At 41.0% G+C, this 288,358-nt stretch overlaps 13 protein-coding genes and 2 long non-coding RNA genes across 41 annotated transcripts in view; 9 read left to right on the top strand and 6 right to left on the bottom strand.

The window, feature by feature from the left end:
* clasp2 (cytoplasmic linker associated protein 2) overlaps positions 1–31,989 on the bottom strand; it is a 64,077-nt gene extending 32,088 nt beyond the window's left edge. For 5 of the 11 annotated variants that reach the window (XM_078268513.1, XM_078268515.1, XM_078268514.1 and 2 more), the window contains exons 1-7: positions 31,016–31,988; positions 23,129–23,207; positions 18,971–19,074; positions 18,209–18,300; positions 16,713–16,788; positions 15,887–15,984; positions 10,649–10,719 (exon numbers count right to left, since the gene is read on the bottom strand). In XM_078268513.1, the coding sequence (XP_078124639.1) occupies positions 10,649–10,719; positions 15,887–15,984; positions 16,713–16,788; positions 18,209–18,300; positions 18,971–19,074; positions 23,129–23,207; positions 31,016–31,213 (718 nt within the window). In that variant the 5' untranslated portion in view covers positions 31,214–31,988. Of the gene's footprint in view, positions 1–10,648; positions 10,720–11,268; positions 11,568–15,886; positions 15,985–16,712; positions 16,789–18,208; positions 18,301–18,970; positions 19,075–23,128; positions 23,208–31,015 lie in introns of those variants that run through there. The other 6 variants (XM_078268510.1, XM_078268512.1, XM_078268511.1 and 3 more) reach the window with 4 other exon arrangements.
* A 2,010-nt stretch (positions 31,990–33,999) lies between these two features.
* Positions 34,000–48,646, bottom strand: fbxl2 (F-box and leucine-rich repeat protein 2). 2 transcript variants are annotated; one of them, XM_078267702.1, is made up of 14 exons: positions 48,081–48,646; positions 41,899–41,960; positions 39,690–39,744; positions 38,814–38,888; positions 38,450–38,544; positions 37,780–37,944; positions 37,459–37,585; positions 36,518–36,592; positions 36,278–36,408; positions 35,742–35,802; positions 35,582–35,626; positions 35,165–35,221; positions 34,825–35,037; positions 34,000–34,459 (listed from the first exon to the last, which is right to left on the bottom strand). In XM_078267702.1, exons 1-14 carry the CDS (start codon positions 48,108–48,110, stop codon positions 34,352–34,354), a joined length of 1,299 nt encoding a protein of 432 aa, XP_078123828.1. In that variant the 5' UTR covers positions 48,111–48,646; the 3' UTR covers positions 34,000–34,351. The 2 variants fall into 2 exon arrangements, with proteins under 2 accessions (XP_078123828.1, XP_078123829.1); XM_078267703.1 differs by having other exon boundaries at positions 36,278–36,405; positions 48,081–48,645.
* A 7,132-nt stretch (positions 48,647–55,778) lies between these two features.
* Positions 55,779–70,417, top strand: susd5 (sushi domain containing 5). The gene is made up of 5 exons (XM_078268073.1): positions 55,779–56,125; positions 57,421–57,598; positions 61,367–61,476; positions 62,122–62,310; positions 64,121–70,417. Exons 1-5 carry the CDS (start codon positions 56,038–56,040, stop codon positions 66,040–66,042), a joined length of 2,487 nt encoding a protein of 828 aa, XP_078124199.1. The 5' UTR covers positions 55,779–56,037; the 3' UTR covers positions 66,043–70,417.
* Positions 70,418–71,978: 1,561 nt separating this feature from the next.
* crtap (cartilage associated protein) lies at positions 71,979–79,285 on the bottom strand. Its single transcript, XM_078268036.1, has 7 exons — positions 78,742–79,285; positions 77,440–77,589; positions 76,699–76,870; positions 75,714–75,842; positions 75,481–75,626; positions 74,613–74,696; positions 71,979–72,354 (listed from the first exon to the last, which is right to left on the bottom strand). Exons 1-7 carry the CDS (start codon positions 79,201–79,203, stop codon positions 72,277–72,279), a joined length of 1,221 nt encoding a protein of 406 aa, XP_078124162.1. The 5' UTR covers positions 79,204–79,285; the 3' UTR covers positions 71,979–72,276.
* Positions 79,286–80,195: 910 nt separating this feature from the next.
* On the top strand, positions 80,196–92,353 carry fkbp9 (FKBP prolyl isomerase 9). The gene is made up of 10 exons (XM_078267795.1): positions 80,196–80,528; positions 81,398–81,543; positions 83,182–83,371; positions 83,465–83,610; positions 86,876–87,065; positions 88,092–88,237; positions 89,093–89,282; positions 89,802–89,947; positions 90,903–91,066; positions 91,183–92,353. The coding sequence occupies exons 1-10, from the start codon at positions 80,326–80,328 to the stop codon at positions 91,357–91,359; spliced, it is 1,698 nt and encodes a 565-aa protein (XP_078123921.1). The 5' UTR covers positions 80,196–80,325; the 3' UTR covers positions 91,360–92,353.
* A 2,545-nt stretch (positions 92,354–94,898) lies between these two features.
* Positions 94,899–138,465, top strand: LOC144528422 (uncharacterized). 4 transcript variants are annotated; one of them, XM_078266974.1, is made up of 50 exons: positions 94,899–95,212; positions 107,457–107,525; positions 108,045–108,069; positions 108,168–108,185; positions 108,971–108,988; positions 109,633–109,698; positions 110,647–110,783; positions 110,861–110,977; positions 111,350–111,407; positions 111,500–111,547; positions 111,805–111,873; positions 112,224–112,363; positions 112,638–112,766; positions 112,857–112,914; positions 113,027–113,107; positions 113,372–113,427; positions 113,587–113,655; positions 113,761–113,785; positions 113,876–113,896; positions 114,147–114,218; positions 114,305–114,444; positions 114,897–115,016; positions 115,868–115,925; positions 116,091–116,135; positions 116,235–116,291; positions 116,379–116,527; positions 118,252–118,353; positions 118,451–118,499; positions 118,587–118,664; positions 119,020–119,631; positions 119,699–119,773; positions 120,096–120,229; positions 122,069–122,170; positions 122,314–122,371; positions 122,522–122,622; positions 126,898–127,750; positions 127,850–127,971; positions 128,060–128,182; positions 128,314–128,371; positions 129,416–129,550; positions 129,756–129,848; positions 129,942–130,118; positions 130,350–130,610; positions 132,151–132,225; positions 132,327–132,460; positions 132,565–132,711; positions 133,439–133,496; positions 133,590–133,649; positions 134,472–134,564; positions 134,965–138,465. In XM_078266974.1, the coding sequence occupies exons 1-50, from the start codon at positions 95,186–95,188 to the stop codon at positions 136,173–136,175; spliced, it is 6,783 nt and encodes a 2,260-aa protein (XP_078123100.1). In that variant the 5' UTR covers positions 94,899–95,185; the 3' UTR covers positions 136,176–138,465. The 4 variants fall into 4 exon arrangements, with proteins under 4 accessions (XP_078123100.1, XP_078123099.1, XP_078123101.1 ...); XM_078266973.1 differs by having other exon boundaries at positions 94,900–95,212; positions 130,347–130,610; XM_078266975.1 differs by lacking the exon at positions 108,971–108,988 and having other exon boundaries at positions 94,900–95,212; positions 130,347–130,610.
* On the bottom strand, positions 115,173–116,384 carry LOC144528423 (uncharacterized). Its single transcript, XR_013502899.1, has 2 exons — positions 116,189–116,384; positions 115,173–115,420 (listed from the first exon to the last, which is right to left on the bottom strand). It is a non-coding gene; the product is annotated as an uncharacterized LOC144528423 (long non-coding RNA).
* Positions 138,466–141,290: 2,825 nt separating the features above from the next.
* LOC144528775 (uncharacterized) lies at positions 141,291–151,987 on the top strand. Of its 3 annotated transcripts, none has more exons than XM_078267597.1 (12): positions 141,291–141,347; positions 146,194–146,240; positions 146,330–146,407; positions 146,494–146,636; positions 146,722–146,844; positions 146,937–146,994; positions 147,134–147,421; positions 148,091–148,227; positions 148,342–148,458; positions 148,589–148,646; positions 149,206–149,271; positions 149,372–151,987. In XM_078267597.1, the coding sequence occupies exons 2-12, from the start codon at positions 146,216–146,218 to the stop codon at positions 150,697–150,699; spliced, it is 2,421 nt and encodes an 806-aa protein (XP_078123723.1). In that variant the 5' UTR covers positions 141,291–141,347; positions 146,194–146,215; the 3' UTR covers positions 150,700–151,987. The 3 variants fall into 3 exon arrangements, with proteins under 3 accessions (XP_078123723.1, XP_078123724.1, XP_078123721.1); XM_078267598.1 differs by having other exon boundaries at positions 141,323–141,343; XM_078267595.1 differs by lacking the exon at positions 141,291–141,347 and adding an exon at positions 141,354–141,438.
* A 1,534-nt stretch (positions 151,988–153,521) lies between these two features.
* On the top strand, positions 153,522–162,833 carry LOC144528607 (regulation of nuclear pre-mRNA domain-containing protein 1A-like). Its single transcript, XM_078267295.1, has 7 exons — positions 153,522–153,927; positions 156,466–156,595; positions 157,457–157,563; positions 157,779–157,873; positions 159,844–159,970; positions 160,654–160,829; positions 162,652–162,833. The coding sequence occupies exons 1-7, from the start codon at positions 153,777–153,779 to the stop codon at positions 162,748–162,750; spliced, it is 885 nt and encodes a 294-aa protein (XP_078123421.1). The 5' UTR covers positions 153,522–153,776; the 3' UTR covers positions 162,751–162,833.
* A 1-nt stretch (position 162,834) lies between these two features.
* Positions 162,835–164,440, bottom strand: LOC144528608 (uncharacterized). The gene is made up of 2 exons (XR_013502916.1): positions 164,226–164,440; positions 162,835–163,875 (listed from the first exon to the last, which is right to left on the bottom strand). It is a non-coding gene; the product is annotated as an uncharacterized LOC144528608 (long non-coding RNA).
* On the top strand, positions 163,876–174,944 carry LOC144528606 (uncharacterized). Of its 3 annotated transcripts, XM_078267292.1 has the most exons (13): positions 163,876–164,215; positions 164,639–164,707; positions 167,078–167,102; positions 170,745–170,831; positions 171,103–171,242; positions 171,337–171,456; positions 171,558–171,603; positions 172,137–173,097; positions 173,218–173,338; positions 173,488–173,553; positions 173,657–173,758; positions 173,886–174,144; positions 174,351–174,944. In XM_078267292.1, the coding sequence occupies exons 1-13, from the start codon at positions 164,159–164,161 to the stop codon at positions 174,599–174,601; spliced, it is 2,304 nt and encodes a 767-aa protein (XP_078123418.1). In that variant the 5' UTR covers positions 163,876–164,158; the 3' UTR covers positions 174,602–174,944. The 3 variants fall into 3 exon arrangements, with proteins under 3 accessions (XP_078123418.1, XP_078123419.1, XP_078123420.1); XM_078267293.1 differs by lacking the exon at positions 167,078–167,102 and having other exon boundaries at positions 164,195–164,215; XM_078267294.1 differs by lacking the exons at positions 163,876–164,215; positions 167,078–167,102; positions 170,745–170,831.
* A 324-nt stretch (positions 174,945–175,268) lies between these two features.
* Positions 175,269–198,487, top strand: nfyc (nuclear transcription factor Y, gamma). 6 transcript variants are annotated; one of them, XM_078266907.1, is made up of 11 exons: positions 175,269–175,357; positions 186,340–186,449; positions 188,970–189,038; positions 189,790–189,903; positions 191,492–191,587; positions 193,382–193,552; positions 195,581–195,649; positions 196,110–196,262; positions 196,622–196,726; positions 196,832–196,891; positions 197,144–198,487. In XM_078266907.1, the coding sequence occupies exons 2-11, from the start codon at positions 186,351–186,353 to the stop codon at positions 197,261–197,263; spliced, it is 1,056 nt and encodes a 351-aa protein (XP_078123033.1). In that variant the 5' UTR covers positions 175,269–175,357; positions 186,340–186,350; the 3' UTR covers positions 197,264–198,487. The 6 variants fall into 6 exon arrangements, with proteins under 6 accessions (XP_078123033.1, XP_078123034.1, XP_078123032.1 ...); XM_078266908.1 differs by having other exon boundaries at positions 188,967–189,038; positions 197,147–198,487; XM_078266906.1 differs by having other exon boundaries at positions 188,967–189,038.
* A 9,379-nt stretch (positions 198,488–207,866) lies between these two features.
* kcnq4 (potassium voltage-gated channel subfamily Q member 4) lies at positions 207,867–260,665 on the top strand. Of its 3 annotated transcripts, none has more exons than XM_078268183.1 (14): positions 207,867–208,915; positions 240,713–240,803; positions 241,908–242,034; positions 242,176–242,351; positions 242,998–243,123; positions 243,944–244,054; positions 244,168–244,263; positions 244,389–244,477; positions 246,306–246,431; positions 250,422–250,648; positions 250,734–250,833; positions 255,423–255,554; positions 255,650–255,788; positions 256,224–260,665. In XM_078268183.1, the coding sequence occupies exons 1-14, from the start codon at positions 208,614–208,616 to the stop codon at positions 256,425–256,427; spliced, it is 2,046 nt and encodes a 681-aa protein (XP_078124309.1). In that variant the 5' UTR covers positions 207,867–208,613; the 3' UTR covers positions 256,428–260,665. The 3 variants fall into 3 exon arrangements, with proteins under 3 accessions (XP_078124309.1, XP_078124310.1, XP_078124308.1); XM_078268184.1 differs by having other exon boundaries at positions 250,419–250,648; positions 250,737–250,833; XM_078268182.1 differs by having other exon boundaries at positions 250,419–250,648.
* A 376-nt stretch (positions 260,666–261,041) lies between these two features.
* On the bottom strand, positions 261,042–263,487 carry cfap300 (cilia and flagella associated protein 300). Of its 2 annotated transcripts, none has more exons than XM_078267708.1 (7): positions 263,323–263,487; positions 263,109–263,190; positions 262,803–262,872; positions 262,511–262,668; positions 262,251–262,423; positions 262,086–262,152; positions 261,042–261,396 (listed from the first exon to the last, which is right to left on the bottom strand). In XM_078267708.1, the coding sequence occupies exons 1-7, from the start codon at positions 263,430–263,432 to the stop codon at positions 261,265–261,267; spliced, it is 792 nt and encodes a 263-aa protein (XP_078123834.1). In that variant the 5' UTR covers positions 263,433–263,487; the 3' UTR covers positions 261,042–261,264. The 2 variants fall into 2 exon arrangements, with proteins under 2 accessions (XP_078123834.1, XP_078123835.1); XM_078267709.1 differs by having other exon boundaries at positions 261,252–261,396; positions 262,318–262,423.
* Positions 263,488–278,679: 15,192 nt separating this feature from the next.
* tinagl1 (tubulointerstitial nephritis antigen-like 1) overlaps positions 278,680–288,358 on the top strand; it is a 24,486-nt gene continuing 14,807 nt past the window's right edge. Inside the window, exons 1-3 of the mRNA XM_078267341.1 lie at positions 278,680–278,864; positions 281,642–281,955; positions 283,778–283,844. Coding sequence (XP_078123467.1) covers positions 281,649–281,955; positions 283,778–283,844 — 374 coding nt within the window. The 5' untranslated portion in view covers positions 278,680–278,864; positions 281,642–281,648. The remainder of the gene's footprint in view (positions 278,865–281,641; positions 281,956–283,777; positions 283,845–288,358) is intronic.

The raw sequence follows: 288,358 nt of genomic DNA, 5'->3' as shown, positions 1-288,358 counted from the left end.
GCAGGATTTGCATCGCCTGCTTTTGTCTAGTCAGACCTCATGGGAGTAAATGTCTCTAGGTGAAGGGCAGAGCAAAGACACCAGAGAGAAAGAGAGAGAGGGGAGCGACCAAGAGAGAATCCCTTGTAGAGAGCAGACTGCACACATGCTGTTGCCATGGCGACCTGTGCAGACCAGCTTCTTAAATAAGTATAGCAGCAAACAGGGAACAAAAGATGTTTAGTAAGCCCACTTGCACATATCTAATTTAGTGTAATCAACAGTTGCTGTTTATTCACTGACTTCATGCTGGTTTATTAAATTAGGATTCTGGTTTGACGGAAGGAAAGGCTCCTCCAGCAGCATTAGTCTCCAAAAATACACCACATTGCAAAATAACAGGGCACAAAATGCAAACAAGTATATATACACGCACACACACAGAAACAGACACAGCCATACACAAACACAATGAGAGATATTGGCTACACCATGTACCAGCCAGTGTTGCCATGGAAACCCCAGGCTGAGGTTCCCGTCCTCTCTCCATTTCAGAAGAAGAGACAAAAAAGAGGAGTGAAACGAGTCTTGAATATACAGATCTGATAGTATTCCAGAAATGATCAATGGTCAAATTAAAGACATTGTTAAAACATCTGCACCAATGCCCCAGTGTGTCCCCCATAATCCCAAAGTTCTTCCCTGCCAAAACAAACAAATCTACATGCAGGGAGAGATCGGGGGAAATGAAGTAAAACGCATGCATTGTTGTTCCGTTTCTCTGTCCCTGACTAAAGAGAAAGGGAAAGAAAAGAAAAAGACATATAGATCTGATCAGTCTTGCGAAAGTCATGTAGTGATTAAATCACAGATCTGTGAACATAAGCACATTTTCAGTTGTGACCACATGGTGGCAGCAACGGCTCCGTCCTAAACAAATTATTTCTATGGTTCAAACATGACAAAATCCTCAAAACACAGAGCGACACAGCATCCCACTGCATTATAGACAGAAAAAAAGAATGAGAGGTAGAGGGTTAGTGTGTCCCAAGAATTACACAGAATACACCTCAAATCTCCCCTAACTCAACAGTAACAACTCAAACATGAGATTAAGATTGTATTTAAGGCTGAATGTTTATGACCCTTTGGAGATGTATTGGGATAACTATATTTACTTAAGTACTCATGAGTCACTGGCTACATTGAAATCAAGGTAAAGTACCACCACTTCAAATAAAAACAGCCATACCAAAAGCTCACACAGCAGTGCTGTTGGTATAAACTGTATCATCATTCTATGCTAAATTTCCTTAACCTCAGTAACAGAAAGTGAAGAAATGTCCAGTCAGTTTAGCCGGTTTGAGTATTGAGACATCTGAGAGTATAGTGATTATTAGTAGAGAAATGTTGACTGCCTCAAGGGCTACAATTTGAAAAATCAAAACAATGAGAAGCATGAAGTTGTTCACATTTTGCTCTACTGTTATCTTAGTCTTTTATATATTTGCACTCTTTCTAACTGCACTTTCAGCCACCCAGTTGTTTCTGGGACGGAGAAATGACAGAGAAAAAGGGGAGAGAAGAGAGTGAGCGACACACTTGAATTTCAGGCCCAGATTTTCTAAGAGGAGACAAACTGCTCCTATTTCCAACCGAGCTCAGAGAAAATGAGCCTCTTTGAGTCCCAATTTCAAGTCAGGAAGAAGGATAAACCATAATATTCAGAGGAAAGTTTTGCCATGGCAACCAGCCTAGCCTGGAAACGGGGTCATGGTTTCCTTTGCAGAGCCGGAGATGCACTGAAGCAGAATGAGCTGCTGAAGCAGTCAGAGAGAGAGAGAGAGAAAGAGTAAGTGTGATTGTCTGTCAGTCCCTGTCAACACTGAGCTATGCAAGCAATGAAAGCGGCTACTGATGGTAAGTTTGCAAGGCACCAAATATCTCTGGGCTTGTATATGTGAAGGTAGGTGTAGGGGTGTGTGTGTGTGTGTGTGCGTTTTTGTATTTGCACAAGAACATTTTCAGACAGGAACAAATAACATTAAGTAATGCGCCAGCGGCACTGACATGCATGACTTTCTTACACAAACAACAAGCTTCATTCCTCCATACACACACCCTTACACACAGTAGAGGATATACACAAATAATAATGATTCAATTAGTTATCAATTCTAATAGGGTAACTAATCAATATTACATATTTTGTTTTGGTTCAGTTTTATTATGTTCAGTCAGTGGTTATGTTTCCATCCACACGTTTTTATCCAAATGAAGTGATATCAAATGAAAAATGCCTTATGGAAACAGTAAAATTTGATTGAATTTCATGAATATTGACTCAAAGGAAATACGTTCGGTCTCATCGGATTTTATGTTGATCGATATACGGCTTATGTGCTAAACGCTGATGGAAATGTTATTTGCCGAATAAATAATGAATTGCGAATAAGTTTTAGGTCATTTTATGGTTGCAACCCGCCACAAAACGAAGAAGAAGTTTTAGTTCATAGTTTGCACACATGGCGGGTGTCAGCAAAGACAGATGGAAGTGGATGAACGAGGAGACGAGAGACTTTTTGAATTTAATTTACGAGCAAAATATAACGCTGTCGTTCCCACACCACAGGCCGCCTCCGTTGTCGTCAGGCATTTACGTGCATCTGCATCATCATAGCAATGTGTTGATAGCGTTGTTGTTTTCTTATTATAGCTTGATATGTCGCTATCAGCTGGCACATAAGCACTATTACAACTTGTGCAATATATTGATCATTTGTTGGTAGATGGCACGATCCAGTTTGTCTAGGGACCGTTCGGTATTTATGGAATGGACCACCGGAGGAAAATAGGGGAGGGTCCTGTCTTTTTTGTTGAGGGGAGGGTCACCCAACTTTTTTATTCATGAAAAGAGCAACATTTCAAAGTGGCTTGTTTGGTGCATATTTATCCATGTATCTCTCAGTCTCGGCCCCCTAGCAGATGGGTCTGTCCGCATACGCGGAGTTTGCTGGTGGGGGGGGCCAGGAGGGCCCCCTGGTGGCTCAAACGGGTAATTGCATTGTTTAAAAAATGAGTGGAATAATTACGACCAGATATTTTATAAATATCTTAAATAACACAAAACAACTAAATGGTGGTAGATAATACATCTGATTTCATATACTGCTTTAGTAAAAAAAAAAAAAATATTACCTGGCTGACGATGGGAGCAGCAGGACGCAAAAAATGAAAGTTACTGTTGCACTATGTCTGGACATCTTGCCGTGCCAACGTTGCAATAATGGTTTCCTAAATGCCATGTATATAATGTCAGTTTACTAATTGATTGCGGGTTTTGTGTAGATTCGGACTTGTATACGTTTATTCCACCTTGTTTAAACGGCAAGTGGAGAGGCCTCGTTCACCTGTTTGGAGCTGGCTGGTGAATGTGACTTGCTCGTATAGGCCTTGCTGGATACACCGTGACTCTGTTTGTGGATCTACTGATCGCTGTGGATTACTTTTTTTCCGTGTCATTGGATTACGGCAAAATACGGATCTTTTTTCTTAACGTTTTATGGTGAGTTTGGAGAGGCATCTCAACAGACTGTAGGAAACACTGATTGTTCACCGTTACATTTTAGTTGAATTTAAGCGTCTGTCTATTGCGTTCCAAAACAGCCGTGCCACGATTGGATTTCATAAGGGCGAATTGTTAAATTGTTACAATGTAATTTAAAAACTGCTTTGGTTAACTCCTGTACGTCATGGCTGTAAAAATCAAATGGCATCTGTGCTTCTTTGCTAAGTGCAAACTTGCACGCAAGGGGAGGGTCATGCCTCTTTTTCAAATCATTTTGGAGGGTCATAGGAATATTATTACTGACGAGGGGAGGGTCAAATCTTTTTAGGTCAGAGGCCACAAAACTCCTCCGGTGGCCCTTAATTAAATAACGAACAGTCCCCTAGCAAAACTTTGTTCGCAAATGTTTGCTTGAATGTTGTGCGATTCAGTGCGAAAATGAATGGAAACACCTTAAAATGTCTCAAATCAATTCGATATACCAATTTGACCGCAAAACAGCATGTAACGTCATTACGCACAGGTTTTTATTCGCTTTAAAGCCGTTGGATGGAAACACACTTTCACCAGCTTTATTCGCATGCGTTTGTTTTTTACCGAATTTCAGATAATTCGATTGACAAGTGGATGGAAACTTAGCTTGTGTCGCAGGTAGGGCTGCCCTCTCTTAGTCGCTTTGTCGACTTATCGGTCGTTTTGATCTTAATCGACTGGGATTTCTTTAGTCGATTAGTTTTTGTGGAGAAACTCAGTTTTAAAGATATGTCGATTAAATCATCTAATCGATTAGTAAACAAAATCATGACCGTTAGTCGACTAGGAATGTCTTTAGTTGAGGACAGTGCTAGTCGGAGGTCAGTTATCTTGTCTTGTCTGGGGACTTTCAGTTACTAGTATCCAGCTGAATTTTGGTTTTGCAATGTTGAAACTGGACAGCATGTCAGCCTGAAAGAAAGGATTTGTTCAATGTAAAAAAAGAAAAGAAAAAAAGAACTCTAGCAGCTTGTTATGCTATTTGGTGCATATTATTTTAGGTTTAGTATATATACACACACACAACGTTATGATTTTTCTATTTGTTTTGTGTATGTGCTACCTGATGATGTGTTCTTTTTGTTATTTTTTGATGTTTAATATATAGAAGTGTCTTGTAATTCCATTTGGGATGGGCTACATTTTCTGCGAGACATGGAAATAAAACGTAACTATTATTAGACAGCAAGTACAAAACTTTTGAACAATTGATTTGTTTATGACTGTACTGCCATACTAGATGACATTAAGCGGCCTTATGTGAAATTCTTGGAAAGCCAGAAAGAAGAGACACACAATTTTCTCAACTAATATTAATTATGTTTCATCTAAATTTAACCTCCATCTAAACAAATGTCTTTTTCTACTGTCACACACGGGTAGAATGGTTGGTCCAATGTGGAAGGAAACACTTTTCAAGGCTGGAGTCAAGACAAGCAGAGTGAGCCATAATGGACGTTATCTTAACGATGATTATTTGTTCATAATTAACAATCATCAATCATCTGTCCACTGGCTTGTTGCGAAAAAATCTTGCATAGTGAGAGGAGTAGGAAACAGAAAGGCTGCCAACACAATAGTTAAAGTGGAAGAGAAAAAGGCCGAAAATAAGAGGCTACTTCCCAGTTAAGTCCCTGTATTATTCTTTTTTTCAGTTCACTTGAAATATGACACTGAAAAGCAAGAATCAGAAGAACATATTTTTAGAGATGCACCGATTGACCAGCCGGTGACCGGAATTGGCCGATCAGTTTGCCAGTCAGTCTGACATATGCCGATTTTATGCCGGTCAAATGCACTCGGGCGCCGCATGATTTACATCGCGCAACAGCAACACCACACGTGCACATGCAGGGTTTCCGCTGTATGCATGTAGCAGCGGGGCACTGCCGCTCCATCAGCTGTTTATGAAATGTCATACAGTCGTAATTATACACGGCTCGAACAGTCAACCGCTCTCTCTCTCCCCTCTGAGGCTGAAAAACTGGAACATGAAAATCGCACTCACGCGGGTCCCGTGAAATATGACAGCTACAGTTTATCAGAAAATAGCATTGGGCACACTGACCTGAGACGCTGTAAACCAAAAGAGAGACGCTGTAGTCCTCCGACACGCTGTATTAACGTTACCGTTTACGCTTTCCAGGTTAGTGGAGATGCATACCACTCAAAACCAACATTAAAAACGTAGTAATATTTAAAGAGTTTAGTTTTGTTGTTAAACTGTAAAATGAGCGGTGACGTTAAATCATCTGTTTCAGGTAACGGCACTCTAGGGTACCATCTATTTGCTGGATTGTTCCGAGGTACCCGCCGGTAGCCAACGTTAGCAGATACGCCTGTTGACAGCAACGGCATTGTTCATATTTATGCACAATGACACATAAAGCAAACTTGCTAAAAAAGGAACTAGGCCTGCACGCTGTTTTCAGGTAACGTTACGGTTGACGTTCAAACAGGCCTGTGTGTGTGTTTTGAGAAATATCTTTATACTGCATTAAGGCTATATTTATTTTAATTTGTTATTTATAAATTATTTTATTGCCATTACCTGTTTTCCCCGTTTTCATACATACAGAAGTTTAGTTTGCTAAATTTATAAAATTATTTTAGTTGGATATTGGATGTGAAAAGAAGGAAATGGTTCTTCCATAACATTGCACTTTAGATGTGTGTGAATTTCCCACACAATCGATCGATCGATTATCCATTTAAAAAATGTTCTATGTAAAATGTAACATTTTCTATTAAAGAAAAAGATATTTGTGTGTGCTGTAAAGTGGTTAGAAAAAAAATGAAATCTGAATTGGCTAAAATCGGTATCGGCTGGCCTAACTCAAAGAAAATCGGAATCGGCCTAGAAAGTTGTAATTGGTGCATCTCTACATATTTTCTTTAATTTCTAAACCAAACAGAGAAATTGTACATGATTCCCAACAGAATATTCAGTCTAAGCATTCGGTTTGCTTGGGTAGCTAAAGTGCGTACCTTTTTCATGTAACTGGAACTGTTATCCTGGGTTTAAGTCAGACCTCAGGCTGCAAGTGATAACAGCAACCATCTCTCCCAAATATGTCCCATCTCTCTTTCATATTATTTTGAAAAATGAAACAAAAAAAAAACAATGAATCGCAAGGATACACATATGCTCTTGCACATTGTACTGTATATCCAGAGAGACGCACAAATGCAGTATGCCACGATGGGAGACATTTTAGGACACCACAGTTTTCCCTCTCACACACGCACACATGGAAATGTAGCCTTATCTCAGCCAGGGCACTTGGGGTGAAAGTGCTTTGAAATTTAAGCTGATTTTAATCTAAAACCATATGTTGACAAGCCTTTGTCTGAGTGCCAGCATCCACAGCCAGATGAGATTAAACACACACTCACTTACCATCATCTCCAACTGCCATGGTTACAGTGTGTTATGGATAGTAGATCTGTATTCACTCATCTCTCTCGGGCCTCTCCTTTGTTTTCTTCTCTATCTCCTTTCCTCTCTTGTTTGTTCAATCTCTCTCTGTCTCTGTCATGATGAATCAGGGAGAGGCAGTGATAGGCACAGTGCAGTGACTCGCCTACTGCGAGAGATCTCTGTCAGCTTCCTCCCATTTTCCCTCTTTGCCTCCCTCCCTCCCCCACTCTCTCCTGTTCTCTGAGCAACAGCTGCCTTGAACTCCTAGCGCAAATGCCAAGAACTGGCCTAAAAGAGATGTGGAGCAAAGGCAAGAAAGAACAAATAGTAACAAAAGTTTGGGTCCTGTGCTCGTCTCAGAGGTTGAATTCTTGATCGCTTCTTGGGAGTGTTTAGAGACAAACACTAGCTCATGCTCATCACGTTCAGTTTCTCATCTTCCGCTAACCTTTTTGGTAGATTTTCTCGCCTAAAATAGAGCAGGCTGTGAGCCTCGGGCTGGTCATTGTTACTTGTTGAGTGCCAAACATGAGCTCAGAAGGCAGGAACAAGTTGGGGAAACTAACAGACTAACATTATTTGTTTATTCAACAGAAATATTCAAATTTGCTTTGCATATGAAAGAGAGTCAATACAGTCATTTAGTATTTTTATGGAGCATGCACAAACTCAAAGCTGATACCGTTTGTCGATTGAAAGAAAATGAATCTGCAAAATGACAAAGGATTAATTCAGTAGTAGTTGCAGATTACTTTTCTGATCAATTTACGGACCAATCATATCAGATTTAACATTGAATATGTTTAGTTTTGGACTGTTGGACAGTCTGAACAAGTAATGTGAAGAGGAAACTTTGGGCTTTAAAAAACTGTGACGGGAATTTTTCACCAAATGTTTATTCAAGTAAATAATGTGCAAGTTGATCAATAATTGAGGATTAATTGCAGCCCACCTAGGCAGGTATGATAATGCACCAACAATTTACAGTTGTGTGACTCAACCATCTGTGGCATGACAAGCTGTAGTAGCTGAGAACTACAAAAAAAAAGAAACTTAAAAGGAGAATTCCGGTCAATTTCAACATGTAGCTCTGTTTGGAAATTTGGAGTGCTGGCAGTAGCAAAAAAACGAAAACAACAGGCTTAACACCCAACAGGCTTAAACAGGACAAGTTTTAAACGTGTTTTAAGCCTCTAAACATGCTCGAAATGTCATTACAAGTGCCTACCCATGTGCAATGATTCCTTCTGAGTGAACACAGTGAATCTGACTGCAGTAGATGTGACAGAAAGGCATAAAAGTTATGTTAATCCAGCCAGTGCACATACCTGTTTATTTCCTGTTTTCCGGTCAAGTCCACACTAGTCGATTGTCAAACTCATATAATCCAATATTCCAGTCAAATTCGCTGTGTTCCCTCAGAAGGAATCATTGCACATGGGTAGGCACTTGTAATGACATTTCGAGCATGTTTAGAGGCTAAAAACACGTTTAAAACTTGCCCTGTTTAAGCCTGTTGGGTGCTAACGCTAGCAGGAGGATAACACGGTGTAGGCAGCACCGATTGTTTTAGTTTTTCTTGCTACTGACAGCACTCCAAATTTCCAAAAAACAGAGCTACGTGTTGAAATCGACTGGAATTCTCCTTTAAGTACATTTGAGGTGGCAGCCAAAGCCAAACAGGAATGCAGCCAAAGTTCACCCTGGAGAGCATCTGCCCCATTAGTATCTGATTGTTAGGTGGTTTTTGAACTGCTTTCTATGCTGTTTCAGGCCAGCAGGAGGGGTTGTCCTACGCTGCAGGTAAAGGCCGTTACAGACCAACCAGACGGCCGACCGTTGGCAGAAAAGGCAGTTGGACTGATCGGTTTCCTCGAGTTAGTCAAAACCTTGGAACACACCAAAGCAACGAGACGAAATACGTCTCCATAACAGCAGGCGGCGCTAATCTGTATTGTCGCCCAAAAAATGAAAACCGGCAGCTGATTGAACGCATCACGTGGGTGTGGCTGCTGCTTCTGGATTTTGGATTTTTCAACCGGCCATTAATGGCGACTCATTCAGAATACGATCTCATATTGTACTAAAATAGTTCACCGAAACGCGTTTCTGAAAACATTTTAAGCGAGAAATAGGCCATGCAGTTCCTGAATCTGGCTTCATTTCAGATTGACAAAGGTCAGTTTAAAAGATTTTCGTCACATTTTGAGAGGCTTAGTCACGCTCAACCCGCTTGCCATTTCCGGGTGATTCCCGACTGCCCTGTCTCCGACTGAGCATGTCAGGTCGGCCAAAATAAAGGCCGACAGCTCCTCCAACGGATGACGGCAGGGAACACACCGAACAGACTCGAGTCACTGACTTCGCCAGACTGTCCAATGGCCGATTATCGGCCCGGTGTGTAGCTGCCTTAAGGTGTAGAGTTTTTAGTGTCTCAGGAATGAAGGATGGGTGTGTATCAAGCATCACTACATATTTTTTTGACCATCAACACCAGTTCCTTCTCAAACTTCTTACTGAACTGTTGCAATGTTTACTCCAAATGTCTTTCTCTGCCTCTTTTTTCTGTCTTTTTATAAATGAAAAGTGATAGTCCAAAAAAATATTCCATCTAGATAACAAACTGTGCTTTCATGCCCAGCAAAGCACATGACAGAAGACAGCAACCCTGATTTAAAAAGAAAAGAAAAAAGAAATCACATTATTTGATCATAACAACTACATAATCATGGATACAAGAACAAAAGCTTGGTCCAAACCCTAGGGAGGTGGGAGTTATAAGTAACACTCCCTCCATCCCTTTGCTGCCACCAGAGATGGCATCATGGCAACTACACACCCTGAGCTCTTCTCCACATCTCTCCCTGTGACTCTCTCTCCAAGTAAACAGACTGCAACAGCTGACCTGACACCAATCGCTGCTGTCGTTGTTAGACAGATAGAGACTATGACAGGGCAGCCTAAAAGGTACTAACAGGCAATGACAGGCTCTGCTTGACACCAACAACAGACCAAACTGACCACACAGAGAACACATACTCAACCTTTTCTCTTCGGATACCAATCTGATACCAGTGCTCTCTTTCTTCCCAAATTTAAAATCTGTTTACCTACTGCAATTGAAATTATTTTTGTACAAGGTTAACATTAGGCCAGGGATTGCTGTGGCACTGAAAACTGATTCTGCATATCGGATTGTTACATCCCTATCAAATAATGCATTTGTTGGTAGAAACAGCACAATAGAAGCCAACAGCTTCTCTTGCCAACTACCAAAAGAGACCACTATGTTGATCATTATTCAGTTAACAATGTTCACACAAACAATCAAACATATGCAAGAAGGTACTGAAGGGTTTCATGGGTGTGTCAGTAAATCCCTAAACGGCAATTGTACCAACTTTTATATTCTGAAAGGTGACAACAATAAAGTGAAACAATGCTGTGGGGTGTCCTCAATACCACTATAACTTCCCATGGTCAAACAACACTGGTTGAGCCTGAGGCTCCCAGAGATCCACAGCCCCACACAATCTCACACACAATCACACACCGTACGCGCACACACATCTTGACAACATGACTAAACTTAGTGGCTCTCAGTGGACAATGCAACTGTGGCAAAATAAATGAGAGAAGGCACTGACCGTGACTAGGGCTGAGAGCCATGTTGCCTGAATTCAAGGCTTCATCAAAACGAGCGAATAACGTCTGTAACCTGAAAAGAGAGAGAGAAGAAATGTTACAGCAGAACAACACGCAATCATCTTCATTGACAGGATCATGACAAAGAAAATGAGAGAGAACACGCATACACACAACCTAGAGACAAGCAAGGTGCTATGAATCCCAGGTGAAAGTAAAGTATCAGCAGCAGCAACATGTGGACAGCCTGCCCGCCTGTCTGCGGGTGGGTGTGTCTACTGTGCCAATCACACTCATGAAGGTGCAGGAACACCACAACTTCTGACATCCTGCCCAGCACCAAACACACAATCCCAAGCCAGATCTGCTCAGCATGTTAACGCAAAAAATGTAACCCAATCACAGAAAAGTCCAATGAAAATAACATCTTTGCACAAATAATAGCTTTAAACATATCCTGCACACTAAGCAGTGTCGATACACTTCATTTTTTTTACACACGACTGGTATGACAATAACACAACGCAGACACAATGACCCACATCCAGTAACATGCCCTAATGTCTCCTTGCCAATAGGTTAGCAATTGATGTGAGCACACAAGAATAAGAGTCATACACACCGTCCTCTGTCTGTCTTTTAATGTCTGGGTGCTGGTCCACAACTACAAGACAGCTTAGCAGGTCCTTATAAGTGATGATTAGCATTGCTATGGGCTCCACCACCGTTCAGCATTTTCACATGGTTCTCTTTCTTTCATTAGCATTCCAATTTGCCTATTCGTTTCAGAAATAGCCCAGCCTTTAGTCTTCTCTACTCATTTGCCTCAGTATTTCCCAGTGGACTGATTGATAGGTTGCTGCGCAACGTTGCATTAGCTCCCATGCTAGTGACACACTCCGGTCCTCGGCTTCCCTCAGCTCTTTGTATCCAACATGGTGCAGTGGCTCCGAGAAGGAGGGAGGAAGACAGGAGGATGGAGGGAGGGAGGGAGTGAGAGTGAGAGTGAGAGAGAGAGAGAGAGAGAGAGAGAGAGAGGAGCCAAACAGGAAAAAAAAAAAGCATGCTGATGGCATACGACAAAGCACCACCTACTGTCACACATACATACTATACTGTATGCTGATGAGCCCACACACCCACTGAGAAATCTCCCCAGTGGTACAAAGAGTTAAATCTCAGACAGGGTCTTTGCATGTATGTGTGTGCGCATTTGTGTGTGTTGAGCGAGAGACAAATAGGCCAGTGTGTGACCGGGTGCGAAGAGATTCAGTTCCCCTTTACATAACCTCCCTCCCAGACACTAACACATACACACTCGTCAGAGGGGGGGGGGGGGCTGTACAGCTTGCAAGGCTGCTCCTCCCCCTCTACATCTCTCTTTTCACCCCACTTTCCACTTGGCTCCCTTGTATTCCCGTTTTTTTACACCCACCTCCCTCTTTACATCCAGGATCCCCTCTTCACATTGCTGCACCTTTTACACTGAGCTCTCAATCTGTGCTGGACACAGATTGACTGTCATTGAAGAAAGGTCACCTCAACTCCAGATGATTTACACCTTTTAGGTAGCTCATTTCCTTTTCCAACAAGAAATTCAAGCAGCATTTGACCAACTAATAGGAGACTGTTGTCACAGGTTAATCCCATGTTGTTACTCTTAACAGGGACTCAGTACAGGGACAGTACTTCCATACAAATCACTGCTAGACCTTAGAAATACCGGTACACACATTTACAGTATGTTAGATAAATACTTCTATAGAGTAGCTAAAGTAGTTAGTTTAGAGTAACGTTAGGCCTGTAACAATAACAACTGTCTAACCGCAATTATTTTACATAACCGTGGTTATTTTGTATAACCGCAATTGAAGCATTAGAGCATTTTTAATGAGATCGGTCACAATATGGTTTGGATTCATCAAACGCGTTTGCAATACCAGTCGTACTAGTCGTTACCTAACAGCAACGTTAGCTAACGTAAACTAGCCTATGATACTATGGATTCCTACCAGAGGACGCCCCGCCCGCAGCAAGTCCAGTCGGCTTTCAAACGTTAAAAATCCATCGATTACATGTGTTGTAAGTAATGTATGTTAGTGCGTCTGTGGTGTTTAATCTACTAGGGTGCTTTGTTTAATTAGTCACGTTACCGTAAATGACGACGCTGTAGCGGAAAATGGCTGTCATTCATTAGCATTATGCTAATGTCGGTTCACGAGGATTTGCGATTTCATTTTTCTAATCTGTACATAACTTGTACTACACTTGTTTACTAACTTTAGCTAAGGTCCTAATGGGTATGAATGTTGACGGTAATTGTTGGTTTTGTTTAGATGTGCCACATTGTAATTATATAGCCAAGTGATTATTGGTCGAACTGTGCTAGTGGCAACTGTCACTTGTTGTCATAGCAACTCCAAACATCCAGGGCTGTAGCCGTCTAAAGCCAGAGAAATGAATCACTCTTTTTTTAATGCTTCGTTTTTTTTTATTGACGGGAATAAATGTTCTTTTAATTTTTTTTGTTCATTTAAGCAAAAAAAATGTATGATATATAAATGATAATAAGGAGGTGTGGTTAACTTCGTAGGCTGTGAACCTGCGTATCTGCGTCACATAGCTAACCGTTTATATATATATATATATATATAAATAAAAATATATGTATCCTGGGATTCATTTAAGCCTTAATTTGTTTGAGAAAGTAGTAAATAAATTCAAAAAATATTTTACTAAAAGAGACAATTATATTGTTAATCGCAATTATTTCTGAGACAATTGTCCAGCAAAATTTGGAATTGTTACAGGCCTAGTTTAGAGTAATTTCTTAAATTATGTTTAAACTTAAATAACAATTCTGATCAATAAAACTGCCATCTGTGACAGAAATGCACACAAGGTAGTGTGTCTGTGCCGCATTCAATGCAGAACAGGAGGAGCTGGGTCAAACAGCCAGGTCAGAGGAATCTCGCTGACCCATTTGGACCGACTGCCAAAAGCAGGTTTAACCGGTGTCACTGTCCATCTGAGAGGGGTTATTAGGTTCACTGTAGAATGAGTGATCTCATCTGACACTGACTAACATACAGTAAAGTGCACATATACAGTGTGTAGTGCTGAACGCTGACCAGATTAACTGACCTGAATGATGAAATTAAACAATATTCAAATCCTGTTAAAAGTCTGGGACCCCTTTAGGGATGAAACTAATTTGGTGTAACACAATTCCTAACATTCAACTGACAGTTTGTAAACTATATATTTTAACCTTTATTACCAGGCTATACAATTCAGGAGCCTACAGACAGAACAACCTGCATTTCATTTCTGCAATGGTTTGCTTGTACAGCGTTTCCTCTATAATTATACAATGGGAACCCCCGCAAGGCCAGAAAAATCCTTTTTTAATGCCAAAAATACACCAAATACTAATTGGAAGGTGGTGGTGGGGGGGGAGAGAATCCGGCGACTCAAAACGGGGGTTGGAGGTAACGGAACAAAAAAAAGAAATTACATGGCCTACGTAGCTTCTCTGACTAAATAAAAACCTAAACAACGCTGTGTGTATATCAGGGCAATGTTTATTTTAATTTCAGAACATGCACTGCATGGGTACAATGGACAGCCCAGTCCAGTTTTGTCCATTGTAAGCCAGGGATAACTTTTTTTCTCTCTCTGTAAACTTAGCGTCCGTTCAGATTTGCCCAGTTTGAGTGTCCCTGACAAATGTACCTGCTTCTTCGCCATCACAATCTCTCGCAGATCCAAAGTGCCCATCAGCCGTCTCGTTGTCATCTTCATCCCCGTGTGGGTCATTATCATCCCCGCTAACGACGGGTGCATTAGCAGCATTAATGGTAGGCGTACTACTGCTGTGTCCACTGTGATCTCCACATTCTTGATCGGCAGAAACGATTTTTGCTTGTTTAGGATCCGACTGGCCAGCATATTTAAAAAAAGTTAAGCAAACTTTGTTGTCTTTTTGACATTTTTCCCCTGAGTGAAACGAGGCTAACCACAATCTCAACCAGCACAAGCGCATGTGTCACTTGAAGTGCCTCCCCTCTGTCTTACCCTGAAAATTCACCTCATCAAAAATGCAAATACAAGATTTTTGTGGAACTTCAATGGGGAATAAAGACTAACAAGACAGATAACAACATTGAACACCACACAAACAGTAATTTATTTTTTTCATTTAGGCAATTCATTTTTCATAGTGACACAGGAGGTGCCGGATCCAATGTCGGAGGTGCTGGAACATGTTCCGCCGTGTTCCGGCTCAAATGAAGCCCTGGTGCCGGGGTGACATGCGCATCTCTGTGTGGATTGCGATATTTTATAAAAACGGAAGGAGCCTTTCTAATTTCATTAACGCTCTTTTTACATCTTATTCTCGGCCTTCTACACTCCCCTTCGCTCCATTATCTGATGCAAGCCCTACAGAGTTGATATGTGATCTGGTCAGCAAGACTCTGGCTACAGCCCTGCATTCCACTCTGCAACCATATACTAACACAAACACACTCAGGCACACACAACCTCCACTTTACCTTCATATCAGTGCTCCAATATTTATAGTGAATACTGTAACAAAACACTACATCTACAGAAGAACTTAAATCTTTGCATCTGTCAGACCTCCACACATAACAGACACACCAGTCTGTATAAATCCCACATATACAGACAGCGTGTTTACACTGGAGACAGGCTCAATATGCGCAACACATGACACATGGCCACGGCCAGCATTCACAGACGCAAGACTCATACTGAGCAGTCAGCACACAACACTGGCTGCTGCTCAGATCACAAGGGAGAAAGAGGGAGAGGGGGTCACTGTGTGCTTAGAATAAACCTCAACCCAGCACATGTAACCAGGACGACCAAAGGACGAAATGGACCTCTACAGATGACATGAACACACACACACACACACACTTTCTCCAATTTTTCTTTGTTACTCCACCCAATTCCTTTGTATCCCATCTGCCTCCTCCACCAGTCAGTCAGCATTGTGCTCTGGATGAAAGTGCCTCTGTATGTGTGAAGGGCAGAGTGGTGCATGGCGTGGCCTGGGACAGACTGAGTGCCAAGGCCACGGGACCCACAGGCCCTCCACACAAACTTTAATCCCCTACTGTGCAGAGGAGGCACACACCCCAACATACAAATAAAGATATAACCAGTGCTCACAGAGCTTATCAATAACTGACACACAGAAAATAACTCACCGTGCAGCAGGCAGTCCTCTCTTTGCCAGGTCTGCTCGGACCCTCTCTCCAATGTGACGATAAACATCAACCAATGCTGCTATGGAGGCCTCACGTACCTATAGACAGCAGACATTAACCAATTTAACACAGACAACACACAAACACAACACACAATGTAAAACGGTGTGTTTGTTACGATTATGGTCAACTTTCTTAATAATTCCATACAGATTACACCCCACTGTCTGGGGTTACACACACTAAGGATTGCAAACGTAAACACATTAAAAAACAAATTACTTATCCCCCTAATGGGAAATATCTGATTTGTTAGTTATGTTGTGATTTGGTAGTGGGGTGCTGTTAAAGAGATTTTCTGCAACTGAGGGGTGGGCGGGCCTGTTGAGGATTTTGATTGGTTGGGACAGTATGTGGGTAGATAATCATTGGGTGGACGATAGGAGCAGATTTCAGCTTTGGGGTGCAACTCCACAGGAGATTAAAACCAACCTCTCTCTATCCCGCTCTCTCTCACACACATTCAGCTAGTGTTGTTGTGTGGGTTAATGGTTGCTTATGATTCAGCAGTGAAGCTGGGTGGGGGGACTCTACAGACCACATCTCCTCACTAATAACAGTAATAATCACAGAGATGCCTTACGATGCCTGCCAACACACTCTGGATGTTGAGAGCTAAACCACAAGCTTAGAATAGCTACAGACTAATACAGGGGAAAAACATAGGACCTCTACCTACTCACTCAAACACACAGAAATTACAGTATAAACAGATACGTAGAAATGTTGATGATGTATCATATTGCTAAAGCGGAGTGTCACTTACCTGTGGGTTCTGGTCTCCAGTCAGAGAGCAGAGATGAGGAACTAGTTTACTGAGGCTCAATGTCTGGGCTCCATACCTGAGAGAGAGAGAGCCATGAAAAGACAAGGAAAAGGGGTTACCAAAACTGATGAAGATGCTAGTGATTAGTAAATGGCTGGCAGTTTTTTCAGTTACTGTAATATCTGGAGCTATATGACCTACACACAGCAATAACAATATAAAACATGGAGAAAAAAAACAAACAGAAACAGACCATTTCTGTGCAATGTTCTCAGTCTACTCAGGCTTAATGGATACCTTACTTGTGTAGGCCCAGTAAATACTTTAGCTTTACTATCAGTAGCAGCTTAGCATTAAGCACAACAGTGTCAAAATCTATTAGCAAAAAGATGCTAAAATTAGCACTGCCATTCTAACGGCCCAGATTAGCTGTGTGGTAACCCGAAGGAGGACAAATACAGTAAGTTACAACCTGCACAGATCTGAACTGCCTTCAAGCTGCTGTCAAAGAAGGTGAGGCTAAAAAGCATCCGTTTAGTCTTAAGTCTATTTGTTTAATGATCTTGCAAAATGCAGAGTAACTATGACAGCTGTGTCGCTACAATCCCTGACTGTGTGGCATTCTACAAGAGCAGAAATCCTCTAATAGCTAATTGGAGGAGATGAGAACAAACCAATTAATTTAGGAATAAGCAGAAGACATAAAAATGTGTATAGAATACAATGAAAATGAAGTCAAAAGGCCGTACACAGCCCAAAAAACATACGAGAAAAAAAAGCAGCTAACCATGTGACATTAATATTGACCATTTGCAAGTCATGATGTATTGAAAGAACTGAATACGTTGTGAGAAAATGTTGTCTAGTTTAACAAACAAGCCAATTTCAATTGGTCCATTTTCATTTAAACGGGCCAGCATATTTTCCTCGGAACATAGTAGTAAGATACAGTCAGTCCCATTCAAATCCATCAGGCCGGACAGCTGACCATGAGACCATGCAAGAGTTGAGGCCGGAGTGATTAGAGAACAGATTTTTAAATCTCTTTAAAAGCAACAGCTGGCCGACATGTATCCTTTAAGGTTGTTAACGCCACATGACAAAAGTGGTGGTGCCATTCGCAGCACGTGTGTCAGCTCCACAGAGTCACACAAACAGTTAAGAAGATTAACCCTGGATACAGAGACTGTGTGGGTTTCTTGAACAAACTAAACGGGGCATGCTAACAGAGATAGTAATAAAAACACATAGGAATAAATTGACCCCTCTGTGTGTGAACATCAATAACTGAAAATAGATATACATGTATATAGATAGGAAATCAATGAGTTTGTCTAAAGTAAGTACAATTAGATATACTGTATGGACTAACGTATGACCTTCTGCCCACAAGATGAGATAAAATATGCGTACATTTAATAGCTTTACAATTTACAATGTATTCTTTCACATTTCACCCTGAAAGTGATACAGATGAAGAGGGGGAAGCTACTTACGTGCTGAGCGTGGCACTGAGACAGAGGCAAATTCCTTCTCGACTGCGGAAGTTCTTGTGTTTAAAACCAGGAAGTAGCTTTTCCCAAACATACTGGACGAAGGAGAGACAGAAAATGGGAGTGCGAGAGAAAGACAGTGTCAGTAGGAACGAGAAAAAGAAGGTTCTGCCAAACAGCTCATCAGGGGTTTGAGCAGATTACAGAGTGCAGAGGAGGTTACAATCTGTGGCGATGCGCATGTGTGCTGTGTGTAGATAACCCAAAGCAGAGTGGAGATGCAGCCTGTGTAATTCCTTTAATTCCCAGGTGAGGGAGCCCAAATGACAAAGTGCACCTCTCAGCTGGAGTGAATCTCTATTAATGTGGAGGTGGCTGTAATTTGTCTGCTGTCTCTGTCTTGATCGTGCATTCTTTGGAATAACTACAATTGATCTAAAGGTTCCTGCCTACTGACTCTTTTAACATAATACCAGACACACAATACAACACCGTTTTTCACATTGCAACCTTTCATATCATCTACACTCAGTGCCTGAACTTGAAACACAACAGTCCTGAAACCATTTTAGGGATCAAGATCTTTGTGTGACGAAAACCTATTATTCTGATATCTGTCATGTTACATGTGATGCTAGAAATCAATCACTCAAAAAATTAATTTGTCTGATATCCTGGTTTCAATCACTATTTATACGACGTTTATAACAAGAGGCTTTGTCTGGTCCTGAGGCTGACATTTTTGTGTGTGTGTGTGTTTCTCACCATGGGCGAGGCAGTCTGCTCCATACAGCGAAGGATGACAGCTTGGCTGTTCTCCCTGACCTGGTCCTTCCCATCACCCAGCCTGTCCACCAAAGCTGGCAAAACTACAGACAGAAAAAGAGATGGACAAATGGAGAGAGAGAGAGAGAGAGAGAGAGAGAGAGAGAGAGAGATAACGATGAGAGTCGATGTATGAAAACTGCAGTTGAGGCCACACATGACAGAGCCTCTACTGGATTAGGAAACCATAAAAAACCATGACAATGAAGACTGCCCCCAAGTGGTATGCTTTTAAAATACATAAATATACAAAGATGTGTGTGTCATTAGTTATAGTCTGTGGTATGGAGGGAACAGTTTAAGTAAAAAATCTGAACCATTAGGTCAGGTAGTCACGGTTCATGGCATGTGTGTATTTGTTCAGTTCATTTTAGCCTCACAGATTTCAATCAAAAAGGCCAGTGCAGAAAAAAAACTTTAATTAAAGTTATTGGGGGGGGCCTTGCGCCTTAGTGAAACCGCAGTTAGCACGGATGAGGGGCTGAGTGCAGCTGTCAGTCAGTCTCTGTCTGCTGTATGAGAGCATTACGGTTTTAGTGTTACCTGTAAATGACGGGGGGGAAAAGTGGTGGATATAGCAGCGACTGTGTGCAAGCACTGTGCAACGCGTGTTGCTTATGCTAGCAGCAATAATTCCAATATGAGGGCACATTTACCGAGACATCACGCCAGTGTGCCGTTGACAGTGCAAGGAGGAGAGTCGGGTATGAAGAAGCAACTCCTTCTCCCTGCAGCATTTAAACAGCCTCTGCATGCAGATTTAGACAGGACAAACCAATCCGTAACTAAAGCACTGGGCGGGTTTATAGTGTAAGATATGCAGTTGTGGAGGATGCAGGGTTTTACCATATGATTAAAGTAACGTTACTTGAGCCGCTTAACTATGCGCCGACATTTCAGCGGCACAGTAAATCCTGAACTGTATTGGTCTTGCAGAGGAACATGAAAATAGAATGAACAGAGCAGTGCTGTTTTGAAAACAGTTTACATTGTGTGTTCGGGTTATGCTGTACTTGATGCATTTTATTTTATTTTTAATAACAGTGGCACTTCTCCTTTTGATAAGAATCCAGTCATATTCCTTTCATTGTATTTAAAATACTCCACTTTAATTTCAAGTGAAAAACCATTTGTTCCGTTAAGAACTGACATGTTATAGGATAATGTTATATTTAAAAAAAAAAAAAAAAAAAGTCTAGTGCTGACTGAGCTTATGCTTCACGTTGTTGATGTCTATAATGTGGACATTTATTTTTATAAAAAAATAAATAAAGTTGCATTTTTGTTAGCACTAATTAGAAAACCTATTATGTTAATAAAGATTTGAAAATTAAGAAGTGTTTAGAGAATTATGTAAAGGCAAACTTTTTTTGCCAAATAAATAAATGAAGGCATTTTGAAATTGGAAATGCACCTGTTAAAAAAACAAAAAAAACAACGTACTGAACCAAAAACCGTGATATGAATTGAGAATTTTGTGAACCGTTCCACCCTTAGTCTGTGGGTGACAGCGAAAGACATTGTAATGTTAAAGCTTAAGCAATACCACCATTGACACCAAGGCTCCGATAAGACGAGGGGAAGAAACGACAGGAAATGAGAAATGGACCGTGACTAAAAATAATGTCAAGATCATCAAATGCTCTTGTGTCAGTTCCACTTTCTCGAACACAACTGCACCAGTAGCACGGCCTATGTAATACAGTGAGCCACAATGTACAGAATTAGGAGTAAGAGCATTTAAATGCTGGCATTCACTCAACTACACAAATGTTTCAGATGGTTACTCTAATCCTCTATGAAATGTGGAACAGAGTGAACAGGAGGGCCCTCAGCTTGTGGTGTATTTCAGCTTTAATATCAGATGAACAGCTACTTGACAGATTTGTATCTTTAGACCATTTGTGGTTGACAATATGAATAAATAATCTTCAGTGAAGAGATCATTTAAAAAAGGAGATCCTGGGAATGTCAAATATTTTTCTTGTTATCAACACATCCCATGAAAAGACCTAAAATCAACAATGATTTGTTCCTATAAAAGATTTTTCTAAATAGGCAAAGCCTGATATATCTTATTCCTCTGTGCGATAGACTTCCCTTGTTGTCCGAAAAATATTAAAAACGCATCAATGAGCCAAAACGTTGCACTGGCTGACATGTTTCTTTATTATAATTTTTGAGTCAATCCCATATACACAGTCCTGCTTTCATAAATGCTCACTAACGCGCCAAAACTTTGCAGCTGAAAATCCTGTTCAAACAGACAAAATGCCAAATCTGGTGAATCTTTCTCTGTCTGACCATCAAATGGAAAACTTTAAAATTTCTGAGTTACAAAAAACTCACAATCTCCCGTTAACATTCACTCAATGAGAAACTAATACCCACAGGGTGACATGAGCCTACATTCATAAAACACACACACTCCTACCTACATTCCTAGTCTGAAACTTCAGCATGGGGAGTGATGTCATCTGTCCATTTCCCGTGCTCTGTGTGTGTGTGTGTGTGTGTGTGTGTGTGTGTGTGTGTGTGTGTGTGTGTGTGTGTGTGTGTGCGCGCGCATTATGTTACCAAAACAGCTGGTTGCCTTGGCAACAAGGACAATACTCTCAAACAGAAGAAATGACAGGGGGACATTGTTGCACACAACGTCATCTGCTGTAGTAAGCATGAACACACACACACACAGGCAAATTGACTCATTTTGTTTTCAACAAGACGAACAAACTGGCACACAGCTGCTGGGCCAATCATGTCATTTTATCTGTCACATTGCAACAAGAAGGTCCAAATACAGCCTTGTGTGACCTGTAAGTTCCACTTCCATTCTCACTTCACATCTGGGAGTTACTTTGCAAGATGGCCAAAAGTGCAGTAACAAAGCGCACACACAAACATACATACAGTATAGCAGCCCTGAGTCCGTCCTGTAGATCAATACTATCACTCAGTCTCAATGATCTCATCTTCCTCCGCTCTGAGTGTGTGTGTGTGTGTGTGGAGGGTGGCTGGGTGCAGGGGGAAGGAGAGAGAGAATACAGGGAAGAAGAGATGGAAGTCAGATGGAGAAAAGGGAGATTCCAGAGCCAGCAGTGGCTCAGAGAGAGGTTTTTACCATCAATCTGCAACACACACACTTCCATTACACACACGTATACATAGAGCCAGACTAAGGCACCATCCTAGACAGTAAGCGAGATTTCTCTGTGCGTGTGATGGCAGACATTGCACTGTGTGACAGGTCCAGTCATCCCAGAGCTGCACTGCAGGACTGATTCTGTTTGTTGGTGACAAGAGCCAGCCTGGTTAACAAAGACAGCTGGTGACACCTTCAGCAGGCACACACAAGGGCTGGCGCTGACATCACACACAGAGCATGACATCTGATACAAGATTCAGTGCATGAGGTCATATGAATGTGAGGTGTAGTTTTGGGGTGTAATAGGCCGAGCTACAGCATGGCAGACAAATACGAGCCTAAATGATATATAGTAGAAAGAGGGTGGTGCCAGGCTTTAAAGTAGTGCTCTCAGTCTGTCTCTGAGGAACCACAAAGTGGAAGTGAGTGACTAAATGGAAGGTCAAAATGCTGAAGAGTCTATACAACAATACAGAAACCATTACACTTCATTCACAGAACAGTGTTGTTGAGTACAATTTGGGAAATAGTAGCGATTACTGCCATTTATTAGGACTTACTGCTTAAGACAATGGAAGGATGAATGTAGCAGCATTTACCTTTGAGCCTGATGAACTGAACAAAGAAAGACATTCTTATAATCTCTTTTGTAAGGAATGACAAACTAAATTATAACAGTAAGCATGTGTTGGCTATATAATGTCTGATAACGGGTTTATACAGGTGCAGGTTTGTTAAGGAATTTTCCACAAAACATAAAAAGTATGTGTGCACCGTAAAGTTGTTTTTACTTCAGCATTTCAGAAGCAAGAAAAAATTGACAAATCCCTTTAAAAGTTATTTGTGAGCAAGCTTGGTTTAAGAACAAATACAAACATTTCATGAACAAGTTTAACTGTAAAGAGAGCATAACCTAAAGGAAATTTAGGGTGGGTATAGGTTAGATATCTCACCTGTGGCCAGGTATGTTTTGAACCGCTCTCCCAGGCGGTCCACAAATGCACCACAAATGTCTATCCCCAACAATGCCACCTACAAAACACAGAGCAAGACAGAGGCAAAGGTTATAGTGGGCCATACACATACTGTCATACACCTGGCTTCAGGTATATGATATTCCACAGCAGTTTCCCGTACTTTTCATGTCACAAATTGAGTACATTTCGACCAGTGTCACTGTCAATCACAGCGGCAACAGTGATAGGAAGACAGGATTAAATCAGGTTCTCATTGGAGAAGTTTAGACAAAATCTGATCTTGGCATCCTAAATGGATAAAAAAGTGCCGAATCAAATTTCTTCTGAGGTTTGCTGACTCAGCAAACAGAGGAGACTGAAGGATAATTTATTTATGTTCAAGGAATCAAAGTCAGTCAGCCAACAGCTTTTTAAACTGTAATCGGTGCTACGGAGGACAGATTGACGTTAAATCAAGCGCGAGCATCTCTGTCCTCTCTGCATGTTTCACAGTGAGCGGGGCTTAGCTCTGGCACACACACGCAGAGGTGCGGCGCAGACGGCGCGAGACTAGGTCGCCTCTAAGTCACAATGAGTCACAGCAGTGCAAGTAAAGCGGTCGCAACAGTTTCCTAAATTTCACGCAGACAGCGTTTGCAATATAATATAATGGCGAGATCGCGGTGCAGTTAACTTTACACTTCCGAGACAGACAGGCACAACGGTGTTCATCATGCCCTGGTGGCTGACTGACTGGCTGGCTGAGGCTGAAGGGCAAGGCAACTTGATATTTTATAGCACATTTCAGCGACAAGGCAATTCAAAGTGGTTTACATAAACATTATAGAGCAATTAAAAACGGTAATGAAAATAAAACAGGCTAAAATAGAATAAGATACAAATGCAAGGTTATTTTTATATATATATATATATATATATATATATATATATATATATATAGGTTGTAGGGATGGGTTTGGAGGGGAAAGGGAGAGGTTATATTTTGTGTGGTGTGTAAAATGTTCTAAATAAATAACAGAATGTTTTAAGTAAATAGGATAAATAGGCTTGGAACTGAAATACATATTTACAAAAATACAAACAAATACTAATGAACAGTACACATTGTACAATATTTACACTAAGCTACTGTGATTTTCAACGCCAGAAATTCAATAAAACGTTTTAGGACCATCCTTGAACCCCTACTACGCCCCAACCACTTGTTATCACGTCATCAATAAGCGAGGATACCTAAACCAGCTCCATTCACTGGTGAAGACCCTGAAATGCAGTGGAAAGCTCCAAAAAACTGAGTAGGTGGACTTTTCAGTTGAGATTATTTTGTCATACAAACGTTCTGAAGTATGGTGCTTGGCTGAGGTCGAAATTGTTTATGGATAACGAGATGAAACAAACACATGCCACATTTAATGGGTAACATCATCCTGTATCAAAGGTTACTGTGACAGCTGTGGCACTCTTGATTATGTAACCTTTTTGTGCCCTCTTTATACTTTCTGCAAAACAGCAGCTAATGGAAGCACATTCATTTGTCCATTGAATTTTTTTGTAGAAATTTGGTAAAAAAAATCAAATGACTTGGATATCACCATGATGACTTAAAAAGGTATAATATGTAACATTTCCACATTAAAATATCTATAAAAAACTAGACTAGACCTATGTTGTAAATTGTATCGAGTTGTGTACTTACATTATCCCAAATGTTTCCAACCATGTTAAAACCAAGAGAAATCTATAATTTTATTCCATTACATTTGGTCGCCTGTCAATGGCGTCAAATCCCCTTTGCACATGCGTCAGCATGGTGGTTGTCTGCCAGAAGTGGCCATAAATTGACCTTTTATCCAGTTCTAAGCCACATTTTAAATACACTTTTTAGATCTTTTCTTCTATTTATTTTAACCGGATAAAGGATTGTAATCATCGGACGTCTTGATCTTAAGTTATCAAAGAAACAAGCTGAGCAAATGTAAGCGGCAGCTCAGCTCACAGCCCCTCTGCCAATGAGCTGAACAGCATCGGAAAAACACAGATTTTGAAGTTGAGACCGCTTTATTTTTTTACCAATTTTAATCAACTGGCCCATTTGTTTTGGAGACGAGGATACCTCTGCGGATAATTCTGGTAAAAACCTCCGGAACAATGAACACTGAAGGAATCCTAACTGGGAGAAGCTGACTGCAATGACAGCAATGTTGTTAAACACAACAACTCCCCTGATCCCACGCTACTTCACAACATCACAAAACTGCCTCTTTTGCTATTGCTTTAGCAATAGAGAAAATTACATATTTTACGTTTAAGTCAACTGTAGAATAAACTGTTGAGGGGACAACATGTTAAGATGTAGGCAATGTATTCACAATGTCATGATGTTTGTTAAAGTGAGCCTTAACAGTGCCCTAACTCGTCTCTCTTGTCTATCGCCACTGTGATTGGGCTCAGTCATAAAAGAAAAACTGGCATGTTATATGACTCGTAGGGGGAAGGTAGACTGGAGTGGTAAAGTTGAGTTTTCCACTGTGTTTCTGATTAGGATCACATCCCACACTGCGCTGTGCTCCTGGAATGCTTGTTTTGGCAGTGATGCGGTAAAACTGAGCAGTCCAAAAAGAAAATCATTAAAACATTATTCTCCAGACTCCTCTGCCTTGAGTAGGGAGTCAGCCTGCAGTTTTTCCCCCCCTATCTTAGTCAAAAGGAAGAGCAGAGCCAGGTAACAACAACACAAAAGGGGGAGGATGGGGGCAATGAGGAAAAATACAGGGATGATGGCCAAGCTATACAACAGAAAGAAGAAAAAAAAAAAATCACCTGGAGAGGAAATATGAGCTCTAGGTCACTGTGATTACTCCCTCATACTGACCTAATTTAGGAGGGAAGGAGGGAGGGATGAAAAACAGCAGGAGAAAGAAGAAACAGTACAGGAAGGAAGCAGCCCTTAGGCCTCCACTCCTCCTCCACCCAGCACCCCAAACAAGCTCAGCGCCCACAACCATATGGCATCTTCACTTGAAAAGAGAGAGAGAGAGAGAGAGAGAGAGAGAGAGAGAGAGAGCTGGAAAAGGCTGGGCTTGTTATCTACCTTGGACAGGAGAAAATGGAGGGGGAGATTTTCTCCTGCAGTGAAGCAACTGACTAAGAGTGAGGACGGAATGAGGGAGGAAAGAAGGGGAAAAAAGAAAGACCAAATTGGCACTTAGGTATCACCCCAAAATTCTAAAAACATTGGGCATGTGGACAAAGCGGCGTCTAAAGGTGTGGACACACAGAGCCGACGGACAAACGTCGGCAGAAAATGTAGTTGGGCTGATCAGTCTCCCCAAATTGGTCAAAAAAGTGCCTCGGAACACACCGAGCCGTAATACGTCTCCGTAACTTTGTACTGCCGCCCAAAAATGAAAACCGGCAGCTGATTGGACGAACGCGTCACATGGGTCTTGTTTCTCCGGAAATTCAAAGACAGACGGCGGCTCGTTCAGAATACAATCTCATATTGTACTAAAATAGTTCACCGAAACGTGTTTCTGAAAACATTTTAAGCGAGAAATAGACCATGCAGGTGCTGAATCTGTCTTCATTTCAGATCAACAAAGGTCAGTTTAAAAGATTGTCGTCAGATTTTGAGAGACTCTAGTCACGCTCATTCCGCTCCCCGTTTCCGGGTTAGCACTCTACCAATCAGATGGGTCATTTGAGTCTGACTGGTGGCAGTGCCCGCCCCGCCGATTATACATGTCAAAAATCGGCCAAAATGAAGGCCGACGGACGACGGCGCGGAACACACCGAACAGACTCAAGTCACGGACCTTGCCAGACTGTCCAACGGCTGATTATCGGCTCTGTGTGCCTGGGCCTTGAGGCTACATCCACACTACTACCTTTGCATTTTTAAACAGCTTTTTAAAACAAAAAATTATCTCCATCCACACAAGCGTTTAGGCTCCATATCATAAATGTTCTACGTCCATATTAACACACTGATATTGCCTATCACATGACTATTCATTCACATACACTGGGCACGCGAGTGCCGATGTAAACAGGAAGCAGATTGTCTAACGTTACTCTGTGGTTGATAATCATGGATGTAGAAGTTGAATATACAGTATATAAAAGTAAGACCAGGGATTTTTTTGCTTGGACCAACGACGAGGTGGAACCGTTACTGAAAGGTATGCTAGATGACCTAACTGATAAGACTGACTGATGTGCGTTGACGTTTCAAAGGTCACCATTTCTGCACTTCCAGACTACAACGCAACCCCGGAGTTTTCAAGCTTAAAAGGTTTCAGCAGTGTTTCAAAATGTCTTCGTTTTAGGGGCTCGGAAACGCAGGAGTACTGGCATAAATGCAGCAAAGATATGCGTTTTTAAATGAAAACACAGTATTGTGAATGTAGCTTAAAAGGACACCAAGTTTCAAAACATCAGTGCAACTGAGGTATGCTGGAGAAGAAAACTGTAAATATGTAGCCATGTATGAATGGTTCTTTGTGAAGACTCAATTGGTCTAGCCTGCTTCTTCACATACCATGTAGAGGGTTTACTCTGGATTCTACAGGGGCTTTAAGTGATTTAAGGGTCCAAGGCTCACACAGCAACATTTGGGAGTAGACAAAATGTGAAAAGATGCTGAAACAATTAGACCATTAATCACCAAGAAATCTGTTGACACCGCTTTAAGTAATTTATCAAGCACAAACGCCCAACATTTGATGGCTCCAGCTTCTCAAATGTGTGGATTTGTTGCCATGGCTTACTGAGAGTGAATGGAGGCCTATGTAAGTTCAAATCCCCACTAAAGCCGTGCTACTAAATATACACTCACTTTCATCTGTGTGGTCACTGTGCAATCCGTAGGCATGAGGCACATTGCTGTTAAACACATCTCTGTGGTACAAAGCAATGGCAAAAATGTACCTTTGTTTGTTTTTTTGTGTAGTAACAGAATCATAACAGGATTTTCACCTAGCCCCAGCTCCACTAAGGGTGGTGCGTGACTACTGAGGATAAAGGAAACAGAATGGGAAAGACAACATATACCTTAATTTTCTGTATTTGAGCTCTGAGATTTTACCAAACTGCAATAAGCAGCTGCAGTTCTTCTCATAACCACTGATAACACTTATCTACTGATAATAAAGCACCCAAAAAAAATATAAAAGCTGCAATCAATTATTTTCACTTGAAGGTTTCTACTATAAAGCACCTGCAGGAAGGGTTTAGGAACATCAGACTAACACAAAAATGGTTTACAATAACATAACGCAGCAGTGGATACATTTAACCGGTAAATGCTGACTGTACGGAGCGTTTGCGTATTGTATCCTAAAGCCTGCATTGTGATACATATTTTATCAAGGGTTGAGCGTAAAAATAATTAAGCATATTTTGACACTTCATCTTAATTCAAACAAAAGGAACAGGGAAGCCTGTTAGCAGTATCAACCCTCGATCAGTACAGTCAGGGTCTGGCTCTGCTGCCCATAAATACAGCATACAATATTAATGCCCTCTGTTTACATTTCTCACGTAAGCGCAGGGGCTTCTATAATGTTGTGAGAGCAAAGTATACGAGGGAACAAGGAAAGAAATCAGAACGTAAAATTGACTCATTGTCAAAATAAAAAAAGACCCAAACAAGGACACAAGTGAAATAGAGTGATGAAGAGGGCCAAGGGGACAGACAGGCAAAATGCAATACGTTATCCATTTCAAAAAAGGGGAACTTTGGTGTAACAGTCGCCTTCTCCGAACATGTAATGTATTTATGAGTCCTGACTTGTGTTTTCCACTCACCTACCATAGGGCTGGGCGATCCCGTAACGCAGTTCTGCCGCTGGTTTATTCAAATAAAGAAACATATATATATATATATATATATATATATATATATATATATATATATATATATATGATAAACATTTTTATATTGTTGTGACAATATATATCTTCATATCGCCCAGCTCTAACCTACCCTTACCCCATTTATCACTCCAGTTCTGGATTCCCCCTCTAACTCCTTCATTATCCACTGCTTTTCAACTTTGCATCATCTCTCCATTCATCCTTCTCTCTGTGCTGACTCAGCATCTTGCTTACAGCTTACCCCTCTGCCCTTTTGCCGACAGGGAGCAAATCCGCATCACTAAAAGCCTGCTGTCAAGGCCTCTGGGGGTCACAACTCACTCACTCGCTCGCTCATCACGGTCAGATACTGAGCTCAAGTTACCTAATGTGTCATCAACATAAAGGAACAAATCTGAACAAAGGGACACGTTAGCTTGTTACAGCTTGAGATGTAATTGTTATGGGGTTGATTTAAGAGGTGGCAATAGTTCACGTATTTACATCAAACAAGTTGGGTCTGGTCACTAATTTGAGAGGATGCATCATGTAACCACATTTATTTTTCAATTGATCTTTAAGTAAACTACAAACATTACATGTCATTTAGCGGACGCTTTTATCCAAAGCGATTTACAATCGCTATATATCAGAGGTTGCACGCCTCTGGAGCAACTAGGGGTTAAGTGTTTTGCTCAGGGACACATTGGCTGATGTATTGCAGTGGGAATCGAACCCAGATCTCCCACACCAAAGGCATGTGTGTTATATCCACTGCGCCATCACCAAACATTTTTTTACTATTTCTATGAATGTCTACAGTTTTCTCAAATTAGTTTTGAGGTAGTTAGATGCAAAACCAGATCATGGGACTGTGTAAAATGAACATTTTCTACCACTAGAAGGAGATCCCAAGAGAGGATGCTTTCATTAAGCTGAACACACTCTTACAGTCTAGCTGAGTCCTGCATATCAGTATAGACAGTTTTAATCAGTCCAAAAAGAGATTTGGGAGTCAATTTTTACAGCGCCTTGGAAAGAGATTTCAGACTGTTTTGACTTGCTGTCTGGATCGGTGTGATAACTTGGCAAAAATGTCACATTCCAGCGTTTCTGAGGCAAAGACAAGGCCAAAAAGGCCTCCTCCACACACACACACACACACACACACACACACACATTGTGTGTGTCTGAGATAGAGGGGGGGGGGGAGAAAAAGAGAGAGCGAGAGATATATGAACGAGGGATATTATATTGTATATTTTACATAGTTTTTATTGTATTTCTTTATACCTCATGTTTTCTTGTAAATGGCATTCACAGATGAAGGCAAATGAAGAATTTTATTGTACAGGAAAATTTGTTTTTAACTGTGCATATGACAATAAACGCCATGACTTGGAGAGAAAGCATAGGGTACACAATGAGTCTGCTAACCCCTCCCCCATCCCATCCAGTGCTACAGTAGTCGGCAGTCCTGACAATGGGGTCCCCCTCAACACAGACACAGAGTCTCAGCCAATACCACAATATAAACTCTGCCCTGCAAATGTCCTACTCTGTCACTGGCATGACATTTAAATATGTCTGCCTCTTGTGATCTAGAAATAGACTACTAGGTTGGCAAAAACAAACATGTCCTTTAGCTTTTTCTAGGTTTCGTAAGTAGATGGAGATAGAGCGCTGTATGCAATATGTGTATCCTCTGACTTGGCTGAGGTCAGATATGAAAATGGGCTACCAGTTTGATTAGCTCTGTTTTAAATAAGATACGATTTCTCTCTACATACCACTCAGGTGATGACAGCTCGTTTAAAATGCCTAATCTCTGCTAAGGTTCGTCGCGTGGAAACCAACCTCTTGGCAAATGACATAAAATTCCCATTAACGTTACCCCACTCTCTCTCTTCCAGCTCACTTAGTAAATAAGTCATGAACAGGCCGAGAAGGGGACTGCTGCAATCATATTGCGATAACCTCATACGATGACTGGCCAAGATCTCTCACCTTGAAATTGCTGGAGTTCACCCATCCCGTTAGCTCGTCTATGGTCTTATCCAGCCGGGGTTTGTCCTGCTCCACGTCCGGGGACCGGTGCGGGTCATTCAGGTAGTCAATGAGGTCCTGTCCGACCTGCAACCTACGGGTAACATCTTTCTGCACTACCTGCTGGTAAAAATAGTCCATGTTGTCATGTTCCTCCATTGGGCACTCGGTGCCGTGTGGCCAGCCACTGAAGTCGGCCAAAGACAGGAGACAGCGGTCGGTGGGACTGGGACTAAAGGACCGAAAACTATTTCAATTGTAACTTGGAGGGACAGATAGACTTTGCGGTCTGGACTGTGTCGAACTGATGTTTGAGCATCAACATGCAATTCCTTTTTACAAAATAAATATAACGTTACAGATTATTTTAACACACAATGCATCCCACTGCTCAAAACAACGACAAAGACGAAGCTCGCTAACTGTTAGCTTCCTTATTATACAATGTTAGCTCAGAAGGTTAACTTAAAACTTCGAGAAAGTTCAGGAAACAAGTGCAGTGGACCCCAGCAGGTTCCTTCAATATATCAACATCAAAACAAGCCAGCAACCCTGGTTGGCTAATTGTTATGCTAGCAAAAATAGCACCAAGCTAGTTAGCACAGCGACCCAAACAAGGATAGACTGCTTCCCATCAGCTAGCTCAGCTAGCTAACGTTAGTTATCCGCAGGCCTAACGCCTGGCTCCACTCCGCTTTTCTATTCCATGCCCACGGGCTGGGAAGTCTGCCGAGCGTTCAGCTGTCGATTCCTTTAGCGGTAAAGTTGCACCAAACTTCAACAATAGGGGCTCAGATCCAGTCCCGCGGCAACTGGTTTCTCTTTCTCCAGGAATAATCGCCGCTCCCGCTAAACCCGTTAAGAGGCGCTGGCTCAATAAGCTTGCGCGCTGCCGGTGACTGCAATTCACAGAATTCACCAGGCGAAGCAACCGATGAACGATCAGGGTCTTCGAGAACCGCACAGCTAGCCAGCATAATGCCTGTTGTAAATGGCGAAATATTAAGTGTAACGTTACAGTGGACCGCACTTGTGCTTAAATAGAGCGAGAGATACACTAACTAAGTCGAATTATCTTTTGGCATTACTAATGGCTAGATAATTCCTGTTTTCTGTAATAGTCATGAATCGAACAAACAGCACTGTTTGTGTGGGTGTGTCTGCCGTCTACACCGCTCTTGGGTGACATCTAGCGGTTGAGCTGCGGTGTAGCCGGTATGCAGTTTGCCGCATTTTATTATAAACAGAGACAGTTTGCTTATAGAGAATGAGAGACAAAATCTCACACTAGAGAGACAAAGCACATTTACTATTAGTCACTTTTATTTATTCTTTAGTTCACTTATTTTTTCATTTATTTATTTATTTTCTTAAACATAAAACTGTTAAAACAGATGTCGAAGAGAGGGCATTAGTATCACAGCCAGTCAAGTCAGCTATGTATCCATCTGAATCTTTCTTCGTCTTTGTCTGCTCTCCCTGTTTCAGTCCTATCCACTGTCCTGCCAATCTCCCCGGTCTTTGAGCACTTAGCACTACACAGCACTTGCCAGTCTCTTCTTTAGCGCAAAATTGCGACCTGCTTCTGTTTTGTTGTATTTTCAGTGCTTTAAGAAGTGGTATTTCATGCCCCATATATGTGTTTCTCTGCATGACAAGCCATATAATGTTGAGAGCCTGTTGATTGGAAGGAGTGTCTGTATAGAGTGAAAAAAACCTTTTGGTTTTGGGGCTTTCCAGTCACTGCATATCACATCTCTGTTGTCACACAGGTTTTGTAGAACTGGATGAGTGGAAATTTGGTGCTGATCAATTTAATACATTCGATTGTCAAATGCTATTTCTTAATCCTCTCTAATGTGCTGCTTGGGGCATTAGGGGAGTATATTGAATACAGACAATTAATTATATCCTACATCATCAGTACATTGCCAACTACAGTAAGTTAACTTTCAAATACATAACTCATGTGATTGTCAAAAAGTTGAGGTGCCCTTGCTGACCTTATAATAACTATTATCTCAGCTTTAAGCAAATTTTAATATAATTTTGAAGCAAAGTTGCACCAACGTTAGCCCTGATTAATATCCAAATACACACAGCAATACATCTGAATAATGGCCTTCGCAGTCCAGTTAAAAACAGTGGGTATACCACAGTTGTATCAGTGTTTCTAAATTCACTCTGAATAGTAGGGAGACTGGAAACCTACTGATGTAAACAAGTTTGTCTGTGGTGCTGACCTAATCCAGGATGTAAACAAATGCTTAAGTGGTCAAGTATAGGAGCTATTGCACAGGGCTACTGACAGGATTGGATCAGGGCCTAAAAGCCAACATAACCACACAGTACACAGGAGAGGCCACTCATCAGAGCAACATACAGAGTCAACATTATGCTTTTTTAGACGCTGAGGGTATGAATCATAGGTCCTTTTTTTGTTAAACAGCAACAGTTGCTTCTTTTCTATTTCAAAAAGAATGGCAAACACATATCCCTCTCTGCATAGACAGGCATGGACAATTACAATAAGCACTGAAAAAAAATGTTTTTTTTTTGTTGGCCTACCCCAATTTTGAGTGAGTTGCCATAAGTGTGATTTCTTTTTTTCCATTGCAAAACATTCTCTGTACATACAGAATCTAAATCTCAACATAAGTTTCTCAGATGCACAAATATGTCATATGTCACATGTCCCATTCTGTACTTCCTGTTTCTTCTCAGCTCTTCCACACTAGAGATTTGAGCTGGCCGTGCCAAAGCTTCACTGTTTATATCCAGAAGATCTGCATTATCTACAACCCAGCTCTCCTCTCGCTCCATGCTGCATGTTTATTGGTCAAAGCAGAATGAATCACAGATGGTCACATAGAGGTGTCGTGTGATTGGTTACGATACTCCACAGGGAGCAAACTGTTGTCCAAGATGACAATATCATCTCTTGTCAGGGATGTGAAGTGCAGGATGGAGTGGAGAACCTGTTTTTTGCCTTTACAGTGAGAAGGAGAGAATGAGATAGAGAGAGAAAAATTGCGAGTCCATCCATCCATGTTCTTTCCACCCAACCCTCACGCCCAAACCCAGGACTGTTGCAATCCTGACTGCTGAGCAAAAGGAGAGAGGAGGGTCGGGTTCAACTGATCAGGGGCGATCAGTCTATGTTTTGATCTGTGATCAGGAGCAGTGAGTGGGTCCAGCCCCTCCTCTCCCCTACCCCCGCCCCCCCCCATCCCATTTCAGCCCATATCAGATCAGTAGGACCTGCAGACAGAGGTGGCCTCCTCTGGCCCTCCACTGTCAGAGGATGATGCAGCAGCGGCACAGACGCTGGCCACCTCCATGTACAGATGGAGGAGGTGTCACTGGGGCAAAGTAGGCGTGGACCTTGATCTCTGGAAGGTGGGCCTGTGTAAGGAAGAGGTGTGTTAATACAAAAGTATAAAAAGACACAAAAGACATGCATATGTATGCATGTGAGCAGGATTCTCTCCTGTAGCCAGTTGACCGTTCAATTTCTCCTAAAAGGAATAGATTAACGCTTTGGGAAATACACTTATTCACTAACTTGTGGAGAGTTAGATGAGAAGATTAATACTGTTATACTGTATGCGAGTGGTATTGATCTTCTCCTCTTATTCTATGCAAATTAAACTATTTCTTTAATTTGGGTATAAATTACAGTGTATGCTTTTTTTTAGAGAAATAAGGTAGAGAATAACAGCAGAGAAGCGATTTTAGGAAGTCAGTGATCCAAGCCACACTTCACTGACCCGGATGCGTTTGATGCCAGCCCTGGTGACTTGCTGACAGTCATAGAGCTCAATGCGCTCCAGTCGATGGCAGCTCTTCAGGTGCTCCAGGGTCACATCAGTAATGAGGGGGCAGTTGTCCAGCTCCACCACGGTGAGGCGCTCTTGGCCACAGGTACTGCTGCTCAGAGCTCTAATGCCATCATCTGTGATCAGCTCGCAGTGGGACAGGGACTGGCCGGGACACAGCAAATAGGGTTGGCATAAGGCACACAGATAGATGGATTAAAGCTCAATAACCATGCACACAGGGGATGGCAGATCCTGGCACAAAATCTGAACTTCAAATGTAAATGTTTACCAGTGCTTGCAGGCGAGGGCAGTGGATAGACAGCTGAACCAGAGTGTTATCTGTCACCTGAGGAGAGGAAATGCTTGTTGATCAAACTGTTTTTACATGTCTAGAGACAGTTGAGCCTTAAATCACAGTTTGTGGAAGCATGTGTTGCATGTTCGTGTCAAGTTTTGTAACCCGCTAAAACCTTTTCTCCTGCGTCACTCCTTTTCTGTCTCCCTCTCTGCTTTCTGTCAAAATAAATTTAAATACTGAAGTCATTGGACTGCTCACTCTCCCTCTTGGCTGGAAACATACCCTTCCTACAATCCATCTCTAACCAGACAAATCAATCAAAGCCAAGAATGATTCCAGATTCAACATATATAAATACCATGAGCATGATGTTGGGAATGAATAAGGAAAACTTGTTTTTTGTCCTACCAAAATACATTCTTCTAAGTCCATTTTTTCAAGCTCATGACAATTCTGTGAAGAAAAACAGAAATCATTATATCAAACGCACAGATAGAGGGGAAATGGATTACCCAAGAAAAGGTTCACAGAAGAGAAAACAGGACAAAGAGAGCAAAATGAAACTCACTCTGGCCAGTACAGTGAACCCAGCATCCGTAACATGGGAGCATCGTGCAGCTTCAAGGATCCTGAGAACACACACACACACACACACACACACACACACACACAACTTGTAAAAGCTAATTGGAGGGTATGGTTTTAATCAAAACCATTAGCCAGAAATTGGGTATGGGTTTGAATCAGACCTGAGATCCTTGTCAGATCTTAACTTTGTCTGTCCAATGAAATATTGTATTTCCAAGCTTTAGACAGTATGGGACCTTCTTCGTTTTGTTTGTCGTATAGTGACAGCCCTGATGTATCTGTCTCTCAAAACTTTAACATGTTTACAAGCCCTTGGAAGGACAACACTGAATAAAAAAAAAAGAGACTTTCTGTGTAGTCTGGCATTTCAAGCAGCTAACATTTTAAATATTTATGTTGATTCTAGTCCATTTTTAGAAATGACACTAATCACATGCCCTGAGAAGGATATTTTGTGGATACTGAAGCAAGCTGTTGTCCTTGTGAAAGATGGGGGGACAGGTGTGTTTTTCTTACTTGAGTCGGGGACAGTTGAGTCCCATTGCAGTGAGGGAGGCGTCAGTGATGTTACTGCAGCCAGACACACAAAGGATCTGTAGCTTGTGGCAGCCTCGGCACAGACTGACCAGGCCTTCATCTGTTATCTGCTGGAGGCAACAGAAGACAAAATTACAAAAACACAGAGGCATACAGACACATCCCTCATGTATTATTATTGGTCTCTATCTCCCCCCACCCCACAACCAAATGCCTTACTGTACAAGACTGCATATTGATGGTGGTGAGTTCTGGGCAGTGTTTCTGAAGGTGTTTCAATGCTCCATCTTCCAGCTGGGTTAAATAAAGAAAATGCACAATATTGTTAATCAAACACCAAGCTCAATTTGTACTGTATGTGTCCGTGATTGTGTGTGTTGATGGGAAAAAACCTTTCCTCGATTACACCATCTTTTTCCAATGAGTTAAATCAATTCTCATGTGACTACTGTACTGTGAGCCCCAAAAGATGATTCATGGGGGTTTCATGGTATTTTTCCAGGCAAAATAGACTAGACTTTGGTTTAAAAGAAAAAAAGACAACAACTGAACACACAGCCTGAAGAATATATTGGCTCTACAGAGGCAGCAGAAAAAGAAAATGCCAGCCTGACACAAACCACTACATCAACAAAAAAAACAACCATTAAGTAAAAAAAATTGAATGGAAAATGTACTGTGTTGGGAACAGTAGGTAGGGAAAAGGGCACATATTTCTTGAGTAAGGCCTGCTTCAATTTTTCAGCAATGGGGAAGAAGTGTGGCGTTTTGTGTATATTGTGGTCTTGGTTTTTGTATTAAATAATCAGGGAATATATGGGTATTTGTTTAGAGTTTTACCATTTGTTTTACATTTTTTCCTCAGCTGAAGCATAGTGTGAGCTGTCTTCACCACCAGAGGACCCTGTTTACAGTAAACTGTAGTGAACACTGTCCTATGGCAGCAAGTAACAACATCTTGATGCAAGGGAAGATAAAAAAACAGGTAAAATGTCTTAACCAATCTACTCCTTTTAAGAAATCTTGGTATTTCATAGTGAACATTTGTTTTAAAAAAAAAGAAGCGCCATAATTATGTCCTTATGGAACTGTAACTCAAAAATGTTATTTCAACATGGCATAAAAGCACTCTGGAAATGGTCAAAATAAAATAACTGTACCTGTGTGCAGCCTCTGAGGAACAGTGCTCGTAAACCATTGCAGCCTCTAGCCAGAGCCTCAATGCCATCACGTGTGATCTGGTCACACCATGACAGGTTCAACATCTCCAGCATTCTGCAGCCATCGCTGAGCATCCACACACAAGATAAAAACAAAACAAAACAAAACACACAGGACATGTGAGCCCAATGGAGATATGTCTTATATTATATTATTACATATTGTGTGTGAGGGCTTGAGGAGGAATTGTATTGTTGATAATAGGGGTTATGTTATATGGGTTTGGGTTACCAGGGTAATGACAAGTGTGCGGGTGCTACCTGAGGGCCTTGAGAGAGTGGTTGCTGATGGACACACAGGAGGTGAGATCTAGCTGTTTGAGTTTGTAGCAAAACTTGCTGAGGCTGAGACAGGTGCTGTCTGTGATCTTGGTGCAGCCGTTTAGGTTCAACACTTCGATGTTTCTGCAGTTCTGAGCAAATGTCCTGGGAAACAGTTGAACAATAGAAAGGGACAAGGGGAATTACTCAGAAGTCACTTCTTTGAATACATAAGAAGTCAGATGCTGGGAGTTGTTCAGGAGCCAATTAACAGTCATTTACAGGCCCTTGGGAGGTTGTTGTACAGCTACTGTACATTTCCTTTCCTTTTTTTTTAAGAACTTGTATTTCTTTAAATCAGTTGCTTATATGTGCATGAACAGTTTCATGTAAAAAACAAAACAAAATGACACTCCTATTGTTCCTCTTTTGTTTAGTGTGTGTGTGTGTGTGTGTGTGTGTGTGTACACACAGTAAAGTGAGACTAAATGGAATCACAAAAAAGAGATTCTAGCACGGAGTCCCCTGGGAATGAAGAGGCCCAAGCCACTTAAACTTTTAACATAATTACTTTTAACAAAAACAGCAAGTAATCAAACCAACAAAAAAATGACTTTTGGTAAAAGTCAAGAGGCACAATTATTTATACTAGTGACAATGACAATCTCACTTCATGGCGGCATCTCCCACGCTCAGGCAGCCCCTGAGGCTCAGCTGCCTCAGGAAGCCTCCACAACGCTTCGAAATGTTCTCCACCACCCGCCCCTGAGAGAGAGAGAGAGAGAGAGAGAGAGAGAAAGATGGATTGAAAGGAAAGAGAGCGTTATGACTTGGGCCACAGGACAGAGGATCAGCTGTGACGTCACAGTCGGCACCAAAGCCTACCGACCCAACGTTAAGCCTTGGGCTGGATAATGCTACTCAACAAGAACAAATGTGCAGCACATATAGGCACGCACGCACACACACACACACACACACACACACACACACACACACACACACTTATTCTCTCTCATAAATGCAACCCTCACCTCTATGTCTGTCTGGAAGTTGAACAAGTCAATCTTCTGCCAGTTACTGCCATCTAGGGCCAGGACATTCCACGCCTGAGAGGGCGACAGACAAGTTGTGGACAGAGAGAGACAGACATGTGGGTCAGACAGAAGTGTGTGTGTCTGTTATCATAACATGTGGGAGGAATTAATGAACATAGTGGGTCAACCTCTATGGTTTGGTGCATTAATTATGCCCACTTTCTGTTTCTTTGTTCATGAAGCAGGTTGCACAAGCTGCTGCCTCTCTAATGTGAGGACTTGCTGCTTTGCTCTGTTTTAAATCATTGAAAACTGAGTTTTAGACTGTTGATCACACAAAACCAGACACCTAAAAATCTCACCCTGGGCTCTAGGAAATTACCGTGGCTATTTGTTTTTTTGTGTTTTTTTTTTACTGTAGCCGGTTGACGGATCATACTAATGATTGGAAATGTAGGTACACAGAACAGCTGCATGAAGCTCAGCAGACAAGAGATAAACTACCCCAAGATTAAAAACCTGTACTTTGTACAGAGAAATAACATTTTCCTAATGGAAGTGCATTGGATCTGTTGTAGAAGAAGCTGCCACCACAGCTCTGCATTTACAGTCCATGTGCCAAGCCCTTGTTATTATTCACATATAGCTCATTCATAAATGGCTTTCAACTGCAGTGCACTATAGCTTAACAGTGGTCCACTTACACATAACCAGCAGATGGCACTATATTAAAGACACTTCTAGAGAATTCAATAATGTTAAGCCGGTTTTAATTTAACCATACCATAGTTTAGAATTACATCAATCCATTATTAAAACGAGTGTGTTAATCCACAGTGGGTGCTTTCGAGGTGTAGAGAGGGAAACGCTTACCTTGGACACTTGACCACACCTACAGAGTGTAACCACATCTAGATAGGAAAATATTCTAGAAAGAGAGACAAAAAAAGAGCATGAGTTTGTCACCTATGACTCTCAGATATAGCAATCAGTTTTTAACTAAACTTTATTTTTGAATATCTTTCCTTTTGTGTGATTCAATATATGTGTTTTCTGTGTCGATAGAAAAAAGAACCAGCCCCTGTGGTGTTTGGTTGGTAGCAGGAGAGCCCCACAGACCTCCCGTGTTTGAGCTGTGGGGCGGTCAGCCACAAAGGGCTGCATGCAGCAGGCTACTGGGTCAGCTCAATCCATTAATCTGCCAATGAGTAATATCTGGCACTCAGAGAGGCAAGGCCACAGACAGAAAAACGTATAATATGCACACATACATAAAACATACAACAAACATGTATGCTTTGTCTGAATTCCCAGTGCTTAAATGGTTACTGCTCATAGAAGTGCCTTAAAGGGCCAATCTATAGAAAATGTGAGGTATTCAGGGAATTGTCATGGTGTCAAAGCTTTGAGTGCAGCTGGGGTCTGAATGTCCTTTTAACCCTAGGAAACAGGAGCTGGCCATTGTTTCCTTCATATAGATGCAGACAAAGGCTGTTTTGATGTGCGTTTGGCCAGGGCATGTTGGGACATGTCTGTATATTCTATACCGGGTCTTGTATCAGGGAGTATACATGCACACAATCGACAAAGCAATGCAAAGACACATACGCACATCGAAAACGCGCTGCATGCACACATGTGCGCGCGCGCACACACACACACACACACACACACACACACACACACACACACACACACACACACACACACACAGTCTTTGGAGTGATTGCAGGCCACCAGTGTACCAATCAAGCAGGCGCTTATCGATCTCCGTTCTAATAATCGGTTAATGGCTGTGACGCTGATCATTGATTGACTGTCAGAATTAACGCAATCTGACTTTCCATTATGTGCAAAGGCCTTTTACCGACCACAGAAGTATTCTGTTATTCATATTCAGTCAGTCCGATTTGGTGAGTCCTGTGTAGAGTCCTATTAACTAGGGATGCATCGCACTTTTTTGTTTTAGTCCCAATACCGATACAGATAACAATGCCTGGGCTTTGAGTATCGCCCAATACCGAGTACCGATCCAATACCAGTGTTAAATTCATAAGCTGTACGCCTCACTGTGTGAAAGTGACTGGGACCATTCTTTTATGTGTAAGGCAACATCAGGCCTGACTTAAACTTTGCTTTCAAAACAAAATGTAACAAATACATAAATATAAATTTACTAAATTGTTTTTAATTATTAAAATAATAAATCGTGCACCAGCAACTTTCAAGTTTCAAGTGTAAACCTTTTAAATGCAGCAACAAATTGGTCAAAACTTCAACAGATATTAACAATCCAGTATATAATGTTAAACTAGGGGTGTCACGGTTCTCTGAATCTATGATTCAACTTTTGATTTTTAAGGTTCAGCACTGACGGCTATGCCACAATAGGAGAGAGAAAGCCACACCAGTGACTTCGGGCAGCAGGAGAATTTTTCAGTTCTATTGTTTCTCCGTGATCTCGGACTCACGGCAGTGTCCATTACACCTTGGACAGCATAATGTCCCTCCCTGTATACTATGGTGACAGGGCATAACAACATTTAAAATACAAAAACCAATAGCTCCAGTCAACCCACTTTCCTCGTTTAAAAACAAGATTAACATAACAATGGGTCTTCCTCACAGCTGATGTTGTGTAAGTGTCTCAACATGACACATGTGACAGTAGGTCATGTGCTGTAGCTAGCGAGTGCCTGTGAGTACGTGTTTTTTGTCCACCAGTGAAAGTAGTGCTGCTGATAATGTGTGTACTGATAGTCTCTGTGGAGCACAGCTGGAGCAGCAGAAGAGCACAGCACTGCGGAATTCCCCACTAGCTAAGATGAGCTATTTATAGCACACATACACAGACGTACAGTTTGCATAGGCCCACACAAGCACGCGCACACACCACACACACACACACACACACACACACACACACACACACACACACACACACACACACACACACACACATATAAATCAGTGTGGAGGATGAACATGTGAGGGTGTGTGGGATGTCAGATTTATTTGACCTAAGCCCTTGTCCTAGGATACTGTATGTTATGCTGTATTTTGTGTGTGTATGTAATCTTACCTGAGAAGAAGCTCTTTGGGGAGCTTTTTGTTAATGGGGGCTTCATCGCTGTTTGAGAACACCTGCCGAGAAACACAAGATAAAACTATAACAACAGTGAACTATAACAATGAGTGTGTGTGTATGTGTGTTTGTTTGTTTGTGTACATAAAAAGCACTGTTTGTCACTTTAATTTTACTTCTTTGTTCTTTATTTCTTTTTTAAACAACATACAAAACATACAATTTGCAACATTATCTCCCCCCCCCCCCTTCGTCATCACCACCCACCCCAACAAAAATCAAGAAAAGATGACATAGTAACTACAATATTTAAAACCATACAACCAAATAACAAAATCGACAATAAACCATAAACCAAATAAACATATGTATGAATGACAACACCATAAGCCCATCATACACGTCTCTCCCCAGCACAAAGCTTCTTAGGAGCCCTCCAAAAAGCTCAGGTGCTTCCCCCATTTTCTACACATCCAATCTGGCAAACCGTTTATATGACAGTTTTTCAAATGCCATCTCACAAGCCTAGTGCTGGATTGAAGGCACCCCTTCATTCCTCCATCCCCTTAAAATAATCTGTCTGGCTATCATTAAACTAGTCTGGACCCAGCTTCTTATGTGCTTATCCATCCCTCTTAGGATTGACCCATCTCCCAGAACAAATAATCTTGGGCTGAATGAAACCTGGGTCCCTGCAATCCGACATAGGTTATCCTGTATCCTGGTCCAAAATTCCTGGACGTTATCACAAGACCATAGGACATGAAGTAATTGGCCGTCCTCTGTCTTACATTTCCAACAATTTGGTGTGTTTTTCAGACCAATTCTAAACAATCTGGAGGAAGTCCAATTGAAGCGATGCATAATCTTGAACTGAATAAGGCGCACCCTCACATCGCGTGGCATAGTTTTAATATTCCTACAGATTTTGTCCCATTCCTCATCATCCAGTGTAATACTCAGATCCATTTTCTGTGTGCAATTACAATGTAAGTGAGGGGCGACAAAATCCATATGCCAATTATGTGTAAAAACATTCCAAAGTTCAGCTAAAGCTACAATAATATGAGGCTTCGGCAGTCTGAGTTAGTCAGATGAAATGGGTATCGTTAGGTAGTCATTTTAGTATGAAATGCCCAATTATTTTTTCTAGCTCATACTTGAATAATAAATCATTTTTGGACAGAAACAGGACTGTGAGTTTTGTCCTCCATCACTTACATTGAAAATGCTTTACAAATGGAATGGATCTCTTTGCAGCCAGTATTGACAAGAGGAGTGATACGTCAACCAATAACACTTTCAAAGTACATATGAGCATCTGAGTTAGGTTTATGTGAACCTATCCTTTAATACAAATAGAACCTTACATCTTTCCAGTTACTTCCTTGAGCAATGCTAATAGACAAGCCAGAGCTACATTTGGCTTCCCACATCCCCTCCTTACAAGCTTATAATTCTGTTAGCCTGGTCAGCTTGTTGGCATGCTTATCTCAATTAGTCTACTCGCTGGATGTCTGGCCATCTGCTGAGTGGGACACATACACACACACACACACACACACACACACACACACACACATACATACACTTACTCGCTTGCAGGTGATTTAAGTCCTCTCTGTTAAGAACAGAGTCAGAACATTCTAGATCAGGTGGGCTCTATTCAGCCATGAATTTAAATTACGTCAAACACCCACATTCGCTGTGCCTCTGCAGACATGCATCCTGCCAGTGATACAATTGTATCCTCAAAGACCCAGAAACCATATTTAATGAGGGGGGACTCCCTGCTGTTTCACACGGAAACACAAACACTGCAATGTAAAAACTCAAAGGGAGCGAGGGTAAAGCACAGGAGCAGCAAAGGTTGATTCTGAAAAACGTCTTGGCTCCAGCTAGCTGCATGACAGATGCAAGCTCCTCGAAAGAGAACGCAATAAAGGAGAGGGAAGATGGGAGAAAGAGGGGAGCAGGAGGAAGTAAGAGAAAGAGGCAAACAAAGAACGCTGCAACAGTCAAGAAATAGAGAAAAAATAGGTACAAAAGTAATTAAAATCAGAGAGTGAAAAGAGAGGAGTGAGAGGGAGGGAGGGAGGAAGTAGAGGCCATTTGAGAGAAAATGTGGTCCAAAAGACAAAAGAGGTCCAGCAAAAGATTAACTAAGCTGGTTTGAATTTTAACATCTATGCTCAGGTAACAACACAGCAGAAAAAGAGCTTTGAACCTGATCTGAACCGATTCATTAACTATATCCAATAATAGCTCTGGGATATAGTGAAAACCTTTTTCATCATTGGTTCCCACATACCCCTGTACTGAATAACAAATGTTTACAATCTACCCATGAGGGTTGGGTTTATCATCATAATATGGCTTTCAATTTCAGATATTGAACCATATCAATTGAGTAAACTGAAAGTAAATTGACCTTAATTGTACAATACTGTGCATACTGAATGGTAGGAAGAGACAAGTGCTACAGTATATTGACTCAGTGACTCTCTCTAAAGCCAGAGGTGGCTTAGGATTTAGGACTAAATTTAGACTTAATTCCAAACCACCTCTGTAACATCACTCACCTTTAACCTTTCCTTCAACAGACACATAGTTACACACAGTTTACTGTAGACAACCTAAACCTTTATACAAGATGGAATTGGCAAAGAACATACGCAAAATAGGGTTAGGGTTGCAAACTGAAAGATAACTTTTACTGTGTAATGCCATCTAGTCTGGTACTGTCCAGACTTGCCAGACATTGAAAGTACTTACAATTCACATTTAGACATTTTTGATTACTGCTGAAACAATCATTGAAGTAATTTTTCAGTGAAAAATAACAAATATTTGCTATTGTTGTATCTTTTATATCATATAGGGCTGTCATTGACAATTATTTTTATTATCAAATAAAGCTGAGGTAGGCAGGCAAAAATTCCATAATAACCTTTCAGCATATTGTAATTCAAGTGGACTGAGAGAAAACTAGACTGCTGCAGCTCCTCTTGGCTCTCTTTTCAGGCTTTAGAAAATCTAGTCCCTGACAGGAGACTTTGACCAATCAAAGGTAATTTCAGAGAGAGGGTGTTCCTATTGGCTGTTCTATAAATGCAGATGCACGTGCATGTCCCTTCAGATGGTGAAAGCCTGATTCAATAATGGAAAATCCTGCTAAAAAAGTTACTATTCCAGCAATGGCAACAACTGCCTACACTGCAAAGCAACCCAAAAGAAGGAAGACAGGCTTATCAAAGAAAGAGAGTCTAAAAGAGTCTGACAATAAATGCAATAAAACACGTGTCAATATCAGCAAAGCGTTTCAGAGATGGAGAGAAAATCTTATAGTTTAGCCTTCTGTTAACCATAGCCAACCGTAGTTAACAGTATGTAGCTAGCTAGAGCCTCGAATCACAGTAGCCTATGTCATCTGAAAGGGTTTACAGGCCTACAAGTTTGTTAAGAAAACAGGTCAGTAATTCTCATAGAATTGCTGCTATATAACGGCTTTAGGATCACAATCAGGATTGGGATAATGACTAGTACTCGTGCAGGTTTATGTATGTAGAGAGGGGAGAGCTGCAGGAGAAGGGCTGTACTTTTAAATTCTTGCAGTTTTTTTTGCCTTTTCCAGAAAACTGCCTACCCCAGCTTTATTCTGATGTTTACTGTTTGATTAATTGATTAGTTGTTTGGTCTATAAAACATCATAAAACTGTGAAAAGTGCTCGGCATAATTTCATAGAGCTCATCAAATATCTTGTTTTGTATATTCAGTTTACTATAGAATGTGACAAGAACATTCTCACATCTTTGAAGCTGGAACCACAGAAAAATTTCAATTTTTGCTTAAAAATGTACTTTCACGATTAACCGATTACCGCTTGACCAATCCAAATAGTTATCATTGCAGCTCTAATATCAACGTAAATTGATTAGATTTTGGACTGCTGGCCATGCAAAAACATGAACTATTATTTATAGACTAAACCATTAATAAATTAATTTAAAAATAAATCTATTAATCGATAATGTAAATAATCGTCAGTTGCAGCCCTATTTGATATACATTTTATTTGCATGTCAGGCACAAAGTCAAAAGTAATCCACACCCCGGTGGAGAAGTTGCCAAGTGGAATGTCATGGACACAGTAGTTGGTGTGTGATCCCAGCCATAGTTATGACATTATGAAAGCAAGGTTCATCTCTTGTATGCATGCTTCATTAAAGTTATCACCTCAGCATTCTGTTTCCCTCGTTTCCTGTGCCAGCAGAGCAGCATTCCCAAGCAGGGAGTTCCTCTCTGCAGTCATACTCTACTCCTAGACAGTGTACAACTGGGTGACTATGCAAATCTGGTCTCAGAACTTGCATGTCTTGCATGGTTTAGAGTTGCCACATTGAAGCAACCATGCAGACATTACATATGGGTCATGTTATGTGCTCAAATGTTGGCCTTCAATACAACAACTACAAGTGGGCTTGTGCCACATGTTCATTATAAAGCATCATCTCATGATCTCATCATCGTCTTAGGCTATTGTCAACCCTCCCAAGCCTACTCTTGTCTTCCCCCTACTCTTCTAACACACATAGCCACACCAGCTTGTTTCCCACCACACAATGGTTTTCATCTGCGTCTAAGAAGCTTACAGCTATGTTGAGAAATCCACTGATATGGCAACTCACATCAGCGCCACTACCACTCCTTTTCTCATCCACTCACACGTAGACAAATACATTCATAATACTGACAAGCTTACAGCGTGCTGAACACCTGACGGAGAAAGTCAAGTAGTCAAGTAAACTCTAAAGCATCTCAACAATTTGTGAATGATATTTCAGATAACAACGATCACAGCTCAGGCAACTTTAAACCAGTTGGACTGGAGGTGTGCACAATGATGAAGAAAACGTTGACACAGCAAAACAGTGTTATTATTTTACTACAGGTAATACACATGAATTGAAGGCATGCGAGCTAAGCTGCACTTCAAAGCAATCTGTAAAACGTCATGCAGCTGAGCAATGGTGGAAAGTTACCAAGTAGGTTTCCTCAATAACTGTATAAGTGCAGTTGCTGAGGTACATATTCTTTACATGATTATTCACATTCCATGCTACTTTATACTTTAACTCCACTACATTTCAGAGGCACATATTTTACTGCTTACTTCAATTATTTAACAGCTGTAGTTACTGGTCACTTTACAAATGCAAAGCAGATCATCATCTTTTAAAATACGATGATGAATATGATGTATTGTTATTGATTAAACTACCTATACCTATAACAGTATATAAAGTAATGTAATGATCTTATACCTCAACCTGCAACAACATGAAGATTCTACATACACAATAATGTGTCAGTAATAGCATACAGCAATATAACACTGGCAGGGATCATTCTGCCTGCATTATGAGTTTAGTAAAATGTTGAATGCAGGACTTTTACTTTAGTTAAGTGTTTTCTACCTTGAGGTATTGCTACTTAAGTAAAAAATCTAAATACTTCTTCCACCACTGCAGTTAAGCACAGGGGTGTGTAACCACCTTCCTGCAAATTAACATGGATATATGGAAAGGTTGTGTGAGGACACATGGCCATTCATAGTTCTCATCATGTTATATACTATAATATTAGTGTGACTCTCCGAAAGCAGCCCTACCTCCTTCACAGGTATCACTGGAGGTGTCACAGTGCCAAACCCAAGTGATAACTAATTGAATGCTGCTATACACTGCTTTTATTTACAGCATTACTCTCCATCTGCAGCCCCAGTCCCCCCCTCGTGAAAGCCTGTAACCTCAAGCGACAGTGCCAGCCAGCCTCGGCCCTGATATATTGACTATCCTCAGCCACAGCCCTCCTGTCCCGCAGTCCTGAGCTTCATGTTGTCGCTGTCTACATGGTGCGGCAGGACAATAACAGGATTTCGGATTACCCTTGACCAACAAAACGCCTCGGCTCCCGACTGCATGTAAAATTAGGAGCACGGTCGATTACACACACATGCACACGCACACACACGCGCACGCACGCACGCACGCGCGCACACACACACACACACACACACACACACACACACACACACACACACACAAAAAAGAGTCTACGACTACGTCTACTAGAAACAAACAGTTGAACCGTTGGTGGTCCACTCCCTCTGTCATACCTCGAACCGGCCCTTGGTGATACCGTTCATGTCTGCTGCGGCACGCCCCTGCTACAAACCGCACAGACACCAGTCGAGCCGTTTGACGAACGCCGTTATTGTTTTTGTCGCCGTTTTATTTTTGGTCGGCTGGAGTGTAGGAGCCGAGCTGGAGCTGGAGCTGGAGCTGGGTCCTCACCCCCTCCCCCCCACCCCAGCCGTCAGCGAGGCTCCTGTCTCTGGGTCAGTGAGGAGGTGGTAGTGGTGAGGGTAGGTGTCGGTCCAGGGCGGCCTGCAGTGACGTTAACAGTTGTCTCGGACACCAACGGCTCCCCAGCCCGTCTCATCACAGGGCTACCAAAATAACAATAACAACATGGACGGTCTGTCAAGTGACTTCACTTCCGCCTCTCCCTTCATCGCTCCAGCGCGAGTCAGCTGGCCCCAAATCCCTCCCAAGTTAGCTTAAAACACACGGGAAACATTAACGTCTGCTTTAATATCTCACAGCAAATTCCCCGCATCAAACACTCGTTTGGCGGCTGACATGAACGTTTTCCCCAATGTTTTCTGTTTACTTGCGGGGGAATGGGAGGGCTCACGTGACGTCATTGCTGCGGGAAAAAGCACGCGTGGTCAATTTGTTTTGATTGTGGGGTCTTGGGAAGATTTAGGGGGAAATTACAAAGATCTTTTTTGGTCGTATTCACCGTGGCAGTCACTGGGATTACAGCACCGAGACGTGACCTGACGCAAACCCTGCGTCTGATTAAAGGAAGGAAACACTCGCATCTGTGGACGCCAGATCCAGGAACCAAGACTCTATTAGAGATGTGTAACACTATCATATGAAGGCTTCAACCTGCAGACACACACCCACAACTTCTCTGTCACTCCTGCATTATGAATACTGCATATGTAACTAAACCTGTAGTGGTGGAAGAGGTAGGCTACTCCTTTATTGAAATAAAAATAGCAATACAACAATGTAAAAAAAGTCTTACATTTAAAATCTTATGTACTGACAAATTGCCCTTTTCAAAGTGTTATAAACACATTTTGAGTCCTAAAAACCTTATTTCACAGTGCAGTGCTGTTTATAACTTAAATCAACTTACTTTACTAAAAAATGACATTTGTATCTTAAATAATAAGGCATGTTGGGACAGAGTTATGAAAAAAATCGATTTTAGAAAGTTGTTTTCAATGAAATATTCATACTACAATGGCAGATTTGTTTTCTCTCTTTTTAGAAGAAAAGAAAAATGTAAAGGATTCCAAGCCAAATAGACTTGATTAGAAAGAGTTTTTTTTCCCCCACTGAACAATGCATTATGTTTTAGAAGCTGATCATATGTTTTATTTGAAGAATAATCTGCAATCTAAGTAACTATGACTGTCCAATAAATGTAGCTAAGTGAAAAGTACACCATTTCCCCTCTGAAATGTAGTGGAGTAGAAGTATAAAGTGGCACTAAGTACAGTACAGTACAGTATTTGAGTAAATTTACTCAGTTATTAATTAAGTACAATTCTGAGGCACTTGATGATTTCCATTTTTTGTTAGTTTATACCCCAGTACATTTCAGAAGGAAATATTGTACTTTTTACTGAACTACATTTATTTGAAAGCTTTTACCATTCAGGTATTACTTTGCAGGTTATTTTTAATACAAAAGATATAAACAGCTTCTAAAACATGATGGATTATTTAGTAAAAAGAAACTCGCTCTTATCAAGTTATTTAAGTATTATTCATTATCTGCCAGTGCTATAAGAATATTCCAACCAGTTTTCAATGCAAATCCACTTGCTTTAGTATTTTCAAAATAAAAAGCCACATTTTTCATAATTCTAGTGCAGCCATCTGCTTTATTTTTTTTTCAAGATACCTATACTAATATACTACACATATACATGTAATAATATACACTGAAAGGGTCCAAGCTGCATAACTTTTAATACTTTAAGTACATTTTACTTAGGCAAGATTTTGAACGCAGGCCTTTACTTGTAATGGAGTATTTTTACCATGTTGAAGTGCTACTTGTACTTAAGTAAAGGATCTAAATACTTCTTTCACCTCTGATATTGCAGGTTTTGTAGACAGGGCTGCAGACATACTAGAGTATGAGTTACATATCCAGAATGAAATATCTTCACAGGTGTTCTCAAGATCCACAGCTAGAGGGCGATCCAATGCAACCAGCCTCATCAATGTCCATCCTGTACTGTTACAACAAGGGGATGATACAATGTTTACTCTTGTAATATAACATAAATCTGTGGAAACAGGATAGGGCAAACTATAATAGTTATTGTACTTTACTTGATTATTTACATGTTCTGTTACTTACTCCACTACATTTATCTGACAGCTTAAGTTACTTTTCAGATTACATTTTTTCATACCCTTCCTGTCCAGTGAAAACCATGCATCTCTAATTTTGGTGATTTTGAATTATACAGTTATATTTCCTAATAACCTGAAGGGTTAAGTGTTCCTTTAAGGGTTGAGAACATTCTCCTACTTCTTAAGCTAAATAAAAGCCACCTTGGAGTACAGTACTTGAGTAAATGTAACCTACTTAGTTTCCTTCCACCCCTGCCTTCAGTCTTAAGGTCCTGGGATGCTGGTTCACTGTCATAGCTTACTGGGTCACTGACTAGAACAGTGCCATCTTTTAAGTTATTAGTAACATCTGTACTTTTCCTACTAAGTCAAAATATCTGCTGTGAAAAAGGCCTAAAACGAAAATGTTCTTACAAGTCCTTACAGGTAAGTACAAAGGAAGGCTGATGTCAGTCAAGCTCAGTTCATGTGCACCCACACAGTCCTGAGGAGAGGTCTAATTAGGCAAAGTGAAAACACCCTGTGTGGGTGTAGTTTGAGTGTGTAGGGCCTTTAAGGTCATACGGATACTGTAATAGTACGATGTTCTTGTCCTCAGTACATTTGGCCAACATTTTGTAACACAGGTGCAACTAATAATATTATTGACTGAATTAGATTTAGGTGTGCTGGTTTCAGGGCCCTGCTTTTGTGTATACTGGCACACTTAAATGACAGAGAGCCATCCACCTGTGCTGTTCCAGCCATAAATAAAAACTTTAGTTCTAATAGACCTTTTTCACGGCAGACATGTTGACATGTCATAGTAGGAAAAGCACAGGTGTATTCAAAAACATTAATGATGGCTGCACTCCACTTAGGAGAGGCCCTGGTGTTCATGCTGACTCACTGAAATAGCTTACTGGGACACTTGATGGAATTGAGCCATTGTTAACCTTCTAACAATGTTCTGGTCAAAAATGACCGATTTACACATTCCCTGTACTATAAATATGGCATTTTTCATCAGATTGCCTCAATACCTTATGATATCCTTCACAAAAGGCATTTGAACACATACAATTCATTGGGACTACTTTCTTTGAATTTTGAGTGATTTATTCAACTTGGTCACACTTTTTTTGTTTACGGTCAAAAATGACCGCCATAGGAAATGAATGGGAAAGAGTATAATTTTCATCCAGGAGATGAAAGACATCTCCAAACACACACTCCTACAACTTTCCTGTGCTTGTGTGCCCATTCTACACATGAATCATACTTTCCACAAGAGAGCTTAGAGTAAATTATGGGAGCCCCAGTGTTTTCTTGAACTAATGTACTTCTCCCCCAATGTGAACCACACCTGCCAAACAAATCAATCTTGTGTAAATTATAGGAACCCATCTCTTTCACATACTCCTTCTACTACTCCTCTTCACATGTCCTTCGCTCACATGGAACACACCTTTCCCAAAGCTGTTTAGTGTGAACCCACTTCTTTCCCATGCTTATGTGCCCCTCCCCCCACGAGGAGAACATTCCAAATCAAACAATGTATCAATATCTACTTCTTTCTTGTGCTATGTGCCCCTCCCTTCACGAGAACAACATCATATCTACACAGACACTATATAAGCAGTTTTCATGTTGCTTTGCCCTCATTTTACTCTGCAAACAACATGAAGAGGCGAATGACAGTAATAGAGGCTCGGGACTATATTCTGGAGACACACACATGTTTTAGATGTTAATGTTCTAATAAGGTTCTTTTTAGAATAAATGTTCTATTAAAAATACTTTTTTGTCATTTTTATTGGTATTTATGTTAAAATAAGAGCAGTTAAAACTGTTCCGTCAAATTTGACCGTGAACAGTAAATTAAGGGGGGTGGCAAAGAACGGTGTTTGCTGTGCTTTTCCTATTATGACAAGTTAAAATATCTGTCGTGAAAAAGGTCTATGACGAACCTTAACATAACTATATTTGATTGGTGGAGCTTGTCAGGAGAGGTATGCAGCCTGGCAGCATGGTCTGCTTGGCAGCCACTGTAGAGTCAGGGGCTTATGCAAGGACTTTATTTTACCTGTGCAAACCCTGATGAAGTCATATATGATATTTAGAAAGGTTTTGTTATTATTAAGTTGTTGTTAGAAAGGAATATTAGTGGAGAGAGAGAAATATCTGAACAAAAATGTCATAATCAATACACGAAAAACCATGCAATGTAACAGTCCCTTATTTTGTCTGGGTTCACCTGGCAAAGATCACAAGAAAATCAGAAAAACAAAATACCCAAATATATGTTTCAAAAACTAAAACGGACAAAAAAAGACTTCACTCCCACCCACGTCTGCTGATCTACATTTTTCAGAGCAGCTGCTTTGCTGCTAATTACGTTTGATAATATAGTAAGCCATTTGGAACCAGGATTTGAATTCAGTTTTCTGCAAACATCCATGTAACAGTCACGTAATAGTTGTAGTCATTTTACACTGTATTATTCTATAACATAAATATAGAACACAGATGACTCAGATTGAGTCATTTTATGATGCTTGTGCTAAAATGTAGTCTTTAATCTGCATGCAACACATTTTCAATCCCTGTGCCAACCCATCTCACTGCAATCCATGGTAATTAACAATGTCTCATCAAAAGTCAAATTCATTAACTCCGCTCTTTGAATAGCTCCATGTCCTTCTCATCCTGACTCTTCTGTGGCTGGCAGCTCAGTGTTGAATGTGTCCTGATGATCGCAGTGTCTCCACTGATGTCAAGCAAGGCCATTTCTACACGTACTGTTTAGACCTCAGCTGATGATACCACCAGACCTTCTGTGTTTCATCCAATATAGTGTATTTAATGACATGAGTTTAAACGTAGTTGGACTTTTAGTCATAATCTGTATTTACTGCCTGTTTTGTATTTATCTGATTTTCTTATCTATTTTAACATGTTTTTGTATATTTTTTGTTTCATTACTGTGTCTATGAGTTTAGTTTAGTTCACTCCATTCACTGTGCCTTTTTTAAATTGCTATACATATAAAAAAAAATATATATGTATAAAACATATTGTCACTGTCCAGTTAAACTATGTATCTCTAAATTTGGTGATTTTTGATTTAAACAAACATTCAAAACCCCCATTGGTTTATCTTAAAGTGCATCGTCACAATGCTAAACATAGGGCTGTTTTCCGCTTGAGAAAAGTTGATATTTTTGTTTTCACAGGACAATGACACACATGTCAATCCACCTTTTACATTAAGAACATTGCCCCTCTCTGGCCCTCCCTGCCCTCTGCCTATGTCGAAACACTTATCCATGCCCTCTGACTACTGCAATAATATCCTCTACGGTTCACAGGACAAGATCCTCATTGAAAACCAAAACTCTGCTCTTTGATGTATTATTATTAATCATCTCTCTCAAACCCAAGAGTGCAGCTTCCCTTCTTACAAGCTGTTCCTGTTTTCCGACCCTGCTTCTCATGGAGGCTGTTGCCATGGAGACAAAGCCCCCCCCCCCCTTCTGTCCCTGGGCTGCACCAGTATGACCAATGATTTCCTCTGAGTTAGTCACACACCTGCACTACACCTCATTGTGACAGGACATGTCTCACATGGGAAGTCACTGGTCCCACACATACTCCAAGCAATCTTGTGGTTGGTGTGTGTGTGTGTGTGTGTGTGTGTGTGTGTGTGTGTGTGTGTGTGTGTGTGTGTGTGTGTGTGTTTACTTCCACAGAACAGACTGTCTGATGGGTGTGTACTGGAAGTCCTGTGAGATTGCACACCTGTGTGAAGGACACCTGCAGCAAACACAATTCTCACCAGCCTCTCTGAGACGGTGCAGGTGTGAATCACTGTCTCTCTCGTCTTCGTCGTCACTCTCCCCTCTCCTCTACGAACCCCTAACCCTCCAGAAATAGCCCCTGTGCATGAGCCAGGATCCCAGCCCACCTTAAACTCCCTCATCAAAACCCTCTGAACAGGAGGTCAAAGTATTTGAGGTGCATGAGAGCAAGGTCAAAAAATGTCACGGAGAAACACAGAGAAGAAAAACATCAGTAGGGGGATTTAATGCCATGATGCAGCAGCTATTGTTGACTCCTTTGGGGCAAGGGGAACACAGAGAATTATGAAAATGGAAAAGGTGGGACGTGAAAGAAAGTAATGAAAGAAGATGAGTATGTGTGAAAGGTGTCACTCCTTAAGGAATTTCTATATTGCTTTTTTTTAATAATCTCATTCCAACTGTTTTTTTCTGTAAGTGTGTAAGCATCTGCATACACACATGTATTGTTCCTGTCCCCCACTGACAGCAATTTTCTCTTCTTTCAAATCACAGCCATCATCTTTCCTACTGCAGGGAACAAGAAAAAAGTCCTTTTCTCCAAATGTTTTTATAAACATTTATATATATATATATATATATATATATATATATATATATATATATACACATATATATATACATATATATATGCATATATATATATACAGAAATCGGGAGTTTGATCATCTACAGTTCCATGACAAAGTGACAACATCTACCTGCTGAGGAATGTAAAAAGCTCCAGAACAGCTACTAATGGACCTTGAGATTGCCTTATTATACTGTTTGCAAGTCAAGATGTAACTTTCAGCTTTTAAATATTCCATTATTGCTGCTTGTCAATGAAAAAATGCTCCAAACCTTCACAAAACTGTCACAAAACTATCCTCTTGCATGTGATGTTTATGTACATGCATCTATGTGCAAATGAGAGGGAAACGCAATTGCTTGTATGTATAGATATTTCATTTATGTAGCAATTTAAAAAAGCATATGTGCACACTGTGATAACTTTTTTTGTCTGTGTATAACGTTTTCTATAGGTCATAATGTTGCTTTAAGTTAAGTGGTGTGGATCCTGTATGTAGCCTACTGGTACGATGTGGGTTGGTTATCTTCACCTGCAGAGTCACTGAAAACAATGCCTGCATGATCCAAATAGCTCTCTATGGGCTATAGTCATCTGTCTTTATCTCCCTCACCAAATGGGACACACACACACACACACACACACACACACACACACACACACACACACACACACACACAGGAAGTTGAGCCTAGTAGAGGGGACAATTAACCTTAATTAAGATTTATGCTCAACCTCAACCTGAGGGGTGTTAAATTGTCTTAACATATAATAATATATAGCAATCCTTACATTTATAACATTTAGCTGATGCTTTTATCCATAATCTCTCTGTGTGTGTGTGTGTGTGTGTGTGTGTGTGTGTGTGTGTGTGTGTGTGTGTAAAGGAGCAGTCCGCCTTTGCCCACCCTCAAGATTTTGAGCCGTGACGTATTTACTAACGGGGACACGCGAGTTTTCACACCGGTGCTCGATCTGCTTGCGAGGGCGACTATTTGGGGGGGATAAACTGCGCCTCGCTCTTGAGCCACTCTGACCGTTTTTTCCGTTATCACTTGTCAACAAGCGAACCTTCCTGCCTCTCAGTCCACATCTGTCCACACCGGGAGTGTGCTCTCCACCGTCACTTTGACCTGCAAGATTGTGAATACACAAGTCGTCTGGAAGTTTTTGGACACATTTTCCAACATAAAAAAGTGAGATTTTTTCCAGAAGATGCTGGATCGTTGTAACCAAACGGTTCTATCATTGCTCTTTGGATGCCTGGCTTATCTTGCGGTGACCTCTGTTGTAAATGCAGATGGTAAGTTCATATTTAAGCTATTGTAACAGAACATTATAAAATATAATATAGGCCTATATGTGACAACAAAACATTGACGGACTCATTATAAACTCACAATTTAATCCCAAACAAAATTATGAGCTTTTATTGCAATATGAAATTATTTTTTATCACCAAAGTTAGGAGTTGGTGATGCTAACAGTGAGCGGACCGGTGGAAGCGCGCGCTAACAATTGGCACCACCTGCCTTGTGGTCTTGTGCGAGTATTTCCCCTTTCAACTTGCGGGATTTTTTCTTTTAAAGTTATCATTGTATTGCCTTAAACAGGGACTTATTCGTCTAATAAAACTGTGCGTAATGGATGAAATATTTAGAAGATTTAACCGTTAACACGTTAAACATTAAATCACATGTTATTTAGGCTAACGATTCTAGCTAATGACGTGACAATGAGGTGATAATGAGAGGGACAGCGTGCACCTGTGATGTAAATTGATCACACCTGTAGTCAATACACACTAATTAAGCTTCTCTGTTATTGCACTGACATGAAAGTGTTGTTTAGAGTGGTCCTTTATACAAAATCATACTATTTTATCAACCTTTAAGCAGCTGGCAACAATATTATTTTTTATTAAATTGTAAAACATATTGTAATTATATGTGATGACAAGCAGTATAGACATGTCTTGATGATTCATAGCCTACCTGTAGTTGTATTCAAATGCAAATCTGCATAATGGCACACAATTAGGATATAGATTTTGATATAGATTTCAGTCTCAATATCCTTATTTGTGCGTAGCTACTGGTTACTACTCCAAAGTATCCATATCCCTCAAATAAAACTGATAACCTGCTTACTCAGTCAGTAACTGTGTGGTTTTCAGCAACCATTCCAATGGATGCCCATAACCTATATTAACAAAAATGGGGAGGGCTCAAAAACTTGGCATAGGGCTGAGGACATTTAAGCACAAATAAAATTTATTGTTAAAATATAGTTCCAATAAAAAGCCGTTTAGCCTTCCCTTTCTCTTCTGGGTGGTTGTCTTTTGTGAATGGATACGTCTGTCTTTTTTCTTCATGGAAGACAGGAAAGACGAGTCAATGTTGTTTGGATTTTATCATAATGGTCAAAATATTTAGGAATTAGGTGAGGCGTCTAATTCTTACAGACCCTGTCAATACCCAGAAGCTCAGGTCGAATTTAAACTGCAGCTCATGAAAACTTGTCACTTTATGACTTGGTGCAATATACGTAAGAAGTTTCAGAGGTTTTCCTGTTACTCCCTGCTCTCTCTCTTCTCAGGTCGAGTGTTCGTGTTGGACCTGAGGAACTCCTCCGGCCTGCAGGGCTTCAGAGATGCTGAGGGGGCTTGTGCCTCACAACATGCCCGCTTGGCATCAGCGGAGGAGCTCCATCATGCTGTGGTGGAGTGCTTCTTCTCTCCATGCACCCGAGGGTGGCTCTATGGAGGCACAGTGGGGTAAGAAAATAAGTATTTGTGCGTAAGGGCCTTCATTGTTTTAAGGGACGTGTAGAGCGACTTCTAGAGATGTCAAAGGTAATTTTGGTGTGTGCGCTTCTGTGAGTGTGACGGCAGTTGCAGGAACGGATGAAAGAGAAAGGAAGTAAAGGCAGCAGCGGTAGTTATAGAGAGAGTGGGAAGATAGAAAGTGACACATTTCAGGGGGGGGAAGAGAAAAAGAGAGAGGAAGAGAGGGAGAAAGACTCCTCTGTTCCTTCCTGAAGGAGGAGGGAATTCTGAGCCGGGGTGTCATGTCGACAACTGCCTCCATTTACACCTCTCATCTCCACGGTAACATGACACACAGCTTTCAGCACCCCGAGACAGACACAGACAGAGATGGAGAGAGACAGGGCTGATTTGGGCCTGGAGGAAGAAGATACACTTTTAGTGAGGTGATTAATAGCTTGTATGCTTTTCTTTGGTGGCAATAGACCTTTTTCACGGCAGACATGTTGACATGTCATAGTAGGAAAAGCACAGGTGTATTCAAAACCATTAATGATGGCTGCATTCCACTTAGGAGAGGCCCTGGTGTTGTGCATGCTGACTCACTGAAATAACTTACTGGGACACTTGATGGAATTGAGCCATCGTTAAGGTTATCAATTTCAGCTGTGCTTTTCCTACTATGACAAATCAAAATGTCTGCTGTGAAAAAGGTCCATGACAGAGGATGCAATCCATACAATAGCTGTTGCACAAACCGACGGACATACAGGCCGACAGACTACCTATCCCTAGAGCCATGCCACTAGCACGACTTACGCTAACACAAGTATTGGTCAGATAGATGCTGACTTTAAAATTCCAACTCTCTTCAAAGTTACTCAATAGACGAAATTACCCTGACAGTGAGCGTATTCAAGTGCCTTAAGTGCTTAAAATGGGCTAAATAAGATATTGTAAGTTGATAAAGTATTGTAAATGAAGGTTTATAATGTAATTTCTTGGAAGATGAATATATGATGCAACGGAAAACGCTTGTAACTAACTATAATAACTAATATTTTCCCAAATCATTGTTCAGAAGAGGAATTATCGGTGTTATGAAACAGAACCTGCTTCAAAATGGCGTCTGCCCGAAGAATGACGTACGTCTGGTCAGAGGAAAAGCTGACACATTTCTCCTTTCCTTCCTCCCTGCCCTCTACGTGTTGACCAGTGGACATCAGCTTTCACACCCGCTTACCATGTTTCACAGGGTATCACCCATCTATGACTCTGTGTGTCTAAGCGGAGTTCATCCCTATAACCCATGCTCTCGTCTCTCTCTCTGTCTTAATCTTGTGCCTCACCCCAACACTTACAAGTGAGCAGCAGAACAATTTCAGTTTTTTTTGGAGGCTGTCATGGGCTTTTTCTCCCAGAAGGCAACACTTTGGTGTTAGTGCCAGTTAACCTGTAGTCCTTGGCATAATTTTTAGGTCTGTTGCATACAAACGAGTGCTTCTCAGATTGACTCTCCTACCTTAACGTCTTCCTCTTACCTGTCAATCATAGATCTGCTGCCCTGGCAACCAAACACAATACCAGTGGACTCATACAAACACATACACATATCTTTGGGTTTTCTTTGTAATAGTTATGTCATGCAAGGTGAGGGTTTTGAGAAAAGGTTCTTTGGGCAGGTGAAGTGTCCCCTGATGTCCGTCATGGGGGGTCAATCTCTCTCTGTCTCTCTCTCTCTCTCTCTCTCTCTCTCTCTCTCTCTCTCTCGCTCTCTCTCTCCCTCCCTCTCTCTCGCTCTCTCTCTCTCTCTCTCACACTCACTCACTCACTCTCTCTCACACACACACACACACACACACACACACACACACACACACACACACACACACACACACACACAGATGCCGGCAGGAGATATAGTTTAATGTGAAAATAGACTTTGTGTGTTTTGTCTCTCTCTCTCTCTCTGAGTGTTTTCTTGGTGATTTCTGTCATGCTGCCTATTTCTCGCTTTCAGATTTTTGTCCTTATAAGCTGAAGTTAGTGTTGTACAAGCATGCAGTATGACTCACACCGCTTCTCACAGTCTCACTGCACTGCAAGTCAAATTCTTTCCAATTACTGATGCTTTGATTAACTCTTTACACAAGTCCACACACACACACACACACACACACACACCCACACACCTTTTACATTTAATGATGCGTGATATTACTGTGTAATATTTAATGAAAAGGGTCATATGTCTGACTTTAAATTATGTTTATGAACTCTGCTTTGAATTTTTCTTCCACATGAGGTTGATTGGTGTCAGGAGCTGCTATGGGAACATGATTTGATTGGCCTGGGAAGTTTGAGTCAGCCTTATCTGGTGCTTTTGGATGACAAATGGGCAAATGATGCTATAAACCTTAACATGGCAACAAAAATAGACTATTTACTCAGCATTTATTTTGCTGTAGCTTGTAGGCGTTTTGCACTGCATTTTTCATTTGGTCCCTGTGGAATGGATATTATATTAAGTCCTTAATGTTATGAGTGTTCTATAGTTGGCTGTAACTTAAAGCTTCTGCATGGGAACATCTATTTGTAACGTGCCATAGTGTGATAATATTGTGCCACAGGCTACCACCGCTGATACTGCAACATGTCTGAGCCATGATGTGTGTTCCTGGACTCTGATGTCATGCTGTAATAATATTTGAATAAGCAGCATTTCAGGTGGTGCCTGAGAGAGCAGAACGTACTGTATACATTTGTCCATATGTGTTGTCATATTTCCCGTATACATATAACAACCAGAACTGCAGCTTTACATGTGATATTATTCAGCAGAAATCTCACTTCACTTTTTATCAGTAGTGTAATAAGTGGTGGAAGAAGTATTCAGTACCAATATATTAATGTAACAATACTCCATTACAGGTAAAAGTCCTGCATTCATATCCTACTTAAGTAAAAGTCGGTATAATCGGTATCAGAAAAATGTACTTACTGTAAAGTATCAAAAGTAATACCTGTTTTTGCAAAAAGAAAAAGCCTCTGTGACTGATACAATATGAAATTATTAGATTGTTAATACTTAGTGTAGGCAGCATTTTATTGTTGAAGATGCTCAAGGTAATGCTAGTTTAAACTGCTTTATATACTGTTAGGCATTTAAGTTTATGGTTCCCAACCTGTGTGTCAGGTCCCTCCAAATAGTCACAAGCTATATCTGAGGGGTCAGGAAATGATTCATGAGAGATAAAAAAAAAGAAAAAGTTATGCTACATTATACCATGCATTTTTTGTACTTTTCACTTATTTTTGCTTGTTTGTTAAATATTGGATTATTTTACCTCTTTAGGCATATAACAATTATTTAAATGAGATGTTTAGCATTAACAATGCATTTTAGCTCGTATTTTCTGTTAAATATAAATCTGAAAAATAGGTAGTAACTAAAGTTATCAAATAAATGTGGAAATTAAATACTTAACTACAGTACTGGAGTAGATGTACTCAAGTGCAAGATGTGTACCCAAAGGAGTTTTTGTGAATGTGTTATAACCACCCTTAATTCTTGAGTCCCTTAGTGGTGCCTGAATACTTTGCTGTAGGCCATTTGCTCCCATATCACATTGTAATTAATGAGTGTGTTTGTGTGTATGCAAATATTAATTTCTACAAACATCTATCTATCTATCTATCTATCTATCTATCTATCTATCTATCTATCTATCTATCTATCTATCTATCTATCTATCTATCTATCTATCGTTTTGCTAGGACCACGGTGTGTAATGTTGTGGGCAGTGCACTGAAAGCAGTGGATGTGAGAACAGAAAACGCTACAGAGGACGCTGCACACCTGGACGCCTTCTGTATCAAAGACAAAGGTCAGTAAACACACACAATACACACTGATATATACACTCATAATTTATAAATCCGTACATAAAGTTGTGAGTGGTAGTCAGGATATGAATGGCTTAGCTATGTGTGTACAGAATGTGTGTACTATGTTTCTAGTCATATCTGTCGTTATATACCAATCTTTCTGCCTCTTCATTAATATCTGTGTGAGTGACCATATAACTTGATCCATGAATGTACGTAAGCATAGAAGGAGCATGAAGCTAAATTTCACACATTTTTTAATCTAGTCAACATGTTATTATGTATCGAATAAACTGTGCTGTCTCCGTCTAATTACCATAAAAAATTAGACCAGGGTCAAGACAATAGATAGCCTTTATCTCATCCCAGTGGCATTGTTAGTGGTCTTGTTTGTCAAAATTACATCCTCATTTTCCACAAAGCCCATTGCTTCCTGTCCCTAGAGTCATTCTTATCTTTTTCTGTTTACAAATGGGATAGTGATGCTGTAAAGCTGGATAATAATATTGAGTGGTGTTTCATTAGCCACACTGTGTAATGCTGAATAGGGGTTTCATCATCTCTATTACAGTAAATAGTTTGTTTAACAACTCAAAACATTTACATGCATTCATAACATGCATCTCTGTGTTTGTTGTTGACAGGCGTGCCGTGTGGTGATCCTCCATCTTTTCCGAACGCCCGTCTACAGGGGCACACTGGGTACGAGATGGGAGATGAGCTGCTGTACACATGTGTGCCAGGTCATGTAATGCCCAGTGGACACACTGCCTTTAGCCTGCTGTGCGACAGCTGTGGAGAGTGGTATGGACTAGTGGAAATATGTGTCAAAGGTAAGAAGGTGTTTAAACTGTTTATGTTGGAGAGTGGGACAGAAATGGAAGGAGACAGAAATAGAAAGCCCCCCTTTTGTTCATTCTCTTCAAAGCTTTGAGCTTTGACCGAGACGGACAGGAGACCACTCTGAGGTCAACCTCCTCACTTCTTACTTGTTAGCTCCCAGTGTTGTTAAGTGATCGGTGCTTGATTCTTGGCTTTTTGGAAAACAGAGTATCAGTTGTGAGTTGAAAATGGCTGGTATGACACCTCAGTGTGACATGCCGTAGTTTGGCCCACTTCATAGCATAGAAGAAAAGGGCCAGAGTTGTCTATATGAAAGCAGAATGCCAGGCCTGTGTCCATAGTTAGCTAACAGACAATCTGAGGGATCACAAAATGATTTAAAGAGATAACAAAGGAAAAAATACATTTCTGTTTTATTAATTATATTAACTTTTTTCCCTGGATACCTTTACTTAGTCAATCCTCTAGAAATCCTTTAAATAGGCATGTGACCCCCTATGATAAAGGATCACAAGCAGACATTGCTTTACTTGGGAACAAATTGATACTACTCTCGCTGGAGCCAGCAGCTGGTTAGGGTAGCTTAGCCTAAAGACTGAAAACAGGAGGAAACTGCTAGCCTGACTCTGTCCAAATGTAACAAAATCCACCTACCAGCACCTCTAAAGCTCACTAATTAACACGTTATATCTAGTTTGTTTAATTTGCCAAATAACTGAAGTGTAATGCCAAAATCTTGAAGGTGACAACTGGACTTCATAAAGTCATTGGCCAGGAAATAATGAGCTTTAGAGGTGCTGGTTGGCTGATTTGTTTTACCCTAAAATAGGCTAGCTGGTTGGTGCCATGTCATTTCTCCGACGCTCCATTGTTCCAACCTCTCAATAAACCGAAAAATTCATTTGGTCCTTTAGCCCAGTAGTCCGGCGTCCCTTTGTTTTCGAAAAAAAATAAACCCTGTGTTCCGACATCCCATTGTTCCGACCATATAGGCTTTTGTGGATCACCTCCCATAATCTAAAATCTGAATAAAAAATAACAAGCGAAATGACTTTTCTCTAGCTTATTAACACATTTAAATGTTTAGCCTATCTTTGAAAAACTGAAATAAAAATGTAGGCTAAGTCCAAAGTCCAACAGGGTAAAGTTAGTTTTGGGTTGGATATGTATTTATATTTCCATAAGCCTGCAATGATAATGAATAGGAATGGGGCATATCCCTGTGTCTTAAACAATGTGAAACTAACTTGATCAGTGAGAAGACGCCGCATCTTGGCTGTTTCAAACAGGAAACTTTGGGATTCCCAACATGTTAAACAGGGCAAAAATCCTAAAGAAATATTATAAATAATTGTCCCTAACTCTAACCATAGCCATAACCCTAACCCTATATGGTCGTAACAATGGGATGTCGGAGCAGAGGGTTTATTTTTTCGAAACAAAGGGACGTCGGACTAGTGGGCTGTAGGACCAAAAGGGAATTTTTCGGGTTATTGAGAGGTCAGAACAATGGAGCGTCGGAGAAATGGGCAGTCCCCAGCTGGTTCCCCTTGTTTCCAATCATTATGCTATGCTAAGCTAACTGGCTGCTGGCTGTAGCTTCATATTGATGTCAAACTATTCCTTTAAGAGGTCATAGTCCCAAAATTTTGGAACCTCTGCGCTAAATTATTTCCACATTTTCAGAATCCAAAAGTTGTCTTTAAATGCAAATGCTATGTGATTTGTTTTTATTTGAGTTGTCTGATCATGAATGTTAGAATTTCATCAAGTAAATGTGTCCTTGTTATGTCTTTGCAGATGAGACTGAAAGTCACGTAGACTACGAGGACAAGTTCACAGATTCCTATAGAGAGGCAAAAAGCCACAACGAGAGACCAGAGGAGGCTCATGGTGAGGTGTACGAGGAGGTGCATGGAGCTGCATCCCCAGAGGGTGATAGGATACAGGAGCAGCAAGAGAAGAGCTTTAGTGTTGAAGTAGAGGAGGAGCATCAGGACCAACATGGAGAGCATGAAGTGGGAGGAGAGGTGATTGGGAGAAAATTTAAAGGAGCTGTAGAAGGAGGAGAAAAAGACGAGGATCGCGCTATTGAGCACTTCATAGGCCATCCAAGGTGGGAGCAGGAGAGGAGAGAGGTGGTCAGGACTGATGCAGCTGCAGCCACAGAAGCACCTGTATCTCTTCTCTCCCAGAAGCACCTTTTCTGGTTCCCCTCTGAGGCCTTCCAGGAAGAAGGACATCCTGTCTCCACCAATCCAGTCACACAGACTACACAGAGAGCCTCAGGCGCCCAATCAGAGGAGAGTAAAGAGCATGACAGCCAAGAAACGCACCACCACCAGCGTCCAGTTGATGTTGACGACCAGGATCACGAGGGAGTCAGCTACAATGATCGTGACACAGAAGATAGAGACAATCACGATGACAGCCACCATGAAGACCTGGATTCCCATGACGATAGCCACCATGATGATCAAGATGACCACGACAGCCACCAGGACAAAAATGGCCGTGATGATCATGTAAAGCCTTACATTCCATCTGAGCATGATGATCTGGAAAGACGGGACCGCCACCAGAATCACGACGATCATGCTGATCATTATGACATGGGTGAACACGAAGAGGACCGTGATCGTGTTCGCTATGGCAGCCAGGAGTATGATGATACTTACGACGAACACGAAAGCTATGAAGAACGTGATGATGTGACCGATCGTGGTAGCGATGATCGCGGCCATCCAGACGGCTCTGAGGAACATCCAGACCCCGATGACCATGATGACCATGAGGAGCATTATGACCCGGAGGAGGATGATAACAACCGTCACACTGATCACGATGATCACGATAATCATCGTGATCATGAACACGATGACCATGACAGCTATGATGATCATGATAGCCATGAAGATGACAGTAATCAGCATGTAATATTTTCTATAGCAACGGATAAATATCAAAATGTCACTCAGAAGGTTGCAGAAGGAGAGGCCGCCACAGACGACACCTGGCTGGATGGCTACCCTGTCGTTCCAGAGGAAACAGAAAATGGTGAGTCCACAACAGAAAGGGCAAGACCAAAGGATACAGTGAGGGGGACAGTTGTTAGGACAACAGACAGACCCAATGAGGTGGAAATCAGTAGACCTGTCCCTTTCACCAGCTTACCAAAGGTGCCCGAGTTTCCCACCACGGAGCCTGCCTTAGATCAAGGGGGAGTGGAGGAGATTTGGCCTGGCTTCATCCCCACCACTGCTCCCTCACAACCCTCAGACTCCCCCTCATACTCCGACACCCTGGACTATGACACACAACAGGTAGCTCCCACCCACCCCTGGCAGGATGACCTCACTAAGCACCCCTTCCTCGATCACGGCCCAGTTCCACCGATGCACGATGGCAATAGCGGAGTGATGGAGGAGCACACTGTACACAACCTGCCCGGTGAGACAGGCGAGAGGGGCGAGATGGAGGGAGAGATGGGGGAGGCAATCTGTACAGGCGAGAACTGCCCACCCCGTCCTCCGAGCTCCTCCAGCCGAGGTCCAATGGTGGCAGCCATAATTGTGGCGGTGTGTGCGGTCGCCGCAGCGGTCATCGTAGGCGTGTGGTGCTGCCGACGGCAACAGCAAAAGAGCTCAGTATACGAGATGAATGGGAAGGGCCAAAGCCAGACCAGACAGGGCCAACAGATAGAGATGCAGCAAAAAGTGTAAGAGTGACAGATGAGGAAAGAGGGACACTAACAGAGGACAGAGACATTTGGAAGGGATAGGAGGATTCAAATGAATTTGAGAGGAACGCACAGCCCCTCATCTTGCTAGAAACTACTGCATTATTGAAGATTTTGGATAGGTATGAACAGATGAGTTGTGCTACAGCCCTGTTTTGAAGATCAAAACCTCACCTATGTGATGCAGAAAATTGTGTATAACAGTAAGAACTGATGCTTAACACAGTGAAACCTGAGTGAAACTAGATGGTAGATTGATTTTATTGAATTTTACCCATCTACTGTATGTTGTACCTACCCAATATTTTCAAAGCTCTGACATGTGGCTGGGCAGGTGGGGGGGCTGTGTCTGGACTGGACTAAACTCCAGGAACTGAAAAAGGAGATTATAAGGAAATAACCATGTAGGAAAACCACAAGAAGGCATGCCTGCCCGCCTGAATATACGAACTGAGACTTAAACCTCCAAAGCTCTTGGACATTGTGGTAAAGTTTCTCTGTGTTACCTTTTTGTTGACTTCATTGACTGCTTTATTGTTGATTCAGCTGCATTGTTCTCGATTCCTCATCTTTTTCTGTTTGTATGAGTATTGTGCTGATAAAAACGGTATTCCACGGCAAGAGCGCTGCAGTTCAGAACACTTTAGATCATCGCAGCAGATTTGGACAGGTAGTCCCAAATGAACGACCAGGCCTCTGTCAAAGCAGCAAGAATGGAAAAAAGAATGATGATGAAGATGATGATGGTTAGATCAGATGAAAGGGTCGAATGGGCTGTATGGGAGAAACGTACGGTGTGAGAAAGAAGGACGGCGAGTGAAACATTTTAAGATCTTCCTGCCTCTGTTGGTTTTGGCAGTCGGCTGGTAAGAGATAAAGAGCGGGTGTTCATCCAGACTGCAGACTCAGCCTGTGTGTGTGTGTGTGTGTGTGTGTGTGTGTGTGTGTCAGGTCCATGCTTTAGCGTTGTGTTTGCTGACGGCATTCAGACCAACCAGAGATCAAACAGTGTGTCATTGCCATGGCAACAGAGACAAACTAAAGTCACAACCCCCAATGTTTTTAGTTTTAACTTAAAGGGTTAGTAGTACTTTGACATATTGCAGCGGTTTGGGGTGTTCAATGAAAACAAGTAGATAGATTTCTAAATATTATGTGGAGTTGGAGAAGAATTAGGGCTGGACCACATGCCCTAAAATGTATATCATGATAAATTGTTAAAAAGGCTACATTTAGCTATATAATGATACATATAATGCTTAATATTTTTCAGCACATCAGTGGTTTATACTTCTCGTGTTCTATGTTTATCCTGATAAAAGATTGAAGGGGGTTATCATTTCATGTTGTTCTCATTTTAAATATTTGGGAATTCAAACAATTTGTGATATGAGTGAATTTAGCTTGGTTAGAAATTCATAATAAATGTTTATTGTCCAGTATTTTACAGTGTACTGTAGCTCTGCATTATTCGGTGATATTCATTCTTGCTGTTTCCGTAATGTGCCAAAGGTCAAATGTTAAAATAGAAAAGCTAATAAAAAGCTAATAAATAGGTGCAAATGTAAATAAATTAAAATAGCTATGAGAGGGTTTGAACTTATCTATTAGTTTGTAATTCTGATGATGTATAAAGACTACAAAAATGTATTATATGACAATAACTTAAATAGAAAGTGCTTCACTTGTAATTAATGTCAAAAGTGGGTGACAACTTCTAGCTGTATTTTTTAATGGTGTTATTTAGTTACATATTTAGTTATAAAATAAGGATTTGTTGAATTTGAACGGGTAAAGTGAACAACAGCTATATTGATTTGCAAAAAACATTTCATGTTTTTCATTTCCGTATTGTGGTGCATGAAACTGAATTGACACTGATGTGGCGAGGGCACAGGGAATAAAGTACTTGTCTATATGTTTCTGTAAATATGAATGTCTAACTGTAATAACTCGCTATACAAAGTGCAGCATTACTGGTGTGTGGGAAATAACTTTGACTTATGTTTCTTCACCGAGACAGTCAAGCACAGTTGACATTAGACATTACCTCTTTGTGTCTTACACAGGGTCAGCCCATCTCAAATTTACTTCAAATCTACTCTACTGCCTGCCTTTTACTTCACCTGCTATTAGATAACCCTGTTTTTTTTTTTTTTGGAATACTTTATTTTCATTTTCCAGTTTACAAGAACAAGAACAAACACAAACAAATAACCCCCCATCCCCCCTCCCCAAAAGGATGCTCCAATATTTTAAAGTAGGCATACAATGTTTTGAGGTCAGTCACATTCCAACAACACATTATCCACATAATCTAGATAGGGCTGCCAAATTTTAACAAAGGTGTTGTATCCTTTTCTAAAATTATATGTTATTTTTTCTAAAGGCATACAATTATTCATTTCTAAATACCATTTAGTCATGGATAGAGGGGAATCAGACTTCCATGTGACGGCAATACATTTTCTGGCCACTGCCAGGGCTATTTCCAAAAATTTTATTGGAAATTTGTTAAGTGGTTTATTAATTTTCATAAAGTTCCCCAGCAAGCAAAATTCTGGGTCAACAGGTAATGAAATCTGATTAATTTTAGACACAAAAGTCAATCCAGAAATCTCTCACCTTCACACACAACCAAGTACAGTGTAGGAAGGAGCACACATCTGCAGCACATCGGAAACATGTATCAGATAGATCAGGCTTAGACTTGTGAATTTTCTCTGGGGTCAAATACAGCTGATGAAGGAAATTATAGTGGACAAGCCTGTACCGTGCATTAATTGTGGCAGATAAACTGTCTTGACACAACTCTGACCAACGTTGGTCTTCAATTGTGATATTTAAGTCTGATTCCCACCTCTCCTTAGACCTATACAGAGCCAGTTTAGGACATTCAGATATTAACAAAGAATATACTTTAGAAATAAACTTATATGGTCCACTATCATGTATCAATTTTTCCATTTCCGTGAGTTTGGGTAAAGCCATGGTATTGTTCAAAGTACTTCTCAGGAATGACAGCAGTTGGAGGTAACAAAAGAAAGTATTGTTAGACAAAGAAGTGTTTTCTTCTTAATTTTTCAAAAGTCATGAAAAATCCATTCTCATAACAGTCCTCCAATTTACGAATCCCGTTATGATACCATGCTTCCAGGATCTTATTGTTTACAGTCAGAGGGATAAGGTCGTTTTGTTTTAAAGGTGATTTTGGTGACAGCCCTATCTCCTTGCCAATGGTTTTATGTACATTGTACCAAAGTTTAATGAGATGTAATAAAATTGGATTATCAGTCTTTTTGGACAAAATTCGGCAGTTGTATTTGTAAACAAAATCACTGAAGAAATTGTCTGTCAAAGAAGAAAATGCAATATGAGCCCAGGATGGAGAGACAAGAGAAATCGCATTTGGGCTGCAAAGTAATATTTTTTAAAATTGGGTAGCTGAAGTCCCCCTGATTTATAGTCCCACGTCAATTTCTCCAAAGATATTCTTGGTACCTTGTTATTCCAAATGAACTGTCTTACATTTGTATTAAGAGTTTTTTTAAAAAGGTTTGGGGTAATGGAATAGGCAGTGATTGACAGAGGTACTGCAGCCTCGGCAAAATGTTCATTTTAATGCAATTAACCCTCCCGATCAAAGTAATGGGGAGGCTAATCCATCTGTATAGATCTTAAATTTTTTTAAGTAGTGGACTGTAATTTAATTTATAAAGATTTTTTAAGTTATTGTCCACTACTATACCAAGATATTTTATTCCAGTTGGCGCCCATTTGAATGCAGATGCACTTTGACACGCAGAGTAGTTGAATGTTGTTAATGGGATTATTTCACTTTTATCATAGTTTACCTTATATGCTGAGACAGTACCATAGGTGCCCAATAAATCCTGTAGTCGAGTAAGAGAGTGAGAAGGGTCTGTTAAATATAAGAGAACATCATCAGCTAATAAATTAATTTTATGGGTTGTCTGACCAACCTTAAAGCCTTTTGATAAACCTGTTTAAATACAAGTACTGTACTTGCAATAGCAGAAAATGTAGGTTATCAAGCAATGACCTGTCTGATCACACACCAGGGTTGCCACAAGATCCATGAAGACTGATCATAATCATCAAGAATGGTTAAATATTGTGATTATATTTGGATTTGGGATTACCTGAGTTACAGTATGTGCAAAACCATGACAAATGTGAAAGAAAGGACTTTTTTTTTACATTGCTGACTTATTCACATGATGCTTATATTTCTGTCTGTTTCTTCTTCATCTCAAACAGCCTGATGTGTGTGATGTCAGGATGAAATGTGTACTATATATGTGTTCTCTAAGTCACAATAAACTCCTTAACACGTGGTTTTAACTCAATATCTATTTTAGGTCATGGTGTAGATCTCTAACCATTCATTGTGTACAAGTGTGAAAGAGACTGACTTGTCATATTAAGGTGTGACTTTGACTTGTGACCTTGACTTCTGACAATCAGCCTTTTATCTTAACTTTTTACCAAGCCCCTTCTGCCAGCCATTACCCCCCCTCACCCCCCCCCGATTTCTTTGCGATGTGCTCCAAAAATGTTTAAAAAGAACAAAGTATAATGTTTAAAGATAAGAGGGCAGATGAAAGACAGGACAGGTTAATACAGACAGAAGAGGAATGAGAACGCAGAGTCAGAGAGAGATACAGTAATACAGCGAGAATGTTCCCCTTTGGGTTTTTAACATCACTGTGTGACAAACTGCACAGAGGCTCAATGTTCAAACATTATTAAACATCTCAGTGTTTTCTCTGAACGCTGTCAGCTTAACACAGTCTGAAGGACTCTCGCAGATATGCTGCTCTACAGGGGCTCCAGTCAAAAATCAATAGACTGAAATATTAGAGCGTTTAATTAATTAATTAATCATTTAAGTAATTTTTCCACGCAGAAATCCGAAGAATTCCCTTGTTCCAGCTACTCGGTTCTGATGATTTGCTGCTTTTTATTGTCTAATGTGATAATAAATTGATCATTTGGATTTGGATGGTTGCTTGGACAGAAAAAACCTGAAGACCTGAACTTGGTCTGCAAGAAATTGTGACAAGAATATTTCACTATTTCACTGAAATTTCATCGAGTGAACAATTAACATTATCATTAGCTGAAAAAACTGCAGGCAGATGTAGATATATTTTAGTCCCTATACTAAAGGGGTGTTATTCACAACTGGGCACATCCCCAAAACCAGTGGTGGAAGAAGCATTCAGATTGTTTACTTAAGTACAAGTAGCAATACCACAGTGTAGAAATACTCTATTACAATTTAAATGCATGCATTAAAATTCTTAGTAAGTTAAAGTACAAAAGCATTAGCATGCATAAAAATATACTTGAAGTACCAAAGGTAAAATTACTCACACAGAATGGCCCATTTCAGAAAAATAAATGTGGTCATTTTAGGCCTTTATTTGATAGGAAAGCTGAAGACATGAAAGGGGATAGAGAGGGAGGTGAGGTGAGCTACCCAGGTACCCAGATTATAATTATTGATGCATTAATGTGATCATCACTTTAATGTTGCAGCTTGTAAAGCTAGAGCTAATTTTAATTACCTTACATACTGCTGGGTAGCTTTAACTATAATAATACATCATAATTTATTAATTAATTTATATTTTGTATTAATAACCTGAATCTGCAAAGTACCTAAAGCTATCGAATAAATGTGTATAAGTGCAGTAAAACATACAATAGTGGCCTCCAAAATGTAGAGTATAAAGTAACATGAAATGGAAATAGTCAAGTAAAGTAAAAGTACATAAAAATTGTACTTAAGTACAGTTCTTGAGTAAATGTACTTAGTTACATTCCACCACTGCCCAAAACCAACAACTGTAGTATTACAACAACATTGTAATTATAACTTGAAAGACCCGATGTTTGGCAAGATTTATTATCATTTCATTGTAAAAATTACCATTTTTGACAGACAACATACATATTTGATTCACAGTGGAGGAACGGATCCATAAAACAGCGAGTAAAAATATTTATCTTTCCATTATTATCATTGACTTTAAATCATTTAGTGCTGTATGTCCATACCACTAAACTGGATGTTTTAGTGCACAAAATAGGAAATTTAAAAATATTCAGGATGTGGATCTGCAGGTAAAAACACACAGCCTCTCAACCCAATAAATACAAACCGGGAGGTGTTGTTTGGTTGTGTGTTTCACAGTTTCGGCGGAATTTCCAATTCGGGCAATTCATCACCGTCCAGGAACTCATCTATAAACTCCACCACCTCCCCCTGCAGACATATACACACACATACACACATACACACATACACACATACACACATACACACATACACACATACACACATACACACATACACACATACACACATACACACATACACACATACACACACACACGAAAAAGAAATAAACAGACAAATCAGGAGGTTAGAAGAGCATTAGCATAAATCCTCCCACTCACAGTTCTATCTGTGAATTATCATACCTGGCATTACTAAAGAGATTACAGTCAAGAACTGAATGGTGTTTACCTCATACAGCATGTAATACTGGTTTATGTTAGGTTGCCCTGATGGCCAAGGCCCTTGTGCTGCATCATAATAACTTTAAGAAACGCCAATGTCATGCTGCCACCCCATGGCCGTCTGCCCTATTGCAGCACGATAAACATAGGGCCCACATTGTACTGCAGGGTGTAATGTGACCATACTAAGTAATCTAGGGTTTAGCATAAATCACACAAAGACGGACAATAATCCAAACTTAGTTTATGGGAATTACTCTGGTCTATTTTAAAGGGTAAACTGTAGCTTGTTTTCCTTTCACTTGACTAAAGATACCATCTTGGCTTGAAGCATCCTGTAATACACCAACACATATACAGTGGTGTGAAAAAAGTGTTTGCCCCCTTCCTCATTTCCTGTTCCTTTGCATGTTTGTCACACTTAAGTGTTTCGAACATCAAACCAATTTAAACAAAAGTCAAGGACAACACAAGTAAACACAAATGCAATTTGTAAATGAAGGTGTTTATTATTAAAGGAGAAAAAAAATCCAAACCATCATGGCCCTGTGTGAAAAAAGTGATTGCCCCCCTTGTTAAAACATACTATAACTGTGGTTGTCCACACCTGAGTTCAATTTCTCTAGCCACACCCAGGCCTGATTATTGCCACACCTGTTCACAATCAAGGCATCACTTAAATAGGAGCTGCTTGACACAGTAAGGTCCACCAGAAGATCCTTAAAAGCTACACATCATGCCGAGACCCAAAGAAATTCAGGAACAATTGAGAAAGAAAGTAATTGAGATCTATCAGTCTGGAAAGGGTTATAAAGCCATTTCCAAAGCTTTGGGAATCCAGCGAACCACAGTGAGAGCCATTATCCACAAATGGCGAAGACATGGAACAGTGGTGAACCTTCCCAGGAGTGGCCGGCCGCCCAAAATTACCCCAAGAGCGCAGCGACGACTCATCCAAGAGGTCACAAAAGACCCCACAACAACGTCCAAAGAACTGCAGGCCTCACTTGCCTCAGTTAAGGTCAGCGCTCATGCCTCCACCATCAGGAAAAGACTGGGCAAAAATGGCCTGCATGGCAGAGTTCCAAGGAGAAAACCACTGCTGAGCAAAAAGAACATCAAAGCTTGTCTCAATTTCTCCAGAACACATCTTGATGATCCCCAAGACTTTTGGGACAACATTCTGTGGACCGATGAGACAAAAGTGGAACTCTTTGGAAGGTGTGTGTCCAAGTATATCTGGCGTAGAAGGAACACTGCATTTCATAAAAAGAACATTATACCAACTGTAAAATATGGTGGTGGTAGTGTGATGGTCTGGGGTTGTTTTGCTGCTTCAGGACCTGGAAGACTTGCCGTGATAAAAGGAACTATGAATTCTGCTGTCTACCAAGAGATCCTGAAGGAGAATGTCCGACCATCTGTTCGTGTACTCAAGCTGAAACGAACTTGGGTTCTGCAGCAGGACAATGATCCTAAACACACCAGCAAGTCCACCACCGAATGGCTGAAGAAAAACTAAATGAAGACTTTGGAGTGGCCTAGCCAAAGTCCTGACCTGAATCCTATTGAGATGTTGTGGTATGACCTTAAAAAGGCCGCTCATGCTCGAAAAACCCTCTAATGTAACTGAATTAGGACAATTCTGCAAAGATGAGTGGGCCAAAATTCCTCCAGGACGCTGTAAAAGCCTCATTGCACGTTATCGCAAACGCTTGGTTGCAGTTGTTGCTGCTAAGGGTGGCCCAACCAGTTATTAGGTTTAGGGGGGCAATCACTTTTTTCACACAGGGCCATGATGGTTTGGATTTTTTTTCACCTTTAATAATTAACACCTTCATTTACAAATTGCATTTTGTGTTTACTTGTGTTGTCCTTGACTATTGTTTAAATTGGTTTGATGTTCGAAACACTTAAGTGTGACAAACATGCAAAGGAACAGGAAATGAGGAAGGGGGGCAAACACTTTTTTCACACCACTGTACGTAAACAGGCACGCACCTCATCGTCGCTCACCAGGCGCTGTCTGGAGAACTCCAACATCTGTAGCTGCATTGTGGTCTGATTGTAGTAACGCAGTGCCTCCTGTAGCAAACACACAGGATGTTAATAGTGAACCAAGAAGGCAGAGGCCAAGTGATAAATTAATTTCACATCATGCAGTTAGTCCAGGGAACCTGGAAATACGCTTATTTGATTTATTACAGATTTACATTCAAAGAATTGATACCACTCTGATATCTGTCATAGCTTAACTTCTGCACAACGAAAGGAAACAGATAAACAGCTACCCTGGTTTTGTCACAAAGTCTCTGTGCCTGCATGGCCAAGAAATTGGTACATAACCCCAGTTAAACCACAACAACACAAACAAAATATAACATGTTAATTAGTAAGCTTTAGAGGAACATTTTGTTACCCTCAGACAGAGCCAGGGCAGCTGTTTTCCTCAGTTTCAAGTCTTTTTGTTAAGTGTCTATATATGTATTGTACAGACACAAGAGTGGTGTCAATCATCTCAGCCTACTGACTAAAATACTTTTTAGGTTACCCTTCTGAACCCATGTGGACTATTTCAAGCAGTGTGCTTATTTGCTTTCTTGCCATGAGTTACTGTATATGGGAAGATTGATACTGGCCAGTAAACATAAGACTACAGCCAGCAGCTAGCAGTTAGCAGTTAGCTTAGCTAAGCATAAAGACTGGAAACAGCTAGCCTGGCTCTGTCCAAAGGTAGCAAAATCTGCCCGCACCCCCGAAAGCTCACTAATTAACATGTTGTATCTTGTTTGTTTAATCTATATCTGATAAATTAGAAATTAGGGACAGGAACTGGGTGCACAAGATGTGTATAGTCAATATGTCTCACTGATCTGGGGAGGAAGTCCTCTTCTGTCAGTTCCCACTGGTTTTTGTGGAACCGGTAATAGGCCAAGTTATTATTCATAACTTCATCGTTGGGGTCAAAGAGCACGTAGCTGGCTGCACATGGTACTGCGTTCTTCAGGTCATTCACTGAAAACACAACATTTACAGCACTCAGGGATTGTCCTATATAAAATTCATAACACAGTAGACCTGAGGAAACAACATGCTACTCACATTTGTAATAGGCAAACTGCAGGTAGTGGTACATCGTGGCCACAAACTTCTCAACGACGAAACCTCCTACAACAGGTGTCAGGTCACTTTCACACATAACTTTCCTGTCAAGGACCTCTATGTAGTGATCTGTAGAGGAGAGATTAAGCACAATATGATAAAAAAAAAAGATTAAAGTCCTTCTCCAGACATGTTTTAAAATATAGAAAACTACAAACAAACAAAAACTCAGAAAAGGATGCTGGAAGGACATCTACTCTTTATCCTTCGTTGAGAAATTCTGGATCTGGATCTGGCCTGGAAGTGCTGCCCACTTCCATTTGGCGCCCAATGTTATCCAATTGGGCTGTTTAGACAGGACGCGCTGTGCCGGCTCTCCTGTCTGAACCTGGCGATCAGACCCAGATTCTGTTGTGCACCAATATTGGTGACTAGCAGACGTATTAGAATGGTATAGTTTAGTTAGAATCTACTGTTGTTTGTTAGCTTGTTAGCTTGTAACTGGCAGTGGCTGACACAGCTATGATGACAGTGTGTTTTCACTCTATGACAAGTCCGCTTTTCACTGGAGGTTTCAGGTTTCTTTTCCGTCTATTGCATATTAGACAGTGATTGGCTTTTGAAACTGTGACGTATCAAATCTAGCTTGCCCGAGTACATTTGAATCTCAGATTTTAGTGAAATGCACAGGCATTTCCCCCAGGAGGAGAGGAATGTGAAAACACCTCTCTAGCGACAAACTTTGCACAGATACAAGTCAGTATAGTCAAAATCGGACATTTTAGGAGACATAAACTAAAAAAAAAACACATTTTTAAATGGAGGGGATCTTTAAACGTAGCTATAACAAGAAACATGTTGGGTAAATTAAATAACAAAAAGAAGACATATGCAAAAGTGGATATTTAACAAAAGAGAAATGCAATGATAGATGGACCCCACAGGAGGAACAGCGTCAGAACGGAGGTACTGCAGATGAACTGACCAGCTATGGAGGGGTAGAAGTCTTTAAAGTCTTTGACGTCCCTGGGGCCCTCAGATGCAGCCAGACACTCATCGTAATTCTTGAAGAAGTCCCGCAGAGCCAGCTCCATGTCTGACACTGAAGTACGGAAGTTTTCTCCATTATACGCCCGCACTGCACGCACAAACAATGTCTGCAATAACACACACATAGGAAATCATGTTCATTTTGGGCATCATGGCATTACTGAAAGCATTCTACAAGTTAAAAAATCACTTTCTTATTAAAATTAATGATATATATATATATATATATATAATATGGCATAATTACATTACATTATCTGTATCACTATTGTTAGCTATAACAGGGACAATTTTCTTCACCGTGGACTCTTTAAGAGATGTTGATTTTAATTGGGCATTCATGTAATAGTTAACAAATGTAGCAAGTTCATGTTTATTTCTCAGTCCTGCTGGGGCTAATACAGCTCTGTCAAGGACCACTGAAGGCTCAACTCAATAGTATTTGGAATCAAAAATCATACAACTAGCAAACGAAGTCGTCAGCACTCACATGCAAGCATGTACTATTTTCACTAATGCACAGCAGCAAAGTAAATGGAAATGTTTTAGCTCTAGGCTTTCCTCAGCTTGGCTGGTTCACCACAGGCTGCTACCACACCCACAGAGCCAATAATAGGATGGTTTGTGTATGTGTGTATGTGTTCACAAAGATATGTTGGTATGGATGTGTGTATACCTCATAGGATTTGGTCTCCAGGTCTTTGAGGTGTTCGTCGGCTCCAGGCAGACTCTTGTAGTAGGCCATGTTCCTCTGCATCATCTCATCATTTGGGTGTTTCAGTAGGAAGGTGTGAGCAGCAGACGCCGCCTTGGCAAGGTTGTCAGACTGGGAGAAATAACACACATTGTTAAATAAACAAACATTGTAAACAGCTATTTTCATGTGCTCTGATCAGATTAGGAAATCACACAAAGCCAATGTTATAACACTACACTGTGGTACAAAAAAAATGGACTAAGGACATGATAACTAATAAAAAGCCAATACATAATTCCTTAATAACTCTAACTTTGAGGGCGGTATTTTAGATCATTAGAAAATAATGTTGTTTTTGGTCACTTATCAGATCAAATCAACTAATTCAAGGTATTCCGGTTTTTCTTTTAATTTGTCCCACTTCCGTATATGCAAATTAGACCATAACCATCACTAATAGCTTAAAAGCAATCATAATTCCAACCTTTGACTCTAAATAAACTGTGATTCATAACCTAATCCTAAACCTAAACTAGTTCCCTTGTAGAGGTGAGGACTTGTAAAATATCCTTGTGTCTTTATTAGTGTTTTCTTTTTATTCTTAATACAGTATCTCACAAAAGTGAGTACACCCCTCATATTTTAGTAAATATTTAATTATATCTTTTAATGGGACAACACTGAAGAAATTACACTTTGCTACAATGTAAAGTATTAAGTGTACAGCTTGTATAACAGTGTAAATGTGCTGTCCCCTCAAAATAACTCAACACACAGCCATTAATGTCTAAACCGCTGGCAACAAAAGTGAGTACACCCCTATGTTAAATTCCCATAGAGGCAGGCAGATTTTTATTTTTAAAGGCCAGTTATTTCATGGATCCAGGATACTACGCATCCTGATAAAGTTCCCTTGGCCTTTGGAATTAAAATAGCCCCACATCATCACATACCCTTCACCATACCTAGAGCTTGAGATGGTTTTATTTCGGTTAGCCTAATAGCTGGTTTGATTTGCATTGAGAGATGATTTTATGGAAAGTACCCCATGCCAATTTCAAGCATTCACAGGTTCAAGTATAGGACCTCCACTCTTGCAGAATAGTGTGCATCCGTGGCACGTAGGTGACGTCAGAACGCATTTTAGGAAGAAGAAAAAAACGTGTATGACGTAACAATAGAAACTGTGGATGCACTGAAAACCACCACCTTATATTTATTATAATGAAACCAAGGTTTGGAGCCCTTTGATCCTCCTGATGACCCCACATATTTGCTTACTTTGAAGTAGGCGTACTGCAGATATCTGTACGGCTCTCTCTTATCAAACTCATCTATGGTGTCCCGACTGGGCATGGTCTGCCTGAAAGCGGGCAGCCCTTGTTTGCAGCGCTTCAGGCACTGCGCCCTCTTCATAACGTTACCAAACGCCCGCAGCTCTGGAAACTCCGCAAACTTCTGCTCGTTGTCCAGCCCGACAGAGCTGCAGTTGAGGTTGCAGAAGGCCTCGCTGTCCCGCAGCAGCCGATACAACCGCAGAGACACCTCCATGTACTCCACCGACTCCTTCCACTTCTCTCCGGTGTACTGGTCCAGTGCGTATTTGTAAGCGGACTCCAGAGGCATCAGCTCGTGCCTGGGGAAACTCCTGAAGCTGTATTTCTCATACTGAGAGTTCACCACTGAGGTAAAAAATGCGATTAAAAGCGCCGAGAAAAGTTGCGAAGAAGTGGAGGGTGCCATTTTTAAGTTTGCTAAATGGTGGCCTGGGATGATTCCGGAATTTCGTGCGTGAGTCTTTAGGACCGCCTCAAGTTCCAACACGTATCCGGCCAAAGCCTTCCCACCCCCGGGTGCAGGACTGGAGGGGCTGTTCCTCCCACTAAATCACACAGTAAATCACTGCTGTTGTTCTGTCCTTTTACAGAACAAGTAAAAACCTGATTTTAAATCCTAACTGAGGTATACATTTCTGTACTTTTTAGATAAGGGACCAGGTAATTTAGTCATTTTTTTATATTCCAGGATTGACAAAGAACATTAATCCCATAGCCTACTGCTCTTTAAAGTTTAACTTGTTTCCTCTCCGTCACTAATTAAACCCCTGGTGAGAGACTGGAGTGGCCCTCCCCCTCTCACTGCCACGTAGAGACATTCCTGCCTGGATCTGTCTCCCCCCCCCCCCCCCCATCTAAAGGCCTGAACCCCACCAACACAACAGGGTCAACGTATCCACGTAACATCATTTAAAGGCACACTTTACGAGTCCTGCTCATTGTTACAATTTGACTGCAATTCAGAGGCGTATCCAGATGTGTAGACCTATTCTACACTGGTTTAAATGCATCCAGGGGGGGGGGTGTGTGCAGCTGTGTGGAGACCCCAACGTTACCACGTTGACACATATGAGGCTGCACTGCGCAAGAGCAATACGTGGTGCCCAAAACGATCCTATTCAATCCCGAAGCAGGTCAAGTCAGCGAGAAAGAAGCAGTATGTAACAGGAAATGTATATTTAAATTTCAAAATAAAAGCACAGTTGGCTATCTAAGCTTTGTTTGTATTCGTTTATGTCTCACACCGATATTTTATTATATATATTTGCAGTCATTTTAATTTGAGCTTTACAAACAAAACATGTTATTGAGGTCATCAGTCGACGTTTTATCTTTAAAGTTTAACCGGAAGTTTTGCAGTTTTATCTGGCTTGACACGTGATCATCCCTGCGCTGGGACCGGGGGCAGGACTTCTGTCCAAGTCGGAGTAGAGGAAACCAAAGTACCGGGGAACAGGGAGGCAGCATATACTCCTACGGGCCGTACCCACAATTATCTCCCTCGTCTGAGAGTTTGTCGGCAGAGAAAATGATCCAGTGCGTGCAGGCGATGCTTTATTTGTCGGTTCTGGTTGCGTTCGCCGCGTGCAATGCTCCTCCGGTACCGTTAGACGACATATTCATTGAGAAAACTTTCGTGCCAGAGCAATGTGTGCGCGCAGTCAAAGTAGGAGATTATGTCAGGTATCACTACAACGGCATGTTTCCTGACGGCAAGAAGTTCGACTCAAGGTGAGTATCGAGCAAAGAATGCATGTTCTCACTTTTGGAGTCTCACCGTGCAGAGCAGAGCATTGCTCGGTGCGAACAGTCGTGCGCGATGCGTAAAAGTGCGCGTTGAGTGGTTCGCCCCTGTGAGCCACGCAAGCAGGCAGGCTGACTGAGCTCTGGATCCATGTATGCTTAATCCAAGGGCTTCAAAACCCTTTTCATATACACAGGGATTAAACTAAAGGCGTCAATTTGATCAGATGGAGTAGTTTTGCCACTAGATTAATATTAGCCTGCTTAATCACACTGGATTCATTTAAACCTGAGGATTAAGTCCTTATTCTTAATGTTGAACCTGCTTCCAGGACCTCCAAAGGTCCCTGGACTCCACTTTGGGAACCACCGACCTGGTCAACAGTAATAACCATGTGTACCATGCAAAGTGGTCAACTGCCCAGGGCCTCTAGAGCCCTAAGGGCCCCAAAAGCCAAACATAATTTGGTTTGGTTTTTGGTCATTTAATTAATTGCACATTTGTTAAAGAATATAAACTACCAAAGTAGACAGGCCCTGCAGTATTAGCTAATCGTGTGGGCCTGTCTGGTAGAGGGGTCCTGTGCTGCTCATGTATATTCCAAATTAAAGTCACGTTTTACACATTTCAATCTGGCTGTGTGTATCTGAATGATATATCTAAATACATCACTGGCTGTAAAGATGGCCAAACAAATAGTAATGGCAATGGAAAAACCTTTAGCCAGGGCCCACAGTGAACTGGCTTTGATTAAGGGTATGTGTTTTAGTTGCAGCAAGGCACATAATGAATGTAATGCAGTCATTCATGTCCTCACAGCAATATAAAAGTAATGGGTTATGTGTATGCGTTTCAGTTACGACCGTGGCAGCACCTACAACGTGTTTGTTGGCAAGAAGCAGCTGATCGCAGGGATGGACAAAGCTCTGGTGGGGATGTGTGTCAACGAGAGAAGCCTGATCAAGATCCCACCTCACCTAGCATATGGCAAACAGGGATATGGTATGTTATCAACTTCCTGTCATATTTGCACATCCCTGTCCTGGCTGATTGTTCCAAATCAGTCAGGACAGAATATAACATTCTCCATCAAGTTTCAGGACATGCCAGTGTTTATTCCTCTGGAGAGTTATTATAAATACACAGATGAATGAGCACACGGCTGGCACTGCTCACCATAACAATGAGAGAATTTGGTTGGGGGGCAACAATTACAGTCTTTGCAGAAAGTACCGTATTGTGTTGTACTAGAGTCAGGCGAAGTAGAAAGGAAGTGGGCTGCTCCCAAGCGTCCATGTTAAATGATGTCACAGGGTCATCACAAACCAGGAAGCAGGTTAGAGGAAGCTGCTTTGAATCAAGATTTGCAGCTGTTAGTAACTGCACTGCAGATGCTAGAGCATCAGCAGCAGGCAGATACACATTCTAGATCTTAATTTGTATATGAACATAAATAAATCTGGGCCACTGTGCACCATAGAGAGTGTTTGTGTCATATGTGTTGGTGTATTTGGATGTGATTGTAGTGATGAGAAGAAAAATGCAGAGGCTCTCTTTACATGTAGATACCGGTGCGTCAGTGTATGTATTTGTGTGTGTGCGCATCAAATAGATAATGGAAGAGAGAGGAGAGAGGGGGGCATGTGTGGACAGGTAAATGCTGAGGCAGTGTCCTCTAAAATGAGTCTATATCAGAGGGAACATCAGAGAGAGAAAGAGGCCTGCCAGCTCAGTAGTAATAAATATTGAATGGCTGCTTCCCACACAGTCCTTGCACCCCTCCTCCACCTCCTCCCACTCCCACCTCTTTAACATCACCATCTTCTCCTTATCTATAGGTATCCTGTACGCTTGTTGAGCTCAAAAGGCAGTGACTCATGCTCATGTTTTAAACAGAGCTGGTTGAGATGTTGCACTCACCAAAATAAATGTTAGTGAGTGGACAGACTGATCAGTCAACAAGGCTATAGCTAGCACTGAGGACACCACAGTCATGTCCTATTTCTGGAAATCTGAGGGGTTTAATGACATGAGGAGTTTACTTTGTATGATTACTCACCTGTTACTCGGGCTGCATCCAACAAGTGTTTTCATAATTGATTCATTTGCAGATTTCTTTTTAATGATTGATTAATTAATCAACTAATTAATTGAAACTGTAACACATCAGAAAACCGTGTGAAATGCACATCTCAATTTTCTAGAACCCAAGTTAAACTTGGTTATGTCTTGGTTTGTCTGACCAACGGTCCATAACCAAAAGATATTCTGTTTACCATAATGTTAAGACCAGGAAAAGCAGCAATTCTTCACATTTGATAAGATAAAACCATCAAATTACTTAGATAGTTAATCGATCTGATGTTTTTTTTTTTTAAATGGATGGGCAAGAACTTTCAAGAACATGGTTTTTATGTTAATTCAAAATATAACATAAGGTCTCTGAATGTTTACTGATCGTAGGACCAGCACACACATCCTGAGAAAAAACCCCACTGATGTCAATTTGTATTTGTAATGCAGCAGTTTAATGAAAGTCTTCACAACCATGTTAACTCTAAAGCATTCATTCTCTTTTTCCCTAGTACATTTTCATTTCTGGCTCAACTTCACTCTTCACTCTACTTCTCTTCTCCCCAGGTGACATCATCCCTCCTGACTCTATCCTCCATTTTGACGTCCTGCTGCTCGACGTGTGGAACCCAGAGGACGGCGTCCAGAGCAACACCTACCACACGCCTTCCACCTGCTCCAGAAAGGTGGAGGTGTCTGACTACGTTCGCTACCACTACAATGGCACCCTGCTGGATGGGACGCTCTTTGATTCCAGGTTTGTTCTGTAAAATAATCTTTCCTTCACACAAAAATGCACCCACACATATACTGTATATATGTGACCTGTCTCTTCCACCCGTCTCTGTAGCCACACCCGTTTGCGTACCTATGACACATACGTTGGGATTGGGTGGCTGATCGCTGGTATGGATCAGGGCCTTCTGGGAATGTGCGTTGGAGAGAAACGCATCATCACTATGCCACCGTCACTTGGATATGGAGAGAATGGAGACGGTGAGTAACTACTTTACTATTATTTATTTCCTTGAGCCCGGTTACATTCCTGTGAGTGACCTTTGAGAATAACAAGAGGTTGATAGTTACAGTGGAAATCAACAGGTGCTGTAGTTGCACACTTGGAGCACAAGGTGGCAGCACATCCCACACATATGCAGTTAAACTACACATCTCATCTTGTTTTACCCCTCAGTTCTTTTCCCAAACCACAGCGCTGTTCAATGTCTTGCCAATTATTATTAATTTTTATTTTTTTACATAGTCTTACCTTAGAAAATTTGACAAATATAATTTTTATGACTAATTTTGTTACATGGTTGACCAATTAAAGGAATAGTTTAACATTATGGGACATACGCCTATTCTTTTTCTGGCGTAGAGCTGGACTAATGTTTAACATTACATGAACAGATAAACACAGTCCTTTACAATATCTAAGTATTCCTTTAATTGACAGTTTTTTTATACCATATTTACTTTCAAGATACTTTTTTTTTATTCTTTATGCATGTCTTTATAAATATTTTCAAATAAGCAAACATGTTGTTGATTCTCTCCCTCATACATTTAACAGACTTTTAAATTAGGCCCTTCTAATTCCAGATATTTGTAACAATAAATACTGTCATGTTCACATCAAATTTTCATTGTCTGTGTAACTAAAAGTTGATTCTTAACATTGGGAATAATACTTCTCCGGGAACCATCACCTTATCGTGGTGGAGAGGTTTGTGTGTCCCTATGAACCTGAGGGCTGTGTTGTCTGGAGCTTGGTGCTCCTGGTAGGGTCTCCCAAGGCAAAGTGGTCTCAGGTGAGGGGCCAGACAAAGAATGGTTCAAAAATCCTATGAAAAATCGAGGAAGGGATGAAGTGACCCTTCCACGGAGCCCGGTCGGGCACAGCCCGAAAAAGCTACGTGGCAGACATCCCATGGGCCCACCACCTGTGGGAGGAACCGCTGGGGTCGGGTGCGCTGCCACATGGGTGGCAGTGAAGGTCAGGGGCCTCGACGGACCAGACCCGGGCAGCAGAGGCTGGCTCTGGGGACGTGGAATGTCACCTCTCTGTGGGGGAAGGAGCCGGAACTTGTGCGGGAGGTGGAGCGCTACCGGTTAGATCTGGTGGGGCTTACCTCTACGCACAGTCTTGGTTCTGGAACCATACTCCTGGATAGGGGTTGGACTCTTTTCTTCTCTGGAGTTGCCCAGGGTGTGAGGCGCCGGGCGGGTGTGGGGATACTCACAAGCCCCCGGCTGAGCGCCGCTACGTTGGAGTTTAACCCGGTGGACGAGAGGGTCGCCTCCCTACGCCTGCGGGTAGGAGAAGTTCGGAGAAGACATGGAGAAGGACTTTCGGTCGGCACCAAGGTACTTCTGGAAAACCGTTCGCCACCTCAGGAGGGGGAAGCGGTGAACCATCCAAGCTGTGTACAGTAAGGATGGGACGCTGTTGACCTCAACTGAGGAGGTAATAGGGCGGTGGAAGGAGCACTTTGAGGAACTCCTAAATCCAACTAATACGCCCTCTATGGTAGAGGCAGAGCTGGAGGATGAGGGGGGATTGGCATCAATTTCCCTGGTGGAGGTTGCTGAGGTAGTTAAACAACTCCACAGTGGCAAAGCCCCAGGAATTGATGAGATCCGTCCAGAAATGCTTAAAGCTCTGGGTGTGGAGGGGTTGTCTTGGTTGACACGCCTCTTCAACATTGCGTGGAAGTCTGGGACGGTGCCTAAGGAGTGGCAGACCGGGGTGGTGGTTCCCCTTTTTAAAAAGGGGGACCAGAGGGTGTGTGCCAATTACAGGGGTATCACACTTCTCAGCCTCCCCGGTAAAGTCTACTCCAAGGTGCTGGAAAGGAGGGTTCGGTCGATAGTCGAATCTCAGGTTGAAGAGGAACAATGCGGATTCCGTCCTGGTCGTGGAACAATGGACCAGATCTTTACTCTCGCAAGGATCCTGGAGGGAGCCTGGGAGTATGCCCAACCAGTCTACATGTGTTTTGTGGATCTGGAGAAGGCGTATGACCGGGTGCCCCGGGAGATACTGTGGGAGGTGCTGCGGGAGTACGGGGTGAGGGTCCCTTCTCAGGGCCATCAATCTCTGTACGACCAAAGCGAGAGCTGTGTCCGGGTTCTCGGCAGTAAGTTGGACTCGTTTCAGGTGAGAGTTGGCCTCCGCCAGGGCTGCGCTTTGTCACCAATCCTGTTTGTAGTATTTATGGACAGGATATCGAGGCGTAGTCGGGGTGGAGAGGGGTTGCAGTTCGGTGGGCTGGGGATCTCATCGCTGCTTTTTGCAGATGATGTGGTCCTGATGGCATCATCGGCCTGTGACCTTCAGCACTCACTGGATCGGTTCGCAGCCGAGTGTGAAGCGGCTGGGATGAGGATCAGCACCTCTAAATCGGAGGCCATGGTTCTCAGCAGGAAACCGATGGAGTGCCTTCTCCAGGTAGGGAATGAGTCCTTACCCCAAGTGAAGGAGTTCAAGTACCTTGGGGGTCTTGTTCGCGAGTGAGGGACAATGGAGCGGGAGATTGGTCGGAGAATCGGCACAGCAGGTGCGGTATTACATTCAATTTATCGCACCGTTGTGACGAAAAGAGAGCTGAGCCAGAAGGCAAAGCTCTCAATCTACCGGTCAGTTTTTGTTCCTACCCTCACCTATGGTCATGAAGGCTGGGTCATGACCGAAAGAACAAGATCCAGGGTACAAGCGGCCGAAATGGGTTTCCTCAGGAGGGTAGCTGGTGTCTCCCTTAGAGATAGGGTGAGAAGCTCAGTTATCCGTGAGGAGCTCGGAGTAGAGCCGCTGCTCCTTTGCGTCGAAAGGAGCCAGTTGAGGTGGTTCGGGCATCTGGTAAGGATGCCCCCTGGGCGCCTCCCTAGGGAGGTGTTCCAGGCACGTCCAGCTGGGAGGAGGCCTCGGGGGAGCCTGGGAACGCCTCGGGATCCCCCAGTCGGAGCTGGTTAATGTGGCCCGGGAAAGGGAAGTTTGGGGTCCCCTGCTGGAGCTGCTACCCCTGCGACCCGACCCCGGATAAGCGGATGAAGATGGATGGATGGATGGGAATAATAGTTAAACAATTGTTCTTAACTCCACTCACTACTTACTTGTTTAGGGTTATGGATTGATCCTGGTCATGACTAGAAGTAGAATGAGGAAATGAAGAATATTTCTGTAGTTCCCAATCCTGTCCCCATACCTGCCTCCCTACTTGTCTTCAACCTTTCTTCTTCTTCTTTTTCTTCTTCTCTCCAGGTAGCGACATCCCAGGACAGGCATCTCTGGTGTTTGATGTCGTACTTCTAGACCTCCACAACCCCAGAGATGGGATCACAGTGACCAATCAGTTTGTGCCCGAGTCCTGCACGAGGAAAACCGTCGCTGGAGACTTTGTACGCTACCACTACAATGGCAGCCTTCTTGACGGAACATTTTTTGATTCCAGGTATGTGTCAGTGTTTATTCATCATGTTAACCACACAGAGTGGCTCATAGTAAACCTTATTATAAATAAAAATAAATGTTATTCCTCAAGTGGCCTCAGGTTGGCAGCATCTCTCCGTGCACTGAAGACGTATTGAGAGATGAATTGAAACTTAAAAATCATGAGTGGAAATTTCCTGTTACATAAGACTGTCTGCAGCCTCTAAATAGTTTTGTTTTCTCTTTTCGTGCTGCTACTCACAACAGAGGATTAGCTCATGTGTGGTAACTTTTTTTGTTTTTTATTGTTCATGTACTGTGCAATTTATTCAATTAAGTTAAGGATTCTAAACTGTAATATACAGATCCTTTCCAAAACATGCAGAAAACAAATATCACAAAAGTTGTTTTATTTTTTTAATTCCTGGTTATAGCTATAGAAAATGTCTGTGAGGTTGACAGAAAATATCAAACATATAGTTCACTTTTTTAAGAACTTAGCTTGGAAGAACTGCTATGATAATTTACTCAGTACGTTCTCATCATTACAGCCTTCACAGCCTTGTGGGTTTGGCCTTGAAGCCTCTCTTGTTATGGTTAAGAAATTATTTCACACATTCTGTACAGATGTCAAGGACTCAAGAAAGCCACTATGGTAACTTTCTGCCATACGCATTTTCTATCTCTGCATGCATATACTTATACCAGGAATTTGAAATTCTTCATATTCTACAATGTCAACATACTGTATGTTTGTGTCAACAAAAAACACAAATGCATCCTCCAAAACAAACTGCTTCTTGCAACTCAAGCACAGTGGTTTTGGAGGTAAGGAGAGATTGGAGAGAACAGAATCATTTTGTGTCCTATACTGTAGTGAACTCTTGCAGGTGTTATTCAGTTGTTCTCTTCTGTGCACTGCCTAAAACCCCTTTTATATGTGATTAAATGACAACTTGATATGTACTGTAAGTAAAAAAAAAACATGTGATGGGGACTTCTATGGGGGACGTGTAATAATACTTTTGTTATATTTTCTGTTCCACAGCTACTCTCGTAATCGTACCTATGACACCTATGTTGGTCGAGGCTACGTGATTGCCGGCATGGACGAGGGTTTGATTGGAGTCTGTGTCGGAGAGAAGCGCACCATCACCATCCCCCCACATCTCGGCTATGGAGAGGAGGGCACAGGTGTGTGTGTAATGCTTGAATACCATTAGTCCCTTACTGACCGGAGGGATTTTTGCAGTTCCTAGAACATAATGTTCCTAGAACCCTTTTTTTCTCGTGTTCCGACTGGACCAATTTGGGGATTATTAAGTTCCTCTGGCCGCAGTTCCTGTAACTCTTTCAGCTCCTACTTCAGGGCAGGGTCTTTTTGCCTTTTCCCTTTTCCGCATAGGAACCCTAAGTGACCTAGCAACGTCTGAAACACAAACAGTACATATTCTTCACTGTCTGTTGCGATTTGCCTATGTATGCTAACTCATAAGACAAACATCACGCCATCAAGCTAATTGTTAATGCTAGTTAAACTTACCCGTCGTTTCGTTTGCCTGTTGCGGTCTGCTCTTCTATCTTCTTCCATCATATTAATTAGGCTCATATTACACTGGAGCCTTCGTTTTCTGTGTTTCTTTGTTAAGTACTCCAGCCTAGTCTTTAAACTCCGCCGATCGAACTCCCGTTATGAGGATCCCGGCAAGGCACAACAGGAACATTCTGATGGCCTCCTCCATGCTGGTTTGTTGTTGTATGTGGCGCTAAAGTCAAGTGACGACGCTATAAAGATCGTTGCCGTGCTTGCGTCACTCCCTTACCCCTCCTACCAGTCCTATGGCCACTTGGCCAGTGTGAATGCAAATGGAAAAAACAGTTTTGGGGGAGAGTAGTTAATAGAACTGTTTAGAAGTGGACTGTTCCTATAACTATGTTCCTGTAACTACTTGGTCGGAAAGAGGCCATAGTCTCTCACTATTATTACTCCTTTGTCCGTAGCTTTAAATATTAGATTCTTTCTTTTTTTCTTCACCATGTCTCTTTTAGGCTCTAAGATCCCTGGTTCAGCTGTGCTGGTGTTTGACATTCACATCATCGACTTCCACAACCCATCAGACAAAACTGAGATCACCGTCACTCACAAGCCAGAAGAGTGTGATAAGCCAACCAAGAAGGGAGACTTTGTAAAATATCACTATAACGCCTCTCTGATGGATGGCACATCCATCGACTCCACGTGAGTAAACTTCAGTGAGACACTTCTGTGAGACACATGAGATAATAGGGTTTCAAGTGCTAAGAGGAAGTTCTTCCTCATATGCCCTTTACTCTGCTGTTCGTCTTTTAGTCTTAACCGCACATTTCCTCTGCACTCTGTCTTAAGTCTTCGTAAAAACTAATTATTAGTGCACGATACTGCCCTGTCTGAACAAAAGTTGTTTGGAAATTGCAGGAGCTTACTGACAGCACAAAATCATCATCATAGAAAATAAAACACATTCAAAAACATAAATATGAAAGACTCCAGTTTTAAAAATATTTTAGTTCCTGGAATCAAACCAAGCTTGCTTCTCTCACCCACTGAAACACAACAATCTTCACCTCTTACATTCCCACACAGCAAAGGAATTAGTAAAAAACAAGTGTTAAAGGACACTGTAAGAAGTAACATGATATGTGTGCTTGCTTAAGAATAATGACTATAAATACAGTTACTTCGTATGTGTCAGTTTCATTCTGACTCTATTTGTTTCAGGTATAATTATGCAAAGACATACAACATTGTCCTGGGAGCCAACCAAGTAGTCCCAGGGATGGAGGACGGACTGATGGACATGTGTGTGGGAGAGAAAAGGCACCTTGTTATTCCTCCTCACCTGGGCTATGGGGAGAGAGGAGTCAGTAAGTCACACACAACCACACATGCAGTAAAAACGGAGAATATATGTGATGACTTACACAGAAGCATTTAATGAACTCTTGAATCGATGAGATTTAGGATGAAGCATTACAGTTTAACCACAATGTAGTGTCATGCAGTGCCATCCCAACTCTCAGGCACTCTGCATTTCCAAGAGGCATTTATCTCAAGCTGAACACGTCAACTTTTGGTTATGTAAAGATTTTAATGGAGCCATAACATAGGTGCCGCAAACACAAATGCTCACCTAAATCTTGTTGTTTTGCAAGTTCAGTCTATCTCTCTTTTGGGGATAGGCTTAGGTGTGTGTGTGTGTGTGTGTGTGTGTGTGTGTGTGTGTGTGTGTGTGTGTGTGTGTGTGTGTGTGTGTGTGTGTGTAGACCGCCCCCCTTCCTGTTTCCGTTGACCTGCAAAACACAACATTACCTTATCATGCAGCTGCATAGACTCCCTCAATCTCCAGAGACGCACATTTATTCATACAGGACAGGTTTAGTAAGGGAGTATGGCCGAATAGATCTAGAACCACAATGAGAAGTTAGACTCAGCTTTTCATGCATGCAATTATGAGACAGGCTAGATGTTACCCTATTTCCAGTCTTTATGCTAAGCTAAGCTTGGAGAGTGGCATCCCTCTTCTCATCTAACTCTCAGCAAGAAAGTGAATAAGCGTGTTTCCCAAAATGACAAATTATTAATTTAACTAACAACCCATCACGCAAGAATTCAAGAAATCCTTGACAAATTCTTGGATTCACATCTAGATTTGGATTTGCACCACTCAATCATTGGCCCAAGCAGGGGTGTTGGTAGTGACTTTCTCCTGCTGGTCACTGGAATTCACTGATCTCTTACTCAATAGTCTTGCTTCATACCCCACTGAGTCTGAGCTCTACCGCTCATGTTAATGCTGTCTCTGTGTCTCTGTGTGTGTAGCTGATGAAGTTCCAGGGAGTGCTGTGCTGGTGTTTGATATCGAGCTGGTAGAGATGGAGGAAGGACTTCCTGAAGGCTACATGTTTATCTGGAACGACGAAGTGTCACCCGACCTCTTCACAGAGATGGACACAGACCAGAACAAGCAGGTGGAGCCCTCTGAGGTACGTGATAACCTGCTGTTTCTGTATTATTTGTAACATCTGAGACATTTTCCCTTTTTGCTACTGTCTGTGAATCCTCAATTTACCCTCTTCGCCCCCCTCCTTTGTTTAAACAGTTTACTGACTACATCATGCGGCAGGTGAACGAGGGTAAAGGCCGCCTGGCTCCTGGCTTCGATCCCTATCGCATCATTGACAACATGTTCTCCAATCAGGACCGTGATGGAGACGGAAAGATCACAGAGGCAGAGTTCAAACTTAAAGCAGATGAAGCCCCTCATGACGAGCTATGACGGGACTGAGTGTAGAGCTCAGATCAGGGTGAAGGCTAAAGGGTCAGACAGCGGGGTTAAAATACACATGTGGGTGGTAGAGTAGAAAAAGATAGGGTTGTATGTGTAAAGTAAGTGAGTATGAAGTGAGAAATGAGCTGAGAGATTTTGTTTTTTTATTTTGAAGATATAGATGATGTTCAAAGGGCATCTGGTCCATTAGGAATGAGATTATTTTGAGAGATAAATATTAAAAAGAAAACTCCTCATTTGAGGTCTACGATGACAGAGAATTACTTTTTTTTACCTCCTCTCCCATCAAGTTGTGTTGTTTAATGTGACATTTATTATTTTTATTTTGAAGGGTACAAAAGCACTCGTGTGTGAAAGAACAAACCGAGGCCTCACTCCACCATCTCTACGTTCAAGCACTCCTTCGTGACTTTTTTTATTGTTGTTAACTTTTTGTGGTTGTGCGTGTTGTTTTCTTATCACTGGGTATCAGCTTGTCTCTGAAATATCTGACAGTCTATCAGGAGCAATAAGTCGGTCATCACTCACTGTAATGTACTGTGATGGAGGGAAGTTACATTTGTTTCTGAGAGTTAAAACTCATTTATTGATAAAAAGAATAAGTGATCATTTTAAGTGAGAGCTTTAAGTTTGAATACAATTGTATTTACACATTTTGCAGCTGACACCTTTACTGTTTACCTTTAAATGTCAGGATGTCTTCTGTGTTTTCTGGAGTTGAAATCATCCAAAATAAGGCTGACAGGTTCAAAATCCTAAAACGGTGTTGAAGCTCTCCGGTCTTTCAATCATTTTGGGTCAACTTGTGTCATTGCTTGTTTGTTTGCATCACCAGCAATTTGTGTGTGTGTGTGTGTGTGTGTGTGTGCGTGCGTGCGTGTGTGAATGTTGTTTTACTTTTTTATTCAGGAGAATAATGAGGCTTGATGATGACAATGTCAACACTAAGTTTAATTTGATTAAATTACCTGACCTAAATATATGCCTAGATTGTGTCTGTCCTTTTGTTCCTTGGATTTGTATGTCTCTCTGTGTGTAAGTCTCTCTGTTTGCTTTAGCCACTTTTTTACCATTGATTTACCATTGCACTCTGAAAGGAAGATTGAAGTTGAAATCGATTAGGCAACAAGGAGAGTCTAAATTTAGATTTATTCACACGTGTGGACAGAGTCACAGTCACCACAGTACAGCCACAGAGATCTCCAAATGCTTTGATTGGGCTGATTGCGTGTGCAGAATGGTGATGTCTATATGTGTGGCTCTGTGCCAGATAAAAAGTCCGTCTGTACAAAGCTGTTTGGACACCTAGAACTAAGGACTACTCGGAGCTGGGAGATCCAACATACACAGACATTGAAATTGAGTCATCCTAAAGTACAGTAAATATAGAGATATAAAAGGTATATAGAATATCTCAAAGGTTAATATGGATGATTAAAATAATACAAAATACAAAACAACACAAACATATTAAATGTGATTATTTCAGGTCAACATACAAAAAAAACTATCCGCAGTCTTGCAATCACTTTTTTAACTTTACTTTTATTGCATCAACTTCACTCCACTGAATTAGCATTGCCCTCCAATAACATTGTCACACAGACATTCAGGAATGTGTTCACTTTTTTTGCTATTAGTTGCACAATCCTCCGTCTAAAACTCAAATTATTGTCTGATATGTTTTCGGGCTGCATGCCCAGGATAAAAAGTGCTGTATTTAGTGTCAGACTATAGTTTGATAATGAATCACATGGACTTAATTGACTTATGGACCTTTTAAAGTACTCTTGTTCCTTGTAGTTCTCTTTTTTTCTTCCCTCTTCAGTGTCTTTTATGCCAGTTCTCTGTGAGTGAATTTCACTGTTGTGTGTAACTTGGAGTAGTTCAGTGATTAGCTCAGTGATGGAGGTTGATTTATTCCCTTTTACGAAGCAGTAATGGCAGATTAACCTCAAAGTTTAAGTCTATCGTTATGTTCAATAAACCCAAGTACCAACTAGTGGAAATAGTGATTCACTGTATTAAAGGCCCCTTATTCAGATCACAGTTTGACCTACATGAGCACTGCTTCACTAGAAAAGCATCTAAAGGTGACGCCCTTAACCCCAAATGCTCCATATATCAAGCCTGGTGCGAGGAGTCTTTGAAAGGTAATGCTAAAAACACGGAAACTAAGGGAAAGGCTTTCTATGGCTTCTGTTCTGTGCTTGTACCCACCTTGTACCAGTGGTGAAACTAGTTATCATACCTTTTACTTAAGTAATAGTAACAATACCACAGTGAGGATTATACTGTTAAAAGTCCTACATTACAAAATGTAAGTAAAAGTAAAGTACATTTTTTTTGTAAAAGTACAAATGTATTAGCATCAAAACATACATAAAGTACCAAAAGTACTCATTGTGCAGAGTGGCTCAGAATGTTTATTTTTCATCACTTGCAGCTGGTATGGTAACATTTTTAATTATTTATATACTGCAGGGTAGCTTGTGATTTTTCACCTCCCTGGGCCCAGTTTTTCAAAAGTAATCCAGTGGGATTTCGGATCACGGATTGGATCAAATCTTGGAAATGGGTTTTTCAAAAGCAAAAGAGGGATTCCGAACTGAGATCAGACCATGTAATCCAATTATACATTTGATCTGGATCAAACCTGCCCTTTGGGTTTTTCAAAACTTTGAACTCGGTTTGGGATGTTTGATCCAATAAACCAGGATTATCCTGATCCCATCAGAAGGGTGGATTCACTTGTGATTTTTCCAACCAAATAAAATCAGAGAGTTTTCTTTTTAAGTGAATGATCACAAAATCAATGTTTACTGATGCATGATGATACATGTCTTCATATTTGAAGCATATATGAAGCATGTCACATCTAATGAGATATGGACTATTGGATTGTATTGTTTTTGTTTTGTTATTTAACATTATAACAAAATAAGGAATGTAAAATGTTTCTGTTTATTAAAGTGTTTCTGTTTCTTAAAGTTAAAACAAACAATGGCTATTTGTGGTCACCGGTATTTTGCCTACCTGTTGTTCTTTGCTAAGCCAGTAGGCTACACTGTTGGTTCCATTTAAGGCACTGGTAAACAGGATTTGGTAATCCTGAAATTTGGTATTTGGTAAACTGGCATAAAAGTAAGATGGATCAAGTGATCTTGGATAGCAAAATATGGGATTTCCAAATCCAGATCAATTTGATCCATATTAATTTTTTTTAAAAACTGGGCCCAGGGGATCAATAAAGTCCTATCCTCATTTGTAATCATGCATAATGCATAATGCATTTTCTGATTTTCTTTTGTATTAATAATCTGAAGTAAAGAAAATACAATCCCTGTGAAATGTGGTGGGTAGAAGAAGCATGACATACTCAAGTAAAGTACAAGTATTTCACTTGGCTCATTTTCCTACATGTGTCCCTGCAGCACCCTCTATATACTGTAGCACAGACAGCATGTCTACTGCACGGTACGGGGACCCTAAAATCAGATGAACTGAGAGGAGGGAGGAGTTTACTCCACGACTTCTCTCAATACCACAGTCCTCAGCAGCTGCTGCAGATTACAGTTAGATCATTTGAGCACATACATGGACGCAGGGCACTTGGGATAACAAAGAGAAGAAAACAGACTTTTGTCCTGTTAATTTTCACTTGGATTCAAGCTCGTGGTCGACGGTTACACATCGGAGTAGTGTATCTTTTTCTCTGTAGCCATGTTTGCTCTTATACTTCTACAAATGACAACTTACTATTAATTTCCTGTCGGGACAGAAGTTTTGCTAACGGCGGCTGTAACTTTGGATCATGGAGCAAACCAGCTTCGGCTGTCAGGTATGTGCTTATGGTTTCAACGGCGCGTCAGACTCATTTGTTGTTGCACCATGTGCATCAGGGAAAAAAACGTCAAAGCTGCTCAATATAAGAGTATTTTGTTGTGATCATGGTAAGAAGGCTAAAGCATTTAGATGTTGATAACTTCACACCTACATGGAAGAATCTGCATTATACAACAAGTAGATCCGACCAGACAATTTGATTAGTCAACTTAACATTTAAAACGTTCTCAAAATGCCATGCTAACAGTGCTTAATTTGTAAAGTGGGAGGTCCCGGAGCGCAGAGTGGGGTTGGGTGGATCCGGCGACTCAAAACTGGGGTTGGAGGTAACGGAACATAAACAAATTACACTGCCTACGTAGCTTCTCTGACTAAAAAAAAACCTAAACAACGCTGTGTGTACATCAGGGCAATGTTTATTTTAATTTCAGAACATAAATAAGTGGAGCCGACTAATGCAGTCATGGAAGTAGCATATTTCCTCATGTTGGGGTACTTTTCCTCTGTGAGTAAGTTCCAAAACTGTCCATGAGCCCTGGACTTGAACTCAATGTCAGCTTGTAGTGTTAGGATCTCATCCTCCACTCCAGACAAGTTCAGGTGAAACAGTGTTGCAATTTTTGATGCAAGTAACTCAACCTTAGCATCTTCCCAAAAAGGGTAGCACATGAATGTAGGGACTGGCTCCAATAAAGCAAAGTCTTGAAACCGTTTGTTAAAGTCTGACAGACAGTTTTCAATCTGCTCTGTGTAGCGTCCAATATCAAGTTGCGCACACGCCTTCCCTTGCGTCTCCAGTTCTGATACGAGGTTCTGGAAGTTTGCCAAATCATGGCGCTGCAGCTTTGAGGACAGATGTTGCATTTTTCATTTGAACGCATTAACTGAGCTGATCATATTGACCACTGATTTGTCTTTTCCTTGCAGCTCAACATTAAGGTCATTCAAAATGTTGGTCAGATCAGTTAAAAATGCTAAGTCTAGTAGCCACTGATCGTCATTTAGTTGGTTGTATTCTGCATGTTTAGATACAAGGAAAAACTCTTTAATCTCCGGACAGAGCTCTCGAAATCTTTGCAGGAATTTACCTCGACTAAGCCATCTTACGTCAGTGTGTAGGAACAATTCATTGTGGTCGCAGTCCGCCTTCTCCAGATGCACACGGAACAGCCTTCTTTGAAGAGATCTGGCGCGAATAGAACAGGCAATCTTCATTGCCACATCCATTATCTCTTTTATGTTGAGCATTTTTGCGCGTAACGCTTGTTGGTGTATTATGCAGTGGTAATTGAGGAAGTCGGGGAAGGCATCATCCTCCCTACACTTGGCAATAAATCCATTCGAGCGGCCAACCATTGCGGGCGCACCGTCCGTGGTGATGGACACCAATTTGCACGCTGGGAGCTGAGTTTTCTCGATTTTCTTTCATGGGCAGTACTGTTAAGAGCTCCTCTTTCAGGTTCCGGAACATGTTCCGGCTCAAATTAAGCCCTGATGCTAACGTTAAGTTATATGTGAAGTTCGCAAGCGTAGCTATAGGAGCCAAATCTGTCGATGGACAGTCTGCAGATGTTTTAGTTACAAGATTGAACTAGCAAAGCAGTTTTGTGCGGTATTTATTCAGTTTGGGAAATCCCACGAACTCTACAAAGCTCACATTAGCTTAAATTGGCTGGCTGACTAAAACGGGGAGGGATTAGAAATCATTTATTTTTTTGGTGACCGTTGTAACGTTATGTATAATTAATCGCAACATACACTAGAGGGTGTGATTTAACGTCATATTATTGGTTACGAACCTTGGCGCAATAAAGCCCCATTGGTCCTAGCCGCATCACTGCAGTGCCAACAGGGGCGTCGGACTGGGGGGGAAAAAGGGGACTGAGTACCCAGGGTCCTTTTCAGACATTAACTTTCCTCTTGATCCTCCGCCCCTGAGAATTAGGGTCCAAAGGTGGATTATAAATCATGATGCTGCTGAGAGGTTCTCTGCCTTGTTCGACCCATGTTCTCTTTTGGGATGCAGATTTGTTTATCCAGTCTTTTAATACTTAGTGTTTAACAATTTTAGATAAAGTAGCACCAGTTAAATCAATTATCCCTCATAAAAAAATCTTGTCCTTGGATTGATGAAGCAATCCAAAGTTTTAGGAGAAATTGTAGAAAAGTTGAACGTCTCTGGAAAACTACTAAACTTGTGGTTCATAGAATTCAGCTTTAAAGAACTAAGAGTTACTTTAAACGAGATGCTGAGAAAGGCCAGAACTTGTTTCTTTTCTCAGTTTATATCCTTGAATAAGCACAATACCAGAATCTTATTTGACACCATTAATGCTTTAGTGTCTCCTTCTGTCCCTCAAGCAACTGTGTCTTCTAAATCGGACTGTGATGAATTCCTCCACTTCTTTGTAAATAAGATCAGAGATGTTAGGGCAAACATCTTACCATCACTTCCTCAGAACTCTGCCTGTGACTTGTCTCCCGCTCATTTTTGGTCCACTTTTAAACCTGTGACATTACATGACATCACTTCTCTGCTACAGACTTTGAAACCCTCATCTTGTCCTATGGATGATGTCCCTACTGTGCTATTTGTACAAGCTTTTGACTCCATTGGCCCTTGTATTGTTGAGATGCTAAATACTTTAACTGGTGTCGTTCCTAGCTTTTTTTAAACATGCTGTCGTTAAGCCTGTACTTAAAAAGCCCACGTTGGATCCATTTCAACCTAAGAACTACAGACCAATATCAAAACTACCATTCATGTCAAAAATATTAGAAAAAGTTGCAGCACAGCAACTCACCCTTTTCTTAGAGAAGCACGAGCTGTTTGATAAATTCCAGTCTGGTTTCCGTAAAAGGCATTCTACGGAAACTGCACTTCTTAAAGTTTCTAGTGATATTATGATGTCGGCTGATTCAAAGGATTTTACAGTTTTGGTCCTATTGGACCTTTCTTCTCGTTTGACACTATCGATCATAACATTATGATAAATAGACTTCGTGATCTGGTTGGGATGTCTGGATCAGTTTTAAAATGGTTCTCATCCTACCTTTCTGGTAGAAGTTTTAGTGTTTTTGTGAATCAGATATTGTCTGAAACTGCAGAGTTGTCGTGTGGGGTACCTCAGGGTTTTGTCTTGGGACCTATTCTGTTCCTCTTGTCTAGTCAATTTAGTGACATATCGTACCATCTGTATGCGGATGATATCCAACTCTACTGCTCGTTTAAGGAAACGGAGTTCTCTAAACTATCATCTTTAATAAACAGTTTGACTAGTATCAAACAGTGGTTATGTGACAACTTTCTGCTTCTGAACTCCGATGAAACAGAAACTCTAATTATCGCCCCTGAAAGTCGTATCCCTGAGATAAAGCAGCATATTGGGGACATAGGCTCATCTGTCTAGCCGAGTCTCAGGAGCTTAGGTGTGGTTTTTGATTCAGCTATGTCATTGGATCACCACTCTAAATTATCAGTTAGGAACTGTTTCTTCCAACTGAGAAATATTTCTAAGTTAAGAACACTTGTGACTAAGGATGAATTAGAGATGATCATTCATGCTTTCATGTCTTCACGTTTAGATTACTGTAACAGTCTTTTTACCTGTCTGAGTAAGAATCAGCTTTATCGTCTCCAGACTGTTCAGAACTCTGCTGCAAGGCTTTTAATGCAAATTAACAAAAGAGCACACATCACACCTGTTTTAGCAGCACTTCACTGGTTACCAGTCCAGTATAGAATTCAATTTAAAATCCTGGTCAATACTTTCAGAGCCTTGCACAGTCAAGTTCCTTCATACATCTCTGATTTGATACAGCTACGTACCCCCACCCGTAGTCAGAGATCATTAGGTCAGATGCTATTAGTGGTTCCCTGCACTAATTTTAAAACTAGAGGGGATCTGTCATTCCAAGCAGTGGCTCCTAGGCTGTGGAATGACTTGCCTCTCCCGCTACGTTGTGTGGATTCTGTCGAATCTTTTAAAAAGCAGCTGAAGACTCTGCTGTTCAAGCAGGCTTTTACTTATTCGAGGGGCTTTTATGGCCGTTTGTTACGTTTTCTATTTGTAGTTCAATTTGGATGTATTGTGACTTCTTGTGTTGTATTGCATTTTATTGTGAAGTACTTTGTGATTTTTATCTGTGAAAGGTGCTATACAAATAAACTTTACTTACTTACTTTACTCATGTGAGGAGGGCCCAAAAAGATGCTAGAATGAATAGCTGTGGATGCGGGGAGGGGCCCATAGAAAATGCCTTTCTACAGGGCCCAGAATATTGTGCTACGCCCCTGAGTGCCAATAATGACGTTAAAACCTGATTGGGGAAGTTGTGGTAATCAGCAGCTTGCGTAAACAAACCACACAGCAACAGCATTTGTTCACTGCTGGGTTTCAGCTCCTTTATTTGCAAGGCAAAGTACTGTGTAAGAAGCGCACATTTTCTTGCAGTAATATAACATTGGAGACTTCATCCTTAAAGAGCAACATGTAGGTTGGAAACTCATATATAGCATAGTGTACATATTAATGATAAACAACTAGATTTTCAAAACTGGAGAAATGTATAACTATGCCATAAACGATATTTTGAGATAAAATAACTTCCGCATCTATAAATCACCGACCGGAAGTGAGTCTGGTCAAGTTCAAGCTCAAATTACAAGATTAGGAAGAGAGGCAAGGGTTTCTCTGATGGCTGATAATCGTTTTGTTGGCTAGGTGCTTGTGCGGATGTTGTGAGGCTATGGCGTCGGCGGTGGACAGCATGTGTTGTCGAGAGGTGGATGCCTACTAGGCACTAGTTGAGGGTTTAGTCCCGGCCACGGACATTACCTGCCTGACGCTCCATCCCAGCTTTAATGCCTGCTGCCTCAACCCATTCTCGCTGCAGGTAGCATACCTCAACTTCAGGCAGGAGCGTGGCCCTCTCCAAGCCAACATACCAGAGTATGTTTAGACAAGACTAATTTATAACACTATTATATTATACACTTCTATTATAGTTGTCAGTTTTCTACACAAATAACATAAACTTTGTGTCAAAATGATGCATTATTGATGCTGAGGGTTTAGCAGATTTTTAAACTCCAATGTGCATACATACCTTTTATGGAATAGAATAACAGAAAATGTTACATCAAATACTTCTATCACTCTTGATCGTATTGACTATGTTAACAGGATTATCAATATCAAGATTGCACCCTAGGCAATTCCGATACACATATGGGTTTCTGGGCAGGGAGATCAGGAGGGCGATACCTGCTTGTGTTGTGGCAGTTTCCAGAGGAAGGAGGGACATACAGAGGCTTCCTATGGCCACATATGGGAGGCAATCGATACATATTTGTTTTAACAAAATGAACACACAATCGCACAAAGTGCGTTGTATAAAATGTATTTAAATTTCATTGATAGTAACTAGGACTTAAAACGAGAATGACGTTCAAGATGGTGGCCGACTGCCTCATCCTTGACGATCTTGTGATGCGTGGAAAGAGGGGCAGGTGCAGCTTATGTATCCCTCTCTCAGTGAGATCATCAGGGTCGATGCATATTCTTGATGAGGGAAACGAATATTGAGATCACATTCAGTGAAATAGTTAATTCATTGACTGAGTCACCTGCAAAATTATCTTTAGAAACTGAATGGAACTGCTCACCATATGATGGTTTCTCCTTTATGGGTCGAACGACCCAGCCACCCTTACGAAACCGGGGGTTTTCATGCATAGCGTGCCTCACCACTGTTTGTTGGGGCTACATCTCTGTCTCCATTGTTATTGAAGTGGAGGGCCGCTAAGAGAAGTCCGTAGGAAAAAAGGTACTCTTTGAGTATTATGTACCACAACTAAACCAATGTGGTGTGATACACCAGCAACACATTACATTCCAGCATGAGGTTGGTAAGGTTAAAAATGTTTCAAGAGGCGATGATTCGATTTCATGATTTATTTTTCTTTTTTTTTTACGGACAGTACGCTATGTGATGCTGTTACAATGATGCTTTTTCAATGAGGTTTTGGCTGCCATGTTAGACTGCATTAGCTGTAGCCATATTCATCCATTAACCTTCATCAACATTTACCTGCTGTACATTCCAAGAAAAGAGTAGCCGGTGTGCTTTGGCGCAAAGTGCAGGATTAAAGAATGGAATGCCTCCAAGGAAAATGTTTGGTGTTCCGGTGAGAGCTGTCGAATATCCTGGAAGCAACACTTTCCAACTTCATCGCAGCTGTTGATCCTGTATAAAACAGTGTATTATTATTATTATCATCACAAACACTGACAAGGCATGATTACATTTAGTTCACTTTTTTTTTTACTTTTCATCAGGAATAAGGCGCTTGAACAAATATATAATTCAGATGTGATAGGACCTGCAGAATTTGTCATTCTTCCTCTACAAATGGTTATGCATTACATCTCTAAGGCAATTAGTAGCATACTCAAACAAATCTTTGACACGCACAATGAAAATTTGACCTGACCCCTATTGTACTTGGTTCCAGCCACTGCTTGTTTCTTCCCTCTCCTTCCAGAGGTCGGTGTGCACATTGCGGAAATGAAGGGTAGCTGTGTTCATGTATATCCTGAACATGGTTCAACATGCTCTGCCACTTGGCCTCCATCTTATCGGGATCGCCGGACACAGTCCAGTGTAAATGGTTGATGATGGCGGGTCTCCATAGCTTCATGTCCTCGCAATCCTTCTCCTTGGCCACAGTATCCAGTGCTTATCGTAGACCTGTTCCAGAGCAGAAACATGAAATATTGAACAAGCTAATAGAATCACAAATAACATCCAAACTAAGCAAAACTACGGTACCAACATTACGTTACATACTTTTCCCAATATGCTAGATGTCGTAGAAATGGCTTGTTCCTTCTGGACACAACTCCTCACGGACCCACATAGCAAACTAAAACATGCAACACCTAAAGAATGAGAATATTTATGTACTTCAAGTGATTCGGTGGAGTAGATGTTATGGTATAGATGTCTGATAGGTTGGGTATTTCAGCAGGCAGGTCTTCAAAGGTATTGCATCTATTCTAAGGAGCTTCCATATAAGGATTAGTTTTGAAGGTACCAGTGTCCCACAGAAATGACTAGACTGGAATGTGTGAATCTATTAGAAGTAACTTCCATATAAGGATTAGTTTGAAGGTAAAACTGTTCCACAGGAATGGAATAGATTGGAATGTGTGAGGACAAAAAGAGTATAAAAAAGAATTATTCAGGTGTTCAAGTCAGTCACGCTTGTGCACGCAGCAATGTGTGTACAACAGGTGTCTCCTTGTCATGAGTTTGTTTGCTGTTTTGAATAAAGCTGCATTTGATCTAAAATCCTTGGAATCATTATCTGTTGAAGTCTCCACCATCATTTCCATGATATCAACCCGATATCGACGTCCATCTATCTATATTGGTCTGTCCAAGCATTTTTACCTGATGATTTCTGTCGGTTATTAGGACTGACACCTGCATGCCTTGGTACTTCAGGAACCACACACTGCACTTCAGACCCTCTATCTCACACCAGTTGCTGCTTGGGACATCTGAGCTCTCTAACAAAAAAAAAGACCTGACACCTGATTTATGTGCCTAGGATATTAACCTACCTGGACAAGTTGAAGATCCAAAACCTTGTTTATTTGGTTTTCAATCAATCAAATACGTTCCATATTTGGCACAATGTCCTGCAGAGTCTGATCTATGCATGTCAAAGACAGGTATTTTTAGGTTAATGGAAACAAAAATCACAGACGCTGTATGTATCCGTTAATACTGTTTTGGCCTGTTTTCTGTATCAGCAATAGGAGCTGAATTGTACTACCTGCAGTCACCAGAGAGGATCAGTCCACTCCCAATCTTCTTCAGCTCTCTGATGATCCCTCTCTGCTCATTCTGCCAGGCCTGCATGATGGTAGGAATTGTGTAGAGGTGCTGATGGCGGAAAAAAGAGCTTGCACTGATGCACTGCAGCCCAAACGGCTTCAGCATTCTGATGGTCTGAATAGCCATGCAGCCCGAAAAGTGAATGGCACCGCTGAGTAGAAGATTGCAGGCTGGCAAGTTTCGGTGCAGCATATTTTGATTCTGCTAGTAACGCTGATAGCCAAATGCTGTGCAGGCCTGACAATGTATATGAAACAGGAAATTAATACAACTACTAATACCAATAATCCTCTGGAGTTGAATCATGGCCTTACCCTGGAAATCCAGACAAACAGTTAAATGTTTTCTTACCTGCTTGATTTTTATGTCCCTTCCTGGTACTCCTGGTTCCTGGTTGTCCCTGGGTTTTCCCACAACAGACAGAGCAAATGGTAAACAATCACATCAGCTGGCTTAGGCAAACAATGAACTTGTCAGACACACTGGAAAAAGAAAAGGCGAATGCTCATTAATGCTGACTATGACCCAATTTGTGGACACGCAATCAAAATAAAAATGGGTATTCATTGTTTTACTTGGGGTCATTGAGAGATTCCTGTATTGGCTCTTCTGGATTCTCCTCATCAGATGACTCACTACTCATCTCCTTGTCTGGGATCCATGACAGATCAGAACATGACATCAGAGGATGATTCGTCCTCACTTTGGACAGGACTGGGCAGTGGAATTGATGTTTGTTGCTCAAACCATTCAGTCGGAGTCCCCACACTAACCATTTCAGCCTTTACCTGAACAGCTAAGATGAAAATAGATTAATGTTGACAGTTGTACAACATCACATAGTCAGTGGTCACAACCAGTGTTGGGGAAGTTACTTTTAAAAAGTAGTGTTTGCTCGTTACTTCTTAAAGTAATCTGTTACTTAGTTACCTCCTATGGAAAGTAACTTTTTACGTTACTCGTTAATTTTACGTTACTTTTAAAAGCAGGCGTCTCTGGCAGAGAAGTTAATTATACAAAAACTATCTTTGACCATAAAGCCAATCTCTGGTTTGTCAGTGAAGTGTCTGAACTACACTGCAGGCTGGATTCTCTACTCACAGAGTGACGGATGATTGATTATGAACGAGTCCAGTGCGGGTTGAATGCACATCAGCAGGTCATCGGCGTTATACGGTGTTAGTGTACGTAATGTCTGTATCGGCTTGTACTGATCGCGCAGCCACGATGGTCCGTGCATTGTCGTAGACACATGCAGCCTCTTTTCTGGAAATCCTTGCACATCCGTGCAACCGACACAAGTCCACAGCGGTCCGCTGCGTGTATGTATGAGGCCATCTCCACCGCATCCATCTGTGAGGTTGTCATCTTTGTGTCTGCCTGGCTCAGAGCGCCGTCCAGCAAAAAGCCACGAAGCCTAAAACGCTCTCAAAAGTTAGCTTTGGCTGCTAACTCGCTCGTCATGATTACTCTGCTACCATCCTCAGTCACGTCCCGTGTGGAGCTTGTGAGCGTGCAGCGGAATAGGCAGTGTCGCTGTCAAATCTGTCCCTGGGAAAAGTAACGTTCCGCCAAATTGAAAAAGGAACTACGTTTCGTTACCAAATTTTCAGTAGTAGCGCGTTACACTACTTTTTACCCGAAAAAGTAGTTGCGTTACACCCAACACTGCTTGCACAACCTAATACAGTCCAATATGAAAGGTCTTCTTTCTACCATTAGAAGTAATTTGTAAATGTTTACGTGACCTATACAAGTTATGCTACCTGATGAACGTTGCAGACATTTGATGTTGCACTGTGACCCACGATGAAGCAGGATCCTGTAGAGAGAAGCCCTCTGTATCTCCAAAATCTACAGTGCTAGGTGAATCTATCTCTTCATTACTGGCTGCACTCTCTGCCAAAATCTGAAAACACGGAGGTTCAAAATCACACCCAAAGATAGGATGTTAAGTTAAGAAGCTTAGTTACCAACTGGATCAGTAATAAAAAGAGAAATAAAACCAAAGCAGACTCCAAGAAATCTTCAGGTCGATAACTCTCCGGAGTGAAATGAGCGCCACAAACGACCGAGTGTGTGGTGACAGACGCGGCAGTGAAGACTGCTTCTCTTAACCTGCACAAAACGCACCCAAAAACGAAAAGCCTTGCTTTTCCTGCAAAGAAAATGATGGACACAATGTCCTGACAGGCTGGAATTCGTGCAACCAGCATAAACACAATAATCTACCATTATGGCTTCTCTAAAACTTTCTCTATATCTCGCTCTGTATCTCACCACTGCTCTAACTACATCTACATCCACAAAGAGAGCAGAGCGCAAGCTCTTATTTTCCTCTGCCTACGTCCTATGACGCGTTGCCAGCGGGAAAGGTGTATTTCAGAGCCTAGCTTAAAATGGGCACATTTTCATAAAAAATTCTGTTTTAGGTTTTGTGTAACATAGCAATTTCTACATACAGTGTTTTTTTTAAAAGACCTCTTCAGACAACATTAAGTATGAATTCAGTTATAAATTCAACCTGCACGTTGCTCTTTAAAAATGAAACTTCCAGCCCTCTAACTAGAGCCATTGCCAATTGGACAGCAATCAACTGTAGTATTGTCAACCCTAGTGCAAGAAATGAAGGTAATTTTTGCAAATGTATACATCAAAGTCAAAATAATGAATTGTAATTATTTTTATTCAAAAACTGCCAGAATTTGAGTAGAGTGAGATCTCTTCCTTAAGCTCATCCCTCTCTCCTCTTTGTCGCCCAGGCAGTGCATGCACAGCAAAAACAATAGGAACTCTTTCTCTGAAATGACCCGTCAAGGCTAGATTATCTCAAATCTGGAAACAGAGCCAAGAGGAGGTGCAGACGCCTAGTTTTCTCTCTGAAGTTAAGATACTGACGAGAGACATCTTAAAACAATAGTCAGAAGAATCAGAGCAGCATAGCTGTCGGCTCCACCCTAGTCTTACATTGCCAGACCTTACTCCACAGCGCTGTGGAGCCTAACATTCTAAAGTGAATACATTTGAAAGTCACATTTCCACATGAATACCTTTTTTTTTCATTTACTGGACTGAGACTGAAAGCCATGTGAAAGACTAGCAAAACCAACTTCCCCCCTCCCTTCCTCTTTTTTCTACTTTATCCTATTGTTGTATTGGCATATTAATCCTTACCCATTATCGTTAAACGATGCAAGACAGAAATTACCGGGGCAGGTTCAAGAGACTCGCGTGCTCTGCGAGTGACCGGGAACTTAACTGCCTGGTAAGGAAACGGCACCGAACAGGACCGCAAGGCCCTGCAGAGAGTGGTTCGTTCTCCCTGTTGAATAGTGGGTAGAAGGTGCTATGTCATCAAGGGGAACCAGCTGGGTACGTCCCATTTCTCAGACGCTCCATTGTTCCGACCTCTCAGTAACCCGAAAAATTCCTTTTGGTCCTACAGCCCACTAGTCCGACGTCCACCAGTGATATTTCGAATTTTTTGGCCAGGCGTCCATGCTTGCACAAGGTAACGTAACCCCATTTGTACATGTCCTATCTCCTGACCAATTGGCTATCCTAACCTTAACCACTCAAGGTCAAATGCCTGACCCCAACCAATCGAGCTGCTTCGTAGGGCGGTTCTTGGCGTGGCAATAGTGGGATTCGTAATTTCGCCACCAAAGGGACAGCGGACTAGTGGGCTGTAGGACCAAAGGGAATTTTTTGGGTTATTGAGAGGTCGGAACAATGGAGCGTCGGAGAAATGGGCAGTCCCCGGGTAGAAGGTACTGGATACACCAGGCCAGCACAGATGCTCAGAAGGAGCTCTCCCCCCCCCCCCCAACACACACACAGTCTGCTTTATAATGAAACGTGCACAAGTTGAAGGGGCTGATGGAATTTAACATTTACAATTGTACCTCTTTGCTGGAGCTGCTACCCCCGCGACCCGACCCCTGATAAGCGGATGAAGATGGATGGATGGATGGACCTCTTTGAATGTGACAAATTTGTTTTGAATTTGGCTTTTAATTGGTTGTTCACGGACTTCTGTTTTTTTTTAAACTCAATGGATGTAACTCTGTGTTCAGACGTAGCAACACTCTACTGTGATGGGTCTAGGGTTTCACTGGACCTTGAGTTTCCTAAACAAAATAATAAATACAAGTGTAAGGCTATTGGTTATACTGGTGGAGGTTTCCTGTTGTGCAGTACCAAAACAACAAACCTTTATCCATTTTGAAGTGAGGTCTGGAAGAATATTTGTTTACATGAGCCAAGATTTGTTATCCACAAATGTCCCTTATTCTGTTTCGCAATGCTGATGCACTTTTGTTGTCTTCTAGGTCTGCCTCACCAAATACAAGAAGGTGTGTGATTTGAAGAGTCATGTGCACTCAAGCCAACATCGACAGGTGAGCACATGTGGGAAAGACTAGATACATGAGCACTTAACATTACATTTTATAGTGTGAAATAAACAAGTCACAAATGTCCACACCTTCTGCCATGCCACATCCTTTTTGTTTATCTAGTGGAACAAGTTTAGCTTTTTTTGTTTTCTACCTTGTCATTCTGCCACTTCCCTCATGGGTTAGACTTCTGCTCACACCCCACGCTTTTACGTCATGGCCAAGATTGTCATGTGGTGTTATGCAAAATAGGACACAAAGGAAAGGTACTTCTCCAGGCTTTAGATCAATACTTCTACGTCTAGATCTGTCTGTAGATCTGGCTCATGAACCGCATTAGAAGTAAGCTGGCTTACTGTTTAGTTAAATCTGGAAGCCATTGGAGAGAAAAGACCAGTCCTGTGTTTGACTCAGTTAGTGCAGTTGTCCTGTATCATAAGGCAGTCTCCATATTTCTTTTGCTACATTTGCCTCAGCAATAATACACCACCTCTGCATGTTTCCTCTGTTTTTTACCAACAGAAAATGTCAGAAGTCTTCCAGAAAGGTAATTCATATTTATATTTCTTGTTTCCTGCATGAGGAAACGTGTTACTCAAAATTATTTCCATTAATCTTTTTTTTTCCCTTCCTATTTCTTTTTAGATACGTTCAAGGGTCGGGGTAAGCCTGCTTCTTCTCTTTTCCCTCCTGTTTGTTTGGCAAAGGATTCAGATTCCATAAAATGCTATCAAACCCCAACCCTGTTTAGCATCACCTGTTGATCACTGGAATATACTGAAACCACTGGCATTCATATGCATGGCGTCACCTCCATGGGTGTCCTAATACGCAAAACATGTGTCGGAAACTTGTTCCTCAGATTATTTCAAGTTAATTTAGCGTTGGTTCTGGCAGGCCACGTAGTCAAGACACTGCTAACCGCTATTGGCCAACAACATGGTCGCATCAGCTGAGCTGCAACAGCTGATCTGCATCAGCTGGTCAACTCCCCTCCCTACTAAATGGCTACACTCAAAACAGGGTGCCCTACTTAAGCTGCTTTAGTTTGCTCCTAACTGCTTGCTGCTCGCATCTATGCTACCCACCTCCTCGACTTCTCCACCTTGTCGTGTATAATGTGGCATTTGCTTCTATGTCATCGTTACTGCTCTGTTCATATGGGGGAATAGTTTAGCTCTCCCAGTCTTAAACTGTGTGAGCGTCCCCTAATGCTGCTGCTGCTGTCCCCTGACTCTCTGCTTTTTCATGGTGCTCATGAAAGGCCAGGGGACTCCTGTGAACAGAGCCATACCGCCAAATTTAATTCGTAATTATAAAATAATAATAAATAAATAATAAAAAATTTCCTAAAGCATTTTTATTGTCTGTGTTCTTGACTTTAATGGACCTGACAGACTTAATATTAATCTTCTTTTTTTTTTCTTACTTGTTCACTTCTTCTTTAGATACATTCAGGGGTCTCGGTAAGCATGCTCCTTCGCGCCCTGTTTGGTGCTTGTAAACAAAACTCCTGTTTACATTCAGTGTGATTTATTCTTTTTTGTTATTGTTGTAAATATTGAAACCTGCATTGTTTACATTGATATTTTCCTTGCTAACGGCCTTCTTCTTCCTTGCCTTTGCTAACACATTACTGCATTGTTTCACACATTACCCCTAACGATGGGTTCTAGCAAAATACCTGGATTTGTTAATGAATCTCATGTTGAATCGTTTATCTCTCCTTGTTGTTTTTTTCATAATATCGTTGTGTAGCATTATAGGATTGTCTAGCAATATATTGATTATTGCAATTGCTGTATCGTGATATTATCAGTACCGTGAGCCATGTATCGTGAGGTAACCTGTGATTCCCACCCCTAATGGTGGCTACATCCACTTCTTTTATATAGTGTATAACTTAGGTTGTTGTAAGCATTCATATACCTTTGGCCTATTATTTAGACTGAGAAGGTTAAAACACATAATGCGCACAAATTAACAAATTAGAATGTCACATCAATGGCCAGTACATCACTGGACCCATTTACAGATTGAAGTAACGTAGGCTGTCCTGAGTAGCTCAAGCGTAATCATCTTTCCTTCCATTGTCATGTATACTCTACAGGCTTCTTTCCCTACCTTATTATGATCCATCCACGTGCCAGGCGTGACATCAAACAACCCGTCATAGGTTAGTAAAGTGTATTTATATTTGAGTTTGCTGGTAGTTTACCCTTTTTTCTCATGCATCCCAACAGGAGACAACCACTGCTTTACTGTTGCAGAGTATGATTGACAGCAATATGAGAAATATGGCAACATTGTGCACCTGATTGACATGGCAGTCAAATTTCTGTTCAATTTTAGTCTTAACTGAATCTTTGCTTCTATATTAATGCGGCAACATACTTATATTGTATACTCTACCTTTTTAAAGCACAGTCTTTTATTTAACAAACTAGAAATCTATGCGGACACAGTATTATATAAGTTATTATCATAGCTGAAGGGGAAAAGGACACATTATTCTCTGTGCTTGTCTTTATGACTTGTAAATGTATGTGTATAAATGTATATTACTGCTGAAGATTGATAGGTTGAACATTAAGTCTGCATGCTTTCAAAGATATCTTACACAATATATTATATAGGGTTATTATGTGCGTGATGATCATGGGAAACATCTGGGTATGACACCATGACGGTATCGGATGCCATGAGAACTAATATTCTCCAGGTGTAATTATTATGTTTCGTGCGGAGAGCTGAAAAACAAGATATGTAATCTTCACCTAGGACCTTAGAGGAGGTCTAACCAACATCGGAGACCACCTTAGGATGGGGCCCTAAGTTATGATTATGTGATTGACAACTGGTTCTTCAGATGTGAGGCCAAACAATATAAAGGAGTCTGTTAACTTAGTGTTCAGTGAGAAACTGGTCTGTGCCTGATCTGTGTATGAGACGGTTTCTCCCACTCAAGTGTGCGTGTTATCGATCTGAATAAAGCTGCATCTAATCTGAAGACATCTGAATCGGTCATCTGTGAAGTCTCCTCGATCCATTTCCAGATATCAAAGATGTAAAAGATGAATTATGTTTGAAGTAATTATTCTATTTTAAATGTACTTTCTTCCAGGCTTGTCTCTGATGACTCTGTGTTTCAGTCCAGAGACAGACAAACATTTTTACCTGTGCCATGTCTGTGGGGAAAAGCATCCACCAGACATGATTATATACCACCTCTCTTCTAGTGACCATTTCAGAAACTACTTTGTAAGTGCTGAACATCATAAAAATGAACCAATGCTTAACATTTGGAACCACATTTTAATTAGTATTTTGTATTTTAGAACTACACAAACCCCAACATGCTGAATTTCGGCTGGATACCCAGCATGGATTCGAGAATCTTTCTGAGACCTGAGGTCATAAAGGTAGTGAAAGAAAGGGGGCCCGGACAACTACAGGTTTGTACCTGGAGGTCTGGAATCGTACAGTAATTTTGAATGAATATTGAAACATAAAAGCAGCTATATTTAATAATGTTATACCAACAATGGATCACATAACTATTTGTATGTGAAAGGGGTCGCTCGAAGTGAAAGCCCACAAAGAATAAACACCCAACTCTGCGGTTCCTCTCAGCTCTATGGAACGTCATATTTTCTTTAAGCTCATTGTTTTGGTTTTCCAGCCCACAATTTTAGTTCCGTTTTATTTTTCAGTCTCACCACTCTAATAGTGTTATTTTGGACTCCAGTAGGCATATTTTCTGCTATGTAAAGAGACCGTTGCAATATTTGTATTGGTGGGATGAAAGCCTAATTTTATCTCTGCAGTTGTTGGATTTACCTGAAGATCTGTTGAGTAGGCTTGAAAGATGTACCTACACTGAAGGTAGGCGATTCTAAGATTTCCCTATGCAATATTTGTTTGAGACTTTTATTAAATTGTATGTTTAATGAAAATGATCTGCTCCTACTTTGCAGTGATGCACACTCTCAGTGAAAATGACAAGCTTCTCAAGCTGCTTGAAGGTGTGTGTACATTTTTCTCAGGACTCTTTATTTCTGCTTGTCTGGATATCGGAGTTCAACATACACTTAAGACCCTACCCATCTAATACCCCTATACAAAAGCAATGCTTTATCAGTCGGTTACATATAATCAAATCAGCAGCCCTTTGTTTCTTCTACTTGTAATGATACTGTTTATCTGCATATGTTACATTTAATTTGACTTATTATCCTTTTAGTCCATGCTTCATCGCTGCAATCTTTTCCCCCCTCTCTAGTTACCAAGCCAAAGAGGACAATGATACAAACATACCAAAGAGACCGCAACAGGAAGCATCCACTTCTTGGTCAGTAAATGCCTCACGAAACGCTCTGGATGCAAATGCTGCTGGTAATGAAATGTTCCTTAGTATAGGGAACAGGAAGGGCATGAAAAACAACACAGAAAGGGCAACGTATATTTTGTCTCGTAGAATAATTGTAATAATTTAGAGAAATGTTTTGTTATGGGATTACCTTGTCACTACTCTAGAGATAATCGTATAATGTCAATTCAACAAAATGAATGATCCAAGGAAGGATTTCACCAATCCACGAGATGAAATTCACATCCATACGCTGCGAAGCTAACTACATTGTTGGCCTTCCTCAGCTTTCTTTTCTTCTTCTCTCGTGTTCTCTGTTCATGGTCTTGTAGGCATGCAGCACCTTGTTGAATGCATTTGTGTTGGGCCGATGGAGAAGAGATACTACCTCTGCACGCTCTGCAACCTACCTTTGGCGGCCCACATGATCATCAAACATGTTCTGAGCTTTGACCACATCTTTTGTTACTTTGTAAGTAGCTTTGACATTAAAAGAGAATATTTAAAAAACACAATCCCAGAGACACAGGGAATATCTACAATGCCAGGTTTTATCCAGGATGTAGGTCATTCAGATGGTGCATCTGTGAGGGAATAATGGAATCTGTGTCATTGACTATACGGTGATTAGCTTGATGTCTGCTTGGCTAGATCTAAGTGTTTAAAGTTTGGGGGGAAAAAATGCATCATTCCTTACCTGGTTTTCTCCTTGTGGGGCATTTGTGTGATTCACATAATCTGTGCAGAGAGCGTGGCATCCGTCTACTTTGCTGGCAAAGGAATCCTACATGGATTACAACAAGTTTGCCCCCATGTTGCTCAATTTTGCAAAGCAGACGGAGGAAATTCACAGTACTTCAGACACTGATATGAAGGTAATACGGTTCACAAAGTCACTAGTGCAGTTGTCCCAAATGTATGCTTTTGTCCGTATTAATGTAAAACCGTATGACTTTTTGTTACAGCAAGTGAGCCTGGAGCCTGCCAAATTCGCATCGGTGAATTTCGCTTGTTATGCACAAGGTTGGTTTTTATTTTTCATGTCTCCGTTAATGTTGTATTCCTCTGAATGAACTAGACCTTCAGTTAAACCCAGTATTATGTTTTACTAATTAAACCTTTTGGTGGCTTGTAGCACTGAAGGCACTGGAATCCATCAGGAAGGAAAACGATGAGAGCGGCTTGATTACAAGCGTCAAACCAGGGAACAAGCTGGGTGTGTATTATCAGTGTGAACTAGTTAAGCCATTTAAGCTGTTGGTCGTACACTGGTTGTGATAATGTGAAATGTCAATTAAACTCCATTGTTTTTAAATTGCTAAAATAAAAACAATTAGCCAGACATTTCATACATTCCAGAAAAAGAGATGGTGTATTCAATTTCTTCTTTAAAAAGCAAATCGCAGATATTCTATTGAACGTGTTTTTACAGTTAAGAATGTGGAATTAACAACTCAATGCTATGTTTTTGTCTTTGCAGTGTATCGTGCTGCATCTGTACCGTCAGCAGCATTATCGTACAAACTATGCTGTCAGGTGATAAATTATAAATATCACAATTATAAATGTCACTACAATAGCCTGGATATCATTACTGTACCTAATACTATCTATGTTGTAGGGAACATCAAGAACACAAGTTTGTTTAATGCAGTGAACTTTGTGTATTTATTTTTTGTTTCTCCCTTGTGGCAGAACTGCAGTATGAGCTTTGACCATATAGGTCATTATTCCTCACATTTGTCTGAGTCGATACACAAAGAGGTATGTCAACCTTTTCATAGCTTCCTACAAGTATTTGTGATTATTCATGCTGTGCTACACAATGTGACATACTCTCAAAGATCTGTCCCTAATGTTTTTCCCTAGATGTTCACTAAACTATTTGGTGAAGGTATTGTGTACTTTCCTCTCATTTCTCATACAATGGTGTTGTGTTAGGCTCACTTAAATGAGAGATGACGATATCCCTCCTTTCTTACAGGTGCTGATGGTTATTTCCAAGGTACACTTTTCTCCTGTTACAGCATGCTGCAACACTTTAAATCAGTTTGAAACTATATTGGTCAAAAGGTCTGCCAGCTATTTAAAAATATAAACGTATAAATAGAGAACTGATTTATGTTCACACAGTAAGCTTTGACGGTATCCCTGTCTCCAAAAATTGGCATCCATCTTGGAAAGTTTGAGTTGATGTTCACTACTCCTCTAATCTAAGCAAAATTGCAATTGAATCTCCTAACTCTTTCCTTTAGGATGGAAAATCAATCTGGGTTTATACCTTGAGTACCTCAAAAAGCGCTCGGGGCAAAATCAACCAGTTATTGGTGAGCGGACCGGACCCACTTGTTATCATTGTCCTATTTTAAGGCGTTAAACTGAAAAATGTAATATTTCTTATTTGTTTGTTTAGGTGTACCCCTGGTTGTGACATGTATCAGCACTCAGCTTCAGGAGGAACCTATTTATGTGTGCTTTGCTTGTGAGGACTGTTTCCCCCAGTCCTTTCTCAGGCAACACTTTGACTCCCCAAAACATCTCATACACACATTGGTGAGTTTTAAGTCATTACTGTGGTTTGTGTTCAATGCAGCTGGAGATCCGCAGAACACCTGATGCATGTGAGGAATTGCAAATTGCGTGTTTTTTCTTCTTTTTTTTTTAATCACATTAAATAGCTGCCACATTTTTTGATGTCCTTTTTGTGAATTAAAGGGATCAGAATTTTACTAATACTGCTGGGGAGTGACCCACTTTCTAATAAATTATGTACACGTGTTCTTATTAAGTAGCCTATAAGTGATCGCTCTATTTGAGGGGATATGGTCATAATATGGTTATGGGAATTGGAGACACCCCCCTCCTGTGTGAAGTTGTGTCCACCCAAAGGAAAGTGGCCCGTCTGTCGGATGGCCAATCCAGCCCTGATCCTGGGAATCCATCACAATAAGCGGTTTATTTTGTTATGGTGGATTATAATAACCAGCTTTGTCTTAAATTCTTAGCTGTACCAGAATCCCTGGCGGTTGCCTTTTGCGTGGGTGAAACATCTGGATGAGGAAGTCTTGAGGACAATGGCATGGGAAGAGGAAAAGGAAAAGGCACCAAAGCAGACGATGCTGAAGGTAAAATGCCAAAGAACTTGGAACAGACCTGTTTTTATCCCCCTCTCACTAAGGTGTTCACATCTGTTTAGAGATATTGTCGTGAAAAATACTAAAAAAGCTCAGATTTTAGTCTAGAGACGAGAGTTGGTAAACAAAATGCCAGCATACCCAATATCCAGTAAAGTAAGCTTTTATTGCTTGTAAGAACCATTATCAGCATTACACTGAGTTCTTATGGTCATTTGAATTAACACACATCATCTGTAACAAACGACAGGAGTCACATGATATCCTTCAGGATGTTATATGACATTTCTTAACATGGCTTGAAACTTCTTGGCTTAGGATGCATTGTTCTTCTCCTTCATGCGTCAAAACACCCACACATCTGTGTCTACTCCATAACCACCTCCACACACGTGCTGTGGTTGAACAAAAGACATTTTTTCAACAAACAGTCATTTCTCTATGTATGCATATCCTCAATTTCTTAGAACACAGTTACCCCTTTCAGGCTAAACTCTTTTACAATGAGTTTACTTGTTTTTTAGTTTCTCAACAACTAATTGTAAAACATTTCATTATCATGGTCAATACATAAGATGTATACAATTGTAATTGCAAGAGCATGATCATAATTGAAAAAGCAGTATAGCAGGGATTTCCCTCACGGATATATAAATGTCATTATTGCTCCTTTTGCCTTACTACTTATGTCTGGTATCATAGCATACACACTAAAAGTCAGTCTAAAAGGCAATAACTAACCACAGTCGAGCTTGTTAATGTAAAAGAACAAAAAGGTTCATCTTCTGTAGACTAAATAATATTCTTTAGGCATTACTAATTGAGAATCTTTCCTTTCTCAGGTATTTGATATCCCACACAAGGTGTTTCAGAGCCTCATCCGACTGAGTTACTCAAAAGGTAGGAAATGCATACATTGAATTATTCAGAGATAGCTAGGGAGACAAACTTCTCAAAATTGTGAACCCTGCTCTGTGAGATTATTTGAAGTGGTTCTGGTCATGCTTGCCACCAAGCCAACTCGATCAACATTGAAATCTATCTATTTTTGATTTTGTCTGTCAGTGATGGAGAGACTTGAGCCACACCGCACTCACTTAAAGTGTGACGGTTAGTAACAAAATGCTATCTTAGCCCTAAATAAATTAAATGAAATTGATTACCTTCAGCTGACTGGTCCATGTTGGACTGTTTTTTATATCTGTGCAGTTCCTCAGCGTGAAACTTACAGCAAACTCCAACAAAACGAGAGATTTCCTCTGCTCGGTGAGTACCACCGGAGAGAAAAGGTCTTGCCAGATATCTGAAATGCACTGTGGGAATTTTTGACTTTTCTTTGCCTTATCATGGCAGGTTGTCAGTTCCTGGTCATGCACGACGTGTGTGTCAAACGGGATCAGCTAACAGAAGTGGGATTCCTGTGTTTGCTCTGTGAGAGGCGGTTGTTAAACAATGAATGTTACGCTCATGTGTTCAGTCGGGAGCATGTTGCAACATTTCTGGTGAGTGTTTTTATTCACACATCTTACTGCATTATTTTTCCATTAATGGTGACTGTTATGCTCTTGTTGTCACGTAGTATCTCTTGTGTTTATTTGGGGTGTTGGACTAAAGGCAGGCAAACAGCGGCACAGTTGGAAAAATCCAATGCAAAGCACCGTGTCTGCAAGCTGTTAAATTATTACTGTTCTTCTATATCTGTGAGATTTAGACTTTTTTTGGGCAGCGAAAAGAAACACTTTCAAATGAGAATTAAATGTGGTATTTCTTACTGCAGTAGAGTTATTCTCCAGATATTTCTCCAACTATTTTAAACGTGGAATAAGGTATCGATTTTATTATTTTTTTGGTTGCGACTTTTTCTAAATGCATTTAGAATAACGTGACCTTTTTTGCCTTTCGACTTGGCATTATTGTAGAAGCTACAGAAGTTGCTGTAGACTTGCAAGGTATTCAGGCACTTCCTGACCATTGGCAGAAAAGGCAGTCGGACTGATCAGTCGGCTCCCTGAGGTAAAAAAAAAAGTGCCTCGGAACACACCGCAGCGACGCCGTCTTGAGCGTATGTTCTGCGCGTGCACAAGACGTAATCCAAAAAATGAAAACCAGAAATGACGCGTCACGTGGGTCTGGCTTCTCCAGCCGATAGTAATGGCGGCTTGTTCAAAATACGATCTCATATTTTACGAAAATGGTTCACTGAAACATGTTTCTGAAAACATTTTAAGCGGGAAATAGGCCACATAGTTGCTGTCTTCATTTCAGATCGACAAAGGTCAGTTTAAAAGATTTTCGTCAGATTTTGAGAGGCGTTCGTCACTCATCCCGCTCGTTATTTCCGGGTTAGCACTCCACCAATCAGATTGGTGGAGTGAGTCCGACTGCCCGCCCTCCGACCCAGCAAGTCGGGTCGGCCAAAATGAAGGCCGACGGCTCCTCTGACTGATGACGGCACGGAACACACCGAAAAGACTCGAGTCACTGATCTCGCTAGACTGTCCGACGGCCGATTATCGGGTTGGTGTGTCAGGGCCTTTAGTCATTTCAGAAAAGGTGCCAGCCACATAATACTCATAGTACCAGCATAATCTTATAATACATAATTATATGTAAAGTTAATACAGCACATCTTGATGGCAGGAATGTGCTGTCAGGTAAAATCAAAACATATCATGCAATTTGTTTCTAATTCATTCCTCATATTCAAATACTTTTTTTTAAATACCTAATTACATTAGTTCAACATTTGTTAATCTCACTGTTTTAAATCTTGAGTATTTTGTTGCAGTCTGGATAGTACTTAAATATTCTATGTTCATAATTTTCATTTCCACATCCACAGCTGACTTTATAATAATCTGAGTAATGATGATGATGCTGTTAAAACTACTGCTTTACTACTACTTATTTATTTATTATACAAGACAGAAAAAAACTACTGTAATTAGTTCTGCAGTCATTTTAAGCATACTTTGATTATTCACAATTTGTTAAATAACAAATTGCTACATTGTAATTGTTAATCTGTCTTAAGATGCATCTGTCAATAATGTTTGTTAGCTTTAGCTAGTTCCTTTTCATCCTGGGGACCATGAAGCCACACATAAGTACAATAATGTCAAGAAAGGAGGGTCTAAATATTTGGTGTATTAGATATTTTATACATATAAGTGTAGCGAAAAACAATACCCGTTTGCTAGACTAAACATTTGTGCTTTGTGTGTAGGACCGTTTCCACCCAGGCTCCCAGAATTCGAGCACAGATGCAGAGACCTTATTGGACTTGGCAAAACAGGCAACGCGATTTCACTCCATATCACATGTACAGGTATTCTATACCAGAAATTAAGTTTCTATACCATCTTCATGTAGCCTCTCCAGCCATGCACCAATGCTTTTGTCTCCATATTTTCTGCCTTTTAAAGGTAATAAAGTTGAAGAAGCCCATTTGGGAGCCCTGCTCGTATTCTAAAGGTGAGTCTTTGTATTGCAATGAATGATCCATATTGGCATCTGTAACTGAATTGATTTTTTTTGACTGATTATACTATTTTGTTCCAGCAACATTCATCCTGGCAGCTGCAACTAAGAGAGAAAATAGATCCTATAAACCCCAAATAATGCCTAAAAAGAAGCTGGGTAAGTCAAGCAGAATACTCATTTTGAGAGTAATGTTGATGTTTTCTGTGCAGTATGACAGTAGTACCAGTACAACTATGGAAACATTCATATCTGGAGTACTTGAGGCTTTGGTTGCCCTGGTGGGAGATTTGGTTGTTGTTTTGTATTTTATTTTATTTTTGTGTAGCAGTAAAGAAAAATATAACAAGTGTGCATGTTGCTTTCTGCAAATTGGCTTTTATGTTCACCTCACCCACTATTTTCTTCATCATTTATTGCATTTGTATTATTGCTTACTCAGGTGACACTTAATAAACAGTGTTGATAATTACATAATCGAATGCATTTTTTTGACGCCGTGTATGTTTCTCAGTCCCCAGACAAACCCTGAAAGACATCGACAAGGACAGTCAGAATAAAAGCAGGATGATGGAGGGGGGTGAGAAAATGTGTCAAAAATCTACAGACAGTAGTGAGATGACCCTGAAAAAGATTTCAGTAGAAGTTGGTGCTGAAGTAACAAATACACACAGTGTAGAAACTCCTACCCCAAGTGAAAAAGAATCGGAGCAGAGAAGAGGGCGGTTTTCAAAAACTAGTTCAGAGGAGATAAAGAATGCAGGAAGTGAGACATGCCAGGCGATAAAGGTGAAGATAGAAGACCTAAAGGAGAAGATGGAAGACCATAGAGTGAGAAAACCAAGTGGGCAGACACTAGAAAGCTGCAAGGACACAGACAAGAATTCAAGGACAGATAGCAAAGATGTCCTGACACAGTTGACCCAGAAAAGGAAAATCTCACAGGACACCTGTCCTGTTGAGAATGCCGAGCAAGAAATGAGCCATAAAAGGCAGCGGCTCACCTCTAAAGAAGACGCATTCTGTAAAGAACCGCAAAACTTGCCAAGTAACGAACACGAGGAGGTAACCACCGCAGACACGGGTGAAAGTGGCAAACCAAGTCATGAAACTACAAAGGACAAAGGTACGTAAATGCCATATTGAGGTTTTTTTGGAAGATTTTTTTTCTATGAAAATGTTTGTTGTTACAGCATCTTCTAACGTGAACTACCAACAAGATCAATTGTGGCAGTATGTCAAGAGGAAGAGCCGAGATCCTGTGGTTGGTCAGTACCTTTTTTTTATTTTTATTTATATATATATATATATATATATATATATATATATATATATATATATATATATATATATATATATATATATATATATAAAAGAATCCATGCTGTAATGTAAAAGTCTTGTGTGGTATTGTAGGATACTTGGTCAGTTTGGTCTACTGTTAATGTTGTTTTACTGATAACTGATCATATTTTGATTTACCATAACATTTTATTGTTTTACGTTTGCTTGAGCTTCGTTCATTTTCTAAAATGTCTATCCAGGGAGGAGATTTCTTACGCAATATTAATAGTTAACAATATCTTCTAGGCTTAAGTGCACTTCTTGAATGCCATTGCGATGAGCGTGACCCCATCTACTTTTGTGAGTGCTGCTCTCTGAAAATCCCAGAAAAGGACATCGTCACCCATATTACCGGACCCTACCACCACCAGCTCTACCTGGTAAATGTTAAAGGATGGGTTTGGGTTGTTTTGAGTCCATTTTAATGGACTTCTCATATGACATATGTACATTGAAAGGCGTAATGGTCATTGTAATCCTTCCTCCTCTCCATACTGGCCATGAAGAGATCCCTTCATAGAGCGAAGAAGTGGGGGACAAAATCCACAGTGCTCGTTCTGTGCATAAAAGCGTGCCAAGTTAGCCAAGTCCGAAAAAAAAAAAGGTTAAGTTGAATCAGAGTGGTAGAGACGTTTTTAAAATAGTTGATATATTATAATATTAGAACATCGTAGCTTGCTACTACAACGCAACAGCTAACTTACTTTCATAGCTTACCATAGTCATTTAACATCTTCATTACCCATCAGAATGTTTTCTAGGGGCCGTATTACAGAAACTTCATTACTTGCAGATCCTTTCCTAAGGATCATTCCTACTACTTTCATAGTTTAACTTGTTTATTTCATATGGCTGCTTTTTTAAATTGCTTTTACACAACCAACGAAATGTCGACTGCAGACCCTAACGATGTGTTTTGGTTTGATGGAGAAACGATACCAGAGATGTCGCACACACAGTGACTTCAGACATGACCTGAGACTTTTTCTCGAAAGACTTCAGACTCGACTCTGTAGTGGACTTGTGAACAATCTTTATTTTTAGGAAACGTCTGATGAGCTTAATTGTTATTCCCCCTACTGCATAACCTTTAACATAGCTACTTAACATGTAATACATGACATGCGCTCGGCTACACGGGAGAGAAGACAACAAACATGACAGGACGTTCACTATAAGCTAACAAGTGAGGGACAAGGACTGCAAATTAGCGGAGGCTAGACGTCCTAAAAACTCTCGCATCTCTCACGTTTGGTTGTGATGTTATAGGTAATGTCCCTGATAAAGAAACAATAAATAAAACAATTGAGTATTTAGGATTTCCTAACCTGAGATAAAAAGTTAGTTCCCAATTTGGAATTACAGAAGCAAATCCTAATTTAGACTCTTCCCATCTTGACTTAAGATTTAAAGCGCCCATATTATGCTCATTTTCAGGTTCATAATTGTATTTTAAGGTACCAGAATAGGTTTACATGGTTTAATTTTCAAAAAACACCATATTTTTGTTGTACTGCACAGCTCTCTCTCACTGCTGCAGATCCTCTTTTCAGCTGGTCTCTGTTTTAGCTACAGAGTGAGACCTCTTTTCTTCTTCTGTACTATCTTTGATTGCACTCGCACATGCGCAGTAGCTCAGATGTAGATCATGTCAGCTAGCTAGCTCCATAGACAGTAAAAGAGATGCTGTTTCTCCAACTTCGGTCAGTTACAAGGCTGGATTAGCTGTGAGACTTCTAAATGAGGGCGCACATGTAAGTAGTTCTTTTGTAGATTATGGTGAACTTGTGTGTGTTGTAGCAGTGCTTTGCTATTGTGAACGAGGTAGCATGCGAGCATTAGCGTTAGCATGCTAATGCTACGAGCTAACGGTTGTGGTTAGCCAGCTCGTTCCGGCTTGTGACATCACAAGCCGTGCCGATTTTGAACAGCTCACCTGGAGACTGAAGGCAGGACACATTCAGAAACCGTATCTCACTCAAAACAGCATGCATGGATTTTTTTCAATGTTTGTATGCGTGTGGAAGCACCAGAGACCCAAAAGAACACCCCAAATCCCAGAAAGTGTTTTGTTTTTTTCATAATATGGGCACTTTAAGATTGGAATTTTCTTTAATACGGCAGGTATTTAGTTTTTACCATATTCACTACATGTATATATAAACATGTGATCAGTTTTGTAGTAGTAATGTCTTCTGACAGAGCGTTTCTGACATTAGGGGTTACAGAGACTCCCATCCCCACCGTTGACTCACCAGAGGGAGGAGATCAGACGTTCGGCTGCTTTGTTTGAACAAGAAAATGGATATGGAGAGGCTCAGGTTTGGTCCTTGTTCTTTCATTTGTGGAAAATTGTTATAACTGTCACTTCATAACTGAGATAGAAAATAGAACCATTTTCCTTTGGCCAGCCCTGGATAATGTATAACAACGTTTTTACCAATTGTTGATGTCTGGACTCCAGGTTGTTGATCTGGATGAGGAGATTTACAATATCCTCTCAAAGCAAAGCTTTAAATCAGGTAAGGTTACATCCTTCCTTAATTCTGAGACTGTTTTTTTTTTCTTGTTTTCATAGTAGTTTTGGTTGAAGCTAATTCATTTCAATTAACAGGTGAATACGAAAGTCACAAGCTTTACTGTACAGTATTTCTTCTGTATCATCTACACAGCCATACAGTCAGTGAAGGCATTTCGGGATCAGCAGCACAGTGGGCGTGAACTTCCTGTGGACACCTCAGTCACCCTTGATGCTGAAAATGAGCTCTGTCAGGTCAGACGATTTGGCATTATACAACACGTAGATCAACCAGGCAATCTCATTGGCCAACTAGACATTGAGATAGTGATCAAATCAGAATGACGGCACACCATGCTCAACACTATAAATATTCCTCTGGCATTTCCATGGCAACACTGTAACTTCCAGAGTTGAATCAAAAACGTTTTTTGAAATGTTTTTATTCATGAAAATCATCATTCATCATTTTTTTTTTTTTTTTTTTCTTCGAGATTTTAGTTTGAGAAGCTTGGATTACACTGATTACCCTAAAAGAGGCTTTAGAATGTTTAAAGCGTAACTCTTGTCAAAATGCAACCTAGGGTCTTTTTGAGAATGTACCAAAGAGTCAAACTTGCTAGTCAAAAGTAGTCGATCTCCGAATGCAACTTAACAGGGAGCAGAGTAAAGATGGAAAGCTCCTAAAGCTTAGTTCCATATAAATGCACGGATAATTCTTTGTTTTGTCATTAGTGAAAAACAATATTGACCTTGTAGTTGAAAAAGGAGCCTCATATAAGAATGACATTTCCTCCTATGGAGTCCGTTCATTCGCATTCGGAGGTCGACACTTTTTGACTGGCAAAGATGGCTGCGAGCGGAAACCACAACAGCTCAAGGGGGTAAGCCTCTCTCCACAACGCATACCTCCTATGGCGCCATTTTGATGCTACCTAGCCCTCACCCGCCGTTAGCTTTCCATTGACTGCCATTCATTTTAAACGTCACTTTGACAGCGAATAACTTTACATCTGAAGCATTTAAAGACTTTATTTGTCCATTGTTTATTTCTAAAGAAACACAACAATGTATAAAAGGCTCCATTACCTTGTACCTCACGTTACGGCTCGTAGCAGACGTTTTTTTGTAAAAATAGGCTAACGATTGTGTCATAATCACGCGACTTACTGTCGCACAGTAGAGGAATTACCGTACAGTACAGGAGAAGCGTGCAGGCAGTTTTGACTTACATTAGCTGTTTAAGTGTAATTACTAATATTAACTAGCATTTAGTTAGCAATAATTAGCCTGTGCCTATGTTATCTCCTTACATATACCTACGCTCTCCGTCTCTGCAAGATTGGGAATAATTGAGATTTCTCTTGGCACAGCTACCAGAAGACTTCCAACTTTCAGACACGTTGCTCACGGCACATTTACGTCTTCAAGCTCAGTTGGAGGCTGCGCAGTGTAGTATCTCGAAGGGGGGAAATAAGTTTAAAATTCTGTTATAAAGCTCAAATGTGCTGAGTCATCATGAGCACTGTGGTAGTGAAGTAGGTTTAATAACTTATCTCTGTGGCGTGATTTTTTTTTTTTGGAGGTGATGTTCTGTGTGGTGCGCTGTGATTGGTGGCTGAGTGGGTTCAATGACTGTGTAGTGTCGGAGGCCCTCAAATGGACTCTGACCTTTACTTTGCCAACTCGCATCTTTTTATGTTATCTAACATGTTACCTAAACATATCCCTTATAACCCTGTTCTCGATGCAGCAAGACAGTGTGTCCATCGGCTGTGTACTCTCCCGGTCTGCAGGGCTTGTAATTGGTGCTGAAAACTTGCTATATACAATCAAGTCAGTGTCAGTGAATTTCTCTTCAGACACATCATCACATCATCGCTACTTAAAGATACCACAGCAGTAACGCTCAGCCCTTACCGGAAAAGTGCTTCTAATTCACTTCACTGGTCTCCATTGAAATCTATGGGATCAATTAGTCAATTTCTTTAACTGTCTATGCAACAGCTAAGTGAGTTGTTCAAAACCTTTCTTTTTAGTAAACTCTGTGTACACAAACAATGTTCTCAATGCTCGAGTTCATGTGTAGAGCCCCTGGTGATACTTCGAGCAAAGTTTCATGTGTCGAGCCTTCTTAGTGTTTTAAAAATAGTGATTTTTGACACGATCATAGTAGTGCCCCTAGCACTCCCATTCAAAAGGCCATTTGACCGAAAGACGAAATTACGGTAAATCTTAAAAGTGGCGTTTCAGTCCTAATTATGCTTTTAAACTAAAGTTTGACTCTAAAATAAGGCTGCACGATATTTTGTTTAATCGTCTACATCTCGATGTGCGCAAGCGAGAAACTCACATCGCAGGACGTTGCGATCAGGGTTCAAAATTTTTTCGTCCACCAGCCGAATGGCTATTCAATGTTCAAATTTCACCAGCCACTCAATAGAGTACCGTTGTTGTTTTTTGGCTGGTGAGTGTAGCAAATCTACCAGCCACTTATTTTACCAGCATTTGGCTAGTAGATGGTGCTAATTTGGAACCCTGGTTGCGATGTTGACGCTAAAACTTTTTTGCTGCTTGATAGAAAAGGAAACTTTCACCGTTCTCCTTTTTACATGATTGTTACCGGCCGACCCTTCCCCTTTAATACAGGTGGTCATGTGACGTAACGTTAGTCCGACGGGGTTTGTTATGGGAAGTGAGGCTCTCCGTGTGTAGAAAAGTACCGTAACGGTAGGCTTCCACACAGCGAAACACCTCGCGAATTTCGGCCAGCGAAGTTTTGACTCGGGGGGGCGTGGTTGCGAAAACAACACGCAACAGAATCATAGACGGTTACATAAACAGAACACCGGCTGCTAGGCAGCTAGCAGAGAGGGTAGAAGCTAGTTTGCTAGCAAGCTATCGTTGCTATCGTAGCTTGTGAAATTAACCACTCGTGTCATAGGCATGAGGCTCTCCGTCAATTTAATGATCTTCCGTTCATGTTTTCAAACGAATTCTTTTTTTAAAAACACTTCAATGGTATAGTTCAGTGTTATGTTTATTGTTGTGTGTGTGGGGGGGGTGATTCCCCATCACCTGCCAGTCCCTTTTTAAATAGCCAGGGTACGAGGCTACATTTTTCTTGAATGTGTTACAAAGTATATTCTGTTCATATTATGTTCTCTTCATATGTTCTGAGATTGTATGCTGCGTTATGCACAAATCAAATGGCCTCCCGCCATTTTGCAGTTCATGTGTAGTATCTGGAGAGACGACCGACCTGATCTTCAAAAATTGTCGCTCCCCCGTTCTGCTGTTCAAACATGGTATTTATCTGTGCATTTATGTAACATAAGACGTGGTATGTTCCCATACTCCGTGAGACAGATATCCTGTAGGCCCCACCAAAGGTCATAGGTTAACTGTGCCTTAAGTTGTTGTTCCGCTATAGAATGACAGAATACATAACTTCTAGACAGATATTTATCATGGCCCTTTCCTGTTATTCTCTTCAGACCCAACATCTCAACTTTTTCACGTATAGGGCCTCTTTACATGTTAATACATCATTCTGACCTTCTACCTAGATCAATAACACCTCTTCCACACATCGGCAACGCAGCACTGCAACTAAAGATACAGCACATGCTATGAATACATTAATTTATACGGAACCCTACCGTAAGCGGCAGCTGCCACTGACACAGTAATGCACATATATTTCCATGGGTAGTGAAGCTACAGTAGTCAGTGTTTTTATGTTCGCTGCAAAGACTAACTAAATCACCTGATTAATGCAACGTAATCACGACATCTCCCTGCCACTTTTCTGGAGCCGCGACGCTGGAAACGTACTAATCTACAACAGCAGTCTGTGTCTGATATATCGTAATGTACACTGATTTAAGTGCTCTTGGATACACAGTTTGATGCAAGTGTGTGACATGCAGGTCTGCATGCACAGCAAACAATCAATGTTGATAAATGTATCAAACAACCAAAGCAGTTGACTACAACCTGACATTTAGAGGAAGCAACATGCATGCATTATTGATTTCATTCACTTTAGCCTAGATTGATAGTATTCTATGAATGCAATGGTGTCGTGTCAGTCAACCAGTGTATTTAACCATCTAATTTCCCTCTCCAAAATCACTTCAGAAGAGTAATCACAGCGCTTACTTGCTTTGGTTTTTATAAAGCATTAAAAGTTCAACAAAGACTGGTTCACATAAGAACATTTCCTTTTTCTTTTCTATGTAGATGCACTCCCCTACAAAATCACCCCAGTAATTGAGAATGATTTAGTATTTAGTCTTTTTTTCATAACCTAATATATTTTGCAGGAAAAAAAAAATATTGTCATTTTTTTCCAATATCGTGCAGGCCTATAGGGAAATACGTTTGAACCCAAACCACTGCATGATGAGCTGATGAAACGAATAACAAGGAAATGCAGCTTCATGTCAGCCTGATTAGTTGTGTAGCTCTTTGACAGCTGAAAAATAAGCGGTGTACTTAATATGGTTGTTTCATTTAATTTCAAAGGTGGTGAAGATGGAAATTGATGAGGCAGGAACCCCCCTGACTGTTTCAAGAAGTAGTGAGGTCAAAACCGAATTAACTTCAAACACAACCATTGGACCATTACAAAAATTAACCACTTCCAAATTGAGGGGGCCATCTCCAACTACAGCAAATCTGGATTCTGCTGTAACTAACTCCACCATAACCATGACGGCCATCTCCAAGCTTCCAGTCAAAACTTCCAACTCTACTCCAGACACCACCAAATCGACAGCACCCATCTCCAAACTCTCAGCCGCCACCTACAGCTGTACTACAGCCACCAACAAATTGAGACAAACTGCCAACGAATGTACAGCAACCACCTCTAAATGTACAGCATCCTCCTCCACCCATAGTGCCACCATCTCAAGCACAACCTCAACCACAAAATCTGCAACATTGTCCAAACCACCGGAAAGAACTGGAGCTGCAGCCAAAGTTCCAGGGACTTCATATAAAGCTGCCAATGCCTCTAACATGGAATCCACAATATTGCCTGAAGCTGCCTTCAGAACTGCACCTGTCTCTAAAATGGAAAATGTCTCGAAAAAATCTGAAAATGCATCCATAACTGTGGTCACATCTCAAATTATGATGAAATCTGTAGCCCCTGCTAGAATGACTAAACCATCAGTTAAATGTGTAAACACTCAAGCCTCTGTCAAGGTTGCACATATAAGGAATTCTGTGGGATCAACTGTTGATGTTGCATCAAAGATTCATAAGAGTAAGGCACCTGCAGCTCCCCACCTGCACGCCAGGTCTGAAAATAAGAATCCACTACATACCTCTGCAAGTAAGACAAAGCCAAAGGAAACCTCTCCTAGAGTTGGTAAGTATTATTTTTACAGGAACAATTACTCAGTAAGTCTCTATGAATTGGTCTCTTTTTGGTTTAATCAGAGGTTTGCATTGTTTCTTTACTTTATAGGCTTAGACCAGCTGATTGTAGTGAGATGTGGAGAAAGAAAGCGAGTCTACTGTCAGCTGTGTTCAGTCATGTTGACGAGTTCCAGTCACCCAATGGAATTCATCCACCAGTTTAACTATGTGGTACGTGCTGGCTGTAGAAAATGTATGTAGCTTGTAAAGCAGGGCAGTATTACAGATGCTAACTGTGTGCCCTTAATGATCTTACTAGAAAAAGCAGCACCCTGGGTGGAATGCCACGAAAGACAAGTCAATCGAGCTGCGGAGCAAATTGGCCAAGATAGTGAGTCACATGGCTGAGGTTGAGAAAGATGTAGGATCCTCATCCAATAAGGTGACACATTCAAAATCACCCAAAATTGACAGTCTGTGTGGTTGTTAATCTGCTTTAAGGGTGTGATGCAGTGTGTACAAAAATGATGGCTTTTAATTGTATGAGTGTTTTTGTGCCTTACTTTCTGCTAGGAAGTGGAGTTGAAGATTGAGGAGTACAAAGAGCTGGCAGATCTTCCAGTGGTCGAAGGTAAAGATATTCTAGTAACTCACCAAAACATGACTTACAATGTAAAAAAAAAAAATAACAAAGCGCCCTCTGCTGTTTGTTGAACTGTTCAGCAATCTTAGCAGAGAACTGTCTGAGGAATTATCCCTGCAAAAGTACAATACTGTAGATGTTTATTTTTATCTAGAGAAAAACCCTTTTATTGTAAAACTATAATATAAAGTATATCTGTAAGTTAAAGAAAATTGTTTGGAATTGAAGAGAATCATTAAAAGCATCCAGTTGTATACATGTATGTATAAATAAATAAATATGAAACAAAAACAAGTTCCTAAGCATAATGAGGTTTTAGTTGGAGAGGGAATTCCATGTGTTTATTGGTAAGAAAATAACTAAGTATCAGAGTAGCACTCAAGCAGAGGGAAGAGGTTTGTAAATGTTCATCAGGTGAAGAAGCAATCAGTCAATCAGGCCACAAGTTGATCTCAGTTTCAAGGTGGTTTATTGAACACATAATATCCCTGAATCTGCCCTACCAAAATGAAGGCACCGTTATATAGCCTAGGTAAATATATGGAAAATACATATGCGATAAACATTAGTTTCTTTGTTCACATTGAAAAACATGTCATCAGAGATATATGATAGTTATTGTGTTTAGCTTTCCTAAACGGTGGCATCTGCCGTTCTACATCTGTTCTCACACATCCGTATAATGGACATGCTGGACTCTTATACCCCTTTTCCACCAAAGTTTGCGTGTATATGTGGGGTTTTTAAACACAGGTTAACCTGAAAATAGTCGATAGACTCCTTTCCCGTGGTCAGTAGACGAGTATGCCTATCTGTAAGATCTGATTGGCTTAAAAAAATGTATGGTCTGATATGATAATGATGTGTTCCGTCTTTAGCATACACCATGTAATTTCATACCATATCAACTGCCTCTATTTACAGTCTTTTGTATCCAGATGAGCGGAGTCACAGTAATCATACCTGAATAAATGATAAATCATTCATGCCAGTTTATATTCACAATTGTCTTAATTATATCTTGATTTTCAGCTATTGAAAGGCTGAAAGAGAAATTGGAACTGCGAGACTCGCAGGTCTTACCACCCCCCACAGCCAGTACTGCGCAGGTTTTGAGAACGCAAATTCCTTCCGCCAGTCCATATGAAGCTTCAAGCCCAGATGACGGTAACTTCAGGTGTCCTTTCTAAGCACCATTTTAAGTTTAAAAATGTATCTATTTTTAATCCACATGGATTTTTGTTGTGGCCCCATCTGAATTTTATTCTGAATTTGAGAAACCCATGTCTTTGGAATGTTATTAGAAGACCTGTGAATGAGGCCCAGAAGTGTGTAATTATATTAAACCAATCACTGCAATTTTGTCTCTCAGAGATGTACATGCAACAGGAAGAAAAACGTTCTGATAACCAATCGGAGCAGGAAAAAAAACATGAGCTCAAGGCACTATTGATCCAGATTCCAGGTGAAAACCCACACGCCTACACACAAGATTGGTTCCAGAGACTCTCCTCTTATAAAATTCACACTTTTTGATATATTGCTGTTCTTCATTCAGAAATTGAATCCAGTTCAAAAGAGGAAGGAACTCTTACTGTGGGTCAGTCGGACAGAGCTCAGAGCGTAAAGAGTTCAGAGCCAGAAGCTAATGACACAATTTCAGACCAGCTTCATTTGTGGCCGATCTTGAATAAAAATGAGCCCAAACCTAGCATTCAAGACGCAGGCATTGCAGGTATGTTGGTTGTGTGTCATACTCATGACTCACTCATATTTGAAGTCACTATTATCATTTGCTATTTGTGTATTATTTTGTAAAATTAACCAATTGTAGATTCCACTGTTCATACATTTAAATATACAGTGTCTTGTCATTGTTAGTCCTTGCAATCATGCTATTGTTATGTTTTCTCTTCCTTCTCATTTACACAAATCCACCATCTCACTCATCCCTGCCTCCCAGCAGTCCAAATGCAGAAGCCTCAGGGTGCCGCTGACTCCACGGGCAGGTTTGCCCAAACCTTTGATCCCGAGAAGAGACAACAGCAGGAGAGAAGTGATCCAAAGTTACAGGACACGTGGAAGATGCTGGAAGGCTCTCAGGAAACATCACTTGTAAAATTCTTCAACCAGGACCCGCCCTCTTATGCTACAACGGTGAATACAGAACAACAGAACCAACTAAGGCCCAGCGAGAAAGCAGAACGTGTATCAAAACACTCACAAGGTAGGTGTTAAACGTACAATATCTTATTTGAAAGCCGGTAGTGGTCTCTCAAATGAAATCTATAAGAAAAGACGCAGTTTGGTGATGTCATGAAGTAGCGTGCGGTCAGGGGAGTTGTCCTCACCACCACTGCAGTCGGCTTCTCCCGGTTAGGATTCCGGGATCCAAATTATCCACAGAGGTCTCCCCTTGATGTATGTAGCTTGAGATACCTTTTAGATCCAGACTAAAATCCTTTGTCTGGTTAAAAATATAGTTAAAGGCTGAAATACAAAGTTGGTGTGCAAAGGCCTTAATGGACCTTTACCTTGAATGAAATTACATAATCACACATTTTTCCAACAATTTTCAAACCCGAGAAATGCACATCTCAACAGAATTAGAGATGCACCGATTACAATTTTCTAGGCCGATTCAGATTTTTCATTGAGTTTGACCAGCCGATACCGATTTTAGCCGATTTCATATTTTCTAACCACTTTACAGCACACACAAATATTTATTTTCTATCTTTTCTTTAATGGAACATTTTACATTTTGCATAGAACATAGATCATTTTTTGACTAGATAATGGATCACTATAAAATAGAACTATATAAATTACTCCTGGTGTGGGAAATTCACACACATCTAAAGTGCAATGTTATGGAAGAACCTCAATTTCCTTCTTTTGACATCCAATATCCAACTTAAAAAAAAAAAAAAAAAAAAAAAAAAAATTAAAATAAATATATTCTTGCAGTATAAAGATATAACAGGCCTGTTTGAACGTCAGTAACGTTACCTGAAAACAGCGTGTAGTTCCTTTTCTAGCTTAGTTTGCTTTATTTGTCATTGTGCATAAATATGAACAATGCCGTTGCTGTCAACAGGCGTATCTGCTAACATTGGCTACCGGCGGTTACCTCGGAACAATCCAGCAAATAGACGGTACCCTAGAGTGCCGTTACCTGCAACAGATGCGTCACCGCTCATTTTGCACACAGTTTGAGGGAAGATTTCTACGTTTTTTTTAATGTTGGTTTTGAGCGGTATGCATCCCCACTAACCTGGAAAGCGTTTTAAATAGTGACGTTTATACGGCATGTCGGAGTAATGCAGCACCTCCAGCGGGGCGTCAGAGGCAGAGGGACCGCAGCGTTCGCTAACGTTAGCTTCTTGTCTCATCTGGGGTCTGATAAACAGTAAATTCATCAAAGTCAGTGTGCCCAAAGCTATTTTCCGATAAACTGTAGTTTAGAGAGCGAGCGAGAGAGAGAGACTCTGCAGAGCCGTGTATAATTACGACTTTATGACATTTCATAAACGGCTGATTGAGCGGCGGTGCGCTGATGTTGCGCGATGTTAGATTAATCATGCGGCGCCCGAGTGCATTTGACCGGCATGAAATCAGCATATGTCAGACATATGCACAGGTGCACAGGTCACGTGAAAATCGGCCAAATCCGGTCACCAGCCAGTCAATTGGTACATCTCTAAACAAAATATATAACATAGGTGTAGTCATTTTTGGACAATAATTTTGTATGATTTTCACAGGGAAAAGTGCACGGAGCTGCAGTAATTTGTCTACATACTTGAGGGTGTTGGAATATGACCTTGAACCAATCATAGGTAGGGTGTGTTTCCTTCCACAGCAAACCTTATTCACTCCCATTAGTTCATGTCATTTCACAAAAGCATACAATATGTTAAAGACAGCATGTCGTCATCAGGTCTGGGATCTGTGTGGGAATGTCGAGGGATAAAGCAGAATTCGTTCTACCTTTGTGAGAGCTGCAGGGAGACGCTCTCCGTCGGTGACATCTGTCGACACATGCTTAGCGATGAGCACAAGCTCAAATGCACAGTGAGTGTTGTCTCAAAAATGCAAAATCCAGTACAACAACAATACACTATAACGACCAAAGTATTTAACAATTGCTTCCATGTTTTGTTTTTTTTGTATGACAGATGCATGTGTTTCAGTGGAGGCACTACCCTCTGGATCTGCACTTCTGGCTGGAGGAGGATCTGCTCCAATGGATGAAACTGGAACTTTTAAAGGAAGTAGCCCAGATGCTCTCAGAACAGGAGCGTTACAACAAGATAGATGCACAGGTAACATGTTAGGTCCATGTATCATGCATGTTATCTCCAATGCCCATGGGGTAATTTTGGCAAGATATGGTTATTAATGTATCTGTTGTCTTTTTAATAAGCACTGTAAATTGTGTTATTTAGGGTGTGGCAATTCCACTCTGACAAACGGGCCAAACAAAAATCTCTTACAGTGTTGTCACACATTAATGCTCAGAGCATGGTATCAACCTTGGCCTTTTTTGGTCATTAATAACTAACCCTCTGCTAGTTCTCCCAAAGGTCAAGGCTTGACCCTTTTTGTTACTTTTCCACTGATGCGATGGGAATGTTCCCCCAGAGGCATCTTAATCTGGTCTTAATTACAGATTTACTAGCCCGCAAATATCTTTTCTTCTACTGCGGCGATGAATACTAACAAACCTTTTTCTCATGCACATTCCAAGAACCGTCATGTTACATGTATGATACTCTGGGGAACAATCAGGTTTGCTTGGATTAAAAACGTTACATGGTACAGATTCAAAATGATCAATAGGAGAAGATAAGACATTACTATGCAATGAAGAAAGTCGACCATGATGCAATATAAAGATTGTAATAAAGATATTCAAACATGATTATCCATATGTGAAATTTCCCTTACAACAAGATATGTTTCTTACGCATACAACTGCTTTATTTGTCTTAAAGTGGAAACGCACATCCATCATGCTAATTGTTGCCGTTTGTGTCTTCTCTTAAAAAGGTTATAATCCTGAGAGAGGATCTGTATGAATATGTCCGGACAGCTTCGTTCGATGAAGGTAACAGTAAGCTTATTTTGCAAAGTGTACAGTGTGTATGGTCCATGGGAGTATACCATATTTAGTATCAATTGTGATATTTGCTTTTTGTAGCTTTAAAAGTGGTAAAAAACATCACCGAAGGTCTACACATCTGTACTCCACAACAAAAAGGTGAGTCCCATAAGCCCAGTTACAGGGTCATTTACTTCTCATTCTTATACATAGCCTGACTAGAGTGACTTATGGTGCTTTTCCATTACATGGTACCTGCTCGACTCGCCTCGACTCTACTCGCCTTTTTTGGTTTTCCATTACGAAAAAAAGTACCTGGTACCTGCTAACAGGTACTTGTTTTAGTACCACCTCAGTCGAGGTTCCAAGCGAGCTGAGGCGAGCCGAAAAGGTGACGTGAAAGCGACCTACGGGAGTGTCCTGAACAAACCCGCTATTTTTAAATAGTTCAGCCAGCTGTGTTTTTTTTTTTTTTTTTGCTGCCTCCAGCTTCATTTGAAACTAAATGTGTCTTCTGGCTGTGGCAACAACAACACACCTTCCACGTTCTGTGTGTGTGTGTGTTGCGTTAGGTCATGGCAGTTTACTGCAGCGCTGCTTGTTTTACAGTTCTGCGGAGGCTCCAGGCAGAGCTTTCGCCGTAGCCTACGTACACACACACATGGCCGGCTCGACGCACGCACCAGCGCACAATCAGGCCACTTACATAGGCTATGGCGAAAGCTCTGCGTGGAGCCTCCACAGAACTGTAAAACAAGCTCAAGTGGCCTGATGTTTATACTTGTGCGCTGGTGTTTGCGTCGAGCCGGCATATAACGACCAGCCACGCTGAGGCGGTGCTAAAATCTGCAATGGAAAACGGACGCAGAGTGTGTCGAGTAGAGTCGAGGCAAGTCGAGCAGGTACCATGTAATGGAAAAACGCCATAATACAAGCAGGATATGGGTTACAAGCTATGCGTTTCTGGTTTCTGTTGCCCAGACCAGCAGCCTGAGGCCCGGCAGAGTCTAGAAGAATCTCTTCCCATGAAGATGCAGCCAGCACAGGCACCTGAGATGGGCCACAGTGGCACAGGTTGATGTCCACTCTTGTAAACAACTTGCTTGACTGTGCACACAAAATGTATTTTGTTACTAGTTAACCAGAAACTAGTATGACTAGCGTAACACTTGTAGGTTTGTCTTGATAATTATCCATCTATTATAAATTTAAAATGATGTATTCATGTTTTCCGGTTCCTTAATTGTTTGTAACATAGTGTGTATTTGTGTCTTTTAATATGTTATGTTAACAAAATGTCTGAGCCTACTTTGTGAATCTGACACCACTTTTAATAAATCTTTTTTTTTTATATATACTGTATAATTTATCGAGAACTCAGAACTGGTGCTTATCATCTTCTGTCTGTGCTGTAATAAATTCATGTTTTTTTTTTTCATGCGTTTTCTTATTCCTCCTCCATTGTCTCTCTTAGGAGCAAGACAAAAAACTGAGAAACATAATTTGGAAGAAACAGTTGGAGATTTGGATGGGGTCAAACAAAGCAGAGTCTTGAGTCGTCTGGATGTGACTAGTGTCTCCTCAAAGCCTGCTTCTGTTGTCTCTCATTTCCCTGGGGCTGCAGCATGTCTCAGTCCCCAAGAGCAACCAGAACCCAGACACCCAGTCTCACAGCACCAGAGGCCTTTCCCAGAGTTGCAGGTGAAACAGGCAGAGGTGCACTCAGAATGCCCATCTTCCTCTATTGTTAGTCCTAAAACAAGTCAAACCCAGTCAGTGTTTCCTAGAGATAAATACCTTCCAACCAGCAAAAATAGAAGAAAAAAAAAAAGAAAAAAAAGGAAAGGACCAGCTGTTGGATCTGTCGAAACACTGGCCAGAGCTTTTCCCAGTAACCGCCAACTTGAGGATCCTTTCAGTCAGCCAAACCCCCAAGTAGCCTCTGAGTCCACTTCTGTTAACACTCCTGCAACCTCCACCCTCCTGTCTCCTGTGGACAAAGACACAGGACCTGGATTTGATGAACGGGACACATCCATTGTGGACTGGAAAGCGTTTACACAGCTAATGGCTCTGGTGAGAGAGAAAAAGTCGGAGAAAAATATGTCCTCTTGCACGTCTGCTCCAGGTTATGGTGAGACTACTACCTCCTGCACTAACAATTCATCTGAAAGTGGTATGGAAAGAAGATGGGATCCAAAGTCTGTGCAGACTAAAATGGCCAAAATAACAACAAGATTGGATTTAAAGTGGCATCCATCCTGTGCTAACTCAGTGGAGAAGTTTTCAACAGCAGCTCCTGTGATCTTGGGCAACAAGAACCAACTCTGCACCCCTAATGCCAACAACTCATCTCTTGAGGGCTCCGTTTCAACGAGTGGCGACCTTTTGCTCGGCACGACAGAAGCCAGTGCAGTCGGTACCGTGTTACCTTCTGCCAGCATTGCTGACCCCAGTGGCCCACAACACCGGAAGAGTGTCGATGCTCAGAGCACTTCTGGAAACACAAGCCAGTTAAACCCTAGTTCCATCTACTGTGAAGTCACTCACGATAACCCAAGAACGATACCACAGCCAAGAGGTTACACAGAGACTGACAACACTGGGGTCCGTCAGTTGCCCATTAACACCATCGTAACTGTCAGGCAAACCCCCCCATCAGCAGCAGTTTATGGTTGGCTATAATGGACAAGAGGACCACACTGAGGTGAACGGGGGCAATCGGGTCATTCGCTTTGGCTCCCCAGTTGGAACAGTGAGCCTCAGTGATGCTTCAGGAGGATATGGTCAGTGCAGTCAAATGGCTTATGTCATAAATGGACAGTCAGGTTATTTTTCTTCTGAGGCGGTTGGAAGTTACACAACACTTGACAACCCTCCTGTATACAGTGGGAGTTCCAATGTGAGGAGCGCTCTACAAGGGAGTTCTGTCCAAGCCAGATTTACCCAGAGCGGGAAGCAAACAGCTTCAGGCTGAAATCAATTGGACACGGTATAGCAGCTCCACCGCTCCCAGAATGGGTAAGGCTGGGAATGCAGCAGCAGTGGCTGTTACAGCAGCAGTACTCCTCATGGACAAGTGGCAACTTCCCTGACTGCTGGAGATGGCAAAGTGACCAATGGTGCTGCCTACGTGGGTGCTGTTCCATTCCCGAATCCAGCCAACAATTCACAAATATCGAGTCACCTGAACAAATACAGCACCAAACGTATCGCTCCAACTCAGAACGGCTCAAGTTTATCTTAAGGCTCTGACACACCAACCCAACGGCCGACCTTCGGCAGGAAAGGCAGTCGGACTGATTGCCTTCCCGAGTTGGTCAAAAAAGTGTCTCAGAACACATCGAAGTGACGCCGACTTGAGCGTACGTTCTGCGCGTGCACAAGACGTAATACGTCTCTATAACAGCAGGTAGCGCTAATCTGTATTGTCGCCCAAAAAAATGAAAATCGGTGGGCGTCTAGATAGCTCAGTTGGTAGAGCGCACGTCCATATATAGAGTTTTACTCCTCAACACAGCGGGCCCGGGTTTGACTCCGACCTGCGGCCCTTTGCTGCATGTCATTCCCCCTCTCTCTCCCCTTTCATGTCTTCCAGCTGTCCTGTCAAATAAAGGCCTAAAATGCCCCCCAGAAAAGACAACTGGCAGCTGATTGGACGAACGTGTCACATGGGTCTGGCTGCTCCCGGATTTTACAACCGGGCATAATGGCGGCTTCGTTGGAATATGATCTCATATTTTACGAAGATAGTTCACTGAAATGTGTTTCTGAAAACATTTTAAGCAGGAAATAGGCCATGCTGTTGCTGAATCTGTCTTCATTTCAGATCGACAAAGTCAGTTTTAAAAGATTTTTGCGAGATTTTTTTTTATGGCCATTTCTGCCTTTAATGATAGGACAGCTCAGACATGAAAGGGGAGTGAGAGAGGGGGAAGACATGCAGGAAAACCGTTGCAGGTCGGACTCGAACCCTGGACCTTCTGCATCGAGGAACAAACCTCTATATATGTGCGCCTGCTCTACCAACTGAGTCAATTGGCCACTTCGTCAGATTTTGAGAGGCGTTAGTCAGGCTCATCCCGCTCGTCATTTCCGAGTTAGCGGTCCACCAATCAGATTGGCCATTGAGACTGCCGACTGCCCGCCTTCTGATTCAACATGTAAAATCGGCCCAAATGTAGGCAGACGGCTCCTCCGACTGACGACGGCACGGAACGCACCGAACAGACTCGAGTCACTGACCTCGCCATACTGTCCGACGGCCGATAATCGGGTTGGTGTGTCAGGGCCTTTACCCCTCCAGTCATTAACAATCCTGCTACAGCCAACACTCAAATCGTATCTCGGGCATCTGCAAACTCCTTTTTTGCCTCTGGCACAGAGTTTTTTTGTTGGCACTCCCTGTGTGGTCAATGCCACTCGTCCATGAAACTACCTGTAAAATCATGTGAACAATCAGACCTAAGTTATTTCTGCTGTACGCCCATTAAGTGATGCTTTGTTTCTAGTAGACATAGTCTAGTTTAGACATATCATGTCTTTTATCAGTAAGATGCTGTACAGCATGTTCGGCACAATACTAATCCTCCTAGCAAGAGACGTCTCGTCTCAAGTTAGACCACAGTGGGGTGTACAAGATGTATCGAATTGATTTAAGTTCCTGCACCCTAAAAAAAAAAAAAAGAGAGGAAAAAAAGTCCTTCATTTTTATGGATTTTGTGTTGGAGTAGCAACAGGCTACTGTAAGTAAATTTAAAACTATAGCTTGTTTTACATTGCTTTACATATGAAAGATGAGTTTGGAAACCTGTTAAAAAAACATTAAGCTTCTGTTCAGTTTTTAACATTTCAAATTTTTTTATTTTTATATTCATGTTATTTTATTATTTACATTTCCTGTAAAATGCAGTTATTCTGTTAAATGTGAAATATATATTGTATATTTCTATCATAAATCTGTCTTAATTTCCTATTTGGCTAAAGTGAGTTTCCTTTTTTTGTTACTTGATTTTCGTTGAGAAATGACTTTACTAACAAAGATTGAATCTAACGGGTCAGTAATCGACGCCCTACAACTCTTGGTACCTTGGCATCTCTAATATCCAAATTAGACCAGGGCACAGTTTAGGGATTAAAAAAAACTGTTGATGTAATCCCAAATCAATTTCTGGAGAATTGGATTATACACTCACCTAAAGGATAAATGTTGTTAAATTTCTTGTTAATGCAATTATCTAATCAACCAATCACATGGCAGCTGCTTCAATGCATTTAGGGGTGTGGTCCCGGTCAAGACAATCTCCTGAACTCCAAACTGAATGTCGGAAAGAAAGGTGATCTAAGCAACTCTGAGCATGGCATGGTTGTTGGTGCCAGATGGGCTGGTCTGAGTATTTAACAGTCTGCTCAGTTACTGGGATTTTCACCCACAACCATTTCTAGGGTTTACAAAGAATGGGCTGAAAAAGGAAAAACATCCAGTATGCGGCAGTCCTGTGGGCAAAAATGCCTTGTTGATGCTCGAGGTCAGAGGAGAATGGGCCGAGTGATTCAAGTTGATAGAAGATCAACTTTGACTCAAATAACCACTCGTTACAACTGAGGTATGCAGCAAAGCATTTGTGAAGCCACAACACACACAACCTTGAGGCGGATGGGCTACACCAGCAGAAGACCCCACCGGGTCTTTTCAATTGTGAGTAGGTCTGTTTGTTGTGGGTCTTCATGTAAGACTTAAACCCCTTAAGTTAAAGCGAGTTAAAAGGTTTGACAACAGTTTTTCTGAATAAAAGAGATGAATTGCTTAATTCGTGTTAATTGTATTGCAGTGAGATAACCAACTGTAGAGACTTCAACCTTAAATGTATAAAAACTGCACCTCTATACACCCATACTCAAAAGTACACCAAATGAAGAAAATCTACCACATTTGATTGGTTTTGATTAGTATAGTAGTAGTATTTTTTTCTTGTATTTCTGATTGATTTCCGCTTCACCGGATCTAAGATAAAATAATCTCCCTTTTAACATGACATTATGTTTTATAAGATTTATTAATTACTGAATTCATACTAGAAGGCATATGAGTAACTGAATATGTACATATGGAATTATATTTTTACATGATTTCTCAGTATTGTGCAAAGAAAGCAGCACAGCAGTAGCACAATAAATGCTGCTGTTTAGTTGATATACAAATTCCTGAATATGTACATATGAATTCATGAACCTACTGGCCTCACAACTAACCACCACCAACTGCAGCTCATAACCTTGTGTACTTAATGCAGCCAGCATTAACTTTATCTTCTGCGTTACATACATATCCTAGTTCATGAAGAGACATCAGGATTTCATATGTACATACATAGCAACTCTTATATCTTCTAAGTACAGTAGCATGTTAAGGCAAGGCAAGTTTATAGCTAATATCTAGTCTCGGTGTGTTCAATTACCAGACAGAAACAGTTATTCACACAGCAGCAGAGCCCATCCTCAAGGTCCAGTTATTCACACAAGGGGATATCAGGAGGAGAGCACATCCTCAAGGTCTCTCTAATCTGAACTGCCGGTTAGCCTGCATCTCCCCACACAAAGTTGGCGTTGTATGAAGGCCATTGTGACCCCTCCTGTTACCTAACCATGACAGGAGAAACCATCCATTCTTTCACATGTACATTTCCTAATACCAAATAATTATTTTCTACCACATTTGTAGAGCACCTTTCAAGAACAAAACACTTCAAAGTGCTTTACATAACACACAAAGGCATTAAGAAAGGATATAAAAGAAACAAACACAAGCCAATATAAAATATGATTTTAAATAGACTAACACAAATAAAATGGAAAATAATAAAAGACAAATTAAACAGGAGAATAGAAATTATAGTGCAGTTTCATTCACCTAATTCTAATTCTATTGACCTAATCTTAGTGGTGGAAAGTAACTAACTAAATTTACTCAAGTACTGTACTTAAGTACAATTTTGGTACATTATTTGAGTTTTTGCTGCTTTATACTTCTACTTCACTATAATTCAGAGGGAAATGTACGTTTTTCTCCACTACATTTATTTGACAGTTTAAGGTAATTTAGTTACGTATGAGGTATTATAAGTTACGGTAATACTTTATTGATCCCATTCACAAGCTAATGTAGAAGAATGTAATGTCTTATTTTCTCTTTAATTTTGTCTTTGTGTATCCTGATTGAATGACATGTCTGCCTTTCTAGCTCTGTGTAGAGAGAAGCTATTTTACATCGATTAACAGATCTCTGTGAGTGTAGTCTCGCATTGCCAGACCTTCCTCCAGTGAAACCTTTTGTTAGTGAAACCCTTTGTTGTATTGTGAGGAGAGCAAAAGCTACACCTTTTGTTTAGCCTGCTGTTTCCTGTAACCCTCCTGGCCAGAAACTTCACTCTGTCTGGTTTTATACAGAATATATATAGAATTATACAGCTTTGTTGTGAACTTCAGTCTCCACTGCACAAAACTAATCTGAACCAGCCACAGAATTGGACCTGAAAGATTGTTTTCTCTTCTACACTAACGTTACCTGGCAGTATAAAAATTAGGCTTACCTTTACCAGCTACCATCTGAAATGGACTAGGCCTACTCTGCATAATGAGTAGGCTACTTTTACTTTTTGCACTTGATAATACTTTACAACTTTTACTTAAGTCCAATTTTGCAAATGCAATACTGCATTACTTGCAATAGAGTAATTCCACACTCTTAAATTGACACACACACACACACACACACACACACACACGCACGACAAACTAAAAAGATAACTTGTTGCGCCGCCCACGGTCACTTCCTCTTGGTACAACAATCAAACGTGGGTGAGTGAGCGAATTCAGATTTCGATTAACGTTACTTGGGACCTAGCTAGCTAGTTAGCAAAAACGAGTCGGACACTAACTAACTTTCTCGGTAAGTTAATTTAACTTTACAGTAGGAAGTCCGTTGTCCTTAACTTACGTGGTTAACAAATGAATTAACGCTAATCGATTCGTTGGCACGTCGAGCTCAAGCTTGTTTTGGTCACTTAAAGTTAGTCGGTAACGTTAATCACAGTTCTCAATCTGTTGGGGGAATTAACGTTTCTGACAGCAGATGTAACGTTATAGTCAATTGTGTCTTCACACATTAGACCTAGTTTAACATGATAGAAGGGTAACATCACGAGTAACGTTAAGAACAACAGTTAACATGTTTCTTTTTAGAGCTAAATAATTTAGTTAGCTAACGTTAGCTAGCTGATAGCAGTTAGCGGCTGTTAGGAATGTTTACTTTAACGTTAGTTTGCTGTCTCACTGAAAAAGTTCAGTGAGACAGCAGAGAATGTGGTGAATATTCTGCCTAAGAAACTACAAATTAGGAGCACTGAAACAATAGCAGAAATTCACTAAAATTAAGTCCTTAGAATAGCTAGATAACGGTTTATTATGGGGTTTAGTTCATGTCTTATTTAGAAATAAAAACGTTAAAAATCACTTTGGCAACCTCATTGTACCCTGGCGAAACTTGAAAGGGCGGATCTTGAAGGGTCTTACGGCCTGCAAACGGACTCACTTGGGTCTGAACAGTGATGATATTGCAGCGCCATCTGGTGGTTAGTTTAATTTAAAGACATAGTTTACATTAGTGTCTGTGGTCATTTTATCCTAGTGCCCCATACACTTGGTATTAAAATCCGATCTGAGTGATCCAATCACAAGTGGACAGCTCTAGGTACATTTGCAATCTGGCCTTCCTCAGGTGTATTTGATGCAGCCACGACACTTATCTGTTGTCATCACATTACATGGCAGAGATGGGGACTCAAGTCTGAGACTCGGACTCGAGTCGCACTTAAGTCGCACAAACAGCTGACTTCAGACTTGACTCGGACTCGACCCAAAATACTTAAGACTTGACTCGAGCTTCGAAACTCGTTAACAGCCTGTTTTCATGCAATTATTGCTTTTTAAATCTAAATGTATTCATTATTATTCCATCTACACTATTATTTCTATTTTCTTTTATTGGCACATATACGTTGAGGAAACGTATGACGAGCTGCATGTCCCCTGCCCTTTACCATAATGTGCAACGTAACGCATGCGTTATGCTTTATGTGCACGTACTCACATAAAAAAATGCATTGAGGATGGTGACACCAAGTCCTCCCAGAGTTGTGCCTTTTGTCATTAGTTTTGCCTTCAATAACTTTGTAAACTGTGGCAGTAAGCTAACAGCTACATGCAAGGTGTGTGGCACCAAGATAAATGATGCTGGATCAACAGCGTCGAACTTCACCAGGCATCTCCAAACGCACCCAGGCAGGTCAGTCGCTTGCTAATGTGAAAGAGACGTTACATTTAGCATGTATCGTCACAGGTAACAAGCTAACCATCGCAAAGTGTTGTGCTAATGCTGGGAACAGGCAAATTGTATCTTTATAGTTAGTAGTTGCTGAGGCTCAGGCATCCATGGCTCACAGGAGGCGGGACGCACGGAGGAACAAACGCTGTGTCGGGTGGGCAAACTCATGTGATGCGTAATTGATCCCGTGGATGATTTGTAGGCTATTAAGTGAACAATGTGTACCCGGTCCACCAAACACTGGGCCGTCTTGACTGTCTTAATTCTGCACATATTTCTGTTACTGTAGTCCTATTTACTATTTCATTATTTCATCCATGCGTGGCGCAGCGGATCCGTGCGCACTGTCACCTGCCGTGGAGACGCTGGCCTCACTAACCTCTCCTCCTCTGAGTCGGATCTCCCTCGCGCTGGACTCGGTTTCACTGAGCGTACTGACACTTAGAAACTAAATGGCATTACATCAGTGAGTTTAAACTGCTTATTGTGTGTAATTTGGACTGACACTGAGATGCATGTTGTTCTGTAACTGGTGTGGCGCTGCCACTATTCTCTTGATTTCCACTTCGACATTAGACATTCTTTTGAGTGAAAGAGACGTTAAATTTAGCATATATCGTCACAAGCTAACTAATGCTGGGATTGCCTGGGAACAGGCAGATTGTATCTTTATAGTTGTATCCATATGATGTGACAGACTTAGGTTAATATTTCACCAGGTCCGATGGCTAAAGGGATGTGTTAAGTAGACCCCATAAAGTTATCCTACAACTGATGTTGATACTGTACTGTATGGATGGTAGCTACAGGACATGCTTTGAATTCACAAGATTTAACAATACAGTGTTAGGGACAGATCAGATGGCCAGAGACTTGACTTGGACTCGAGCTCAAAGACGAGACTCGACTTGGACTTCCAAAAAATGACTGGTGAACATCTCTGTTACATGGTCAGAGGATATGTGAAAAATAAACATACATAGTGATACTATTCAGTCATAGATGTAAATACTAATACTGTCCAGATTGGGTAATTAAGATGACAAAATAATCACCTCAGTGTTTCACTTAACAGATGAAGCATGTAGTTGTTTAAAGCCAACAGACTCAAGTGGGTGTGACTCATAAATACAATTCATATTCGTCGCACAACAATTTAAGATGGCGACTCATTATTTCAAAAGGTGACTTGAAAAAATTGTGACACATTTACAAAATAGATTTTTTTTAAAAACCCCAGCAGTTTAGATTAGGGCTTGTTAAGGTGACAAAACCCTGGCAGTAAAATGTGTCCTGAGTGCACTTGAGATCGGATCTCACTTCCCTGCTCTAGATGCAAATAAAAACGTAGGCTACGTCATTTCCATTTTCATAGGCTGGTTGTGTGCGAGTGTCCTATTTATAAATGTCAGTTCTTACTCTCACTAGGGGTGGGAATCACAGGGTACCTCACGAAACAATATAGGACTGCACGATTAATCTAATCACAATCGCGATGTCACTCTTTGCGGTTACATCCACAAAAATTGTGCGATTTGAGTAAACAGACAGGTGTGGTGTGTGAGCGACACTCTGTGTGCTCTACACATCTCCACGTTGTAACATCCTTCACTTGACCAAAAGTAATAACAACAGATGAAGCCACTATGTCATAAAAAAGCTTGTTTTATTGTTCACTGCTAACTCACTTTACTTTGCTGTCTTTTTCTACTCGCTTTTCCCTCACACAGCCTCTACGCTAACCTCAGACACCACTTACTGTGACCAATCACTCACTGACTTCACTCACTCAGCGCACCTACCATTCTCGCTCTTACTTACCATCGTAACAACGTCCATAAAAGAGATGACCAGTCAGTCTGTTTAGGCAGTAGCGCGTGTGTTGTGTATGATCACGTGAGTATCAGAAGTGTAGAGGGGTTCAGAGCATGCAGACTTTAAGAAGAGGCTGTACAAATTATATTTTGTAACTTAATCACTAGTTATTATATAACACCCATCTTTAATGTCATTGTTTATAAGGTCATACAAAATGTATTTATTAAGATAATTTATCAAAAAATGACAGTCACTGGAGTCTCCTTCAAGCTTGTTTACTTGCAGCAAGGAATTAATACATGCACCTCATGAGTAGAGAGTTGACTGCCGATCACACTCAGCAACGGATTTTTAAGCAGTAGGTTAAACCCTTGGTTACACAACACAGATAAAGTTGTATTACATTTTCATGCAACAGTTTAAGTATAATTTTTCTAACAGTATTATTTTAATAACTTATTTATGGTTCTATTTAATTCTTTGTACTGTTGAGCAAAGCAAAAATGTCTTTTGAAAAGATGTTTTATTTTTGTAAAATATTGTTATTTATAAAACAATATTGCAAATTTTTTGTTTATGTATTTCTTCTTATGTTCATTTAACTTTGTATGTCTAAAGTGTTTAGTATTTAGTGCATTTTCCTTGATAATTTAGCAAGTAGACTCATGATACCATTATATTGCAATTGCAGTATTATAAATTGCAATCGCAATATGACTTTTTCTCCAAATCGTGCAGCCCAGAATAAGATAAACGATACATGGCTCATGATACCGATAATATCATGATACAGCAATTCTGCGGTAATCAATATATCTGTCTAACTTTGAATACAAAATGCCAGTGAAAAGGTTAAATGCAGGTTTTCTCTCTTTAATCACTGCAAGTCCAAACTGTTAGAAAACAGCACAGTTCTGCAGCATAAGTCTATCAGTCTGTAGATTAAAAATACAAAACTATAGAGCAACTATGGGTCCAGACTTTTGACTTCAACGTGGCTGTGGCATCTGTGATTTTCCTCCAACTGCTGTCCGCCATGCCGATGAAAACATCTTCCTCTTTGGCTAATTGACTAATGTTCAAGTTTCCCTCATTCATGTATTAAGCGCCACCTCAAGGAGCGATGAAGTGGCGACTCTGGGAGCGGGGAAATCTATTTAGATCGCCTTATTTTATTAATTAAAATATTGACATTTGTTGCCAGCGTATTGATTCTTGTAGCGTACGAAGAAGATAACGATATATTGCCGTATCTGATTGTGTCCCACCCCTAGCTCTTACATAAATCATACATTAGAAATGTGCAATGACTTACGAAAAGGCATGACATGAGATGCACAACATTGGCTGTAGGCACAAAAATAGGTTTACCCTGCCCATTACCTATTATAGCTTCACGCTTTCATGCTATTTTAGGGAAAACTTACAAAGTTCAGGCATCTAAACACAAGCCCACTCAAATTATAATTACTTACTGTAAGCTCCAACTCCAACTGTATGCAGGTGGTGATTCTACAGCTGCATCATGCAGCCGGCTGAAGCACAAAAAGGTATGTCTTTTTCTCTTGCATGTGGATTACTATCATGCTAACGCCATTTTCCTGTAATTATGTTTTTCTGATTCCTTCTCTGATTTCAGGATTTTCTACCACAAGCCAGCTGTTTGATTCTCTGAAGGTGTATCTGAACAACAAGAACCGACTACAACCCATTATTGGTCTGTAGTAACAAATCCTGTGTGTGTGTGTGTGTGTGTGTGTGTGTGTGTGTATTGAAATAATTTGTCATTTTATGTACATTTAGGCCTGGGCAGTATTATAGAATGTGTGAAGGCGGGTACACACAACAGAGAAGTATTGTACCTGTGTGAGGTCTGTGTGTGTCGCCTTAGTAAAGCTGACATGCGGAACCACATTATGGGAAGTCTCCACAGATACAGCTACATTGTAAGTAGTATTGTAGAAGAAGTCATGATGGCAAGTTTGTGTGCTGCCTTGGACTTTAGTTTGTTCACCGTTGTTGTGTTGACAGAAAGCCTGGCACCCCCACTTAGTGTCTGAATGGAAGGAGAAGTCTGACCTGTCCAAGCTGGCCTGGCCACTGATGGAGATGGCTAAGGCACTTGAGGAAAAAGAGGGACCTGGAGATGTCCAGGTATGCTATTTTGACCGTGTATGTCTTTGTTTCTTGTTGCAAACAGTGTTTTGGATGCAAGTACTCACATGTTTTTGCACCTTCATATTAAGTGGTTAGAGTTTGAAGACGCTTTATACCAGAAGATGGCAACACACAGTGAGAATGACGGTCAGTGACTATTCACTTGTTTAGAACAGTGGTTCTCAACCCCTTCCCCCCCCTACAATCCCACCCTGTCTTTTCACTTTTTTGTGGCATAATTTCCATATGTACACGTCCCTTTTTTACTCTCTTTTTAACACAACAGCAGTAACTCTGATGACTATCTTAAGAGATGGGCAGGGCCAGGGTAATCCTGAGACCACATCTGTTCAGCTGGAGCACTATCCCATCCAATCACAGAGGATTGTACTGGTTTCCAAGAACCAACAAAGACCGTCCAAGAAATCCCTTGAGACCTCAGCAGAGACAAACAAAACTGTAGCTTTTATCAAATCAGAAGACTTGTTAAAGAACACATCTCCTGAACCCTCTGTGCTATCTGAGAACGGCAACAGGTTTCTCGATGGCTACACGGGAACCAAGCCACTTATTGGTGAGCGCAGATAAAGAAAAGCAACAGGTGCTATAAAATACAGAAAATGTCAACATGATTGAGAGGTACACGTTTACAGGCAGTTGTAGGATAAGACATTTCTGCAGATATTAAGTGTTGTAATGCACTTTATAAAATTAAACGGAATGATTGTTACTTGCACCATAACCAATGATAAGTGCTGGACACATCAGTAATTCACAGTGGATCTTCTGGTGAGAATTCTACTGATGGGTGCTACTACATATCTTATGGATATGGATCATTTGAAGGAATAGTTCAACATGTAAGGAAATATGTTTATTCATATTCTTGATGAAAAGATCGATACAACCTTAATGTCTGTTTGGTAAACATGTAGTTTAGCTTATTTCTTGACTAGGACTTCAAATGTCATAGAGTTAAATTGTCATTTTTACACTTTGATTTTTATTTTTACAAATCAAAGAGATAAAACATGTTATGTAGTGAGAGAAATACTGGTTACCTTTGGGCAGAGCCACGCTGCATGTTTCACTCAGTTTCCAGTCTTTGTGCGAAGCTAACCGGCTGCTGTCTGTAGCTACATGATTATCATGCAGTCCTGAGAGAGGTACTGATCTTATCTAACTTGTGTCTGTTGCTATGACCATTGCTTGAAAAGAAGCTGCTTATGCGTGTTTGCAACAGGTCTTTTCCGCGTGGTTGAATGTAGAAGTGACGATGGCCACACACACTGTTTCCTATGTCACTGCTGCCGCATCAGAGCCAACAAAAAGGACATCCTTGATCACCTAACCACATCTTCCCATCTCATAAACTACTTGGTCAGTTTGTTGTGGATCAATAATTGAAATGAACAAGAACACAAATCATTTACAGAAACGCATGCAAAAGCTCTAGAAAACATGCTAGGTTTAACTTGGAACCTCTGTGTGTAGATGGAAGCTTATCCTGAGCAGGTGGAGGTAATAATGGCAGATATTAATGAAAACTATCAGCTTCTTCAATCACTGGCCAAGAAAGTGGAGCAAGAAGAGGGCAGAGGAGAGCCAAAGGTATCATATTTACTTGATTATCCTGCCTTAGGTATGCTAACCTAGGTGTAAAATGTTATGTGTTACCAGAAAGTAGAGTTCAAGTGTACTCATCTGTCCATCCAAATGTTAAAACATCTCATGTTCCCAGGTGATAAACGTACCAGAATCCCTCTGTAACCTAATGACTGGCAAAAGTTACCACTGGTGTAAGTACAGATGCATGCCCATCCTCTGTTTTCTTGTTTGGCCATGAACCATTCACCTCTTTAGCTTCAACTCTCTTCTCTTGACTAGTGATTTGTTGTGTAAGTATAAAACTTAGTTAACTCTCTGCCCCATCACACTATTACAGATTATCTTCTTGAAGAGGTGGTATAATACTTGACACTGTGCAATAAAAAAGCAAAGCTCCAGAAGGCCTTAAGTTGGCTGTAAAAAGTAATGCATGCAGAAACTGTCCAAGGTGACCACAACCAATTCTCCACAATGGAGCAAAGTAGAAACTTGCAGCCATTTTTTTTATAGTATAGGGTGTAGGTTTTGAGAGCAATTTATACTTTGGGTTTTTGAGTTCAAAGTTATTTTAATGTCTATTGTCGTATTATTTACCCATTTCTATATACTTAATTCTTTATTCTCTTTACACTCCCTAAGTCATTTATTTAATGTGTTCTTAACTCTTTTGCTTTCACCCAGTGCATTTTTTGTGTGCAAAGATTTATGTATGATTGTATACCCCGTGTGTTGTTTTTCTTTTTTCCCCAGGTATAAAGATGCTGTGTAATGGAAGGACACATACTAACACCCAAAAGCAGAAAATGGCTGTCAAAGGTGTGTCTTTGTAACAGTGCACTTGAAGGCGGCCAAGTCATGTTTTGTCTTTCAGTAATTCAATATTTTTGTAATTTCCAATTTACACTTTTTCTTTAAGGACTAAGTGTAAACAATACTTCAAATCGAGCCAGGACAGAGAAATGTGCCGTGTTGCTGTCACAGTTGGCAAAAAGGAGGACCGCAAAGAGGAAAATGAAGGAAGTGGATAATACTGTGTTCAAGGTAAGCCTGCCTTTGACCAAAGGTTCAATGCTGCTGGAGAGGACCTCTTTCAGCACGGACAGCCTCCCGGTGTCATCTGCATACTCCCCTTCATCCAACTCAGATCTCATTCCCTCGCCAGAGTCCCAGTTAGAGGACTGTGAGTTGGACTATAACACTGGATCAAGTAACCACACTGAACACACCTCACAACTTCCGCAAGACCTCTGTAGTGGAGATGCAGACGCTGGTCAATACAAGGGACCAGAAAGAAACGTCCCAGTCACTCAGTATCAAGAGGTGGATGGTTATTTCACTGACAATGAATACTTCAACCAGTCAGAAGACCTAACTGGAACAAAATACCAAAAGGTTTATGGGGACGATAATTACAACAGACAACACAGTTCTCAAGAAAGATCAAGTAAGAGGTTTTACAAAGAATGGCAAAATGAAGGCCCTCAGACACAAAACGAGTGGCTGTCACCTGCTGTGTCCCACACTCAGGACTGGCCAGCTTATAACTCTTCCTACGGACGTGAGGCAGGTTGCACTGAGCAGTGGTACAATTCAACTTCACAGAGTAAAGTTGGCACAAGAGTGTCAAGAGAAGAGCGACAGAACGAGATGAGCATAGATGCCACTCAACATTATTACCAACAACGACCACAAAATCAGTACATGGCATGTCTTCAGACAGGCAGTGTGGGACAGCATGGTTTGTCTGATGAATTGGCTGTGCAGTCAGATGCTGCTAGGATCGGCATGCATCCTCACTTAGGAGATCCCCTTGGCCACAGTGGCAGCACTGCACCAGAGCCTAGAGTATGGTTTCCTGAGATTGAACAGAGACCATTGCAAACATACATGGAGTTCGCCACTGGTCATGTCCACACAGCTCAACAAAGTTATATGACACAATCTAAGGCCCAACAAGCCACCCAGGTAGGCCATGGGGTGATGTCTAACCCCAACTACAATATTGGACCTAGAGCAAACACTGACCAGCACTTTCATCATCCAGTCAGTGTGGGTGGGGGTATGTCCCAGTCAAATGCTTCCAACCCACCTTGGCAAGCTCAGTGTTATAGATCCCATTCTGATTTTGATTTCAGAGCTGCTGGTTTGTCAGATTTAACGATTTCAGGAAGTTCAGATGGAACAACTCCATTTATGTTTGCACATCCCAATTTGAATTCTGAATATATTGCCACACCTCACTGAGACCACATTGTTTTTCTAATGGTTTGGTGTTCCCATTTAATGAAATCCCACTCAGATGGTCCAGCCTGGGTTCTTACCGTGCCGTGGCATTTTTGATGTTCTTTTAAAATAAATGCATCTGGTCTCTGCCAGAAATGGGAATCTCCTAATGGAGGGATGTTTTGCCTGTAGTGATACAACTTTCATAACCTCTTGAGTTCAGTATTCAGCTTTGTCCCCTTTCAGTTTTTCTTTCAATATTTATATTTATGACAAAATCTTTTTTATATGAAACTGACAGTGATTTTTGAATTTTCTTTGACTCTAATCAAAAAACGATTGTGGACCATCAAACTAAAATAAGGCTAAATTGTGACATATTTCCTCGGATGGGCTTGGCCATGAATGTATTATAAGTAAAAGTATCTCTGTTGCATCTGGTTAAAAGGCTGGTGCTTTAAAAAAGAAGAGCTAGTGCTTTTTGATTTAGAATTAGGGTATTTATGATGATAGACCATGTTTTTGTTATCTCAGAATTGTAAAAGTGACTCAAGAATTAGGGATAATTGGATTGATTAATGCACAAGCATTTATTCATTCATATATTTCTAGGTTTTACATGTATCCTAAACAAGTGAGGGTGAGAAACATGCTCAGTAATGTAAAGCATCAAATGTATAAACCATATAGTAGCTGGCAGTTGCTTTTATAAATGTATTGGTTTAGAGCAACAATTGAGAAATTGCAAAGGTTTCAAATCACACTGAGGCTGTGGTTTGTAGTTGTCACTAAATATGTTGAACTTCAAATACTACTGATAACCTGTATTTGCTATTTCTTTTGGACCATTATGCCAATGTGACTGCATATGTATGTACAAGTTGTTTCTGAATAACTTCAAAGAAGAATTTGCTTTAATACTAATACAATGTGTGATGGCCTACTTTTAGGTTTGTGCTTGAGTGTATTTTCTCAACCTTTTTTTGGATTACCTCTTTTTGCTTACTTTGTGCACCACTGAAGATAATATATTTATGTTGACTATGGTGTAAAATGGAACTGATATTGACACTAGATTTGGAAAATGAAGAAGTGATAAATTGATCACACGTTGATAATGTTAGGCTAAGTAACATTATTATATATTGTATGTTTAAGTGTATGTTAAGTTTAACGATGCAAATGCCCAATGCTGTGATGCGTAATACATTTGGTTTAATCATCGCTGTCATGTCCTACTTGCATAAAACTATTGACTAGTAATTGCTTATTACATTTGAACAGAAGGGAATTAAAGGATGAATAAGGATTTGCGGTCTCTTAATTTGAAATGTTGAAGTGTCAAATTTAAGATTGAAATTAAAGTTCACATTATGAAGGGTGGAGAAAGTTCACTGCAGGAGAGATTTGAGACTCGGTGTGTATGTCGGCAATATCTCAACCAAAGTCAAATTCATAAATTTTGTCTTCAGACAGGAGACAGAACCACAAACTTGTGGTGAAATGTAGTGCAGTGTGCTGCAAATCAACACTCCTAGGATAAACACATTGCAAAGACTATTTTGTGTAATTCAGAGGGAAACGGCATAGTATGGAGAAAGACAACTCAGTGGCAACAGCGTTGGGATAACAATTGCATTTACATACAATCCAAAAAGGAGTAGGAGTAGGGAAACAAAATGGAAACACAGCACACATCGCATTATAGGGAAGCATCCAACTGTTGTTTTTGTGATTGTTGTGAGGTACCAGATACTGTAGAGCATGTGCTTGTTAGTTGTAGGAAATATGTATCAGAGAGTGAAGGAAAAGATGTGACCGGTTCTGGTCTGGCTGCAATGGCGATCTGACTCCAATTTGGTCACTTCACCTTTAATCTTGTGTTCGTTGAATGGTAGACCAGAAAATCGATACGCAGGATTCGCTCAGTCAAGTTATAACGAGCTTTAGTAAATGATATTGCATTGAAAATACATATGCATATGGACGCAGTTCTCCTTCAAGACTATCTCACCCTACCACCAACAAAGTCTGTTCAGGAACTGGGTCCCATCTGACAAATCCCTACTGTCTTTATTCTCTTCAGACTCTGCCTTCTCCATCAGTTGTTTGTCTTTGCTTTTCAGCTGGAGATTCGCCAGGTCAGGCCCTTTCCCAAGAAGGCCCTAAAAGGAGGGTCGCTCTAGCTGTAGAATATACCCTTTTGTTCTTTCCCCGCTCCCTCTGGCTGGAGGACAGTTGTTACTTTTAAACCAGATTGGTGACAAGTGGTTTTGAAATGTTTTATGCTGTGTATTCTGTTCGAGACATGTTGCATGTCTTATCCTTCGCAGACACCGAGAGAGGGGAAAGCAAGGTCATTCTATTACAAAATACATTTTACACACAACCCCTTTGTTGTCTCTGCTCCCCTGTTCATGAGAACATTGGCTTCCAGTGTTCATTATTTTCCTGGGTAGTGCTTGATCCTACACTCCCTACAAATGTCTTATCACTCAATATGCCAGATGGCTTCCTCACAGCCCAGAGAAGCAGAGAGGACAAAGGCCAGTTCATGACTTTGAGACCCACTCACTACTATGAAAATATATTCTACAAGAGAAATGACATTATGGAAGAAATGAAACGATTTGGGAAAAGAGGAGCAGGAGTAAAGAACATACTGGGGTGTGGTGGAAGTGGAAGGCAGAACATGCTTGGTCAGCTTCCTAATGAGAATAGATAGGATGAGGAAAATTTGACATACTGTGCACTGTAGGAGTTAACTAACTCCAGAAGATGGCAGCAGTGCAACATTAAGGAATGCAAGCTGCCGTTAAAACCCGAAGAAGAATAAGCAAGCATCTCCTGCAGGCTGCTGTGGTTTGCCCCTAAGCTAGGTAGCAAGCAGACACCCCTTGCATTACTGAGAGGACGACGGTAGCTAGTTAGCATTAACAACCAGTCTTTACATAGGAAAGGTAGCGTATGCCATTTCATTTGAATGGCTAACATGAATGTTGTGACTGGCTAACTTGCTGTACTTAACACATCTGGGAGAAACCTTAAAACTGCCTCTCCCAGTGTCTCGTTAACGTTATCCCTCTAATCACGTCAAGATGTCAGCTTTCTCTGAGGCTGCTTTAGAAAAGAAACTATCCGAGCTCAGCAACTCACAACAAAGTGTGCAAACGTTGTCGTTGTGGCTCATTCATCATAGAAAACACTCGAGGACAATTGTCAGTGTTTGGATCAACGAACTGAAAAAAGGTAAGGTATACAAGAGCTAGCTAGCTAGTTCCCCATAATGAAGACCGCTTGCATGCTTTTACAAGACACAAACAAGTTAGGTTTAGCCTTTGGCTAACGTGCAGGAACTGGCTAGCTCTGGCTAAAGCGTTATTGTAAATTTTCAACTATTTTAGCAGTTTAAAAGGTTTTGACTCCCCACTAACAGTAACGTTTGTTAGCCTTAAACCACGTTATATATCGAACGTTAATGTTAGTCTGGTTATGTGTTCGCCATGTTTGACAAATAAAGTTAACGTTAAGTTGCTCTGTAAATTGATGCTCTGGCTTTCTAAATTTGTGAAATTAATGTTACCACTGGTAAACAAGATAATAGCAGTCTCTCAGTATTTTAGCCCTGATACAAGGCCGTCATACTGTGTATTACTGACCTTTAGTGCAAATTGACCCACTCATGGCAGATATTAATGCGCATTACGATAACATAGTGGAGCATTTAGCAACTATAGATAGAGCCAGATAGTTCCCTCAGAAGGCGGTGGAGACCAAAACAGAGCATTCAGGTGGCCATATTAATCACGACTCCAAATGAATGCTAATCCATATCTGTAAGCGATTGTTAATTGACACGTTTACCATAACATCTTTAAAAAGTGATAACATAATTATGTTTACAGCTTGTTCTACTGCCACCAAGTGGCCAACAAATTAATCAATGCAACTTTAAAGCAGTTACAACTGACGTGTTTATAATAACAAAATCTAATGACAGTGTGAAAATCAATTATACAATGTGAAATACTTAACAGTCTCACAGCTCTCATGCTTAGCACCAAACAACAGACAGATAAACTATGAGGGTGATTGGACTTAAATTTGCCAGGTGGACACGAGTCTAAATGAATAATGTTGCTCAAACTGCTGCTGATGTGTAAATAAGCAACTGTTCTGTATCAACCTAAAAGCTGGTTAAATGTCAATGTTGAGTTCACAACTTGTTTCTGCTGCTCCTGAGTGGCCCAGTAAATAAATGAATAAATCAGTTATTGCATTATTATTAGGTTAAAGTACACCTGACGTCGACATTTTTCACCTGATGGATTGCTGAGATGTTCACCTTTTCATACTTAAATTATTCTTCTGTTAATGAACACTGGTGGATCACATGGGATAAGTGGATGGTCAAGTAATAACTTAACCTCAAATGCAGTTGGCCAATGCTTTACGCTAGTTAGATATTTTAGCTACTGCTGTCTGTAGCTGCTGGGATGGGTCTGCATTTTTACTGGAATGTAAGACAATTTAGCTAGGGCTAAAGTGGTTTCTCAATCAGTTTCTTTCGATATTCAAGACATATTTTCATTTTTGATTCATTGTCACCATAATAGGGTTAATAAAAACATCACGACAAAAAAACAATACTGAATTATGGCTGCACAATTAATGGCAATTGTATCGAAATCGCAATATGGACTAGTGCAATATCCAAATCGCAAGGGGGTGCAATATCTGTCAAAGGCAAAATATGTCTTAAACCATTCTAAATTAAGTATTGTGCTGCTGCAGAGATGTCCCGGCCTACAAATCCTATCCTGCAGACTAAAGAAATTTTTTTTTTGTTTGGTACATATCTGCGCAAAAATCACACTATAATAATTTTTTTAATTGTGTCAAATCACTAACCTGCCACTGATTACTGTAAGCAAACTTCTACACAATAAACCATCATAACAGGAAAGATGAGTAGGTTCACTAAAATAATTGGGTAAATGCAGTTACAGCACAAATGCATAATTGAGTTGTGAATTAGTTGTTGCAAATACATGTTGTATAGATCTCTGGTATTGCTATAGTTATAGCTAATACTGGCCCACTTTTCCTTAGGGTGCTAGTCAACAACCTAATGATATCTCAAGTGGTTGATGTATTTTAGGAGATTTAGGACTGAGAGGAGTGTGCAGTGTTAATAGCAATGGGGACAGAGATGGCACATTTCTCTGGAGCTTTATGCTCAGCTCAGTGTTGACTGTTACCTGTCCAAAAACAACAAAGAGATATGCACCGTTACTTGTGTGATGTGACTGTACCATAAAGTACATGTTGGTGAATAAATCCCAAATGGAATAGACATACAAAACAAGTTGTGCGATAGTAAATATTACATATTAAAGTCTTAAACGCCCTAACCCTTGGGGGCTTATATGTAGTTCTAGTGAAGAATGAACTGTGTGACTAATTGGTTGTTATGGGACAGATTTTGTTATTGGTTGTGGCTGATAGATGTGAGGTGACTTGCTGTGTTTGATACATAGAAAAGAGTGTAACTTTAATTTATAATGGCCTGTCTTGGTGGGAAAAACATGGCATTGTATTTACATTTGGTATTTTGTTCTTATAATCATTTCTCACATGAAGATTTAAATCAATAATATATATAGCCTATAGTTTTAGCAGGTTAATTTACCTACCAATGTGTTGCTCAGCATAAAGTTCAGTCATGTAAATCATAACCAAATGCTTCACTGTTATATGTGTATGTGTACATTTGAATGCATGCAGCTCAGGTATCACGCAAGCTGACCTTCCTTTACTTGGCCAATGACGTCATTCAGAACAGCAAGAAGAAAGGACCAGAATTCACTCAGGACTTTGCACCGGTCATCGTTGATGCATTCAAACATGTATACAGGTCAGATTTTATATTACAAATCATAAGTGAGTCTATATTGTCAACATTTCGGTTAATGGCTCAGAAAAATGCATTGTTGAGGTCATGTTTGTTTATTGTTAGTCTGTTGCTTAAAGGGATGAGGATAGGATTCATCCATTGCAGTTTGTAAACGCAACTATACGACACCAGAAGTGCACATGCACACAGCAGTGACTCAAGAGTCACTCTTGTTTTCCAACGAGCTTTGTCCGCTTGGCTTTTTTTTTCTCATATTTGCGTTTTCTTTGGTGCTATGTCCACCATTTACGTAACATCTTCTTGGATGCGTGCTTGCGATCTGGTCGCTACGTTTTTATAGAGTCCAGCCCCCACACCCTACATGCTGTGGATGGGTGCTACACACCCAGTGACCAAAGGCTGATGCCCAGTAAGGTCCAGAACACAGAAAAGAGAAAACACAGACAGAGGGCAGGGTCTCTGCAGATACAGTCACCGCCACACACTTCTAGTAGGCCATACGTTATGATTGAGAGTGGTTCTTTTTTTGAGTTTATACATAGTTTTTTAGGGAAATCCTTCTTGTTCTGCCCTTTTTAAGTAGTTATACTATTTATGTAGTGATACACAACTTTGAATAAAAATACAAGAAATTGTAGTCAGATTTCTGCAAGAGTGGTTTTGGAAACACTAGAGAATTGCAGCTTAAAATGTGATTTACATTACTTAGACTACCTGATGGGACTCAAATAAACATATATTCACATTGAAATAAATTCTTCCAAAGAACACATTTTATTCCTGTGTTATCCAGCACTAACATCAGCTGCATTTCATAAAGGAGTTTAAAGTATATGTTCTGTCTTGTGTTTTCCTGTCCAGAGATGGTGAGGAGGGCTGTAAGAAACAGTTGGGTCGGGTTTTGTCTATCTGGCAGGAGAGAGCTGTGTACGAGAACAACCTCCTGGATCAGCTCTCACAAGTTCTATGCAAGTTCACACAACACTAACACTACTTCAAACTATAAGCTAATGTGACTGCTTACTCTGCCATTCTGCAGGTTTAAACCACTTAGTCTTGTAAGGCTTCCTTGTATGGCTTTGCATTTTAAAACAACACACAGGTCTTATTAATAAAGTGTAGGACAGGATGAAATTTGACTTCAATATGTGATGTTTTCTTTGTCTTTTGTTGTAAATCCTAGATGGAGAAAAGAAGGCTAAGAAGAGGTCGTATGAGGAGATCCGACCAGATGATGAGGACTTTGCTTCCCAGAGCTCCCCAGCCGAGCCCCCACAGGTGAATGCCTAAACAAGCAGTGTAGGCCTGTAGCAAAGAGGTTATAATAATATGAGGCGACACTAACGGCGTTTTTGCGCAACAGCCACAAGAAGGCGCGGTCACCATTTTGGGCTGAATGCTGTACCGTTAAAGGTCCTATGACATGCTTCTTTTTTGATGCCTTTACGTAGACCTTAGTGGTCCCCTAATACTGTATCTGAAGTGTCTTTCCTGAAATTCAGCCTTGGTGCAGAATTACAGCCACTAGACTCAGTCCCACAATGAGCTTTCCTTAGGACGTGCCATTTCTGTGTCTGTAGCTTTAAATGCTATTGAGGAGGAGGGGGGGCAAGGTGGAGGGTGGGGGTGTGTCCTTGACCAACTGCCACTTTGCTTGTTTGCAAGCCATGATGTCTCTCTCTCATGGGTGGGCCAAATTCTCTGGGCAGGCAAAGCAGAGAAAGGGAAGGTAACCTTGCTACTTATGATCTCATAAGAAGCAGATTCCAGATCGGCCCATCTGAGCTTTCATTTTCTCAAAGGCAGAGCAGGATACCCATTTCTAGCCACTGGGGGACCATAGGCAGGCTGGGGGAACTTATATTAATGTTAAAAAACCTCATAAAGTGAAATTTTCATGCCATGGGACCTTTTAAAAGCATAACGCATCAGTTTCCTGTATGTCAGTTATGAAGAACCACAAGCAGTGTTCTGCTCAAATAATATCAACGAAAAGATTAAAATGAAGACAGACTGAACTTGTCAAATTGGCTTGCAAAAATGCTAACATGCTAGCTAATGCTACACAATTTTTTTTATATAACCTATGTCCTTTACAAACTATAGGCTTTAGCGTAGACCTCTATTCCAGTAAACCGTTCAGACAAGACTGTCTAATTGCCTCGAAGAGGCCCTTTCCATGACAAATTATAATTCAGTTCCAAATATACCTGTCAAATCAAGGCTATATGTGGGTTGCACGATGAAATGCCGTAAACAAAATGCAGCAATTTTCTGGCCAGATAATATCGCCGGCATCCTAAAAAATTCAACATCTAAACATTGTCCATTAACTTTGACTTTGATCACTAAGCATCACGGATGGAAACAGTCCACCTCCCCTTGTCTCAACGGACTCCTGGACTCTGTCAGCGTGGAACACAGTCCTCCTGGCAAGGGCAACAGCCCTGTCCAGGATGACAGATTCATCCCCTCTCGTGAGTGGGAATGGCAAACGCCAGCAGCGTGACGAAGCGCCGAGTGGCACGTTTGGCGTTTTTTCTTTCTGGTCGCCGAAAGTTTAAAAATGGTCAACTTTGGGTAAAACGCTGTGCTTGTCACCGTCACTTTTTACTCGCCTTCCAATCACAGTGGTGGAAGGGTGGGACGAATACCATAAAGACCAACTATCACATGTACACGTGCTAAACAACAACAATTGAGGAAATCAATACTGCTGACCACATAGACCGGCAGGTCCATCCTCTCTCCCTATGTGCTTCAAGATCATCTAGAGCAAACACTCTACCTTATGTAGACATTTTTTACTTCCACTGATATTCCGTATCATAGCAACCAAAGCTGAAAAAATGCTGCTCCTCCAAAGCGCTCTCAAGCTCTCCAGCTGGGTGCCAGGCGTTTTGTCCGACCAATAAGAATTTGTTCGGACAAGAGCACAGTGACCAACGATTTGACCAAACGACCAGAAGTTGTCATCCCTACAACAGTGTAGCCATAAATACAGTGTGTAATTAAATAAGACTCTGAATCACATAGAGGTGCTTATAGTAATACTTTTTACAGTTGATACAGCTTCCTCTGGATGTATTTGTATCCTAATACTTACTTTCTCTGCTGCCTCACTAATATTGTTCTTATTTTAAACATACTGTTAACTCCTAATTTTACCATACATTCTTCTTTAACTTCTCTCCTACCTTTGCATCTCTCACTTCCCTTCCCTGCTTATCATCCTCCCTCTACCTCAGACAGCAGAGTTAATTCGAGCCCTGCAGGAGCTAGAAAACGCAGCCTCTGGCGACTCAGTGCTGCGTCAGCGCATCTCCTCCCTTCCTGCTGAAGTGCAAGACACGTCACTGCTTAACAGGATCACAGGTAGGAAGTAGGACACAGAACACTATTGTATACTGTATGTACACACACCAGTCCGTTCAAAAGCTCATTAACACATGCACTTATTATTTAATAAAATAATTAATGTCTTCATAAATAGCAAGCTGCGATTTAATATAGAAGCCCAGGGTTCACTACATTTTGTTGCTACATCTATGTAGCAACAAATGCCTGCCCAGCCAAAGTGCCCTATTTCCAAAAAAAAAAATTAACATTAAAATATACTGGAGCAGTATTATAGTATACATTGCACATTTTACAACCCCTTTCTTACTTCCTGCACAAGACCTTATTTGTTCCCCAACTATCACTCAACTTAACCCTGTAGGACGAATCTTCTTGAGACAACACGTTTAAGTCATTTAACCACTTTACATACTATACATTAAAAGGCTGCGAAGCATAGCACCCTTGCCTTCATGAACAAACATTACAAACAAACTGAAGTGCTCTTGAGCAGTACACTGAAACTACAAAGATAAAAAGTGCTAAAATGCCTCTGTTTACTGTAGGAAACAATGTTTGATTTGTCAGTGATTATACAGTAGCTATTTACATTGTACCAGTATTGGTGATGTATAACTGAATGACCTCCAGTTTCACACTCAAGACTGGTTATGTTTAAACATTGGGCTTTGCTCTCTGTGCTCTCTTCTATGCTTTAGATAAGGAATCAGGGGAGCGGCTTTCCCGGCTGGTGGATGAGGCCTGCATGTTGCTAGCAGACTACAGTGGCCGCTTGGCGGCAGAGATTGATGATAGGAGGCAGCTCACACGCACACTTACGGTCTTCCTGCAAAGCCAGAAGGATGGGCTAAACCAGAACGAGCAGAAACTAGAAGTGCGTAAATCATTTTTTTTCTTTTAATCACTGTATGTCTTGTCTACCTCACCTTTGTCATCATTATGGATTCTTGGTGTTCAGCTGTCTTGTGTAGCTGTGTGCTCAGACTTCTTCTGAATTAACATTTCTTTTCATGTATTTCAGCATGTTGCATACTTCTGCAGAGTGCTGAATCAGACTGTAGATTAAAATTTGATTATCAGGCCTGCTGCTGGCGTTACAAACAGGAAAGAGTCCTGATTAGATACACTCGAAAACCCATATAAGATTTTCCCTTCTCCCTGGGAAATGCTTGTTCTTTTAGATTTTGTCATTTAACTCAGTTTAATCTTAACTCAATGTATACTTCCTTCCCACAAGGTAAGTATCAACCAAAATACTATACAATAATAAAAACTTAACAATGGATTTTCTTGTTCTGTGCTGACAATAACTGTCCAGCCTTTATCCACAGGATATCAGGAGGATAAAGTATTTCATATCTGTATCTTCACTCAGTCAAGTCTTCTGTAATAAAAAAAAAATGAAAATAAAAAAAACTGATTTTGTGAGTGCTTTTATTTTACTGTTACACTTGGCAGCTCCTGGTGGTACATGCATTCTACACACATTCAATTTCAAAGACGGTCTATAATAACAGTATTTTTTGTCGTAGTATTGACACAGTATATGCTAGCTAGATCAATTCATGGTCAAATTGAGCTCAATTCAATACAAGTTGCAAATGTGCTGAAATAGAGGAAAACTCATAACGTTATTACACGTCAAACCAAAACTAAGGAGACAAAAGGTTTTAGGAATCTTGGTATAGAGCAGGATTATTTTGTGTGTGGACAGTATTTGTAGCAATGTGATATTAGCAAAAACATTTTTCAGTGGTGATTCATACTGAACTTGTTGAGGAAATGAGCTCTTCTTGCACCACACACCTACGTGCATCAGCTGTTTTTGCAAACATTTACAATAAGCACATGCACGCAGCAGAGATGAAACATTTAAGTGACACTAAATGTTACGGTTTCTTTGATTTTAAAAATGGTGCATATACATGATCGCTTGTTCCTTTGCTGACTGACCTTCAGTTGTGTGTCCGAGCCATTATTTCTGTGAAATGTTCTTATAGTCTAAAGGGCCACAAGGACATACTATAACTTCTCTGCAGTTTTGTTGGTTGTCTTTACTACCTTAATAAACCTTAATACTTCGATCAATGGGAAGAAGAAATTTTGTTTTGTTTTTTAGTGATCTTTCATGTTTTCGTGGATGAAAGTTAAAGTAAACCATGTAACAAGTTGGTCATGAAGCTATGGAAAAAGTAGTGATACATTTTTGTCCTTAAAATCCTCATACATTTAGTTGTTTGAAAGAGTTAAATCGGTTGCAAGCTTAACAAGCAAAAATGTGTATACCTGCTCACACAACCTTTTTCATATATGTGGTGGTGCTTTCAAATTCGACTTAATTGTAAGGGACAACATATCATGTTTGATGGAAGTATTTTGCCAGAAATCCAAACTTGTGTTATTTAACTTCAGTTGGACATTTAACTAACACCCCATTCTGGAGTGCATAATGTAGTACACCGTTATCATATTCATGGCATAATTTTACTTCCACTTCTATGCAGTCTTGATATCCTTGATTCGGCCTTATTTATTACTTGATGTCAATACCTTACTGTACCTTACCTAACTGTCTACTTGCCACAAATTGTGTTCCCAAAATTGCTGTTGAGACTTTGAAAATTTCACAATGTCACTTATTAAAAGTATAAGATAGTTGAGCTCTGATGGAACTTCTCTGCTATGGACTTTTTCAGGAATACAAACGCAAACTGGCGAGGGTGACCCAGGTCCGGAAGGAGCTGCGTTCGCGTCTGAACAATCTTCCAGGAGGACTCTACAACTCTTCAAACTGACCCAAGTTTGACCTCCTGACCCTCCTGCCACTAAAACATCTCAACCTGTCTCTTAGATATTTTATCAGTCACATTGCCATACTCTTTTTGGAAAGTGTCTGTGGTTCTCATTCTGTATTTAAAAGATTATTTATCCACATGGACTTTATTAACAGAAATGTCTTCTGTTTCTGTCTGTGAGCTCATCCCTTTGTGCTGTATGTTATCATTGGAAATTAAGATTCATAATCATCAGACACAAGCTCCTCACGTTTTGGCTCCTGCCCATTTAAGTTTTACAGCTTTAAAGTGGCATGGGTGATGCTGGTGTAATATTTTTGTATTTATAGTGACTTAAGATAATGCACCAGAGAATATCCACATATTGTGATCATTCATAATAATTTTCTGTGTTTTGGATTTCTGTCATTTCTTTTACTATATCTGTAAATGCATCTGTCTAACTCTTGGTTATAGATAATTGTTTTTATGCAGTGTGATAATGGCCTGTGAAGAGAATGGTACACTTGTGAAATCTTTAGGAAATCATATTCTGAACCTGAGAACTATTCCATGTCCCTGAAAGCAATTGAAAATGTGTATCAATTATCATTTACATAAAGCCTCTTTGTGAGAGGGGTGTGTAAGTCATGCCTCAGTGTACATATTCAAATTTGCATGTAAATATGATGGGAATTCTACCTGTAAGTGCTTAAGCTTAGTATCCATGTCAACATGGCTTGTGAAATGGTCATTCAGACAAATTACTGAGGTATCTCTGTAGATCGATATCTTCATAGTTGATCAGACATCCACTGTACTGAAATAATGAGTAAAGGAGTCCGTTGTGTTGTTTACTGTATCATACTGCTTCATAGATTTATCCTTGAGTCTACTGAATGCTGTGCACATGCCTCACACAGCTTAGGTGCCCCAGTTTCCAAAGCTGTTTGTTTTTGTATATGAAGCAAATTCTTCTTAGAACCAAATAAACGCAAAATGTACAAATATTTGTAGTCCTGTCTGCAGTATATGCCATTTAATTTGATACATGTTTTGGTCCTGGTCGACAGGGGGCGTGAACGGACATCCATCAACCAACAGGCACCGTACTAAGATGACCCCGTTCAAGTTTCCTACGGCGAACTGTGCACAAACACAAACACAGGAAGTAGCCATCAGCAACATCCCCCACCAACTTTCGTCGACTGTGTAAAGAGCAGCAGCTGAAAAGCTATGAAATATACCACACAGACGCTAACCTTAGTCCATTAGTGTAAGCAAGATAACTAAGCGAATTGCTTGCTGCTAACACCCATTGACATACTAACTAGCATTAGCTTGGTTGCGTTCGCTAGCCTGTTATGCTAAGCTAAGGTAGCGGCCTCTTGAAACGACAGCGTTAACGCAAGTCGTAAAACATTCAACAATGGACACCAATCTCGAAACACCATACGAAGATGAGGCTCAATTCATCGAATGCACGGTAAGCTTACCGTTATGCACTTCAAGTTGGCGTCTGCATGGTTCAATGCAGAAATGCAGCATGGCTTTCACATAGGTTGTACTGCTTGTTTACACTTAGATACACCTAACTATACCTAATGCACTGAGTCTACATTGCATACAGTATACAGGAAATAAACTCCTCATTCATGAAGGTTATAATCAGGGACTGCTGAAACAGAGATATTGTAACTTCAACTCAATGGTTGCTGTGGAGGGTGTAGTTTCTGTTCACTAGAAATGCGTTATACAAAGTTGTTTCTAATATCTATCTCATGTAACGTTATAGCTATGAAGAAAGACTAACGGCTGCATTAGTTAGACAATGTGTACCTAATATAATGGCAACTGACTGTATATCATACGCAGCTGTGCATGATTTATGTTTTCTCTTGAAATCCAGGTCTGTGATAAATCAATAAGCGGTGATACCTTGTACAAGATACATCTGACTACACCAGGACATATAAAGGTACACAGTGTTAAGTAGTAGTCTGTGATAATATTGTTGAATACTAATGTAACTAAAACATTTAGTGATAGACGTTTAAGTTGATAGACAGTGAGCACTTCATTTTGACTAGTGTTTTTTCCATGGCCTCTTTTTATTCAGTCACAGGTCTTTCACAGATTCAAGATAACTCTCACAGCAGCAGCATCCAAAAGTGATATTTCACTATCTTTTCAACATCTGGGGACTTTTTTTCAGAAGAAGTATTGCCTGCTTGTATATCGACCTTACTTACTTCTGTTCTGCCAGCCAAACACCATCCATCTTGGTATGCCAAAAAGGTAAATATTGTGGTGGTACAATAAGTACCAGATCAGTGACAACAGGCAAGGTGTTCCACATTTCTTCTAGGTCAGACTTGAAGCTGAAATTCTGGGAACATTGACATTTTGTTCTTATGTGCTTAAATGTAGTATCCTGGCTACCATGACATATGAAAAGGGTTCTTTCACTTCTTTAAGCACGCTTCATACTTTCCAGGTGTCCATGGCATAAATGGCTCATCCCCCCATATCCCCGAGGGTCCACACAGACCCCTATGTGGATGTCAGTATGCAGCCCAAAATTTGTGACTGCACGGACTGTAGGCATAGCAAGCACGTCGACTGCACATGCTCTATCTCATGTTCCACGCTCCAGTCTAGTTGGTGGCGTATGCACCTCTAGCTTGTTTGCCAATATAAATTTGTCTTTAAAGGAATACAAAGACAGCCAAATGGCGTTGAACTCCTGGTAAAAAATTGTGCAAACGTGAAATGCGCATGTTGGAACACCAGACCGACGCGCACACCCAATTGTAGTATACATGGAACCGCGAGCACCCACGCTCAACCCGACACGGAATGTTGAAAGTGTGGCAAAGCCTTCAGCAACAGGCAACAAGGAAAACGAATGAATGCTTGGTCTTTGACAATCATGAAGACTATGTCCTGGTAATTTTGGAGAAGTGCCGTTTATGTTTATGGCACACAAGAAAGCAACATGTTAACACATTTAGGTCAGACTGACCAATACAACTTTTTTGTCAGTCCAGTGCTCTACTGGAAGGCACAGACCTGGCTTCAACGTCAGCTCTGCAAAATGTATGAATGCTGACTTGTTTAGCTTACAAATATTTGGTGTGCTTTGGCTGAAAAAAAAGGTGCTCTGCTTCACAAAATGTCTCCTTTTGATTCTGAAGCCGGCATTTGTTTTCTGGAGGTTATCACCTATAGTTAAACCTGCTTTTTTCTTGGTCCACATCAGTCAAGTATTGAGACTCAAGGCAACATGGTTGTTGATGATTTTGCACATGACAACCAGAACTCCTGCATACTTTTACAAGAATATTGGAATGATGTAAGCTTGATAACTATCTCCAATGTAGACAGGTCATCCGGTCAAATGATCTTTGTCATTCTGCAGAACAGTATTTCGTGGGAGAGCAGGTCCTTTTTCGTGGTGTCACATGGATGTCCTTGATCCTCTGTCTCACATGCACTTCAGTGTTAACATGCAATTTCTGTGTCTGTCTTGTATATACAAATATGTTTTCCAATTCCTCCCAGGAACTTTCCGGCTCAGTGCCTTGTAAGATTTCTGGAAATCTTCCGCTATGGCTTTGACTTGTGCAAAGCTGCAACACTCCTAGGCAAAGCACATGCAAATGTCATAATGTTCTTGCATTAGACGGTTTTATGTCTAATGACACTCATGTGTCAACAACTGACTTCAGACTCAATACTTTCACACTGTGTACTGTTGGAAAGTCATATATGTCAATAAATAAACATGGACAATACTTTGACAACTGGGCTTTACAGATGCTAACGCATTGTCCACACTGTGTAGCTACAGGAGCTTGTCAGCTGCTTCAGTCCTTTGTCAGTGTCACACTGGATGCGTTCAGACACAGTTCTGGCGTGCTTTTTGGCAGAGCTCACTGCCCAATACACAATCACTAGTTTAGGTGTAGGTTGAACATTGGTCCATGCCTTTTGGTAGTGTTGAAGAAAACTGGATACTTGTTCTCTGCATACAGATACCTATTTCACAATGCATTTGGCCTTAAACAGTTAATATAACCTTTTACCAGGAAAGTGGCTTAATATTAATATATTATATAATTCATATTTTAATATAATTTGCAGTAATGTGTAAAGACAATTTTCTGGATAGGTGTCTTTACTGCACCTCAAGTGAGCTGTGGTTTTGGTCAACCATTTTGTGTTTAAAAAAAATACGTTTCCATGATATAACCCTTTCTCTGTTTGTAGCAGTGGTGAAAAAGGTGTCCTGTTTATCCAGCACTGATTGACTTAATATTTATTGCTCTCCTTTCGTTCCTGGCAGAAAGAGGATGCCTTGGTTGCTGCGGGTAAGTAGACTTCATCTTCAGCCTTCACATTTTGTTCTATTCTGGCCTTGAGTATATTTGCTGTCTATTCTGGCAGGTAATTCATTCCACACACAACGGTAACAGAGGTCACTCTAAACAGTGGCCTGGTTTTAATGGACATCATTTTAGTCTAGATCCATCAGTGGCTATGATCCTCTAAGAATGGTTATGAACTCAAAGGACATGTCATCGTTTGGACTGTATCGTACTGTATTGAAAATGCGTGCCAGCGCTTTACAGTCAGATATAAAAACTTGAAATTCTGATCTTGATCTTTACGCTGTGCAGCCTAAAGTATGTCTACACACCTTGGTGTGCTTTCTGTCCTGGGCTGTTTTCATGCTTTGGCTTAGACCCCAGTTAAGGGGAATCTTGAATTCTCTGCACAGAGCCCTGACCTTAGCCCGCAACACCTTTTTGAGATGAATGGGAATGCCTAATATAAGCCCTGCCTTATTGCCCAATATCAGCGCCCAACCTCACTAATGCTCTTGTGGCTAAATTGGAAAAAGGTTTTCTAGTCAGGTTCCAAAATCTTGCAGAGATCCTTCCCAGTGCAGGCTTCTATAGCAGCAGATTAATGCCAATGCTTTTGGAATAGGATGTTCAACAATCGCAAGTGTAATGTTCAATTGTCCATACACATGCCATATAATGTTTGACGGTTATTCAGCACAGTTAAGTTGCTGAGAGAAAAGTGTCCAGCACGTGTGATTGCCAGACTAAGGCTGCGTTCAGACCAGGAAAACAATGATGCGGTGATTTTCCGCAGGGTTGTGCGGCGGTTGGAGTGTCACTGAAATGTGTGACGTCCTGTTGTGTTCTTTGCCACCCCAATGTAGCACAAGTAAACTTTATATTTCACAATTATTGTTTTCCTTCAGATCCTTTATAGATCTCAATGTTTTCGACCGCACTTGAATGCAGCTTCATTTCACGGAGAAAGAAAAGAGACTGAGGAACTGTGCTTTGTTGTTTGACAAACCTTCAGCTGCTTCACAAACTCCTGGGCAGTTGAGTGCTTCTTTCTTTCTTTTTTTATCCTCATAGTGTTTTAAAACTTTCTTGTGGCAGCGATAGAGGAAGTGATTTTTCTTGTTTCCTCTACAGGACTCTCATACCGCCTTAAAACCGACTGACAAGTCTGATCGCCGGTTACATGATTAGCAACCCATTCAGAATGAATGGGCTGACCTGCATTTTCGCCACATCAGCCGACGCAGGCAATGTGAATGCAGGCTAATGCAAGTCGCGTAATAAATGATGTGCCACTCATCACTGGCACATCATTCTACGTACTGAAACCGGCCCAAGCTAACTGTTGCTGATTGTCAGTTGAAATGTCAACATGGTTGGCTTGTTGTATTTTTATCTTGTTAATGGTGAAGGACAGGAATTCCACTGTGCACCTTCACACTTCTCAGCCTCCCCGGAAAAGTCTACTCCAAGGTGCTGGAAAGGAGGGTTCGGTCGATAGCCGAATCTCAGGTTGAAGAACAACAATGCGGATTCCGTCCTGGTCGTGGAACAACGGACCAGATCTTTACTCTCGCAAGGATCCTGGAGGGAGCCTGGGAGTATGCCCAACCAGTCTACATGTGTTTTGTGGATCTGGAGAAGGCGTATGACCGGGTGCCCCGGGAGATACTGTGGGAGGTGCTGCGGGAGTACGGGGTGAGGGGGTCCCTTCTCAGGGCCATCCAATCTCTGTACGACCAAAGCGGGAGCTGTGTCTGGGTTCTCGGCAGTAAGTCGGACTTGTTTCAGGTGAGGGTTGGCCTCCGCCAGGGCTGCGCTTTGTCACCAATCCTGTTTATAGTATTTATGGACAGGATATCAAGGCGTAGTCGGAGTGGGGAGGGGTTGCAGTTCGGTGGGCTGGGGATCTAATCGCTGCTCTTTGCAGATGATGTGGTCCTGATGGCATCATCGGCCTGTGACCTTCAGCACTCACTGGATCGGTTCGCAGCCGAGTGTGAAGCGGCTGGGATGAGGATCAGCACCTCTAAATCTGAGGCCATGGTTCTCAGCAGGAAACTGATGGAGTGCCTTCTCCAGGTAGGGAATGAGTCCTTACCCCAAGTGAAGGAGTTCAAGTACCTTGGGGTCTTGTTTGCGAGTGAGGGGACAGTGGAGCGGGAGATTGGTCGGAGAATCGGCACAGCAGGTGCGGTATTACATTCAATTTATCGCACCGTTGTGACGAAAAGAGAGCTGAGCCAGAAGGCAAAGCTCTCAATCTACCGGTCAGTTTTTGTTCCTACCCTCACCTATGGTCATGAAGGCTGGGTCATGACCGAAAGAACAAGATCCAGGGTACAAGCGGCCGAAATGGGTTTCCTCAGGAGGGTAGCTGGCGTCTCCCTTAGAGATAGGGTGAGAAGCTCAGTTATCCGTGAGGAGCTCGGAGTAGAGCCGCCGAAAGGATCCAGTTGAGGTGGTTCGGGCATCTGGTAAGGATGCCCCCTGGGCGCCTCCCTAGGGAGGTGTTCCAGGCACATCCAGCTGGGAGGAGGCCTCGGGGGAGACCCAGGACTAGGTGGAGGGATTATATCTCTAACCTGGCCTGGGAACGCCTCGGGATCCCCCAGTTGGAGCTGGTTAATGTGGCCCGGGAAAGGGAAGTTTGGGGTCCCCTGCTGGAGCTGCTACCCCCGCGACCCGACCCCGGATAAGCGGATGAAGATGGATGGATGGACCTTGTCTTGGCAGTGAGATGATTGCTCTTGGTATTTGAATCATGCTGCCATTTAGCTGAGAGTGTGCCCTCTGCTGGTGTACTTTGAGTCAAACGAAATGTCGCTCTTTCACCCATTATTTAAATGTGGGCACAGACTTACATGGCTTCCACAAAACTTTTTGTCGCCAAATTTGGCGGCTATATAAATCATTGTGGTGCTGGAACATCAGTGAGTGTGCCAACGCACACCAACATCTTGTTAGGGGTAACGGTAAGTCGCAGAGGCTTGCAGAGAAGCCGAAGCACACACCAAATGCCAAACAACGTTGCGCAACCCTGCAGATCAGACAAGCTGATTGTTTAATCCAACTTTCTGTTGGAAGGTGGGTTCAAAACCGGAAAAAGTGCATCCATGCTTCTTGCATGTATAAAAGAAACCGCCACAACATTTTTCCAAACAACTCCTGTGCACATTTGATAATGTGCCGCCTGTGGAAGCATGGTCCAGTGTCACTTTTTGTAGAATGGGGCGTATGCTTAAATACAAAAAGGTGGGATTTTGTTTGGTTAAACTGAGAAAAGAGCTGTGGCATGCTCATACTTGAAGTCAACATACATTTTTTGCGACTACTTTTGGGGATTTTTTTGGGATGCTAGGATCTGGAAAAAGGTGAACACAATAGATGGTTGGAAATGTGCAATGATACAGTGGGGTGTAGCTACACCCAAAACAAATAAAAGTACATGAAAAACAATAAAACATTGTACTGGTGTTTGTACTCTACTGTGATCTAACCAGCAAAGTGAGTTTATCTCACAATATGATGTAAGATAAACAACACCCAACATGCATTTTACACACTACACTACAAGTTAGACTTTGCACTGTATGATACTTTATCTTCACAAAAAAACTAACTACCAGTGTTTGGGTTTCTCAGGGCTTGCTGTCAGACACCACTGCGTACCAGTATTCGAGGACATTGTACAATATCTGGATTACATGAAGCTTGATGAGCCCATTATTGGTGAATAACTTGATACCATTTTTTTTAAACAATTTTCTTTTTTAGCATCAAAATAACATAGTCATACATACACAACACCCCCCCCCCCACACACACACAGACACACCGCTACCTGCAACATAAAATATTCAGCAAAAAAATAAAAGTGAGAAAAAAGATAAAAATATATATAAATAAAAGGTATAGTATGTTTTTATTGGTGCTTGTCGTTGTATGTATCAATTTCACATTTGATCCCTTATTTAACTTTTTTTTCTCCCTTATTTCTTAGGTTTGAACTATTTGGACGAACTTCCTTGTAATGACTTACAAGCAGGCCCCAGATACACATGTAGGCTATGTCATCAGAATGCGAACCTAACGGAAATGGTCCGTCATGTGATTGGACGTAAACACCGGCAGAAATATGTGGTAAAGCATTTTGAACTTTTTCAGTGTCTGCGTCTGCTTTTTAATGAAGATGGCGAAACAAAGTGAGAAAGCCTTACCTTTTGTGCTTATGTAGGAATTGAAACGGCCAGACTTGGTGACCTGGAATAAACAATCCATAATAACCCACGGAGGAAAGATCATACGAGCCAGAGCAGAGATAATAGAGAGACAGGATGGACGAGGAACTCCAACGGTGGGACATACAGAGTTCAGTAACCAGACGTGTTGAATATTATAATGTACAATTAAAATCATAATTTTGAGAGTAACAAATGTTGTGTATATGTGTTTCAGCTAATGGCGAAAAAGGGGATAGAGGGCAAATTAAACATCTCAAGAGGTACATTCATACTGTGAATTCTGAATAATAGATATTGGATACGATATTGGCAAAGTTACATAGTATATTTCCTATGTTTTTGTTGCGTGTTCTCACTTGACTGAGCATTGATAAATGCATAGAAATGTCGGGTTCAGAGTTTCACTGAAGGTTTTAAAGGATGGATGTCGGAGGGTTTTTTCTTAATGATTACAGCCTGATCCGACGATAGGACTGATACTTGATAATCATGTAGGCCATTAGTCTTTTAACTTTATTTTTGATAAGAATGTCCTTAATTTTTTAAAGGTATTTGACACTATATATGTACTGAGCAGGATGACTTACAGAACTTTACACAGAACAAGTCTTTAATTCGGTGCTAAACTGTCTGACTTGGGTGTTTGGGAGTCATTTTTGTTACGACATGCATTTAATCCTTTTCAGAGAATCAAATGTGATACATTAATGTCACTTTATTTAAAAACCGCTCATATAATGAATATTGTATGTCATATTTTTACTTGAACTAAAAGTTTGATCTTGTTCCCTAGTTCCCCAAAGGCAGAAGCAGAATAGGGGCCGCAACATCTCACAGAGTTTGACCCAACGAGATGTGCCGTCACACCTACCAGAACTCAAGGACTACCGGGATGAGTACTCTCACCCAGGGAGGTATCCCCCAAACACACCCCCATTCCATCCAGAAAACCCTTACATGTTAAACAGAGACAGATCAATGTACCAACAGGAGGACACAATCAGCAGTGACCGCATGGAAGAGGAGCTGTGGAGGGACAATTACAGGGAAAGTGATGTGGGCAGACGAGAGTATATGGACCCTGATTATCGTACGGAGTATGAAGAGGAATATGTTGAAGATCCACAAAGAAGAGCCGTACGAGAAACAGGTGGTGTTCCTAGGTATGATTCAAGGGAGGAGATGCCCCATGGCCAGGCTCAGCATGGAGAGTCTTACCCAGAGAAAGCTCCTCCCTACAGGAGGCCCTACCCAGAAAGAGATCAACTGAAGGAATTCTTCACTGAGGAAGTTAGGCGTGGGCGAGTTCGTTCTGCCGAGTACCAGCCCTCGCAGCCGGTGTACCCAGAAGGCCATGAACAGCGGTGGTCTCAGGACAGGGTATCTGGTCGACATGACAGTATGAATAGAGTGGGCAGGCAGGGATCGAGTGAACCAGAGGCCAAGAGGAGGAGCTTTCCCACACCTGTGGAGAGTGACCGGTCGCGTGACCATTTGTTTAATGTGATCAATGATTATTGTCATGAAATGGGAGAACCACATCGAGAGGAGGCAGTCGCCAACCCTGGGCCAAGCAGAACAGGACCCCCTACCTCCCAGAGACGAGAGGAAGCTACCAGGGCCATCTCTGACATCCCAGAGCCATTCAGGCGTTTCCTGAAAGGGTCCGCTAATAATGAGGGACGCGGTAAAAGAAAAAGAAAGAGTCGTTTCTCTGATGCCACTGCAGAGGAGGTTGAAACGACAAAAGAGATGTGAGTGATGTACCTTGTCGTTTATCTGTATAGAAGGCTCTCCATGATTCTGGCTAGCTGATACCTCTTTAAAAATGTTTTATATTATTTGACTGAATGCTTTTGGATTTCTGTTTTAAGGTTCAGTGATGAGTATAGACCTCCAAATCCAAAGTTTGGCGGTCGTCCTAGACCGGTTAGTGTACCATTGGGACCTGAAATGCATGGAACACAACATCCTGACTTCTACATGGAATTACAGGTAGTTAGTCGTGAAATCAAGCTATTTGTTGTGATTAACTAGTAACGTGCCAATATGCCATACTTCTAGATACATACTAATCTAGAAAATGTACTCTCTTAGAGTATGTTGTGTAACTGATGTAGTGATGTCAAACCTGTTTTTTTTAGAGCCCACATCATAATGAAAGCTACCAAAGAGGAGGCTCTGAGCCAAGGGACGTCTTTGATATGCTGGTAAGTTTGTGAAATTGTATTTGCAACACACGTAGCAGTGATACGTTTATTGTGCAGCCATTCCTTGAAAGGGGCATCTTAACAACGTATTTTCCCCTACTAGAAAAATGTTGAAATTGAAAATGCAGATGAGGCTAACTTCCTGAAGAGCAAACTCTGCAACCTTCTAAAAGAATTCAAGACCAAAAAATCGGAGAATACTCTGGTATGTTTCACTCTACACAGACACAGGTCTTTCTAACTGAACATTTAGTTTAACTGAACATGTAGTTCAATTCTCTGACTTCAAAGCACGAGAAATCAATTAAAGTAATGTGTTTTTGTTGCTGTAGCAAAATAGCCATGGTCGAGCAGCCATCTCCAAAGACTACAACAGCTTGAACCCAGACCCAGAGCTTTCTCCAAGACACCAGTATGACACTACCCTAAGGGAAGATTCAGACATTAGAAGACCAGAAGAACACTACTTTAAAGAAGATCACAGAGGAAGAGGCTGGCAGCAGCGTGAGAATGTAACTGATGAGTGGCACCAAGAATACCACCATCCTGTTCGTGGGGAACCCAGACAGTCAAACAGAAGCCGTTATGAAGGTGTGTATATGTTTTTTTTTTTCTATACACTGCATACCAGTCCGATAGATTTGACAAAATATTCTTCTTTAAAAGTATGAAAGAATTTTGATCAAATCTGAAAACTTATTTGAAATTTGTTGTCTCATATTTGTACAATTTTCTGTCAAAATAAGTGCATTTTCCCACTTTCATTCAAGTTCTTTTCCTGTTGTTTTTTCTTTCAGAGGTTTTTGGGTGGCCCGGGATGTCTCAGCTGCCAGATACTACCCACTCAAATGAGCCAGCACGTTATCCTGAAAGGTTTCAAGAACCCATGCAACCTCGTGACTACCCACCTGCTGCCGAGGAGTTTTTGGACTCCCACTCTTCCGCATCTCCGCACTACATGGAACGAGGACCCAGGAGGGGCCCTCGGTACTCCAACAACCTGGAGAAAATCACCTCCACCCTCCTGGAACTTGTGGCAAGGAAATAATTGCCAGATTTCTATACTTTTAATGGGATACTTTGGTTTGAGAACATGATTAGACATTACATTTCTTTCTTCCTTATTTGTTTTTTAGGTTATTTGGCTTTAGACACTTGTTAATAATTTGATTTGTGAAAAATGTTAAGTCTGAGTGTCTGTTAACATTAAAATATTTGTCTACTGCAGCTGTCATGTCTTTGTATTACTGTTATCACCAGCAACAAGTAGCTATATTGTTATTGCGATAAGTCTTAAATTGTGCCGCAAACTTAATTTAAATTAACCAAACTGCAGACATTTGTGAATAATGTGATCCAATGTTGGAGTTTAATAAAAAATGTAAAACATGTTGGTACTAAATTAGTCATATTTTTCCTGTTACTGTAATTAGCAGCCACATTTATATATTTTACTGTATCACTGTTGTGCAATTTGACATTGACGTATATATTTCAACTGGCTGAAGCTAACTGCCACATAAAATTTGCTCTCATTGTACTTTTTACTGGTTCACTTATGTTTCACTGTGACTATTACTTTGTGACTTAATATATTAATTATATTTTCAATATCCCTTTTAATTTAGCGAATGTAATGATCCAGACTGACGCCGTTGCTCGGGGGAACGTAACCGTTACGTCATCACGTTCCCACATTCAACTCTTTCCGGTTCCCGGCAGCCATCTTGTTTCCCTTTGCAAGCTAGCTAAATAAAATAAATAATACGCTGAGGCGGACTTCACTTCGAACCCGTAAAACAAAGTGAGTAAGAAATTAAAATTCGTTTCTGTGTAGAACGTTCATAAGAAAGCAGTCCGTGTTGGGTGGAAGTAGGAGCAATTTCTTCGCTTCTTTTCATTTGCTGTTCTTAACCAATAGACGATTGTTTTGGAAGATGAACATAGGCGCCATTTCCCTCCCCGCTCTCTGAGGCGCTTATTGGTGGCCCGCTGAAAGGACCACCGGCAGTCAGGAAACTGATGTTTGGTGTCCACCATGTTGGCTCTTGTCTAAGTAATTGTCAGACGGACTGGCCATTTCTACCAGACCCCGAATGGCGTCAGTTGCAGAACTAACTTAGCTCTAAAAACCTTGATTGGTGGAATCTAGTCCGAGGTTTGATTGGTCTGAAGGACAGATCCAAACGTTGTCTTTATTGGTTAGACTGCTTCTTCCTAGCTTTGGAAAGCGTTGCAAACTTTCACTTGATGTCATGACTCGTTGTTTAGTGGGGATTAAAATTACACACTGCGGGTGTTCACCTGTGCTGTACAACAGTCACCAGTGTGCACCTCCAACAAGCTAATATTATTAACAAGTCAGGGCCAACAGTGACTAACGATATCATAACGTTAGCTACCAGTGCTAAATGTCTGTGTTGGAGGTTGATGTCATAACGTTAAGTGTTTTAGCAGAAATGTCACAGTTTAGCACTACAGTGTATTCTAATGTTTTTGTTCATTTACACGACCTTATAATGGGTGTATTATAAGGTATCACTGATAATTAAATACTGACTTCCATCTGCTACCCTGGGATGTGGCTTTGGTTTCTCTCCTGCTAGCCGCTTTGTTCGTCTAACTGGTTTATAATGTATGGGGTAGCGACCTAGTTAAAGTGCAACATCGTGTTTAAGGCTAACGCGTTAAAGAGAAAGTTGCCGTACTCCTACTGTAAATGCATTGTGCTATCTATATGTAAATATGATTTTTTTTTCTTTCCTTACTGAGGTCAGTGTAAGCAACACACCGGGTCTTTAAATTATGAAAGAGAGAGCTTTAAATTACGCCACAATATCTTAACAGAACACATTCACCCAACGTATAGCTGCACTTGTGTTTAGTTAATGTTAAGTATTAATATACTTTCATCTAAAACAATAACATTTCTCTGCTATATATCCCAGTGAATTTATGAATTTCGAAGGCGCTTCAGCATTTTCTATCCAGTGTTAGCAGTTGAGACAAATAGCATCTTCTGTTTACATTATTGCAACCTTAGCTTACTTTATTAATATAAAATGAATCACTTCACTTCACATACGTCACTGTTCACGTTTAATGTAGCAGTTATATTATATTTAACATGACTGAATGAGTGTCGGTCATGCCGTTTGAGAATGTAATCTGAGTAACCTGTGTGAAAGTCAGTCAGTCTAACCATTTATTTATGCAGGTGTGCATGTGTTTTGCATGTTTGTGGGTAAATTCATGGCTCGGCCTGACTGTCCTGAGGGTGCTGTGTGTTTATCAAACCCGCAGTCTGGCTGGTGTATGTTTATCTCTAAACAGGGCCAGTGAGAGCAAACATGGCCCTGCAGGCAGCACAGGTCATGGGAAGGTCTCATTTGTACAGTGACCTTGCCAGGTGTCATTGCTGAGGCATTTTGTCAGAATACATCTACAGAGAGAACTGCCCAAGAGATTAATCTTTGTACAACTCCACTCTAATCATTAACTAGATGGCTGTACTACCTGCACTAGTCCCCATGCTCCTCAAAAATAGAAAAGGGAACATTTAGCGTTGTTTCTCTTGAGTCCCTATCTTTTTCTCTCGCCCTCTCTCCACTTGTTCTACCCCTCCCATCCTGTAACAACTCTCCTCTCTGTCCTTCTCCATCCTTCCGGTTCCCCTCCCCCTCTAGATTTTTCATTGATGGGGCAGGTTTGCTCTCTTTCTCTCTCTCTCTCTCTCTCTCTCTCTCTCTCTCTCTCTCTCTCTCTCTCTCTCTCTCTCTCTCTTAAGCTTTTTGTGTTCCTTAATACAGTCAGGATTTGCAGTAATATGCACCATAAAGCTTCAAGTCTTCCTTTGCACAAGTTACCAGTTAAAGGCTACTCTGGCCAAAACTCATTACCATCACACCTTCAATTTCTGTCACCTCTCGACACTTTATTGTCTAAACTTTTACGTTTCTTCATGAGTTTGCATATTAGATGTGGAATTACTGATGCAGTCAATAGTGCAACACACTGAGTTGTGCGCAAGCAGCAGTGTCATGCTTTGGTGCTCTAAAGTAAAGGTTACTGTGTATAAAGTATGCACATTAAACCAGTGGTGGTGAGTTAACAAGAAGGGCATTGTATGACATTGCTGACGTGGTTTTTTTGATGACGTTTTTATTGTGGAAGTTGCTGTGAGCGTCGTTTTTTGGGGTCAAGACAACACTGTCTTTGTTTACAGACTTTGACCCATGTCTTGTTTATCCACAAATAGGACGATAATCAAATGTACTCTTTTTCCTGTTTCTGTGGCTGTTTACCAGCCAACTGATTATTCTTCATGTACAATGATCTGTTTTGCGGTATTTTTTAGTGTAAATTTGAGTGACACCGATATAAGGGTTTCATTGGAATAATGTTGTGGTTGCAGTAAGTTGCAATACTAGTAGTTCCCATGAGTCATGATAATTTGTTGAATAAAGTCTTAACTAAACTAATTCATATTCTAAGAAAATAATCAGTCGCCATGCAAGGAGAAGCATAATATTAACGGTACAATGAATCTCATTATAACAAGTAGGCTGGTTAGAGGCTAGAGGTTTGCGGTGTGTGACTGTGAGCAAGGATGAATGAGAAAGCAAGGACAAAATGTGTGTGTGTGGATGTGCATGTGTACCTGTGCACACGTATGAGACAGCGAGTCTGCCTAGTATGCTTTTGTACTTTTAAATCATGTGGATGCAACATGCAGCATCCGTTATGCCACTTGTTTTAGCCAGTGAGGGCCAGCGTGGCTGCCTGCATCACTGTGTTGTCAGCCTGTAGCAGCAGAGAGGAGGCGGGGCGGAGGGAGACATTTAGTTTGACATTGTAAATAAGCAGAGAGCAGTTGTCAGAGAACAGCCCGTGAAACCTTTCTCATCCGTCCAGCAGCAGAAGAGGCAGAGACCATCCGAGGACAAACAATGCCGAGGCAAGCAACCACTAGCACACCCTCACACAATCCCAGAAGAGCCTTCCACAACTTTATTTGGTCTTTTTTTACCTATTCTCCTCCCTACTCTCTCTTCCTCTTTTCTTTTCCCTGACCCCTATCCTGCAGCTCAAGGTAACTTAGAGCCGGAAGTTGGTTGTCGGTAAAAAGAGGTTGGGCGGAGGAACAGGGGACGTGTCAGAGCGGATTGGTGTCTGCAGCGTCCAATGGCATAGGAGGACCTTGTCTTCGCATTGGTTGCAGGCGTGAAGAGTGAGGCGGGAGCCGGGTGTGAGGCGGGGTTTGAGTATCATGTAGCATGCTAGATTGATTACTCTTGAATGTTAAAGGGGAAGGAGGCTAGAGATTTTTGTCTGAGTCTGGATTGCCGCTGTACTGTTTGCTTGCTGTTGCCTGCTGCTGTGCTGGCTTTCTATTCTCTCTCGTCCTCTTCTCTGTGCCGGGCCCGGGGTCAGCTCAAAGACAAACGCACAGGTCACTGGGTAGAGAGAGGGAGAGGGGTGAGAGAGTAAAAGAGACAGAGAAAGAGAGGTCAGTGAGTTAAAGGGACTTGTTCAGAAGAGAAACAGGAGAGACGGGGCTGTATGTTTAGGCTGGAGGAGGACTTTAGGGGGGCTGCTGAAGGAGACGGGGCAATGTGTAAAGGGAGAGTGGAAGAGAGAAGGGGGGAGGGGTATAAGAAGGGGGCTTGCTCTTCTGTGTGTCCAGGCTGAGAGCCTTTTTAAAGCCGTCCAGTGGAGCCAGAGTGCCTTTTGTCTATTAATACGATCAGGGGACTGGAGGAAGTGAAAAGCTTAAGAGTTTTTCTGTCAACCTCTGTGCCTCTTCTTCCTGCTGCCGCTGCTGTTCTCAAGGAGACTTGAACAGGGCTATCGTTTCCCTCTATTCTCCTCTGCTCCAGCAGGGCACACCGTTGACCATGAAGAGCACAGGGGTAAGTTTGACCACTGAAAACACACATAGAGAGAAGAACTAGCAAGTTGGTTAGGCTGTGAGTTTCTAAATAAATTGTTCATCTCTGTTCACTTTCTCATGTCTCTGTCTCCATCATGCTCTGCAGTGATGAGACAGCGTCTGTCCTTTACAGCCGTCCTCAATCCCCCTCCCCTTCGTGTGTGTGTGTGTGTGTGTGTTCGTTCGTTCGTTCGTTCCATCCATGTCCTTCAGTTGTCACCTCAACACAGCATTGATGCTTTTTACAGAATGGACTGTGCTAAAAAACAAAAAAACTATGACAACCATGTTGCATATTTGTATTTTTTTAATTCTCAAAGTAACAATGTAGAGTAAAGTGTCTGCTTTTGGCTGTCACTTGTTGTGTTTTGACTTTGGACCACCATCACTTACCCAGTGCCCTTCTATCGGCTGCATGTAAGTGCATGGCTGCCTGACTCTGTGCTCAGATGTTCTTCACTGTTTCGGTGTCCTGGGGGCCTGTGGCCGCACTGCCTCGCGCTGCCTGTCCAGACCCTGTTTTTCCCCCCTGATGTCCTTGTTTACACGCTAGTATCCAGACAGTGACGCAGAGCTGAGAGGCAAAGATGGCATCCATGTTGAAAAGAGATTTGTTGTATATGGAGGGCTCTGATAGGAGATCTATAAGTGTTGTTGTCGCTGTTAGTATTATGGGTCCCCGCTGGTGGAGGTGCAGCTGGTTGCAGTGAGCTCAGGACCCTCTAGGCCCCTGCCTCGACAGTACCAGACGCCCAGATGGGACAGACTGTCAGCCTGTCAGCTTCAGGGACAGAGGAGGCTAACAGTTTGATCTGATCTTTTATGATGGAATCTTTGGAGGGCGCTTCTCCTCTCACTTGCCTCTGACTGCCTTTCTTTCCCCTCCCTTGCTCCCTAATTGAAAGTTTCCATTGGTGCCTTTAACAAAACAGAAAGAGAGTGCGAGAGATCGAGAGAGGGAGACTAAAAATAACTCTTAAGTTGAAGCCCTTGCTGCCAAATCCCAGGGTTGGCTGCTGTCTGCATGAGATTTGAATATCATTTGTGCCCCGTACTGTACCATAGGCACACTGGGGGAAGGAAAAAGTAAACGAAATACGCAAACCACTTAGACATAGCGAGGCCTTTCAGCTTATCACTAATGGCGACCACTACCGCCATGCAGTCACTCTTTTGCCCTTGCCCTCTTGTGTTTTTACATGTGTACACTGTCACTAAAGACATTGTGGACAGCTAGGGGGAGTCAGCTGTGTTCCAGTGTGTAATATGCAGGTAGCTTTAGCCCTGCCTACTTTGACGCCAGAGACTGGGCCTAGACATTGGATGAAGGTCACAGGAATGTGAGATTGGCTCCTGCAGTCTCTCTGTCAGCAATGAGAAGGAAACATGTAACGGGAGATGAGAGGAAGCGAAACCCAAAGGGAGATACAGAACATAGCTAATTTGTACAGGAGGTGATGTTTTTATTAAGCTTCTTCGAAAGTACACAGCCCAAACCACTGGGGTCACTTAAGTGCTGCAGTGAAAGTTAAAAAAACCTGTAATTCTCTCGCTCTCTCGCTCTCTCTCTCTCGCTCTCTCTTTTCTGTTGAATGACCTTGGAAGATCAGTCACTAGCACTTCCTGGAGTTTGCTTAAAGCAGAACCAAGGGCAAAGTTTGCAGGATTGGTCGGTTGGCTGGTTCGGTCCAGCCATACCAAAGGGATGTTGCACTGCAGGTCACACCGAGCATGTCCGTAATAACCCTGTCTGTTCTTTTTAATATCACAAAACAATTGCACCAACATCTGTGAAAATGTTGTCCATGCGTGTCCCAGTAGTTAATCTGTAATTCCTGGCTGGGAACTTCTTGTTTTTTTTTGTTTTGCCTGAGTAGATCATTTACCCTGCATGCTGTAACCATGCCAGTTTATTTCTGTGTGGTACTTATGATTGGGTTCATTAAGGTGAATGCTGTAATTTGATTTATGTCCGTCTTTTAAAATGAATGTTTGTCTGGATGACATTTGTTACCTAGGCTGTATTTACTCCATCTATTCAGGTATAGTAAATCAGAATAAAACGGACATACTGAGTGTTAAACATTAGGTAACGATTCTCAGTGGTCCAATGCATTTGTTTTTCTGCTTAGGAGACTTTAACCTTTAGTGACCTTCCTGCATAACTGCCCATTCTGCATCATTGACAGTTTCACACAGCAGAATGTGGAAAATGGACCTCTTGCTAGACATGTCAGTGAAGCAACATCATCCCATAGTTGGTAATATTATACAAAAAAAAAACATGTCTTTTAGTTGATTTCATCATTTATAGTGAGTGAAACATTGTGGTAACCAGTACATGGGGTTACATGTTTGCTCTTTGTACAGCCTGATGTTTGAACTGTTAGCAAGCATAAAGAGTAACAATGTGTAAGGTCGCTTTATGGTCATAGTATGGGGGAAAGAAATAATCTTTCTCTTTCAGCCCTTCCTCTTTTGTTGTCCCCTTTTTCTATCATTTGTCAACACAATTTATCCTAATGTGTCTACATCTATGTTATATGCTAACCGTCATATTGAATTGAAAGGGGATTATAAAAAATCAGTTTAGTTTTAAAACTATCTGGGATTACCTGAACTATATTCTCATAAAAAAAAAGAAGTGCTTTTCACACTGTTAGATTAATAAATTAAGATGATACATTATTAGATTATTAGATAGAACACTTGCCCCTTTATTTGTGTGTGGGTCATGCCTCTCAGTGCACATCTGCTTCAATGTGAAGCGTCAGCTCTGCTTCAGGGAAAGATCTGGGATGAGGTGAGTTCTTCTTCAGCACAATGATGTGTTACTGAAACACCTCGGGGAAAAATTCACTCTTCTGCCTCAAATTGGCCTTCGATTTGTCCTAAACTGCCCTGCCTCATTACCTTTCAACTACACTCAACAAAATTAAGCTCAATTTACACCAACCGTCAGGTCATTTAGGGGTCAATTAACTGCAGAAGTTCACCTTAACCAAAGGCCAATTCTCTCAACTGTACTGTCTCTTTTACAACAATGCCGCTGAAAACCTTGCCCATTCCTTGTTCTTTTACTAATCTTAGAGAGCAAATGAATAGGCATAAGGCTTAGTGATACTATCTTGTTGTTTTTTCATGTTTTTCTGCCTCCACTGCTATCAGGTTTATTTGGACAGGAATTGAAGTCTCGTGTAAAGTGGTGTGATGTCAGAGTTGGAGCGAGTTGCTGATGCTGCTGTGAGTGGCCACTTGATGTGACGTGCCAGTTAGCAAGAGAGGGAGGGAGGGATGAGAGCTGGAGAGATGCGGGGTGGCAGAACAACATTAGCGCTGATTCAGCTGCTGCAAGCGGAGCAGCATTGGCTTTCTCAGAAGTTGGAAAAAGGGGATCAGGTGAAAGTAAGTAAGACAGAACAAGAGAGATGGGAAGAGAGATGTAGAGCCGACGAAGGAAGATGAGCAAGTTGCTGTTTTGGACAATGTCGACAAAGCACAGACATCACAGTTGTCCTCAAAGACACAGACACACACACACACACACACACACAGCAGAGTTGATAGGAAACCCAACACCGGCATCTCTCTGTCTCAATGACCTGATGAAGGACAACAGCCGCAGGCGAGAGGAGAGATGAACGGCGCAAAAAACACAATGTACCCTAATATAGCATACAGTAGCAGCTTAGAACAACACAGCTAGACTAGACCCAGACCATAGAAGGTGTTGCAGAAGTCAACAGAATCCATTATATTCTGCACTTGTGTGTCATACATCAGCAGGTTCCCACACAAACTTTCCATTGACGCAAAGCCTTGGGAAATATGGTAATATTGGTGTACTGTAGGTAGAGCACACTAGCTAGCTGGAGGAGCAACCTTTAAGGCATGTTGATACTTAACCCTTCACTTCTTACTCACATACTGTATGTTCTATTTCTTTTTCTCTTCTCACGCTTCAGCCTGCCTCTCGTCACACTTGCTTTCTCATTTCTGCTCACATATTGACTTCCCCTCTGCCCCCCCCGCCCTGCTGCTGTGGTTAGTGCATGGCTGTGTATTTAGATTGAGGGTCACAGGGTCAGAGAGAGGGGGTTGGGGTGTAGCCTATGCGATTTAGTAACAGCTCTCTCTCTCTGTGTGTTTTCAAAGAAATTGCAGGAGTTTAGAGAGAGAAGTGTGTTATGTGTGAGAATGTGCTGGGTGGCCTGTGTGTTTTACTTTTTTATCAATTGAATCATTTGCTATTTTAAGTTCTATCCTGCTCTGTTTCCTCTGGGCCACAGCGTTGTTACCCTGTCAATTAGCCTTAGTGAATGGCCAAATTATTTGTTTCTTATCAGGCTACCAGTTGGAGAGTACACACAAAGATACAAAAAGTTGTCTTGTTTAAACCTATTATAAGATCAAGTGCTGATATGTGTGGTAAAATGCTGCTTAGCTGGAAAAACAAATGGCTCTCATTTTGTTCACCCTACGTGCATGGTCATGGTGCTGCAAAGTACACGGCCATGATAGAACTGGCATAGGCATCAGGCAGAGGATAAAAACTACAATTCCCATCAGTCATTTGTGCCCCGTAGTATGCTGGGATTGTTTTAGTGACTGCAGGTTTTCAATCAACCTTGAAATGCAACTGGACACTGGAGCGTCAGACAGAGAAGGGGAGACAAGGTCAATCACTAGCCTGGCATGCCATAGCTACATGCTGCACGATTGATTTATATAAAACCAGCCCCCCCAACCGCTGCCATTCTGTCTCATTGATTTAGGCTACTCTCTGTCGAAAACAGAATGAGTGACCAGGATTCAGCAGTGCTTCTTCTATATTATTCAGTAACTCTGTAACTGCCAGAGAAGCAGTCTTTCCTGTCAAAAATCAATCAGGTATTCTGGATTAGTGATTTATCGGTTATAAAATATTTACAACTGCACTTAAACGGTATGAATAAAGGAGCTGACTTGGACCCAGGGTCAAAACATTCCCCTACAGCACTGCTGTAACAGGGGAGACACTAGATGGAGTGCTTGAAAGGCTGTCTTTTGTTTTGCATTGGTCTGTCAGCTGGATCAGAGTTGGAGCCATTCATGGTTGTTGGCCCACAGTGAGAAAAGAAAGACGATAACGAGGAGACCCCCTTCTCCAAACACTTTTTTCTTTGTTTTGTCATGTCTCTCTCTTCATCTCCCTCTTTCTGTTACGTTTGACCCACATAGCTAGTTTGCACAGCAGTCTGACTGTGGTCTCTAACATCCCCCTGTTGAAGCCTTTGGCACTTTGTCTTAGTGCTGGCTTAATGCTGAACTGGACAAGGCTCGACTACCCCTCCCTCAGCAACACACACAAACACACCCCGTCTCTCTTGAGTAGCTCATCTCTAGTTCTGGCCACCCTGTGTTCCATTTTCTTCTCCCTTCTGGCAAATCTTTTCACTGAGGTAGGGAGAAAAGGGAGAGATTGAAAGAGTGTGATCCAGACACTCGAAGCTCTACATGCTCAGACAGGCAAGGCCAATATTCCTCCAGCAGATTCCTGGCATGCCATAGTAACCTGCTGGCTCCTCTTTCAAACCGTCAGACCCCTTGTAGAAGCACTGGCTATTATGTCTCAATGCTTCTGTGCGAACAGTTTATTTCACTTTACAGCCTTGGTTAGTTTGCGAGCAGGTGTCTTTTCACAATGTGTGCCCATCAAAAAAACTGGAATTAAGTTGTTTTCAGGAGATTGTTTCTCTCTGACACAAAAACACATGCATCTCCTAGATCTGTGGCTTCAGCATTGTTCTCTGTCCCACATGGTTGACTTGCACATGACATGCTTATGTTTGCAGAGGAGCTGCATCTATGTGCCCATGGTAAGCCATTCCTAATCAGGGAGTGTGCAGCAAGTCTGGTGGTGGGTTCTTCTTGGGCAGGTCAACATCCCACAAGGACAATAATGGCGCTTTTCCATTACATGGTACCTGCTCGACTTGCCTCAACTCTACTTGCCTTTTTTGGTTTTCCATTACCAAAAAAAGTGCCTGGTACCTGCTAACAGGTACTTTTTTTAGTACCACCTCCGTCGAGGTTCCAAGTGAGCTGAGCCGATACCAAAAGGTGACGTGAAAGCGACAGACGGGGGTGTCCTGAACAAACCTGCCATTTTTAAATAGTTCAGCCAGCTGTGTTTTTTTTTTTTGCTGCCTCCAGCTTAATTTGAAACAAAATGTGTCTTCTGGTTGTGGCAACAACAACACATCTTCGACGTTCTGTGTGTGTGTCGCGTTAGGTCACGGCAGTTTACTGCGGCGCCGCTTGTTTTACAGTTCTGCGGAGGCTCCAGGCAGAGCTTTCGCTATAGCCTACGTACACACACATGTAGGCTCGACGCACAAGTATAAACATCAGGCCACTTACATAGGCTACGGCGAAAGCTCTGCGTGGAGCCTCCGCAGAACTGTAAAACAAGCTCAAGTGGCCTGATGTTTAAACTTGTGCGCTGGTGTGTGTCGAGCCGGCATATAAGACGACCAGCCACGCTGAGGCGGTGCTAAAATCTGCAATGGAAAACGACGCACAGTGTGTCGAGGCAAGTAGAGTAGAGTCGAGTCGAGCAGGTACCATGTAATGGAAAAAGGCCATAATAGAAGCGGGGCACTACTTTAGATTTCACTGTATTATAATTATAGGCCATACTAGGATATGTGGTTCACACGGGAAGAGCTCTGGGCAGCGCAGCCTTGGCTTGGACTGACTTGACTAATGACCTGTCTTGAGTGTCTGAATCATCATCATGTCTTTGTTTTTGTGTTTGCTAATAATTAACCTTTTGCTTCCACGCTCTCCTCCCCTGTCATTCCTTGATGCAGCAGAGTAGAGGATGTCCGCAGATGCGTTTGGAGCCGGTGGCAGCGATGCCCAGCAAACTCTGCAGTCCTTTTGGCCTCGTGTCATGGAGGAGATCAGGAACCTGACTGTGGTACGCTGTCCACTGAAACAGACAGACACACATCCAACAACAGACAAATTAAAACTAAGATTCAATGGGTTTATGTAGGTCTGCACGATTAATCTAATCGCATTTGCGATGTCACTCGATGTGCGATTACATAACCGCAAAAATTGTGCGTTTTGAGTAAACAAAAAGGTCTGCTGTGTGTGGGACACTCTAGTCCCTGTGTGCACTGCAGTCTCCACGTTGTAACACCCTTCATTTAAGCAACAGTATTAACAACAGATGTTTTTATTCTTAAAGGGAGAAAGAAAAACACACACATCCAGCATACAAGTAGTACAGAGGATATACAATAGTTGAGAACATTTTGCACCCTCCTCGGTGGCGACCCGCAACCCCAAGATAGAAGCTTGATCTTTATATTGTTCACTGTTAACTAATTTTACATCGTCTCCTTGATTTCGTCGTTTATGGAGAAGGATAACCCGGAAATGAGTATGGGGAGATGCGACGCTACCAAGCCACACACAAACAGACCAATCACAGTTGCGGTCTGCGTCACACTAACCATTAACCACGTTCGAGATTAGCATTGCCACGCCTGTAAAGTGGACTGGAGCAGGCAGCAGCAGCTGGGGGCAGTGACAAAAAGCAGCGGTCAAGTCAGACAGTTTCCAGCCGTTTCCAGCAGCCTTCAGTCTGAACAGGAAGTCACAGAAACACTCACATCCTGTTAGGTCCGATTTATTAAAATGTTATCAGACCCATATATCAGCTTGTACGCAGTCTCCTGTTGTTTTTATTATGACAGTGTAGCTGTTAAAATGCTCTACATGCAATCTGTTGCTAATGTTAATATACAACAGACTGTAAATGATCTGTAATCTGAACGTATTTAGTCTCTAACTACTAAAATTCACCATCAGCCACACAAGTGTTCTGTTAAGAGAATAAGCCTTCAAATCAGACAAATAAAAAATAATAAAAATTTATATGAAACGTAATAATGTTGAGTCGATTCTGAACCAAACAGCTGTTAGATTAGCTTAGAGCCAGGCTTTTCCGATCATGCCCCGGGTCTTGTAGTGGGTGGAGAGCAACTGTGGCACCCACCGTAGGAGCCGAAACACACTACACCAATTCAAAATAAATGGAAAGACCTGCGCAGGCTGTTTGAATGCAGAAGTCGGACACCACTCACCGGCGGTCACTCTCCTCGCTTGCTTCACCAATCACCCACTGATGTCATTCACACAACGCACCTGCCATTCTCACTCTCACTAATGCCTGATTGATGCTTCTGTGTTGAACCAGGTTGAATCTGCCCTCTGAATTACTCTACCCCATGGTTGTATTGAGCGCTACCATCGTAACAACGTCCGTAAAAGATATGACCAGTCAGTCTGTTTAGGCAGTAGCACATGTGTTGTGTATGATCATGTGAGGATCAGAAGTGTAGAGGGGTTCAGAGCATGTAGAGTTTAAGAAGAGGCTGTATTATTATTTGTTGCTCTAGCTGTCTTTATGGTGTCTTGTTGACTTCTGTCTGTAAAGTTTAACCTGTACCAATGTCTCGCCAAGGGACTATAGTTGAAAACATGGCACATTCACAGAAATGTTAATTGTGTGTGGTCCTTTTTATAAAATAAAAAAGTAAAGTACAAATTATATAATAACTTAATCACTAGTTATTTTATTACACACATCTTAAATGTCATTGTTTATAAGGTCATACAAAATGTATTAATTGAATTACAATTTGTATTTTCTTATTTATTGTTCCATTTGTCATTTGTACTGTTCAGCAAAGCAAGAACAACATTTTTTATTTTTTTATTTCATTTCGTAAAATATTTAGTTATTGCACATTTTTTGTTTATGTATTTCTTCTTATGCTCGTTTAACTTAACTCGTTTTCAAGTTAAGAAATACACATTTCAAAATGTTAGCATTTGGTGCATTTTCCTTGATAATCAAGCAATTAGACTCATGATACCGTTATATTGCAATCACAGTATTGTAAATCGCAATGTGACTTTTTCTCCAAATCGTGCAGCCCTCGTTTTATGTGGTTTCAAACATAAACGCATGCAAAATATGAAAGCACAACTTTCTTGTCCCCTTTTCTGTATCTCTAATGTCCCTGACACACCAACTCGATTATTGGCCGTCGGACAGTCTGGCGAGGTCGGTGACTCGAGTCTGTTCGGTGTGTTCTGTGCCGTCGTCCGTCTGAGGAGCTGTCAGCCTTCGTTTTGGCCGACCCGACTTGCTGGGTTGGAGGGCGGGCAGTCGAATCCGGAAATAACGAGCGGGATGAGTGATGGATGCCTCTCAAAATCTGACGAAAATCTTTTAAACTGACCTTTGTCGGTCTGAAATGAAGACAGATTCAGCAACTATGTGGCCTATTTCTCGCTTAAAATGTTTTCAGAAACACGTTTCAGTAAACTATTTTTGTAAAATATGAGATCGTATTTTGAACACGCCGCCGGGTTGGTGTGTCAGGGGCTTAACTGACCACACATCCATTTTTTCCAGAAGGATTTCCGTGTGCAGGAGTTGCCTCTAGCTCGAATCAAAAAAATCATGAAGCTGGATGAGGATGTCAAGGTAAGAGGACAGCCTAAATAATTGACCATTTTGAGAAAAATAATTGTTATGGGGTAAAAGTAAGTAAAATGAGCAACAGAGCTCTCATGTTATTCCTTACATAAAGCTGAGAAATTAAATCCACTACACGTCAGACCAAAACCGTAAGAGCGTATATCACGTTTGTGAATTCTTAGTAGTTTCTTTCATCATGATAATTTTATGTTATGGTTAAAATTGGTAATACCCTCTATTCATATTCAGCATTCTGGTTTTAATAATTGAGAAAGGATTATGGAAAAAATAAGCGATGTATAGCTTGAACCAGTTTTAAAAAATACATTTCTGAATTTATTTCCATTTTAATGCCTTAAAGCCTGGCGGATAATATTCTCTAATTTGATGCCTGTATTTGTCAAGTTGTTGGTTTGTGGCCTGCTGTGCTCAGACAGCTCAGTGCCTGTGAATGGCCTGTTGGACTTATTATATAATGTAAAAAATATGATGAGTGCATTCAGCAGTGTCTGTTGATAAGAAGTCCATTATTTATATCAAATGGGTTTACATCAAAACGTATTAATAGTGTGCATACAGCATCATTATCTGTGAGTCGTGACACAGCAGCTTTCAGTGCATGTGTACATGTGAATAGTGTGGCATTATTCCAGTCCATCTAGTACATTTAAGTTTCACTTTAAAGCTGAAATGTGATTGATGTTAAATAGTCTGTGGTTGTATTTAAGCATATGTAACTCCCATATCCTCTGTACAGATGATCAGTGCAGAGGCCCCAGTCCTGTTTGCCAAGGCAGCTCAGATCTTCATCACAGAGCTCACCCTCAGAGCGTGGATCCACACAGAGGACAACAAGAGACGTACGCTACAGGTCAGATACACTCACAGAGGCGTATGAACTCTGTTCTTGTCACTCTTTTATGTCCTCCCCATATGACACGTTTTACCTTGATCAGATCATGCTCCAGTTAATGAAGCCAACTGGATTGTCAGTTGTTGACATCTTGTTAGGATTATCACATCTATAGTAATAATTACATTACCTCTTTCGTCCTTCCGTACATTTCTTCCACCCTTTTTTTTTTATTTCCAACTCCTCTTCCACACCCTTGCATAATTTGGGGTGTCTTTTTGGTTTATTGCTTTCTATTCACTGGGTGTCTGTGTGCATATACAAGCCAAGACCCCATACCAGCATCCCCTTGAGGACTATCCCTCTGTTTAGTTATTTCTCCCTCCATTGACTTTGAAAGCAAAGCCAGGCGGGTGCCGTTGACCCACTTTTCCCTCCGGTGCCATTTTGCCTGCTCTGCTGTCCCAAAGTTGAATAAGATGGACTCTGGAATGATGTGAGGGGAGGGGGGAAGCTGAGAATGTGAGAGTGCTGTTGGGAACAGTTGGGAAAATCAGACAAGAGTCTCACCTGGATGTCAAAAGGGGAAAACTGTGGAGCATAACATGAAAGCCCTTAAGTCCACTTTATCCCTTCACATTCCTCTGAGAGATTAGCAGCCCATGGATATGTGAGTGTATGCCAGAGCAGGTAGAAAAAGAGACTGGGAAAAAAAGACATCTACTCATCTACTCACCGTAGTTAGTCTTAAATTGAAGAAGTGTGTTCACTTTCCTGTTGTCTTGACTTATCTTTGTCTCAGAGTCCTTTTTTAGCATTAACTCCCAGGTGTAAGACCTCTGCATGCTCTGCTCTGCATGCTTTAAATAGAAACTTCATTTACTGCGCAGGTTTACATGTTAATTACATTTAACACCACAGATGACGCATTAGGTACGTGTGACGATTGAACCCCATGTGATTTTCTTGTCAGGAAGAACGGCATAGTCTGCTTTCACATGTTCACACATACACACACAGAGCTCGAGTCCTATTGTGAAGAGGGCACGCCAATTGAGGTCACCATAGCAACGCACGCCAATAGAACAGATGTGTAGATGTGACCTGGTGTTACCAGATATTAATCAAGCTACTATAAATAGCTTCTAGTGCAGAGATGGCCACAATGGGGGGTCCTGACAGCCAATATCCTGTGGAAAATTCCACAAAGAGAGCACACTGCTGTGGATATAGGAAGGGAGTATAGCAGCAGAGCCTGTGCTCATGAGAGCAGGAAAGCGTCATTCGTCGTTAAAAAAGTTATTGAACAACAAATCCTTACACTTGAGAAGCTGGAACAAGCTGTTTGGCATTTTGTGTGTATAAGTGATTCAAATAATTAATTGATTATTAAAATAATTAGTAGTCGATTCAGCTCTAAACTTATCCTCAGTTATCAAAGCTAATACCTGGTACAATTTGTTTCCGGTCCACAGTAGCCTCTTTGTGTGGCTATTTTAGGAGAGTTGACCTTAGGCCTTGAGCCATGTTTAAACATAGGTCGCTGTATTGAATCAGCAGAATTAAATTCTGACCTAATCTCTTGACCCTCTGTGTATGTTTACAGAGGAACGACATTGCCATGGCCATAACAAAGTTTGACCAGTTTGACTTCCTGATTGACATTGTGCCTCGAGATGATCTGAAGCCACCTAAAAGACAGGTAGGAAATCACACGCTGCACAGTGACGGGGCAAACAGCAGATGTCTCGAAAGGTGTTCTTGGAGTTTTTTGAAAATACACGGGAAAAAGAGGATCTTCATCCCAGGGGTCTGTTTCAGAAACCAGGTTTAGTGAAAACTAAAGTTTTCAGAGTTTGTTAACCCTGAGATGAGGGAAACTCTGGGTTTTCTGTTTCAGAAAGGGAGGTTAATCAAACCTGAGAGAGAGGGGTAACTCCAGCCTGTTTCAGACAGAGACGTAACTTAACCTCAGAGTCAGTTACTATGGTAACTGAGCCTGTGAACCTAACCTGGTCGGGAGCAGGTTTTCTTCAAGAAACCTCGAGTTTCTCTCAGTCTCCTCCCTCTGACACAGTGCTCTTTCATTTCCTCATTCATTCATTAAGTCTGTATCAGGCGCATATTAGCGCAGTTTATCTGCATGAATAAAAAAACGGGGTTGGTTTATTAACCATGTTAGGCAGATTATAAAACGTTTCTTTTCTCAAAACATGGCAAAAATTAGCTTTTTTTAACTAAATACATGTTTAAACTCGCTGTATGTGCGCATGAGTATTTCCGTCGACCAGTTTGTTTGTGGTTGTTACCATGGTGAATCGTAGTATCATGGCTCCATTCATGCTGCCTTTTTATAGTGGTGGTGCACGTGCTTAACTCTGACTGAACCTACTCTGAGTTGATAAAACCAACTCAAATCAGCTGTTCTGGAACCAAAAACTCAGAGTTTCCCATCTAAGGGTAAATCAACTCAGAGTTCAGGGTTAGATTCAGTTTGTTAAACCTCCTTCCTAATACGGGCCCCAGGTGCTTTTCCTTTGTTGGCAACCTTGAAGTGCTGTAAACATCCTTGACTGGAAGCTGGAGTTTGTATAGCGAGGGCTTTCAGTCGGATGTTTGCAGCATCTTATTGCCTCTGACAGCCAACAGTAACCCCAGCAATGACACTAGTTTGTACAATTAGTAACAGAAAAGCACAATTATAGCGACCATTCGGAGAGGTCTTCTAACAGGGACCAATTCAATAAGGATATAATCGAGTGCCTTCTCTTACAGAAAATTGCATATTGCATTAACTTTTTGCTCAAACAAGAGATTGATATACTAGATACAAATGTAGGATACCAGATGGAGGAGTAAGATATTTCAATTGGTCGTCAAGTAGACTGTCTCCAGGCATGTAAACATCCTACACTCTCAGCTGTGTTGTCATGGAGCTGGGAGAAGGTTGTTTACGCTTCTGGTGACAGAGAAACCTCATCAACATGAAGCCCTGTTCATTAGTCAGTTATTAAGCAGAATGACACAGGTCAGTGTTTACTGATAATTTAATTTGTGATTCAAGCCCCCATGCCAGCAAGCATCTGACCTGCTGATCTGAGGAAACTGAATGCCAACTAACTCTGACACTGCATTTATTGGTCAGGGAGAGCGTTTACATACATACATCAATAATTGTCTAATTATTAATTTTTAGTATAGCTATATTACAGTAGACTCAAATGTTTGATACTGTTTTTTTGTGTAAATCGTTCTGGCTGATGCCAGGCCTGCACTCTATGGTATTGACCAGTATGGTGCTCACAATGGATCTTATGCCCAGATTACATTACTCCTCCACAGCCACATCCTATCAGTTATTTATCAGACCTGCCCTCTTCTACCGTTACACCTGCAAAAATAATTCATGGAGATGTAATGGACTGATGGGCCTTCGTGGCTGTGTGTGTGGCTGTGTGTGGCTGTGGCTGTGTGTCTGTGTGTGTATCATCTTCAGGAGGAGATGCGTCAGTCAGTAGCTCCAGCAGAGCCAGTGCAGTACTACTTTACTTTGGCCCAGCAGCCCGGAGCTGTACAGGTGCAGGGCACGCAACAGGGCCAGCAGCCCGGCGCACAAACGACCATCCAGCCTGGACAGATCATCATCGCTCAGTCACAGCAAGGACAGGTATTATTAACACCTTGTTTGAAGATCGCATAACAGGGTAACAGCTGGATATAAGAATTCTAGGCAATAATAAGGTTAATGTGGAGAAGCACACCGATACAGCTTTAACTGCCCAAACAGAAACACAAATTACCAGTTAATGAAGCTGAACTTCAAGAAAAGGATATTGTTTGAGTGCATGTGTGTTTCTGTGTCTCTGTGTGACACCTGAAGATTACATCTCCCAAGTAGTTTAAGTAGCACATTCTAAACTCCACCCCCGTCCCAGGAATTACGCTTCAAAAGGCTTGTTACTCGGTTCATCACACCTAGCTTTATTGATATTAGTCTTAGCTCAAATTCAATAGCTGACCACTCTCCCACCAGCAGGAATAACTGCACCTCAGAACACACCCAGGGCACATAACTATACACACATGCACGCCCTCCCTCTAAAACCCTGCAGAGGAAACATTTGATCTGAACAGGATATTACCTTATTTGTTATTTAGTTATATGAATTTCAATGAAAATGAAATAAAACGTTTTATAAACACGAAAAACCTTTCTGTAACTCACTGAAATTTCCTTGTCTATTATTGCAATATCATAGCCTCTAATATTTACACATTACACAGTGTCTGAATGGTTGAGTTTCTGAAATTGTATAGGAAGTAGTGTACGTTTTGCCTTACAAGTGAAATACACTTATAAAAAATAGAAAATAACTTAATAACTCCAAAGAATCATTATCAAAGGCTCGTTGAACACTTCATGTACGCTTTTTCAATGTTTCTTATCCTCACTGTTTCAGTTGCAGAGAATTGAGCGGAAAGAAACAAAAACTGGGAATCAGTAGCTGTTTTTTATTGGATTGAAGTCCCTAGCCCACACATACAAAAACACACTCTGTTTCTCTCACACACTCACACACAGACACACGCACAGAGTATTGGGGAGAGTAAGTTTCCCCTCTGGATCACAGTGTTTTTACCAGGCAATAAGATAACAAACATGCAATTTTTGGACATCTTTCAATTGTCTCTCTTTCTAATTATCTCATTCCTACTTTTTTTTTGCTGCTGAGCGCTCTCTCTCTCTGCAGCTTGGTATCTGCATGTTATGTAGCCATGCTATTGGGCTGCAGTGGTGCTTCATGCTGCTTCAGCAGACTGCCTTTAGCTGAGCTGTCCTACTCGTTTAGACCTGGCCTGATTCACGAGCACTGCTACTGCTGCGGTCCCCGCTGAGAGCAGGGAGGTCACAGTTTGACACGCACCTTACGTAGACGCCATTGTAGGCTATTTACAAGGCAGCACAGGGAATAAGTGCAAGTCTTACATTGGACTTCCCAAAAAAGGCATTTGGTTTGTTGAGGTGCTTAGATAAACACATTGAATTTTTGAAGCTTCATCTCAATCCCTCTGTCAATGCAACCTATCTATTTAATTGATTTCCCCCAGTTTGCATTGCATGTAAAATGTAACCCTCTTGATGGTATTTAAGTCATATCACAAGTGTTTTCTGGTGTAAAACCGAGCTGGTTAGCTTGCCACTACCTATCAGGCACATGCCATGTTTGGTACAACAGATTTGGTCTATGGTGTAAAGTGTTGGCAGGAAAAACCCTTTATTTATGTGTCTGTGTGCAGAGCTTTCAGTGTCACTAGTTGTCACTTTACCAATTCTATTTTCTTAGATCACCAACTATCATAAGTGCTTATGAAACCACAGTTGACATAACTTGAGCTGCTGTAAATGTCACCATGATGTACATGCATTTTTAAAACCTGTCCAAACTCCACCATGATTTCTTCTTGTTTTTTTGGGGGGATTTTTTATACACATTTCTGACATTTCACCTCAGCTTCTTTATTAATCATATCATTAATTGTCATTTGCTGCTTATATGCCACCGTTTGCTGCTCTAACATTTAAGCTTTCTACACACTCCACACATGCTTACACTCACGTGTTAAGTTGTTGCAATCGCGCCTTTCTCACTGTGTCTTTCTCTCATTTCCTCATTCTATTCTATTGGGCTATCAGATGCTGCAAGGTGCCACCATGCAGCAGTTACAGCAAGTGCAGGTGCAGTCACAGGGCACACCCATCACGGTAAACACGCATGCATGTTTGCATTTATATGTTCATTAACCAGGCACCCAAACGGAGGCCATTACTTGGTGCCACAGCCCTGTAGGTGACTGCTGCCTATGAGCTTTGCCTGCTCAGGTGACTGAGGCCTGTAGGGGTGACTGCAGCATGAGATCAGGTGGCCTCTCCTAGATAGTGTGACAGACAGAAGACAAAGAGAGGTCACGAAACCTGCATTGTCACCTCATGTTCCCACATTTTTTGTGTCTGCCTAATGATCTTGAACAGACTTTTAAAATCTAAGAATACTTAAGTTTTATGGTGCTGGTTAAAATCTTATTCCAGGGAAGTTAGTGATTTCCTGGTTTTTCGCTTTGTGTCTGTCAATCATAAACTACATGTCTTTACCTGTTGTTGTTGTTCAACAACTAATAATAATATGTTACTTCTGTTTGTCTCTTTCTTCCTTTCTCTTCATTAGAGCGCGCCTGTGGCCATGCAGGTGAGTGAGGGCCAACAGGTACAGATTGTCCAAGCTGCCCAGGGTCAAGCTCAGGCAGGTCAAGCCCAAGGCCAGACCATGCAGGTCATGCAGCAGATCATCACCAACACAGGAGAGATCCAGCAAATCCCAGTAAGAAATAATATCAAGCTGGAAAAAAAAGTTATGGGAACTGGGAGAGATTAGTGCCAGAGCAAAGAAGCTCAAACAGTGGATGAAACCGCTAAAGTAGTCTGTGTTTGCTGCATGTTTGACGTGGCGTTTGACATTGTGTTACTGCACAAACACGATGTTTCAGTGAATTATCCACCCTTCACTGTTTGATGGGGATCATCAATCATACATTTTACAAAGTTAACGATTCACCAGAGGAAAGTGAATGATTCTCGTTGTTGTTGTCCAAAGTGGGGAAAATGGCTGTGACCTCTGTGTTTGAATGACCTTTTGCTCCAAACCAAAATGTGTCTCCCCCCTGTGTTGGTTGAGTGTAGGTGCAACTAAACACAGGCCAGCTACAATACATCCGTCTAGCCCAGCCTGTGTCTGGAGCGCAAGTGGTCCAAGGACAGATTCAGACTCTCACCAACACCCAGCAGGTAATCACAATAGCAACAGAAATCTCATTCATAAATCAAATGATCTTATATCCAAGCCTTAGCATTCTTTATTTGTTTCTTTAATCTAACTTGTTTTGTTTTCAGATCACACAGGCAGAGGTACAGCAAGGACAGCAGCAATTCAACCAGTTTACTGATGGACAGGTAAAAAATGTCATTAATATATCCAATGACAGTTGGATATATCTTTTATTTTGACTCACTTGCTGTTTTTATTGGCTTGTTAGCATTTTAACTCGTGCACACAGCTGACGTGCCCCTTGAAAAAAAAGAATTTAAATAATTTTTATCTCAAATTAACCAGAAAAGCCTCAATGAGAATAAGGTTTCTTTCAAGACTGTGTCGGCCAAGAAAGGTAGCAAATAACATCAGTTGCCGCTCTCTCTGTTTTACAGCAGTTGTATCAGATTCAGCAGGTGACGATGCCAGCAGGACAGGAGCTCACCCAACCGATGTTCATACAGTCCACCAACCAGACGGTTGACGCACAGGTCACGCAGGTCAGCACCGACTGAGCCCAACCAGGAAGCTTTTCCCCACACACACACAACACGCATACCAGCCCATGTGATGCCGACAGATGCCACCAACTTCGACAAAAGACGCTGCACTGCTCCTGTAGATGAGGAACCCAAAATCTTGTAACACTCTTTATTTGTAATAAACTTAGTACACTGGACAAAAAACAAAGGGACACTGATTGACTTTCAAAAGTACATGTTAAGTTGCATCCATGCTTACACACTGTTGACCTCTTGTACTTTTGTCACTCACATCTGTAGCAGAAACATGCATCCACTGCCACAGTCTCTGACACCAGTCTCTCCACAGACCAACTCAACTATTCTTCCTCTCATCTCTCATCTCCTGCCCAAACCTCAAGGATTTAAAAAAAAAAAAAAAGTGTATGCTTTATTCTTGGCACTTTCAGCTCTTTATTTGGAAATGAATTTGAAAGTGTCCGTCTTTGTCTACATGACCTGCTCCTGGCATATTTGTGGCTGCAGGTAGCCATGTGATTCTTCACCTTTTTCTTTCCTTCTGGGAAAACATGAAGCATAATCTCTTTATTGTTTCCCATGTAGTTGATTGATAAAATGAAGCCATATACCTCAGATATCACCTTTTTATAGCAAGTCAATCTAAGGGATCTCGAGAAGAAGCTATAATGTTCAATGATAATTTTATGTAGTTTCTCTTTTGTGTTGTTTATCACATTGACGATGAAGCATGACTTTGTGTTTTAAGGGCTTCACACTATAGGTTAACCTTGTATGTTGGGGGGTGTATTTCAAGCCCCCACACCACAGTCATCTTTACTCTTTCATGTTGTTCCTTTCATTCACTCTTTCTTCACCCCTCTGTCGTTAGAGCAGGGAATGTCTTCTCTGCCTCTATGCAGTTTCACACAACCCTCTCTACCCAGGGGGTTTTGGAGTCTTGTGCCCTGGTTGAAGTCTCATGTACAAACACGTGACTCCGCCTGAACAAAAAAAACACCCTTTTAATAAAACTCCCTTTTCCCAGTACAAGTTTTTCTTTTGGTTTTGGGATTATGTTTGGCCTCATATCTTCCCCATCTTTTTGTACAGTAATGATTATTATCAATGTTATTATTGTTATTTTTGCATGTAGTTCAAACTGCCAGCATGACATGCAATAGATAGGTACAATTTTATTTTTGACGTTTTTGTAAACAATTTTGTTTGTGAGGAAAAAAAATTAAAACCATAACTAAGTTTGTGGCATTGAGTACTAATCTTTGTTTTCGTTGTTTTATTTTAGGTGAATTAAGCACCTTACTTGTGTGTGAACTGTAGACAGGGAGACAGGAGAGAAATGCAACAGCACAACAAGAGATAAGACTTGAACCAACCCAGTTAGCATCCAACTGTATTTCCAGGTAGACACAACCCACCACCAGAGCCCAGAATATTAACGTCAACTTTATTGTCAATTCTGCCTCATGTTCAGGGCATATAGAGCAGTGGTTCTTAACCTGGGGGGGACCCCCAAGGGGATTGCGAGAAAATTTCTGGGGGTCGCCAGATGGTTGGGGAGAAAAAAATGAAATAACATTCTAGATTGGGGAATGTTTTTTTTTTTTTATATACAGTCAGGTCCATAAATATTGGGACATCGACACAATTCTAATCTTTTTGGCTCTATACACCACCACAATGGAGTTGAAATGAAACGAACAAGATGTGCTTTAACTGCAGACTTTCAGCTTTAATTTGAGGGTATTTACATCCAAATCAGGTGAACGGTGTAGGAATTACAACAGTTTGTATATGTGCCTCCCACTTTTTAAGGGACCAAAAGTAATGGAACAATTGGCTGCTCAGCTGTTCCATGGCCAGGTGTGTGCTATTCCCTCATTATCCCATTTACAAGGAGCAGATAAAAGGTCCAGAGTTCATTTCAAGTGTGCTATTTGCATTTGGAATCTGTTGCTGTCAACTTTCAATATGAGATCCAAAGAGCTGTCACTATCAGTGAAGCAAGCCATCATTAGGCTGAAAAATCTAAACAAACCCATCAGAGAGATAGCAAAAACATTAGTTGTGGCCAAATCAACTGTTTGGAACATTCTTAAAAAGAAAGAACGCACCGGTGAGCTCAGCAACACCAAAAGACCCGGAAGACCGCGGAAAACAACTGTGGTGGATGACCGAAGAATACTTTCCCTGGTGAAGAAAACACCCTTCACAACAGTTGGCCAGATCAAGAACACTCTCCAGGAGGTAGGTGTATGTGTGTCAAAGTCAAAAATCAAGAGAAGACTTCACCAGAGTGAATACAGAGGGTTCACTACAAGATGTAAACCATTGGTGAGCCTCAAAAACAGGAAGGCCAGATTAGAGTTTGCCAAACAACATCTAAAAAAGCCTTCACATTTCTGGAACAACATCCTATGGACAGATGAGACAAACATCAACTTGTACCAGAGTGAGGGGAAGAGAAGAGTATGGAGAAGGAAAGGAACTGCTCATGATCCAAAGCATACCACCTCATCAGTGAAGTATGGTGGTGGTAGTGTCATGGCGTGGGCATGTCTGGCTGCCAATGGAACTGCTTCTCTTGTATTTATTGATGATGTGACTGCTGACAAAAGCAGCAGGATGAATTCTGAAGTGTTTCGGGCAATATCTGCTCATATTCAGCCAAATGCTTCAGAACTCATTGGACGGCGCTTCACAGTGCAGATGGACAATGACCCGAAGCATACTGCGAAAGCAACCAAAGAGTTTTTTAAGGGAAAGAAGTGGAATGTTATGCAATGACCAATTCAATCACCTGACCTGAATCCGATTGAGCATGCATTTCACTTGCTGAAGACAAAACTGAAGGGAAAATGCCCCAAGAACAAGCAGGAACTGAAGACAGTTGCAGTAGAGGCCTGGCAGAGCATCACCAGGGATGAAACCCAGCGTCTGGTGATGTCTATGCGTTCCAGACTTCAGGCTGTAATTGATTGCAAAGGATTTGCAACCAAGTATTAAAACGTGAAAGTTTGATTTATGATTATTAATCTGTCCCATTACTTTTGGTCCCTTAAAAAGTGGGAGGCACATATACAAACTGTTGTAATTCCTACACCGTTCACCTGATTTGGATGTAAATACGCTCAAATTAAAGCTGAAAGTCTGCAGTTAAAGCACATCTTGTTCGTTTCATTTCAACTCCATTGTGGTGGTGTATAGAGCCAAAAAGATTAGAATTGTGTCGATGTCCCAATATTTATGGACCTGACTGTATATTACTGTGTGAGTTTGGTACATTTCATGTGTTATACTCAGAGCATCACTTGTAAATCAGGAGGTCCTGGAACACCGAAAAGGAGTCTAAGGGTGGGTCAGGGGGAGAGACAAAGTCACAAATGCATCAGTCCACAGAGCCTGAAGCACATTGGACAAGGCTAGGTACTAAAACTGTGTCGTTAAACCAAAGCATTATTTGTTTACATCTATTAATCAGAGCATTCACAAAAAACACTCAAAATCAGCAGGGGGAGGGGTGTAGAAACGGCAGTTTACACTGGTTTGCAGCGCTCCTTCTCTCATCGAGGGTGGTGGTCGTGGGGGGTCGCGAACACCAACCTCACTATTCGGGGGGGTCGCGACTCGAAAAGATTGAGAACCGGTGATATAGAGGATCAAAATGCTGTTTCTCTCAGACCATAGTGTTGAAAAAACAACAAAGGTTTAAAAATACTAGGATAAAACTATAAATACTATTAAAATGTAAATATTTACCAGTTAAGCTGGGGGTCAGGGTTGGTGGGGAGTCCGGTACCATAACAAGGTATAGAACACGAACAAAAAAAACTAAGTATAGTGGAAATGGAACAAATACTGCACAAATATTGCACTTTTGCTTTTATAGGAACTTTGATTAAGAAGCAATATCATAAGAGAAAATGTATTGTAATGTATTTTAAATGTACAAGGCTCATTTTAATTATGGACACAAAATATTGGTGGTTTTAACTTCTGTGTGTGAGGCTTGTGTTTGTTGTTTTCCCAAATGGCCATAGGAGGGCAGCACTGATCTAACAAAACTGTAAATGCCAGTGCTGTCCTTTATAAGGGCACCTGATTTATTGCAGAAAACACAGGTCTACATTTTTTCACCTGGGGCATTGTTTAAGAAGCATAGACACTGGCAAAAATGTGCAATCAATATTTGCCCACGTTGCACCCAAACCAGACTATATGAACACCCATAATCTTATTTCTGCTGCCCACGAGTGCTCGAAAAGCTTCATGTGCTACAAAGAGCAAGTGGTTAACAATAGAGTCACGAGTTATTTGGCTGGAGACTGCTCAGCTCCTGCGAGATCAGACTGCATTCCTTTTCCGACCTAAATCTTAAAAGGAAGAGAAGTAATTATGGTGGAACAGAAAATTAGGTAGGCAGGGGCTCATAATGTCCCACTTTACACCAAGTAAAATGTCTCACATTCAACATTGTGTCAGTGTCTTTGCAAGTCAAAGCTCAAAAGTTGCGAGTATCACTTTGTTTTTTTTCCTTATCCGTAGTAACCGGTAACTTCACAATTGTCTGGTTAAGCCACAGTAGACACAGCTACAAGTAAACATGAGTCAAACCGGAGGGCCCTTACTTAATCGACTTAATCACTGAACAATAACAGCATTAATGAGTGCAGACTCATGCTCGGCTCTTTATAATAAGAGCAGTGAGGATTGTGAGAATGTTTGAGCTTAAGTCAAGCATGAAAAGGATTGTCTGGTGGTATTTTTCTTGGCCGGCTCATCTGGTCAGATCAAGGCAACCTGGGCCAGATGAATTGGCGCTGACTACCATGGCTGCAGTCTGGACCTTGTGATTGGGCCGCAGCACCAGTTGGACTCACCAAGTTAGAGACAAACCCATAACAGGAGTGGACGTTCACTTTGTGTTTGATCCTCTTTTCTCTCTTGCTGAGGTGTCGGGAGAGTTTCTTTTAATCACCATCAAACTTCAATGCAAACTTTTCCCAGGTCCTGGCATTTCAGTTTTCTGTAAGAATAATGTGAATTATGTATCTCTTTTTACAAGGAGCAGCAACAGAATGGTGAAATATTCACAACATTTACAGTACAGTCAATTCAGGAAAAAAAACAAGGCCTTAAATTGTATTAAAATTCTCAACGTTTGTTTATAAGGGTATTAAATAATTTGATTCTAGTAAAAAAAGACTGACTTTATGTCCATGTATTAATTCAGAATGAAGATGCAGTCAGTTATGATAAAAGGCAGTTGTTCCCAACCTTTGTGGTCTGGGGTACCCCCACAGCCCTTAGAGATGAACTTGCGTACCCCTTCATCAAGTCCCAATGTATGCTTTAAATTTATAACACTATTCATTATATAAAATTGTTAATTATTTCATACAATTGAACCGTCAATATTAAGGGATTGGTTTGGTCAGCAATCGTACTACTAGCTTATAGGCTACTCTAGGCTACTACTTGGAGTGAAACTGAATGTTTGACCATTTATCCATTAATGTTACTTAAGCCAATACTTTTAGGTAACAATTTCAACTTTAAACTATTTTAACCGTTTAACCGTTAATCATAGCTAGTCATTTGAACTGTTTAGTGATAACTTTAAGCTAGTCATTTCTACAATTTATTCATTTCTTTTAGCTAAACTTCTGTGCTCGCTTACTAACTAGTTTTCACACACTCTTACATAACTGCAACACTAGTGTTCAGGTGTTACAGTTGACTTAATGTTAAGATGTGGATATCTTACATATGCAAAAACTACCCCAAATGAATCCTTCAGGAAAACTGTAGCCATACTTTCTACTCTGAACTCTTTCCTAATCTCTTTCATTTTGGCTTCAGACACAGAGGGACTTTTAGTAGTTAACAAATAACGCTGATAACTTGACATTTTTGATTTAATGTTTTTTTTTTACCCTGATTACTAATCCAGCCTCACTCCATAGACTGGAGACTGATCGTTTCACCCTGTGGACCTTGACCTATTAGGTCATCTGGCCTCTGTATTCTTTTTTTTTAAATCAGCCCGGTTATAACACTTTTCAATACTGCTACTTGTTTGTTTGTTAAATCTTTTAATAGCTCAGGGCTGTATAGATTAGGGTTGTTTTTGCCTGTCCCCTCCACTTCTCTAAATGGTTGTTGGTAACATGCTGCATACTTCCAGTAAGACCGTGCTCTGTCACTGCTGTAAAAGCACTTAGAGTGGTACTAAGTTACAAAGGATCTTTTGACTGACCATGAATGGGCGACTGAGTGAACTAGTGTAATTTCCTGACTCAGTCACTGAATGTAGTGGTTTCCACTTCATGTTGCAGAATGGCAGATTGATTAACACAGGAAAACTGCCTCACGTCAGTTGACATTTTTACAGCGTCTACATGATGGTTGGAGTGTGTTTTTCAGTGAGTGTTCTTGTTCCAAACACAACACTGTTTTGTCTCTCCAAAGACTATAACAACAGACTATATTAACAAGTCAGCCCTCCTCTTTCCTCTCTTGGTCCCCCTAATGTTTTCCATTTAGAGAAATATGTCAAAGAGGACGAAACATATTAAAAGGAGAAGAGAAAAGAGATTAAATAAAGGCAAACAAGAGTGGGGTTGGAAAGCCATTAAGAAGTGTAAGTAAACGTCCAAGTGCGCAGAGGAAATAAAAGGTTGGTGGGGGTCGGATGCAGCGAGTTTGTACTGTACTATGTGTAGCGAACAATTGCTGATGTGAGTATTTTTAAGTTCCCATAGATTCCCTGAGTGGCTGCCGACTCCCGGAGCTCAGCGGGCTCTTTGGGGCGTGAGTGAATGCTTGAAGTGAGGAGTGCAGTGGAAAAACAACAGCGAGGGGAGAGGTGGGCGTGAAGGGAACACAACAGCCGCCTTCTAACACTGGGCCCATGTAGTCCGCTCTGGGTCATCCCTGACTGTAATTTCACCCTGACTGCCATCAAATCTGTGTACACAAGTGTGTGAGCCCTTCTTCATGGTCTGGTTGTATACATTTGTGCATTCAACCACCCGTTCCACAGTCACAATTAACAGTCTGACCTTGCTCAGCTGTTGTGTGTTGTCACGGGGCCGCCTTTCTCCCAGAGGCCATGTCAGAATACTCTGCCGAGCTCCAAGTGTTGATTACTGGGTGAAATTAACACTGGAGCAGGACTGGTACTGTTATAGAAAGAGGGGGTGCATGGTTTTGCCTCGGTGAAACTTTGATGTAAATCCCTGAGGGTACGAGCAGGGCTGGCTTGTCCGTCAACCCCTTCTTCCTGCATCGCCCCCTGGCCTGGTATGGACTGTTCAGCGGTGGAGAGGAGGGGAGGCCTGGAGAAATGGAGGAAGAGATGAAACCAGGCTAACAGAGAGAGAGTTGTATTGGGATACACCCAGTACAGGATGCCGTTGTGTTGATGTTTAGATAGTACCTCCTCCTTTCATCATTGGGTGGTTAGGCTCCACAAGACTCTACTAATAGTTTACCTTCTTCCCAAATTAGATCCCCTGTGTCCTTTATCGTTCATGTACATTTACATCTACATTAGTATTCTAGGAAAGAAGGAAATAAAGACATTTCACCTTTGGTTAAAGGACCAGTCCTTAATTTCTTCACCATGTAAATTACACCTTAGTTCACTTATAAGTCAAGGGTTTCATTTATAAATTCAAAATCAACAGTTTGTGTGCTTCTCAACCGATCACAATCCAAATATAATATAATAAGGTTTTAAGCCTATATTTTCAAACACTACTGAAATAAACAACCTCTTAGCAGCATCATAAATTGAGTGAGGTGGATGTAGTTGTTGTCTGGAACCAGAACCAACAATCAATATGGGGCATGATAGCTGGTTACATTTTTGTCATTTGGTGTGGCCGGGTTGGCTCAGTGGGTAGCGCAGGCGCACATATACTGAGAGGCTTATACCTCGACGCAGAGGTCCAGGGTTCGAGTACGACCTGTGACGATTTCCTGCATGTCTTCTCCCCTTTCTCACCTAGCTGTCCTATCGATTAAAGGCGGAAAAGCCCAAAAAATAATCTTAAAAAGGGAAATAATAAATAAAATCCTAATAATTACACTGCATTTTCATTTTGTGTGGGCAGTAATTTAGAAGCCTGGTATCATGATAGGTGTGACAATTTTGTTAACCTTTATATCATGGATTGTGCCTCTTAAATTGGTTATTTATGCGATTGTCACTCAGGACCTTAGCATACTCTGCTTCCTGCATTTGTAGTCAAGTCTACTAAGCTGAAACGATTATTTGATTAATCAATTTGTTTGCTCGTGTCATAAAAAAACTGTAATACTGTTAATTATTTGTTTCTAGCAGAAATGGCAAACATTCTGTGGTTCCAGCTTCTCAAATGTGAGGACTTTCGGCTTTCCCCTGTTTTATGTCATGGTTAGTTGAGCATCTTTGGGTTTTAGACTGTTGGCTTGAGCTCTGGGAAATTGTGATGGAATTTTTTTTGACATGTGACAAAAAAAAAAAAGTAACATGAAAATGTACTTTCAACACAATATCTATTTGAAAAATGTCAACTTACATTCCCCAGTTTGTATTAATACCTTGCTGTAAGTAGAACAGCTGTCAACAGTTTATAGTTAAGGAGTAAAGAGTTAAGGATTAGTGATGTTAAGTTATGTAATGGGAGTGGGCCCTGGGAATAATGTCTAGATTTGTGACTCAAGAGACTCCAGCTGCTTTCCCACACGTTATTCGACAGACCTGCAGCAGCCACAATGGACAGGAACGCACATGGTTAGCATGAGTGACCTGCCTCCGCTGTTGTTGTGGAAAACTGTAAAACCTTGACAATGCTGAACGCATGTCTATGGTAGATGGTCAGTTTCTCTGTTTGATGGAGGCAATACGGTATATTTAAATAAAAAAAGCCATGATTACCTTTAATATATTATACTTTCCTTTTGTCAGTAATCAATGATTCACTCAAGTGGGGGACCAGAGATGTGAGCGATGAGGTACTGGGGAAAGAGAGCAGATTTGTTCCTCCAAACTCCTCATTGCTTTTCCTCTTGAGGAATTTAACTTCCAGTACCTCCATGTTTACATTTGAGTGTTTCTGTTCAGAAACACTCAAATGTATGTACAGTGGTGCTCATAAGTTTATGAACCCATGCTAAAGTTGACTAAAAAGAGGAATACATCTTAATGCCTTATTTTAAAAAATGAGGAAAAATCCAACCTTTAACGACACAAATTTTCTTTGTGAATGAATAATGTAGCGTAAATAAATAAATGTTCTTCCTTAAAATACAGGGGGCATAAGTAAGTACACCCCTATGTTAAATTCCCATAGAGGCAGGCAGATTCTTATTTTTAAAGGCCAGTTATTTCATGGATCCAGGATACTATGCATCCTGATAAAGTTCCCTTGGCCTTTGGAATTAAAATAGCCTCACATCATCACATACCGTTCACCATACCTAGAGATTGGCATGGTTTTATTTCAGTTAGCCTAATAGCTGGTTTGATTTGTATTGAGAGATGATTTTATGGAAAGTACCCCATGCCAATCTCTAGGTATGGTGAACGGTATGTGATGATGTGAGGCTATTTAAATTCCAAAGGCCAAGGGAACTTTATCAGGATGCATAGTATCCTGGATCCATGAAATAACTGGCCTTTAAAAATAAAAATCTGCCTGCCTCTATGGGAATTTAACATAGGGGTGTACTTACTTATGCCCCCTGTATTTTAAGGAAGAACATTTATTTATTTACGATACATTATTCATTCACAAAGAAAATTTGTGTCCTTAAAGGTTGAATTTTTCCTCATTTTTTTAAATTAAGGCATTAAGATCAATTTCCAAAAGATGATATTTTTATTCCTCTTTTTAGTCAACTTTAGCATGGGTTCATAAACTTATGAGCTTAAACTTATGTATCAGTTTAAAGATACATATGAACTACCTTGGCAGTTGCTGATGTCACTTTCGGGTGGTCAGATGATACACCGAGGCCAGCGGGAGTTTGGGTAGGCCTACCACCTTAATAATGCATTCTTAGGAGGCCCTCTGACAGGTGATCTATCTACAGGGCACTGTGCTCCATAACTCCAGTATTTGTGTCATAACCACAAGCCTCTGTGTGTGTCACAGTCATAGATTTAGAAAGCTCTGTCCACTGAGGTGCTGTCGCTGTGTCCCCCTGCACCTGTCTCTGCTGTCCCAAACGCCTGTAGCCATGGATTCCCCTCCCACAATAAACACAAGTGACATCTTCATTTCGGAGGAAAGAAACTTTTGTTACTTCAAATTCCTGACCATTTCAAAAATTATGTTTTGGAAGGCACAGATAAGGAATCTGGGGCACTTTGATCATTATAAACTCCTTGGATAATGTATAATAATTATACAGCATTTAGGTGCATATGCACAAGGGGCAGTTCTTATCAAAGTTATCAACTCTCCCAGAAATATCCTCATTCTTCCGGGAAAGCTTCATTAACAAGAACATCATTGTCTGGTCATCCTCGCCCCGTCACTGCGTGCATCCCGTCCTCGCCTTTCGCCAGCCCTTCTCTTTCTGAACGTCAACTCACCAGAAAGAGACTTTATTTCATCTTCGTTAGCTTTTACAAACCAGATGCGAACATCGGCAAGCGTTTATTTGGCTTTTATAGAGTTGGTCGTCTGCGATTTTTGACATCATACTGATGGTCTTCACTTCTGCGCTCTCCACCCCGCCTGCCAGAGCGGAGGATCGCTGGACCAGAGAGACGCACAAGGAGGGGAGAGCAGGCTGATGCTAGCGGCTGTGGCGAGTCTCACATTGTCAATTCAAACTACAGGAGCAACTTAGACGAACTTGATGAAAGACTGTAGTTGGATATAGTTGGTTTGGAGGACACAGATTCACTCCATGAAAATGTCGCTCACTTGCTCTAGGTAGCCTTGTTTAGTGATTTATGACTGCACGTTTAAAAGGGTATTTATGGTAATATGCTTTATTGATTGAGGCCAGTTTGGTCTATTTCTGCAAAGTGATGACAGGTTTTTCAATGTGTTCTTGGACTTAGTGCATGTGTAATTATTTCTCTGCACTTTGCTGATCTGACTCTTAACAATGATCGCTGAATGTCACATTTCAGTGCGACACACTTGTCCAAATATTGTGCATCTGTTCTTTTGCGACCGCGATTTGATTTACAGATAACTTTGAAATCTTGAGTTATAAAACCTAGACTGAAAAATAGCATGGATGATATTTAGCTTACTCATGGGTTTTGACCGGTTGTCTAGTTTAGTCCACTTTATGATAAGACGGACTATGACTTGGTCAAAACTTTGCACTGCGCTAGTTTAATTGTGCCAGATTGATGTTAGGAAGTCCGTCAAACAACGGCGGCATCAGAATGCTGGTGCCCCCAGATCCGAACGACGACAGGCGTGTAGAGTTTGTGGCTCTCACCGCTGTCCACACGGAGAGAAGCGAACCGTCCAGCCCGGAGCGCGGACACCCGTCTCACCGCACAGGTCTGCTGGGCACCCCGCTGCCCGGGCCGCCCGGACCCCGGGCCAACTCGTCCTCTTCAAACAAACGCTGCAGAAAGTTGCAGAACTGCATGTACAACGTGCTGGAAAGACCAAGAGGATGGGCATTCATTTACCATGCATTCATGTAAGTGTACCACTATTTTTTGTATTTTTTTTGTATTGGTAAGTGACCAAATGAAGCACATTTAAAACAATTTAAACTTTTTAAAGTCTCTTAAGTGAGCGAAGCCACATGCTGCAAGATAGTCAACATTATCAGTAGCCTATATGCCAGCATTCATTTGATGAATTTTCCAATTAACCAAGCAGAGTTGCTTCTGCTGCAATTAGCAGTCATATTCCATACATCATCACACCATGGGGTCTTTTGTTCAATTTCCCCTTGATTAAATAATCAGAAGGATGCTGGGTATTAAATAGAATGTGTCCACATCTACAAGGGTAATTTTTTTATGGCTGCTGATAGTCATACTTATGAATGCACTTTGCAGTATATTTCTTTTTTCTGCAAGTTGGCATGCTTAACTAATAAGTTTAAATGATGGAGAGGTGTGAATGATGTACTGGAAACGTTTGTATGATGGCTGAGATGGTTCAACACAAATACAAAAGCTACAAAACAAATACAAAAGCCACAACGGGAATGCAAGAGCTACAACACCAATGCAAAATCCACAACGGAAGCAATGTCAGCTGAGAAAAGAAAGACCACAGAGTTGCACAGAGTTGTAAACTGTGCGCATGGATTCACAATCCGTGCTCTCGGATTTTGTTTTTTTCTACACAGCAGCGAATAAAGACCATTCTGCTAACCTAGTTCCCCAGGGATTTAAGCTTTTATTTTTCTAATTCTGACAATATAACGTGTGACAACTCATCGGTTAAGGTCCTAATGGGTAGTTGTATTTGGTTTTGTTAGAAAATAAAGAATTCATGGTTTAGGTTTTTTGGAAGATTAACATAAGCTAATATAGTCTAACGCCAGCTGGCACATCAGAATACATTCATTGTGCGCACAGTGTACAAATCTGTGGGCACAGTTTATAAATTTGGAAATAATTTTAATTTCTCAGCTGACACCGGGCTCCGTAGACACTCACTTCCGTTGTGGCATTTGTGTTGTAGCTCTTGCTTTTGTGTTGTGGCTTTAGTATTTGTGTACCATCTGCTCTATAATGTATACAACATGTAAACACTGGAAAAGTAAGAGCCCACTGGTAGCAATGGCTGTTTCTAAGAGCTCCAGACTAATGTGAAACACACAGCACTCATTTGTCTAAACCAAACTGTAGTGAATTGTCATTTAAATAAATGTGCACCCATTTCAGATTCAAATTTAACCTCTTTAATAACTTAGAGAATAATCGTAACGCTTGGTGTAAATGGTAGGCCTAAGTGTCTCATTAAAAGTGAAAGTTCACCCAGTGAATATTTACCATGTCAGTTTATGCCAATGTATATCACTGTCTTTTTACATGAAGCCCAGGACAGTTGTGCCCCAGCAGCTGTCCTCCAGCTGTGTCTGGCACATAATGGACAGAGCATTATGTGTGGGAGCTCCTTGGACCGGGCCGTGCTTTCCGTGCCGTTGTTTAGACAAGAGCAGCAGTCTGCCTGCCAATGGCATCATGTGTTTATAACAGGGAAATCCCACTGCAGAGCTTCTCGTATGTGTTCTTATCAAATACCGTTGGCACATTATTATTATTATAATGTGAGTGCAGAGCAGCAAACGCTAGTCTCACTTTGTCCTTCAGCTCTTTCACTTCTCTTTATTTGTTTCTTCCCTTTCCGTTCCCATGGGACTGCAAACATGTCTTTGCAGCACAAACAGAACTAACATGTCGTGTACTGCCTCCACCCACCATGTTCCTCATTAAGAGCGATGGCCTTTGCAGGGTAGATGCGGGTGACATTCTCCCTGACATTACTTGACGGCAGCTCTGCCATTGTTGTTATTTCTCTGTCAGAGAGGCAGGGCAGGTGCCCAGATCGGATGCCATGGCCTCAAAGACGGAGCTGGACTGACTTTGGAAGTGAGCTGCCTCAGTGATGGCCTGTTTTATGCCGCTGTCTTATTGAAAAATGTACCTACGACTAAAATCTTACTAGGCTTTTTATATCCTTGCACTATGACATGATATATGTTGAGTGCACATATGTCTAACTGAGTGCATAATTCCCATGATACTGTATCAACCTGAGCTGTGCATCTGTTTTGATTAATTACATGTGAGGCGCTCACCATGCTGAGAGCTGTGCCATGTGTCAGGAAAATTATTTGTATGATGAAGCTCAATTAAGGCAGCGTTGATCTCTTGTAATTAAATTGAGGCCTACACTGCTGTGTAGGTCGCTGTGCTAACTTCCCTTGATCCTTTAATTAGTCCTTCATTGTAATGGGGAACGCTGGAACAGATGCACAGCCTCTCCTCACAGGTGTGTGTTGGAGCGTGTATGGGAAAGGGGTGAAATAGCTCTCTGCTGTAATGTCTCTCCATGGGCACCCACTTAAGTTCCCCCACACTCCTCACCCCTTCTTGTTGCTGTCACAGCTGCACATAAGATGCATCCTAATAGAGAAATATTCCCCCCTAGATAAAGGTCTTGGGTAACTTTAACATGCTGCCCTCTTGCCTATTGTACTGCCTACTCCCTATTGTAAACTGTTATACATCTGTATGTCGACTGTCTCCTGCGGACGAGACACTTCTTCAAACATTCATTCCTGCAAGTGTAACAGCTGTATGCTAATTCAGAGCTGGCACTGAGTCTCTCCTCTCCTCTATTAGTTAGGTGAAAAGACTCAACTAAAAGCCTTGTTTCTACACTACCAAGAAAAGGGAGGGAGGGATGGGTAAGGATGCAGAAACTTTTTAAAAGAGACAATAGTGTTCCCGTAAACTTTTGTGGATCTGTGAAAAACAACTCGGTTGCTTAGGCAACACTACGTGTTTGTGTTCGCCAAACTTTGGTTCAAATGGTGTGTGGACCATTTAAAATGTTAAGTGACGCTTTTATTGTCATGGTCCCTTCACTCACTCACAGTAAAAGCTCAAGACCTTTGAATCCCATCTCTTTTATTTAACCTGCAGTAAAACCTTTGTCTGAACTGGTTAAGTTTGTTAAAGTTTGTACAAACACCAGCGTCCCAGCAAGAAAGTTTGTATAGTTCAGACACACACCTCATTGTATTGTACTTGATGTGTTAATGTTATCTATGTGTATTTTTGAGAAGCTGTTGGTAAGGACTGCAATTAATGATTATTTTTTTGATTCAGTGTTTAGTGTAAAATGTGAAAATATCACACTTTCCCAGAGGACACTGTGACACATTTTAAATATCTTCCTTGAGTTTAAAACCCAAAGATATGGAGTCGACAATATATAAAACAGAGAAAAGAACCAGAGAATGACTGGCATTTAGATACATTTTCTGCCCATGCACTAATCGATTAATCAACTAAGGATTCAGCTTTACTGTAGGTCCTGTCATCTGTGCATCTGTGTGTAAACCTATGAGCTTGGCAGATGACCGAAAACATTCAGAGAGATCGGTTTCAGTGTTTCCCCTCACCTTTGACCTCCCACCGATTTCCACCATACAGTAGGTAGTGCCACGTATGCTGTAGACCATTCGTGAGGCCACCTGTTTTTGCCCATAATTCATCCCAGCAGGAGGTCCTTAGGAGCCAACTAATACCGGCACTGTGAAAACCCAACAAGCCATGTCATGTCTTGATCTTTGCTTTAGCTGCCATACTTCATCTTGGTCTCTGGCTCAGTACAGCGTTCCCCTGGACCCCAGCCTGAATGTACAGTAATAGTGCATATGGATTGAGGGGAAAAGCAGTGAAGACCGAGCACTGACCAGCCAGATTGATTGGTTCTAACAAATCTTTTGTGCTAACAGTGCTGCACACAAAATGCAGCTTGCAAGCTTTTCATTAAAGGTGAATTGCCTTTCTGACATTATTAAACTCATTTAGCTCAGACAGCGTGTTGATTGAATGTGTTCCCTCTATCCTTGCAGTATTCCCGCTCTCTGAATCCAGTCTGAGCCAGCTAATCTAGTTTCTCACCTGGGTCATGGAAATAGTCTGGTATGCTTTTTCAGGTTTTCAACCATGCTACGTAAAAACCACTAAAACCCACCCGCTTTGACGTCCTCCAAAAACCACTGACACGTTTGGTGTTGGGCCTTTATTTTATTTTATTGATGGTCTAAGTAACGTCAAAAAAAGCTTTTTGTTTTGTTATTTGCTTTCTTAGTCAGCGCATGAATGTGTTTTTATTGATGACTAAGTAGGAGAGAAAGAAAGGTGGAGTGGAGAGGGAGGTGGCACCATAAAATGGTGAAAGGAGAAAGCCACTCGACACTTTGAGTCAGGTTTTTAACCTGCTCAGGACTGCAGATTGGATGCTTGTTCATTTTCCGCAGCTGCTTTTTTTTAATCTGTTCACCTCAGCAGGTTGTGTAAATTCTGCTCCATTAAGAATCCTTTATGGTCCAATTGCCTTCTCTCTCTCTCTCTCTCTCTCTCTCTCTCTCTCTCTCTCTCTCTCTCTCTGTTTCTCTCTCTCTCTCTCTCTCTCTCCCTATCCTCCATCATTCCCTCCTTCCCTTTCCTCCTGAGTGGGAATATAATCTCTCATTTGCTATACTGCCCTGTGTAATTGACTTTCCCTCCATCACTGCCACTCAATCTCTTCCTCTTGTTTCCTCTTGTCATAAAATGTGCCCATGTAAATGTGGCTATATACTAGGGCTGTCAAACGATTAATCTTTTTAATTGCGATTAATCGCCACATTTCTATAGTTAATTGCGATTAATCACGTTTTATCACATGAATAAAATTTTATTATTTTGCATTTCAGAACTGTTTTGAATTACATATTAACAATGGAAAGTTACTTTATGAACTTGACTTTTTTATTTACTAAACAAAAGAAATGTGTGAATCTGTCATTATTGCACAATTCCTCCAAGTACCTAACCTAACTGAGATGTAACACTAACACTTTGCTTATACAGTACAAACAAAATGGTAAAACCATGGCAACCATGGCAAAACCGTATGCTGATATACATAGTCAATATAGTTTGCAGTAACTCCTAAATAATTTTGATTACTCACTGACGTCCAGTGATCACTGGTTAATGAGACAGCGTTTGCACTCTGCAGCAGTTCCGGTTGGGCTGCTTTCTCCGTGGAGTACAGGCTGTGTGTGCGTGAAACTACTGTCCCCTTCGACAACTTTTTAAAAGTAAACTTTCTGTTCAGAATCTTATTGGCATCCAATCCAGCCGTCTACAGCTGACGTAACAGCCGCTATATATGTTAACGGTTATTTTATACATAGTCTTCTACCTTTGACTTTTTGGGGATTTTCTGTTTACTCTAAATGATACGTTGTATGCTTATGAGTCACGTACCACCTGGTTAGCCTAAGGCATGGTCTAAAACTCTTTATATACAGATTTTTCCAGACGTCAATTGGAGAAATGAATGGGAAATTTACTTCCGGAATCCAAGGAGGAGGGGCGGGACTGTTGAGCTCTATAACGCTTTTAACTGACAGCACTACTATATACCTTTAAGGGCATTCTGCTACGTCCCTACGCACGTACGCATGTGGCTCTGTAACGTAAGATTCACACGGTTGTGGAGAGTTAAGTTTTACCTCTTGCCTGTATGTTACCTGCACGTTTGCTTAACACTACAAAGTATTCATTGAAGTCTAAGACCCATGTGGACATTTTAATTCTTTACACCTCTCAGTCTTCATTGGCTGGTCATGACTTTTCTTAAAAGGGCTCTGAGTATGCAAGATCATCTATGACTTATGAAAAAATATGGAGGATAAAAACATTAATAAAATAGATAAATAAGTAATAATGGTCACATGCACAAGTTAAAAGTTAGTTAATTGAACGATTAGTCTGTTGATTGAAGAAAATTTATTCGGCAAATATTTAGATAACTGGTTAAATGTTTCAGTAATTTTTTAAGCTAAAATGGCAACATTTTCTTGTTTCAGCTTCTTAAATGTGATGATATACTGTTTTTCTTTGTCATGTGAGAGTACATTAAATGTGTTTGGGGTTTGGCCTGATTGGGAAATTATAATTTCATAGACAATATGAATATTTTATAGATAATAAAAAAGTTTGTTAGTTACAATCAGGATGCGATTTGCCAGGGGATGTGTGGGATTTCCCCCTTTCTGGTCTACATATCCCTGCTTCTGCTGAATTATTTTTATTCCCGGTGGGGACAAAATGCATTGCCCCCCCACCCTCCCCTCCCTCAAAGGGATCAATACTACTTCACCAATAGACCATATATTATATATCTAAATTCTAAGTATTTTAAACAAAGTAAAGCACTGTAACGTGAGCTAGCGATAGAACGATAAATTCCGAGCAGCAGTTGCTGTTTGTATTTAGCCGCTATAGAGCTCCGGAATGCCGGCAACCAGCGGCAGTTCTTTAGGTGACTGTGAGAGTTTAGCCAGAAAAAGTGAACATCATGCGGCGATGACAGTTACATTTATAGGCACCAAAACGACTAGTAAAGTTTAGGAAAAAGATGGTGGTTTGAAATAAAAAGTATTTTGTTTTCACCGCAAAGTGAACTCTACTCTCCGGCTTGAAAGTGCTGTTTTATGTTGACACCATGTTTTGATATTTTATTTTGAGATTATTTTCCATTAAATATTAAAGTGCATAAATAAGTGTTTTGGCATACCTGGCCGAGTGGCACTATTTAATTCTTGCATGTTTAGTTTAGTTGTGTATGATCACTGATGCTCTGTTTTTTTCACAAATTGCACCTTGGTTACAATGGTTAGTTGGTAGTGAAATAAGCATAATTCTAGAGACCTTGAATAAATCCATACCACCTAATGTTGGGACTACCTTAAACTGGTAGAATTTATTTTAAACAATCACTGAATTGGTATCAATATGTGCCTAAAAGCTCTGACATTTACTCAGGAACGTTAAAGAATGTGTATTTAGAGTCCACTGTAGACAAACCAGTAGTGCAGTACCCAGGTAATGCTTATTTGATAGAGCATCTTTGGCATTTCTTTTGATTTGAGTGAAGGAGGAACCAACGTCCAGTTGAGCTGCTAATGAGATTAAATCCAGAGTGACTGGATTGGGCAGGAACTCAGAAAAGATGGTTTGGGCTGATTTGTGCTCCAGGAATTTTAAAGATACAGTTTTGGAGACAGGAGGTCATTTTTGAGTCAAGACATGTCATGATGTCTTGGGGCTGCTGTGCTTCCTGTGAGGACAACAGTTCATCAGGGACATAATACAAGTTATAAAATACGTTTAAAGGGGTAGAACCAGTGTCATTTCATTGTCTTTTTGACTGAAAATACACTAAAAGCTTTATTGCTGTTCAGTTTTATTTTAAAGGTACACTTTTTTTTAAAGTCACAAAGTAGAAGGAATACCTTAATAATAATAAAAATGAGTGTTTATTGTATTAATCCCTATATAAAGTGTGTCCACCACTCTGACATGTAGGGAAATTTACTTTACTAAATGACACTAATCACACTAGATGTACATGCATTAATGTTATACTGGTGTTGTTTTATCACCTTTTAAAAGTCTTGAAGTGTTTCCCCCACTTTTACACCTGGCCTGTGTGTCACATTCTGCAGCAACTTGAGCTGGAAAGGATTCAGTGTCTTGCTCAAGTGTACTTTAGCAGGGCAGATGCTTGCTAATGGGGATTGAAAGGTAATCTCTTTAAAGCCAACAGAGAGAGAAAAAAGTGTTAGGATCGGTTTCAGTGTTTCCCCTCACCTTTGACCTCCCAGCCATTTCCACCATACAGTAGGTAGTGCCACATATGCTGTAGACCATTCGTGAGGCCACCTGTTTTTGCCCATAATTCATCCCAGCAGGTGTTCCTTAGGGGGGGTGTGGAACTCTAGTCCCCGATCAGGTCACACTGCCAACTAATACCGGCACTGTGGAAACCCAACCAGCCATGTCATGTCTTGATCTTTGCTTTAGCTGCCATACTTCATCTTGGTCTCTGGCTCAGTACAGCATTCCCCTGGACCCCAGCCTGAATGTACAGTAAGGCCGGTTACACACTGGATGCGTCGCTCGAGCATGTCCGTTTATATTTCGGCTCCCATGTTAACAGGTTAGAGCTTACACACTGCCTGCGTGACACGCGCGTCTCAGGCGCGGCTCGAGCCGTGCCGAAAACGCATGCCTGCTAGAAATAGAACCGACGCCAGGCAAAATAGAGTAGGAAAATATGTTTATATCTCGTTTAGACACGAATACATATTAATAAATGACATGTTGATGTTTGAAAATCTCTAGGTTTTGATATAAATGCAGATATAAATGTAATAAAAGGAAAAAAAAAAAACGATTTTCTAATATTGCACCTGTCAATACAGAAACGAAATATTCTGTAGCCTATTTTGCTGTCAATACTGCCGACGTTGTCTTTGCTGTAATCAAATCGGTATATATTTGTTTAACATGGTATTTCATTTTATCAATGGGAAACATACATGTGTCCAGACAAGGCTAGCAGCAGCAGCAGCACTGCGTCAGACATGTTTCTGGTGTGTAAAGACAGAAAAATCCACGCAGCCGCCACGCAGCTGACACGCAACAGAAACGCCACGCTCACGCCACGCTCACGCCACGCTCATGCCACGCTCACACCACGCTCACGCCACGCATGCAGTGTGTAACTGGCCTAATAGTTCATATGGATCGAGGGGAAAAGCAGTGAAGACCGAGCACTGATCAGCCAGAGTGATTGATTGGTTCTAAGGAGGGTGAAAATATACTGGTTATGCATTATTGAAGTCTTACAATGGAGGAGCAGAGATGTGGAGCAAAATTATAACATGAAGTTTTTAGACTTGAGCTCAGTATCATCTGTATTAGTGGAGCGGAGAGAAATGTCTTTACAAGTAGTTGTTTTATGAGGAGCTCTGTGCTAACAGGCTAATTGAGAAGTTAGCAACATCTTCTTTCTAGAATATCATGTAGCTGTCTGTTCATTGGCTCTGCTCAAGTTTAAGTGGAAATCCATGAATTTAACACATCAAAATCAGATCAATAGTTAGTATTGTAGTTAGTTAGTCCTACTCAGCCTGTGAATAATGTCTTCTGTGGCTCTAGGCAAGCTTTGTCAAGTACTTTAACCTTCTTGCCTGCCCCACAGGGGCTTTATTTTTCCGTGGAATGGCTTGCTTGTGTCACACAGATGACAAGCAGAAGGAGGAGGAAGGAGTAAGAGGGAGCTTGGTTTGGGTTGCCAAGGATGAATGATAATAATGATAATGTGATACTCTATTGATCCCTGTAGGGAAATTCTCTTTCCGCTTGTCCCCTACCGCAACAGCAACCCTGTAGCTGGAAAGGATCCATTGTCTTGATCAAGGGCACTTCAGCAGGGCAGATGCTGCTAATAGGTATTATATAGGCTATAGGTAAAGCCAACAGGGAGAGAAAAAGGTGGGAGGATCAGTTTCTGTGTTTCCCCTCACCTTTGACCTCCCACCCATTTCCACCATAGGCAGTGCCAAATGTAGGCCATCACATGAGGATATGTCAGGAGCATACAGTATGTCCAGAAACAGTAAAATGTAAAGAAAACATCCGTTTTGGAGGCCTTTTCATAGTCTTGTCATCCTTCAAAGGAGGGAAGGGCTTATAACAGGGCAAGTGATTTGTGTGTGCATGGAGGGGACGGTAAGGAGAGGAGAATAGGAGTGAGATGGAGATAGAGGGGAGAGTTGAGGTTAGTTGGTGTATTAATTTCTCCTTTCGGGCCAAAATGTGTCTCCCTGGGGAGGAGGCTGTCTGTCCTGGGATGGCCGACCAGGAATCAGGTTATATCCAGCCCTGCTGTCTCTGCTCACTTTCATCCAGGAACAGGACATGCACATGTACACACACGCACGCACGCACGCACGCACACACACACACACACACACACACACACACACACACACACACACACACACACACACACACACACACGTCTCAGCAGAGACCTTGAGCCACAGACAGTGGTCCTGTTTCATTCTTCTGGATCAGGAGGGGTATTGACACCTTCTAATCTGCAGTAATCTGTGTTTATGTAATGTTATTGTCGCTGAGGCGGGCCATGAATTCTGTGGCATTTGCCCGGAAGGGTCAACGGGAAATGCCAAGAGTTTATTTTGACTAGTCAAGACCCTCTAAACACTACGGAAGCGTATTACATTCACCATATAAAAAAAAATGTAGACCCTTATCTCGTAATATTGAGAAAATAACTCATAATTTTGAGAAAAGATCTCGTAATTATGAGTTCCTATCTCGTAATTTTGAGAACAGATCTTGTAATTATGAGTTCCACAGATCTCGTAATTTTGAGAACAGATCTCGTAATTATGAGATCATTTTAAACACCTGGAAGGTGGCATATCTAATTGTCATTAGGCCACGGCTCAGCAAACCCAAACCAAAATAAAAATGGATTAAACTAAACAGGTGAGACGTAGGCCTATTTGCTTCCATGGCATCAGCTAGCCTGAAAGCTTCACACAAGAGAGCTGTTTTCTGTTGTTGTGAAAATGCATTCATCTCATAATTACGAGATCTTTTCTCAAAATTACAAGATAGGAACTCATAATTACGAGATCTGTGGAACTCATCATTACGAGATCGCTTCTCAAAATTACGAGATAGGATCTCAATATTACGAGATAAGGTGTCTACATCTTTTTTTCTATGGTGAATGTAATACGCTTCCGTAAAACACTCCAGATCTGCTTTGTCAGCCAGGAAAATCCAGGGGCATCTCTCCCAGCTCCCGTCCACTGTATATCTTATTATTACATCTGTCTCTCTGCAATATATAGCATCGGCGCTTTCTGCAGATGTAGCGAGTCTGCTCAAGTGCTCACTACAGGGGCTGCCAATACCGACAAATTGTTGTGTCATTTTCTCGTAGCAGTCATTCATTTAAACTAAATACCATAGGTGGGGGATTTTGTTAATTTTTTCGGGATTTTTGCCAGCATATCCCCAATGTGCTCTCAGGAGACTATATTGTTCAAACTACATGTTTCTCTTAGCTGCTGTCACATTTCTGTGGGGGTTAACTTCAGTTTGAGGATACAATTAAGAACTAATATACAACATTTGTGCTACAATACATCTTATGTGCTTGACTTGTTTCTCTTACAGAAATGTTAAAAGGTCTCCCCACAACAAAATGTCAGAGCCTCTTAAAATTGTGGTTCTAATTCATAAATCTTTAATTTGTCATCTATAATAGAAATATTCTTTAACAGTCAAGATGGATGAATCGGGTTGAAGCCAGATTTGCAAACAGAGATACAAATACACATGCAAACATTTGGTTCTATCTATCTATAAATCAGGAACTCTCTGTGTCCCCACACATGCAGCACCCATGCATGCGCAGTACGCGCCAGCATATCTGTCCTCTCTGCATGTTGACAGAGAGTGGGGCTCTGACACACACACACACACACACACACACACACACACACACACACACACACACACACACACACGCAGCCGTGTGGACGGAGCGAAGCTACGTTGCCTTGGCAGTTTGTTTGAGTCACGGCAATGCTGGTAAAGCGGTTGCAAGTGTGGTTACGCTTTTCAAAACTTAACGTGGACATTGTTTCTGCAATATAATATAATGGCGAGCCGAAAGCGGCCGTCGTGTGGTTACTGCTGGCCCTGCAGGAGGACTATGTCAATGGGAGAAAGAGGCTTCAGGGACTACGACGATGCCTGGCTAATATGCCGATTTAAATTCCCTAAAGCTGTGCTCTTGGATCTATGTACTGAATTGGGTCCAGTAGAGAGGGCAGTACGCCGGAACCGTGCCATCCCGGTCCAAATACAGGTCCTCGCCACTCTGGGGGCAACCGGCTGTTTCCAGAGGAAAATGGCAGACAGTTAAGTGTTTTTTTTATATAAATATTATATATAATCTTCACCTTTATCACTAAGGCTTGTTTGGATATAATATATAGTTCTGTTAAATCTAGGTCTGGTATATCGAAGCTGTCCCCAAGTGCCGAAATGCCTGCCGTTTTGGACAGTATTATTAATATACAGTAGGTAGTCTATAGATCAGGTTTCCCTACACTGCGAGAACAGGCCAATTTGCAGCAATTCCCGAGCGTCTGAGAAGTTTTTAGGCTTTTCCCCCGCCCTCCAGTCGTCATAATTCGGCGTAAAGAACAACTGCCAGGGTCATTAAAATACTGATCAGCATTCATGAGGTGCTTTGCATTGACTATTTATGATTAAAAATGGGCATGTACAGGGCGGGATAAGATTCACGCATGCACACTTGTGGGTAAACTGTGATTTATAAAGGGAACATTGCTTACAGGTGTGCGTACGCACGGTTTTATAAATCTGTTTTTTTCCGCACACTTTTAGGAAGGATCCTACGCACAGTTTTATAAATGAGACCCTTGGTGACTGACTGACAGGCTGGAGGTTGTAGGCACATTAGCATTATCTATGCCCTGGTGACTGACAGACACATTTAAGCAACATGCAATTCCAAGTAGTTTACATAAAAACATTTAAGAGCAGTTAAAAAGAGATATCAAGTAAAAACAGGCTAAAATAGAATAAGATACAAATACAAGAATAAATGTTCCAGTGTAAGAATTGAATGATTATCTGATTTGACTGTAGATTTCATTGATTGATTGTAGGGACGGTTTTATTTTATGTGGAGTTTTAAATGTTCTAAATGAATGTGCTACGTAAATAGGATAAATAGATTTGGAGTTATTTTTACAACTGAAATTATTTTTTTGTTATTACAGAGGGAAAGTGCTGAAAAAAGGTACCGTTGGGTACTGGAACCGAATTTCAGGTACCAGTGAAAATATGAATTGTACCCAACCCTACTCGCAACCCTCAACCCTACTCTATGAGCTGTAGTGGCTTCTCCAGCAGGCTGAGCCAGGCTCCCTGCTTCCCCCGCCTGGGCCACAGCCAAGCCGCTACTGATTGAACCGCGCTTATACTTAGATAAAGTTTTGGAAAAGAAAATACTGGGAACCATGGGAATCAGCCCTTTCTGAACAGGCACACCCTCCAAACAGGCACTGCACTCAATTTCTTAATGTTAAAACACGTAACCAGCTGCCCCACCAGTTTTAAACAAAAACTGGCCACTTCAAGTTTCAGTTTACTTACTCATATGCTAAATTAGAGAGAGAGAGAGAGAGAGAGAGAGAGAGAGAGAGAGAGAGAGAGTGTGTGTGTGTGTGTGTGTGTGTGTGTGTGTGTTTGAGGCATGATTTTATATACTTATTGTCCAAAAGGAACCAACTTTAGTTTCTTCCCTGCATCAGTTCCCCATCACTTCTCTGTTAAAAAAAAATCTGTGCATTTGGCAATATGGCAATGTAGCAAAAAAAAAAAGAGCGACACCGTTGGACAAGATTTCACTACACACTTTCAGTCCTGATATGTGTTGATTGATAAACATTACCTTCCCTCTATTTTAACTGCAACATTTCACCCAACACCTCTCTGCCTGATTGTTCTGGAAGCTTTCTCTTCAAATCACTTTATTGTGCTGCTGCCACCACTTTGGTTTTAACACTGCCCTGCTTTGAATCAACGTTACACTGGACTGTCAAAACCCAGCAACCCAGCTGTTAGGTAAAACAGGATAATTAGGACTTTGGTGACGATAGACGGCCTAAAGTCTGACTTTTCAATCCCCCAAGTCATGGGAAGGTTGCTCTGTAATGTCATTCTCTGTAAAGGTTGCACAGTTGCAGGTTGCCTCACCATTGAATACACAACAATTGAATCTTGTCTGTATGCAAAGGCAGAGAACTGTCCTCAGCTTATTTCACCTTCTGTACAGTAACCATCTCAGGCAACTCAGTATTTAAGTTTCCACACAAAGTTTGGATGACTTTCTTCAGTGTCCGCAATCAGTTGCGATGATCCACATCCACCTTTCACTTGCAGGTTCTGTGTGTCGCCAGCGGCTGCAAAGACCTTAAGGGCAGGCAAAAAATAAATCAGTAGTTTTAGCCTTGCCATTATCTCTCAGCAGCACACTTAAGGCTTGACCCTAATGGGTGGCTGCACCTGCACACCGCCGATTATCAGGAGATGCTGAATACTGTGGAAACTAACGCTGTAGCTAAGCGCTGATAAGGAATTAACATGGTAGTTTATACAAATGTGAGAAAGCCCGCTCCGTCTTATCTCATTCACTGGTCTACATAACAACGACTTTGAGCATTAAAGGATAAGTGATGATGAATTGAAAAGTGACGAGTTTAGCTTCTGGTGCAGGACGCAGATAGAAATCTAAATATAATCAAAAGATACAGGAAATGCTTTTTTTAAAGAAGGCTCCAGAGCAATATTAGGTTTAAATAATTGGTAATGTAATTTATTACTTGTCAGTAGGAGTGATATAGGCAACATGAATAAAATCATCTAACAGGATGTATGTTATTTCATATCTTCAGATTTATATATATTGTGGTATTGTGAACTTTATGGAAAATCAATCGAGAAATTGTCGGTCTGTTTTGGGCCAGTTCAGCAAAATAAAATACCTGACGAATCCATGTATTTCAATAACAATCATAAAAATCCAATATTGTCATAAATCAGTCCTGCTCATGATTTGCAACATCTACCCACAATGGCCTAATATACCCAGACGTGCTAAATGGAGAGTTTTGGGATTAATGTTATTGGAAAAATTCTAACAGTAGACAAATTTATATAGTCTCTTGGTATATGTATATTGTCATATCGCACAACCCAAATTGTCGGTTATTTTTTTGGGATGTGAAAACAAAGTAGACATGCATATTTAAACTGTTGTAAATTGTTACAATATGATCTTGAAAACTATATAAAAGTTAGAATTGAACTTAATCTGGTGTTAAATAAAGACCATAAAGATAATCTGTGGTGCATGTCTCTACAGAGGTGGGCTAGTCTCATCGATGTGTTCATGTTTAAAGCTTTTGTTCAGTATATCAGACTGTGTCTCTCTGGCTCGTTATTTTTTTCTGGTATTAGATTTTATTCTCTGTTTGTAACTTTACCCCATAAGCACGTGAGCGCTGTCCATATTGTTTTCAGGATGAGGAGGCTGCATGACTGTGCAAGTATACCTGATGTTTATGCATGGTTGTAGATGCACACATAAACCACCACTGCTAAAACAGCCTCAGATGTTTAAGTATACCTTTGTCAAGAGCTGCTTTACATCTTACTTGGCATTTGGACAAACCCTGTTCTTTCTTACTCTCTCCCAGTCTTCCTACTCTTCCTGCTTGTTGTCTGTCTCTTGTCTCTCTAGATACTGGGATAGCCCATGTCTCTGTGTCTTTCTCCTGTTGTTCCTGCCTGGCTGCACCCGCATGCAAGGCCCTTCTTAAGTGTTGTTAAGATGATTTTAATTTATAACGGCAGTCACTATAAACATGTAAGGAAGCAGCACCATGGAGACGGAGCTCAAACAAAATCACAATGTGGGAACGTATTTATAAGGTCTGCCTCGCCTGCAGAAAGTGCTTTGCAATGTGTGTACATATACGTGTGTCTGTGTGTGTCATTGCTCATTTGGCTGAATATGCATGCTGTCAGGAAAGGTCTTGATTGACATACGCACATTTGCAAAATATTTGTGTATTCATGCATGTGTACGTTTATGGAGATTGTGTGTATAAATGCCTGGCCAGTTGCATTGTGGGCAGAGCATAAACAATAATTAAATGTTAACGACGCAGCCATATTGAAGCAGGCTGCCTTTAACTCTTTGCCTTTGTTTTTGTCTGCGTTATGTCCCTCACAATTGCTTCACTTGAACGCAGTGTCATTGTCTTTATTCCGGTATCACGTCTACTTTTTCAATTCCTTTTTCTGTAATCTGTTTCTCTGCTCTCTTATTTCCATCAGAACGTTATACTTTCTCTTAGCTGCATCTATTTCTGTTTTTCTACCCTCTCTTTCCTTCTGGTTGTTTCTTTCTAATCTATTCCACTTTATATCTTTATTCGTTCTCTTTATCTTTATTGCTCTCTCTTTATCCTGGTTGCTCACTACATGAAGTCAACAGGCTTCACTATAAGGGGAGGAGGAGGGGGAGAAACCTTATCCAAAAGTCATCCAGCCCCCATCTCCCAAGTCCTCTACATCTGCCGCTGCTTCTGTTGCTTCTCTGGCCTCACATCACACTAATTCACTCCCTTTTTACAACCGAATATGAATTAATGATGGGTAATTGATGTCGAAAAGGTTTCAGTCGATGTCAAAACATGTTTTCTTGTAGAAAGTCAACAAGAAATGTATTATGGCCAAGTGTGATACATAAATCTGCCAAATCAAACTGTTCCCATGTCCTCTATGTTATGTCTTTTTATTTATTATTTTTTACTCGCTTTAAAAAAAATAACAGCTGCTAACACTGCTCTACTGTGTGTGTGTGTGTGTGTGTGTGTGTGTGTGTGTGTGTGTGTCTCTCGTTGGGCCCTCTAGTCTTCTTTTGGCCCTGAGATTAAAGCAATGTCAGCAAGTGTGTGATGAGAACTTACAGACGATACCTCATCTCTCTCTCTCTTTTCCATTCTGGCTCTCCTCGTCTCACTGTCCCCTCGTCTGTCGAATACATTATTCAACCACCTCTTTCTGTCTCTTGTCCACCATTTTTTTCATTATATATTCCTATGTCTGACTGATACTTAGTCCTAGTAGTACTGCTACTTTTCTTTTCTACTCAATTTCTTCCTATTTCCATCTATTACCATACTATATCTATTCTCTCTCTCTCTCTCTCTCTCTCTCTCTCTCTCTCTCTCTCTCTCTTTAAAAAGTATTTCAAATTGAATCAGCTGTGCTTGTCGACAATTTTTGTAACTAGTTTTGTAACTAAACACATTTTGTAACTGCAACTGACAATCTAACATGCAACGATTGGCCAGATTTATGGATTTGAGATGTCATGTCTGAGATATTCATTTCGCACACACCTACTTGTGCCACTTTTCATGTGTCAAACCGAGTGCACCTTTGCACACACCTTTGCCTTTGGCTTTTAGGCCCATATTGGAATGTGGCCATTTGGAAAACATTTTTGCTTTTAAACGTGATTAGACACTTTAAATTAGATCCTTTAAAGAATACCCTGGCCTTTATTGTGGAAGCAGTCTAAGAGAGAGTCAAGTGAGAGACTGGATGGACAGTAGAGAGGGAATAGCAACAAATAGAAGATCTAAGGGGTCTGGGCGAGAGAGAGCAGGGTGGAGGTAGGGTGAGATTCAGCAGAAGGATGAATAATTCAGAAGAGTATTATCTCTCCTTCCCCTCCCTGGCATGTCACCTAATTGTTGTAATGAGGTAAAGAGGGGAGAGGGTGTGACTGAAAGGCCCACAAGTGGGCCACTCTGATCCTGGCTCTGCTTCAGCTACGTTAAAGAAAGGAGGAGGAAGAGAGAAAACAAGGGGAGGAAAAAGGAGAGAAAAAGGTTAGAGTGAAAATGGGAACATGGGGGTTAAGAAAGGAAAAATGTAACATTTATGTGAGGGGTTTGAAGGGGACAAAGATACACGTTAAACATGATTTCTATTCATAATTCAGTCACAAACTCCACATCAGTTTGTTGTGATACAAATATTTTGAAAGCAAATGTTGACGTCTGCAGTCCAGTAACATCAAGGAGGGACTTGGTATGAGGACAGAAAGTGTAAACTTAATGAATACTCTTTATCCTGCTTCATGTTTTTGTTTGCCCACAGGGGGATGTGTGTCAGAGGGAAAGAAATAACACTACACTGCACATACAGTAGATGAGATATTTATGACCCAAAATGTAGGCAAACAGAAGGCCAAGTCCAAGCATTGAAAACATACTTCCTGTGCTTTATTCAGTAAATGAACAAGGGTCAACAGAATAATTTAGTTTCCAGTTTGCATTTGATGAAAACATTTCTACGTGTTAAGTGTCAGCGGATGCTGCAGTACACGAGAACCCTTTTTCCTACAAAAAAAATGTTAGCTGTGCTCTTTTGCCCACTGTCTTAGATTAGATATTGTGCAATGTACAAGGAATAAAAACAAAACCCGACTCCCCAACTTTAAATTCTCAGTATTGGCAAACATCTTTAGTTTGTGGCTATAGGAGCAGCTGAGGAGGTGGTTGTGGAAAATGGCAAAGTCAGTGCCAGTGTGTTTGTGTGGAAGGTGGTGGTGTTTGCAGGGCTCTACTGGAGGGTGATGTAAACCTTTTTCACATGGCTCTGGACTCTGTCTTAAAATTACACATAACATAAAGACACTGACAGTTACACAAAGACACAGAGACACACACTCAAACATTTCGTCGGACGGAGAGCAGCACTGACACTGGACTGAGGAGTAACACAGTGCAGCCCCTCCATGTAATGTGACCTGGGTACCAGTGTTTGACTTTAATCACAGCAGAGATAACGTTAACGGACAGATAACGAGGCAGACTCTGGGTCCTCAGTACAGAAGTCACCACTCCTATAACTACTGCGTATTTGTCCCATACCACCCGATGGTTCACCGTCAAAGAAGGACCTGCAGCTTTAGGGCCATGGGGTCGCTGCCTTGGTTACCAGTTGACAACAAAGTTGTAGTACTGCAGAAAAGGTTTTGTGTTTTCTAAAGATAGCTTTTACCAGGGTACATGTTTTGACTTTACTACTTGTGTGACAGTGCTTGAAGAAATCACTGTGTCAGTGTGTCCGTAATCACTCCCTATTCACTGGGAGTGCACTATATTTACCCTCCACTATTTTATTTAAATGTCTGAATTCTTATTTAATGACCCTTTTACTTTCTTCACTGTTAAATAAAGACAAACAATCAGAACAAAATGTCAGCTGTCCTCCTCTGGAACAAATTAAGACTTTGACTGCTCATTTAGGCTTTGTGTGCGTATGCATATATTTGTTTAATTACTGTTGGTCCCTACAAGCCATTACGATGATGTATTTTTCCAGTGAAAATGTTGATGCCTGGCCAATATTAATCGTTAGATACTCACTTTAATACTTGAACACTGTTTGGGGCATCACTGTGGTCTGGTGGTCTGGGATGTGTGCTATGTAGATGCAACGTCCATGGTTTTGTGAACTTGGTCACTATCAAATTCTCCCAAAAGTATGTTGAAAAAATATGGTTGCACTACAGTGATTTTGAAACAGTGTCGCCAATAGATATTTTTTACCTAATTTTTAATATCTATGCTGGCATCTGCCTAAAAAAACTATTATCACCCAGTCTTTATTGTCGGACTTTTGAGAGTGTCCTCAAAATATGGGCTGCACAGACAGGATCACCTCATTGATCGTTTTCGCAGGTGGCCTTGACATTACTGCAACCATTGTTTCCTCTGTAAATCCTGTCGGCTCCTCCTCGAGATCTGCTGACCACCGGGGTTGTGCGTGACCCTGCCTCACTTTCTCACACCCCTTGCCTCAAACTGCTGATCCCAAACCCATTAACCTGAGTTCAAATGTTACAGTCACCGCTTTCTTTTTGTTGTTTCTCAATCCTCGAGAGATGCCCTGGCCCTCTGTAATCCATCACCGGAGATCCCTGCTGCCGTGGTAACAAAATTAGACTTGTCACAGAGTAATGATAATTGGCCTGAAATTCAGGTGTAGCCCTGGTCAAGGAGGGGGGTAACGGAGTGTAGGGTGATCGTGTGTTTTGGGTCGTTGCGGGGGGTTTTCACATCCAGTTGACCTCTGGCAAGTCACATGGTTGGGACTGCTGGTATGTCTTCAAGTTGAAGTTTTTAAATTAGTGCAAATTACTTTGATACAGATACAAACTGATATTCATAAGTGCCAAGAATTTTCTCTGCGTCCCTTTTGGTCTCAACAAAGACCCTTCTCCAACCTTCAACCCTGCTGATCCAAACTGTGTGAAGGTTGAACTAGTTCAATGGTTAAATATCAGCGTTATACAAGTACACAGATGTGTGAAGTGGCGGCCCATACACCTACTAAAGGGTTTGTAGACTCTGTGCTAATTGACAATACCACAGCTAAATGTCAGAGCTCTTTCAGCACTTCCCCTCCCCCCGGTCGCATCTCCAAGCTCTGTACAGTACAATTCACTGACAACAAGTCCACAAGTAGCAAAGAGCAAAAATAAAAAAATAAAGCATAAAAACAATGGAGTGCATCCTCTGGATAGGTGTGTGTTGGGGTGTATTAGGAGGTTGTGTGTGTGTGTGTGTGTGTGTGTGTGTGTGTGTGTGTGTGTGCGTGGGTGCATGGGTCGGTGCTTACGTCTGATTATAAGCTCATTCAGGTCTTTATGGTCACCATTTCTTCCATTTTAGTGGACAACTGATGTCAATATTGTGTATATAAATCACATGGTTTAATTTTCCCATCCTCTCTTTCCATAATCACGTACATTTTCTATAATTTATGTGGACAATTTCACACTGAATTGTCCTGATGTCATAAACTGCACCCATCTGATATTCCACAGGTCAAAGCACCACCAATCACCAATAAATTGTGTGCAATTACTATTAATCCAGTTCCAGTTTACACACATACACATACACACACACACACACACACACACACACACACACACACACACACACACACACACACACACACACACACACACACACACACACACACACACACACACACACACACACAAACACACACACACAAAGCCCTCCTGAAATCTCACATTGTGAATTCCTGTGATTATACTTTAATTTCGCTCCATTTACTCGTTAGATATGTGACCGCATTGGATATATTTTCTCAGTCTCTAACCATCAGTACCACATATTTGCACAGAGCCATGCCACTGAGGCACATGAAACAACTAGTGTCAAGTACACTAATGAGTATGTTATGTGAATCTATGATATACATTTATTTGTGTGTGTATAAGCAGCATCTGCACACATACAGAATTTGAGGGTATGAGTGTCAAGAAACTATTAAATTATGCTTAATGATGATGCATATATCAGTTTGTTTAATGAATCAAGGTGGATGATGGGAGGAAGGCTTTATATTACTTTATGGCTTTATATTACTATGATGCAGATATAAAAGTTGAAGTATACAGTAGAGACACAAAAGCAGGCCAAAGCAATCCTCGTCATTTTTGAAGCTGTAGTTTGTGGTGTAGTACTTTTGTATTGCTTTTGTACTAGATAACATTGCTGTATATTGCACAGACGTTATTACTGTGCACACAATTACAAATTATGTTCCTCTGAGTCTCTACGTTCTTTTTCTCAAAACAAGTGAAAGATCATTTTATTTAGTTTGCAGTGCACATCAACTTTTTCTGCAACATTTTCTTAATACTTAATACTTCACTGCATTCCAAGATAATCGTTACTTGTTTCAAGAAGTCAAACCGCTGTCAGAGCCGTAACTGCCACTGCCGTAACTGCCGCTGCCAAGGTCTTGTCCTCTGTATTTTCTCTGTGCACTCTAGAGTCCCCCCTTATTTATTTCTAAGGGAGATACTGATATTGATATTTACAAGTTAAAAAGATTAAAACAAGGATATATCGTCTGATAGTGATTTGTTTTCAAACATAAACACATACATACTCATTTTTTTTAACCTAGATACATACTGCATGTATAGTAAAGGTGACCCTGTACTGCAATTTCAACATTTACACCAATACTGAAATTTCAGTTAATATCAGCCAATATATCGGCCTGGCCGATTTACCGGTCTAGCTCTACTCTACAATGTACATTGTATTACATTTTTACTTAAATGTATCTGAAAATGATCTGCCAGTTGGTCATTCTTTCCGAGCAACAAGCGAAACAATGCTGGTTAAGGGTTTAGTATGCGTAAAATTAACTACAAAGTGACATTCAATGATGTCTAAAGGAAAAAGAGTTTACACCTGTTCTGAATGGCTAAACCATAACTCTGATCTTTTTCCAGGAGTTTTGTGGCTTTTGTGTGACTTTGTAGTCTCAACACAATGAATCCTATGAATGGGGATATGGGTTCACACTTTCATTCATGGTGTAAAAAAATTAGGAAATTGTGTGGAGAATTAAAAAAGAGAGCCTGAGAGAGAAATTCAAACCCTGCCTTATTTTGACATCTCCACTGACAGTTTGCTGTGTTAGATGGGTGTGTTTGTCGGATTATTGGTTTCAAAAAGTTACAAAAGTTGTCCATGCTTTCGACTTTGGAAAGATTTCCAAGGTATTTGTTAGAGATAGACTGGCCACCGGTCCAGGTGTAACCTCCCTTATACCCAGTGCATGCTGGGATTGATTTTGACCCCCCATGATCCTGACGGATGAAGTTTCTGAGTATATCTTTTCATCAAGCTTGTGGGATGGAGTTGGGAAAAACTGTCCCACATAATTATGTTTGCCATCAATGTACATCAAAATGCATATTTTATACTGTTGTTTACAAATATTCTGCAGCAGGTAGATAGGTGATGTGCTGTTAAATGGTAAATGGTCTGCACGAACACCTGTAAAGTGGAGTGATACGTGTATAGTTAAAAGTCCCAGTGATGTTGTACTGTACTGTATATCAGCACTCATGGAATGCCCCTTGTCCAATCAAATAACTTGGCCGGAACAGTTAGTGTTTGGCACTGATGAATATAGATGTAGATTTTTGTCTTGGTTGGATTTGTGTATTGTTTCTTGTGCTTAGTGTGTGTGTGTGTTTGTATATTTGTTGTCTTTCCATTGTGGGATATCTCCTGGAGCATTATTTGTGAGTGGTTCATGGATATATTTATGTCTGGATAATATTTGGCTGATATTTATGTAGTGCTGTTAGATATGGTTGGTTAACATGCCAGAATGTTTGGTTTGTTGTTAGTTAATGTGTCTGAATTATTTCATGCAAGGTGCTGGCCTCCCCATCAGGTGCAACTTGGGTTCAGTCAGTGTCTTGCTCAAGGACAGGAGGAGCCTGTGGGAAAAAAAGAAAGACATTTTTTTTTTAAGACTCTATAGTTAAGTGGATATTTTATACAGTGTAACCAAGAGAAGAAAATGTAACAAGTGTTTTCTGTCCTGCTTGTGGTCTAAGTTTTCCAAAAATGATTGCGTTTGGAATAATGCCTTGAAACTTTAAAATGTCGGAAACAACCGGATCCAAAAGAAACCGTTAAATTATCGTTATTGTAAATGTAACTCGGAATTCATGTTTTTTTTCCTCTTATAATTAAGCCTTATTAGCTGGAAAGGTGTCACTGAAATGTTTCTTTGTATTGGTTGAAGGCACTGATAAATCACTGAAATCCTCACAGCAGGTTAAAAGACTCCAGGAACTTTATTTTGCAGTACTACAGTCTTAATCCATTGTGTTGCTTCAACATCAATGTTTACCTGGTGTTTTGTGCAACTAAAGAATTAGTTTCAATTAAGCAAAAGCAGGGAACAAAGGACTCAATTATGATGTGATGTAACATTGGCTGAGTGAGAGTGCAGGCACTGTGTGTGTACGTGAGTGCGTGAGTGCGTGCATGCGTGCGTGTGTGCGTGTGTGCGTGCGTGCGTGTGTGCGTGCGTGGATGGCAGATACTCTCATGGCTGCTGTGACTGAAAGTGACATTATCCAGCAAGGAAAATGTATCAGTATAATTGGCAGTCTGTTTGAAATGCATCATATGTAGACAGACAATGGAACAGCATGGTAGTCAGTGGCCCTTTGGTGAGTGGGTAATGTGTGTGTGAGATCGTCTGGCTGAACAGTAGTAGTGTGTCTACGATAATGAGCGTGTGGCGTGGGAAGAGTCGGTGTATGTTATAAAGCAACGTATTTGTGTGAAAGTTTCCACTAGTGCCGTTTGTGATGCAAAATGCCAAGGCTGCACCTTTGTGACACAACGCTGTTTCTCTCTGTGATGTAAATAATTGATCTAGTCACGTAATATTCCTGAAGGTTGTGGCATTCAGTGGAAAAAAATCACATTCCTCTCATTTTTACACAACAGTCATGTCAGGTTTTCTACCCATTCTTTCTCTCTTCCTGGGGCATGCGCCAGTAATAGAGCCACTGAATTGCACACTCAGCTTATTTCCTCGTGAAAAAGCACTTTTCATCTCCTATTTGTTTGTGTTGGATTTTTGTTTGTGCCTTGAAAAGTTGGCTGTCCCAGAAGAAGAAGGAGGAGGAGGAGGGGGTAACTAACGGGCTGGGAGACTGGCCTGTTCTGAGCTGAGCTGAGCTGTGCTGCGATGTGCTCTGCTGCCTACCTGCGCACATTTTGCCTGCAGTCGCTATTTAAGGAGAGAAATGCTATTAATATCTTTCTACTGTTTCCACCTTTCTCCTCTCTTTCACCTCTCCCTCCCTGCTCTTTCTCTGCTCACGACACTCTCACTCCTCCTCTTCACTCTCCGCTAACTCACCTCTTTCCTCCTCTCTGGACAGAGCTCAGTAGTTCCTCTCTTTATTACTTGTTTGTTAGCACTTAGCTGCTGTTTGCATTGTGTAGGGAGGTGTGTGTGTTGCACTTTTGTAAGTAGTAAAGGTGTGAAGTGCTGCATTTTCAAGGTGACATTTAACAAAGCTTTATATATATATAGGTCTTTCAGCCTCTGGTATAAATATATCTCATGTTCTAAATGAGCTTTTTTGGTACATTTGTTTAAGCAGGTCTATATGTTTACCTGTGTATGTCCTTGTGGAAGGTGTCACAGCAAGTGTGTGTTCAATAATTGGACAGTGTGCGTGTTCTCTTTTTGTTTGCGTGTTTGTGCAACTGCAGCATGTGCACAGACTGTGGGTCAATTCTTGTAAGCCGTTGTCCGAGCCTCATTGATCAGGGCTGGCGCCACACATACACGTTCACATTCACGTACATGTACAGGTACATTGACATGACCCCGAGCCCTTTCACTTTATTTCTAACATCATCCCTCACCTGCTCTTTCTTTTCCCCGTTTCTCTTTTTGACTCTCTTCTTTCTTTCTCTTTGAATCATCAACCATCTGTCTTTCCATCTTTCCATCTCAGTTTCACCTGTTTCTCTGCATCTCCCTTCTCAGTCTTCTTTGTCACCCTCTCCTCTCCCTCTGCCTCCTCTATTGTGTGTAACTGATAGCTGCTTTATCATCCAGTGGTGATTGAATCAAAGGTGCGCTCTCTGTCAGGCACGCTGACTGGCATGGAGTGGAGAGTGCTAACTTCATAAAACATACGCTGTGTAATGCAACAATAGACAATGTGATATATATTTACAAGCACTGGTTATACCTATTTATCTCACTAAAATATTTCACAGTCCAGTCAAAGTAATGTGAGATCTCCCTTTTCACTTATGTATGCTTACAGGAAAACAGCAGTAAAAGCACCCGGCCTAGCTTCCATTAAAAGCAATCTGGTTGGCCTGTAGGCTGCTGTACATTTAGTGTATTTGTTGTCTGCCCCACCAGCAGCCCAAAGGCCCTCTGGGTCTTTACAGGCCCAGAGCCAAATTCACTTTATACATACAGAGGCTTGTAGTGTGTAACAGTGATCCGTTAGAGTTTCAGGGGAGAGACACCTGGGATAGGAATGAAAAACAATTGTATAGATGAAGAGTTATGTGTATTCTTTCTTTCTTTCTTTCTTTCTTGCTTCACTGCGTTTGCATTTTTCCTGATTCTCCACAGTGTCCACGAGACAAATTACACTCGGCCGGCTTTTGGAGAAAAATCAGATATTGTGTGTATAGCAGAGCATGCATTATTCTTTCTAAAAGTTCTGGAGCAATTACTAATGCAGGCAGCCTTACTGTAAACCTCCTGAGCAGTTCTTTTATTCGTAATATCATGATGATTTGCTGCATGACATTTAGTGCATCTATACGTTAACATGCCCATTTATAATGTGTATAACAAGACTTTTACTTCACACTAAAGTGAAGGCTTTACTTCACTTTTTCCTCCCTTTACCCCAGGTTGGGTCATGTTCAGGCCAGTTGTAGCGGATGAGACACTATCCTGTGTTGAATAAGCGGAGCCAAGGCATTGAGATTGTTACCTTCAAACAGATATTTAGTGATATTCAGTTCTTTTATTGTCTTGGCCATGAGAACAATGTTTATGTTGTTGTTTGTGTTCTCTCATCTCTAAATTTTAAATTTGGACTCCTTTTCAAATGCCTTTATTGAAATATTTCAATATAAAGATATTTTGTTGAGGCACGTCAGTGAAGCACTCAGAGCCGATGTCCCCATGAGACCAGCCGTGCTGATTTGGTGGATTTCGACTGATGCTTTGCTTTTAATTGACATTTCCTTGAGAGGAGGGAGAGATGTTGGATGGTGGTCCTGGGCTGAAAAGTGTGCCCTCAGCAGAAATGTGACTTCCTCTCCACATGCATCAGGCCTAAATGTCTCCTCATCACTTTCATTTATTTATCTATTTATTTATTAATGTATCTGTTTATTTTTATTTATTCATTGGGAACAACAAAGCAGATATGGGCAGACGCGTCGTCTTGGCGGGCGTTCCTAGGTCACTTAACTGCATTGAGTATAAGGGAGCTTCAGCTGAACACTTAAGATGAGATGATTAAAGAGGACAACATTTGTGGATTTCTATTCATAAATAACGTAGAGGTCACGATCACTGCTTAAAACAGGTGCGCTTAGATAATTTTTTTAAAAATGTTAGTAGCAACCAATGGGCTGAGAGCCATATGAAGTTTGAAGTATTGAGAGATGGACTTATGCATTGTTGGTTAATACAAATATTGAATATGACCAGCCTTATTCCATACGTGCTAGAAATGCCATCATTATCTCTTTGGTATACTCTCAGTGTCACTTTAAACAACACAGGACACTGCCATGTACTTTGTTGGAAGACTTCAACACAGATGGTGTAAGTGGTATTTTGCAGCCATATGTGAGTTTGACAGATTTGCGGCCTGCCTGTGGCTTGTGGTCTGAATGAGATGAGGTTTGAGGGGTTTGTTACACGACACCCAGCAGAATTCTACATTGTGATTATGGAAACTGGCTGCATTAACAGATTTGATGACCCGTGTTGGCAGTAACTGATTACAGTGTTTTGGAGTTACTGTATGTGAGGGGTAGTGTTACATTCAGGCAAATGCAGAGTGGCTTTTATAATTTATTTCTATGGGAATGTTTGTATCTGCACATTGTAAAATGCACACTCCGGCTATCTGTGCTGGGACTTTTTTCTTGTCATAAAGCACAAGTCAATGAAAGAAACCACCTGAGATGTTGCCCCAACTAATCTCCTCCTTATGGAAATGAACGAGCGATTTGAGTTAATTAAGGAGAAAAAGACAGACAGTTTAGTCAGCACATTACTCAGTTGATAGATGACCAAAATGCATTGTATAGAGAGTCATCTCAGTGTGTTTCTCGAAACGTTTTTTAAGTAGTTTTTACAGTGACTGAAGCACAAACTCTCCCCTGTGCATGCATCACTGGGCTGAGAAATATTCAGTAGTAATTGGGGGTGTCTATTTTTTTTAAGCTTGGTGTGCGGTGTCTTTCAAGCTGTCTAAGATCTGCTTTGTCTTTCTATTTGTAGTGTCTCTTGCCATCTGGGTAACTGCGACCAGCCAGGCAGATGAAACAAAAACAGTTGGCGAAGTTGCTCATTCACCGACTCCTCACACGTGATTACAAAATAGTTCATTTAAGAAAAGAGACGTCAGAATTTAGGCTTTTCAGATTGACCGAATAATCACTACTGGTAGATTCTAATTTTTACATTGGCAGAAATTCTGATACAATATTGGCCAGTTAACCCTGACACCCTGTGGTTATGAACTTTTAATCAGTTGCAGTAATCCTCAACAACAGTGGTTCTTAGTTGTTGTTGTCTGATGTACCCCCACATCCCTATCAGATGAACTCCTTATCAAGACCACCCATGTTTCTAATGTGTTCATTTCAGTTGGTTTTAAAGTGGATGTTAATATACAATTGAATTGTCAATGTTTAGGTTGGATTTGATTAATTTTGAAATACTTATACTACCACTTGAAGTAGCAGAAGCTAATTATTTAAATCGTCTATCCATTACTTTGAGCTAATTAGTGTACTTGCCTTCAATTCAGGCATACTTATATTCTCATTTTTTCAACCAATTATCTATTACTTATAGACAACTGTATTTCACCTGTTTATCCATGAATTCTGGATAATTATTTCAGATCTTGATCTTCTTTTAACTAACTCTTAAACCATGTATCCATTATTTCTAGCAAACTATTTCAACTTCTCTGCTAACTTGCTATAGTTTTCATGCACTCTCAGTGGCAACACATGGCTTCAAGGTGTTACAACTGATTCCGCTTGGTGGGAGTTGTTTGTTGTGCAGTCAGCCTATTGTAGCTGGTAATTGTGACAATACATTTACACAAGATCTTTTCAAATTAGTTGAGCTTCTCCACAATCTTTCCACAAACCACCTGCAGACGTACCGTAATTGCAGATTTACCGCCTGGGTTGCTCATTCCCTTGGTTGGGGAATCACTGCTTTATAACTTGTAACGGTGTGTAACAGTCTGCCCTAGAAATAGGTTGCTTCTTCCAGTCAAATCAGTCAGCCAAGAGGATGCAGGACCTTAATCTACCATATCTCTGCTATCCTTCTTAAAAAAAAAAAGAAGCTTTGTAGCTTTGCTTATTTAAAGCTAATGTACTTGCACTTACTACTTGTTGTCTGGAGTTTGAACCTTCAGGGTTGAAAGCACTTAATTGTAAGTCACTTTTGATAAAAGCATCAGCTAAATGACATGTAATGTAATGTAATGTTGTCCTCTTTCATTTCTGATACGATAAGACTGGTATGTCAAACCTGATCACTCTTTGTCTCAGATTAGACCCTCAAGGTTTTAGTCTGAGAGGAAATGGGTCTTTCTTATCGTTTCCAAAATGACTGCTGATGATTGTATTATTTTTGTGTGAGTTGCAAGTTGCACTTATTATTTTTATGTTGAAACAGAGTTGATGTTTCTGGTCTAGAACATCTTTATTGTAAGACTGACACATGTCGCATGACATGTGAAGGCCAAAAGCCGTTCACTTATTCTATATACTACAAGTGTTGCTGGAGTTGACTTGGAGTTGGACTTGATTGACTTCTTATATTTCTGTACCTTTAAGATTTATTCCTATGAACATTTCTCTTTGGAATCAATAATTAAGATTATATACATATCCAGTATGTGTTTGTTTCTCAGCAGCAGCTGTCCACTGCTGTTTTGTTGTCTGACTTGCACTTATTTTTTAAAGCAACTTTTTAATGTGAGTGCTTAAAATGCATTTCATTTCACACACATTAGCCCGGTGAGAGACTTGTTGATTGCATTACTAGAGAAAGGGCACCATTGTGTGAAACTATGAGAATTGGTGTAGTGTCCAACAAGTGTTCTCTAACTTTGGACTATGACATCTAGACCAGCTGGACCAGCAGCTGCCACCTGGCTAATCCCGCCTTGCTGTTTGCTGTTCAAATGGCACAGAGGGCGGGCAGTGCTGCTGTTTCCTCTTTCCGACCAAGTAGTTACAGGAACGTAGTTATAGGATCAGTCCACCTCTAAACGGTTCTACTAACTACTCTCCCCCAAAACCGTTTTTTTCCATTTGCATTCACACTGGCCAAGTGGCCATAGGAACTGACCTTTTGTTATTATAATCACAGCCATCTAACCACCACTATGCGGAAAAGGGAAAAGACCCTGCCCTGAAGTAGGAGCTGAAAGAGTTACAGGAACTGTGGCCAGAGGAACTTAATAATCCCTAAATTGGTCCAGTCGGAACAGGAGAAAAAAAGGGTTCTAGGATGTTATGTTCTAGGAACTGCAAAAATTGTGTGCAACTCACTTCTGTCTCTCTCAGCTCTTGTTCTACTACTCTGTAGTCAGCCACTGTGACGATCAGCTAGCTTTTGACTAAACAAAAAACTAGATTAAACTAAAGCATATCGATGAAACTTGTAAAATGTAGCAAAGTCCTCTCGTTTTGTGATCATGTTTTTAGTCACAAAAAAAGGTATTGTAAGGTCACGCATGATACAAAATATAGAAAATACAGAACTATATCTACTAGCTGCTGCATTATTAATCATTTAGAATACAATAAAAATGTATTTATGTATGTATGTCATTTTTTTTTTGTTATACATGTGTTCTTTGTTTTTCCTACTTGGAAGTTTATGTCATTTGTGGTAATGTTTCATGTATGTCTGTTGGTGTTATTAAGCTCATGTATGCTTGTATGTATGTGTATGTCTTCTTTTTTTTTATACGAGCGACCCGGGGATGCACAAAGAATTTCAGCCTTGGCTGACAATGAAGTTGTATCGTATCATATCGTATTACAGAGTATACAGTATTGGATATTTTAAAGCTTTATTATCTGATGTTTTTCACGACTCTTTTTTTAATAGTTATTTTTTATTATGTCTATGACTATATATTGTTTCTTGAATGCTGGTTGTTTTTTGTTCTCAGCTATCTCTTGATCTTAATGAGACCGCCTGATAAGTTACTGAGATGTTTACAGTAATGTTGAGAAAAATATAGATTTTCTTTTTTTTTTTTCTTTTTTTTTTTTTAACCAATAAGCCCCAGTATAATTCTCCAGCCTGCCCTCAGTGATCTTTTCTTTTGAGTCAACTCCTCCTTTCCGCCAACTACCACGCATCATCTTACATGAGTCTCACAAACGTTAATGTGATAAAACACATGAAAAAACATAAAGAAAAAAAATACAATGATTGACAGATAATGGAAATACAACATGGGTGTTTTATCCTAACCTTATCTGAAATAAGTTCCACCTCTCTGTTGTCTGGTAATACTGTACTGCCTTTTAATCTTGCTGTCGACAGTTACTCTGAGACATCTAACAATAACTTTTTCCACTGGTTAAGTGGGACAGAGTGTGGCGGATGCCACATAAGTGCAAACATTTTTCTTTTCAGCAGCACACTATTTCAAACAAATGTTTTCACTTTGAAGTTAAACTTAATGCATTATCCTTAGTTTATTTGAGATAGTTTTTTTTAACCTGTTCCTAAACAGATTTAACCACGAGGGAACTCTAACATCTTTCATTGGAGGAATTCACATCATGGATATAGCTGTGAGAATTGCACTTTGAACTAGAAATGTATGTGACAATAGTTTTGGCAATTTAAAGAGATGTTGACAAGTGTGTTACTCAACAGAAACAAAAATAATGTGCTCTTCTCGTTTTGAACCCGAGATAATGATGGAGATTATCCAGTGGGGACTTCTCACTTCTCCAGTGTCGGGGAAGTGTTTATACTAACACCTCAAACATAAGACACAATTTAACAGAATTTATGTTGTGTTTTATTGTGGAGTAGTTCTCAAACTGAAGTGGCCATTACTTGAGTAATTTTTGTCAGAGTAGAGCTGTGTGGTCCCAGTGGTCTTCTTACAGTACAGTACCATTTTCTACTGTTCATTTTTCAGTAGTATTTTCAGTAACATTACTTTCAGTAATTTTTTTCGGTACATCTATAGATGCTGCCTACCATCCAGTCATATGTCTTCAGGTTTTTCTTTTGCAAAAACAAGATAATTTGAATGCATTTATAGCTCTCAAATGCAGTTGACATGAAACCAAATAAGGTAAATGTTCAGCTATAATTACTGTATATTAGTACTGTTATTTTTTACATACTGTACATTCATTCATTCACATAAAACAACTACACTTGGTTACATTGTTCTGATTGTTGTCCCACTGACTATATATGACTTGGCGTGCTGTACTTGTATTACATTCTGAGTCAACAAATCTTTTTTGAAATGTGTTCACTGACCTACTTGTGATTCTGTATTTCAGTTTTGTGCTGGTGTTCAGCTGCTTGGTGTTGTCTGTGTTCTCCACAATCCCCGACCACCAGAAGTTTGCCAACCAAAGCCTCTTCATCCTGGTAACACCCCTTCCCTCTCTCTACTTCGCTACACAAACACAAACACACATGCACAAACACACACATACTATGACTACATCAGCATTCTTTTCCATACGCTGTCCTTTCATACACGCCATCTCACTTACTGCAGTGTATCAGTATGTGCTTGCGTACGTGTTGCCTTGTTTGCCGGTAGAGGCACAGACAGCCGTGTAAGCAGGTGGGAGGATTCAGGTGTTGTTGACTGTGCAGGAAATCACAGACATGATCCACTAATCCTAATAGCTATCCCATAATCTCCCATCTTCCTCTGTGCTCCCGCTGCTTTAGTGAAAGGTAATGGACACTCGCTTTCTCCTTCTTAACCTGACTCGTCCTCTTTCAACCCAGTTATCCGTTAGTGGATTTTACTTACACAAATATGTCTAATGACAGATTGGTTCAGTGCCCATACAGTCCAGAAACCTTAAAGTAAGAAAGACAAAGAGACGGACTAAGGGGAGTGTTAATAGGCTCTGACTGTGACTGTATAATATAACTTACACATAAATCCTTTGATTTAATCTTTTATAAAATAAAAAATAAATACATTTAAGTGTTGAACATACAGTTCTTGCTTTGTAACATTTATTAGCCTCTATTAGCATTTTAGCCTTTATTTTACCAGCCAGGTCAATTAATATGATGTCATGGCAAAGGTTTAATAATTAGAACATAAATCATGTAAAGAATATCTACATCAGTCAACATCAACATCAGTGTTTTCCATAGATTGAGAAATAATGAGCGGCCGTCTGCAGTGCAGGGAGGTGTGTTCATGTGCTACTGTAAAGATTGGAAAATTGACTTCTCGACTTTGATGTCCATCACACATTAACACTGAGGTTTGCTCATAGCTTCATGTGACGATTTAAATAAAACAAATAACTTATATGTAGTGTTTAGGGGACACTTTTATTTTATGAAATTTCTACACATGCTAAACAACTGATACATACACACAAAAACATGTTCTTGGGTAGGTGGGGGAACATTTGTTTAGGTGATCTGTCCAACACTATGCCCACTTGACTGCTGTATGTCACTGACCCGTGTGTGTGTGTGTTTGTGTGTGGATTGTAGGAGTTTGTGATGATCGTGGTGTTTGGCTTGGAGTACTTCATCAGGATCTGGGCAGCTGGCTGTTGCTGCAGATACCGTGGATGGCAGGGACGGCTGAGATTTGCCAGGAAGCCCTTCTGTGTCATAGGTTAGTGTGTGTGTGGATGAACAGTACACAAACCCACGTCAAAGTGTGTGTGTTCATGAAAAGAATTGTGAAATCTTATCACCTCATAATGACTTTTCTTCACCTCTTCTCTCTGTGTTCCCTTTCCGAACATCTCCACAGACTTCATAGTATTTGTGGCATCACTAGCAGTAATAGCAGCTGGGACGCAAGGCAACATTTTCGCCACGTCAGCCCTGCGCAGCATGCGTTTCCTGCAGATCTTGCGTATGGTTCGTATGGACCGACGGGGAGGCACCTGGAAACTACTGGGCTCAGTGGTTTACGCTCACAGCAAGGTGGGAATGACAGCCTGCTAAATATAGTCCTCATTTTACACATGCTCTGCTACAAACATACTTACTCTGGTTTATATGAATGACCTACATTTACGAACACTGGTTGTGCAGACATTGAAAAATGAATCCATGGTAGCCACATACAGCATTATGGATTATTATAACAGCAGGAGGGAAGGAGTTATTAAAAGGCTGGCGATGATGGTCAGGATGGTTACTAATGGGATAAATAATTTAATAGCGCTCAGTTTCGAGGAATATATGGTGGGACTACTGATGACCAGCTGTTACTTGATTAACTGTTACACTCACTGCCCTCAAACACAAAAACTCCCTTTTAGCTGCTACGTTTGGGCAATGAGTTGTTAGTTTTTGTGCTGACCTAAACATGAGTCCTAACCAATCTGGTGCAGAACACAGTTAGACGAGGGCGATAATGATGAATTGATGCATCAGCTGTCTAAGCAGAACTCTGCCGCCAAGTCAAAAGTGGACGCCAAATGTGATGATGCCGGGAATTTAGCCAATAATGATGATAGTGATACGGTAATGACAGCAGGGATTATGATGGTGAAGATGCTGTTGCTGCTGACAGGTGTGATTAATTCCTCCTCTCTGTCTCTCTCGCTCTCTCTCTCTCTCTCAGGAGTTGATTACCGCCTGGTACATAGGTTTCCTGGTCCTGATCTTTGCCTCCTTCCTTGTCTACCTGGCAGAGAAAGACATCAACTCAGACTTTAACACCTATGCAGACTCCCTCTGGTGGGGGACTGTGAGTACAACATAATGCACAAAGGATCTCTGTGGATGAAGAAATACTATCTTACTTGTGTCATCGAAATTGTCTTATTAACAAAAAGAGACAGATAAGAAACAAGACAGACAATTCAAACACAAATAGTCATATAATAACCATAAGACTTATGTGAATAGTACAACCAAACAATAATAACAATGTACTTTGTAGATCACAAGTATATTATAATCCTTGACAACTTTGTTGATGATGTCCGTTCAGAGGGATTTCCAGGCGTTAACAGCAGAGAACTAAGTGTTGTTTAGTCGTAATTCCGAACTTTCCAGATGCACTTCCTATTAGTATATTTGTCCGAAGTGATTGCATAGAAATATTAACAGCAGTCTAGTATTTTAGGTTTTAGGTTATTTTGTGAGTGTTTTTTCTTTTTATTAGTTAGTACTGGTAGAGATACAGACAGAGAAACCCCTTAAGATGGTTTTCAGAGCAGAAATACACTTCAGATTGATATGAGAATCATCAAGGAATAGAAGGATTATAACCTGATCAGCTCACACAAATTTACCGTAACATTGTTTTAAAAAGTGACGCCTGAATAGCTCACCTGGTAGAGCGCGCATCCATAAAGTGGCTTAGTCCTTGACGCGGCGGCAGCGGGCTCAACTCCGACCTGCGGCCCTTTGCTGCATGTCATCCCTCCTCTCTCCCCTTTCATGTCTAAGCTGTCGTGACGGAAATAAAGGCCTAAAATGCCCAAAACATTATCTAAAAAAAAAAAAAAATGCTATTGTGTGTGTGAGATCATACATATATATATACTTTTATAACCACCCAGATTACTCTTACAACCATTGGCTATGGTGACAAGACCCCGCGTACCTGGCAAGGACGGCTCCTTGCTGCTGGCTTTGCTCTTTTGGGAGTCTCCTTCTTTGCCCTGCCTGCCGTAAGCCTCCTGTATATTCACATCTATATATATTTACTCAAAGCCCTGTTAGTATCTCCTCTCAGCCTGGTCGGAGTTGCTCTCCTGACTTGGATTTGACCTCTGACCCTTAGGGAATTCTGGGTTCAGGCTTTGCCTTAAAGGTTCAAGAGCAGCACAGGCAGAAACACTTTGAGAAGAGGAGGATGCCTGCTGCCAACCTGATACAGGTAATGGCCACAGTGAGAGTCATTAAGGCTGTTTTAATATGGCGTTTAATAAATTCACAAACAAGTGGAGAGTGGATGATGTTAACTTTGACTTCATGTGTCTGTGTATTTGTGTCTTTCTTTAGGCTGCATGGCGTCTCTACTCTACAGATGCCAAACACTCCTATCTGACAGCTACATGGTACTTCTATGACAGCATGTTGCCTTCATTCAGGTAGGCGCTCCTATCAGTCTACATGCTCAGGGCTGAGTGGTTTTAACCATCAGAAAACTGTGGTTATCTTTGGTCATTTATTTGTGTCATTTGTCAAGTGTTGTAATAAATGCAGACAGAGATTTGAGAGTTGTATCTCGAAGTTGAATTCTGTACAATAATAGTGTTATTTTGTCCTTGCTCATACATTCAGGTTAATATGAAAACACAGCACATACAGTATCAAATTGACCATGAAGATCTAGGGCAGGGTTTAAATAAATCGATTTTCCCATATAAATCGTGAAATCCCAAGATCGATCTGTTAAGCCTAAGAGACGCGCATGCAGAGGCTGTAGCTCCGCTTTAAAGCTAAATATATTGTAGAGTAAAAATATTGGTATCATATGAAACTAGACGTATTGTGTTGACTGCTGTAGGGTGTTCATGGTAAATAGAAAGTACATTAATGTAACTGCTTTGGGGTCGATCCTTAATATTTTAATAACGCCCTTGTTCCTTGTACAATTTACAGCGTTATCGGAGAATCGCTTTTATATCCAAGCAAAACTGGTATTGTAATTGAAATTTCCCTAATCAAATGGATATTGAATTGAATCGAATCAGAATCGAATCGATTTGGGAAATCGCCACTGATTTACACAGCCCTATAAAGAACCCCATTCAGGAAAATGTGTGCATTTGTGGTTTAAGTAAAAAGGAAGAATATTTCCTTTCATTTTTAAATTATTATTTTAAAATTAATTTGGGCCCAGCCCTTTTAAATGCCTCTGCCACCACTATTCAATTACATTTGTATTACTTTTATTCTACGCAGTGGTTTCTTATATCTTGCATTTATGTATTAATTTGACTAATTTATATTTGCTTAAAAGGAGGGGAACATGAGAAACTCAAATAGAAACGTGTATATCTTTTACATTAAAGTGCCCATATTATGCTCATTTTCAGGTTCATAACTGTATTTTGAGGTTGTACCAGAATAGGCTTACATGGTTTAATTTTCCATATTTTTGTTGTACTGCACATTGCTGCAGCTCCTCTTTTCACCCTGAGTGTTGAGCTCTCTGTTTTAGCTACAGAGTGAGGCATTACACTTATATCCCATCTTTGTTGGAAGTCGCACATGCGCAGTAGCTAGGTACTGTGCAGTAGCTAGGTACTGGGCTATTAGCTAGAAGCTAACGCTGCTAGCAGTTAGCCACCTCGTTCTCAATGGCAAAACACTGCTACAAAACACACAAGTTCACCCTAATCTACAAAAGAAATTGTATAGAACTACTTACTTGTCCCTCATCTGCAGGTATTCAACGCAAAGTTGGAAGTGTACCCTCGTTTAGAAGAAGTCTCCCGGCTAATCCTGCCTTGTACTGACTGAAGTTGGAGAAACAGCTAGCTAGCTGATGTGGTATTAGCTAAAGTGGTTAGCACAAACCAAATGTTTCGGCCGACAACGTAGATAGCCCTACTGGCTCACCCGGAGACTGAAGGCAGGATACATTCAGAAACCTGTGTCTCACTCAAAACAGCATGGATGGTTTTTTTCCAAGTTTGTATGCGTGTGGAAGCACCATAGACACAAAATAACACCCCAAATCCCAGAAAAAGTGATTTTTTTCATAATATGGGCACTTTAACATCAAATCAACAGTTTCACCTTGAAATATTAAAATTTTTAATTTTCCCATATATTATTTCTCTCAAGTATCCCTCTTCTTTTGAGTGTTTGGACCATTGATTTGGCCTTTTTGTGAGTTGTTCCATATTTAGTTTTTTGTTCATTTGTCATATCTTTTTTTGTGTTTATTTGTGCACTTGGGGGTGTCAGAGAACTGACGCTACTGTTCAGTCACCTCCAGCGACAGCGTAACACCAAGAAGGTTCTCCACAACTCCTACCACACGCTGCTGTCTGGGCTGCGGCCCTACAGCTCCCCCTACCTGTCAGGGGACAGGTACGCATCCCTCCACCTCTCACAGCCTCACAGTACATCCAGACAGGTGTCTGCCTACACTCACACACAGACACCTACACACAATCAAAACATTAACAACAGGGACTTACAGAAAAATACATTCAACAGGTGTACAAAGAAAATCAAGGCTGACTGCTTCCGGAGCTTTCTGCATGAATGTGTTGTGTATCTAACAATGTTTCACTAATGCTGATCTGAAACCACTGTGTTGCAGGCCCCTCTTACTTCTCTGCATCTTTGTCTGCTTAGCTCAAACTCTTGCCATCTCCACCGCCTCTCGCTGTTCACTCACTGGTTGCCTCTTACTGTCTTCCTCTTTCTCTCCCTTAATTTCCTTCGTATCTTTTCCATGCCATCCATTCTCCATCCTTCATCTGTTCTCAGGAAGGCAGACGTTCCATGCAGGTTGGTTCTTCAAGTCATGAGCTGTGCTTGTGGGTTAAAGGGTATTCATAGTGAGAGTGGATTTGCTGCATTAGTTTCATCATTAGCATAATCCTTAAACAAAAGCCAAAAAGGCTGATTATGTAAATTGTATATATCGGATTTATGCATGCATTAGATTAGAGAAGCACCTCAATAATGCAAGTTCGGCTGGTAGAAATGTCTTCGATTTGAGGAGCTGCTGTCACACCATGATGTTTAATGGGCTATGATGTTTAATGGGCTGTCTTGATGAATATACTCAGGTGAAACATTACCCAATACCTTTGCATGATCCTTCCTCACCAACCGGTTCAAACCCCACCTCCTCACTTCTCACTGACTGTGTCTCCATAATCCAAAACTGCCTCTCAGTAGTACATTTTCCCGTTCTAGGTAACAAGATCAGAAAGGGCTATTTGGAATATTGTGATGTCACGCCTCACCCCTCCACCTTACCGTCTCTCCCTAGTTTTTCCTTTGCTACGTTTTATCCTCACGGGTTACCCATGTACCCAGGTTGTGTCCCAGAACTTTTCGTCCTCCTTCACCCTCCCTGCCTTCTCCCACACCTCTCTTCCCCTCACCCTCTCTCCCTCTGCCTTGTGTGTCTCCTCAGTCAACTCCTTCCTAAAAAACGGAGTCTCTTCCGGATTCACGCTGGCCGCAAGCAGAGGTATCCATGGCAACAAGCCTGTGCACGGGGCACGCTAAAATCAATAACACCACTCCTACTCCTCCTTTAACATGCACATCCTGCTCACCTTGCCCTAAACACTCATACGTTTGTGGACTGGTGCAGCGGCTTACAAAATGTTTTGTTACTGGTTTCAACCACATCCTGCACTTACCAATTACATACCTTAAACAGGCGCTATACTCTGGTCCACAAATGCTTTAGTGAATCCTTTACTATGAAAAAATCCTATACCTGAAAGGATGTTTCTCCAGCTCGGTACTTCCTGCTGAAGAAACTAGGGCTGATTTTGCTTGGTTTGGCTTGAAAATCAGGATAATTTGTTGAAAACACAACAGAAGTCCTGATAATGGTTTATGATAATGTGACAAAGATACACATTTCTGGTTAGCTAACATAAAATGTTTCATTAAACATCTCTGATGAAAAAATAAGTTTGTTTGTCCCAAATTGGAGCTGAAGTAAAAAAAATTGCCCCCCTCTTGACCCCCGCTTTATGTTTTTCATTTAGTTGTTTGCCTCATTTATAGTGTCTTCTTGGAGAGAAGGTTTAAATGATTCAGCATGCTTTTCTATTTCAGATTTGTCATGTAACCTTTCAATAAAATCAGTAGTTTGTGCTGTATTTTTAAAAGGTTTTTAGGTGCAGTTTGCATGCAATATTCTTTTAATGTTTTGGAAGGCTTTAGGGAAGTTTATGGTCCAGAATGCATCTAAATCATTTGCTTGCTCTCCCAACAGCATGCAAAGCTCTTTCACTCTGTCTTTCCCATTTCATCCAGTGTACCTGAAGCATTTTAGCTAGCTTGTATAAAATGCTTTTACCACTAACCTCCCTTAACTATTTAAATTTTAATTTAAATGGCTGGCTGTAACACACGCACAACAAAGAGTATATCATCGTAAAGATGTGGGAGTGAACGACTGGGCTAGAATTGCTCTGTGGTGCATGATGTTTGCATTGCCTTATGAATCCGTGACAGTGTGTAACATGGAAGTGGCTACAGAGAAGGAGTGGTCTCAAGAGCATGCTTTAACAGCCGCGTTAGAAATCAGTCTGTTGGAGTGAATGGCCGCCAAATAGCTTTCTTCCTGTAAATAGATGACCTCACATACCGGCCTGCCTTGGGTTGTTGTAGGTGCTAGAGCACTTAATGTACAGACACCTTCTGTACAGCTGCGCTTTGAAGCCGATATTTTGATGCTTAGTCACTCTGTTGAAGGGATTTAGGAAGCATGTCTTTATCCTGATGCTAGGTGGAACATTAGGTGCTTTCCGACCGGATAGTACTTGTACTTTTTAGAGGAAAAGTACACTTCTAAGCAGTTCTAAGAACTACTCTCCCCCAAAATCTTTTTTTCTGTTTGCATTCCCACTGGTCAAGTGGCCATAGGGACTGGTAAGAGGGGTAAGGGAGTGACGCAAGCACGGCAACGGTCTTTATAGCATCGTCACTAGACCTTAGCGCCACATACAACAACAACAACAAAGCAGCATGGAGGAGGCCGTACATGGCCAGCAGTGCCTGTACCTCCGCGTCAGTCAACTTTTCCGAGTTCCGCATTCTGTCCATTCTCGTAGTAATTCACGTAATCTTTTGCTCAACACAGACGGGGCTTTATTATACTGCCTGCTGCACTGTGGACGCGCGCGCGCGTGTGTGTGTGTGTGTGTGTGTGTGTGTGTGACGGCCGGCGAGCCGCAGGACACGCTTGTGGAGTTTAACTCCGAAAAGACAGTTAACCACAGGTTCCCTTTAATCTTATGATGGACATGTGTTGTGATATTTAAACAAACAAACCGCCAACGGCGAAATAAAAGCCTCTTATTTACGAGAGCAATCTGAGAGACCTCCAGCTCACAGCGAGGTGTCTGAGCAAGACTGGCCGAGCGACGAGATAGAGGTCGGGGCAGGCGCTTGCTGGCTGTCGCCTCACTTGATGGAGGTTCTCAACTCCGAAAACTTTGAAGCAAATTGTCAATTCGGCATCAATTTTCGCAAGACTGCCTATATTCGAAATCTAAACAGTTAATTTCTCGCCTAAAACATTGTCAGAAGTGAATTTAATGATGAATAAGATGGTGAAAATTGTTAAAAATGTCCCGTTGTTGGTTGTTGCTCTGTCTGCAAGTTTCCAAGTTGGCAGTGGGCGTGACTTATAAGTTCGACCAATCAAGTACACCTACGAAAAGGGAAGAGAGAAAAGACCCTGCTCTGAAGTAGGAGCTAAAAAAGTACGCTACTGCGGCCAGAGGAACTTAAAAATCCCCACATTTTTCCTGTCGGAACACGACGAAAAAAATGTTCTAGGAACGTTTAGTTCTAAGAACTGCAAAAATCCCTCCGGTCAGAAAGCCCCTATTTTCCGCCAGCCCAGCACTACTGCAAGTCTTGAATCAGGTTTCAGTCTGATTCTGCTGAATCAGGTGCTATGATAAGGACATTAAATAAGAAAACCCTCAGGGCAGAATCAGTTTTAGGCAATATCGAGTGGTCCCTGTGGTCAAACTGCCTCCATGATAAGTCAGTAATAGTCTGTCCTTCATTGAGAAAAATGTAGATGCCTGTTTGTGTCCCTGTTTTGTCTGTTTGTTGATGAGTCTCTCTGATGATTGTTGTAAAAGTCAGAGGCCATATTTTATTGTGTTACTTCAATATTACTAACTAACTCTTTTCTAACAAGCTCAGGCTGCCGACCTGCTGCTCCCCTAAACTCCCAGGATAACACAGCTTAGTTTTCCATTAAGGTCAAAGGGCATGGACATTGTGGTCATTGAGAAAAACCTAGTATGATCCAAAAAGAATACTACTACAGATGTTTGAATATTTTATCTTCACTGTCAGCAGTAAAATAGGCTTCCGGGATCGGATTAGGATGAACAATTCCAGATCATCCCAAACCATTAGGAACAAGGCCTCACCGCTGCCCCCGGACTCTGGTGTCCGCTGCTCTCCTAGCCAGGAGAACGTCCCCGATGCCACCAGCCCGGGGAAGGTCCAGAAGAGCTGGAGCTTTAATGACCGCACACGTTTTCGCACCTCTCTTCGCCTCAAACCACGTCCACCTGTTGATGGTAGGCAACGCACACATATCCAAACACTTTACACTCACAGGGACAATTTCTGCATAATAATGTCTCACCATTTGTCTTGGCTTAGTAGAGGGGGTTGGGGAGGACAGTGTGGAAGACAAACCATTTTGTGATGTGGCCATGGAGGAGGTAATCCCAGCAGTGAAGACACTCATACGGGCTGTCAGGTGAGTCCTGTCATCAAAAGTATATTAGTTATTATACCTACAGTGGAAATCATTTTTATTGTTTATTCAATTATGTAATGGTCCCACCCATAAGCAATGGAAAATGTGTTTTTATCTTCCTCTTTTGTCAAATTTCTTTTTCTTCTTTTTCCAACAAACAGTTGAGACGTCCATTTACAGTAGTAGTTCAAGTGAAATAAAAAAAAGAATATATGGACAAAAAAAATGTCTGAAACTCAATAAATAAAACATATGACTCATCAAACATTAAACATTTTAAACTATAACTCCTTCTATGGGCGCCCATAGGTGAATACTGGTTTCTAAACATATTATAAATGACAATATAGTAAAAACACAGTTGAAATAATATAAAGTTATAATATTTTTGGACCTAACATGCTTCAGCCAAGTGCTAGAAATGGCTAAATCAGGTTGGGGTAAATACAACACATATCTAGATAAATACAAGAGGATATCATACCTTGAAATGTGCTTGAGTACCATTAAAGGGTTCAACTGTATTCACATGCGAAAACCTTAAGCCAAGCACTTTTTGGGAAGTAAAAGCTTGTGTTTCCAGGTATATGGGCTCCGTAAGGTGCAAGCTGGAGCTGTTATGCCTCCAGTCATTGATGGAATAAGGTCACTTGTGTCACATGACCAACCCATGCATGTGTAGTCAGAAATGCTTCTCATGGGATTTGACAGCCTGCATTAATTGGTGAACATGCTGCTTCTCCATTTAGGTGCTGGCGTGTGCAGATTTAGCTGACAGGGTTGAAATGTCCACTTAGGAGAGGTAACTGAGCCCTCCTGCAGGCAGGGTTAGTTCCCTTGTGCGACCTTGTTGCTCAGTAGGCCTAGCTCATTCAGGCCGGTCATGTGGCATGATAGGGTGGAGAGTACACACACACACACACACACACACACACACACACACACACACACACACACACACACACACACACACACATACGCACCGATACCATACAGATGGAGGATCACAGTACATTAGGACTGTACAGTACATTGTACAGTTTAGACAAGGACAACTGTACTAACCATTGATTGAAAGCGTTGCTGATGTTGATTGCTGTCATTGTGTCATCTCTTCCTGTAATTCATCGACTATAATCTTTGATGTAATGTCACTGTAGTATATCAGTGATGGATGTCCTTACACACTATGTGCTGAGACACTTTAAATGAATGGGTTCGGCTTTCTTCAGCTTAGTCATGAAGAAAAGCAAAAAACTAGGTACTTATAAATCATGGACTGTGTGTGTGTGTGTGTGTGTGTGTGTGTGTGTGTGTGTGTGTGTGTGTGTGTGTGTGTGTGTGAAGACATGCTCTGTTGGCAAATGTATACCAATAATTAGTAATTACTCATGTGAAAAATGCAAAAATACATAACCTTCTGTTTTAAGATATGCAGATATGCCATAGGGTTACCAACAATATCATGTATGCAACATCCCCCCCTACACACACACACACACACACACACACACACACACACACACACACACACACACACACACACACACACACACACACACACACACATACACATACACACACACTCGCAGAGTAACAGTGTAGAGTTTTTCACTGATGGTGGCAGAAAAAAACTACAATTGCTAGCAAACATCTGGTGTTGGGGACAGGCTGGTCTCCAGAGAGGTTTGATTAGAATGGATTAGATCGACTCTCTTTCCGGTCCCTGATGTCAGCGCTGTTCACTCGCAGTGTTTCTCATAGTAGCATGATGCTGTATGTGTGCTTCCATATGCACTCTGTGAAGCTCTTGAATGAAGTGGGTATGTGCCTGGGAATAAACGCTGTGTTGGGCATCCTGGTGGCCTAGTTAGTTAAAGATGCATACTGTATAATCACATCATCAATAGTGTTGTCTTCGATTCTACTGGTTGTTGCATGTAGATGAGTGGAGATGTTGTCTCCTAATCTTTATACGTTTTTGAATAATCCATTCTGGTTATGATTATTACAATAATTTAATAAATAAGTACATAGTCACTGTTAGATAAACAGCAGGTAGATATTTTCTGGTCTGGGGATGCAGCATTATATACTGTATTTATCATGCTGCTATACTGATATATATTTATATCATTATCATACTGATAGGGTATTATATGACCTCTCCTCAGGTTTTCATTTTACTCAGCAGATAGCTTTGACCTCAGCTGCTCTGTGCTGCAGACAATAGAAGAGAGGGAGTTCCTATAGATAGTGCAGGCGTGTAAACAGCAGGTGCTTCACTGTGTTAACACACACACATACACACACACACACACACACACACATGCAGCAGCAGCCTTGGCGAGTTTCGTGAATGTTTGTGAATCACAGAATTTCGCAGCAGGCCTGGGTGCTGAGACTTCACTTTAGAGAGGCACATGTGGTTTATCAGTGCCTCGCTGCCCGGATAAATGCGTACAGTGTCCTGTTTATGTACGGAGGGAGAAGAAGAGGAGCATGGGAAAACAAGGCTTGATATCTCTCTAGGCTCTCTCTCTACTGTGACTTCTCTCATGCACAAATCAAATACTGCACAAAACACAATTTCTGCATGTTCGCATTCTTGGATGAAGCTCCGTCTTTATTAAATAAATAGTTCAGACATGCTTACGATTTATAACAATTTGATCTTTAGTCATCAGTTTTTGGTCCACCTAGGATTAGTGTCAGCATAACAGTCATTTTTAAGTCACAGATTAGACCTTCCCATTGGAGACTATCAGGGATTCACCTTTGCCGAATTGCAAAAATGTTTGCACTAGCTATGCAAGCATTTTGGGGCACAGACATGACACTTCCTGTCCCTTCAATCATCTGTGTTTTTACGTCTCAACTTCCTTACATTAGGAAGCTATAATATCTTTCAGTGAGCCGTGCCAGCTGTACTGTACCACTGCCAGTGACTGTTGCACCGAAGGTAGACGTTTTCTGGGGGGAGACAGGGGCCATACTCAAACCTGACCATGTATTTATTATAGAAGCCATTTCATCGACTGAGAAGGAGAGTCAGCATTTCGAAGAAACCCTTGGAGGGTCCCCCCCTCCCCCCTCAACCCAAGCTTTTCTTTTACCCACACCTGAGACCCACCCTGGCGAAAAATCTGCATCTACCTGCAAAATAAGAAAAGACCGCCTGCAAAAATACCCCAAATGCAGGAGTCATCAAGAACGTGCTGCGTGAGGGGGAAGAGTGCGCTGATGGCTGCTATGGCACCAGCTGTAGACCACCACTCCTCCTTTCGCTTCTCTTCTCCTTCCCTCACACCTTCTCCTTCCCTTTGTTGCAGCATCACAAAACTGTGCGCTGTATGTGGTGTACTGTATGTGGCTGCTGAAAGTGCTGCAGACCTGAATAAAGGTTACAGTGGTTATTTCAGAAACTGACCCCTCTCTCAAGTTTAGAGTTCACTTGTTCCCGCTAAGCCCACATGTGTGTAGTTGTGTTAGTGTGGACAAACTTCTGACTATGAGTGTGTGTAGGTGTATGCATTTATTTTTGCATGTGTGTATGGTTGTTTACACAGATGTGTGTGTGCGTGCATGCGTGCGTGTGACGTTTTCTCAGAACAGCTGAGTGTTTCTGATCCTCTACCTCTCAGACCTTTGATGTGATTTCTTTTTTTCCTCCTGTGAAGGCAAGTGAGAGTATTATAGTGGACTTAGGTGTCTGGGTGTGTGAGATAGGAATCCTCGTTAAAAACAAATCTCCGTCTTCCCCAGCTTGACTTGTAGTGCAATCCATCACAGGGTGAGATGACAGCTTGAGTGTGTATATTTTGTCTCGCTTACATTTGGCGTTTCTGGTCCTTCTGCGGAGCCAGCATCTCTGAGCGGCCTATCACGTAAGTGATAAGAAGGAAATTGAATGACTCTCCCAACATAGAAAGCCACACACACACACACACACACACACACACACACACACACACACACACACACACACACACACACACACACACACACACACACACACACACACACGCTTAAAATTTACTTCGCTCCCTTCCCATTATCTCTTGCAACTCTTCCACTCCAGCATGACGCCCAACTAGACTGACTCTGACTGTTGTCAGTGATATGTTCACCGGGTGCAGTGGTGCTGGGTCAACATTCCTCCATGTGATTCCCCCACATTGGGATGTGGGTGTTGGGTACTGTGATCCTCCATCTGTATGGTATCGGTGCAGGTGTGTGTGTGTGTGTGTGTGTGTGTGTATGTGTGTTACCTATTACTACGTGAGATTTGTGCTAATTGCTGAAACGGCAAGTACTGATAAGCAAATGTCTCTGGGAAATGTTGTCGTCATCACAATATATCCACATGGTTAAGACTATTCTCTTTATGGGGCTGTTTGTGAATGATAAGGTCACTCTTACTGTAATTAATCTTGTTATTCTCAGGGTGTCCTGCATCGTTTGATAGCTGTCCTGCCCCTGCATTTTTCCAAAGGTTTATTGTACATCCATATATATGGGATTGCAGTGTGAGGCTCTTTAAAGGTGCTCGGAGGAGTGATAACAGTGAGTTTGGTGTGTTTGTGTAGGATATTAAAGTTCCTTGTGGCCAAGAGGAAGTTTAAGGAGACACTGCGTCCGTATGATGTGAAGGATGTCATAGAGCAGTACTCTGCTGGACACCTGGACATGCTGGGCCGTATCAAGAGCCTGCAGATGCGGTAGGTTAGGTCAATAAAAAGAGTTTAGAAAACCTCTGTCCTCTAAGTCTAAGTCTTTATCATATTTATGGTAATCTGTTCTTTTTATGTGAAAGGGTGGACCAGATAATTGGGCGAGGAAACGTTCAGCCCGATAAGAAAGCACGCTCTGAAAAGGGAGAGAAGACGCCGCCAGAACTGGACCCACTGGATGAGCTAAGCATGATGGGACGTGTAGTCAAGGTGGAGAAACAGGTAATAGAGGAAGTGTTATATAGCTTGTGTGGAACTGTGTTTTTTGTTTAACATGAATCAGTTGCAAAATGTCAATGGATTGCTTTCATTTACTCTGGTAGATCGAAAAGAAAAACTGCCATAAAAAGTACAGGAAGTGAACTGAACTGAGAGCAAGAAATGATGTAATTTAGCATTTATGAGATGATGTCCATGTTAAACTAACACAGTAGGCTTTCTTTCATCAGTTTTTCTTTTCTGCAGCTTACAAGAGAATTTGACCGCTAATGGCTAAGACTCATGAGATATGTTGTTTTCCAATCCTAACAAATGACGTTGTGTTCCAATGTTAGTATACTCATTTAATGGAATAGAACATGAAAAGAAAACTCCAGAAACATCTCATTAGAAAGGCAAATAATAAGAAGCTTGACACATGAATGTGTGTTTGTTCAGGTACAGTCTATAGAGAACAAGCTGGACCTCTTGCTCAGCTTCTACTCCCAGTGCCTAAAGAAAGGCTCGTCTCACTTCACCCTGTCTTCCCTCCTGGACCCCGAGCTGACATCTGACTACCACAGCCCCACGGACCAAAGAGACCTCTCCCCCTCTGCTAACACACTCAACATATCTGAGAGCGGCAACTTGGAATCACAGTGAGCTGAGAAGTCTCTGGGCTGTCCGAACACAGACACACAACCCTACAGTACGTTTTCGGCGGCTGAGTCCTCACTTTAAGCAGCCCAACCTTAATGTCATCAATCATTTCATTTCTGTCTGGGATGATTTGCACCCTTCCATCTTAAATCTGCACCCTCATCGTTTTTTTTCCTGAAGTGAATGCGTTTCCAGAGCTGATACAGACGGAGGCCACCGGATGGCTCCACCAAGGAGCCTCAGCCAAAGCTGCTCACCGCACACGCCTCTCATCCCACTAGATAGAAATGAAGAGAGGCATGAACAACTATAACTTGACTACTGAACTACTTTCACCCACTCACATCATGCTAGTTATCTATGCCTCCCTTAAAGCTTCAACTGTACATCATCAGACTATGAATTTTTGTAAATCTTTGGAGAAATCTTGTCTCTCTCCCCCCCGATTTGTTTTTCTTTCTTGGCTGCTTGAATCAACTGACTGAAAGTTTGCTGACTCACTTGACATAAACAGTGCTGCAAGTGCCATGTCAGTCATTTGTTCAGTACATTAGGATGGCTGTGGTGAATGTAATGGTTCCTACCTGCAAATTTCCACCACCAGAGAAATGATTAAGCACCGAAGGAGCCGTCGACACAGAAATAATCTGCTCTTTCGTACCTGGACGGGCAGACTGGGCTGACAGCCACCTCGCCAAAGCACTGAAACTCTACGGTACACCTTCCTACTCAAAGAAGGGAGTTTTAAATGTGTAAATCCTGTTTTATTTGCCCAAACTTGTCACGTGAAAACAGAGCTGGAAGAATGCCTTGGAGTGACTGATATGTACTGTACTTTGTTTGTTTTCATCTCCATTCCTTCTCTCAGACATTCTGTCTCCAACAAGCCCACTTGCAAAAAAAACATTATTCCCTGTTTGGCTGGCATTCAAGTGAGGAACTTATTTAGGATTTAATAGAGCCAAAACATCCTTAATCTCTTATTTGCAATGTTTCAAAGGTGACTTTATCTCCTTGAGTATTTTAGTAACCTAACTTTGTTTTTAACATGCCCGTTAAACCTCTCTGTCTTGCAGCCCATGCACCCCCTCCCAGAAATGCATGTTACTGTAGATAAAAACTCAATGATCCTCAGTCAGAAGTTAGACATTTATGTCACATTCTTCTGCACTGCTACTCATCACGCATATCTAGCCTTAGGTCAGGTTCACCATGTCAGCTGGTCAGCCTTTCTTACAGGAGGATAGTTTTCACTCTTACAGTCATCAGATGGCATGCAATCTTGCAGTTAGCAGCTATGGAGATGATGTAGAAATCTTTTTGGCCAGTTTTTAACCTCATGAATGCACGTGTCTTAGGAAATGGTTCCAGCCTTACAGCTTCACTACAGACAGACAGGGGGCAGGGTTGGCACCCATAGGTGTTACTGACTATTCTTGCCTCTCCTCTGTCTTTTCTGGTTCTTTCTTGGAGATGTTTGATACACAGTTAACGCTCTGTGGACAAAACTGGAGAGTGCAAAAACACACACACACACACACACACACACACACACACACACACACACACACACACACACACATTTCCTTTACTTAAATACTTTGGCACTTGATAAATATAACACAGTTTTGTCTTTTTGTCTTTGTTATGCATTCATTTTGTGTAACCCATAATGGCAAAAATCTTTTTTTTTTTTATTATTTTGGTTGTCAAAGTGAATGTAGAATTTACGTTAATATATTTAATTCAGTTATATATATGATCTTTAAATAGATGTAGCATTTGTTGTCAAGTTGAATCATGGATGACACAACTGTAACTACACACAGCTGATCAGGTTCACGCTCAGCACCTCGCAGAGCTCATGTGTATATATTTTTTAACGTCATCAGATAATTGCTGCCAGCTTCAACGAAGAAAACGTTCGGCATACTGTATGGCCAGTGAAAACAGTTCTTCTGTCCCTGCAAGTGATTCATGTATTTGTTCCAGTCAAACCAGTTGACTCAGGTGCTCCACTTTTCCATTCAAGCCAAGCCTAGACTTTAAACAGTCAATGTACTTCCTTGGTTGGTCTATTTATGATCTGATGCCATGAGGAATAAAATGGCACTTCAGAGCTTGCTTCAATTTTTGCATTCATTTCATAGAGAAATGCCAGCTAGCTTTATTTTTAGGCCTACATTATAGCAAAGACTTATTAGAAACATCATTAGACTGAACATTGCTTTATTGTCATCCGGAATGTTGAGCTTCATGTACATGTGAGACCCCTGTATTGCATGTTGTTGTTAGTGGTGGCTCCAGAATTAGAAGAACAAAATGTTGAGTCAAGACATGAGAGGAAATGACCTGTGCCTTCAATGTCCTCGTTCTGTAACTGATATGGTGCGGCTTTCTGTCTCAAACTTAAATATTAATTCTGCTTCAAAGAAAAGTGTTTGATGGGGTATCACATGAAGATAGCCATGCTCTTTTTGTTTGTAAAACCTTGATCTTACTAAAGAAACACCATCAAAATTGTTCTATAAATGTACTTTTTAGGGCATTAGTCTTTTATGACTGCTGCAACCTTTGATATTTTCTGAGAATATTACTGTATGTTTAGCATATCATCGTAACTCAGCCAGGACCTCGTCGCATCGACACCCTTACTGTATTTTAACACCAGTCAGATCTGGAGGCATGGACATTTGTTTCGTCACAGGAAACTCTGCAGGCATGCGTTCTTATCACAAGCATGTCACACAGGGCCTCATGTGAGGAGGGCCCAAAAAGATGCTCGAATGAATATCCGCTTTCCGACCGGAGGGATTTTTGCAGTTCCTAGAACATAACGTTCCTAGAACCCTTTTTTTCTCCTGTTCCGACTGGACCAATTTGGGGATTTTTAAATTCCTCTGGCCACAGTTCCTGTAAAGGTGCTGACACACAGAGCCGATTTTCAGCAGTCGGACAGTCTGGCGAGGTCGGTGACTCGAGTCTGTTCGGTGTGTTCCGTGCTATCGTCCGTCCGAGGAGCCGTCAGCCTTCATTTTGGCCGACCCGATGCTCAGTCGGAGACAGGGCAGTCGGGACTCACCCGTAAATGGCGAGCGGATGAGCCGCTCAAAATCTGACGAAAATCTTTTAAACTGACCTTTGTTGATCTGAAATGAAGACAGATTCAGCAACTGCATGGTCTATTTCTCACTTAAAATGTTTATAGAAACACGTTTCGGTGAACTATTTTAGTACAATATGAGATCGTATTCTGAACAAGCCGCCATGACAGTCTGGCTGTGAATTTCCGGAGAAAAAACACCCACGTGACGCGTTCGTCCTATCAGCTACCGGTTTAAATTTTCTGGGAAACAATACAGAGAAGCGCCGCCTGCTGCTATGGCGACGTATTACGCGCAGAGCATACGCTCAAGTCGGCGTTGCCTCAATGTGTTTTGAGGCATTTTTTTGGACCTCGGGGACCCGACTGATCAGTCCGACTGACTTTTCAGCCGACGGTCGGCCGTCTGGTTGGTGTGTAACCTCTCTAACTCTTTCAGCTCCTACTTCAGGGCAGGGTCTTTTCCCTTTTCTACATGGTGGTTAGATGGCTGTGATTATAATAACAAAAGGTCAGTTCATATGGCCACTTGGCCAGTGTGAATGCAAATGGCAAAACCTGTTTTGGGGGAGAGTAGTTAGTAGAACTGTTTAGAAGTGGACTGTTCCTATAACTACGTTCCTGTAACTACTTGGTCAGAAAGAGGCTATAGAGAAGTATGGCTTCCACGCAACTACCTCTGAGGCCACTAGGGGGTGCTAGTCTAGAAAACCAAGTATGAGAAACAGTAACTGATTGTCTAACTGACTGAATGCTATGCATGACTCAATCTGCACGCTCTCTTTTTCACTCTTGTTCTTATTCATGACACCCAACCAACCATCCATCATTCACGGACTTGCTGTCGTTTGACATTCCAGCTCGTTGCCCTTTAACTGCTCTCTTAGGTATTGGAACTGTTGTTAAAATGAAACTGATCAAAGCAATAAGCAAAATGCGAAAGCTTACAAAGTCTTCCAATTTAAATTGATTGTAGCTACTGGTTGATGAAATATTTAGCTTATCTTATTTTCTAATCTAATGCACACCTCTATTGATCTTTAAAAGAGATACAACAATGTTTATCTGCTGAGGATAAAATTAGCTCACTTGACTAACTTATTAATTTATTTGTTTCAATAAAGCTCTTTGGACTGTATGTTGACTTCTCTTTTTTGTCTAAACTATTCTGATTAATCTATACTGTGTAATATGTGACAATTACAGAGTGATAGGCATCTATTGCAGGGGGTTGAAATCAGGTGGCAAAATTTTAAATATTTGGACATACCAATGAATTTATATTCATAGACTAATGCAAAATATGGTTTAGGTAATCCATTTATTAAGAATGTGGTAGAATTGGGTTAGGCTTAGGGTTTCAAAAGTGAAAGATGAACCAAAATCATGATCTTATCTTATGTTCAATTACCTTGTTGAGTTTCCTAACGTTTAGTGTAGCTAAAATGCTAACCACAAATCATTATTACTACACTATGGGAGAACCAACAAAAGGCTCAACATGGCCCATGCAGGCAGGCACAGAGTTATTTTAATGCTGTTTAGAAACATTTTATTGACATACTTTAATAGAATAGAACAGAAAAATAACAACTAAATCCTTCTCATGTGTTACTCAAACTTTGAATTCATTGTGTACAAGAGATTTCTGGCTATGGCAGTCTGAGCTCATGTGTTTCTACATACACATGTCCACCATCTGATAAGTTCTACAGAACAACTCTCAGTTCTTCGCTGTCACAATGTGAAGTTTCCTACACCGTAGCAGTGGTAAAACAAAGTCATGTGTCGTTTGATGGGGTCGACAATCAAATAGGCAAAGGTCTGCTCCTCCTCTCCTTTACCAGGGAAACATCGTCCAGACTCATCCTACAGAGGATTAACAATACAATATTTGTGTGTAAATAATGAGGACAATTCAAGTAAGCCTCTTGTGTATGTGAAGGACAGCTGTGAAATGTGCCATTCTTAATATAATCCTTTTTGACAATTTATTGGCTGCAGAGTCTGTGATCAACAATCTCTTTAAACAGAGCATCTACAAAGCAGTGCAGTCATGATTCCTAAAAACCTTAAGGGTTAAATAAATCAATTTGAGTTCAATTAGCAGAATAGTGAAACATATGTTGGCAAGTAACACTGTTTGTGAACTGTATCAATATAAGTATAGATGTTAAGTTAATACATAAATGTTTACATTATAGAAATTTTCACGGCAGACATGTTGACATGTCATAGTAGGAAAAGCACAGGTGTATTCCAAACCATTAATGATGGCTGCATTCCACTTAGGAGAGGCCCTGGTGTTGTGCATGCTGACTCACTGAAATAACTTACTGGGACACTTGATGGAATTAAGCCATCGTTAAGGTTATCAATTTCAGCTGTGCTTTTCCTACTATGACAAGTCAAAATGTCTGCTGTGAAAGAGGTCCATTACATTCATCATCTTACAATTGCTTTGAACGATGAGCCAATTACAAAACCGATTTAATCCATTTACATGTTTGCACTGTCATGCTTAGGTGGCACAAATAGACATTCAACCAGTCACTTACATAGGCACAGACTTTAAGGACTGTGGAGACAACACTGATCTTCTTAGTCTCTGGATCCTTCTGAACACTACAATGGTAAAGGGTAGAATTACAATGTTATTATTAGATGTGGATGTATTTAATAACCTGATCAATAATTGTTAAAGATGGTCAGATTCTGCCCACTTGATCAGATCTTTGTAGATTTGCTTTGTGGTGCTAATGTACTGGCCAATGGTGTCTTCGTACTGACAGAGCTCTCCTCCCAAACACAGGTGCTTGAAGAGGCGAAACAGAAACTCTCCTCGCTCTTCTCTCCCAACCACATAGTAGTGCTCAGAGTCCTCCTCCTGCAACATCTAGAGGAACAGAGGAAGACTTGGTATGACTCCATGTCAAATGAAATAACTAGAGACAGACGGATTGATGAGAAAAGAAAGAGTAACCTGTCTGAGTTCATCATAGTCGGGGTAGACATCATGAAAGCATTTAACCACGTGTCCAGAGGGCCTCAAGATCCCACAAGAATAGATTGGGTCAAACAGCTCCATGGAGACCTTAGTGCATGGCACCGGCTCCACATCGACAGACACCACTGGCTTGTCTACATCAAACACACACAAAAACACACACAAGTAAAAAACATTCCCCTGAGATTTGACTGCAAATATTGTCTAGCAGATTAGATCAATGTCCTACTATCAGTGATGAAAGGCTTTCTGGGGGGACATGACATACCAAGAGGCACCCAGGCTCCGACCTCCATCTTTCTCAGGCTGGATATGACTTTGGGATCTCTGAAGAAACACTGCATATTACAGAGGGATATCAATAGCATTGAACACATGAAAACACTTTATCAGAACAGACAACCAGTAATTGTAGTATTGCGGCATTACATTCCTCTCCTACAAGACAACGTTAAACACATAAATCACAATGGGATTGAAAAAGATTAAGCATCCATTTCAATTTGCCATATTTGTCAGTGGTTGGTTGGTTAATGTAATTTCAGACTGGGTAGCTTATCATGATGGGTCTTACCAGTGCAAACCGTTCACTGTTGTAAGGGTAAAAGCACTGGTCAAAGCTGTAAGACTGAGCAAAAATCCTCCCCAGCATGGACCTGAAATTACCACACACATCCATTAGAAGACCATACAACATCCAGGAGATAACCTACGGAAAACCAACTGACAGAAGGAGAAGAAGAGGTTTTCAAAGGTGTCACATTAGCTAGCTAAATGTCATACGTCACCATTTCATAAACAGTTGTAAGGTGTCTCGGTCCTGTAGGAAGGAAAGCTTCTTGGAGGGAAGAGGAGTAAAAGAAAAAGTTTGCTCAAATGCGCATTTCTCTCCTGCCATGTTTTTACTTTTTCTTTGGTGGTTGTGTTAGCCAACAAAAAACAGTGAAGACTCACTCGTGTGCACAAAGAAGTACCAGAGTTGTAGGCGTTTACAGGCCAATCAGCGACAGGAGTGCTCACTAACAGCCAATCAGCGTCTTGTCTGGACGGTTTGTGCCGGTTACACGGAATGATAACGAAGTGGTTAGTCTTGCTTAATCTCAGAAGATTTGTGTACTTGTTGCCTAGACAACGGACGCTGGCCTTGTATCGGTCATCGCTTCTTGCAGACATTATTTTTCAGAAAGCTAACATTGACTTTATTGACTTACATTTTAATTGTGCTTAGTTAGTGTCGTATTTTTGTCATGATAAGTTTAGTTAACTCACTGTCGATCTACCATGGTGAATACACGTTTACCTACAGTGGGACAGGCGACATGTCTTCACAGCCACCAGAGAGCATCCTTGTCCTGTTTGAGAAACACGCTGCTTTTGCTAGCTGCACTACTGTTTTATCTGATTTGTTGTGTTATGTCTGTCATACAGCAGGTTTTGTGTTATTATAATAATAATAATAATAATAATAATAATAATAAATAATAATAAATGTGAGTGAACAGGTAATTGTTAGATATCCTGGCAAGGTGTTTTGGAGGACAATAAAAAGGAAATCACATTTGATCCATTGAAAATGCCTTGCTTAACAGTTCATTATTGACTTTACAAATAACGGTTTCTCAAGTTTGAATAATTCATAAGAACAAGCAAGAAAGTGGACCTTGATTTAAGACTATTTTGACAAAAATGTATAGGCTATTAATGCTTTATTCATTCATATTATTAAGCATTTCTATCTTGATCCCCTCTCAGCCTTGCCTTCTCACCTCCCTCTCTTTTTTCTAACAACATCACCTCTCTGGTACACTCCTTACATAAAAATCTTATTTTATTTATCTCAATTACTGTGCATCCGTATAATGTGTACTTCTTATCTATGCACCTCTTTGTAAAGCCCTGAGGTGAAGCACAGATGTATCTCCACATGTTTTGACCAACCTCTTGCTTTACATTTGCCTCAAATGTTCTCTTGTAAAGTGTGTTCAATCTGGCAGGAACACCTGAGCTTCAGAAACAAAAAGGGCAAAGTCCCTTTCATTTGGTGGTAAAAGGGACCTTGCCCTTACATTAATAGATTTTTTAAAACATGTGCGAAGGAAACTAACTGTTCTGCAGCATCTCACCAGTTAAGCATGATAGGCTGCAAATGCTTCAGAGCTTGTACATGTGTTTACTCTTGTCAACCTACCTCCCCCCCAACTGTCCTTGTAACTCCCTACAGATCCATACAAATATTGTTATTCATCCTGGCTCAAATACTCATTTCATTCCACATTCACAACATTCCAGGATGGTGGAGGATGTGGGGTCCCTTTGATCCACATTCCAAGATGCCCATCAGACCCCAATATTCCCCATGAGCAGAAGTCACGATAATGTAACCATGTTGTGTTGTCTCTTTAATTTCATTGCCTTTGGGCTTGTCATGTCAGGTTGTAGATGTTAAAATGTATTCTTCTGCCTGACGAGACTCATGAAATGTATTATGATGTAAGACTGATAACCATAAACCCATTAGCCATACGTTTATTATCAGACTATCCTCAAAATACTGATGCTAATTGGAGCAATAAACTGTATATGTAACTGTATTTAAATGTTATATTCTCATAATCAAAACAGACAGCCTGGGATAATTTAGCGTGTCTAGACGGTGACAAGCCTAATGTAGAAGATGTATGATGGGCCATAGATGGGGCCAAATCCAGCTGTTACACAGCCCAAAGGAAGGATTCAAGGAGAGAGAAAATTGTGCCAAATTGATGTTTTGATACCGTACAGCCAGGCTTTAACCTGACGTAATTGCATCAAGTCATTAAAGCAAAATTGTTATTCCTCATTGTCTGCCGATTGCTATGTGGTAATTGCACTTGATTCATGCTCATTAGATCTATTGGGATCAAAACTGAAAAACGTGGCAGGCAGGAAGGCGAGGCAGGTGAGAAGATGTAACAGCTGAGGAATGTTTGCTGTCTGTGCTCATACAGTATGTTTCCATGCCAGTTATACAGATTCAATAGCAGATATTGACCCTTTTCCAAATGCTATACTACACTTTGTTTAATAATGACACAATTGCACAATGGGGCATCTCTGCCTCATGTCCAGAGAGTAGCTTTCACTGGTGTCTGTCCAAATGTCCTCCACGGCCAGTGTAGAAGAATTAGCTTATGCAGGACACTGAGGTTATGTCCTCTCTGACCTTTGGGGGAGTCATTACAAGCTCTTTCTAGTATTTCTTTTTTAGAATTTTGCTACCTTTTTCACGCAAGAAAAGAGACAAATAAAGGATTCAGTATTTCTGCACACAAAATTGTGTTTCAAAACGTTGACCTTTATATTGAGGCAACTTTACAGACTTTTTGGAGTCTGGTTAAAGTTATCTGAGGGAGGTTTGGGTTGTGTCATGACCTCAGTGTTTCTAAAATCCTGCCTACGACCCTGAGTGTGAGATTTGTAATTTTATTAAACTTTGAATTCAATGTCAGATTTACATCCTGAGATGCTCACAATTGCCAAGCTACAGTTTGCCTAATCAAACTATCTTGTCATGATAAACCTAAAAAAATTGCCAATTGTTTCAAACATTGGGGAGGATAAGAAAAGGACATTAACAACAGCAAAGCTGCTGATGAGGTTAAAGGCTCACTCCGAATTCCCTCCAGGAGTTGTCATCTTCAGCAAAATTGCTCATGTGAGCGACTGGACTGAAAGCTCTTCTCCTATCTCTGCATCACTCCACTCAGATCAGCACAAGAGATTATGGTCGCATATATCAATATCCATACTCACTTGTGCCTCTGTAGTACGAACGTGTTGTGGAGTTTTTTTTACTGTAACAGTCAGATAATGGGAAAAAAGAATGAGAGGGGGAAAAAAGAAAATCTCTGGTGCTCTGGTTGAGAAGGCCTGTGGCAGCAGAGCACTCAGTCTCAGTGGTGTGTCTCCTGGTTGGTAAGTGCTACTGAATTGATCGGGTTTTAAGGCCCGATTGCATTATCTGTGCTGGATTGTCAGTCCAGGCTGTGCTTCCTATTCCCAAATGTCACTCAAACAATTAACAGGCTTATCGTGGCTCCAGTTCCCAACATCCCCACCCAGAGGAGCGTCCAGGACGACCATTTCAAGCCATGTCATCACCTTCACCTCTATCATCATCTTCTTGGGGTCAACATTTAGTATTTGTAGTATAGTATTTCTTCCTCTTATCTTCTCGCCTAATCTTCTTATGTCAAAAATAAAAGATACATAAAGCTGAGTTGCACTTGGTGAACAGATAACCTCCAAAAAAATGCACAATTTAATAAAATGAATTATCATGTCCTAATGGGTTAGGGTTAGCATTATTGTAGCATTACAGTTAAAAAAAAGAAGAAAGAAAAGTAGGTTGTATTTAGCTGAATTAATTATTTAATGCACCACCTGGGGAGCTCGTCATCAACAGGTGCACGCTGTGTTTGGCTAATTGCTAAATGCTAACATGCTCATGGTGGATGTTCCTCCAGTGACTTCTGTGTTCACTGAGGAACTTTTGCTTTTGCTTTCTACTGTTTTTGACAATAATCCCTGATGTGACTGCAGAGCCTCATTCAGCTCAAAGTTTTCGAAAACTTTGAGGAGCACACTGGGACAGAGAGGCTGAGGGGACTGGTTATATTATGCACTGAGAAGATGAACCTACAGCAGATTGAGGAGGACTTTGTGGAGTTTATATTGTTTATGCATCTCTGTATTGTTACTTTGGCTTTTTTCCTACTGTTGATTCTATGTATAAGAAGTGTCAGGCTATTATAGCTTAATAGTCCTATTGCTTGTTAGATACACTATTGACTTTTGTTCTCTTTTCTAGTTGATTCTACTAAGGCTGTACGAGGCAAGGGGTTGTATATTTATAATTGTCAATCAGCAGGCTGCAAAGTGCTATAGAACAGGAATTTACTGCTGGTTTGGACATCAAAGGTTATTGTTGTTCCACCAGTATATAAATTGACATTCACTACAATTTATTCTGTATGTTAATGGTGTTCCTGAACTTCCCTTTTTAAAATGTAATATGGTAACGTTTACTCAGAATATATATTAACTGACTTACTTTTTTACTTTTATGTAAGTAGGCTACAATTTTGCACAGGTGCTTTTTACTTGACTACAATGTCTTTTAAAGTAACAGTAATTTCACTTGAGTACTATATTCTTGTACTCTATCATCCCTGCTTAAGACTTTAGACTGTACGATATGCCAATGCTATTGAGATAGAGTAACCGAGGGAAAGAGTTGTACCCAGACTTGGAAAGATGGAAAGATCCTGCTGGAGTATTTTGATAATGAATGTACTGTGTCAGTATTGGGAACTTTTCCTAATGATGTCATGGTGGGAGTGAACTTTGTTACTGAGTTTTTATTTTTATTCTGTTGGGTCAGGCAGTGGAGGCAGTAAGTCCCAAAGGGAGCTTGGTCATTCACAGTGCCGCTGCGCAGTGCCTCGGTGTTTGTATAGCATATTGTGATGTTGTACAGTGTAGGATGATGTCACAGTTAAATACAGTGACCAGACCCAACACATTTAACCTCTGGTGTGTTTCTGGTAATTCAACAGGTGTAATTGTGTTTGTGGTTCCCATGATGATCAAGTTTTTATTTTTATTTTTGTGTGTCCATTGCTTTGCTGTTTTGTTTTGTGTCGTATTATTTTCTGATACTTCAGCATATCAAATTCTTTACAATGTTTGTTTTACTGTTTTATTTATCTTTATTGTTTAGGCTATATAATGTGTGCTTTACATACATTGCAGCAGATATAGTTAAAAGCTAACCTTCACCTGTAATCCCTGGGCGGAGGCCACCGGTGATGCGTAGGTTGATGTGCTTAAGCACTTTGCTATTTACTTTGTTATTATTTGGGTATTATTATTTTGATGAGAATCCGCTTTCCAAATGATTTGAGAATTAATGTGGCAGTTCACAACCTCCTTTGGCTTGTGACCCTTTAAATATAGCAATGTCCATGCCTCATCATCACATGTTATGATGTTATGGCCCTAGTGTGCACATTGTGATAAAAAAAGCTCACATTGTTAAATTTATTTATTTAAATTAGATTTTTAGTGGGATGAACTAGCCAAGATTTCACAAGAAAAAAGATTTCACAGAAATGTTTTCAGAGCTGTTTGTTATATCTTCCAAGTACACTCTCTTCTTTTATTTTTGCTGTGCGATAATGTATCTGAGAGATCCTTGGAATTCTAGAGGAGTCCTGCAGGGACACGCCGAGGAGGTGAATATGGAGGAGGGGGAGAAGAGACAAGAGGAATGGAGATGGATGGGGAATAGGAAGGGGCCGCAGGTAGAAAAAGAGAGATAATATGAGTTGATGTGGCTGTGTTTGATAATATCTGTAGAGTGTCAGCTCTGCGTCTGCTCACCATACTGTGCCTCTTTAACCTAATGCTGCCAGCAACTTAGCGTGACATGTAGTAATCAATAACGTGCTGTCATCAGATAGTGATGTCTTAGGGGGTCAGTGTTGATGGTCTTACAGGGTCAGTGTTGTGAATTTTCAGACAAAGAGGTTTCAGCTCTATCAGCAAAGGGTCAGAGGTCAGGACCATTACATGTAGTGGCTGGTGCATGGGTTTAGACTAATAGCTGTTTATTTGTCAACACATGGTTTTTAAAGGGCTGGCTCTCACAAATACACAAAAAATACATTTTTATCTTACCAGTGCTATTGGTCAATCTTTCTGGTCATTGGCTGAGGTTTGGAAATGTGTATTTGCTGTCACCTCAATACCACAGAGATCAATGCCATTTGGTTTGTGTTTTGTTAAGAGGCCAAAAAATCACATTCAACAACTGTTGTTGTTATCATAGAGATTTTATGTTTTGCTGTATTACTCATATCATATCTTAACAAGTTCACCAATGAAACATATGTGGCTGGTTAGCTCAGTTGGTAGGTGGTAGCTCAGGTGGGTGCACATGTGCAGAGGTTTATTCCTCCATGCAGAAGGTCCAGGGTTCGAATCTGACCTGCGATGGTTTTCCTGCATGTCTTCCCCTCTCTCTCTCAGCTTTCCTCTCTAATAAAGGCAGAAATGCCCCCCCCCCAAAAAAAAAAAAAACTCTTCAGTCATCACAAGATCATGTGTTTTGTTCAATGGCACCTTGTTTTCTGCTCTATCGAGAGAATATAAAATTGCTGGTTGTTCTTCAGTAAAAAAACTAAACAAATTGTGTGTGGGTGAAAGTGAGTAGCCATCCCATCATTTCTGGAAAGAAAGCAGCATGAATGAATAACATCTGCAAATCATCTAAGCTTTAGATACAGTATGAGTAACAAAATGATTTTAAATGGGACTTACCTTTATATGTATGCTAGATTGTACTGGGGAATAAACTCAAACTCTAAAATGCTTTGTTCAGGTGTCCATATATTGTATCACATAAAAACTGAAATATCATTTTGAATAATTAAACGCATGTACTGAGGGAACTGCTATGTTTGTTTTTATTAGCACACTGTTGTAGCTATTACCTCGAAAGAGTACAAACACCAACTGTACATGAGTAAAGCAAGACTGTAGTGAAGTTGTTGTGTTTGGTGACCAATGAGGGAACATAAATCAAAATATTTCACTTTGGATAAAATGATCTGCTGATAAATGTCATATGATTCATCCCTAATGAAGAGAGAAGCAGGGATAGATGAAGAAGTGCTCTAGTTTGTTAACATGAGTTTCCATTTAAAAACATAATTTCACATTTACAACACTTTCTATTAATATCGTTCAGGCTCAGAGTCCATGACTTTCACCCTCTTGACATTTGTGAGACAACCTAAACACTCTCCTTATCTGCTTCTCGACACTTCTGTTTAGCCCATTTCTGTTCTAGTCTCCATGGTAACGGTCTGTGTACTGCTGCCTGACATGGAACATGATGCTGGATTTGTCCAGGAATGTAATATCAAGTCTTTGCCAGCCTGTTGTCCCCTCTGAAGGAGACAATCTTGCTCCTGTGACACTGACTGGTAAACAACAATTGGTTTGCTCATACAGTCCCTGTCTGCTGCCCCCACACATGCACGTTTGGTCATGCATGTGTGTGTATGCTTACTTAGTGCACTCTCACACACTTCCTGTAGTAGTACATTTCTTGTGTAACAGTTGTGCCGCCCCCTGATCCTCACCGCTGGCCATCTGAACTGCAGTCTGCTCAAATTAAAACTGCTCCATAGGGCCAAACCTGCCTCCACTTGGAAAAGTTACTTTTGAAGAAATCGAGCTGTATACTAGTCATTTTGATTTGATTTGATTTATTTAATTGTATCAAGAATGCCTTACACATGAAAAGACATCAAATACAATCGAGGATAAAAACACAATAAAGTCCAGGACTTATTTCCATTGTGGTCCTCAACACACAACATCAGGACAAGACACTTACAGAGTGTGTGATAATCAGTGACATAATATATAAACATTTTTCTTGAATAAATAAATATAAAAACGGTAACTGGCCCATTGCTCCATTCAGCCACCCTCCCTAGTAACCAGGCCTCGATTCTCTTTTTGAAAGAGTTCATGCTGGAAATGATTTTAATTTGCTGGTCTAACTTGCTCCACTGAACTGCCCCTATATAGGCAAAGGTTCCTTTCTCTAACACTGTCTTAAATGTATAAGGACACAGGTCTGATATGCTGCCACGAGTGTAAATATTGTGTGTGTCCTTTACCTTAGTAATAAGACACTACAAAAAATTTGGGACACTACCAGACAATATTTTATGGATCATGGTCAGCCTTGACATAATAACACGAGACTAAACAGGGAGCCAGCTGAGCTCAACAAATTGTGCCCTACCTATAATAACCATAATGACTCTTATTAATTTATTCGGTGCTGTTTGCAGCCTCCCTTTATGTCGTTTTGTTAGGCCTTCAAACCAGTAAGTACATGCAAATTCAAAATGATTTAGAATTAAGGCGTTAGCTAAAATGATCATTGTTGACCTATCTAAAAATTTAGAGTTTCTGGCTAAAAACTTTGTGAGCCTGGTGCAACCCAGGTATTTTACTGACGCTTTTGGACTTACCACAATATTACTCAAAATTACCCTAAATTCCGAGCATCTATTCAATCTGTATTTTGAGCCAAACATAATGGCCTCTGTCTTACCAAAATGTAGGGACAGCATATTGTCAATCAGCCAGTTGTTTACAGAAGATAACTCAGAGCTCAGGGTACTCTCTAGAGTGGATTGGTGTTCATGAGACATTAAAAGTGCCGAGTCATCAGCGTACAGAAATAGTTCACATGAACAGGAGTCTGCCATATCATTAATTAATCATACTGCCTTAACACTTGATGGACAGTATTCTAAAATAAAGTGTATTTATAAAGTGACTCTGCACTTTTAGACACTAACATGATTTGTCGTCATGAATGGTATTTTGTGAATAGCATTTTATGTTCTTTATATATGATAATATTTACAGTCTATGGCTTTAGCACAAATGTGGGATGGGATAGCTGAAAGGCCCAGTCACAGTAGCACAGTGAAATATGAATAAAGTTCATTATTATTATTTGTCCACTTGTCGTTGTGAAATAGCTGCTGCTAAAGGCTTGGTGATGTTTAAGGACTATGGCAGGGCTAATTGGTGAACTGCTGTAGCTGGTGAGCTATCCGTAGTCCCTTGCTAACTTGGTCACTAATGTGACAATATGTTCACACAGTTTATGGAAAAGTATTTGTATTTTTACCATTGATTCCTGCCTCATTGCTGTCTCTGCAAACCATTCCTCCTTTTTGGAGCAGGACTTGCAAATTTTCACCAAAGTTGAACTTGACACAGAACAATTGTGAAGATTTACTTTACCCCCACAAGCAGATCCACCAATCTTAGTGATTCTATTGAAATTAATTGATGGCCTGTTGGATGTATTATGCTCTATTAGGAGAGATTAGAACCTTTAATGGATGGATGGATGGATGGGAAAGTGCAGCGGTGACAGGTCTTGAGTGAGGGTGTTAAGACCATCACAGCTGATGCCTCCTCTTGTCTTTTTTTAAAGTGAACTGACATCATAGTCGAGGGAGATGGTGTGCATTGGAGGGAGAATTTATGCATTCTTTTACTCTCTTCTCCCAGCAGATGCACAAATCTTAAATCTGGCCAGATCCTCATACAAGTGCTTTCCCTCTCTGTCCAGTGTTACATTACCGCCCTTTTGGAATCTTGTTGTTATTACTTCAGATGTGGTGATTTCGACACAGTTTGTACAACCAATCGGTGTTATTATGGCACTTGCATGAAAACACCTCTCACACAACAGAGATGTGTATCTGCAGCTGACGGATACAAAAGAATCAAAGCAACAAGCCTTTGCATGCCACATACTGTAACTTCTACTTGTGGCAACAAAATGCTGGAGGTCTCACTTAATTAGGTGTGTGTGTGTGTGTGTGTGTGTGTGTGTGTGTGTGTGTGTGTGTGTGTGTGTGTGTGTGTGTGTGTGTGTGTGTGTGTGTGTGTGTGTATGTGTGTGTGTGTGTGTGTGTGTGTGTGTGTAAAGCTTATGCATGGTGTTGGGGGGGTAATGCTAACACTTTAATCTTATAACAAAGTAATTACTGTCAATAAATATTTAATTGTTAAATGTCATCAATACATGAAATGTATTATATGTAGTCTTGGAACGATACCTAAACTGGGATGCTAAGTGACCTAATGTTAACTTTGTGATGTTAGCATCAAAGAAACATCTTTTCTTAAGTCTTGAACATGACTCTGACTTCCACATTCTGTATAATCACTGCAACTGCCTCTGCTGAGCTTGTAATTCATGAATCATATCTAGCAGAACTTGCATTTATTATGCTGACTTAAATGAACTTCAGAGAGTTTTAGCAATTCAGTTTTTCCTATGACACCGATTCAGAATATGTCACTTTTCAGTCAGCAATAATCGATCTGCAATTCAGTGGTTTCACAATCAATAAGAATATGAATCTGATGAGGGTGGCTGATGTTACAGAAAGACTGACTTTTTTCACATCCTGCAATACACGCTTAGCAATCCATTTCTTCATCACATGATGGTATATGTGTTTGACATTAATGGAAACGGGTTGGTCTGGGTGTATATGCAAAATGATCTAGATGATAGACACTGTTTTACATTTTTTTTATTTTTTGCAACTTTCTGCTAGATTGGACATTTATATATTAGTGATTTGCAATGGCAGATAGGCTTTGAAGAAAATGTAATGCTGCCTGGATTATATATTTGTGTTAACATAGCAAGGAAGCGGTTTTAATCAACATCTGTGCAAAATGTTTTCCAAACTATATGCAATACAATATCTGCTCATAGCAACTAAAGAATAATCAACATTTGTATGCACTCACAGAGCTTTAGGGAAAGAGCATGGTTGTCACGTCTAGTCCCTGTGTCAAGTTTCATGTTTTCTATTGGTTTTCCCATTTCCTGTTTTATTTTGTAGGTTTTCTGTTCTCCCTTGTGTTGTCTGGTTTTACTTCCTGTTGTATATTTTCCCGCCTTTGTGATTACCTGTCCCCGCCCTAATGTGTTGCACCTGTGTCTCATTGTCTCCCTTGTCTTGTATATTTAAGTTCAGTATCCCCCTTACCCCAGTGTGAGATTGTCTGTTCCTCTGTGTCAGCTTTTGAGTGGTTCCTGATTCCCTGTGTTTTTGACTACTGACTGTTTTCCTGGATTTCCCTCTGCCTGTCGGATTTTAGACACTGTTGCCCGAAATGAAACCATTTGAGCTGTACTACTTGAGTCGTGCTGTTGTGGGTCCATCTTTCCTGTGTGCGTGACAATGGTCCTGGTTAAATACTGAAATAGCTTTATAGCACAAGATATGACATGTTGACTTTATAACATTTAACGGAAACCACAATCTTCCCCTATCCTTAACCAAAGTTAAGTTTGTTGCCTAAACATGACACACAGCACACAGGATGTACACCCTGCTCCCTGGTGTCAGAGTCCTGTGCTTCATACACCTCCTGTCCACCATGGATTCTTTTTTTCAAAATGTATTTTCCTTCCTTCCTTCGTTATTCCTTTTGGGTATAACAAAACCGAGAGAGTTTAAAGTGTCATTTTTAATCATATACAGATGTTTGTGTATCTCTAGTGTTTTTACTTCATCGTCTTGTTTGCCCTTTAACTCAGTGAGTCATTTTCAGGAATTGACCTAATACTCCTTTCAGTTTAGTTTCAAATCTGCTGAACTCCGCATCATAAGGATGTTTAAAGAAAGCTCTTCCTCTTTTACCATCTGTGTCTATCTATCTACATTGACTGTAGTCTCGCATTGCCAGACCTTCCTCCACAGTGCTGCGGAGGAGGGTCTGGCTAGTCCACACAGCATTCTGGGAGGGGAGAAAAACATGCTCTGGTTTATTGACATTTCTTTAAACAAATCACAATCGTCTTGGGCGGTGCTAATTGCCAGACGGAGCAACGGTGCCTCTGCAAAATAGCCTCGGGTAGGAACTTGTTTTGGTGGAACGTGTACGTTCAAAGGTTGTTTTAATCGTGCAACAGAAAACTCGACAGTCTAGCTAGCTGTCTTGATTTACCCTGCAGAGATCTGAGGAGCATAGTCCTCATAAATCGACCGGAGTTTAAAATGCCAACACAAAGAAAGCGGAAGGTAACAGACATCCGATGTAGGGACATCCAGCGGAATTTCCGGCAGCACCTGAATAATTCCGGAAGTGAAACGTCGTCAATACAGACTACACTGACTGTGAGACAGGTGTTTTGTCTCGGAGATGTGCAGAACAAAAGCAAATGTTGATCCCCCTCACAGGTTTGGGAGCATTTTACTCAACATGAGAAGGAATTTGAGCCTGAAACCGACCTGAACAAGAGGATTATAGAGAGAAAGGGGACTAGCATAGCTATATCTCATATTCCACCCTGTAAAGTTGTTTGTTTTAGGGTTATTTTGTTTGAGGAATGTAGCCTTCAAACAAAAGTACATTGACTGCTCTCAAAAACAAAACAAGTGCCACAATTCCAGCTGCAGGGAAGAGAGAACAAACTGTACAATGAAAATCCTGATAGTCTCCCAAATGCATGTTCTTCTCATCAACACAAACATGTGGGTGTGTTTTCATACACCTGCTGCTAACTGTGTCAGAAACATCTAGAAAGATTGTTGATGCACTTTGCACTCTACCACGTCTGTGTCGCACTTTCATTCTTGTTTACTATGAGCTGCACTCGTCCTGCATGTTCCTGGAACAGAACATGCACCAGAGAGATGGAGATGGATATGTGTCCACTCCTCCAAGGGGTCAGGAGAGGAGACCTCCACCCTGACGCGGTGCAGCACGGATTCCCGGCCTCGCTGCGTGGCATCATGGGAGGATTGTGATGCAATGATCAGGAGAAAGAGAAGGATTGTTCCTGTGTGTGTGCGCGTGTCTGGCCCACGCCATGTGCCTGTCAGGTCCAATCTCAATGCTAGATTATTCCTCCTGAAGTTCCCTTATTAAATACATGTAAAGCCCATTGATACAAATACATCTGTAAGTGCACACAACTGTCTTTTTTGTGTGCATGTGTGAGTGTGTGTATGTGTTGCTTCTCCCTAGAGTGCACCCGCTGAGGGTTCTTTGTGTATGGATAGGCTCTATTGTTACCATGTGTGTCCTCAGCCTCCACAGTTCGGTCTATTTTCAGGGAAATGATCTCATAAACAGAAGCACTGCTGATCTGATATCTGGTTCCCTTTTTCTGCTGCTGCCCTGAAGAATTAAGTGTCACGGTTAAACATCTGGAGGGTTTGTTAAGGCCTGAGTCACCAAAGGATGGGTTGGGCAGACGTTGGTGTGTACGTATCGAATGTAGACATAAGTCTTAAAACACACCGCCTACAGATCTTCTGAAACATATTTCTAACAGCCATCCAAAGTGATTCACTCTCCTTGTCTTTACTGAAATTGGAAATGAATCACACACACTCCTCGTCTGGTGACTAACTCTTCTGATTAAGGGGTCTGATCTGAGGGTCTTCACACACACACACACACACACACACACACACACACACACACACACACACACACACACACACACACACACACACACACACACACACACACACACACATACACACACACCTCCTACAGATGGCTACAATCAACCTCTTGTGCATTTACTGTCACTGAAGCATCATGGCCATACTCTTCTTTACATGACTCATTTGATGCCAGTAGCTGTGCAAAAAAGAATTCTTTACATGTAAGTACAATTGAATCAATCTCACTGGATGGTAAACAGGAGGTATGAGGTTGACTAAGCGGTGTTAAAGCCATAATTATAGTGTTGTATGAAAAGCGAACAAGTTACCCAGAACTGTTTCACTTTTGCTCACATCACTGACAGAAACTGTCTCAGAGCTTTTCATGTCTGGCATGTACTGTAAATTAGAGACATTGTTTTAAATCTTGCAGATTATTGACTTAGGTGATTGATTACTGGTGTGTTCACAGGTAGGGATGCTCCAACCAGGCTTTTGGAGAAGATACCAAGCACAAATGTAACATCAGAATCAGTTTTTACAGAAGATTATGGCAGAATAAATTCTATAATTTGTTTTGCATCCAAACGTTATTTTAGAAGTTGGACTTCATATTTCAAAATGTTGCATCAAATGTAGAATATGTATTGCTATAAACTAGTGGTTACCCATCTTATATTTCACATGAAATTCAGTTAATCCTGTTTTTACCATTTAAAGTTATGGACTTGAATATTCAGTATTTCACATTTTTAGCCAAAAGGCCATATGTCGTTTAGAAACCTGGTAAAACTGCATAAAGGGTTAGATGATACAGCAGTTGCCTTAGCCAATACCAGTCTCCAGTTGGTGGCCTTAAGCAGTTAATGTGGGGTTTTGATCCTATTTTGTAGTTTGTCTGTTAGTGGTATGTGAGATCATACAGATCAGAGGTCTTTACAAGTGCTAATTATGTTGAGAAAATTAAATGTACGGACATTAGGTATCTTTGTGTGGGCAGCTTGAATGTTCTCTTTTGTCCTGAAAGGGTTTTTGGGGAACCCTGCCCTCCCCACCCACCTACACAGCGTCACACGCATTGATTCAACCCTTAGCTTATTGATCAACCCAAAGGAGGGGGGTCTATGACACAGCTGTGTCTTCGGGACCACCATGTCTCCTAAATACCTTTTTAGCATTCTTATCAAGAAAAATGCAAAAAAAGCCAAAACAAATCAGATCTTTGAGCAACAATAGTCAAAATTGCTGATATTGTCTTGAATTTGGCATCAAATATAAAAGTAGCAACCTTATATAAAGACCTCTATATCATATATACGTGAGATAGTTGATTATTTAATTCATAAAAACTAAATTACAGAAGTTTACTGATTTAGTAAATCCAGTAAAAAATCCCTTATTGATTCCCTGAATGGTATGTAAACATGTAAATATGTTACAAAATAGAGGCACATGATGTAAACAGATTCAAGACATGTGGATCATGCAGAAAGAAAACATGCCCTATTTTCTTCATTCAGAGTACTCAGCCTCCCTAAAACATCTGCCAAATTTCACCTCCGGAGGCTATTTTGTAAGTTTCTAGAAGCTTGGAGGTCTTTCACAGGCTATCCCATAAATTTCTGGCTGCCTGAGTTAAAGATATGCAACCCATGACCACTAGGTGGTGAACAGGAGGTCAGCAGTACCCACCACAGAGAGACAAGCAGATTTGACCCTACAGGGTAAAAAGCCCAGATAGTGGAGGGGAAACCACTGCTGCTGTCAGTGAAAGTGACAGTGGAAAGAAAATAGAAGAAGAAGACGCAGAGTAAAAAAAAGATGAGTGCACACCATTTCACTTTAAGATAGAAGGTTCCAGTCTGATAAGGAAGGCAAGGCATGAAGCGATAGGAAAGGGGTGTGTGTGTGTGTGTGTGTGTGTGTGTGTGTGTGTGTGTGTGTGTGTGTGTGTGTGTGTGTGTGTGTGTGTGTGTGTGTGAGAAAGGGAGAGAGAGCAGAGATTTGAGCAGGAGGCAGTGAAGCAGGGGACAGGGCAGAGCTTGAAGGGGGGTCGGGGGAGTGGTTAGCCTTTCTAACTGGCTGTATATAGAGAAGGCAGTCTGACAAGCCAGATCCAGTGAGAAAGTGAGGATACGACACAAGAGAGACTTACTTTTTTACCTCTCTACCTGTGGATGACTTCCTGAGCAACACATCAGCAAAGCTCTGCAGTTTTCTCTCGGATTACAAAACCAGGATTTGTCTCTAAACTCAAGGTAACAACAAATAGCTTTCTTCACTTCTCAATAGCAGCCCTCCTTTATGCCAGACTTCAGGCAAGTGCAGGCTCAACGTCGCAGTGTGGTTGATACTGATCTCATGTTACTTTAAATATCTTTTTTGCTATATGGAAACTTTTAAGCTCTTTTGATTTATGTTTGCTAATCATTATTTTTTTCTGAGATTAGAACTCAGTGCTTTATTTAGCCAAAGGCACCTCATTTAAGTACCGGTAAGTCAAGTCTTTACTGTCACAACATATTTACCTTCTGGGTGTGGGATTGTAAGTTAGTTATTAATTAAATGAAGTTATTATTAGGTTCAAGAAAATGAGTGGGAGAAAGGTGAGAGATTCTTTTCAAGAGGTTATTGAGTCCAGGGAAATTGTGGCAGCTCCTCTTGTGTAATTCACATTGAGACTGATAACACACCAAGACCAGTAATCCTGCCACTCACCTGTTGTGGTGCAGGCCTCATTAGCCACCTGCATGGTATTAAAAATGGTCTCTGTTCTTCTTGACCTTGTGGGTGTTTTAAAAATAGAGCTTGACAGATAATGGCCAATGACTGTGTGACACAGAGGGAACTGGAGCTGAAAGGGCTTTTTTTTAATATAGATATACTGAGCCAAGATGCCTGGATTCTCTGTTGGGTGGTGCAGTGATATCTCAAAGTTTAGCTGTGGGAAGGAAAGTGAAAGAAGGTGGTCATAGGACAAAGTGTACAGTAAGCATGGAACATTAAAGCTGCCAAATTACAAAATAACATATCACATAACTCTAGTAGCCTGGCAGATATATAGATTTGATTTTTAGTTTAGGCCAGGTTTTGAGAAATCTGATATTTCTGCCTCCACTCCCAATACAATGGTGAGGTCAGTGCATTTTTATTTCTGGTGCCGACAGCATTGAAAAATTACTTTAAAATGTTCAACATGCTGTTAAAAGCTTTTATAAGACACTTTCTTCAGGAGAAAGTAGTTTCAGTGTTCACATTGAAGTCTGTGCATCATCAACAGACACTGTTTTTGCAAAAAGATGCTGCTCTTATGTTATTTAAGTTGGGTGAACTGACCCTTAATAACTAAATTATTGTTGTTATTGATATAATTAGATATACATCAAAGTGTTTAAACTTGATGTTGGTTTAAGTTGTGAACATGGTCCTGAAGCTGCGATGAAGGTCCAGCCAAGAACGTGACAGTGCAGTTCTACTACTTCTAGTATGTGTGTGGGTTGCTCTTGCTGAGGGTTCATCTGTCCTGTGGCTGCAGTGTGGGATCAGTAGCTTGGCTACAGCTGTCTGCAGCACTGATGGGCCATATGGCAGCTTCTGTGCCTGTTTCATAAGAAAAGCAGCTGAGGAAATGGACTAACAAGCTGAAATGTCCCACTTCGGCTGAGAACTATACTAAGACAACCACATATTTTCATATATTGAAGCTGCTCATAGAAAAACAGTGATTTGTTGAAGTTACTCAACAAGAACTAAGTTGATCTGTAAAGGGAAGTTATTGATTAAGGTACTGTCGGCAGCCAGCATTACAATCAGCACTTTTTGATTACACAGACACTTTGACCTAAAGGCCTCTGCTGCTCGTTGATCAGACTAGTGGGTGTTTTATTGCACTACTGCATAGAGTCTGCCACAACAAAACACTTGCTTTAAGGAGCCTGCCCATCCCATGCTGCCATAGGCCCGTGTGTGTGTGTGTGTGTGTGTGTGTGTGTGTGTGTGTGTGTGTGTGTGTGTGTGTGTGTGTGTGTGTGTGTTTAAGTGGGGTGTGGGTGCATTTCATCTAAAGACGCAGTCATGCAGAAAACAGGACAGCAAAGATCTTTTCTAGAGCCCTGCTTTATGTGCAGAGTGTCCATTGTGCTCTGAGATCTGATTGGATAATTAATGATGCTATTTATGTAAGCAGCGGGCATACCCCTTGTCTTTGTCCAACCCCATATAGACTCACACATTCAGTAACCTGAGACCAACACACACACACACACACACACACGTACACACACACACACACACACACACACACACACACACACACACACACACACACACACACACACACACACACACATTTAATTACAGGGTGATTATAGTGCATCTGGATTTATATGTCCCTGTAATGCAAACAGTGCTGCATTAGTGAAAATAACAGTTCAAGAGGGACTATATACCAGCACTTATTAATTAATCTCATGAAGGGCTGAGAGTAAAAAAAAGTAGCTAAAGAACCTATTACATGGGCGAGGCCTGAAGTGACCCCATCATACAGCATTCAACATGTTTAAAGACCTTTGTCTCTATCATTGCATACTTGTTTCCATCAGTTTCTTTTGCTCTTCTTTTGAGTGTGTTTTCATATCTAGCTGCTGTTTGTCTTGGATGCTTGAAAGGAAAGTTAGAAAAAATAAGCAGATGATCTCCAAGGATCATGTGAGTTTGCTGCCAGCTCTGTTTAAAAGTATATTCTGTGTGTGCATGTGTGCTACTGAGTGCATGTGTGTCAGTGCGTATGTGAATTACTCAGCAGGAGGTGGGTAATGTGTTGGCAGCATTCAAACCCCAATTATGTTGCTCACAGTGCGACCTCTTCCCCTCTCTTCCTGTGGAGTGTGCAGCATTTGACATTCACAAACATTTTTACCACTTAATCATATAAGTGTCAATTGCAAGAATAATGATTATAGAAGGGTATGGAATATATAGTATTATCTTTACCTAAATATCTTATATCCTATTTCCTGTCCGCTTCCTTTTACAGATTTATCATGAAGCTCTTCCTGTTGACTGTGGCGGTGCTGCTGCTCCTGGTGGTGAGAGAGAGCACTGCAGAAAGACTCCTGTCTAGAAGGACCAAGAGGGAGCTTGCCAGTCCGCTCCATGTTGGAAGCATCAGGGACCCGTTTGGCTCCTACTGCAAGAGGAGAGGAGGCTGCTGCCCAGGCAGAGACGACCTTTGCACTGTTCCCTACCTGGACACCATCTGCTACTGCGACCTGTTCTGCAACCGCACCGTCTCTGATTGCTGCCCTGACTTCTGGGGCCATTGTCTTGGCATACAGGCACCTTTCATAGGTAAGTAAGCGTGCACAAGCAAATGTGTTAATGTGTTTGAGTGTGCTTCAGGGAGTTTTCACAGGTGTGTGTGGGCCTGTCATAGTTTGTTAAGCTCAGTCAGAGAGCATCACAGAACCCCACGGACAGAATATGTACTAAAGCGCAGCGCAAAACAGCATGACACCTGAAAATAAATTGCAATTACATGCCTGTTTTCTTATACTCACAACAAAGAAACATGCTTAAGATAATGGACTGTATGAAAAGTATTGGACACATGTACGACGTACAACGTTTGGATTGGATTGTCAGTTTGATCTCTTTTTAATTAACAAATCTCAGAAGGGAAGGCTGGAGGCTCTGTCCTCCCCTGCTCATTTTGGTACAGTTCCTAAGTAGAAAACTTAAGATTTAACTAATTTTCCCATCTATCTAACTGTTCACTTGACTACATTTGGACTCCCCAAACAGTTGTAGCACCATCCTCTCAGTGTAGAGGTGTAAAATGTGCCAGTGACAGCAGAGGCCTACCTGAGAACAGAGCAGGGAACAGTAGGCTTTTTATTAACCCTAACAGAGGGAGGGAGGAGGGGTGGATGGAGGGATGAATGAAGGTCAGGAGAAGGAATGTGGGCTATGTGGAGGGAGAGACAGACAGGATGGGATGCAGAGGGGTCGGTGCAGGTATGTGTTCCCTGGACGAGGAGGTAGGGGGATCACGAGGTGGGCCACAAAAACTAATATATGTTTAAGAGTGTGCATACACATATCTGACCACGCAGTCTCACAGCCTGGAGAAAAGCTATGGTGCTTCAAAAGGAAGGAGGTGACAGATTTTATTTTTTTAGTTGGTCCTTTTTCTTATTGCTGCCCAGCAGTCACAGATTTTTGTAGTCCATAACTCAATTCAATGCTTCATTCAGCTGGACTTTTCTCATTATATTGTCACAGTCAGTATATAGTTTTTTTAATATTGGCTCACATCATGTCTCAATCATGCTATATAAAAAGTGTCACATTACATGAAACCACATACTTTCAGTTCAACAGAATTCACTTTTATAAAACCCTTAAATGTCAATGAGTAACTTGTCACACTTTTCAGCTCTGCGGTAACTGAGTTGTGACAGAGTGCTGGGCGAGACAGCTGTGAGGGGGATGATGGGTAACAGAGGGCCTCAGTCATAAATCACACAATCAGCTCTGGGCCTCGCACCAGAGGCGAAGAAACCTGCTCACACTGTAAATTCTCAGCCTGCTCATGCCCTAAATTTCGACTGACAGCACCTTCCAATGTAAATCAGCTTGTAGATAAACCTCATTGTGAATCTGTCACCAAGTCAATATAGTTTTCACAATCTGTAAGTTAGCAGGGTTCAAATGTCAAGTGTAATGGGTCAAATTCATTCAAAAGGAATGCTAATACTGTGTCACTGCTAAATAATTTTTGCTTAGTGGAGCACTGCAGCTCAAAGCGCAAATGTTAAGGATTTGTTGGTGCTTAGTTATAGATGTAATGGAATGGCTACTTTTGTGGCCCCTTCCCTCTGTCTCACCAGAGGTGGTGAAGTGGAGCGTAAGCTGGTTAAAGCATGACGAGGACCCAGGAAGCCTGGGAAGGCAGGAAAGAAGCTAACGCCACATTCCTACACTGGATTACTGGAGCTCAGAGCTCCTTATACCTCACATATTACACACACACACACACACACACACACACACACACACACACACACACACACACTATTAAGTGTGAGTGTTATGTATCTAAGTGCATCTCAGTCTCCCATTTGTATATTTGCATGTATATTAAGTTGCCCCTTTTTTTATCTCCTCTCAGGCACCTGCGAAAGAAATGGCAACAAGTTCTTTTCAGGGCAAACATACAAAGAGAACTGCAATTTATGGTTTGTAAACCCCTCTCTCTTCCTCTTATTTCTCTTTCAACCTCTTAAATCCTAGGTTTTCCCTTAAGTGTCCACATAGCTTAAAGCTTGAAAAACATTGTTTCCCCTCACTTCATCTACCCTCTGTATCTACTTGTTCTAACACTTATACCGAGTGAAGTATTCAAGCCCAAGGTGCCATGTTTTTATGGATGCACCATTACAACAAATTGTAGATGTCTCATGCGTTACATTTTTCCAAATTTCATGCTGACGTACAGTATTTTGTATTCCTAAAACCTCTGGGATCTGTACTGGAGGTTAAAAATAAAGTTGGCCAGGGTTTACAAAATATGTGTGTGCAGCATGTGTTTCTAATAATAAAGCCACTGGTGGTATAATATTCAATCCTACATTGATCACATAATCTTCATATCACATGCGTGTGTGTGTGCGTGTATGTGTGAGATTATGGCAAAATGTGGTCCAACAGACACCTACTGTAGCGGGAACTACGTACCACAGCGGTAGCTTTGACTACTTTGCCAGGTGTTTATATGTCTGCGGCCAGATTTTGTCAGTAATACAGTGATAGCGTCGCAACTGTGCAAGATTCAGTCACGAAACTTCACAGGTGTGTAGTTGACATCAAAATGAAGGCTGAGATCGAAAATGGGTGTCGAAGGTAGGGGGGTAGAAAGTAGGGAAGGGCCCCCCCGTACTTTACGCCCCTGACCCAATTTGGCGTTGTGCTGCTGTGATCCCATTGCAAGATGGTCTCTAGTCTTGGAAGTTATTTTGACAGCAGGAAAATCCAAGGTGTAAAAAAATATTAATAAGAAGATTGTTGAATTCTATTTAGCTGCCGTTTCAGGATGCTGGTATTGTGCATGTCTGAACAGAGCCATCTTTAGTGTTATTAACACCTGTGCTTTTCCTACTATCGAGTCAAAAACACTGGTGTGTAAAAATGCCTATAGTTCAGTATGAGAGTAATGAAATAGAAAGGGAAAAAAACCACAAGGAAGAACAAGTCCATGTGTTAAAGAGCTAATTTTGATAATGTTATTATTCATTCGAAAGCATTCTTTGTTATGATCTGTTATGCAGTAAAGAACAGCTTGGCAGTTTGTGCCTGTGACAGAAGGAACAGTAGCTGCATAGCTGAGGATAAATCAAAACAGGCTCCATGCCAATGTTTTCTATCTCGTGTTGTGTGTGTGCCAACCTCTCAAACTGTGTCTTGCATACCCCTCCAGATTAACATGCTACATTTAATCATAATTGATATTTTCTGTTAAGCTTCTTAACTGATCTTACTTTGATGTAGATAAAAATCCACTCTCCTCTAAAGCACAAAAGTAAGGCTGTATTTTAAAAAACAACGCTCATATATTCTTATTTTGACTCTTTTGATTAGACCTCCTTGACAGTGTTTTGTTTTGTATTATTTTTTTCAGTTTAGCATACTGATGGACAAATTCACAAACAGCTCTTCACTTTATGACCCTGACATGAAGTTAAGAGTTTCAAAAACAGTATTTTAGATTAGCTCTCAGTGACAGCAAATTGTCTTTTATCTCCATGGACTTCAACAACCCTGAGGCCAACAGAGTCCATGTGGCTGTTGTCATTTTTCTGCATGATATCGACGGCAGTCACGGAGAGGAAACGCAGATTCTGAGAGACTAGAGGAAGGAGACAGAGAAGGACAAGTGAGTGAAGGCAGGAAGAAGATAAATTGAATTCCTCACCTGTCCTCCACTGTGGTTTCCCACATCTGTGTCATTTGATGTTCCTCAAAGACCCTGCGCATGTGTGCGAACATTCACACAAATGTTGATTTAACACCGTTAATATATTTATCTTCATGCAACGATAACACTCTGTGGCTATTTGTCACGACACGTCTAACCCAAACCACGCTGACCTCGCTGACATCCTCTGCTCTATACCTCGCAGCTGTTCAACTCCAGAAGCTGTGCTGTGTCAATCTGACAGGCCTGAAGTATGACTTTTTATCATGACAGCTCAATTAGGTTTGACCTAAAGGGTCTGATGGGTGCGTAGATAGGAGAGGACGGCTGTTGATGAATAGCGGAACTATAGTGTTTCTTCTGGAGAAAAGACTTGGAAAAGGCTGAGCTGCGTGTTAAAAATAACCTCCAGTGTCCCAGTTCACCAGAAAACAGCATTTATGTGCTAACTCCCCCTTTCACCACCACACAAAAGAGTCTTATGCACATACACTTTCACACGTGCTTGTTAAGGCAATACACATGGATGCTTGAAATATTGCACCACAGCTTTGGTGCATAGGGACACACACACTCCCTTTTCCCACTCCCACTCTCTCGACTTATTAATTTCCCAAATGTGCATCCTCCCAGCTCTCAGAATCAGGGCTGCAGGGTGGAGGACAGGGCTTCCGCTTTGAGTCGACATGCAGCTCTCCCTCTTTTCTCTCCAAAGTTTCTAATTAGCAGTGGCCGAGCTCCCGCACACTGTTATCTAACCTCCTACATGTCTTGACTGACCACTGACTTGAGCCAAATAGGAAGCCAAATATTACTGATACAGTCAATAAAAAAATCTGCTCTTTGCCCATCAGTATCACAATCGGTATAATCTTTATCTTAGAATAACTCTTGGGCAGATTGTGTCAGCGTGAGACAGCATAGAAACACAACTTGACTGAGCATGAAGTATTAAAGAAATGCTTGTGTTTGTGTATGTGTGAAGATACACCATGATATCAGTGGCAGTCTTCTGTGTTAATGGGATCCACAGCTGAGACATTTTCCTTCCTAATCAGGCAACCTGATTACTCTTTATCTGCTCCAAATTATCTGAATTGCGGTGCCTCCTGCTTGCACCTGCAATCTTAAACGGCTCCAAAGCAGCATCTATCTCTGTGATTTGACAACAGCTCTGCTCTGTCTGCATGTACTTCAGATCGGACAACAGCCAATGGCAGCTTGGTCTAATTTGTTGTATAGTTTCTCAGATAATGTAGATACAGGTCATATCTGAACGCACACAAACATGGCTCTGTTCCCACTGATCTGGCAGTATTTGGCTAGACAATGCACCTCATGTCACCCGGTGTGTGCATTTGCATGTTATTTATGCAAGTTTTTGTATGTGTATGGTCTCAGAGGTCAAGGTTGTTTTTTTCCTAATTGGGAGTGTGATGGAGAATGTGAAAAGGCCTCCCACTGTCCTCAGAGCCGTCGTATTTCTTTCTCAGTCACATTCTGTCCCCCTGTCTCCAGGAGTCCATCATTACGCCTATTCCTGTGTGTGTGTTTGTTTGTGTGTGTGTGTGTGTGTGTGTGTGTGTGTGTGTGTGTGTGTGTGTGTGTGTGTGTGTGTGTGTGTGTGTGTGTGTGTGTGTGTGTGTGATATTTGCTCGTGTCTCAGTGACCCTGCAGAGGAGTGCATTTTGAGAGGTAATACACACCCTGTAGGCTTCAGTGTAACTAAAGGGGAATTTGGCGTCTTCATCATTGTGTGTGGTTAAAGATCCTTTGGGGCAGGTCCCCCTCTCTGTAAACATGATGTCTTATGTACAGTAGACTTTATGGTTGGAAGTCTATACACGCCTGTGTGGGAAACACCCCTCATTCTCTCGCTAACACACTCGTTTATTATGATATTCCCAAAATGCCTGCTGACCTTGCAGCTGTTATTTATGATGACTTAGTAACTTTATTTAACCAGGTAGTCTCAGGGACAGGGAGAACAATAATATTTACAGTCGGACAACCAAGAAGCCAAGAAAACATTAATAATGCTTTAAAATCTCCAGGGTACATACTACCTGAATCTAGTCCAGTAAGTATTAGTGAGGACATAAGGAGAGCAACTTTAAGATACAGAGAGCAACAATGAGTAAGACGTGTCATTACTGATAGCGTTCTGGGATAGACTTGGGCTTAAATGTTATAATAATTTGACATTTTGGGAAATATGCTTATTTGCTTTCTTACAGAGAGTTAGATGAGAAGATTAGTACCACTATCCTGTCAGAGTAACTAGCTGCAGCCATCAGCCAGTTAGTTTAGCTTAGCATAAAGACTAAAACAAAATCCTGATTATACAAACAAACTATATTGTGTCATTTACCTTTGGACAAATCCATCATTCTACTTTTGTTATGTATTTTTGTAGGGCTTTTACTTTATGTTGTTGTATTGGTACATTCACTTAAGATACTTTTCCACCATTAGTGCGCACACACACACACACACACACACACACACGTTATTTTTGTTGAGGATCCCCAAAGTAAACATAGTCGTCATCATTAATATCCTGCTCTCTTATCTTCTGTCATCTCTTTGACTTGTTCTCTGCTTCCTTCTGACTAAAAATGGATCTGCATTCTGCAGCCTTAAAAGGCTGAATGTTTCCTTCAACATCTCCCTCGTTCATTCTTTTTCTATTTTTTTCCCAGTTACTGACGTTATTCTCTTAATTAATTTCTTATTTGGGAATTCCTCTGATTCCCTGAATATTTGTCTATGCCTCAG

Source organism: Sander vitreus, chromosome 14, assembly GCF_031162955.1.
Source record: "Sander vitreus isolate 19-12246 chromosome 14, sanVit1, whole genome shotgun sequence".
Classification (NCBI taxonomy): Eukaryota; Metazoa; Chordata; class Actinopteri; order Perciformes; family Percidae; genus Sander; species Sander vitreus.
Note: the sequence above shows the minus strand (reverse complement) of the source record. Positions and strands in the feature narration are given on the sequence as shown.

What these genes read in the sequence shown, in the direction of transcription:
- fbxl2 (XM_078267702.1), bottom strand. Translation starts at nt 48,110, where the DNA reads ATGAACGGTATCACCAAGGGCCGGTTCGAG. An exon ending in CCCAAAGAGCTTCTTCTCAG is followed by an intron (nt 39,745 to 41,898) that starts GTAAGATTACAT and finishes CTCTCTTTCTAG; the next exon opens with AATATTTTCCTATCTAGATG. An exon ending in TCCTCAGAGGCTGCACACAG is followed by an intron (nt 36,593 to 37,458) that starts GTACAGTTATTT and finishes TATTTAACCCAG; the next exon opens with CTGGAAGATGGAGCATTGAA.
- susd5 (XM_078268073.1), top strand. Translation starts at nt 56,038, where the DNA reads ATGCTGGATCGTTGTAACCAAACGGTTCTATCATTGCTCTTTGGATGC. An exon ending in CTCTGTTGTAAATGCAGATG is followed by an intron (nt 56,126 to 57,420) that starts GTAAGTTCATAT and finishes CTCTCTTCTCAG; the next exon opens with GTCGAGTGTTCGTGTTGGAC. An exon ending in CTTCTGTATCAAAGACAAAG is followed by an intron (nt 61,477 to 62,121) that starts GTCAGTAAACAC and finishes TGTTGTTGACAG; the next exon opens with GCGTGCCGTGTGGTGATCCT.
- crtap (XM_078268036.1), bottom strand. Translation starts at nt 79,203, where the DNA reads ATGGCACCCTCCACTTCTTCGCAACTTTTCTCGGCGCTTTTAATCGCA. An exon ending in TGGAGACCAAATCCTATGAG is followed by an intron (nt 76,871 to 77,439) that starts GTATACACACAT and finishes GTGTTATTGCAG; the next exon opens with ACATTGTTTGTGCGTGCAGT. An exon ending in CTTCTACCCCTCCATAGCTG is followed by an intron (nt 75,843 to 76,698) that starts GTCAGTTCATCT and finishes TCTCCTCTACAG; the next exon opens with ATCACTACATAGAGGTCCTT.
- fkbp9 (XM_078267795.1), top strand. Translation starts at nt 80,326, where the DNA reads ATGATCCAGTGCGTGCAGGCGATGCTTTATTTGTCGGTTCTGGTTGCG. An exon ending in CTATGGAGAGGAGGGCACAG is followed by an intron (nt 88,238 to 89,092) that starts GTGTGTGTGTAA and finishes TGTCTCTTTTAG; the next exon opens with GCTCTAAGATCCCTGGTTCA. An exon ending in CTATGGGGAGAGAGGAGTCA is followed by an intron (nt 89,948 to 90,902) that starts GTAAGTCACACA and finishes CTGTGTGTGTAG; the next exon opens with CTGATGAAGTTCCAGGGAGT.
- LOC144528422 (XM_078266973.1), top strand. Translation starts at nt 95,186, where the DNA reads ATGGAGCAAACCAGCTTCGGCTGTCAG. An exon ending in GCCCTGCTCGTATTCTAAAG is followed by an intron (nt 118,500 to 118,586) that starts GTGAGTCTTTGT and finishes ATTTTGTTCCAG; the next exon opens with CAACATTCATCCTGGCAGCT. An exon ending in AGCACAAGCTCAAATGCACA is followed by an intron (nt 132,461 to 132,564) that starts GTGAGTGTTGTC and finishes TTTGTATGACAG; the next exon opens with ATGCATGTGTTTCAGTGGAG.
- LOC144528775 (XM_078267597.1), top strand. Translation starts at nt 146,216, where the DNA reads ATGCAGCCGGCTGAAGCACAAAAAG. An exon ending in TCCACAGATACAGCTACATT is followed by an intron (nt 146,637 to 146,721) that starts GTAAGTAGTATT and finishes TTGTGTTGACAG; the next exon opens with AAAGCCTGGCACCCCCACTT. An exon ending in AGGGCAGAGGAGAGCCAAAG is followed by an intron (nt 148,459 to 148,588) that starts GTATCATATTTA and finishes TCATGTTCCCAG; the next exon opens with GTGATAAACGTACCAGAATC.
- LOC144528607 (XM_078267295.1), top strand. Translation starts at nt 153,777, where the DNA reads ATGTCAGCTTTCTCTGAGGCTGCTTTAGAAAAGAAACTATCCGAGCTC. An exon ending in CCCCAGCCGAGCCCCCACAG is followed by an intron (nt 157,874 to 159,843) that starts GTGAATGCCTAA and finishes CCTCTACCTCAG; the next exon opens with ACAGCAGAGTTAATTCGAGC. An exon ending in AGAACGAGCAGAAACTAGAA is followed by an intron (nt 160,830 to 162,651) that starts GTGCGTAAATCA and finishes GGACTTTTTCAG; the next exon opens with GAATACAAACGCAAACTGGC.
- LOC144528606 (XM_078267292.1), top strand. Translation starts at nt 164,159, where the DNA reads ATGGACACCAATCTCGAAACACCATACGAAGATGAGGCTCAATTCATC. An exon ending in GGATGCCTTGGTTGCTGCGG is followed by an intron (nt 167,103 to 170,744) that starts GTAAGTAGACTT and finishes TGGGTTTCTCAG; the next exon opens with GGCTTGCTGTCAGACACCAC. An exon ending in ACTTCTACATGGAATTACAG is followed by an intron (nt 173,339 to 173,487) that starts GTAGTTAGTCGT and finishes TGTTTTTTTTAG; the next exon opens with AGCCCACATCATAATGAAAG.
- nfyc (XM_078266906.1), top strand. Translation starts at nt 186,351, where the DNA reads ATGTCCGCAGATGCGTTTGGAGCCGGTGGCAGCGATGCCCAGCAAACT. An exon ending in TGAAGCCACCTAAAAGACAG is followed by an intron (nt 191,588 to 193,381) that starts GTAGGAAATCAC and finishes TATCATCTTCAG; the next exon opens with GAGGAGATGCGTCAGTCAGT. An exon ending in CACAGGGCACACCCATCACG is followed by an intron (nt 195,650 to 196,109) that starts GTAAACACGCAT and finishes TCTCTTCATTAG; the next exon opens with AGCGCGCCTGTGGCCATGCA.
- kcnq4 (XM_078268182.1), top strand. Translation starts at nt 208,614, where the DNA reads ATGTTAGGAAGTCCGTCAAACAACGGCGGCATCAGAATGCTGGTGCCC. An exon ending in ACTCCCTCTGGTGGGGGACT is followed by an intron (nt 243,124 to 243,943) that starts GTGAGTACAACA and finishes ATAACCACCCAG; the next exon opens with ATTACTCTTACAACCATTGG. An exon ending in ACCACGTCCACCTGTTGATG is followed by an intron (nt 250,649 to 250,733) that starts GTAGGCAACGCA and finishes GTCTTGGCTTAG; the next exon opens with TAGAGGGGGTTGGGGAGGAC.
- cfap300 (XM_078267708.1), bottom strand. Translation starts at nt 263,432, where the DNA reads ATGGCAGGAGAGAAATGCGCATTTGAGCAAACTTTTTCTTTTACTCCT. An exon ending in ACTATGATGAACTCAGACAG is followed by an intron (nt 262,424 to 262,510) that starts GTTACTCTTTCT and finishes CTGTTCCTCTAG; the next exon opens with ATGTTGCAGGAGGAGGACTC. An exon ending in TCCTTAAAGTCTGTGCCTAT is followed by an intron (nt 261,397 to 262,085) that starts GTAAGTGACTGG and finishes AATCCTCTGTAG; the next exon opens with GATGAGTCTGGACGATGTTT.